The 269,897-nt window shown below is 39.8% G+C and overlaps 2 protein-coding genes, 1 long non-coding RNA gene and 2 pseudogenes across 10 annotated transcripts; 2 read left to right on the forward strand and 3 right to left on the reverse strand.

The window, feature by feature from the left end:
* Window positions 1–11,909: 11,909 nt before the first annotated feature.
* Window positions 11,910–162,733, reverse strand: PPP2R5E (protein phosphatase 2 regulatory subunit B'epsilon). Of its 3 annotated transcripts, none has more exons than XM_060620004.3 (14): window positions 162,108–162,733; window positions 159,705–159,868; window positions 78,931–79,127; window positions 55,331–55,432; window positions 48,652–48,744; window positions 32,826–32,956; window positions 32,647–32,706; window positions 31,560–31,668; window positions 30,085–30,138; window positions 29,932–29,982; window positions 28,018–28,137; window positions 23,231–23,358; window positions 21,099–21,185; window positions 11,910–16,147 (listed from the first exon to the last, which is right to left on the reverse strand). In XM_060620004.3, the coding sequence occupies exons 2-14, from the start codon at window positions 159,859–159,861 to the stop codon at window positions 16,048–16,050; spliced, it is 1,389 nt and encodes a 462-aa protein (XP_060475987.1). In that variant the 5' UTR covers window positions 159,862–159,868; window positions 162,108–162,733; the 3' UTR covers window positions 11,910–16,047. The 3 variants fall into 3 exon arrangements, with proteins under 3 accessions (XP_060475987.1, XP_060475986.1, XP_060475985.1); XM_060620003.3 differs by having other exon boundaries at window positions 21,084–21,185; window positions 159,705–159,865; window positions 162,108–162,731; XM_060620002.3 differs by having other exon boundaries at window positions 21,084–21,185; window positions 162,108–162,731.
* A 29,507-nt stretch (window positions 162,734–192,240) lies between these two features.
* WDR89 (WD repeat domain 89) lies at window positions 192,241–228,405 on the reverse strand. 5 transcript variants are annotated; one of them, XM_060620007.3, is made up of 3 exons: window positions 228,303–228,375; window positions 215,606–215,676; window positions 192,268–194,361 (listed from the first exon to the last, which is right to left on the reverse strand). In XM_060620007.3, the coding sequence occupies exon 3, from the start codon at window positions 194,327–194,329 to the stop codon at window positions 193,166–193,168; it is 1,164 nt and encodes a 387-aa protein (XP_060475990.2). In that variant the 5' UTR covers window positions 194,330–194,361; window positions 215,606–215,676; window positions 228,303–228,375; the 3' UTR covers window positions 192,268–193,165. The 5 variants fall into 5 exon arrangements, 3 of the variants coding, with proteins under 3 accessions (XP_060475989.2, XP_060475990.2, XP_060475991.2); XM_060620006.2 differs by lacking the exons at window positions 215,606–215,676; window positions 228,303–228,375 and adding an exon at window positions 209,790–210,094 and having other exon boundaries at window positions 192,241–194,361; XM_060620008.3 differs by lacking the exon at window positions 215,606–215,676 and having other exon boundaries at window positions 228,303–228,382.
* Window positions 199,124–199,571, forward strand: LOC132668469 (large ribosomal subunit protein eL32 pseudogene; annotated as a pseudogene).
* A 213-nt stretch (window positions 228,406–228,618) lies between the features above and the next one.
* LOC145715570 (uncharacterized) lies at window positions 228,619–268,712 on the forward strand. 2 transcript variants are annotated; one of them, XR_014137832.1, is made up of 4 exons: window positions 228,619–228,788; window positions 258,271–258,350; window positions 263,924–264,311; window positions 265,271–268,712. It is a non-coding gene; the product is annotated as an uncharacterized LOC145715570 (long non-coding RNA). The 2 variants fall into 2 exon arrangements; XR_014137831.1 differs by having other exon boundaries at window positions 263,924–268,712.
* Window positions 240,096–240,776, reverse strand: LOC132669768 (large ribosomal subunit protein eL32 pseudogene; annotated as a pseudogene).
* Window positions 268,713–269,897: the final 1,185 nt, after the last annotated feature.

Below are 269,897 nucleotides of genomic sequence, written 5' to 3' on the forward strand. Positions count from 1 at the left end.
GCGGCCACCCCTGGCCACCTGCTGTACCCCGGAGCATCAAGCCACTGGTCCTTGGATGGTGACAGCAGAATACAGTCTCTCCCAACTTGTCCTCTACTTCTCACTTTGGTTTCTCACTTTTATCTTTAAAAGATCAGTAAATACCCCCGTGAGCTGTTCACGTGGGACGTGCACACTTTCCTGCAAAGCTGTGATACTATAGGAAGCAGTAAAGATGAAAAGAGACATGCAATTTCATAATGAAAACAAAGCCTCCCAAACTGATGTGCTTTTTATTCATGAGCTTTTAAAAGTGCTTCTGCCCAGCAATTCCCTTCCCTCTCCCACTGCTGTAATTTAGCTAATCTGTTCATGCCGCGTTTTATGAATCTCCAGAGGTTTCCCTCTGTGATAATTCCTCACCAAATTGCCAATTAGAAGAGAGCAGGACTACACCCCCACAAAGATGCCTCGCGACCTTTGGGGGCCTCAGATTTAGAGGCTGGGGAAGTGATAATGAAAGCTCCCCTCCATCTTCCAACTGCCTCCTCTCAGACCCTCCTGCAGCCACCCCCAGGCTTCCACAAGACAAGGTCTTGCCTTTGAGATTCCACGGGCTTGATTTGTTTGATCACAATCATTGACACTTCACATGGCTTGGGATGTGAATTCGCTATTGTCTGAGCACACCAGGTGTTGCAGTGCCATGTGGAACAGTGATAATATCTTTTTTGTGTCCGTGAAATAGCCTGGAAATGCCTAATTAACACCATCTGATGTTCACATTTCCTCATTCAAGCAAGCTAGAAGGCTCTGCGTGCCAGCTTTCTTTCTAATCTGGGATACAGTAAACAGTGGCACAGGTCAATCCCTGACGCTTGCCTTCTTAAAAACTCAGAAAAAAAAAAAAAAGTTATGTATTTAGGGGGATGTGGGCTCAACATGTTACTCCGTAATGCTTGACCTGGATCTGCTTTATCCTTCCACATCGTAATTACTCTGGCCTGAGAGAGAGAGCCCCTTTTATACCAACAGGCACGTCTCAATCTGCTGCTGAGGCTGTCTGCGGTCTGTCTTACTAGGCTTTTGAAAAAAAGAATGCACACGATTTATTTGACCTATTTCTCAGGCATTAAGACTCTGGTGAAAGACAGTCACGCTTCTTTTGTAGGATAACTCTCTCCCGTCCTTTTTGACTACTTTTAGTTAACTTGAACTCCTTAAACTGTCAATGGTTGCTCCCACATTTCCAATTCTTTATACTACTATTCCTTGATTTAGCGACTCTATACACATTACTAGTAATAATGATTTAGCTTAATTTTGCCTGACCTATGTATGCTTCCCATCCTCCTAACATAGTTATATCACCATTTTAATTGCATCTGTAATCAGGGATTACATTAATAAGACTATGTGAATATTCTCTGCAGCCTAGTAACATACAGTGGCATCATGTACCTATAATATATGCACTAAGAGAGGAGCATCGTGTCTGAAGCATCCTTCCAAATAATGCATAACTTCAACCTCATCATGAGAAAATATCAGAAAACCCAAATCGAGGGACATCCTAAAAAAACAACGGACTGGTACTGTTCAAAAGTGTCAGTCATGAAAGATAAGGAAAGACCTGGGACTCTCGATAAAAATACTCAACAAAATAGGAACAGAGGGAAACGACCTCAATATAATAAAAACTGTATATAAAAAGCCCACAGCAATTTTAATTGCTTAATTTTCTTAATGATTACATTTCTTAATTTTCTTAATGATTACTGATGTTGAGCATCTTTTCATGTGCTTATTGGCCATACATGTATCTTCTTTGGAGAAATTCAAGTCTTTTGCCCATTTTTAAATTGGGTTGTTTGTTTTGTTTGAAACAAAAGTTTCAAGTTGAGTTTTAGAAGCTGTCTTTTCTGGATATCAACTGTTTATCAGATATACAATGTGTAAACATTTTTTCCCTTTCTGTGGGTTTTCTACTCTGGGGATAGTGTCTTTGGATGCACAATTTTTTTTGAATTTTCATTAAGTCCAATTTGTCTATTTTTTCTTTTGTTACCTGTGTCTTTGATATTCATCTCCAATATATCATTGTCAAATCCAATGTCATGAAGATTTTGTCCTAGTTTCCTTCTAAGAGTTGTTTTGTTTTAGGTCTTACATTTGGAATCTTGATCCATTTTGAGTTAATTTTTTAATATGGTGTTAGGCAATGGCACAACTTCATTCTTTGGCATGTGGGTATTCAGTTTTCCCAGCACTACTTGTCGAAAAGAATGTCCTTTCTCCATCTAATAGTCTTGGCTTCCTTGGCAAAATCATTTGACCGTATATATGAGGGTTTATTTCTGGGCTCTCTATTCTGTGCTACTGGTCTATATATTTGTCCTTATGCCAATACTATATGTAGCTTTGTAGTAAGTTTTAAAATCAGAAAGTGTGAGTCCTCCAGTTTTGTTCTTTTTCAAGATTGGTCTATTCGGGGTTCCTTGAGATTCCACATGAATTTTTTAAAGAATTTTTCTGTTTCTAAAAAAAAATTTCATTGGGATTTTGATAGTAGTAGCATTGAATCTATAGATCACTTTGGGTAGTATTGACATTTTAACAAATTCAAGTCTTCCAACCCATGAGCACGGTATATGTTTCCATTTATTTATGTCTTCTTTAATTTCTTTCAGCAATGTTTTATGTTTTCATTGTACAAATCTTTCACCTCCTCAGTTAATTCATAAGGACTTTATTCTTGTTGATGTTATTCAGTATGTGGAATTGTTTTATAATTTCCCTTTCAGATTGTTCATTGTGTATAGAAATGCATCTGATTTTTGTGTGTTGACTTTGTATTCTGCTTTGTATTAATTTATTTAGTAGTTCTAAAAAAAATTTTATGGAGTCTTTAGAGTTTTCTGCACATAAGATTGTATCATGTGCAAACAGAGATAATTTTACTTCTTTCTTTTCAATTTGGATACAGTTTATTTCTTTTTCTTGCCTAATTGCTCTGGCTAGAACTTCCAGTACTGTGTTGAATACAAGTGGTGAAAGTGGGCATGCTTGCCTTGTTCCTGACCTTAGAGGAACAACTTTCAGTCTTTCACCATTGAGTATCATCTTTGCTGTGGGTCTTTCATATGTGGTTTTATTATGTTGAGGTTGTTCCCTGCTATTACTATTTTGTTGAGTATTTTTATTAAGAAGGATGTTAAATTTTGTCAAATGAGTTTTCTGCATGAATTAAGATGATCATGTGTTTTTTTCCCTTCATTTTGTTGATCTGGCATATTGATTGATATTCCCATGTTTAATCACCTTTGTATTCCAGCAATAAATCCCACATGGTCATGGTGTATAATCCTTTTAAAACACTGCTGAATTCTGTTTGCTAGTATTTTTTTAAGGATTTGTGCATCAATGCCTATGAGGGATATTGATCTATAGTTTTCTCTTTTTGTAGTTATCGTTTCCTGGCTTTGATATCAGGGTTATGCTGGCCATAAAATGAGTTGGAAAATCCTCCTTCCTCTTCAATTTTTTGGAAGTAATTAAGAAGAATTAGTATTAATTCTAGAATTAATTAATAATTATTTAATTCTAGAATTAATACTAATGCTTCTTTAAATGTTTGTTTGAAGTTCCCAGTGAAACCATTAGGACCAGAACTTTTCTTTGTTGGGAGATTTTTGATGACTGGTAGATCTCCTTAATAGTTATAGGTCTATTCAGGTTTTCTATTTTTTGTAATTTAGTGTTGGTAAATTTTGTGTTTCTATAAATTTGTCTAGGTTATCTAAATTTTTTGCCGTAAAATTATTCATAAGTGTAAACTTTTCCCTTCAACTCTGTCAGTTTTTTGCTTCATATCTTTTTGTGGTCTATCATTAGATGCATTTATGTTTATAATTGTTACATCTTATTGTTGTATTGAACCTTTCATTAATATAAAATGTCTTTCTTTGACTCTTGTAGTTTTTTTAAATTTAAACCCTATTTTGATAGTATAGCCATCCCTGCTCTCTTTTGGTTACTATTTGCATGAAATGTCTTTTTTCCATCCTTTTACTTTCAACCTGTTTGTGTCTTTGTTTCTCAAGTGAGTCTCTTATAGATAGCATATGGTTGGGTCATAGGTTTTTATCCATTCTGCCAATCTCTGTCTTTTGATAGGGAGAATTTAATCCATTTATATTTAAAGTAATTACTGATAAGGAGGGATTTACTTCTGTCATTGTGCTATTTATTTCTCTATGCCCTATAGCATTCTTATCCCTCATTTCCTGCATTATCTTCTTTTGGGTTCAGTTGATTTTTTATACTGAACTGTTTATATTCTTTCTCATTTCCTTTTGTGTATATACTATAGCTATTTTCTTTGTGGTTATCATGGGGATTACATTTAACATCTTTAAGCTATAACACTCTAATTTGAAATTATACCAGCTTAACTTCAACAATATAAAAATACTGCTCTCTTATAGCTCTGTTCCCACCCTTTTCAGTTGTTGATGACACACAATTTTAGCTACATACATTGTGTACCCCAAACGTAAACCAATAATTTCACCCTGCAGGATGCCCTTGAGCATTTTTTTGCAGGGCAGGTATAATGGTCACAAACCCCCTCAGCCTTTGTTTATCCAGGAATGTCTTAATTTCTCTCTCCCTTTGGAAGGACAGTTTTCCTGGATACAGAATTCTTTGTTGATGGTTTTTTCTTTTAACATTTGAATATGTTGGCTCACTGTCTTCTGCCCTTCAAAGTTTCCAATGAGAAATCTGCTGATAATTGTATTAAGGTCTTTTGTATGTGATGACTTGCTTCTCTCTTGCTGCTTTCAATATTCTCTTTCAAGATTCTATTGCTTTTTATGGTTTGACTATAATGTGTCTCAGTCTAGATCCCTTTGAATTCATCTTACTTGGAGTCCATTGAAGTTCTTAGATATTTATGGTCACATCTCTCATTAAATTTGGGAAGTTTTCAGCTATTATTTCCTCAAATATTCTCTGCCCTTTTCTCTTCTCTTCTGGAACTCCCATGATGCATATGTTGGTCTACTTAGTGGTGACCCACACAGTTGCCTGAGGTTCTAGTCACTTTTCTTCAACCATTTTTCTTTCTGTTCCTCGGCTTTAATAATTGCTATTGTCCTATCCTCGAGTACGCTCATTCTTTCTTCTGCCTCCTCAAAAATACTTTTGCATCTCTCTAGTGAATTTTTCATTTCAGTTATTTTAACTCTCAGCTCCACAATGTCTTTTTGGTTGTTCTCTTTTTAGTTTTTTATGTCTTTATTGATTATTTCCATTTTGCTCGTTCATTTTTCTGAATTTCTCCACATCTTTCTTTTTCTTTGAGCACCTTGAAGACAGATGTTTTAAAGTCTTTTTTTTTTAATTTATTTTGAGAGAGAGAGGAAAGGAGGGGCAGAGAGAGGGAGAGAGACAATCCCAAGCAGGCTCTGTGCTGCTAGTGCAGAGCCCGATACAGGACTCAGTCTCATGAACAAACGAGATCATGATTTGAGCCAAAATCCAGAGTTGATCTCTTAACCAACTAAGCCACCCAGGCATCCATAAACTCTTTACCTGGTATACTTGCCATTAGGTCTTTTTTGGGAGGTTTGTTGATATATTTTTTTCCTTTAAGCGGGCCATATTTTCATTTCTTTGTATGCTTTGGGAATTTTTTTGTTGGACATAGACATTTGTATCTAATGATGTGGTAACACTGGAAATCAGATTCTCCTCCTTCTCCAGGGTTAACTATATTTTATTAGTTTTTGTTTGCTGTTGTTGTCATTTTAATTATTGTAGGCTGTTTCTATGCTGAGGATCAGCCTGGCTTGAAACTTAATGTCTTCTCACGTCTTTTCTGAGCCTTTTCTTGGGCGTTTGTGGTCACTTTCTTATTTTCCCATATATGCCATTGGTTTTTGTTGTTATTGTTAGGGTTTTTTTTTTTTTTAAGTTTATTTATTCATTTTTGAGAGAGAGAGGGACAGACAGATGACAGAATGGAGGATGGGGCAGAAAGAGAGCGAGGGAAAGAGAGAATCCCAAACAGGCTCCGCGCTGTTAGCACAGAGCCCAATGCAGGGCTTGAACTCATGAATCATGAGAACATGACCTGAGCTGAAATCAAGCCCGAAGGCTAAGACATTTAAAAATAATGACATACGGTGCCTGGGTGGCTCAGCCAGTCAGGTGTTTGACTCTTGATTTCAGCTCAGGACATGATCTCATGGTTCGTGAGATGGAGCCCCTCATGGGGCTCTGCACTAACAGTGTGGAGCCTGCTGGGGGTTCTCTCTCTCCCTTCTCTCTCTGCCCTTCCCTGCTTGCATACTCTCTCTCTCTCAAAATAAATGAAAATAAAAATAAAAATAAACAAAAAAAAGTCTGAGCTTTTAATGGCTGGCTCCTGAAAGGGAGAAAAATGAAACATAAAAGAGCAATAAAAAGGGATCCAGCCCTTCAAATCCTCTGGAAGTCACTTCAGCTGGGGGTGGGGGTGGGGAGAGGATGGGGAGGGGGCGGGGACAATGGAGGTGTACAAAAACGATGGCTGCCTGCCTCTTTGCATCTTCATGATCAGAAGCAGCAATTGGCAATCAGAATACAGATCTCCAACATTTGGAGGACAGATCCCCCTTTTCCCACCCTAGTCCTCCCACACTGTGTGCACACTACTCCAGGAATGTGCACAGCTGCCTGTCACGTGGCTGGGAGTGGGGGATGAGTAATTACTACCGTACTAAAAGCTGAAATTGACCAGAACTAACTGTAATTTTCCCTCCACAACCTCCTCTGGGATTAAGAAGCCTTCAATGGGCTCCAGAGTTCCAAAATAGTTACCTCATATTTTGCCAACGCAATTGTTGTCTAGGTGGGTGGGGTGGGGGTTGGGGGGAACAGATTCCTGATGCTTCCTACTCTGCCCTCCTTCCAGAGTCCTGGTGTCTTGTACACTACTATCTGACCCCCATATTCCACTTTAGATATATCTGCAAGAGAACTAACAGCACATCCACAAAAAAAAAAAAACTTTTACAAGAATGTCCATAGCACCTTCATTCACAGAAGCCAAAAATTGTAAACAGCCCATGCGCCCATGTGTCCATTAACAGGAGACTAGATAAACAAACTGTGCTATATTTACATAATGGAATGCTACTCTATAATATAAAGGAATAAACAGCTGACACATGCATCAATGTGGATTAATCTCAAAAATACAATGTGTAAAAGAAGCCTCACATAAAAGAATACACACTTCATGATTCCACTTTTACAACATTCTAAATAGGCAAAACTAATCTATGGTGAGAAAAAGGCACAATAGTTCTCTCATATCAGGGAGCTTTCGGAATTAACTGGAAGGCACATAAGGGACTTTCTGGGATGATGGTAATGTTCTCTATCTTGGTAAGAATTTGGATTTTACAGGTGTATGGGTTTGTCATAACTCATTTCACTGTATGTAAATTATACCCCAAAAGAATACAACTATAAACAAATATTAAATTCTGTTTGATATACATGCTGAAGTATTTAGGAGGAAAGTTTACTTATGTCTGTAATTTACCTTGAGATGTATTTTTAAAATAAAATGGATCAATGGATGGATAAAGGATAAATGGATACAAAAGCAGTAAATGCAAACATGGGAAAATGCTAAGGGCGAATATATGGTGTTCACTGTAAGACTCTTTTGCTTTCATTGAATGGTTAAAGTTTTTCATAATAAAAGCTGGGGAATGGGGAACAAAGGCAGAACAATGTGTGTGATCCCATCAGCATACATTTTTACAATTTTTAAGAGTATAATTATGCTGAGACATACATTAAAAGTTTTCTTGAAGACTACAAAAAAAAAAAACCCTTTAAAACAAAATATGGTAAATCCACAACATGGAGTATCATTTAATAATAAAAAGAAATAAGGCAGTGATAACATGCTACATGGATGAACCCTGCAAATATTATGTCAGGTTAAAGAAGCCAGTCACAGAAGAGCACATGTTGTATGATCCCATCTGTATGAAAAATCCAGAAAAGGCAAATCTATGGAGACAATAGATAGTGGTTGCCTCAGGCTGGGGGGAGAAGGACTACGTAGAAATGAAGAGTGAGTCTGCTCATGACTTTGAGGGCTTTTGTCTTCAGTTGATAAAAGTTTTATGAAATTAGTGGTGGTGGGTGCATAACTGTGAATATCCTAAAAACACGGACTCACTTGCTTGAAATGGGTCAATTTTACGGTATGTGAACTGTATCTCACTCAAGTTGGGTTTTCCCAAAACAAAGAACAAAAAAAAAAGAATTTGAATAGTGACTACATTAAGGGAGAGGCTAAGGATTTAGGCCTGGAAAGACTTTAGATAATGTTTGAATTATTTTCATGGCACTATAATATTTTCCCAAACAGTAATTTTAAGAGAAAATAATTGACAGTGCAACAAAAAAATCAAAAGTGGGATGCGGGGCCCTTTAAGGGGGTATGAGCCAAGACTGGAAGGGAGGTCTTCCTGGGTGTTGGGCAGAAGCCTTGGCTGGGGCGGGGAAGGGGGGTGGGGGGGACAGGTGCTAAAACAGCTAAGTTTGTCAGTATAAAAGAAGTTTGCAGCTGGTAATCTTATTTTCTACTGACATTAAAGGGGGTGAGGTTGGGATGAAGAACATGAAGAGTGTGGTACGGAAATTTGGGGTAGTTCCCTGCCTGGGTGGCTCAGTGGGTTAAGTGTCTGACTTCGGCTCAGGTCATGATCTCATGGTACATGAGTTCGAGTCCCATGTCGAGTCATTCCATGTGCTGACAGCTCAGAGCCTGGATCCTGCTTCAGATTCTGTGTCTCCCGCTCTTTCTGCCCCAAACCCCGCCCATAATCTGTCTGTCTCTCTCTCTCTCTTAAAAAACAAACATTAAAAAATTTTTAAATTAAAAAAAAAAGAAGTTTGGGGTAGCTCCTAGAACGGACAGGATGGTGAGTGGAAATGCAAGGATAAAGGAAATATGGTTCTTTCTTGCAAGGGAGTAAATTTCAATCTTTTAAGTTACGGGGCATAAAATGTTGTGTTTGTACTCAGAATAAGTCAGTCATCCTGTTGGACAGCAATCACTGTTTAGAGCAATTTGGGAGTCAGAATCTTCCTTCAATCCTTGGTAGTCGTGTGACCTCAGAAAGGCTACTTCTCTAAGCCTTAGCTATCTTATCCTTATCCACAAAATGGGGACTTCTACGCCAGGATTGTTGTGAAAACCGAACGATAAATATAAAATTCTTCGCATAATACAAGACATCTAGCATTTGATAAATGATAGCTATTGTAGTTATTCATTCATAGTTAAGTCACTACTGCAAATAACACAAGCATTTATTGCAGGTAATAATCCCAGGCTACCATGTGCCCAGCTTTGTGCTAACTGCTTTATACATATTATCTAATGTAATAAATACAACAATACTATAAAGTAAGTACCATTTTGCCTGCACTTTACAAATGAAACTGAGGCTTAGATCAAGAAACTTTCCAAAGTCACACAGCTGAAAGTAGAAGCCAAACAATTCCAAGGTCTCTGATTTCCAAGGCCACAGCTGTCATGTGGGGTGCTCCAGCCAGAGACCTCTTACCTGAGAGATTTGGCAAGGATGAAGGGGGCTGTGGCTGACATCCATCCTGGTTCTGAGGCCTTAGATCATCTAGTGGCAGCAAAGTTTGACTCAAACTATATGATCAGTTCAGACTATGGTTTCAAAACAGGTGAACTAAATTAGAAAATGAAGAAACAGAAAATATGAACATCAGGGTATGGGCGAGACCATGAACAGAGCCAATCAAAACACACTGGTCCAATCAATCCACAAATGCCCATCTTGTAGCAGACTTTTAGGTTTGAGGAGCAGCTATGCAACTTTTTTTTTTTAATCTGCCTTTTTAAGGAATTATGTCATGAACATGTATCATTGGAAAAAAAAATTGAATTCCCCTAGCTATCCCATAGTTTAGTCCCTGTTAAAAACAAATCTAATGTGAACTTGATCTAATAGAAACAACAGGACACACTATTTTCTTTTTGTAACATTTATCTATTTTTTGAGAGACAGAGACAGAGCATGAGCTGGGTAGGGGACAGAAAGAGAGGGGGAGTCACAGATTCCGAAGCAGGCTCCAGGCTCCAAGCTGTCAACACAGAGCCCGACGCGGGGCTCGAACCCATGAACCACGAGATCATGACCTGAGCCGAAGTCAGATGCTTAACCGACTGAACCACCCAGGTATCCCTAACAGGACACACTATTATATAAAGATCTGGGAAACAGGAATTGGACTGTATATTACTTTGCCTCCATTATTATAAATATTTATTTACAGGCAGGAGGCAATATTATACAAAGAATTAGATATTTCATTGAAATCAACTTAGATTTCTTTGAACCCTAAAATTCTTTACCAGTTTCTTTTCCTTGTAACTTACCAACAGGGTGATCTTCGGATGTTACAAATGGTTATGTTTTGAAATATAAAATTGCTGAATTTACAAGGATTTTTCCGTCCCCAAATCTGAACATGAAACATTAACTAACTCCACATAGTTCCAAATCTGATTTCATTAGCCAAGAGAGCAGATCACATCGAAATCAAATGCTTCACAAAGTATCCCATGGTTGATTAAAGAGGACACCCCTCTTGTCACATCACAGTGAGGTCTATGTCCCCTGCACTTGATTCTGAGCAGACCCCGTGACTCCTTGACCAATAAAATACGTCAGAAGTGATGCCATGACGGTCTTTGGGCACAGGCCTCAAAGAATTGGCAATTTACATTTCCTATCTCTTAGAATAATCGTTTTTAGAACCCAGTTGCCACCCTATAAGGAAGCCCAAGAAGGCCCATGTCTTGAAGAACTGAGGCCTCTGGCTGACCCCGAAGCCAACCACCAGCACCAACTTGCCAGCCATGTGAGTCCCAGCCACGTTGGAAGTGAATTCTCCTGCCCCACTTGATAAACCCAAGTCGACACTTGAGGAGCAGAGACAAGATGCCCTTGCCAAGCTCACCCAAACTGTAGACTTGTGAATGAAACAATGAACTGCTGGACCATGCCACTCAGTTTTGGAGTAGTTTGCCCATAAAGCAAAAGACGCTGGACCACTGCCCAACATTACATCCCCCTAATCATCTCAAGATGAAAGCCTGAACATACCAACGCCACTGCCTCATAACTAAGCGGATCAAATCTGTTATTTGTATGGTTCAAATGGCCACGGAGGACAGAAACAAACACACACACACCACCAGGCACCTGAAAACTCTTCGCTGCTTTATTAGGATGCACCCACAGTACAGAGCCTCTCAAATGGCTGTGAAAGGGGAAGGTTACATTTCTCTTTGGGAGCACCTTCATTTTTGTTTCTGTTACCACTCTGAAGAAAGTAAATCATTTTCAAAGAAAGACATCTTAAATTCCAAGTGTTTCAGACTCAGCTTGCATTTTGTTGTGTTTGAAAAGGAAGTAGCATATTTTAGCCAGAGCTGGAAGATTGTTTTGTGGCATTTGAACTTTGATGTGGATCAGAAGTCTTCACTGTCTGGTTAAACCAGTCTATAATTTTCATATGCAACTTTTCATATCAAAAATGTTTCATTTTTACCTCTGCCGACAAACAGATGCTGTTTTAAACACACACACACACACACACATACACACACACGCACACACAATTAAATTGAAAACCAATATGAACCACGGCATTTCTAACAGGGAACATAAACTTTTGCTGCCCTCTCCTGCTAAAACAATAGAATACTACAATACCAAAAGATTGATGAGGCTAAAGCGAAATTTTCAAACGAAAACCAATGGATATGTCATTCTCACGAGACCTCAATCAAAAATCAGACAACAACCAGAAAATGTATTGGTAATATTTATATTTGAAAGTTCCCCATTGATACATGAGGTCTGGATTACAACTTATTTACAATAAGTGATTTCAAAAAAAAAAAAAAGTAAAGAAAGAGAAGGAAGGGAGGGAACGGACAAGGTAGAAGGGAAGGAAGGCAGGAAGGAGGCAGGGCGGGGCGGGGGGAAGGGTGGGAAGGAGGAAGGGAAGAAAAGGAAACCTATATTCATAGACATCATAAACTGGGATGTTTATTTCCAAGAGAGAGATTACTGCTGCTATCGTGCACAGGAAGCAGCACAAATTAACATTCCACTAGATCAAAATTTGCTCAACTTTCTCTCAAGATGCACAATCCTTTTAGATTTTCAAAATTAAATACTGAGAAATATAAAACACATTGCCAATATGCCTACTACAAAAATCCTTTGTGGGTCACTCCTTAACTTCACTCAGAGAAGCAGCTGAGCCAGAATATAAAAATAAAAATATTGATGTGCAAATAAAACACCACTGATCATGTCTGGTGCCACCTTTCTGCTACAGGTGACACAACTTTGTGATAACATTGGTAATAGCATCAAAAGAGAGAATCTCTTCATTTCCTGGGCCAGCTCAGTGCACCTAATTAAAGGCAAAGGACAAAACAGAAGGGGGAAAGGAAACACAGAAAAACTCTGAAGACTTAAAAATGCCAGTAACATCCATACATCTTCCCTTTCCCACCCCCCGATCCCCACAAAAAAATAAAAAAGCTTTTAAAGCTCTAAATATACTTTTTTTTTTTTTCTTTCCATAGTGTGATTGAGCCTAGGGCTATACATTCTGGTATAGCAGGTGCAATTACAAGCAATTCCTGGCTCTTTCCTGGACTGTCCCACGCATAGAAGGAGGTACAAAATAAATTAAACCCTTCCATTTAGGCAAGCAAGCCCAAGATGAAGGAGCATAACCCTGCTTGTGAGTATCCAGCGGCATCGAGGGTATTAGTTATTTCTTACTTTTTTTATTTTTTATTTTATTTTATTTTTTATAAAAAACAGTCAGATGTCAGGGAGAGCAAAATATAATAAAATTTAAAGGAACAAAAACGCAACACGGGAGGGAAACAACTGGGGACCACTTGCACAACGAGAAAAGGAATGCATGCTTGATTCAAAGTATGAGATGGGTCAGTTCACTCACATGGTTGTTCTAGGCCCACAGCCTAAGACCTCGGCATCATTCTAAAACCACAGGGTTTGGTTTGATTTCGTTTTTTGTTTTTTGTGTTTTTTTTTTTCTTCCAAAGACACTCTTTATCCTATCCCTGAAACCAATATGGTAGGGATGAGGCTGGAGTGATCGTCACTCACTAACTACAATATTTGCTATTTAAAAAATATATTTATATATAGTTCTGGAAATTATGAAGCCAACAAAATAGAACACAAAGATGCATTTGTCACAATTAAGTCAGGCTGCAACAACAGCAGAAACGTGGGAAAGGACAGAGAGAGGGGGCTGCTGTGAATGCAGCAAGTACGGCCTTAACTATGTCACAGAGTGCAACAGTCAGGTCACCTCGGTTACTCTGCGCCACCGGACACAACATGACAGATGTCACATTGTCACTTTCGGTTTAAAAAAGGAAAGACAGCGTTTCTTCTCAGAAGTTGCCCTATACATTTTAGACATAAATTTATAATTGCTTCTGTACATATGTCTAAAATTCGGCTTTGTTCTTCTCAGTTTGGAATGGTCAACGTCCAGATTTAACATCAAGGGTATCTGTGCAGTCCTCACCTTTGCTCGGAGGCAGGGAGAGGTGCACGACAGGATCCTCGTTTTTCTCATCGCAAATGACTGCATTTCGTTGTAATGGGCAGAGAGTTCGTGAACCAGGGATTTTAAACGTCCTCTATCTAAAAAGATGAATTAATGGCAAACAAGTTTATACTGTCAAAAACAAATGAAATGCAGACTCAAAACTAACGGGGCTCAAATCAAAAGAGCTAAAGGAGATGATTTGTTACAAATTTATTTTTTATCTTTAGTGTTTGAACTTGCACCTTTGCTCCAGCACTTTTAAAGTAAGTTGTTTCATTTCAGCAGCCTCTGCCAGCTTTACATTGAATCCCCATTAATGTTCTTTAAAAAAAAAAAAAAAAAAAAAAAAAATCTTCATTCAATTAAACCATGTTGTGTTGGGTGTTGCATATGACTCTTTTACTGCTGTTTCTTTTTCAGAATTAACATAGCCAAGTTTTGTTTTTGTTTTACAAAGTTACTGAGATGACAATATCCATAATTAGCAGACTTTTTTACGCACAAACTGTGACCTGATAATCCTGAAACACTTAATAGGGGAGAAAGGTCAGCGGCTTTTATTTTCCTTTTTTTCTTGGAAACGATAAAACTGCATATTCTACTTTATATTTAAGTGGAAGGAAGAAAATATACAAGTCCATATTGATATTATATTTCTATTAAGAGCAACAACATTTCATATGTTCATGTTTCCTACTATCACAATTCAATACATGAACACAGAATCAGCCCTATGCCACGAATACTGCTGGAGGTGAAGGTTTAGGATTATCAACTCACTGCTGCCACGTCCATAACAAGCAAAAGCATCCTGAAAATAAATTCCAAAACACGTATCTTTCAGTACATAATAATGCAACCGCATCGGGTTAAGTACATACTGGACACAAATTTCATCAGCATCTTATCTCCCCAAGATGTAGTAAGATTCCTCTTTTAAATACAAAGCAGAGAGCCAATAAGGTATAGATCTATAATACAGCCCTAAATTTTGTTTTTGTTTTTTTCTTAAACAATTTGGTCACAATGCACCTTTGATATAAAAGCATTTTTAAACTTTATTATTAATACTCAGGACATTAGGGATTTCCAGATTTTTTTTTTCAGTAGCATTTGTAGAACCACTTTTGGTAACAAATACAGTAGTTAGGAATATGCATCCAATTCAGAATGCATAATAATGTTTATCCTGAATCCTTTCTGGCTAAAAACAGGGCTGGCGCTATGATGAGATATAGAACGAGAATCTACAAAAAACACTGTAATATGTTTGTTTTTTCCCAGAGGCTACATCCTCTTTTGCTGGAATACTTTATAAATACATATTAAAAAGTAAGGCAACAACTCCAAACAGTCCAAGCTGTTTGCTCAACTCTCTTCCCAATTAGATTCACAATCCTGGTGATCGATCTCATGGTTGTACTGTTTAGTGTTTGTCTTTCTTATTACAAAATGGTCCACAAGGATGTTTTCTGACATTTCTCAAACATCTCTGGTATGTGTGTTCAATGATGGATGCAACTAATACTGGTCAGGTACTGAAGCCTATGATGTCCCAGTACCTGTTTTCAAAGGATTCAAGACATTGATTTGGATCCACCATAAACTGGATGCATGAACCCAAAATTCCCTTCCCTACTATGTTTATCACCTCTTCTCTTTTACTCCTAATTTTAAAACTAAAGGAGTACCAGGACTACCTGGTTACTGGAAAGATGTTCACTCCAGTAAACAAAACTTTTACCAGGGACCTTCACAATTCATGGTCCCCTTCCACATGGACATTCAACTCATGAAGATGTGCAAAAGGAAAAGATGTTAAATTACAGTCAAGTTATCCAGAGGAGGATGTTATACAAACTGATAAGGAAATGACAGTTTTTTTTTTCTTCCATTACTATAAATACATTTAACAGCTTAGCAGAAAGACAAGCTAAATTTAAGATTGTTCACATTTGAAAATTGTTTCATACTCTCTGCTAAGGATAAATAAGGAATTCCTGATAATAGAATTTTAACATAGCAATTTCATCAACAGATCTCTGAAGACTGTTTTTTGTTTTTTTGTGTTTTTTTTTTTTTTTTTTTTTAAAGAGGGTTAGAACAATGATTATGTTTGCAAAGTTCTGAGAAGTCCATCTACTGTCCAAACTTTGGACTGAAGTCCTTTTTTTTTTTTTTTTCCTTTACTTAGAGACAGGTATATACAGTGCTGTTGTAATAATGAAACAAATGTGAAATCTACTGCAAAGGTGCACAATACAGAAAACTGTTCCTCCCATCTTCTACTACATAAATGTGTGACTCCACAGGTTAGTGATGCTGCTGTCGTTATTTCTGTTAAGTTGGAATTATGCCATCACGTCTAAGACCTCTCTTTAATTCCAGATCCTCCAGTTTTTTCCACAATTCTTCACGTTCCTTTTCTTTCTTTTTCTCACTGGGGAGAAAACAGAATACAAGGTAAACAACTAGGAAAGTCTGAAAAGATTACCTAACCGTAACTGCCCCTACTCTTCCCCCATGTGTATTTTAGAAGTAGTCTTTGAAAAGTTTGGTATTAAGCTTGTGGGTATTTCTTCATTTCGGTTTTTCTCTTGCTTTTTTTTTTTTTTCTTCATACTTACATACACAGAAACGTTGTATTAATGTACTGAGCAAGAGATGACAAGACTATTTTAAGATTTCAAATTAATATTCGTTTTTACTTAGCCTAACAATGAAAGTTAACTTCAAAATGACCAAGAAACAAAAATAGAGGTCACTTCTACGATCCAAAGACGCATTAAGCGATTTTTATTGGGGATCTAGTTAAAATCTAATTTTCTCTTTGCCTCCAAAGAGTTTCTCAAAAGGGATGCTAGGGATGATACTGATGCAGAGAAAGTAGTAGGTCAAGAAAATATACTTTCCCTTTATTATTATCTATTTTCCCTACACCATGTGTAGTAAATCCTTTAGCAGAATCTTGTTCTTGCAAGTATTAATCAACCACAAAATCCATGTTATTAACTTATTCTATACCTATATATACAACCAAATAAAATGTTCTTTCTTTTGTGACTTGAGTTGTAATAGTCTGGAAGGAACTTCGTTGACAGTATCATGAATCAAATGTTTAATGTTCCAAGCCTTCAAATTTGGCTCAATACCAATTTGACTGGTAAATTTGATAAATTTTACTAAAAAACTGGATGTCCAAAATAGGGTCAACAAATTTTTTTTTGCCAAGGACCTTTTATATCACCGTATTTTGATAAAAGAAAGGATGTTAATTTTAACATCAACCAGATAGAAATCACAAAATCAAGGAATATAGGACTATACCGTAAATTAAGTACATTCCCATTTATTAAAAATAATCCACCGCTATCCCTAGCTTTCTCATACTGTGATGAACCAGTAAACAGCAGACTCAGGTAAGAGTTGTGAATCTGATCCTTCCTGAAAATGGGGGCCCTGCCATCTCAGCCATGGGGATATGGTCCCTGTGCCACCTTAGCTAGCCAGGCCTTAACCTCAGTTACAGTACAGTATGCACTCAGGGAAATCCACACAGGTTAAGTGAAAGCTGTATATAATTCCAATGCCTCATATTTTTTAACGTCATCCCCAAGTTTTAAAAAAGTATTTGATATCTACGGCCATACAAATTAACCCCAATCTCTAGAAGTACTTAATTTTATATTCTCATTCCACTAGTCTTGAGGAAATATTTGATTCTGTAGTATAATAATTAATATTATCATTTCATAATTAATATTTTGATAATTTAGGCCTTTATGCTATGACTAGTGTCAGCTGTTTCAAATACAATCTGCACAATATGAATTCCAATGGGCATAACAATTTTTCCAACAGGTCTCTTTCTGGTAATTTTGACTCTAAGAATTATATCTGCAGGGCAATAGAGACTAGATTAGATGATCCTCCAATCATGAATTCCAAATTCTTAACTGTAAGTAAGCTGTTTGGTAAATTAATCATTTTTGGTTTTTCAGTAAGGTTTAGGAATAATATTAGGTCTAAATAAATGTTACCATAGAACACTGATGCCTTTTCATTTGGAGGGGGAAAAAGGTGTTAAGCAAGGGTTTAGGAACTTTTTAATTTTTAAAATTATTTATTTATTTTGAGAGAGTGTGTGTGAGCAGAAGAGGGGCAGAGAGAGAGAGAGAGAGAGAGAGAGAGAGAGAGAGAGAGAAAGAATTCCTATTAGGCTCCTCAGGTTCAGTGCACAAAGCCCGACGCAGGGCTGGAACCCACAAAACCATGGGCCACCCAGGGGTCCCAGGAACTTTCTCTGACTAAAACACAGGTTAAACATATGTTAGGTTCACATTGTCCTAATTTGAACTTTAAATTAAGTGCTGACATCATTAAAACACCCATCATCTTGTTCCTGAAGCATTTCATTCACATCTGTGATCAAGAGTTTTATGGCTGGGGCACCTGGGTGGCTCAGTCGGTTAAGCATCCAACTTTGGCTTAGGTCACAATCTCACGGTTCATGGGTTTGAGCCCCGGGTCAGGCTCTGTGCTGACAGCTCAGAGCCGGAGACTACTTTGGATTCTGTGTCTCCCTCTCTCTCTGCCCCTCCCCTGCTCACACTTTCTCTTGGTCTCTCAAAAATAAATAAATAAACGTTAAAAAAAATAAAAGTTTTATGGCATTCAATACAATTTGTCCTGTGGAGCTTTCTTCCAGATGAGTTTTATGCTGACTTATTATACATCTTTTATACTGACAACTTTACCTTCAAATATTCTAAATATTTCTGATGTAGTTTACTGTCATTCCATTCTTTCCTACTTTTTTCTCTCTCTGTAGGTGGGAATTTTAAAGCTTAACCATACTGTCATGCTAGGATTACTGTCAAATTCTCTTCCAATTTCAATTTCACATCGCACTAATGTTAGCATATGCATATAACAATGCTAGTTATTTCTTCCACTCACCATTTCCAGGTTTGTAATACTTAAAAAATTTATCTAAACTGAAACACTTAAACTTGGTGCCATCCAGAAGTAAACTCTTCCATTTAGCTCTTCTCTAACAGTACCAAATAAATCTCTTTCTTCCCTTTCCCTAGTCTCACATCCAGGGAGCAGCCAATGTTTCCATCTATTCAGTACAATCTTCTATTGATCGTTTAACAAAACATTACCCTTACTTTAAAAAAGTCCTTCTTTCATTAAAAAAAAGTCCGGGGCGCCTGGTTAAGCGACCGACTTCGGCTCAGGTCATGATCTTGCCGTTTCCGAGTTCGAGCCTCGCATCGGGCTCTCTGCTGACAGCTCAGAGCCTGGAGCCGGTTTCAGATTCTGTGCCTCCCTCTCTCTCTCTGCCCCTTGCCCACTCGTGCTCTGTCTTTCTCTCTCAAAAACAAATAAAGGTTAAAAAAAAATTTTTTTTTTTTTTTTAAAGTCCACTCATGGTAAGTCACTCTAATACACCAGATCTTCAGAATCAACTTCACCAAGTCTATTCCTGGGCCCCTTGGTCAATAGGTATCTTTTTCAAGGATTTGGTCTATTTAGTTTAAATGATAAGCTACCAAAATTCAATACATATGAATTAATTTAATTCAATTTGAATATTTTAGAAATAAGGTCTTTATTTCTCTTAATGGGATTCTACAGATTTTTCTTTCATCCTTATTGAAAGAGGATAATAACTACGGGTTTTCAGTTGCTATAAAAGAAAAGGACATTATGTAAAACACACTCTTTAATGGTACGCCACAGTATGAGAATGTGCCCTTTATTTCCTCTACTTAAATAACACTTTTAAATAAAGACTTTAAGAGTTTGAGCCAAGGAGGGTTATAAACGTAATAATTTACAACAACTGTAAACAGTTAAATTGAAAGTTCCTTAAATTACAAATATGGCACAACATATCCCATAAGTGATATTTATCCCAATATTGTATAAAATACCCCAGACTCTTCTGCCTACAGGCAAACCACTTGCCATATTCCATAATTAAATTTGCTTTTCAATATAACCACATCCTGGTAATTTTTTTTAAAAAATCACTATGATAGTCCTCTGCCCCGCCACCAAACCTTTCCCCTCATTGCTCTTTTTATCAGTAAAATGCAAGTAACACATGCAAAATCAGGCAAAGCAAAGAAGCAAGGGAACCACACATAGCTCTGTTCAGGAGGTTCAGCAAGGTCTTGGGTCTGAATGCTCATACACACCCCTGGGATCTTCTAAAGTCCATAGTATACAAAGTCCATACTATACAAAGCTGACATTTGCTTCTGGATCAAAGCGAAACCAGAAGCCCAACTACTAACAAGCTCTCTAGACCTTCCTCAAGTTCTCCAAGTATATCGATGTCAAGATCTGAATATTTGCATCCCATCCTGCCCAAAATTCTTAGGTTGAGATCCTCACCTTCAAAGGTGATGGGTTCAGTAGCTAGCCTCTGGGGAGAAGATTAGGTCATGAAGGTGGGGCCCTCATGAAAGGTATTAGTGACCTTGTAAAAAAGATCCCACAGAGATTCCCTGTCCCTTCTATCATGTGAAGACACAGTGAGAAGGTGCTGGCTATGAATCAGAAATGAGGGCCCTTATCTACCATGCTGGCACCATAATCTTGGCTTCCTGCCTCCAGAACTCAGAGAAATACATTTCTGTTGTTTATAAGCTACCCATAAAACACCCGTATGTGGGATTTTGTTAGAGCAAACCAAACGGACCAAGACAAACTCTTTTAGAAAGTCGGACATGTTGAACAAGAAATAATGAAGTTGAAAAATCACATATAAATGAAATCAAGAAAGGCTTTACTAAGCCATAAGCATTTATGTAAAGAATTCAACTGGTTTTTGCTCCCTTTTGGTCGCAAACATTTCAAAATTTGTATAATACCAGACTCTTCACCTCCATGTTCTTTTCACTGTCCTTTACATCCTAATGAATTTGTTGTGTTCTAGAGCAGAAAGTAAGTTCTGGGCCAAAGAGCTAAACAAAAATGGTGCCTCACCCCTCTTGCTGGAGCGAAGTATACAAGATCTGCCCAATTCTAGCTCAAATAATGGGAGTGAACCTGGATGGCAAACTACCTGATGGATTCCTTAAATGGGCCCGAAATACCAGTTACATGCCAGGCCCTTAACTCTGAGGTAGAAGAGACACATGACTGAAGGGAAGGAGGAAAGCAGCCTTTCTCAAACTGACCCTTTGCTCCCTAGTGGCACACCAATAAAGACACAGCAAATGAGCATGCAAAAGTGAACACAGAAAGAAATAAAAGTGTGTTGCTTATGATTTCGGGTGCGATCGGGCAACTGCGACAAAGAGCAAGGAGAGAATTCAACAGTTTTGTGCACAGCTGACAAAAAAGCTTTAAAAAGTTACCGCTGACGATCTGACTTGTATGTGGCTGTCAGCTCATCAAACATGGTGCTGTTCATCTCCATAAATGCCTTCAACACATTATACACTAGCGCCACGATAGCCCTGGGAAGCACAGAGACAAGAGAACACGTTGGTTAGTCTTACATAATGGGAGCTGCATGGAAAGAGGGAGAGCGGAACCTGTGTCTGAATGAGCTCCTTGTACTGCAAAATCTCCATCCCTTTTCAGTTGCCACAACTAGAAACGACCTACAGTTCATTTCCACACCAAGAGAGTTCCATTCTTCACTGCTCCAGGCAAGATATCTTTCGGAGGGGTTGGCAGAATTAGAGAAAGAAAAATCTAATTCTGCCCTTCTAATTATTGGTACCCAGAATAGACTTGTCTGTGGGCACTTATTAACTTCATTTAATACAAAGGCAAGAATAAAAATAAAGCAACTTCACCCTAAAAAGGAGCACCTGTGGTAGGACTAACCTTAGAGACCAGAATTTGCACAGAATTTTATTTTTAAAGTGATAATATACATAATTCATCAAAATCAAAAGCTGTTCTCATGGAAACAAATATGTATGTTATTCATATTCAAAGACAGGATGCCGAACCCCTGTAAGTTGGGCAGTTTAATGAGTTGAGTTTCTATTTGTGATCTGGTTCAGTCCATCCACTCCTGCTAAGTTCCCTCGCCAACCCAACACATGTGTCGCTGAGGTGACCGGCAAGCTGGTGATGGCTGCTGTTAGCTGTGGAACATAGCTAAATGGCCAAAATGGCGGCACATAGATTCATCAAGTGGAAGAATAAGCTCTTGACGTCTTCAGGACTATGCCCATGATGGGCTTGATATCTTCAGACTAGAGTCTAAACAGCACTGCCCTTTGCAAAAATGCCCATTACTTCTGTTTTGCAACAAATCTGCTACCAACACCACTGAAGAAGGCACTGGTAAAAGTCAGGCCATAGGTCAAAAAAACCGTGGGTTTGATGTTCCAAAACATAAATGTACCTGCTGTGTCGTTCTGCCCTGTGCCTATTAAAAGGAAAACTTAAGCTCCCTTCTGTTGAGGGAAATGACCTTCTCACATACAATGGATAGTGATGGAGAAGAGCCAAATACAGTACACTGAGCAGCTACAGACACTTGCCAAAACCACTCTCTACGTCCCCAAGAGACTACCTGCATAATGAGAATTATTTACCAGTTCTTTATTTTTATGAGTTTTAATAACAAAATTTGGCAAATTTGAAAAATAAGAAATGTAATATTTTACAGTTGTATGCAAAACTTCTAAACGCATACTAGGAATATACTTAATTACATCTTACTAATATCTAATACCACACTAAATTTTCTTTCTATTCCAGAGACACATGTAAAGCCATTCAAATACAGAATGCTTTAACCTTCATAGGACTAGATGTTAAACATCTCCTTCAGTGATTTTAAACTTGTCTTCCTAGAGAACATTTGTAATGACAGACTTGGGTTTTTAAGAAATGGATCGTGCTAAAATGCAAATCAATTCAAAGCACTTTCCTCCTTAGGACTCCTTAGTATTTCCTTATCATCCACTGGTGAAGGTTCATGTGTGGGGGGGGGGGAAGGTGAACTCTCCCTTTTCACCCCATCTTCTAGCCACCTCCCCAAAAGACCTGGTAATTTAGCCCTCCCAAACTTACAGGTTTCAGAACCTGACAGGTGCTTTTTATGTGTTTGTGCCTTTTAATGTGATGATGAGACTCACTATGAAAGGGCTTCCCCGTCCCATCCACCTGCCACATTGCTTTAAGAATCCTTTTGAGCATTACCCCCTCGTCAATGTCAGCAACCCTCGCCTCTCACTTCAGACCACCCCCAAAAAAGCTCTGCTACATTCACAGACAAGTCAGGAGCCCCTCATGGAAGCAGAGATTTTAATGTAACTGCACTTAAAAAACACTGTTTTATAAAATATGTTTACTTGTGGATCTCCCCAACCAGTTATTGAATTTCTAAAGGACAGGAGTTTTCACATATCTGTCTTCACCAACAGGCACAGCATCTGGCACATGGCAAGACTTTATTAAGCAAAAGAGAAAGAGGGAGGGAGAGAGGGAAGGGCGAGGAGGGAGAATAGGAAGAAGAGGGGAGAAACTGAAAACCTACGGATTCCAATGTTCTTTTGAAATCCTATAAAGACTGGAAAACATGATGGGAAGGATGACATTCGAGTTTTCTTCTATCAAACTCATGATGTATTCATTATTCCAATAATACAGTGCCCTTTCTGCCACCTTTAAAAAGGAAAAGAAAAAGAAAATATTAAGAGAGCAAAAAAGACAGATAAAACAAAATTAAAATCTCTCCAAACAAAAATATTTTAAGACTATTTTTATATCATTCAATCAAATGTGAAATTAAGTATTAATCACACTTTACATTGTTGTGGATTTCAAATCTTTTAGAGAGTTCCCAAAAGGTTCATCAATTAGGGGAAGGAAAAAAGTTTCCCTACCTATTATTTCTCTGTATTCTCCTTCAATACTGCCCATTTCATCTGAGCTCACATCTTCCCTCCCAACACTCCAAACACCTTTCCTCTCTAATGCACACTGCCTTCCCCAAGTCTTCAACTCTCTTCTGGCTCCCTTCTTTCATCCTACACACTTCAGACCAACCCCAGGGCCCGGCACGTGGCTGACATTCGGCCACCAGCTGCTGAGAAACACCCAGCTGCCCGTCCCCGCAGGCCAGTCACATTTGCTCAGCTCGTCCCCTGGCCCAGCCACTGTGCCAACACTGCACACAGGGCGTCCCATCCTTGCCACCGTCCGAGGAGTAAGGTCATGTGCTCCTTGCAGAGATGGAGACACTGAGTCTCAGAGAGGCTAACAACCTGGCAAGCTCACATTGCCAGTAAATGGTGAGCACTGGGACTCCAGGCTCGTGACCACACTCTTTCCACAGTTTATTTCTGGTCTCTTCCTTTGAACTACATCAGCCAGGAGAAAGTCACTCAGTTCCTGGACTTAGGGACACTGGCTATGCAGACGCCTGCTTGCTATGTCAGGTCCCTTTTCTCTGACCACCATGCTAGCCAATGGACTCTATGAATTCAAAGGAAGGCAAAAAAAATAACCTAAACAATCTCAAAAGGAACCTAAAATAAGAATAACCAAACCCCAAATCTCAAAAAGGCTAAAATCTTGACAAGGGTGCTTTTTAGAGTTGGAGAAAAAGAAAAAAAGAGTGGCTTCTTTCATTCAGAGGGATTAAAAAATTACATTCTAATTTAATGAATTAAATTTACATTAAATTTAAATTTAATAATTTAATGAAATGGTACAAGATGTACCCACCAATAGACTCTGAGAAATTAAGCCTTTCCATTTACATTATTCAACTTGCTTCAAAAAAAAATCCCGGGCCTCATGAGGCACTAGACCCTGAGAGTACAAAGAAGACAGTCATTATTGAATATTTAGTACATGCCAGGCACCGTGCTACGTGTTTCACACACACACGACCTTATTGAATCCTCATGACCTCACGATGGCACAAGCGCCATCATTTCCATTTTGCAAATGAGGAAAATAGAGCCCAGAGTATATAAGCCATTGCCTCAAATCCACATGGCTAGTAAGTGGCAGGTTCCAAAGTCCCTGCTCTTAACTTCTTTACTCTGTTATCCCCTTGGAGCTCATATGCCAGCAGGGGAAGCAGGGATCTACGGGCCTATCCTATGTAACCCGTGACAGATGCTGTACCGATAAAGAAGAAACAAAGAGCCCGAGGAAAGAGTGGAATGAACAATCTGGATGACCTGAGGGAGAGGAGGAGTAGCAGCAATGTAACACAGGCAGTAGCATCTAAATGGGGCTCTGAAGGATGAAGCAAAGAAGGATAAGGTGGAGGGAATCACAGGAAAGGACGGCAGAAGTGCTAACATGGACGATGGGTCTAGAAACCGTGAAGCACAAGGCGTGGCTGAGGCAGGCAGAGCCAAGGACAAGAGGAGGAACAGGGTTGAGGCTGCTCTGAAACTTACAACCAAAGGGAAGAACTTTTAAAGAGCCCACCAGAGTATGCTGGTACAAAAGGAGAAACCTAGGATTTACCTACATCCAATTACAAGTCTAATGTTTACCTGCTACTTAATGCTAACAAGTATTTTAATGGATGTATGTGTTACTATGCAAAATCACTTACAGAAAGTCAGTATCCAGCAAAGCCCCTTAAAGAGGAAAGGCAATGCTTATGCAAAGCAAAAATTAGCATGTCTAACACTAGGACAGAACCACTAGTTTCCTGGGACCCACGGTCCTCCTTGCACATGGAGTGGTCTCTAGTGGGAGCCGTCTGACCTCCATGCCACACGGTGGGCAAGTAGTGAAAGGCATGTGACTACACACAGTGGCGCTTGAAAAATGTTTGCTGGATACACCAAGGAACACTTAGGAAATGAATAAATAAGAACCTCTTTGGGGCACCTGGGTGTCTCAGTTGGTTAAACGTCCGGCTCTTGGTTTCAGCTCAGGCCATGATCTCATGGTTTGTGAGATCGAGCCCTGAGTCGGACTCTGCGCTGACACCACGGAGCCCACCTGGAATTCTGTCTCTCTCCCTCTCTCTGCCCCTCCCCAGCTCGTGTGCAAGTACGCACTCTATCTCAAAATAAATAAACATTTTAAAAATAAAAAAAAAATGAAAAGAAAGAAAAAGAAGAACCTCTTTACTGTCCTTCTTTCTTTAGTTCTAAGTCTTACTTCTGTCAAATAATTTTGAATTATTTTTTCTTTCTGTTATGGACTACACTGCCTCCCCCCACCAACCCCCCCCCCCCCCGGCCAAATTCATATGTTGAAGCTCTAACCCTCAGTGTGGGTGTATTTGGAGACAGGACTTTTAGGAGGTACTTAAGGTTAAAAGAAGTCATAAGGGCGGGGTCCTAATCCAATAGGCTTGGTGGTCTTAAGAGGAGGAAGAGAGAGATCTTCTCTCTCCTCACACACACACCAAAGAAAGGCCATGTGAGGACACAGCAAGAAGGCAGCCAGCCATCTGCAGGCCAGAAAGGGAGCCCTCACCAGAAGCAGGCCAGGCCGACACTCTGATCTCAGACTTCCAGCCTCCACAACTGTGAGAAATACATTTCTGTGGTTTAAGCCACATGGTCTGTGGTGTTTTGTTATAGAAGCCTCCTGTGATCTGAATGCCTGTGTCCCCACAAAACTCATATGTTGAGATCCTAACCCCCAAAGACGATGGTATGAGTACAGGGGGCCTTTGAAAGGTACTTAATGTTGTAAGAATGGAGCCCTCATGAATGGGGTTAGTGCTTATACAATAGCACTGATAAGTAAGGATACAAGAAATCTGCAACTCCGAAGAGAGGCCTCACTCAACTGCGCCGGTACCCTGATCTCACACTTCCGGCCTCCAGAAACACAGAAATAAATTTCTCCTGTTCATTAGCCACCCAGTCTGTGGTACTTTGTTACAGAAGCCTGAATGGACATAGCAGTAGCTGACTAGACATTGTCTCCTTTCTAAAGCTTCTGAGCATCATTTAAGGCTCCCTGGTGATCTTAAAAGACATTTGCGGGGGGGGGGGGGGGGGGGGTAGAAAAAAGAAAAAAGGGGAGAGGGAGAGAGAGAGAGAGGGAGAGAGAGAGAGAGAATGAGTGTGTGTGTCAGTCAGTTCTGGTCCTTGCGTTCTACAATGTCGAACGTCCTGATGAAAACTGAAAAGTAAGCTAGACAATCCAGAAGCCTGAGCACTCAGGCCATGCGTAATATGCAAACACCGACACAGTATCCTGCAATTGTGTTTTGGTTTGTTTATCTGGACATGTGTTGTATCATCTGAATGCAACGTAACGGTTCATATAAATGGCTTCCACTTTTTTTTTCTCTGGGTTGGCTTTGTGGTATAATTGCTAGACTGTCACAAGATCATTGCCTTAACATGCTAACATGTCTTTGGGTCAAAAATTAAAACGACAACTACAGCCAATTGTCTCCTACCTACTCAGGATACCGACAGCTCAGGGGAAAAGTTCACCATCGAGTCTACCATGTTAACAGTGTGTGATTCTGTGCTACCAGCTACAATCTGAACAATCTGTTCTGGTCAACAGGCAGCACCTAAACAGTCAATCTTCAAGGTCTGTGATTTGGACCTTGGTGAAACAGTGAAAGGGCATAAAACCTAACATGTTTTCGCTCCAGGTCACCCCTTCCCTCTTGTGTGGGTTCTGCAGCACTGTGGCAATGGGCCCAGTTGAGGAAAAGGTGGCTGGGTTCGCTTCCCTGTGATTCCCCCAGAGTGGCCACAAGGAGGCAGAGTGGTGCCACAGGAAGGTCACCAACGTTCACAAGAAGCTACACTGAAGGGACTCACCTGCTTATGAACTCGGGGCCCTGAGCAAATCATTCTCTGAATTTCAATTTTTTCTTCTAGAACACAGCAGGCAGGGAGGGTGAGGGGGTGGGGAGAGCCCCGTAGGATAATTTGAAGTTTACAAAGAATGCACGTAAAGCATCTAGCACAGTACAGAATGTGTGTGTTCTGTCTCTTAAGCTTTATTTCGCATTCTCTCTTACACTCTGCAGGAACCCTACCAGTCCACCCCTTACTCAGCCATTTTACTGGAGACAAATTACTTTACCACTTCGAACTTCAGTGTTCACATCTGTAAAACTCGTAATGCCCTCCTTGCAGAGTGATCATGAACACTGAAGTCACTAGACAGAAAGCATCATCACGGTGGCTGTCCTATTACAGGTGTTCAACATAGAGGAGGTCATTATTAAAATTATTATCATAGGAGAAAATAGCAAATAAAAAACAACAGGTAGCTAGTGTCCATTACATTTCTTTCAATACAAATAAAATTTTACCAAATAACATATGTTGCACAGGCCACTCTGGCTCATCCTCTATTACTAACCTGAAAATGGGGGCTAGATACACATTTGGCAATTTGTTTAAACAAAGGTTCTTGGATTTTAACAAACTGGGAGGGTTCGATCACATCCAATATTTCTTCCAGCTCCCCAAGGAACATGACCTGTAAGTACATACAAAACGCAAAACCTCAGGTACTTCGTTAAAAAATCCAAATGAATGATGAGGAGTCATGAGAGTTTGTAATGTTTTAAGAAAAATTTACACATAAAACCAAACAGGAAAAAATTAGGCATTGTCTTACGTTAGATGTTCACTTCATAAAGAATTCACCAGAGGGTACTTATGAAAAGCAAAGTCCCTATAGCTTTGAAAATATGATTCCATTTACTTTGGAAAAATTCCTCTATGTGCTACATCTAACCCAGAAAGGGGGGGGGAGGGGGGAGGGGGCACTTACATGTGGCGGCAGGGCCCTTGGGAAACAGCAATGTCCCTGGGGCTCTCCCCTCTTTTGCTCTCACCTAGCTAGCATCTGCCTCCCTACTCTTATTTTTCAAACAGTGGGAAAAGCGGTCCTCCTGCATGATGAACAAAGGTCCACAGTGGCGCATGCAGGTATCTGCTAAGTGTTTCAGCCCCTGCTATGTGCTAGGTGCTCCCGTAGGATTCACCAGTTAACAGAGACGGAGAGACACAAATGAGCAGCTTCACCCCCATGCAGGTACCATTTTAATCCCATTAGCACGCACTGAGCCCATCTCCTCGCCTCTACACACTTACGTACAACACACACGTAAGCGCGCACAACTGCCCACCATAAAGCACAATGAGTCTCAGCCTCGGCACTATGTGTCTCAAGAAACTGAGCTTTTAGATCACAAAATGGAGCCAAATCAATAGCACAGTCGACTGTTTTAAATACAACGGAAAACTTACAGAGAAATAAAAAAGAGTTACCCATTTAGGCACGGAAAAATAATTACCTTAAAAAAAATTAACTATGCAATTAAAATACGACATATGACAACGTTTTCAAATCTTCAGGTGCATCTGGACAGCAATGTACAGTTTAATTTTGTCTAACAGGTATTAAAAAGTCAGATGACTTCTTGAAATTGTATAAAGTAGGGTTTTGGAGAATTGAAACTGATTTGAAAAGGAGGGTATTTCTGTTAAAAGTAATACAAAGTAGGCAGCTGACTCTTGCCATTTGTCAAGACACATAGAGGAGTTCTCCCCCAAGTCTCCCAAAATGTCAAGCTAACAGATGACCTTTCCTGCTGGGCCATTTTCCACATGGTTTCTATAGAAGAGTGAGTGCAGGTCTGGCACCCAGCGAGGCTCACAGCTAAGCTAAGAGACTTCCTCCCCTACAACCTCCTCACAGGGCACATGGCTGGTTAGGTCTTAGCAAAAGTACAAACGACTGAAGGTCAGCGATTTCCAGGGCCACTTCTGAAGAGCTGGAACTAGAGGTCTGTAACATAGTTTACAATTGTAGACAGTAAGATCCCACCTATACTCTATTTTAAAATGGGGAGTACTTGGGCTGGTGGCTTTAGCACCTATCTACAGCAACACCAAAACCTCCACACCATGAGGGTGGCCACTGGAAAGGTGACTTCGATAAAGCTAGACAGTGGGGCACGTGACCGGAGCCTGCCTTGGGCTTCCCTGGGACTGAGCAGAGCGTGACAAAAGTTCAGGGTTCAGGAATCAGGGTGGCGGATTCTGACCCACTCCCTTCCACTTAGCATCCACTCAGGCAGGCTACTTCAGCTCTCCATGCTTCCATTTTAAAACTAGTAACATATGAATATTTACAGACCTGCCTGACAGAGATAAAATGAAGATTAGACGAGATCATGGATTTTTACACATACTTATTGGCTCAGAGCCTGACACTCTACAAAGTATTTAGTGAGTTATTAACACGCTGACATTAAGCACTTACCTCTTTTTGACTACATGTTTTAGGCCAAAATTTCATTAACCCCCTAATAACCTAAAATGAAAAGGAGAAAAACAATGGTACTTAATTGTCTACATAGACTCTATGAAAAATAGTCATTTTGAAATCTTTTGAAATTATGGAAAAAATACTTACTGGTTCTGTGAGTGAAGGATCTTTCTCCAGAAACTGTACTATGCAATATGCCAGCTGGAGAAACAGAAAAATGAAAGACAAAATTGGAAATGCTATATACTCAAAAGGGCTCAAAGATACATCAAAACTTCCTACAAAGTTTCTAGACTCTGGTTTTGGTAATTTCATGTTCAATTCATTCTAAAAATATAATATATATAAAATGAAATAAAAAGCTACTTTTTCAAGCCAAAAATTGACACTAATAACGCCCCAGGGGAATTTTGTTAAAAAAAAAAAAAGGATACTGAGACATGAAGTATCCAGCTAATGAAAAGCAGAAATATCACATTCAGTATATTCTGAAAGTATCTCATCTACATACAGTCTAAGCTACATCGCGTGGGCTTCCTTTCTCTCTGTGCCAACATCAACAGCACGGGGTTTTACTGTGGCTCCAGAAGAGTCCTACACGAAAGGCAGGCACTTACTAAACCTCTTGCTGACCGCCTAAAGTGGCCCATGCAGGCTGAAGCGGTTTCATGAAGAGATAAAAGGTTGTACCTGCCACAGTTAGAACCGGGAGAAATGTGAAGTTTTACATCTGATGGTAGCCCAGCTAGGTAAGAATTCTTTTACACGATCATGAAATGTGATTTCAAAAACCAGAGGCAAGATTTGTAAAAGGGCTCGTAAAGATTTTTGGACAAGAAATCCACCCTTGCGAAACAACATTTTGATGGTGTTCTAAATTAGAAACATATGGACTAATTTTTCCTCGAAACACAGAATTTCACATTTAAAGAGGAACACTGCTCAGAAAAATGTGTGACATTTTTATGCAAACTCAAAACATTCCCATTGGTTTGGAACACTAAAATTAAAATGCCACTACATCATTTATCTGTCCCCTAGGGACACACGTACCACGCAAGGCAGTGTTAGCATGGAAACCAGACTTGGGACAAGACAGAGGATGCTTTTTAAAGTCATAGAGGCTAAAAATAAAAAGATGTGAAAGTACTGATTGATTTGTTTACTTGGGAGTGTGTTTATTTGCCTGGAGAAAGTGAGAAGGAAATAGTGAATTAACCAAGAGAGGGGGCAGAGAGCAAGTGACAGGCTGATGCAAATGAGGATGAGATCAAATATTCCAGAACACTCAAAAACGATTACAAGTCCAGAGATCTAAATCTGGAAAACACACATATTTTATTCTATGTTCAGTATATAATTTTGTGCACTAGTCATTAAAGTTCTCTGTAAAATGAGATGGCGAAATAGATGTTCCTCCCTCTTGAAAAATACTCCCATGATTCCCTTATGCATAGAAAACATTAACACACATTTTAATTTTCCTCGGGAAGTATTTTATACTTGAACGAGTTTTTTGTTTGTTTGTTTGTTTGTTTACGTAAGGAAATATCAATATCAAAGAAACACTGAGTTTATAAACTTTTAATTTTGCTTCCAAAAGAACTTGCATAAAATTCTACCTGGGCATGGAAGAGTGATAGGCTCCTGACAGTGTGTAAAGGGATCAACACTTTCACCAGAAACTGTTTGTGTTCTGCCTTAAGAGGTAAAGCAAAGCCATTGATAATACTAGGAAAAAGAAAAAAGAAACATGAATTAGTAGCGTGATCACAACCAGCAAAACCGAGACCACCTGTTCATGGAAGGACCAGGTTAAATCAGAATCAGTTTCTGTTGGGTCCAGAACAACCTAAACCCCACCCCAGTGGCATCCAAGATTTCCCAGTTACTTCAAAGAGCACATTTAAGCAGGAAGGAAATTAAAGAAAATTTGCTGATGATCTCCTAGCATGGGCTCTCATGCTCTTAAACCGAGTAAATGATTCTGAGCAACAGAAAGCTCTTCGATCAAAGACTCTTTATTTTTCCTTCCCCCTAAAACTGCTCACTTATGACCCTTTCCGTTTGTAGACATCATTCCTGGAATTTCTTCTCAGACCAAGAATACCACAGGTATAGAGCCCAGCCTGGGGAAATCACAGAAAAAACCATGGGACTCCACCTTCTTTTTCTCCTCCTATTAGGGGGAGAGACTAAGTAATCACATTGTCCAGTTACATTAACCTCCCTTGTGTGTAGAAACCTACACAACAGCTGTCTCTTTCCAATTCATTCCACTCGTCCAGGCAGCAGCTGTTCAAGAACTACACCTGGGTACATGGCTCCTGTGAAAAAGGCAATCCTTCCAATTTATCTGAACTTGTGGTCAAAAGATATGGCAAAGAACAGGTAGCCTAGAAACTAACTAGAATAAGGTGTTTTGGAGTAACTGGCCTGGCTGCAATCAGATGTACTGTCTCTGTAGCAATGAACAAACTGTCAGCACTTTCAGTCATTCTGGTAGAATTAGGAATGCCTAATTGTGGAACAAGGGGGAACAAGAAATCACGTCTTGTAGGGTCAGCTGGGAAATAGGCTAAGGCACAAATTAGAGTACCCGATGTACATACAGCAAGAGATCTAGGTCAGAGTTGCCCTGTGCCACTTGAATCTAATTTGCAAAATGTTATTCACCTGAGATTAGCAATTAGCTAAAAATGTGCTTACCTTCCTAATATTTCCAGCAGTTCGGCTACACCATTGAAGTGTTCTGTTTCATAAACAAACCTTTTTTAAAAAGGAAAGAAAGAATAAAGTCAGTACATGATGTTCAAATATTTGATGTTTACTTAACACTTCTACGAAACCACCAATTTTACTCGTCCTCCCCCCCACCCTTCACTTACCTTAGAAAAATATTGTTAATCTGTTTTCGGATAAATGCTCTAAGACCAAGAAATTTGCCATAAATTCTGTGTAAGACTGTTTTTAAGTAGTCCCGTTCCCGAGGGTCTTCGCTGTCAAATAGCTCCAAAAGCTGTTGTAAATGAAAGACAGAGTAGAAGTCAGAAGTGGTTTCAGGAAAGGATTTAGGAGTTCTGCTACTCATGATTTAAAATCCCTCCCTCCTTTCCTTCCTCAAAAGTTTATTATGGGCCAGGCACAGTGCTAGTCTTTGAAAATACAAAGATAAATCAGTCAGACAAGGGGCTTACATTCTAATGAAGAGATAAACACAATAATAATCATCGTAACAACAGTAAGAGGTAACACACATACTGCACTTAGCACGATTATCATGCAACTTTCTAAGCAATCTACTTATGTTAATCCTTCCTATAAAGTAGTGTTATCCCCATTTTACAGATGAGGAAATTGGGGCTCAGAGATCATTGGGCAACTTGCCCCCGGTCTCACACTAATAAATGGCAAAGCTGGGGTTTGAAACCAAACAACTGACGCCCTAGAGTCTGTGATTTCAGCTGCCGCACTCCTATAACAAACTACCTACTGAGCTCATGTTCCAAATATACAGTTAGGATAAGCCTTCAGCTCTACCCGAGCATGCAGGTAAATGAATCAACCTAAACCAAAGCCAACATCTAAAAGTCCCCAGTGATCCTGGCAGTGTTTTTTTTGTAGAGCTTCGTTCTTGTTACACAGGTGTACTCACTTTGTAAACACTCACTGAGGTGAACATTTATGATTTCTGTATGTTTATTATACATGGATGACATTCTTTGAACTTCCACTCACTTGTATTGACTTCCACTCAGTCAATAACTGAATCCTGATAAGATATCAACATATGTCAACAACAAAGCCTGTACATGAACGTTCACAGCGGCATGATTCACAATAGCGCAAAGTGGAAACAACCCTAATGGCCATCAACTAATGCACGGATGAGCAAAATGTGCTACAATGGACTATCATTCAGCCCACAAAAAGGAATGAAGTACTGATACCACACGGAGGAGCCTCTGAAACATCATGCTAAGTGAAAGAAGCCAAACACACAGGCCACATACTGTAGAGCAGGCAAATCCACAGAGACAGAAAGCAGAATGAAGAATGTCCGCTAAGGAGTATGGCGTTTCTTTGCGGGATGCTAAAACACGTTCTGTGATTATATAGCAGTCATGGATACACAACTTGGTGAACATACTAAACAACACTAAGTTGGAAACTTTTTTAAAAGGGTGGATTTTACAGTATGTGAATTATATTTCAATAAAGCTTTTCTTTTTCTTTCTTTCTTTTTTTTTTTTTTTAAATGACAGTGGGCAGGTTCCTCCAGCTGAAGAACAAACTTGAAGACTGGTTTGAATTTTACAGAGTTCCTCATACATTCATTAGCATCACAATAAAACAAGACTCACAGTTTATACTAAAGTTGACTTTACAGCAAAACATCTCAAGAGCATACTGACAGTATACAAATGAACACAGACTACACTAATTACCAAAAAAGCTATCAAGACACACGTAAGCATGATTTCAGGTGATTAAGACATGAGGCTGACAGCAGAAGAATAACTCAGTGGGCAGTAATCAAATAAATTATCTGCTTTTGCTTGGTGCTTTTCGTTGAACAAAGACACAATTACAGACAAAGAATGGCCCTTCAAATAACGGCAGGAAGTACAAATTGAAGGAGAATCTTCAAAATTGGGCAGGGACAGAAATGCAATTTTTGGCTACACAATGTCATCCATCGATCTATCCGTCCACCTGTCTGTCCATTCAAAAATCAAGTACCTCAAATAAATATGTCTGCCTATTCAGAGCCAGCCACTGGGCAAGGTGTCAGAGATACAACGGTGAGCAAGACAGACACAATCAGCTTTCACAAAGCCAAGTCTAAATGAGCGATACCAGTGAACGGGCAGCATAAGTGGTTTAGGATGCTATATGAACACACAGCAGACAAATCCACTCTACTGGGGAGAAGTGGAGTGGTAGGGAAGGTTTCTGGAGGAAGTGACATCCAGACAGATCCATGAAGAAATGAGAAGGCTGAAGTGGAGGGAGAGCGTTCATGGCAGGCTCAACAGCACATACCTTCACCAGCAGCCCATCAGAATAGAAGCTGTTAAGACAACTGCCGTCTCTCTGCCCCGTCAGCCATGCAGTCCATCAACCAATCAATCAATGTCCGCACATGCCAAGAACTGTCCTTGTTACTGTGCACACACACACTAGTGAAAAACTTGGGAGCCCACAGGGAAAGCAATGAGCAAGTCGACTAAACACTTCCACAGGGAACACTCTAAGAAGGAAAGGTATGTGGCCCCATAAGCGAAAAGGTCCCAGGGGCCCAGTATCTCTTATCTACCACACACACAAAATGACATAAGATCTCTAACCTACTCATCCTACTCCTTGTTAATGGAAATAATTAACCTTTTAAGTTCTACTTTTTAATCTGGTTTCTATTTTTAGGTGTTATAAAAGGGTTTAGTGGGTAATTTGCAACCAACATAAGAGAAGGTTTGAGGGGTGTACTGTTAGCAAAACTTGAATCAACTATGCTTATGTACTATTAATCTTTAGAGTTTAATGAAAATATAATTAAGCAAAAATTATTTAACTTGTGTTTTCATTAGGCACTCAAAAAAACATGCATCACCAGGCATCTAACTTAAGTCATTTACAAAGCCACAAATAGTATCATCATATATGATGTCCTATGAGAAAGAAAGATAAATTACATTATATAAATTACTTTTTTGCAGAACTATAGAACACATTTTTGGTGAGTTCATGATATAAAAGACAAAAGAAAAAGTATAACAACACACAGGTCGAGAAAAGGAGGAGAGGGATGAGCTCTGCTTTCCAAAACAAAATGACACACTTGTGCTTAGTCATATAGACACGGCCCACAAAAAAGCAATGAGAAATCTCATCCAGCATCTGCAAATGCCTAGTGAACTGCACTCCCTACAATATAGCAGGCAACTTGTTGTCAGAGAAAAGCTGGAGAGTTTCCAAGGTGACTACAGAGCAAAGATAGACCTGTCAACATGCTGACTCCTAGTTTACAAAGCCAGCTTTCCTGAAGCTCACAAACAGGGATGAACTGGGGAGTGATTTAGCCAAAGAACCCTCCTTTGAACCTAATCATAAATCTCCAGGGACATGAAAAGGGCAAAATGCAAAAGGCAGTTAGGGTCTCCCAATCAGACATGGGAGACTGAAACTCTCTCCTGAGTCCCCCCTGAGATTAGAATAAAAGAATAAAAACGGAAGAAACCCACGGGGCAAAGAGGAATGGAGAGCAGATGAGACAAATTTACACATTTTTCAAAGATGGAAAGTGGATGGCAAGGGGTAACTATCTTAGGTTTCCTCTTTCTCCACTCTGCTAAGTGTTTTTCCATTCTGCCAGCAAGGAAGGGAGCCAACAAGAAGCAAGCCAGTTCACACTAGAGAACCCTTAAAAGGCTTAAGAACTGAAGACACCAGATATATTTGATGGCAAGGGTGTGGAGAGCTAAAAACAGGAGGGCTGGTTGAAAGTTTGTCGAAAGAGTAACAAGACCTCCCAGATCGTGTCCCAAGCAGTGGACTAAAGATTTACAATCAAAATCTGGAGAGAATAAGCACCCAAGTCTCTCATCTTCAAGACACTGTACACAGCTAAGTGAAAAATTTAAAAAAAAGGGGGGGGGGGATTAAATAACAGTCAGCATGCTGAAGAATGAGACTTCTGCCGGTCCCTTTGCCTAAGCCTTCAAAATCCTGGATGAGGTAGGAGATAGGAAGGTCCCTTTTGAGGGACCTCAGCCTCAGCCTCTTGACAGCCTCAAGAGGAAACACCTGTTGATACAGATATTTGAGGGTTTGTCATTGAAAGAGCAAGGTCTCTGCCCAATGTGCTAAGTGTCTCCCATTTGTGTGCATGCATGCACACACGCGTGCTCACACACACACACGCGCTCTAAGAAGGCTCTTCGATGGTTCTAAGAAGCCTCTCTGATGACTAACATGTAACTATGAAGCCAAGGATCACCAGCATTCTAACACAAAAGAGACCAAAACAAACAATCATAAAGACATCAGAGGAAAAAGCCACAATGCAAGCAAAGAAACAAACCAAAAAAACAAAAACAAAAAAACCCTGCAAAAAAGAACTTATCCCCAGAAATAAACAAACCTATTGGATCCCTGAAACAAAACAGAGCAACTACAGATGGATATTCAGAAAATAAAAAGAACTTCTGGAAATTCAAGATGTAACAGAAATAAAACTTTCAGAAGAACTGGAACATTACGATGAGCAAATCTATCCTGAAAGTATAGAAGAAGATAGTATATAGAAGAAAGAAGGTAACTAGAGGATCCATCTGGAAGGTCCAACACATTCCAAACAGGCACAGAGAACAGACACACAGACACAAAAACAAAGCACATGAAATTATCTAAGAAAGAATTCAATGCAATTTTCCAGAAAAAGGGGACATGAGTTTCGATAGAGCTAAGGGCCAGTATGTTCTCTGCACAATTAATAAACAAAGACCTACAGCAAAGCACATCAGTTTGAATTATGTGGACACTGGGGACAAAGAAAAGATCTCAAAAGCGGAGAGAGAAAATAGGTCACTATAAAGGATAAGGAGTCCCAGTTGGCGCAGGCCTTCTCAATACCAATACTGGAAGTAGAAGACAATCTAGAACTCCCTAAAACATCTGAGAGAATATGAGTTCTAACCCATAAAGCTATCCCTAGCCAAAATGTCAATCAAGTGTGTGGGTAGAATAAAGACATGTTCAGAGAAGCAGGTCTTGAAAACTTACAACCCATTCATACCTTCTTAGGAAGCATCTAGAAGATGTATTCTGCCAAAATCAAAGAGAGGGAGATAAGCAAGCAAAGAGTGCAGAAGCAGAGTGCAGAAGAGTGGCAAAGGGAAACCCCAGGATAACTACGGTGGACACAGCCTAGAGGAAGCCACCAGTGCCAACCAGAGCAAGATGCCCAGAGCTTCAGCTCTGGGAAGGAGACCTTCAGAGAAAACAATGGAACTACAGACTAGCCAATGTGTGGGCCAGACTGAGAAAAGCTGTACATTGCACTCAGAGAAGAACGGAGGGATGAACTAGTAACCAATACCCAGAAAAGCAAGCATGTGAAAAATATGGCAACTATTAATTCCAGGGGGTTAAAAAAAATAAAAATAAAATAAAGCTCTACAGGAGAAGAAACGCAATTATAGCATAACATGTGCCTTGGCTGAGAACAACACGTACACTAATGCAAACACTACAATTTCATTAAATTTTGTGACACAACTACATTGTTGAGATATAAAGGAAGAGATAGAGAGGGAGACATATAAAGATATACAGTATGAAAAATTAAAAAAATCAAGGAACAGCACCATTAAGAATGCAATTTAGAGAAATGGAAATCATACAAGGAAATACATGTAAGGAAACTGCTAGAAGACTTGAACGTAGTTACCTCTAGGGATTGAGACTCTGGGTTGGGGAAGGATGAGTTAGAAGAGTGTTATTTTTCTTTATAAATCATATAAATACATTTGAATTACTTAATAGGCATTACTTTGTTAATTAAAACTATTTTTCAAAATTAAGGGCAAAAGGTTTGAAACAAAACGTCCAACTGCCCTCTACTAGGATAAAGAAGCAACTACCCTGCCCTCCATTCCATGTAAAGAAATATTAAATGTAAAGAATATCAGAAATGCTCAAGTGAACAATCAATGAAATTGGTATTCTAAATGTTTTCATCCAAATTACAATCAGGTCTCCAAATTTCTGGCTTTGCTTTTAACTTTAGCTATTCTACAACCTGAAAAATGATATCTCCTGAACACCTTTACCGTGACCAGGTAATGCACGCGGAGAAAACAGCCCAGAACCAAGCAACGAGAGCCAACAGCAGCCTGACTCCAATGAATGAGAACAACTCAAGAGGACCAACGTATGAAATGAGCTCATCTGGGGGCACCACTGAAAGCACGGTGGGGACAAGGGGTGGAAAGGCTGCACGCTGTAAGTGTCTAGCAATTCTGACTTCAAGACTCTGATGGAAACTCAGTATAAAGATTTCAAAGGTGGAAGCCACACAAACACGAACAGCTCTGCCAAGTCATATGCTTTTATTTTCTTCCTCATTTCTATTCTTCCCACATACTAGAGAAGTCCATTGTTTTCTCCCTCAACAAAACCTTGCAATTTAAAATCTTAAGACAATCAATTTGGTCAGCATTTCAAGAAAGAGCTGTTACTCTACATAATGATGCAGGCAGGGACTAGCCACATAATTTGTGGAGCCCAATGCAAAATGAGAATGTGGGGCTCCTTGTTCAAAAACTAGTAGGAATTTCTGGGGCGCCTGGGTGGCTCAGTGGGCTAAGCAACCGACTTCGGTTCAGGTCATGATCTCGCGTCTCGTGAGTTCGAGCCCAGTGTCAGGGCACTGTGCTGACAGTTCAGAGCCAGGAGCCTTCTTCAGATTCTCTCTGCCCCTCCCTGCTCACGCTGTCTCTCGCTGTCTCTCTGTCTCGGTCTCTCTCTCTCTCTCTCTCCCAAAAATAGAAATTAAACATTAAAAAAAATTAAAAACCATTAAGAATTTCAAGACCACAGGGGCGCCTGGGTGGCGCAGTCGGTTAAGCGTCTGACTTCAGCCAGGTCACGATCTCGCGGTCCGTGAGTTCGAGCCCCGCGTCGGGCTCTGGGCTGATGGCTCGGAGCCTGGAGCCTGTTTCCGATTCTGTGTCTCCCTCTCTCTCTGCCCCTCCCCCGTTCATGCTCTGTCTCTCTCTGTCCCAAAAATAAATAAAAAACGTTGAAAAAAAAATTTTTAAAAAGAATTTCAAGACCACAATGGCAAAGCATTAAACCAAGAGCAGGGCCCTTCTCAGCCTGGGGCCTGTGTCATCACCCAAGCTGCGCAACCAGAAAGCTGGCTCTGAATGCAGGAGTCCGGGCAGGAAAGCCCTTTCCCAAGGTTCTTAAGTTACAGGTTGCACTGGAGGGGATGAGGTGAAGAGGTAGTTTACCGTTCATTGGTAATGGCTACCTGATAAAATTCCTGATAGAAATAAATTCTCTAAAGCTTTATATGCTACAGCCTCTGAGAGAGAATGTAAACATTTTGGCATATTCAAGGAACTTGTTTGGAAAATAGCTCTTTGTATCAGAGCCGACATTCAAGGCCTCATGAAATTTATTTCAGTTTAAAACTTAAAAGTTTTTAATAGGTTGCTGTGTGTCATGTCCAATTTGTCTTGAGTTTTTAAAACACAATAACGAAACGTCACTTTTAAGGACAGGGTAAATGATTTGCATAATTTGCATGGTAATTATCGCACCTTTCAGCTTAAATATAACTGCAAATGTGAAATACAAATTACTAAGTCGCAATCTCCAGCAGTACATATGTTTACGGGGACACTTGAACAGTATGTCTCTTAGCAACCACTGACTGCTTTTCAGATTTGCAGAGTGGTTGAAAGCAGTCTTTAGAAATAGGCTACTAAACTCTTGCCATGATAATACACCCAACGAAATAATTCAAGGTTTGGCAACTCATTTTTTGATCGGGTGGGGGAAGGAGAGATCATAAAGAAATCACTTTCCCAACTGTCCTAACACAGATGAAAATTATCTTTATTGGGAATAGACACGTGTGTTCCATAAGCCAAAGTCAGCCTGCACACCTGTAGCTATACAAGGCAGTTGCTAAGTCTAAAATCAACATGACCATAGACACAAGTGTACTATGCAATCAAGTGACTCTCTAGATAAATCTGACAGCTTTCTTTTATAAAGACTTAGATTAAGTATATAAGAAACGCTAAAGGTTACGTAAATCTAGATTTAATAAAAATTACAGTGAAATTTAAGCAAGCCACTCAGTCATACCATTCTTTTTTTTTTTTTTTTTTTTTTTTTTTAAATTTTTTTTTTTCAACGTTTTTTATTTATTTTTGGGACAGAGAGAGACACAGCATGAACGGGGGAGGGGCAGAGAGAGAGGGAGACACAGAATCGGAAACAGGCTCCAGGCTCCGGGCCATCAGCCCAGAGCCCGACGCGGGGCTCGAACTCACGGACCGCGAGATCGTGACCTGGCTGAAGTCGGACGCTTAACCGACTGCGCCACCCAGGCGCCCCAGTCATACCATTCTTAAATAAAAAACAGCAAACCCTTCAAAGGTACAAGTTACAGACAGTTCTGTCTGGCCCGTACAAAAATCTGGATTTCCGGGTTCTCTTGACCTCTTGAGGCCACTGCTGTCTCCATCGCTCCTTCCTGTCACACTCAGACTACTTCATTCCATACCACTTGTCTGGCCTCAATAAATATTCGGATGTCCTATCTTTGCTTCTCACCTATTTTTTTTTTTTAAGTTTATATATTTGTTTTGAGAGAGAGAGAGAGAGAGAGAGAGAGAGAGCATGAGGAGGAGAAGGGAAGAGACAGACACAGAGAGAGAGAGAGAGACAGAGAGAGAGAGACAGAGAGAGAGACAGAGAGAGAGAGAGAGAGAGAGAGAGACAGAGAGAGAGAGAATCTCAAGCAAGCTCCACGCTATCAGCACAGAACCCAATGTGGGGCTTGATCTCATACACCATGAGATCACGACCTGAGCCGAAATCAAGAGTCAGATGCCTAACCGACTGAGCCACCCAGGCACCTCTGCTTCTTCTCACCTATTAAAAGTCTATGCTCCTGGCACTAATACACATTCACTTCTAACACTGGAAGAAATCAGTTGGTGAAATGAATCCAAGGACAGGAGAGACCACATTTAACACCTGAAAAAAATCTCAATAGCCAGAGTCCAAAGGGTTGTTTTTTTGTTTTGTTTTGTTTTTTGGCTTTTATAAAGGTAAAAGTCGAATTTCAAAAAAAAAATCATAACATGGGGGTTAAGATGTTGACAGACAAATACCATGTGACTTCACAGACTGAGGCTATTCTAGAAAATATGATGAAAGAAGATTCTTAGTGTTGTCAGGAACTGTTCTAAGTGCCTATGCATGTATTCACTTAATCTCCACAACAACCTCTCAACAAAACTACGATTATGCTGTGGATATTTTGCATCTACTTTCCAGATGAGGAAACGGAGGCAACACAGTTATATAACTTGTCCAAGGTCATGCACTAAAAAATGGCAGAGCCTGAATTCAAACCAGTCTATCCACTTCACCTCTAATCTATACTGCTTCCTGATGAGGAAGAAAAATGAGTAGTGTTGAGAAAGGTTCTTGGGGCAACCCTGGAAGTTTTCCACTGAGCGTCAGATTTTAAAAGGACACATACAAGTGATGAAAACAAATGTTAAGTATAAATGAATGGTGTACTCTTACAAAAACAGTCTTACGAAGGCTAATGCACAGAGTCAGCTGAGGTTGATAAAAAATGCAACGCAACAAAGTGAGACTTAGTAAATAACTTATTTATAATTTTATTAAATAAAATTTAAAAATTACTAACGTAATTATAATCACCGCTGATAACACACATGTTCATTTTTTAAATGTAAAAAATAGAGAAATACAAAAAATCAGAAAGTAACGTTCTTCACACTTAATCACATTCTACCAGACAATTAATAAGTTTGCCTTCCAAAACTTTTAGTGCATATACAAATAATCCTTTTCCCTAAAATACGAGACTCAAATTCAAAAACATCATACTGTTCCATAATATGCATGTTTCACTTCAAAACAGATCGTGTGTAGCTCTATCTCATTCTTTCTACAAAATGATGAATATCCCATTATATGAATGTCCACAGTCTATTCAACCAACACCCTACTGAGGAACATTTAAACTGTTTCCAATTTATATTAACAATGATGCATTCCCCATGCTTGTACATATATCTTTGTGCACACACCTGACTATTTCTCATGGAATTGCTCAGTGGATAAAATTTAAGCCAACAGAATCCTCCCAGCTTTCCTCTCCGGAGGATTTTACCAATGCACTGGTACATTATTTATGGTTTATGTTTTCCACTCAAGCCTCTGCTAAGTTCCAGTCTCCTGTACCCATGCCACACTGTTTTAATTCATGTGCCTTTATAGTTTTAATATAGTACATTCATGGTTATGAATAAATATCTAATAGGCAAAGGATCTTTAGTTTTCTATTTCAAAAATTTATTTCATGAACTTTGAAATTTTCAAATAAAATTTTTTTTTATTCTTTATTTATTTCTGAGAGACAGCAAGACAGAGTGCGAGTGGGGGAGGAACAGAGAGAGAGGGAGACACAGAATCCGAAGCGGGATCCAGGCTCTGGGCTGTGTCAGCGCAGAGCCCGATGCGGGGCCTGAACTCACAAACCGCAAGATCATGACCTGAGCCAAAGTCAGACACTTAACTGACTGAGCCACCCAGGCACCCCTGAAATTGTAATTAGAATTGCACTAAATGTATAAATTAACTTGGAGATTCTATGGATATCTTTATGATGGCAAGTTTCCCATCTAGGAATATGTCATTTGTTCAAGGCTTCTTTGCAAAAATTTCTTATAAGTTTTACATAAACTTTAAAAAAAAAATGTTTATTTATTTTGAACAAGAGTGAGCATGCACACACACTTGTGAACAAGTGGGGGAGGGGGAGGGGAGGAGAGAGAGACAGAGAGAGCGAGAGGGAGGGAGGGAGGGAGACAGAATCCCAAACAGGCTCCTTGCAATCAGTGCAGAGCCCAACACGGAGCTTGATCTTGCGAACTGTGAGATCACGATCTGAACTGAAATTAAGAGTTGGATACTTAACCAACTGAGCCCCCCAGGCACTGCTCACATAAACTTTTAAATTTAATTTCGAAAGGTGGAGATTTTATTTATTTATTTATTTATTTATTTATTTATTTATTTATTTATTTATTTATTTAAAGTAGGCTTCACACCCAGAACAGAGCCCAATGCACGGCTTGATCTCGTGAACTGTGAGATCGAAACCATAGTTGAGATCAAGAGTCAGATGCTTAACTGACCAAGCCACCCAGGTGCCCCAAAAGGTGGAGGTTTTAAAATTAATATTGGAATAAAAAAAATAAGACTACTAATGTGGGTAAACAATATAATATGAGGGGGGTATAAAAAGAGGAATTAGTATTTAATGAGCAAGACAGACTACTAATGTGGGTAAACAATATATGAGGCAGTATACAAAGAGGAATTCGTATTTAATGAGCGACTACTATAATCCATGCATGATTATCTGCAGTTTTTACAAGTCATACCATTTTATCATCATAACAAGCCTACTTGTTATAATTTGTTGTAAGAGAGGTCCACATTATAGCCATTTAGAGAAGAAAACACTGAGGTTCAGAACAGTAAAAAAAAATCTGCCCGAGTTTTCCAGTACATGCTTACAATTGAAGGGAGGGAGCCTGTATTTGTATCCATAGTGCCAACTCAATCAAGCATATGTAACAATTGTCAGTTTGGGTATACATCCTATGTACTTAAATCTCATTTTTTCTGTTACCTCATGTTGCAAATGAGGAGACTCAAGCTCGGACAGCAAGTGTATTAACTGGCTGAAGACCACACTGTCAAGTAAGGCAGAAAAGCCCATTTTAATGCAGTTCCTTCTTACCCCACGGTGCATATTTTAGCCCAATAATCTACTACTTAGAGTACACAGGGGAGTCAGGATGCAAATACACAGCTTGCTAACTTTCTTTCCACTACCTTATGTTAAAATAGCTCAATTCTTAATTTTGCTTTTGTCTTTACTGACAGGAGAAACAAGAATCAAAATAGACTGTGAAGAATACAGCTAGCTGCTATAGAAAATAGGCTGAAATCTCATGGCTAGGATACATTATGCCTAACTCAATAAAAAAGTTTTAAGTTGAGATGACCAAAAATTCCTTCTGAGATCCTTTGAGAATCTACAGAGAATAAAATATCTGCTCCAAGAAAAGGAATGCGGTAAATGTCATCCTGATTTGCAAAAGGGAAAGGTAGGAGGGTTCCCGTGTCATAAGAAAACCAGGCTTAGGTACAAAACACGCCAGGACTAGGTGGCACCACGGGAGGCTGTGGGGAGAGAAACAAGCAGGGGGAAGAGGGGGTGTAAATAACGAATTAGCGAACTACATGGTACACAAATGAAGGAGCTGCCAGCTCCAGGATACTTGAGGCATGGCGGCGGGAGGAAAAGGAGGGTGTGTAGGGGCAGGGCGTAATCTCAGCACGATGCCTTAAGCTCCAAAAGGCCAAGCAGGTCCCAAGTCAGAAACAAACAACCCAGGAAGGGAGCTCAGGAGAATCACACTGGGGACGGAGACCCCACTCCTGCAAGGTGCTAGGATCCCAGGTAAGTCATCAGCAGACTAAGGGGTATGAAAAGAGGCAGGAGGCCAGCTTTACAGGTTAGCAACAAGAACGAACGGGTGTTCTGGAAAATGGCAGCTAATTGGCACCCAGAGCTTATCCCCAACATGACAGTTAATGCTCTGCTTAGTCATAGGATTACATTCAAGCACCACTCGGTGGTGTTATTGATTTTGCCAACACTCTGCCTGTCCCTTTCCTGACTGATTCAGGAACTGCGGTGAGCCCTCATGTGAAGGTTGAGTTCATCAACAGACCCAGCAGAGGGAAGGTAAAGGAGGCAAAGGTTGTAGAAATGAGGCAAGGGCTGAAAACAAAGCATTAGTACATGGACTTCACTATGTATACTCAGTTTCTCGTCTCTGCAAAAACTCAGGAGACAGATGATCAATCACATGGTTTGTTAAGTACTGAGGGTATCATTACCAATAAGGAGCAGGAGCCCCTAGAAGTTCACTAATGTCCCATGGCAGATGAATGGCATTGCTTTTTATGATAAAGTCTCATGGCCCATAAATGAGGGGGATGCTGTAAGCACACAGTCCTGGCTTTTACTCTGGCATCTGACAAAGTCTCTACACTCTCCTTATGAACAAAATTTTAAAATGAAAGAAGGATGATGACATTCTAGAGTAAATTTCTAACGGGTTTAAGGATGGAATTCAAAGACTGTTGATTAATGAATCTGTGCTAAATAAAGGGAAGTCGCTAAAGGCATGCCAAAGGCCTCTATCATCAGTGCTGGCTGTTTTAACAACTTCTTCAGTCAATGACCTGAGATGAAGCCAATAGCTACTAGCACAGTTGAGAAAGTCACAGATGTGATCGAGATGGAAGGCACGATGAATGCGGTGGATGACAGGCTCAAGATACAGAAAGACTTCAAAAGTCTGGGGAGAAATGATATTCTGCAGAAATACGTGTCAAATCCTACAGCAAATTGTACAACGAACGAGAACAAGAGAAAACATGGCTTTACATTATGCATAAAGCTAAATTAGAAATCAGTTAAAGACCACAAGTTAACACAACTTATGTTAACACAAGTTAACAGTGCCATGGAACAGCAGGAAGAGCTAATGAGACTTCTTCCCCTTTAAGAAACCTGGCGCCCGCGGAGAACCCAATTCTAAGCTGTGCTGGACTGACAAGGCTCAGGGCACTAAGTCCTGACAGAGACAGAAGCCTTCCAAAACTGACAAATGAGACAGGGTCCACAGAACTAAAGACAAAGTCTAGAACAAAGAGCATACTGACAGTGGCTCGGCTGGATCCAGAAGGCGGATGGGCACAGTTCATCCTGAGCAGGAGTTTAGAACTATGAGAAAACTTCACAAATAATCTGGATTTCTGTTTCTCTTGAGGGAAGAAAAGGAAAAAAAAAGTCTACCAATAACTGAAAGAAGAGGGGTAGCCAAAGCTCCCTTTAGTAGAACTCTGTCTACCTCCTATTATCTGACACCTGGCCACCATAGTTATTATAAATGAGCCTAGAAGCATTTGAGTTGCAACTGCTGTTCTAGGGAAAAAGAGCCAAGAGGTAAACACAAACGCTGTGGTCTAAGACCTGAACTGTTGTGTCTGAGCCAGTGAGTACTAAAGGACTATTCTGGGGAAATAAGGCCAGAGGGTACACGGTATAGGGAGGGTCAATAAAAAAAGAACTTTCTAACAAAACCAGAATAATCTGCCCAAGTATACGGTCCTCCTTCACTAAAAAAGAATAAATGGGAGTCACCCCTTTTCAGGGTCCCAAAGGAGACTAATTCACTGGGTGAAGAACTAGAACAGACATGCAAAACATCCCTTCAAGTCTGGGTTTCTCTGATGTTTTAATCTAATGAGCTTCATTATCATCAGTACCCATCTACCATGAAGAACACACTGAGTTGGGCCATGCAAGCTTTTGGTGTACTATTTCCATGGGCTTCACTATCTGATCCTCTTGGGTACTTTAACTTACCATAAACATAGGGAAACCTTAATATTTCGTTAGTGTTGACAAGTGAGGACTACTCCTGCCCTGCAGTCATTCCAAGTTATAGTGAGGGGAATCACAAGGAGGCATCATGGCATAATGGACAGAAAACCAGAACAGGAAACTGCCTGGGGAAACTTGATAATCTTCCAAACCTCAGTGTATTTCATCTGTAAAATGGGACTAAAATTTAGCTGTGTCTATTCTAGACTGTTGTACAGACTAAATCAAACGATGCACGTAAAGATGCTCTGACAATTGTACAGTGCTATATAAATGCAAGGACCTTCCAGTACAAAAACACCACAGACTGATTACGTGTTGTTTTTTTGTCTCAAATGCATTTTGCTTCCTTGGTAGAAGAATCTGGATCAGTCTACCTATCTGCCCAACCAATGAATGCTCCATGTATCCACTTATTTACCTACCTCTCCATCTCTAACTCAAACCTCACTTTTCCAAAGCCTCTCAACCCAATATATCCAGAATTCTAAATGTATTAATTTAATTAAGGAGGAGAAATCAGGTCATCACAAAGGTGATCAACCTTTCTCCAGGAAAGGCACAGAAGATCAACTGCTTGCTAAAATAATGTTTTCAATTTTAAATTCTGCTTACTGGCTCACTAGGAGATAGATACTAATTCTTTTTTTCCCTGGTGCTCATTAATCGTTGAGAAAGGAGCTACACCAGTCCATACACCAGTTGGCTCAAGCACCCATTTTTAGAGAGGAATGTCAACAACAGGAGCAAGAACACGTTACCTAAAAATTCAGTGTCATGAACATTGCCGAGTCCCACGTAAGAAGGAAGATGTGATCTATAGTTATAAAATGTAAAGTGGCAAGTCAGGAAGAATACATACCCTGAGAAGTTCCAAACAGAGAGGTGAGAGTTAATCCCTTTATGGGAATTTTAAATTGTCAGGCTGTGCTATTTCCTACTGCGAAAGCTCACCAGTATCTGACTTTCATTATTTATTGAAGGTTATTTCTGCTCTAGGCCATGCTTATTCACTTTTAACAGACCTAAGCAATGGTTCTTTAAGAATCCTTATGCAAATAGGAGTTTTCAAGCTACATAAAGTTTCACACAAACCAGAGTTATATTCACGAAATTCCTTTATAATTAAATTTTAAGCAAGAAAACTGCAGGGAGTTAGGCATTAGCATTCCTTGTTGTTTAAAATGTAATTAATGTCCAGCAATAAATTAAATAATAAATTAAACAGGTACTTGTCACTTTTAACAGGTAATAATGGGAACTAACATACATACAGAATACATTTGTTTAAAAGGTGATATAACCGTCATTGAAAGATTTTTTAACAATCAAGAGAAAATAAGATAAAGTGTCAGCAATTGAATGACAAATTCGGGCAACCACAAAAATGTGCTTACCTGTAATACAAATTTCTGATCTATGTATTTTTTGGCAATGCTGGGTTGGAATTCTTGGCTTTCCAAAAATCGTATGAAAAATTCATATACAAGCTGCAACAAACAGATTATAATTAATTTCAAATTGCACTTCACTGAGCATAGTATCAAAAACCATAAAAAGTCTGTAACACTAAAACTGACAGGGCTTAGAAAACTGAGTTTTAATATCAATTACAAGCTACGCCAGCCCTTCTTGTGGTTCAGAGTTGCTTTTGTTTTTTAACTTTTCAAATTAAAAATCTAATACAGCCAAACAAAGCAAATAGAAATTCCCCTGCAGCCTCACTACTCAGAGATAACCACTGTCAACTATTTAATGTACGAATCTCCTCATTTTTCTCTACACTTCTACAACATACCAGTGAACTATAAATATATTTTTATATAGTTTTCAAACTACTTTTACCATCTGAACAATATATTATATACAATTTATGTCAATAATAACTAAGCCATCTTTCTTAGTAGCTACAAAGAGTCCACTGTACATAATTTTTAAATGAATAATTCCATTATTCATAATCAATTTAACAATCTCCTATGCTTCGACGTTTAAATAGTTTCTCAATTACTTCTCTATCAAATTATGCCACATTGTGCATCATGTAATATACATCAGTGTGCATTTGCTCAATTATTGCATGAGGAAATATTTCTAGAAGTGGCAACGTTAGAGTAAAAGATACCCAGACATTTCAGGATTTTCAGCATTTATTGCCACATTTCCTTTCAGAAAATCTATGGCAATTTACACTCCTCTAAGCAATGGATGATGGTTTAGCAGAAAACTCTCATCTGCAAGGAATGAGAATATTCTCATCTGCAGAATCAATCTGAAATAACTGTTCTAATAAACAGAAGATCATTGTTTATGTTCTTGGCAAAATAAATCTATGTTAAAGTACACATGAGGGGGCCTGGGTGGCTCAGTCAGTTGAGCGTCCGACTTTGGCTCAGGTCATGATCTCGCGGTTCGGGAGTTTGAGCCCCACGTCAGGCTCTGTGCTGACAGCTCAGAGCCCAGAGCGTGTTTCGGATTCTGTGTCCCCCCTCTCTCCGCCCCACCCTGCTTGTGTTCTGTCTCTCTCTGTCTTTCAAAAATGAATAAACATTAAAAAAAAATTTTTTTATTAAAAAAATTTTTTAAAAGTACACATGAGATCCTGGTGTAATATACAACAGTTCATAAAAAACAGAACTTGTAAGAGGCAGACAGACACTGTGTTGGGAGTCTAGCTCTGTCCCCTACTGTGTAGCCCTAGGCAAGTTAATTTCTCTAAAATTATGTTTCTTCAACTGAATAATGAGGATGATAATCCCTAAGACCGAATGTGATAATATATATAAAGCACTGCGCACAGTAACTAATACATATCACCATTATCACTATTACCTAAAATAGCATTCTCAGGAGTTTTTAGTCCTACTCCTTTACATTTAAAAATTGTTGAAGACTCCAAAACCTTTTGTTTATATGATAAATATGAAAAACATATATATATACATATATATATATATGTATATATATATAAAGTCAGAAAAACAATGAGAAAATTTCAAATACGTATTTGTTATTTCATTTTAAAACAACACATTACACATTAACATAAATAATGTATGTTTGTGGGAAACAACCATATTTTCCAAAACCATTACTGAGAAGCATTATTTTTATTTTTGAAAGATCTATAATTGCATATTAGAAAACAGTTTAATATCTGCTTCTGTATTCAATCCATTGTGACATACTGTTTTGGTTGAAGTATGTAAACAAAATTGAGCCTCATGCAGATCTAACAGTATGAAAAAGGGTGAGTATTTTCAAAGTATTTTCACACAATTGTGGATATTCTTTTTTGATACTACACCAAAACTTGACAGTTGTTTCTCAAATAGGAGTTGCACTGCAGAATCTGAAACCAAAATCAATGAGTTTTTCATACTTTGTTACACTAAATTCCAATGGTCTGTCATGTACTTTGAATGGGTCTTTACCATGTATGGTTTCCTAACATCATTCACTGGAAAATACTGGTTCACTGAGTTATGCGTTTTTCAAATGGTGACAAATTTTACTAGATTGTATCAAAAAGTCACATTCCTTAATATCTCCAATTTCATCAAAAAGTCTAAGCTTTAATTAGCTATAAAGTTCAGCAGAAAGACAAGTTTTCCAAAATTCTAATTCTAAATTTTGCTGGAATGCTCTAATTTAATCAGCACTGGCGATGATTTTCTTTGTCTATTTTCAAAAAACACATCTACCAAATACCCAAGTTGGAGCAAGCACAGTTTGCTAGACATTCCTGTGGGCAAAACTGATCATCTCATGAAAAGACAGCCAGTGTAGCCTGTAGCTCAATCACACAAATGCTTTAGCACACAAGACGATCGGTATACTTAAGTATACAGTCATTGGGCTTTATGCATACTTCCCACTTTGTCACAGAGAATATTTCTTAAAATGTGTACTCGAAAGTCAAGACTTAATGATATTTAGTTTAATAATTTTTGCTGCTTCTCCAAGAACATTCTTAATTGAGACTGGCTGTTTTTTGTCAATGCACGTCAGTGAAGACTATCTACCAAGCCAATGTGCCACAACCGCTGTGATTTGTGCTAAGGCAGCAGCAATTTGAACCACCAACGCTTTTGCAAATATGATTTCAAATGTCAACACAGTGAAAACAGCAAACAGCATAGTATTATTATAAAACCAGTTTTGACTTTGCAGGCCTGAAAATCAGGTCTCAGGGTCCCCCCAAGGGACTGCTGAGACCACTAACTTAAAAGCATCATACAGTGACTTTACCTACGACTTTAGACTTTAGCTTAACACTTAAATTAGGTATGCACATTAGGATTTTACTTTAAAGTAAAAAACTGTTTTTCTCTTTGAAATTCTGAATTTGGAAAAACTTCTTGCTCAATGACCTGAACATTATCAAATTGTACTCCTTTTTTGTTTTTAATGTTTATTTATTTTCAGAGAGAGCAAGAGAGAGAGCACGCATGCACATGAGAGCAGGGGTAGGGGAAAGATAGAGAAAGAGAGAAAAAGAGAGAGAGACAGAGACAGAGAGAATCCCAAGCAGGCTCTGTGCTCTCAGCGCAGAGCCCGATGTGGGGCTCAATCTCACAAACCGTGAGTTCATGACCTGAGCCAAAATCAAGAGTTGGATGCTTAAGCAACTGAGCCACCCAGGTGCCTCTGTCAAGCTGCACTTCTGGCATCATAATGTGACTCAGTCCCGACACCTTCTAGAAGAATTGTTCCTGTTTCATACACTAGGTTTTCCACTCTCTTTTACAAACAGAATGTCGGCCTTATTCAAATAACCATAAAAGGGGGGTTAATTCCTACAAGTGGAGAGATTCTCATCTTGCAGGCCTGACTTGTGGGCTGGCAGGACTTTCCAGCAAGATTGGCAAAACGCTCTCCCCACTCTGGTCCCTTGAAAGCAGTTATGGTTTAAAACACTTGGGTGGAAACACTTCAGACACATTTATTAATAAGCATAAATGTTCTCTACACTTACGAGACAGATTTTTACCTCAGAATCAAAATCTCTCTTGGATTCCCAAAGGGAAAGACAGACTGGGGACTGAGAATAATTTACTTTTCAAGGTCACATAAATGAATTCTCCAAGGAACAGGAGTAAAAAAACTGTAGCATTTCTATTTTTCAGTCTCAAGTGTAGAGGCGCCAAAAACAACCCTCTGATTGCAAATGGAAGTCCTGCAAAATCATATTCTACTGGAAATACACACCCAAATACAGAAAATACACAAAGAATAACCATGGTAACCGTGGGATACCAGTTTAAAAGACACCAATGCAGGTATAACGGAAAAGATCAAGTAACATACATATAGTAGAAGCTTTGATATATTTAAGCTAAAAATTTGGATTTAAACATTTTTCTATTTTTAAATCTCTCCAAAGAGCCAGGATTTGTTATGAGTAATCTTGTATGGGCCACAAATTTAAATCAGACAAGATGTGTGCAGAAGCAGTCTACCCAATCAATAACCACATCTCAATGCAATTTGGTTGTTCTCTACTATTACCATATATTTGGTAATGAACACCTTGCTTCCTTATAAAATGTGGTCCACAAGAAGAAGCACGCTGCCAAAGCTGCAGCTAATAAATGCCGGAGCTGTGTTTCGGTCAGAAAAATAGCTGAATTGATGAAAAAGTCAAATGTTAAATTTCGTGATAACTTACTATACTATAACATGCATGACTTATCATGAACAGAAAAAAGAGATTTCTTGAACCTTCAGAGAGTGCTCGTCAGTACTAAAAACCACCTATCAGTGAAAATGGAAAGGTGAAGAATTTGTGGAGTCAGAATACATAAGAGAAACACAGGAATCTTGAGTACAAAGACTTCCATAAAGGAATAGTTGCTGAAGGCAACAGAGGGTGCCCACTGACTTGACCTTTACTAGGAATAAAGGCCAATTTGTGAATTTTTAAAAAAATTGTTTAATGCTTATTTATTATTGAGAGATGGAGAGACACAGAGCGTGAGCAGGGGAGGGGTAGAGAGGGGGGAGACACAGAATCCGAAGCAGGCTCCAGGTTCTGAGGTGTCAGCACAGAGGCCGACGCGGGGCTCGAACTCACAAACTGCGAGGTCATGACCTGAGCTGCAGTCAGTCGCTTAACCAACTGAGTCACCCAGAGGCCCCGGTCAATTTGTGAATTTTAAAGGTAGGTTTCCTTTATCTGATCCAACTTAAGTCATATTTCCCCCTGAGCTAAAGAAGGGATGAGACGATTATAGGCTTGAACAGAGTGGCAACACAGATGGAGCCACACCGTTCTGGGATACAGTTTGTGACTTTACATCCAGAAGGGGACAGCTCTCACTGCTGTTCCTCACCGTTGCTTCGGTTTTCGAGTTTCAGGTGAACTAACAGTTAATGCTCCAGTAGCAATGACACAGTGTAAGCTAGAGATTTTTGGTGGCAGAATTTAGTTTAATAGCTTTAGAAATTAATTTGGTCCTGTATTTTATAGAGTCATTAAGCTTAGAAAGGATTAACTGAAATACTTAAACTTTACTGTGCTTTAGGAGAAATTTATATCTTTGGTGATCACGATTTAGAGTATTCAAAAAGCTCTTGCAAATGGCCAGAGTGGTCTACTGTCTCTGGGATGCGGAGAAGACAAATTGAAGCTTTGAAGACATCTCTCTGTCTTTTCCACGGTGAGACGTGGGGCTTCCCTGAGATTATCTTGTTTGTTTTGTTTTTTAAATTTCTTCCAGACTATACTGTACTTCTGTGACTGGTGAGCATTACGAATAAGACAGGACAAGAAGTCCACCTATTCGAAAGAATTTTTTTTTTTTAATTTTTGTCACCATTTGGGATGTACCAGGAAAAGCACAAATAATTTTCCAAATTTCTTAGATCGCAGACAGTATGTCTGACACCTTAAAAAAAAAAAATATCAAGCAGCTAAAACAGGAAATCAGCTACACTGTTTTAACTAATTTACTCAATCCTGGCATTGATAGCAGGGATACATATGTATAACATGCCTGGGTAAGAGTTGAGAAAACAGAGCCCCTGAAAGCTCTCCTCATAACTAGGAGAAATAGCATACATATGTATCTGTAGCGACCTTGAGTTGCCAAAGCAAGACAGGGAAAGTTGCAAATCGATGTCAAAAATTCTGACGTGGGGAAAAAATAAACTTGTAGAATATCTCTAGGCCTCATCGTGCTGCTGCACAGTTTTCTGCTCTTTAGAAAGTCAACTAGTAGCCGTGAGCACACTTCAAAGATGCGATATCGGGCTTCTGCCTCTGCGTGACTGATGTACGAGGTTCTGTTCCCTCTCTCCATCCCTTCCCTCCTGGCTGGTTGTCATCCGGCCTCTGAGGACATCCTAACTCGATGGAAAGATAGCCTTGGGGACCATTCCATTCATATTTCCTTGTTCTCCTCCTTTGAGAAACGTGGGCCTGGAGCGCGAGCAGCCAGGAGACCAGTATGGAACAGTACATACAGTACAGATGGGCCAGGTGCTGGGAGCGGAGATGCGGGGACGGCCCTGATTTGTCCCGGCACGTGCGTAGGACTGGAAAACATGGCCTTCTCAGTGCAAGAGAACAAAACTGGCCTTCACGCAAGCTTTCTATCAGCTGTTGCTCTTTCTTGCACGATGTAGCAGCTACTTCAATTCGTTTTTGCCCTTCTAGGCTACAGAAACACATCTGTGGTTATCACGAAGACAGGAGTTCAAGGTCCCCAGGATACCTGCTGCTGAAAATGAGATATAGATCTGTGACCTAATCACATCTAACTAATAATGTGAAAACAGCTCAGCTCCTGTTGGAGGCTGCGGCAGGCAGGATCACAGAGAAGCTCTAATAAAAGAACAAGAACTGTGCCACCTGGGAGAAACCGCACTAAAGCATTACACCGAAACTTATTATTTTATTCTTTTGGCATCCTAATTATCAAGAGTGAGAAACACAGAAAGCATTCTCTAAGCTTTCAACTAATGTACTCTAATTTGATTTCCGGGTGAATAAAGGCCTTCAAGAAACTCCCATGCTAATCAGCTAATAAGTTAATGGATCTTTCTTTTATAACAAATGGTAGTTCAAAGTACCTGTAAGTGTGGCCATGATGCCTCAAGGGTAGGTTCATCTTCTTCTGGATCAAATTCATTGCTGTCACTAGGAGGGAGAGTTCTGAATATATTGCAAGACACCTAAAAATAAACAAGCAGCAGAGTTAGCTGGAAGTACCTCCTGGGCAGCTGTATACAAGGTTTGCAGCCAGCCAAAGGGAACCCAGATGACAGATGATGGCAACACCATCAAACTGGAACGGGGACCTCTCTCCACGGGCTTTGAGGCCAAGACCACCCCTCGGCAAAGCCAGAAAGTAGTAGAGTAGCACCTCCAGCCCTCCTGAACAGTACTCCTTGCCCAGGCCCCTTTGATTTTAGACCTCCCATCAAAGCCTGCTCGTGCTTACTTACCCGGCAAGCATGCTTCTAATTCACCAATTTACACTAAGATAGAAATAACTAATGGGCTAATGGGCTTTATGTATTTCCCTTTCCAGGTTTATTCACGATTTGCAAATTAACAGTTGAACTAATGGTAAAATCCCAGGCATTTACAAAAAGCAAATCAGAAAAGATTATTTCCAAACCTAACATACTTGAAATCATCCTTCACCTGTTCTCAGTTGGTTTACAAAGCACTAATGATGCCCTGCATAAGCTGTATCTGTGACACAAATCTCTGTGAACTGACTAGGTATTCCGTTACCATCGGCAATTTCCAAATTAAATGCTGGTTGCTCAAAGAATGGCCAGGAGTTGATAACTATTGAAACTGGGTGATGAAGGCATGAGGACTCATTATGCCAGTCTACTATTTCTGCACATGTTCCAAGATTTCTGTAGTAAAATGCTTATTTTAAAACTGCGGCGGGCACCTGGGTAGCTCAGTCAGTTACGTGGCCGACTTTGGCTCAGATCATGATCCCACTGCTTGTGGGTTCTAGCCCCGTGTCAGGTCCTATGCTGCCAGCTGCCAGCTTAGAGCCCGTTTCAGATTCTGTCACTAGCTGTCTGCCCCTCCCCGGCTCAAACTCTTGTCTCTTTCTCCCTCTCTCTCTAACATTAAAAAAATAATTTAAAACTGCGGCTGGTACTATTCTTGAGGTTCCTTTTTGACTTGCTTCTTGTCCCACATAGTCATCCATCCTCTCTCAATGACCCAAACATATTCTCAGATGTGAAGAAAAAATGGGGGGAGGGGGGAGAGGAGGGGTCAGTGGGGTAAAATGTGTACAAGGCAAGAAAGGAGACTGCACCAGAAGCCTTTGCTGGACTTTCTGTATAATGCAGAAAATACTAAATATAGCACGCTGCTCTGGAAGAGAGAAGAAGAAAGGCTTTTGGGGTCCCATTAATCCAAATGTATTTGTTTACTTAACAAATAGTTACTAAATGCCCATCATGTTCACACACTGTTCCAGGCACTGGAAAAATAACAATGAACAAAGCAGAAAAAAGTCTGTGCCCTCTAGGAGCTTATGTTTTATTTAAACCCCTAAGTATCCCAATTTCCTCACTATGGAAACTGAGCCCAGATGTGTAAGCTATGGAAAAGAGATTTGATTTGATTTGATTTGAAGTGTTATGGGAAGCCATTAGTTGATCTTAAACAGAAATGTGACATGATTTGATTTTTGCTTTTTAAAAAATCATTCTGGTAGCTCTGTATTGAACAGACAGGAAGGGGACAAGTTAGAAGCCTCTGAAGGTGGCAAGAGATGATGATGGCTTGGACTGGGATGGTGGCAGAGAAGACAGAAATAGATCGATTCAAAATATACTCTGGAGGTAATATTTGCTGTTGGCTTGGATATATGGGGTGAAGAAAAGGAAAGAATCAAGGATGAGTTATAGATGCAAGGCCATCTACCCAAGATGGAGATGGCTGGGAAAGTGAAAGCTTTTTTTGTTTATGTGTGTGGGTGGGGAGGTCCAGAGATCCAGTTAGGAATGCGTTAAAGAAGCAATATCTGGGAGCCGATCAAACATATGAATCTGGACCTCCAAGCTGGACAGGTCAGGACTAGAGACATATAAGGACTCTTTGGCATACAGATGATATTTAAAGCCATGAGACTAATGGATCAGCGTGGAAAGGAGTAAACAGAAAGACCCCCAGGCATCCAACACTCAGAAATGAGACAGAAAAAGAACCACCAGGCAACACAAATGAAAAGGAACAGAAAGAAAGTAGGAGAAGAAAAGAACTAGTTTAGGGTCTCAGGAACTAAGGGTATCTTAGGACAAAGACGTCAACAGCAGCAAGTGCTGCTCTGAGGTTGACTGAGATGCACATAGAGCAGTACCTATCGGATTCGGCAGCTCTATGAAGTGGATACTATGATTATCTCCAGTTTACCACTGAGGAAGTAGGAACACTGGTGTTGAGAAGATCTGAGGTTACACTCAGTAACCAGCAGTTACAACTGAACCCAGGCTGTCAGGCTCTACCACAGTGTTCTAGAAAAGTATGCAGACCACTTCTTTTGCTCTACTTTAGCTGAGATGACTGAAAACAATCATTCGATTATACCATTTCTGCCACAGCCAATGACAGCACGCGTAGGTCTATCATGTTATTTTTGTCCCTTCCAATGATTATTAGGAATTCCATTTACAAAGAAACTAGTGAGTTTTCAGAAAGCCATCAACCAATGACTTCTCTGCAACCAGCCAGCCACACTGTAATCAAAAGGGCAGAGGCACCTGGGTGGCTAAGTTGGTTAAGCGTCCAACTCTGGATTTTGGCTCAGGTCATGATCTTACAGTTTGGGAGCTCGAGCCCTTGTAGGGCTCTGTGCTGACAAATGCGGAGCCTGCTTGCAATTCTCTCTCTCCTCTCTCTGCCCCTCCCCCACTTGTGCAAGTGTGCTCTTATTCTCTCTCTCTCAAAATAAATAATATTTAAGAAAAAAGACACACAAAGGGGCAAAAGTCTTTTAGTTCCTTGCTTTTGAAACCATAAATTTCGAAAACTGAATTTTCATGCCAACTAAATCATTCAAATATTTACTGTACTCTGTAACAGTTTTTTTCCTCTTCCAAAATGTGAAAATAAACCATAAAAGTTAAAAAGCGAGTGGGCCTCTGTATAGTAAAAACTAAAAGGACACAGAAACTTCTGCTCCTTTATACTCTTGGGCATATACACTCTCTTAAAGTGCCCATCACATGCTGCAGCAATTGTTTACATAACTATCTGTCTCTCTCCCCTAATGAAGAGTATGCAATGTCACGTTCATATTTGTTTTCCTAGCACATACGAGGCATCCAATAAATGTTCACAAAATAAAAACTTGGACACATTTTGGTTTTGTGTATTTTGGTTTTGCTTTTTAAAATTTCAATTTAAAGTTTTCTGAGTAATTTAAATAAATCTAGGTTATTTAACTTAAAATGGTTAACTCTGTACAGAGTTCATCTAAACCTCTAATTTGGTCAAAGCTTCATCTCTCAATTATCACATCAAAAGAATGTCAGGTACGGAAATAATCCAAACACCGAGTGGTTTTAGAGGCATGCACATCTCATTTAGCTACACACTGCTGTTTCTTCCGATTTGCCTTCCTTATAATGCTTTATTCAGTTTACTTCTAAATATTCACCACATGAATAATGAGGAAGCACAGATCAAATGGGCTGGACAATTACAAGCTGACTCAGTTGGTTAAGTAGTTTGCTAACAGATTTGGAAAGAATGTCAAAGCATATCAAGTGTCACGGAAATGGCCAAGCTTTTGACCCAGGCTGGCACTGTGCTTAATAAAAATGTCATGAATGGATGAACCATTGCTCTCATCCTTGAGAATCTATTGGGAAAAACTAATCCAAGACAAGTCTGAAAAATCTACTTTTTAAAAAGTATTTTCTGCATTTTTTTAATGTTTATTTATTTTTAAGAAAGAAAGAGCATGTGCTGGGGATGGGGGGCAGAAAGAGAGGGAGACAGAGAATCCAAAGCAGGCTCCATGCCAACAGCAGAGAGCCCGATGCTGCGCTCAAACTCACGAACTGTGAGATCACAACCTGAGCCAAAGTCAGATGCTCAACTGACTGAGCCACCCAGGCACTCCTGAAAAAACCACTTAAAGTAGTCATTTACAACATTCTACAAAAAGTGTAAAATTAGAAATAATCTTTATGTCCAACATCCAAGAGGTACATCAACTCAGAATACTGTGCAGCATTAAAGATGATGGCTATACAGAAGCACAAAGAAATGTTTATAAATAAAGATTTAGGGGGAAGACAACTGAAAATGATGAGACTTTAACCATACAGGATAGAAATGCATATCTAAAGGAAAATTTTAAAAAGCTGTAGTAAAGCAAGAGGAATATGGATGATAAACTAGGTAGTTGCTGTCATTCCTCTTGAGGCACACGAAATAATTCCTAAATCTATAAAAGTAAGAGACATACGGTATATAAGTCATGCCTTTAATTTCAATATGAAAACAGGCTCTTGAATTTGTTTGAATGAGATTATTACTGTCAGGAGAGAGTTAAAAATCAGAGCTTCCTACAATGCCTAGAGCCTAGTTCAGGAACGAATGGTTAAAAAACTCAATGAATGGACCAGTGTAACTATACGGTTGAACTCCAAAATCGGGAGTTTAAAACTGGTTTATCCACAGCGAGAAGTGGGGAAGGGAAGGTGGTCCTCCAAATCCCCTGACTTTGCCGCAACATTTAACATGTGTGAGTCCGAGCTAGGAAAAGATCTAGTTGCCCTGGTCCTATTTTCAAAAGATTTCCAAGATCGAAAAATGGTTAAAAACCAATATCCAGGGGCTCAGTCGGTTGAGTGTCCAACTCGATTTGGGCTCGGGTCACGATCTCACAGTTCCGGAGTCTGAGCCCCGTATGTGAGTCTGCGCTGGCAGGCTAACGGCACAGTGCCTTCTTCAGGTCCACCGTCTTCTTCTCTCTCTGCCCCTCCCCACCCCATGCTCTTTCTCAAAAAATAAACATTAAAAAAAAAACAAACCACTATCCAACATGGTAAATTTGCTTCCATTAAATCTTTTTTTATCACTGACAGCCACTTCTGATTTCTAGTCCAGGTTTTAAAGGGATTACTAAATAGGTAACGTTATTAAATAGCCAACAGCAGGTTTATGCTTATGCAAACATGTCATGACCACAAGTAGCCACGGGCAACACTCCCCACCACAGACCAATTTTGTGGAGTCTATGTGGCTACACTGAAATGCAACATGGTATCGTAAACTCTAGAAAACTGTCTCTATTATGTATTTAAATGCATGAGGCTCTAGTCATAGGCTGTCTATTTTATTTATTCAGGAATGGGTTCTCCAAAATGAACAAAAGAAATTTTTACAGTACATTACAAGGATTTGGTTTCCAACTATTTTATTTTAATCTACACTGGTATCAATGTGAAGAAAAAGAAGTTTAAGAAATAAGTGTCTTTGAGGTATAATCTGATTCGCTTTCATTCCAAAGGCATTATAATACAATAAATGTTGAATATTGGAATCGAACTACAAGTTTGAAGCCACTGGGCTGGCCTCTAGAAAATGGCTATAAGGACAGAAAGCAAGGCTGAGGGAAGAGGAGAAACACGTATTAAAATCTAAATAACCCCTCCTTAAAGATAGAAAATTTAGGATTAGGAATTCCATGTTGCTTCTAGAATTCAATCATGTTAGAGACTCTCTCTCATCCAGCTCCCTCCTCTTACCAATAAGAAAACAGCTTGTGAGTTTTGCAAGGTAACACAGCACCATGATATGCACAGATGGTTCTCGGGGTCCTTTCTCTGGCGCACCACCTCCACCCCATCCTTGAAGACCATGCATGGACCTGACTTCTTCGTCTCTTTCTCTTTCTCCTCTGATTCCCCCACCACATTTCTTTCTATCAGTTTTTTGACTTCTCATCTCTCTTTTCCCATTATCTCCCTCCAGTGGCCCTCAATGGCAACCACGGACACCGTTTCACTGTCTCCCCCCACCGCCGTGAACATTCAGAGCTATGTTGACCTTTCTCAGCATTAGAAGAAAAACAGAACAATCTCTTCAGCCTCACTGTCTGGTTCAGACCTCCATCTTCAAACGTCCTGATTACTGACTGCCAAGTTTCCTCTCCGGTGCTCCTATTCCTCACATCCCTTCTTCTCATCTCCCCGAGCTAGAGTTCCACATGTCGTACGGGACGTACTTAGACTAAAAAAAGTATTCGTTGTTTATCTGAAATTCAAATTGAACTAGGTGCCCTGTGTCTTTATTTGCTAAAACTGACAACTCTAAAATAACACTAATATTAAGAAAGAACCCATACTGGATACAACTCAGTTGTGAACCGGTGAGCACCTGCACCATAGCACCCGGGGAGGGATGGGGGGTGAAGGAGGGGGATAGTGCCTCAGGCCAGGCCTGGCACCAATAGCTCCCTGCTCTGGGGGACTAGCTGCTCTCTTCTTTTTCAACTCTTTAGTTTACTGCTGGTTACCATTAACTATAGTGCAAAAATAAGTAAATCTCAACGTCTTGGCCAAATGTGAAAGAGACAACTTAACAGGATCCTAAGTGCCTGGCCCCATAAGTAAAGAAGAAGTGTCTAGGCATATTTTAATCAGGTTTTGATTAAACAAACATCTTACTGTTTCTTGACTTACAATATCAAAATCAACTCTTAATATTTTTAAATAGTTATTTAAGCTACTGCAGGGAAAAAAAAAAAAAAAACCTCTCACTTTCCTGAATCTCTTGATCTCCATGGAAATGCTACTACTAATTTTACACCTTGATTTTGATTGACATTTTGCTGTTGTTTAAGGAAAATGACTAGCACATTACAAAAGAATAGAATGTGGACAGCACCTGTGAGCTACTCACTATTAAATATCTGCCAAGATTATCAATGAACAAAACAAAAGGTAAGAACAATATAGTGAATTATTTAAAAAAAAACACACAACTAATGAATACTTTCGGTTCCCTTTAGTTATGCATTTGTGAGCACCATTTGCACCGAAGGTCTGGGTAAAATCAGACATATAATGTACTCGGAAAACCACCTGTAACTACAGTATAACAAAACAACTTAAATCATCTTGCCTCTGTTTTACAATACTACTTTCTAGATGAGTAGGTTATCATCTTGGGTAAATGCAGATGAACTAGTCGACCTCATGAACATTTCTCCCTCTTTCATCTGTGACACCGTAATTTCATGCAATATTGCAAGTATACTGACTATAAATACAAAAATAATGACATCACAGCTATAAAATGAATTTTCTTGAAATTTCATCTACAAAGTAGATTTTCTAACAAAAAAAAAAAAAGGACAATACAAATGACGTTAAATAGAGAACATCCAAGCAAATTGAAAAGTGCCATTATTCCTCTAGCACTATTTGTATTAAGATCTTATGCAAGTAACCATTTCAATGATATCCCTCAGTTTTTTTTTTTTTATCCAGTTCATCCATTCGTTAATTCTATAATCCATCATGTATTGAAAAGAAACAAAATCATTTACTCAAGCATTTAGAACCAGAGGGAAGCCCCAGTAAATGCAATGTTGAAACTATGTCAGCATGCATTATTCTCATAGTATTTTGTGTTAGTCCAAAGTAAATGTATCAAATAAACATGATGAAACGTATAAAAGTAAGCAAAAGTTACTTTAAATCTCTAAATCAGACATTTGTACAGAGAAGACAATTTCCAAACACACTAGAATTAGTATTACATATTCAAACTCTAAGAAAAAGAACTAAAATCCTAACAGATATGCCTAGATACTTTGCTATGCTATTTATGTTTCAGAACATAAAAGTAATAAATGTTAAACACACATATAATGTCAAGGTACCTTTGGTAACACCAAATTTAAGAATTCTTAACAGTCCCAGTGATAAAGAACGTTTCAAATCTGACTCTCGGACCCTTTTTTTTTTTATTTTTATTTTTTTAACATTGGTTCATTTTTGAGAGACAGAGCACAAGTGGGGAAGGGGCGGAGAGAGAGGGAGACACGGAATCTGAAGCAGGCTCCAGGCTCCGAGCCGTCAGCACAGAGCCTGACATGGGGCTCAAACTCACGAACCGTGAGATCATGACCTGAGCCGAAGTCGGACGCTCAACCGACTGAGCCACCCAGGCACCCCATCAAATCTCTCAGCCCCTTGTAAAGTAATTGTAAATAATTATTGATATATAAAACCAGGAGAAAACTCCCAACATTTTGTAATTATGCTCAAGAAACTTAGAGTCAGACCAGATATACATCTTTTAAGCTTGTACTTTGATTAAGAAACAAATGGCAAAATTTTAAAACTTTCAATTAGCCCTTAATTTAACTCACTGGCAATTTGTTCAACCAGCAATTTGTTTCTAAAGCCAAACCGTGTCTTTTAATTATCGTAATAAGTTTACTGTAGTTGCCACTAGTCTCTTTTTAAACCTCGCCATGGCCATCGATGTGGATGAACACAGCTGTTTAAAAGTTATCTGAACACGTGAAACCATTAAAATCCCTTATTCTAACATAAGGACACGTCCTTAGCACTAAATCTAAAGAGAAATTTAACGAAATCCGTATGACAACTTCTTACGTTATGAGCCATCCACTGCAGGCCTACCTTTATTCTCTAACGCACTAAATACATAACTGTCACTACTATGTAATATTATCAATATAATTAAAAATTTCAGGCAAGAACTTCCAGAAGTTATTATTACAAACACGTTCACTTGAGTTAAATACAATTCCTTGAGGCAAAAGAATCGCCACAATGCTCTTGTTTGTCACAAAGCAGAGGTTCCGGCAACCCAAGGAGGACGAGAACGTTGTGATACACAGGTATGGTCAAGCTACTCCACCAAGGGTGCCCACATTTTTATCGTAAAACCACCTTTCTGGACGTCGCTCTATACTGAGGAGAAGACAGTCACTGAACCAGAACTAAAGACAGTATACACTGTTTACATGTGATTAGGAAACATGCACTTGTGACAGCTGATCTGTTTTACAACATCCGGAAATCCAGAAGAGGATTTAAACGATTTCTAAAGTTGATGGTTTCAACCTTATTACTGTTGCACATTTAATCTGTATGAGCCGCGCTTTCTAGGACATAGGCACTGTTCTATGATAACTGATTTCTGAAATGAGGCAGAAGGAACATCTTAAAATGACAAAAGCAGCTTAGCAGTCCTTTGGAGAAAGGGAGTAACAAACAAAACAGGAAGTTTAAGAACTTATGTTGCCCAATTAGAATTTTAAAACATCAAGTCAAATCTGAAAGACAAGATTAAAGTCATAGAAATCTTGGGCATGTGCTATTTTCCTAATTCACAAAGATGTCATTTTTATTTATATTTCCTTTAGCAAGTATTTCTTTCAAAATCTACTAGGTATGCACACCGTTTAGATTTACACAGACTAAAATAATCCGTTTTCATTGTCGTTATTACTGCTGCTGCTGCTGCGGTTGGTTCCGCTGATAACTGTTATCATCAACTGGTATAACTGTATTTAACAAAAACTGATTGTTTCTGAAAATAATTGGATCCCTTTAGATGTTCAGTTTCTAAAAGGATTAGAGCACTGACAACTGTATGGAAGAAAAGAATCTGTCCATGAGATCAAGAACAGAGAATCAACAGAATCTGAGTACAGATCCAAGTACATACAAGGTAGTTTTGAGGAGTACATCAACATTTAGTTAGAAGGAGACAAACGGGAGAAAAATGTGTGAAAGAAAGTACTCTGTCTTCCGTTCCACTCTCTTTCACCTACTGTATGCCCATCAGATGAGAAAGTGCCACAGGGGCAGGAAAAGAGATGGGGTGAGCGCAGGGTAAGGATGCAAGGGAAAGATGGAAGGCATCTGAGTTGAGTCCCGTCCGTGTACATTTATATAAAGTTCAAAATCATACAAAACTAATTAACAGTATTAACACCAGGGCAGTGTCAGGAGAGATGATTCAAACCCAGAAAGTCTGTGCCTTTATGACAGTGCCGCATCCAGGCGTACTTAAAATGGGAGCTCTGTATGAGACAGTGGCACTGAGTGACAGAGTATGGGCTTGTGGGCAGACTGGCTGGGCCACGTCCTTACCACCATCCCCCTAAGAACTCTCCTTTAGCTGGTGCCTTTAGGTCTTTCCTTTGAGCTTATTTGATTCTCCAAAGAAGAAACATCCCTCTCCTGATTACAGGCATAAGGGATCTGAGCGCTGAGTGGTAAGAGGGTTGAGGATCTTCCCATCCAACGTGCTCCACTACTTTCAGAAAGGCGCCTGCTGTTGTCAGCAGTGCCTGGTGTCCATGAGCCCAGCTTCCCTCCAGTGTAGCCTCTCCAGAGAGAAAACCTTCCATCTTTTCGCTGCCCAGTTTGGGGGGAGTGAGGTGGCATCAGGAGTTCTGACTACTGCTTACACAGACTTGCCACCAAGGCTCCTCTTCTGGCCTCTGTGCACCTTTACTTTTAGAAAGGCATCTTTCTGAAGCTTCCCGCAGTTAATGTGGTGTGAGTGGGCTACTTCCAGACTCTCCCTGCTGCTGCTTACAGCTCCGCTTTTTCTCATCTGCCAACGCAGTGACCACCAGTTCATGTGCTTGCTAGTTCCCAAGATGCTGACTCTGAGATCTCCTCTCCATTTTGCTTTGTTTTTGTGGGTTTTATTTCTTTTCAGTAATCTGTCTGATCTCGGGGGGTAAAAGTAAATAAATACATGCATGCGTTCAAGTCTCCCCATTTAACTCAAAAGTTAGCAATTATTTCCTATTAAATTACTTCTTCCATTCTCCAGTAGCTTCTACTAATTCAAGTAATTCAATTTTCTTATGCAAACATGTCAATCCCTTTTAGTGGGAAAGAATCCAGCAGAACCACCAGAAAACCAAATGGCCGTTGTGCCAACCTGATAAAAGTGATACTCCCACTACAGTTCTCTTTCTCAGAATTAACACCAACCATGTTAACAGGTCTTAGTGTGAAGCAAAATAGAAAGTAAAGCACATTCTGGATCTTGAGACTGTGAATACAGAAGTTAAACGAATGTCTCAAAGTCATCACTTCACCCAATAAACAACACAAATCCTTACCAAAAAAAAAAAAGTCAGCATTAGAACTCAAGGTAGAGCAAAGCTGAATTTATGGCATGATGCTCTTCTCTCAATACTCAGTTCTCTGTCCCCTCTTCTATGACTTCTGTTTCCAAGGCACTAGGATGTCCTTAATTCTGTTTTTTCCAGCTATATACAGAGCAGTTCTGACATCTCCCTCGATCTCAAATTCAATCTGGTCAAAACCAATCTCATCCTCACTGACCTCCACTTCCCTCTAGAAGAGAAGTCTCTTCTCACCTTCCTCATTCTGTCTAAGCCTTTAGAATTTCCTTTAACTCTTCCTCTCCTGTATCTATCTGCTTTACGCAGCTTATCAACAGGTCATTTGATTTATGCCTTCACAATATCTCTTTGGTGCTAACAGTGATATTATATTTAATAGTGGAAATTTGGAAATAGTTTTGATGTCCCAAAATAGTCAAGCAGACAATCATATATCCCCATAATGGAACATTATGGCAGCCATTAGAATGATGCTTTTAAATTTAGTTAATTACATGAAAGCATGTTTATATCCCAATGCTGAAGAAAAAAAATTTAGTTCAAATTATACATATAGTAACATAAGTAATTACATAATAAGATTAGGATGAAATAATTTATTTTTTTTTCCCTTAGGGGGAAAAATGTTTAATACAGAGAAACAGGAAAGGAACACAAGGAGATTTTCCAGAGTGATGGCCGTGTTCTAGATCTGGAGTTACGGCTGTATGAGTACAGAGAATTATTAAATTCATTGAAGATTCACTGCCTAAGATCTGTTCTTAAAATCTGTGTTGATGTTAAGTATATCTGGATTTTTTTTTAATTTAAGGGAAAGCCTCATTTAAAAACCAGGCTAGGAGGAAACTGGCTAACATGTGAACACTGATTGCATTTAAATAATGAAACTATACATAATCTTTTTTCTTTGGTTTCAAGTTTTCTTTGATGAGCACAGGAGAAAATACAGGAGGATGGGGAGTTCTTTATATTTTCTCTCCACTTCCTCTTTCTTTGTCACCATCTGACTACGGTAGGACAACAGCCCTCTGCCATCAGCCATCCTGGGTTAAATCTGCCAGCCTTACACCCCCTGAAAGGAGCTGGCAGAAGGGTACAGACTTCCTAGGTGGGGGCTGGAGAAAGGAAACTAGTATCATGTACATTTCACCTCCCATTCAAAAACCTTATTAGCAGCTCTCTGCTTGCAGTGTCTAAGATTAAGTCTAACCTCCTTTACTTGGCTTGCCAAGACCTCCGTAATCTAGACCCATCCCCGCCTCTCCCCCTATTACTCACAAATTCCAACCATGAAACCCTCCACTCCCATCAGGCTTCTATTTCGAGACTAAACTCTGCTCAAAATAAGAGGCAGCTTTTTACCTGCTGAAGTGGTGACGGTAATGTTAAATTAATTCTCTCTAGTCTGTTAGCCCCACACAAAATCATCACAGGGAAAAGGTATTTCACACACAGAGACAACTACATTCCACTGTCTCCAAAACTGGAAATGTAGCAGTGGATCCAAAAGTGAAGACTGTTGATATTAAATCTTAGAATCCAAAAATAGAGGTGTAAACACTGCAACAGCCCTAGCGCAGAGCAGGCCCTCGTACTGGCGGGCGCTTGCAGTCGAGTGCGCACGCCCCACACAGAGGCCAGCCATGCAACAGCAGGGTTCTACCACGTGTTCCTGTGCATGGACTTTGGGTCCTCAATCCTAGAGAAGCACTAAAACTGCTAAATTAAGTGGTTTCTGGAAAATCCAAAGTGCACAAGTTAATAAAACAGTAACAACGTGGGGCTTTTTTGAGGACACGTATATTCTAACATCTGCTTTGAACACTCGGTTCAAAATCAGCTAATGCTAAAAGAAAAATTAAACTCTGAATTTTAAAAACACACAAAGCACTTGAGGCTTCTGAGGTATGTTTCCGGCTATTGAGTATGTGTTCTTACTTGAAATCACTAAAAATAAACAGGAAGCTGCCCACGCTATCACTGTCCCTTACTCTGGTTTGTCTCTCGGTCTCTGTGACCCTTCGTTAGTAAAACAAACCTTGAGCTAGCTGGTGAGTTATGAAAACAAAAACGCACCTGAACACATGATCACAGATTAACATCACTCTTTACCCACACACTTCATAACGAATTGAGTAAGATCAGCCACCAAGGGAGGGCAAGGCAGACAACCGTCCCTCACCCGCCTCACGGAGGCATGCTGGCCTCATGTTGGAGGGGAGGCTGGAGTGTGGGTGTAAGTGCCTCAGAAAGAAACCAAGAAAGGGCTCTCGGGACAGGAACTGCCCACCAACCCTGTTAGCTTCCGTTTTAAATGTGTATTTATAGATCATTGCCTTCTGATTATTTTACCCCTCAAATTACTCCTCCTACTTTCCAGAACAGGGCACACAACAGGCTCCCCAGTTTGTACCTGATGGACAGCACAAATACACACTCAATTTTCTAGCACCTTCTCTATTGTCTAAACTCAACAAATACTTCTAGAGAAAAGGCCAAAAGTCCCCACAAAAGGAAGAGGGCTGCATTATTCCAGAGTGTTCTACCCTATTCTCATAAAGGCCTTACCTTCTTCAGGAAAGGAAATTCCACAGTATTTCAAAGCAGCCCATTTAGTAAGTACCTAACACTATCTGCCCAGCCCCCACTCCCTGTCTGATACCTACATCTCTGAAGAGTGAAGAGACATTATATTCTCCAACATGGCTTGCTTATCCATTTTATTAAAAGATAAACTTGCTTTCCAACTCACCAAATTGTTACAACCAGTCCTATTTTTATCCTGAAACATCCCAAACATCCTCTCCTCCACGTGTCACCCCTGCCTTCCTGGCAATGCTGCTCCTTGCCCAGGACCTGCTGCTGCCCGAGGCTCTGGTCTTTCTAGTTTTCCCTTCACTGCTCAGCAAATCCCCACCTCTCTCTATTCATTCCTGAAACTGCATTTTAACTCTAGAAGTCCCTTATCTTATCCTCATTTTCCAGAGGCAACTTCCTCCACAGAAGTCACTGGATAGCGTATTTCTTCTTGTTTTCACCTACAGATCAAGTTTGGCTTTTAATATTGGTCAGAAGCCAGCTACCTCCTGGAAATGACCTGCTTGTTGTTTTCTTGCCAAATTCTTGCCTCAGGCATTACCGTCTCAGAGAATTCCACATTGAGGACACTCATTTTCTGTTTTTTCCTGCTCATAATGCATCACTGGGGTATAACCAGCTTTCTCTTTAGAGAATCAGTTAATAAGTCCCTTCCTCTCTCACTTCTGTCCTCAGTAGAGAGACAGCTGAACTACATAAACTAACAGCAAGTGCTAGAATTATCCAAGACCTACTTACATAGAAACCACAGGCAACAATTTCCCAACCTTTTTATCACATATTTTCCTCAGTAGATTTTTCCAGAAGCATTCCTTACACCTCTAATCATATTTTCATTTTCAAGGTTAAATTAAAAGGTAGGAGAAAAGAGAAACCAAAACCTGAATGCACTTCTGTGACTTATCCTGCACAATTCTGCAGCCAGTTTCAGGGGAGGGGGAAAGAAAGAGAGGGAGCGTTCTCCTTCCCGTTACAGAGAAAGGATAGTATTGGATACATCAGCGCTAGACAAGTCACAGCTGTCAAACAATTTTAAGTATATTGAAAACTCTGAACAATCTGTAAAGCAGTCAAGCCAGAAGGATACAGCTTGTAAATGAAGCAAATAGCAATCATGAGTAGCTCAGTTGTTTCCTGAGTAAAAACCCACTCCTTTGTACATTTAAATTAAAACTAAACCCATTAAAATCCCTGTCAGAATCCTTAAGAGAGAATGTCTGCTGGAGAGAAATGGTAAATTATTAATATAGTATAGACATGAATATGCAAGTGTATCAGGAAAAATCTTATTCAGGTAAACTAAGGGCTGTATACATATGCATGTATATATAATTCTAACCACACAGGCACAAGCAGATTTACAGGGTCTTCAAAAAAAAAAAAAAAAAAAAGACCTGGAGATGAAATTTCCCATGAAAAATTAAAATTTTAAGTCAACAGAGAAAAGATATGGAAAGCTACCTTACAGAGACTTATAAAAAAAAAAAGCTTTCAGCCTCTCAAGATTCACTGTAGCTAGCTAGAAAAACTGATTAAACCATCTAAAGAAAAAGGGGAGTCTAACAGGAGTGGTAGAGGTGGTATCACGACAAATGACAGCGATAATGACATCATAACAACCTTATAACATCACACGCTTAAAAAGCTGAAGACTCGTCTAAGTGGCAGGACTCACCTAGCAAGGGCAACAAAAAGGAGACTGTACCCATGTAAGCGCTGATTGGGGACCATCATGGAGACGGAGGGATGTTCCCATCATCTAACTCCCTTGCTCCAAATTCAAGCTAAGCAGGTAACGCAAGGATGCCTTGACTGCTGGTAGAGCTTGCCTGCTTCTAATGGTGGGACAGACAAAAGAGATATGGGGGGAGCACATGAACTCGGGAGATAGGATCATCTCAAGAACTGTACTTTGGGTGGAACAGAGGAGAGTTCTGAACTACACAGCCCTCCTCCTGAGCTCCTCTTCACCTCCCAATCATCGTTCACTCTCCCATACTGGAAGGGAGGGGGAGAGCAGAGAAAACAAGGTTGAGAAGCACTCTTAATTCAAGAATAACACAAAGGCGGGGTAGTGAAGTGGTGAGGGGAGAGAGCGGGAGAGGGAAGCTGTTTCTTAAGCAACAATGAACATTTAATCCTGAAGCCTGCTATTTGGTTTGGCCTTGTGAGGAGCAGCAAGATTCAGGGAAAGGCTATTCAAAACCCTATTACCTATTTATTTAGAAGAGCTCAAGGAAAAGGACACAGTTCAGAGGCAGGAGTCCAATCTTTGGGGTTGAGTCCTCATTCCTATAGTAAAGGATGATTCCAGGAAAGCATTAGGCACAGCAGTTAAGAGTATGGTCTCTGGAGCCAAACAGCCTGGATTCAAATTCGCCCTGCCTGTTCCCCAGGTGAGTAGCTCTGGGAAAGTTCCACAGCCTCTCTCTACTTCCTTCACATCATCTATAAAATAATATACATAATATTACTATCGATCTCACAGGGTTGTTGTGAAGACTAAATTAACTCATATATTGTAGGTGCTGCAGACAATTGTGCTGCTAACCATGGAATTTGTACAAGTGCTGGTGATCTTTTATGAGTACACACCTTTGCGAAGATGCTATAAAGATTAAGTATACGACTACAACTGTAAATTGTGCAACTATCAGAACAACCTACCAAAACTGACACAAGACGAAACGGAAAATCTAGAGTCAGGCATGTATTTAAGAAACTGAATGCGCTACCAGAAAAAACCTGATGAAAGAGAAAACTACGGGCCCAGATGGTTTCACTGGTGAAATCATTCTAACAACTTCATTTTTCATCTTTAGTTACTGCCATGAAAGGGAAGACTCTGCTCCTTTCCAATCGTGTATTTTCCAAGAGAGCAGCATCTAGCAGAGCATTGCACGTGTGGTAAAATCAAGCTTAAACCCCTGTGGAGTCAGGTATGTCTTTGAATAGTCAGTCAAAAGCTATGGATCCTCTACCACGAAAATACACAAAACAGGGGTGCCTGGGTGGCTCAGTCAGTTGAGTGTCCAACTCTTGATTTCAGCTCAGACCATGATCCTGGGGCTGTGGGATGGAGCCCTGTGTCAGAGTCTGCCATGCTGAACATGGAGCCTGCTTGGGATTCCCTTTCTCTTTCTCTCTCTGCCCCCTCCCCCTCTCATGCTCCAAAATTAAATAAATAAATACACGAACAAGCAAGCAAACAAACAAACACAAAATACCCAAAATTCTGCAGTCAACATCAGAAGGTCCACTGACTCTATAAAAACAATCTACAGACACCCTAGTGTGCTAAACGAATATTATTAAGTGGGCATTAACTAAAGAAGCACAGTGCAGTTGTTTAAGATTTACAGTAATTAAAGAAAGGACAAAGTGCCTGCCAGTCTCTCTACCCTCTGATAAATTACAAATGGTAACAATATGCTCCTAACCTTGAGCGGCCAATTCTTCCGGATCTCATTCTAAAAATGTCTGTTGATAATCTTCATTATCGTAACCTTAAATTCTTTTCTAAGTAACAAGGAATCCTTCACTTTCCAATTTAATTCTCAGGTCCTGTTCCTATTCTCAAAATTTGCCAATAATTTCAGTTCCTAGATGCCCTTCCCAGACATCACTCAATTCTCTTCCATTATTTATATTTTCAGTAGCGTAGGCAGCCCATCTCCACCACCATCACCCCCACCCAGGCACCACCACATGGGTCAGATCTTATCTCCTTCCAGTCTGAAGAGTCACCTCCAAGGCAAATTCTGGCCAAGATGTATGGTTACATTCCTTATCAGATGCCAGAAGATGAAAAATGGAAATTTCACATTTCCCCCTGGTACTTATCATTCCCAAGGCACTTTTAGATAGTTGTTATTTTATGAAAAGAAACTCTGTCTGTCCTTCAGCCCATAAAGCATGTAGTGAAATTAACAAAGCACTCCTATAAGTCTGTGTAGGCAGACTCAGAGACCTTTAATTGCAACTTCATTATTTTCTACAGAACCATATTTTTCTATTAAGAGGCAAACCAGAGCTGTGATCTCCTGTTAAATCAAAGGATATATAAAAGATACAACACACAGATAACCAAATGACAGGGTATAATTTGAGAATAGGAAAAACAAAGCTAATGGTGGCCAAGAAACAATAATTAGGACTCAAGGAAAGACTTCAAGAGAAAAGAAAAAAAAAATGTTCTAAGTATTTTATCTTAAAACTATATCACCTTTGGAAAAATCACATATTCTACAATGTGAGGTATATAGAAATTTAACCACAGATGAGGAGTAGGGCAGACTTTGAAACCAATAAAAGTAAAGACATAAAGACAAAATATGAAAATAAATAACAGCAAACAACCACAGCAACAAGGTATACTGTCTGCAAGAGAAGGCCTAAGACTGTATTCTAATGAAGGCAGTATGCCCAAGATTCCATCAGTGTACGTGCAATCACCATCTACAGGCATCATCTCAACTTCCTTATACTTTGAGCGCTCCTCAACCCCCCAGCTCCCACCTGCACCACTGCTCGAAAGCACAGTGGTTCCCTGTACCACCGGCAATTCCATCATCGTTCTTTTTTTCTCCTGTTCTCCTCCCACACCGACAATTCCCAATCTCCGTCTTCACCTTTCCACATCTAGGTCTCCCATAACCTCCAAGTTAACACACCAAAAGTCCACTGCTCGGTTTCCACGCAAAACCCACTCGCCCTCCAGCTATACCTTTCTCAAATAGTGGCATAACAAACCACCTAATTCCCAAAGCTATCCTCACCACCCCTTCCTCTTTCTCACACTGCAAACATCCACACAAATGCCAAGTGGCTTCAATATTATGTGAGTCTCAAATGCCATCCTTTCTTCTCCTTCTCTACTTTCATACCTATGTTTGCCTTAGGGCTTTCACAGCTTCTCTAAAACACCCCTTCCCTAATTGATTCCTCTCCGCCTTCAATTTTGGTGCCCTCCAATCTATCTGGCCCACTGCCAGTGCAATACAAATCTGACCATGTCACTCAACTGCTCAAAACTTTCCAATGTTTATCCACTGTCTGTGAGGTTCTTTCAAGAACGGGCCCACACCTGCAGCTTCAACTGCCACCATTCACCTCCTCGAACTCCCCAATACACGTGTGTGCGCGCGCGCGCACACACACACACACACACACACACACACACACACATAAAATGCTGTGACAACACTACTTGTGTTTCTCTGAATCTATCATGGGGTTGGGAAATCCCTTTGCATCATGTAATTCTCTTCTTCATTTCAACACTAGTTCAGCCACTTAGAAAACACACATTCACCTTTTAACACCTACTGAGGCTTGACTTCCTTTGTAAAAAGCCTTCCTTAACCATCTCTACTTACCTCGGACTACTCACCCTCTGTACTCCTTTCTTGCCTTGTATATACACCTCTATTAATACACGTATGACATTTTCTTATATTTGTTCATGAGTATCCCTTCTACCTGATTTTAAGTTTGCTGACAGAGCAGGACCCAGCCTTTTTTTATTATCAAAATGTAAAAGTGTGGTTCTAAGTCATTCAGTAAACTTTAGCTGGAGTTAGCTAAAATAACGTCTTCACCAATGAGATACCATCTCACATTCGAACTATACCCAAAAGTGACGTTTTTGAAAAGGAAGATGTGCACATATAAAGAGCATAAAATACAAAGAGCTCGAGTTTGGGTTAAAAAAAAAAAATAGCACAAGATTACTGGGAGAGCCAGAAATTCTAAAAAGTCTTTCAGATGGATGCATGGCAACAGAACCAAAGAGAAAACATTAGCATAATGTGGTAAAAATACTGACTCAAGGACAGAAGCCTGACACTCGAGATGATATAAAGCAGAATGAGCCAAAGCCTCAAGGAACTACAAGTCCTGATTCTCGTTTTTTTCCATCAGATTTGCCCTCAGGTGAAATACATGAAAACAAACCACTTACCTAAGCTACTATTTTGGAAGCAGAATCCATTCTCAATTTCTTAGACTGTGTTGACTGAAAGAGCCAGTGGTTTTCGGAGCTGGAAGGTGGGAGCAATCATTACCGACCCCCTCCATTTATACACAGGAGAAACCAGGGCTTGCGAGGAAATTAATTATTTGCCCGAGACCTCACCATCAATCAAGTGGACGGTGACTTCCACATTCTCGGTCTCGGGCTCTCTCCACCAGCCCACACAACTCTCCCGCAGGGAAGGTACGCACTACATTGTTTTATCCTGTTTACACATCAAGAGCTGCTTTGCTTTCTTAATTCTAGCAGCCTGGAGGTGGTATCTAGACTTCATTTAAATGCTAAAAATGGCTTCCACAACTCACAGATTACTTTTATCGGTCACTCTTTCCTTCCCCTAACAGATTGAGAACTCTCAAAGGACAGATCCTTTCAGGTTGGATCAAAGGCTTTTGGTAATAGTGCTAACACCAGAACCTGTCACTGTAAGTCATTACTCATCCTCGTTTATAAAACCTGGCTATCACTTACTGATATTTCACTAAAAGCACCACCATTTCCTTCACTAATCCTAGTGAAAGTGGTTGCATTTTACAATAACAAGAAAGAATAGGTGGGGACAGTGACATTTGTTCAACAGGCAGGATCATCTTGGAGTTACAGAATTTGAGAACCATCGAGGCAATGGAATACGACACATCCAGCTGACAACACCTCAAGTCCACAAAAGGAATGCTGGGTTCCACCAATGATTGTAAAATCAGGTATATAATAACAGAATCATCCAAACATAGCACTATTGAACTAATGCTTGCCATATGTTCGGGACTATTCCAAGAGCTTTGTACACAGATATTGCCAATCCTCACAAAAGGCCAGAAAAAGGCAGGTGTGATACAGATGAGGAAAGTGGGCAGTGGCAGCACCAGAATTTCTATATAGAAGGGGCCTCCGAGGTGGCAAAATGGAAGGGAGTAGAGGGCAACAAGTGGGGACTGGGTTCCAACCCTTCTTATGGAGTGGTAAGCGGCCAGCTTGCTAGACTGTATTGCAAGACTGTATCTGAGGAGGTGAGGACTTTACGTGCAGAGCACTTTACTTAGGCAGAGTATTCATGGAGCAGCGGAGGTAGGACTATGGTCACCCTTCGCCTGATCCCATGTGCCTCTTAGCACCACACAAAAACTGAGGCCCCAGAGGAAGGGCTCCATCCAAGGTGCTTAAGCAAGTAAGTGCGGCCAGAGCTGGCACTTGAGCCCAGGTCTGTGTGGCTCCAAAGTCTCTGCTCTTTCAGACTCTCCCACACTAACTCCTTCTCTGTAAATGCCCCAGACTGCCTAAGAACCATGTAAAATTAATGGTTACAACTTCACAAATCATGAGATCTGAAAAATAAACTACGCCCCTGAGAACCCTAAACCACCATCTGGAAAGTTGATTTTCTAATGCCCTAGAACAGTATGCGTGCTACAGATTTAACATCTCCTAAGGTAGGCCTCCAGTATATTTTAAAATGCACATTCATACACAACTCAACTGACGGGAGACTTTTAAAAACAATTTTTGGGAGGGGGTTGAGGGAGGGCAGGGGAGAAGGGAAAATAGTCTCCGTTAAGAGACCAAAGCTCATTTAGAACCAAGTTGGTTTCACAGGAATAAAAGAATTTTTTGATTATGCCAAATACTGGGTTTAAAAACTAAATATAACCCAATGACATTCAATATCTTAATTTGAGATAATTTGAGAGCCTGAAACACTCGCATTTAAGAGGGAATTCATTCACTCGTTCAACGAACTCCTGATAGACCTGCACTAGGAGGTATTCTGGAGGCCACAGAGATGTGCAGGACATAGTTCCTGCCTAGAAGTGCTTATAGTCTAATTAGAAAAATCAAATAAAGGTGTGAAAAATTAAAGGGCAGCAAGTGAACAAATTCCAAAAGGATGAATTGCCAAGAGATGAAGGAAATGAAGGTAGGGGACAACTCTGAGCTTTTCAGGAAACAGCAGTAGCACCTTAAGCCGAGTCTTGAAAGGAAGGGGAGAATCAGAGATGGGGCCCAAGAAACACATGAAGGTCCAGAAACAGGGGGAAAGAAAGGCTATTTAAAAAAAACAAACCAGTAAACATACAAAGGTTCTCACACAAAGGTAAACTGACAGGTATATAAGGATATTCATAGGATAGTGGTTAAATGAATTATGGTTCACCCACACAATGAAGTATTACACACCTGTAAGACTGAATGAGACAGCTTTATGTGCACTGATATACAGTCTATATTGCTAAGTGAAAAACGCAAGGCACAGATAAGTGTGTATAGTATGCCACGACTTGTGTATTTATATCTATATGCTTATATGCGCTTACATATTAATGGACAATCCATGGAATGAGATATAGAAGGAAGTTATAAACGGTGGATACCTCTGTTGGCTGAGGAGATGGGTAGGTTAAAATCAAGGGGTAGGTTAAAACCAATGGGTAGGTTAAAACCAAAACCTGCAGAAAGCAGATGGCCTAGAGAAAACCTTAGGTGTCAGGTTAAGAGGTTCAGATAGCATGCCAACTCGAGAGCAGGACTTCTCAACAACAGTACTGTTGGCATTTAGGGCCAGATAATTCTTTGTTAGGGGGCTGTCCTGTGCATCATGAGAAGTTTAGCTGCAATTCGACCTCTCTCCAGTAGATGCTGGTAGCATGCCCCTCCCCACCCCTGGGTGTGACTGCCAAATCGTCTCTAGACATTGCCAAAGTGCCCTGGGAAGCAAAACCACCCCTAGTTGAGAACCACTGCTCAAGAGCTACAATGTTAATAGTTAACCTACAAGACATTCTACTAGTATATTCTCGTAAATTAACAACAAATGCAACATAAACTCAAACACATATTTGAGGGATACACTGGACATTGTTTTGAAATGATCTTCATATATCAGTCACGGTTTCTCAAGTTATGATAATTCACATCCCTTCCCAAATCTGAACTATTCATTTTTAACTACATCTAGTTCATCATGGAGGTCTCTTTTCTGTATTTGTTGAATACAAATGATAAAAGTTGAACTGAAAAGCTAGACAGTTTTCAGCAGTACAGAGAGAATGGGCCAGGTTCTCCAAGGGGATTCCCAGTGGTTGCGCTGACCCTTCTGGATTTCTGCAGCATAATTTCACCAATTAGTGGAAGAGCCCCACCTCCCCAAAAGAGCACGTACTCTCTAGATCCAACATCTTCTGGGATGCCAAGGAAGGCAAGCTTCCCATAGAAATCCAACAGAAAACCATATTTTGGCTCAGCTTTAAAAAACAAACAAACAAAAAAAACGAATATAATTACTGACCCAAAAAGAACATAATTACTTCTATTATGCTAATAATGTTTCTTCTCTTAACTCCTAATGACCACACAAAGTGCAAGACACTGTTCAAAAATAATGAAAGACATCACCCCAGATTTCAAGACTATAATGGGAATGATTAGTTTATAAAGCCAGGAGAGGCTTTAACTAGATTCTACAAAACACAATTTTATTGAGGTTAAAGCCATTTCTAAATTACCACAGTGAACAGGGAGGGGAGAAAAAAAAAAATCAAGACATCCAACAGGCTTGAATATTTTTCAAACACAGATCTAAAACTTGTGTTGATTCTCCTGTGTCTTTTCTTTTCCCAACGCCAGAAATCCAAGAACACCCTGGCAATCCTGGCTTCATACTCTGAAGTCGCTGGTTCCTCCAGTACTGTTGTAGGTGAAAAGTTGTGGATTTCATTCTCATGAAATCATACTCTTCAAATTCTAGTATTGTTCCGACTACTTTAGCTTAGCTCTCAGAAGGTTGGTTCTCATTTGTGGAGGTGACCTCCAGTGACCTGACTCTGCAATAATTACACCTGTACGTCGCTATGGAAGGTGCTTAAAAGTGTCCGCGGCGAAACAAAGAAACTCACCATTCTAACTACTTCAGGGTAAGTCTGCTCTGTCAAACAGCCTCTGCTTATTGTAATGTAGTCCACCAGTTCATTAAGAGTGGAGCGCTTGTATTCTTTCATTTTAAGATCAGATAGCGTGTCCATGAAGTCAAAAATGACACAGCACTGCTGAAGTTTCTTTAGGAACAGTTCAGGCTGCTCTGAGGACGGAACGTCTAAGAAAAAAAAAGGAAATGGTGTAAGTCTGTCATCAATTTCTAGGTAACAGGAATTCTCTGTGAAAGTTACTTCAAAGGCAAGCTCAAAAAAATAAGAATTCACATGACAACAGTGTTCTTTTTAACAATTACACATGGGCGGGAGGGGATACCATAGCCACTACTTAGGAGACCTTGTCTTTGAAAGCTACGTGGTACCAACACAATAGACAGCATTTGCTATTCCAAATATCTATTCCAACCAAAGATAGACCAAAATCCCAAGAGCCATTAGAAAGTTGAAGCAAATTTTAACCAAGAACATCCCATGTCAAAACCCCTGAGCCAAAAGCACTGAAAAAGGTCAAACTTCCCATTATAAGGTAAAGCCACAAGTTTTCACTTGGTTTAAATTAGTTTTACTAAAAAAATTTCAAAGCAGAAATGTCAGTAAATTCATTTTAATTTCACGCTGACATCCTTGGTATTTAAAGCAACTGTTGTATGTGTGTTTATATTTTTGTTTTGTTTTGGCTTGACATCTATGAAGTTTCTTTGTCAAAGAAACTTGGAAAACCAACAAAATGAAGTAATATCAATTCTCTCAAAAAGAACACACCAGTGATGGGACAATAAGAGCAAACTATACTTCAATCTATGCTCTCTCTTATGACCCATCTTATTCCCTTAACAGTGCGAGAAAACCACTAACATCTTCATTAGTATGTTCTCGGAATAAACATCTGTTCTTTTCCCACAAACAGCAGGTCAGACATTTGGTTTGATGTCATTTCTAAAAAAATATATAAAAATTTCAAGTTAAAATTCCTCAGCGAGAATGAAAACCTGATTTACAGCTGGACGTGAAACACACCAAGTTGTAGACAGCCCATTCCATTCCTTTATTTTCACTACTTTACTCCCCAAACTGGATCTTCTCTAAAAAGGCAATGAAATTATGACCAGGCTCCCGCCTTCATCCAAGGTACGTAACTCATTAATCCTCAAAACACTCTTAAAGGTAAGCAGGTGGCATGATATTATTTTCCCAAAAAGAAAATTAGAGACTATCACTGAGGTCGTCCCACAATGAATAAGTTACGGAACTGGGCCCAGCGCCCAGGTCTCCAACCACATTTCCACACTCCCTTTGTACCACTCAAGAAGGACTTTAACAATGTTTGGCCACTCACTTGCAAGCACCTTCAGTTGCCAGCTTCCCAGTAAATGCTTTCCAGCAGCCGTAAAGCACGGGCCACCTATTCTCTGGAGGTAAGTGCGACAGTTAGCAGCACTCACCTTACAACACCAGCGGCCCTAGCAGAAGGCAGTGAGGGCAGGCTCCTATTTAAAGGGTCCACGTGACTCCTCTCCACAACCCTCTTCCCCTGCTCACACCCCACAACCCAAGTGCTAGTCCAAGTACCCGGGACCTCAGAGATAATTCTCCCAAAACACTGCCTGCTGACATCAACTTTCAGGTAAGCCTAGATGAGAGTGGGCAGGACACCTGAAAACACAGGATTTTCCTACCAGATACAAAGGAACAAGAAGTAGTCAGTATTTTTGGAGGTATGTAGAGCATCACTGTTATTCTTAGTGAAAACAAGTCATAAATTTAGAAATTATTCTTAACCTGTAAGTTTCCTCCCCTACCACCACCCCCATGGGTCCCTAAAAGCCTAATGTATTACAAAGACTTTGGGATTTAAGCTGTGAGATATCTTATTCTATGCCCCTAGACTTAATCACATTAAAAAAAAAAAAAAAAATCTAGCTGAAACTAGTCTAGTCTAAATCTAGTCTAAAACTAGTCTAAAGACTGGGGCGCCTGGGTGGCTCAGTCGGTTGAGCGTCCAACTTCGGCTCAGGTCATGATCTCACAGTTCGTGAGTTCGAGCCCCCGCATCGGGCTCTGTGCTGACAGCTTAGAGCCTGGAGCCTGCTTCAAATTCTATGTCTCCCTCTCTCTCTGCTCCTCCCCTGCCCATGCTCTGTCTCTCTCTCCTTCATAAATAAATAAATAAATAAATAAATAAATAAATACATACATACATACATACCATTAAAACTAGTCTAAAGACTATAAGAACTGAGTTTAATCAGACCAAGCTTTCTCTTTAATTGCTACCTGCTTTTAGCATTCAAAATTAATTAATAAGTAAACAAAACTAAGCAGCTTATAAAAATGGCTATATATCCATAGCCAATGACTAGTTACATGCATAGGACCATGATGGTTAAGTACTAAAGTCCTGCAAGTTCTAAGTCAGACCTCATACCTCAAAGCTGAATGGAAGTTTTGATGCTGCACAGGGAACAAAACAATCTTATTAATGTAACACTCAGGTTAAAATCTTTAAAGGAGATTTTAATTAATCCTATTTTTGATACAGTAACTTTAATAAGGCTTGAAAACCAGACCACTTACATGGAGAACTGCATAACTCAGCACATACGAATTATGAAAGCATCTATAAGTGACAGCCTTTCCTCCAAAAAGCAAACCATCATTTAAGTAGTGACAACAGTGATTAATCATTGTGGTCGCTGCAAAAAACCTCAAGAGATTCATATATTTGGCTATTTTTAAAATTCAGGCAATTAACATTCGGTCTTTTTTTTTTATGTTAGGCAGTTGAAATTTATTCTTAATCCAAATTGACGTAATGTCATAGACAAATGTGAAGCAGGCTATCCATCTGCCTAATGGAATAATAATCACTTTCATTTACTAAGCACTATTGGGTACATTTATTGTGTACTATTCTAAGCATTTTCAAGTATCATATCTCACATAATACCACAACAGTTCTACGCAGTAGGTACTATTTCCAATTTAACAAATGAAAAAATCAAGACACAAGGAAATTCAGTGACTTGCCCAGAATCATACAGCCAACAAGCAGAAAGACAGGATTCAAACCCAGGCACACTGGCTCCAGAGCAAGGACTGTTCATCATTGTGCAACCATGAAACTCAATAAAAGACAAGAGGAATATCAGACTTCATAAAACGGGGTGTGTGCAAAAAGATAAGAAAAGGAAGAACACAGAGAGAAATCAACAAGTAATCTCCAACATGCCCCATTCATAAAGGATCAGGCTGAACCCCTTCTCTATCCTCCCTCTAGCCCATTCCTGAGATTAACACACACAGCAATAAGCTATTCTTTATCACAGGCTAAATTCTTCTAAATGATCTCTTCTCCTTAACTTAAATAACAGAAGTAGTCAAGACTGACTGAAAGAAAAAGAGGGAGGAGTATTCCTGAAAGAGACAATTCAATTACAGCAACAATTTAAAAAAAAATTTTTTTCATTCTCACTGAAGGAGGACCCAAATCAGCCTGAGCAAAGGGCTCTTGTACTGTCTGGTCCTCTGACTGCCTCAAATAGCTGTGCTGCTCTCAACCTCCTTGCCTTCATCTCCCTAATCCCAGTGAGCTATGAAAAGGGTAATGTGAAAAGGTAGAACAAGCCAGTATCGGAGAAGAAACACTCTGAGTAGCCCAGAAGGTTTCAATGATATAAGTTTAATGTCTTATGGAACCGGTCCCAGAAGCAGGTAACAAGTATCTTTTAAAGAAACATTTATCAAAAGTATCAGGTACTAGGTCGGAAAAAGAAGATCATAAATGACAAAAAGAAGAAATCACATAGGCAATGCATTCTAACCATAATGTAATAACACTAGATTTTAACAGTTCAAAGTCACCCACCTCCCAAATGCAAGCCACCTGAGAATCTAAACACTTCTGAAATAACTCAGATTGAAGGAAAACAAATTACAAATTACAGACATTTAGAAATAAATGTAAATTAGAAAAATTAAAGGTCATCTTAGAATCCCAAAGCAGACCAGGCAGTGGATGGATGCTTGTGTCGTCTCTCTTCTAATGGACACCTCTGGTCTACACAGGCTGTCCCTGCCCCCAGGAGAAGAATTCCACAGAATCATAACCATAAATAATGAGGAATCAATAAGTGGTTATATAATACCATGAAGGTCATGAGCACAACAACCCATCCATCCAATGTTAGTATTTGTTTAAAAAGGAGATAACCGAATCAATTCTCATAGTTTTGGATAAGATTCATAAAATCAGATTCTACTGCTCTGGAACAACTCTCAAAATTAAGTTGATTTCCAGAATATGTTTCTCACCCAAGAAAATAATTTAGTGACCAGCTAAGTGGTCAATCAACTTGGCAGTTACATTACTCACTGTACTGTCCCTCTTTTTCTCTTTTAGCATTAGTCATTTTCTCCCATATGCCTTTTCTATTGCATCTCCCAGCATCCTCCTACCAATTTTCATCAATAAGCTAGGGAAAAGGACTACTCCCACTTCCAAGGTGTTCATACCCAAATAATTTTAAAATTTACAAGTAACAAGAAGGAATGGGAAAACGAACATAGAATTCCACAGTAGAGGGAGGATGCAAGCTCAAATTAAGAGACAAAGATTCTCCTTGTGTCCAAAGAACAGTTAACAGGAGTGTAAATACACTTTAGCCACACAGCCCAACCTCCCGCCGCCGCATTACCTGCACACGTGCTCGGGCACACATACACACACATGAACCTCCCCTCACCCTTACTATGATTTCAAGAGCTGACGGTTTATTAGTGTTTGTCTGTAATTAGCAAAATAAACTCATTCCTCCCTAGTCAACAAGCTTCCATTATTCCATCCCAACTAATGTTTGGGGCACAGGATCATGGATCCAATATCGGCCCATCTTCCCGCAGGGCCTGACTCAGGACTTTGCAAAGCCAAAAAAAAGCAAAAGTACAAGAAATGAAACATAAACTAGGTGTCCTTTAGGTTTAGTGCTCTAAGGCTCCATTCAACTGAAGCTGGTGAAAATCAGAACACTAAATTCACACTTTGCAAACAGGCCAATCAAATAAATAAAGAAGGTTTACATCATTATAACATTTATTAGTCATATCATCACAGAAAAAAGTGCAAATTCATTTTAAAAAAAGACATGGGCTGGTAACTTACTCACACATAGGCTATTAAAATGAATGTGGAAATATAATGAAAAAACATTTCTCTAAAATGATGTTTGCACTGGAAGCTTCAGCAGTAACATTATTTGAGCTCCTGATGAAAAATATTTATAACCTATTATGTTCATTCAAAAGATCTGCAATAAAATCCTACTAAGAATTAAGAATGCTTTTCACCTGAAAATGTCCTAAGCCATTCCTCAGCCCTTTTACATCCAGTTCTCCCACTCTCACAAAAAAATCAAGTTACCAACACAGAGGATATAAACATGGTCTTTGATCCCTGCTCCCACCTCAACCCTTACAACTTTCCCTAAATTATGTAAATCTCCATCCCTATCACATACAACCCTCTAAAACTTCAATAAAGTCAACGAGACTTTCATTTGCATAAAGCATATGAAACTGCATTTACAGAAAACTAGTCCTTGATGAACTGAAGCATGGCATGTTAGTACCAGCAGTAAAATGCCTGCCTGTCCATGTGCTTTGTCCAAACCCTTGCCACCTAGTTTATTTCTAAACACAGGTACGAGAGGCATTCTCCTCTCGTAGCACATATTTTGGTAAAACTAAATGGAATTCTATTTTATTAGTGAACTATGTTTAAATTAGGAATTGTTTTTGACACCCCCAAAATTGCAGATATAACCAGCTATATTTCATCAAAACAGGGAGAAAAAACTCTAAGTCTTTCTAATGAACCAAGTAGTAATATGAGGCTTCATGTCCTATGAACTAGTCTGTAACATGTTGATTGCACAAGCTACTTCAACATAAAGAAACTAACTCAAAACTAACACAGTAGCTAAAATAAGTATTGAAAACTTCACCATTCCAATTACTTTATTACTGTATTCAAAGCAGTGGGTTCAAAAATGTGTGTTCTGGGGCGCCTGGGTGGCTCAGTCGGTTAAGCGTCCGACTTCAACTCAGGTCACGATCTCGCGGTCCGTGAGTTCGAGCCCCACATCGGGCTCTGGGCCGATGGCTCAGAGCCTGGAGCCTGCTTCCGATTCTGTGTCTCCCTCTCTCTCTGCCCCTCCCCCGTTCATGCTGTGTCTCTCTCTGTCTCAAAAATAAATAAACGTTAAAAAAAAAAATTTTTTTTTAAAAAACGTGTGTTCTGCTATTGATGACCGTGGTGGTGGTGTGGTATTTCCACTACTATATATCTGTATTTTTTAAAAGCATCCCAAGTGATTTCAATGTGAGGCCAGTTTTTAAAGTAATAACCTTCTCTCATCTTCTTCACCTTTGAAATTCTTTCTCTTTTTAGTTCACTGAAAACTAACCGTGAGGGGCACCTGGGTGACTCGGTTCAGCCATCTCACTCTTGATTTCGGCTCAGGCCATGATTCCAGGGTCATAGGATCAAGCCCCATGTTGGGCTCAACGTGGAGCCAGCTTAAATTCTCTTCCCTCTCCCCCACTCACTCTCTCCCTCTCCCCCCCCCCCAAAAAAAAAAAAAAAAGATAAAAACAGCAATTAAAAAACAAAAAAACTAACTGTGAAAACTTGCCATTTCCAAGAAAAGGAAGGTCCCTGGAAATATCTACAACAGTGAAAGCATTCCTTCCTCTCCTGGGCCGTAAAGAAGTGAATGTACAGTTGGCTGCTTTTAGAACTCCTTCCAATTTATTAATAAGATAGGAAACACTTGGCTGATTACTAGCATGTGCTTTTCCCACAGGTTCAAAACACGTCTCATGATCTCACGTGAGAGGGAGCCCCACAGCACAGAGCCTGCTTAGGATTCTCTCGCTCCCTTTTCTCTCTGCCTGCCCCTCCCCCACGTTCCCACACACTCTCTCTCAAAAAAATAAATCAATAAATAAACTTTAAAAAACAAAATAAGTAAAAAGTACATCTCATAGAATGGCTACACAGATGAAACAGTATCTAGTATCCAAAAAATGAGACCAGGGTGTGAGTATTAAACAAGTTTAAGCAATAAACTGAAAGGCAGAAAAGGCCAGTACTGATGTTTCAAGGTAAAAAGAATGACAATGATAATGAACACAGACTAGTGCAAAGCGCTATACTAAGCTCCTTACAGGAATCATCCCCCTTTAATCCTCAGAACACCTTATGAGTGGCCACTATTAATATCCCACTTCTTCAGAAGAAAGGACTGGGGACCAGAACAGCTAAATCACTTGCACAACATTACCCACTACTAAGGGCTGCAGCTGGGATGCGAATCCAGGTCATCTTATCCCAGTGCCCACACCAGTAACGACGACGATGGTGGTGATGGTGACTGTGATCAATACCACCACCGCCACTGGAGCTCTACGGATAAGCTGTCACGGTTAGACACTTGTTTAAGAGAAGCTGTAATCTAAAAAAAGCAAAGGAAAATCTGATGGACTTTTCTACAAGCATTTAGGTATTTTAAAACGTAAACAGCATAAAATCAGAACCGAACTAGTGATCAATGGTAGATAGGTAACTTAAAGTTCTAAACAACAATATATTAATTATTCTGCTCAGCTTGGACAATCAACATGTATTTGTTATTATTCTTCTGTGGATCTCTCCAGTTTTCCTTTCCCAAAAGCTGACAAATACCTGCTCTCCACTTATAAGCTAAACCCAAAGGTCACCACTGATGCAAACCAGTGGCTGCAGCAGCAAAATTATAGGATTCAAGGCTCTCATATTATTCTGACACTACTCTCATATTATTTTGACACTATGTTCCAATCAGAAGAGAGAAAAACATACATGCACACACACATGTCCACACATACAAAACATGCATATGCACACAACTTTTTTTTAAATTTTTTTTAATGTTTTTATTTATTTTTGAGACAGAGACAGAGCATGAGTGGGGGGGTGGGGCAGAGAGAGAGGGAGACACAGAATCTGAAGCAGGCTCCAGGCTCTGAGCTGTCAGCAGAGAGCCCGACACGGGGCTCGAACTCATGGAGTGTGAGATGATGACCTGAGCTGAAGTCAGACACTCAACCAACTGAGCCACCCAGGCGCCCCTGCACACAACTTCTAATAAATATTTCTGTTTCCAACCCTTCATATTAGCTATCCCTCATGTTTTACCTTCTAATGCCAAGGCAGTCACTGAAACTTGTCAGGACAAGAAATAAAACATTTAAAAATTGATCAATTCCTTCCTAATTATAGGTGTAGATTACTTTCCTGCCACCAAAATCACCCACAGGACCGAAGCCACCAAAGCCTCTGGCTGATGCAGACTCCACACTGTTAGCACAGAGCCAGATGCTGGGCTCGAACTCATGAACAGCAAGATCATGACCTGAGCCAAAATCAAGAGTTGGATGCTTAACCATCTGAGCCACCCAGACACCCCATAAATCTATTATTAATTCATCACCTAAGGGCTTATTTCCAGAGATGGAACCAGGGCCTCTGAACACAAGAAACTCCTGTAGCATGCTGGGCTATTTCACCCCCCACCCCCAAAAAGGGGCTGCAGGACACAGCGTTCAAAAGTATCTTTGTCAATGATTCCCTTTTTTGAGGATTTTCTATATCAATAAAATTACAAAAAAGACCAAGCTGACATTGTTTTTCAGATAAAGTCATGAAAACAGTAAGTAGCCACCATATTTTCACTATAATTTCATAAACAGAAAGCTCTTTTGAATAATAAAAGAAGAGAAGAGCAATCTCAGAATAAAAGTCAATCCTTCCTCAGAACGGACGGTGGCACGTGCCCATGCACAGATATCGTGTGTTCTCTGCCTTGACCTTCCTTCCCTCTACTTAGTGCTCACTTTGCCGGGCACCAGGAACAACTTTCCCACAGCCTGTACCTGGGGACCTTTGGGCCGTATCGCCACTTTGTTCCAACACCTGTCTGTAGCATGGATAACAGAGTTCTAGCCATGCTGACATACCAATTTCAACTGTGTTTAGATGACCAGAAAAGCTGAGAAGATAACACATACCCACAATAGTCCAGGAGCTTTTCGTTTTACGGCAGCCATGTAGTCCTTAGAAACTACGTAAGATAAAAATTTCCACAAAATTTTATACACGCCTCCAGTCGAGAACTTGCCACATTACACTGGTACTTTTTTTTTTTTTTAAACCAGTGAATCAAACACGTGTCTTGATTATCTTTAAATACCCAGATCCAAGGAGGAGTTTCTAGAATATGGTAAGTACACAACAGACACAGGTTTAATCAATAAATTCTACATATTGACAGTCTGTGAGTTCGAGCCCCGCGTCGGGCTCTGTGCTGACAGCTCAGAGCCTGGAGCCTGTTTCAGATTCTGTGTCTCCCTCGCTCTCTGACCCTCCCCCGTTCATGCTCTCTCTCTGTCTCAAAAATAAATAAACGTAAAAAATAAATTCTACATATTGAATCTTCTTTCTCCATGTTTCCAATTGTAAATTAGAACTTTATTCCTCTAGAAATAAAATTAGACTGCAGGATAGAGGGAAAGGTTCAATATGAATATTAAATAAAATGAATTATTCCAATATTTTAATACCAAGTCATAACATGAAAATTAAAAAATAAGAATGCGGGCACCCAGGTAAGAATGGCAGTGCCTGGGTGGCTCACTCTAGGTCAGGCGCCCAACTCTTGATTTTGGCTCAGGTCACGAACTCATGGTCCTGAGATTGAGACTGAGCCTCCTGTCACTTAGGACCGTCTCTCCCTCTTCCTCTGCTCCTCCCCTACTCATGCCCTCGCACTCTCTCAAAAAACAAAACAAAACAAAACAAAACAAACAAACAAAAAAACCTAAGGAAAGATGGACTAAGCAAAGTAAATCAGAGAAGGACAGATACTATATGATTTCACTTATATGTGAAATGTAAACAAGCCAAACTCTTAGAAACAGAGACCAGAATGATGGTTACCAGGGCCTGGAGGGTGAGGGAAATGGAGAGATGTTAGTCAAAGAGGAACAAGCTTCCAATTATGAGTAAGTTTCAGGATCTATGTATATAATAACATATACTTGAAAGTTACTTAGAGAGATCTTAAACATTCTCACCACAAGAAAGAAATAGTAATTATGTGACCAGATGGAAGTGTTAGCAACATGCTTACACACCTTATACAATGTTACATGGCAGTTACGTTTCCAAAAAGGTGGAAGGAATGCGAGAAGGAAGAAAAGACAGACAGACAAGGATGGTTTTTTACGATAAAATATTTATGAGCATAAAAAGGAAATAATAGGCCAGGTTACTTGACAAAAACCTAACTAAAAAAGGCAGGTCCTTAGTTTCTTGAAAATATCACCTCCCCCTACCAATCTAATAAAATAATGCCTTCTTTTCTAACACTTCATTAAAAAAATCTAGTTGGGGGGGCGCCTGGGATGCTCAGTCAGTTGAGCACCCAACTTCAACTCAGGTCATGATCTCACAGTTCATGGCTTTGAGCCCCTTGTCAGGCTCTGTGCTGACAATGCAGAGCCTGCTTGGGATTCTCTCTCTCCCCTTCTCTTTCCCTCTCTTTCTGCCCCTCCCTGACTCATGCTTTCTCTATCTCAAAATAAATAAATATATATATATTTTTTTAAAGGCAAAGTGTCAGCAAAATTTCTTTTAAAAAAATTTAGTTGAGGGGCGTCTGGGTGGCTCAGTCAGTTAAGCATCCGATTTCGGCTCAGGTCATGATCTCACAATTTATGGATTCAAGCCCCACATCGGGCTCTGTGCTGCCAGCTCGGAGCCTGGAGCCTGCTCCAGATCCTCTGTGTGTGTGTGTGTGTGTGTGTGTGTGTGTGTGTGTGTGTGTGTCCCTCCCCTGCTCACGCTGTGTCTGTCTCTTTCTCCAAAATAAACATTAAAAAAAAATTTTTTTAATTTAGTTGATTTCTAAAATAAACAGAATAGTTTTTATTCAAGGATGAGAGAAAAAGACTCAAAATGAAGATGAATGTACAACATTAATGAAACAGTATAATCTGGAATGCCCTCCACAGCAAAAATAACCTGATAATTTTGCCAAGTGTGCCATTAATAAATGAAAAGGAGGAAGGTTTAGGGGTGCCTGGGTGGCTCAGTCAGCTGAGCATCTGACTTCGGCTCAGGTTATGATCTCATGGTTCTTGAGTTCAAGCCCTGCATCAGGCTCTCTGCACAGAGCTTGCTTCGGATCCTCTGTCCCCGTCTCTCTCTGACCCTCCCTCATTCACACTCTCTCAAAAATAAATAAATAGTAAAAAAAGAAAAAAGAAAAGTTGGAAGGTTTAGTGCAAATGGCAAAGGCTTTGCATTCACTTACTCATTCATTCACCAAATATTCAATGAAATCCCACGAAGGGCCAAGCACTGCTGGGATAACATAATGAAGACACTAAAATTCCTTCCCTCAAAGAATTTTACATTCTAGCACAAGAAGACAAATAATTGCAAGTAAAAAAAATAAGTACGGGGTGCCTGGGTGGCTCAGTCTGTTAAGTGTCTGACTCTTGGTTTCGGCTCAGGTCACGATCTCCTGGTTCATGAGTTTGAGCCCCACATCAGGCTCTGTGCTAACAGTGCAGAGCCTGCTGCGGATTCTCTCTCTCTCTCTCTCTCTCTGCCCTTTCCCTGCTCATACTCTCTCTCTCAAAATAAAGAAACTTAAAAAAAATGAACGGATAAATGAATGAATGAACGAATGAATACATTATATGGTATACACTATGGGGGAAACCAGTATGCTGAGCAGTGGTATGCTGGGGGTGGACAGTACAACTTTAAAGAGTATTCATGGGGCGCCTGGGTGGCTCAGTCAGTTGAGCGGCCGACTTCAGCTCAGGTCATGATCTCGCAGTCCGTGAGTTCGAGCCCCGCGTCGGGCTCTGTGCTGACAGCTCAGAGCCTGGAGCCTGCTTTGGATTCTGTGTCTCCCTCTCTCTGACCCTCCCCCGTTCACACTCTGTCTCTCCCTGTCTCAAAAATAAATAAACATTAAAAAAAATTTAAAAAAATATAAAATAAAATAAAGAGTATTCACCTGGAAGACAGCCATCTGAGCAAACACTTGAAGGAGGTGAGGCAGTCAGCCCAAAGGGCATCTGGGGGAAAGGGGGCCCAAGAATGGGGATAGAAAGTGCAAAGGAACTCTGCAGCAGGGAGCGTGCTGGTGAATCTGAGCATCTGCAAAGAAGCAAACGTGGCTGGATCCACATGAAAAGTGAAAAGTGGGGGAGATGGATCAGAAGAGTGAGGTATGAGTAGCGTAGGTCATCTTGGGCCTTGTGAATCGCTTTTAGACTTTGGCCTCAAAGCTGGTCCTGAGCTGGAATCGTATCTTTACTGTTTACTAGGTGACACTGGACAAGCCACTTATTTCTCTGAGCCTTAGTTTCCTCATCCATAAAATTGAGGAAATGTACCTCACAGGGTTGAGTGAGGATTAAGTGAAAAAGCCATTTGTAGGATGGAAAATGCTGTTCACAAAGTTGTCACTCATTTGACACACATCTATCAAGTACCTATAACATACAGCATAGAATCAATTCCTTGTTTCATAGCTCTCATTAAAACTATTTTCTGTATAGAAATGTATTTAGCATTTTTGGCATAGCTTTAAAATTATTTTTAAACCACTTAATAAATTCTGAAGCACCTCTAGAAATATTAAATTTTTGTTGAAATTTTATTCTAATAATATCAAACTTTAATCAAACAAAGGCCATCTATAGTATTTAAAACCCTCACACACCATAATTCATCTTCTCTTCCGCACTTGGCTTTTGAGACCAGGAGAAAGTCATAAAATCATAATCTGATAAAAAGAAATTAATAGGGGGCGCCTGGGGTGGTTCAGTCGGTTGAGCATCCGACTTCGGCTCAGGTCATGATCTCACGGTTTGTGGGTTCGAGCCCCGCGTCGGGCTCTGGGCTGACAGCTCGGAGCCCGGAGTCTGCTTCAGATTCTGTGTCCCCCTCTCTCTCTGCCCACCCCTACTTGTGCTCTGTCTCCATCTTTCAAAAATGAATAAACATTAAAAAAATTTTTTTTTAATAAAAAAACTTTTTAAAAAATGAAATTAATAGAACAAACTCCCAAGATGTACACAAGAGTCAACATTGTTGTTCTAGCTGAGTTCCAAAGTATGAGCCAAAAAAAACCTTCAAAAAGACTATTTTTACTTATGTTGTGGTTATAAGGTAAAGAAATAAATTAATGGAATTACAAATGTTCGGCAAGCACTCCCCCTGAAGGAAGGAAGGAAGGAAGGAAGGAAGGAAGGAAGGAAGGAAAGAAGGAAGGAAGGCAGGCAGGAAGGCAGGAAGGCAGAAAGAAAAATAAAATAAAAGATCACATTATTTTCAAGTACTTCAGGTACTTGAGGGCTTCCCCTCCCCCAGAGATTACTTCTACAAGGGATAAAAAAATGGCCTGTGTACTTTCCATTTGTTTTGAGGATTAACATCAATGTGAATCAGTTCAGGATGGGATGAACCTGCAGCTACTTTAACAATATGATACAAGGTTTTAAAAACAAATTAGATAGATGCATAGAGAAACAGATATCACATTAACATCAATTAAGCCCACTGTCTATTATTTCATAACGTAAGTTGACACCAACAATATCTTTAAACTTAAAAAAAAAAAAAAAAGATTTAAAGCATAAAAAAGACTCAATCCAATGTTGCAATGCCAGCTTAGAGATGCTATTTCTGAACCTCCATTGGGAGTTTTAAATATGAGCCCTTAAGCTCCTGAGAGTGACAGGACTGAGGGACTACACTGATGGAATGACCTTTAATCCCAAGAGTAATAAAGAGTGTACATTTATAATTAAAGTCATAATCTGGGCAATAAAACCCAGTGACAGCATGTAGGAGACACCACTTACTGTGGAATTCGTGTCGGCTTCATACAAGGCATACTACAATATAAATTAAACATAAATGTAGCCCACATATAAGCATTGACGAAATCCAAAATTCACATTTGAAACATCATACTAAGAAAAATGAAATCCATTTTAAAACCTTATTTTTCCAGGGTGTATAAAAATAATAGCGGTAGAGAGGTAGAGACTTACAAGTATGTATTTATGGATGTGTTATATAGGTATGCACAATTGTGAGTGTATGACTCCAAAACGGAAACTTAAACAACAGTAATACAAACATTTTATAAAAGACAAAGAATATGTGTCTGGGAAGCTTAACACTTTCAGAGCAAAGAAGCATTTTATTTTAAAAAAATTTTTTTTTCAACGTTTATTTATTTTTGGGACAGAGAGAGACAGAGCATGAATGGGGGAGGGGCAGAGAGAGAGGGAGACACAGAATCGGAAACAGGCTCCAGGCTCTGAGCCATCAGCCCAGAGCCTGACGCGGGGCTCGAACTCACGGACCGCGAGATCGTGACCTGGCCGAAGTCGGATGCCCAACCGACTGCGCCACCCAGGCACCCCCAAAGAAGCATTTTAAAACACTGAATGGTAAGACAGGATACCAGTGTAAGCCAGCATGTCCACAACTTAAGTCCTTTCTTTGCTACTGACTTCCTGGCCACAAACCGGCTGTCAGCAAGGGTAGAAAAAGTCACTGAAATCTAAAGATCTGCATGCTAATCAGGCGATTCCAAACACAAGCCTTTTTTCTGAAGCCTGATGTAAGTCCGCATTCTATGCCCAATGTGGTACCCTAGGGCTTAGCTAAACATGCCACCAGATAGTACAAACATTTTCTCTTCAGTTGTACTATGACTTTCCCTTTCAGAAAACATATTCAATAACTGTATCTCCTCCTTAAGAAGCCAGACCAAATATAAAAAATAAGATCTGGCATTATTAAGAGTAATAAAATGCAAACTAAGCTGGGCAACTAAGTCCACTATCTCAAAAGTCTGTCCGTTGTTATCCTGGAGAAACACAGAAACATTTACAAATTAGGTCAATTTCTTTTAGCACAACTGGGAAACTTGAAAAAAACTGTAAACCCATTCTGCATTCTTCCAGACGGCTGAAGCTCTTCTTACGGTCACACACACCCACACTTTAAAGTCAGGGAGCCTGGGCTCGAAACACTCTCTGCCATGTACCAGCCAGACAATTTGGGGCATGTGGTGTGACAGTGAAAGACAATGGGCTACAAAATCAGACTGCCTGGATTCCAAGCCTAGCTTTGCCACTTCCTTCTGGGAAACCATAGGTGAATCTCTGTGCCTCAGTTTGCTCATGTATAAATGAGGGCATAATAACAATACCTACCTCATATGGTTGACTTAAGGGTTAAGTGAGAGAATAAAAATAAAAACACATGGAATAACATTCAGAACGCATTAGGTGCTCAATAAATTTCAGTTAGTAAACTGTTGTTAAAAAGCACGGCTGAGCCTTTGTGTCCTTTACAAAATGAGTCTAAGAATAGTAGCTCTGTCACAGACATAGCTTGAGAATTTCATGAGATAATACATACATAAAATGTTCTACACAGTGCCTGGTACATGAAAATGTTCAATAAATGTCAGGTTAAAAAAAAAAAAGACACTTATCAAACAAACAACAGGAAGTGCTGATGCATATAGGGCTTCTTCCCTTCTTTTGTATATATATCCAGTTGTGCAAGCCATATTGAAAAAAAAATAAGACTGATCTCAACCTGGGCACCTGGGTGGCTCGACTGGTTAAACGTCCAACTTCAGCTCAGGTCATGATCTCATGGTTCACGAGAGAACCAGTCCCACATCAGGCTCTGTGCTGACAGCTCAAAGCCTGGAGCCTCCTTTGGATGCTGTGTGTGTGTCTCTCTCTGCCCCTCCCCCACACTCTCCTCTCTCTCCTTTTCTGTCTCTCCCTCTCTCTCTTGCTCTCTCCCTCTCGAAAATAAACATAAAAAAAAAAAAAAGATTGGGCTCAACCTACTAATATCCAGTGCGATTACTTCCAAGTAAAACGGTAATGTGACTGTAGGAAAGGTGAAGGCACTGACTCAGTTTGATGTGTGGGATAATTTGGGCGCCAGGACATGCACCAGCAATGTGCCAGAGTCCTGGAGGACAAAGGAACTTAGCATTTGGATGAATGAATGACAGACTAACAGAGTCTTCGGAACAGAAAAGCAAACATTTATGAAGAATTCAACAGTCTGGAGAAGCACTGCCAAGATCAGGACACACCCGGTTCTCAGACATCCTCAAACCTCACTTCAGATGTAATCGGGTTTGGGGGCATTTGAATGGCTCAGCAGGTTAAGAGTTCAACTCTGGATTTTGGTTCAGGTCATGATCTCGCGGTTCGTGAGATCAAGCCCTGTGTACAGCTCCTTGCTAACAGCACAGAGCCTGCCTAGGATTCTCACCGCCCCCAACCCCGCCCCCGTCCCTCTACCACTCATGCATATGCATGCTCTCTCTCTCTCTCTCTTTCAGAATAAACTTTTTCAGGGGTGCCTGGGTGACTCAGTCGGTTAACTGTATGACTTCGGCTCAGGTCATGATCTTGCAGTTATGGAGTTTGAGCCCCGCGTCAGGCTCTGTGCTGACAGCTCAGAGCCTAGAGCCTGCTTCGGATTCTCTGTCTCCCTCTCTCTGCCCCTCCTCCGTTTGCATATTCTCTCTCTCTCTCTCTCTCTCTCTCTCTCTCTTTCTCTCTCCCTCTCCCTCTCAAATATAATTAAAAACATAAAAAAAATATTTTTTAACTTTTTAAAGATATAATCAGGCTGATGCAAAGTTTGCAAAGGAAACAAAACAATATTTGACAGCTTTGTCCTTCGAATCTAAATTTTCATATTAGCATTCAAAGATGTTAATACTTCTAAATCTTAATTAAAATAATAGTAATTTACACTTAGAGTTTCTTATAATAACATATTCATAACAAACATTATTGACCTCCCACTAAAATATCATGAAGTACTAAACCACTTCAAAGTATTTTGTAAACCTTTTCTCTTTTCCACACACCCTGTTATTTAAAGATCTAAGGCATTAGCTAAAATTCTGCAAAATTTTTACAGCCTCTTACAAGGCTTCAGGCTACGTCTGGAAGGAGTATGATAGGTAGTTTCAAACTTCCCAGAACAAGTATTTGCTTAGAACCTACTATGTTTAACTTAACGATCAATCATCCGTTCATTTATTCCACAAATATTTACAGAACACTTTTTGCATGCCAGGCACGGGTCTAGGCCGTAATTTACATTTCTCAGCAAAATCAAATAAGATACTAGCCTTCAGGAAGCTTACAGACCAAAAAGGAAGAAAATCTAATTAAATAGTCATATAAATTACTGTAAAACAGAAAAAAGGAATGAAAGAATGAAAGGAAAATAAATGGAAAAAAAAAGTAAAATGCACTGTAAGAGCACATGAGACACAGAATGGAGGGGGAAGAAAAGGTACTTATCCACAATGAAATTTACAGTCTGGTGGGCAGTAAGATTAACATATATAATATAAATAAGAGCAAGAAAATGCTATTAAGTATCTAAATTTCATGGACCAAGTTGAGAGACAGGAAAGGAAAAAGCTCTTGGCGAGGACCTACAGTGTTCTGGAGCCTTATAAAAATCCCGCAAGGTAGGCATTAATAGTCTCAAGATATAAAAACTGAGGCGGCATGGGATTTAGTTTTATTAGCAATGGTGTAGAGCAGCTGCATCACATAGAACCGGAAAGTATGGTAAATTTTACATCAAATAAAATAATTCTTTGACATTAATTTAGACAGACACAGGTGGCGGTAGGCATGTGGCCGTCAGAGCAATGAATGTCCCCCTCCTCTACCTCCCTTTTTACAGCCCACCTCCAACCCCCTTCCCCCACAAAGCACCCAGTATTTCCACCACAATCACACCTGTGCTCATGTCCTTTCCACACCTACAAAAATCTGCACTTGCTTTCTGAAAATATGATTGGCTGACTACCTTGGCTGCTAAAAGGACAATGCATTTCTCCCTCCAAAGAAACGTATTTATAATTTTGCAAAGACTTCACAGAAACAATAACAAAATAGCTTCATCTGATGGCCAAATTTTAACCATGGGAATTTCAGACATAAAATGGGCAAATTACTTACAGCCCCTCAAGCGACAACTAATCTACTTTCACAGGATCATAAGGCGCCTTTATCAACAGATATTAGCGGGGGGGTGGGGGGGGGCCTCCAGTTGGACCAGGACACCCTCATTCACACAACCCTCACTACAGTCTTTTTCAGCATCCGTCCTCTTTGAAAATATCACGACCTTCTACAACCTGCTCTTTTAAGGATCTGCAACACTATAAACAATGTTACAAGATATCTGTTAATGAATGAATAAGCCAAAATAAACAAGGGGCACCAAGGACAGATCAGGTATGAAAAAAAGACACACATTCTGAAGAGCCATTTCCTGTTTCACAATAAATAGTCCTTTCTGAAAATCTGGAATGAGTCATCTTTTCCCAGTCATATCATCTACACATAATAATAGTAAAAACTTAATAAGCACGTACTCTGAGACGGTCATTGTTCTAAGCAGTTTACGTGTATTAACTCATTTAATCCTCTCCACAGTGCCGCGAAGTGGGATTTATTATCATCCTTACTTTACGTGTCGTATATTGAGTCCTGGAGGTATTTCGTGACTTTCACATAGCTAGAAAGGGGCCCTGCTGAGCCTCAGACCCAGGCGATCTGCAACTTGTACACTCTATCACCTCTGCTAAAGGGTAACATGAGTTTGCTTATCACTAACCACTGCTGTTTTTTCATTTAATACCTACAACATACACTAGAGGGACCATCTGGAAAGGTTAATCGTCCTAATAGAGCCTATGATACAAACAGAATCAGACATGAGTTCAGTCATCTCCCTCCACTTTGCACCAAGTAAAATGCAGCTACTAGGGGTTATACAGATGCTCTAGCTGGCTTGTTACTTCTGTTAATACTTTTGGTGGTGGTAAGTCTCTCAAACACTTGATGACTTTAAGTCTTCTATGGCCTTCCAACATTTTCCTTTGTGCCTAACCTGCCTTACTTTATGTAAAGACTTCAGCATTCTTTCTGTTTGGATTTAATTTACTTAAAGGAAATGTAAGGACACAGAGGTTTAGCTGTTTAACTGTTCTGGAACACTTGATATCTGTTGATCCCCTCTACATTCTGGTAACAACCCACTGTTGTCACTGGCACAGCCTAAGGTCAAGAAGACATGTGGCAGGTTGAACTGCTCCCAGACAGTAACAGGACTGAAAGGAAGCATGACTAGGACAACGGATAAACACAGGACAGGTAAGAAGACATCTTAGGCAGGAAGAGCTTGGAGGTTAAGAGTGAGCACATTACAAGGTGAAATGTGAGAAGATATGCATGCCTAGGCAGAGGAGACAGTGGACTGGGGGTAAGAGGAAACAAGAGGGAAGAATTCAAACAAACCCGGCCATGAAGGACCTTAACAAATGCGGGCTAATCTAGGTTTCATGTAGTGACCACAGAGATATGTTGGGCTAGTAATAAGTAAGTGCTGTAGGGAGCTTCAGAGGGAGGCAGTCAAATGTGCCAAAACACTGTCACCAAAGCCAAGCGTGAAGAATTGGCCTATCCAAGGCCTATCCAACAAGGGCCTATCCTAAGCTGATGGCAGTGGATGAACACTAGAAAAGGAAGTCTGAGATACATTTAAAAGATGAAAGCAAGAGGATATTTTGTCATATCAGATGTAACGAAAAGGAAAGGCAGTCAAAAATTACTAATGCTTCCAGGTTTGGAGGATGATACGCTAGTAAAAACGGAAGCCCATGACAGAGAAGTCAGTATAACAAGACAGTTTGTGCAGATTAGTGCTGGGGACAATGGAGTGTGAGGTAACTCCAGGGCATCCAAGGGAGGAGAGATTCAAGATAGTTTTGGCAACATGGGGCTATAACCTAGGGAGGAGAGATTTCTTTTCTTTTCTTTTTATTTTTCTTTCTTTCTTTCTTTCTTTCTTTTAAATATTTTATTATTTATTTTTGAGGAAAGACAGAGAGAGTGAGAGAGAGAGAGAGAGAGTGAGAGAGAGAGAGAGAGAGAGAGAGAGTATAAGCAGGGAAGAGGCAGAGAGGGAGACAGAGAATCCGAAGCAGGATCCAGGCTCTGAGCTGTCAGCACAGAGCCTGATGCGGGGCTCAAACTCACAAACTGTGAGATCATGACCTGAGCCAAAGTCAGATGCTTAATCAACTGAGCCACCACGCGCCTCTGAGAGTAAAGATTTTAGAGTTTTCCTAGTAAGGTGAAAGTCAAAGGAATAGAGCAAATAACAGAACACTAACAGACCAAATGGACAACAAAGAACAGAAGGTTAAAAATGGGACCATGGTGGGGGCGCTTGGGTGGCTCAGTTGGTTAAGCATCAGACTTCAGCTCAGGTCATGATCTCGCCGTCGTGGGTTTGAGTCCTGCGTAGGGCTCTGTGCTGACAGCTCAGAGCCTGAAGCCTGCTTCAGATTGTGTCTCCCTCTCTCTGCTCCTTCCTCTCTCTCTGCTCCTCCCCAACTTGTACCCTCTCTTTCTCTCAAAAGATGAATAAACATTAAAAAAAAATTTTTTTTTAATGGAACCATGGGTCAGTTAGAGACAAAATGAAGAAAACCTGACAATGAGGCAGAAAGCTCAGTGTGTAATGGGACACAGAACCAAGAAGGTGAATGGTCACCAAAAGCAAAAAGTAGGGACACATGGGTGGTTCAGTCAGTTGGGCATCCAACTCTTGATCTCAGCTCAAATTTTGATCTTGGGGTCATGAGTTTGGGCCCCACGTTGGGCTCCACACTGGATGTGGAACCTACTTAAAGACACACACACACACACACACACACACACACACACACACACACACAGTTCCATGCTTCTTCCAATGATAACAGTGTATGACATATTTAATCAGAAAAACTTCTCCAGTAGCCTTGAAGAAATTCCCCTGACACTAATGAAACAATCCAGTTATCAAGGAGGTCTGAGAGATACCTAATCAATTCAAAGACTTGGGGGGCTAAGAGCTAGTTGTGATTCACTTTTGGTGTGATTTTTGTATGTATGTATGTATGTATGTAGGCAGGAGCCACACCCAATGTGGGGCTTGAACACAACCCTGACATCGAGAGTCACATGCTCTACTGACTGAGGCAGCCAGGTGCCCCAAGGAAGGTGTGATTTTATTAAATTAGGAGAAAGAATAAGAAGAAAAAGGAGAAAAGATAAAAGGGGGGAAAACCAAGTCCATTCAAGTTTTTGGAAACTCAGAAGTATCAACCCATATGCATTTGATTTTAATATTAAATTTTAACTAGCAATGTCAGGAAAATTGTGTGAGAAAAGCCAAGATGAAGAGAATATTAAAAGGTCAGGAGTTTGGGTTTAACTGTAGATGCAGTGAAAAAACATGGCAGCGTTAAAACCTGAGGGAGAGACACAGCATATGATTTGTGTTTTTAAAAAGATCACTCTGCTTGCTATGAACTGAATGAACTCAATTCATTCAAGAGAAGCAGAGAAACCAGTTGGGGACTACTGCTACAGAGTCACAATAACGGCAAAGTGGACAAATCAGAGATAACTACTGGAGGCAGAAGCAACAGTACTTGCTGACAGTAATGATTCTGGGGCAAAGTATGAAGGTGAATAGAAGGCGAGACACACAGAGGACTCAAAGATGACTCAGCTGTCTGGTTTGAAAAGCTAGGTGAATAGAGGAGTTATCAAGTAAAAGAAGAGATAGTTTGGTGGGGAAATCAAGTGTTCCACTGAGAATGTGTTAAGTTAGAGATGTCTGGGAAACATATACCTAAAGATGTCCAGTCAGTAATTGCATATATAAGACCAAAGTTTGAAGTAAGTAAGGTCAAAGCTAAAGGCAGAAGTATGAGAGCCAACGGTATATAAATGGCCTTAAAGCCAACGGGATAAATGAGATCACCCATGGTGAGAGTGCAGAAAATGAAGCACAGGGAGCACCCCCCCCCCTCCAAAAAAAAAAATCCAACCCATACAAGTTGAGAAGAGGAGAAAGAACTATCAAACAGAATGACAAGAAACCACCAGACGTAGAAAGAAAACCTTAGTATCACAGAAGCCAAAGAGAGGAGGTTTCCACAAAGAGAATGCAGATAAGTATCAAATACTGCTAACAGACATAAGTCCATCAGATTTGGAGGTGACCTTGATAAGAGTCACTTCAGTAAAGCATTGGTAAAGGCAGAACCACATAACAGCAAGAATCTGCGGAATCCTATGCTATGACCCCAGCATTAACACACCCTCTTTTTTCTTGTGTCTTCAGCTTCTATTCCTTCCTTCAATGGCTCTATGCCAAGGTCAAACTTAAAGTTCTGATTGGTACATCAAGTCACTCTCATCTCTGCTGACTAGAGTCTCTGGGCCAGATTACTGCCAAAACCAAAGGCCTGCCTATTGATCGGATGGTCTTGGGTCAAGTGGCCACTCAGTCCAGTCATCTGAGACCAGAGACAAGAAACCAGTCATCTATTAGAAGACGGTCAGTGGATATGAGGGGTCTTCTAAGTCTTGGCCTGTCTCCAAAAACACTTTACTAAAATTTAAAACAAAGACCAATGAATACATTTACTAATGAAGGTCTAAGGATTAAGCGTATAAATTATAAGCAGTTATTTTTTCTTAACTTGGTATAGGTATCCATATGTTCATTCAAGATATCATTGCTCTTTGTATCTTCCAGTAGCTCATAAAATGATTTACATTCTTTTAACTTGGATAAATACATTGAAGACAGTGGTCATTTTAAGAGGAGAAACTCCAACAGCAAAGAAAAACTTTATGAGTATGGAGTCACAACATCTAATATATTTTTAATCACTAAAGAAAGAAAAAATACATATCAGCACTTTTAAGACTTTTATGATAAAATGTTATAAAATGCAAGAAAACGCACATAGTTTTCAGTAGCATGCATTCATTCCTTATTAAAAAAAGAAAAAAAGTTTCCATCCAAAAACATTCAGGCCCTGTAATTTTATCCCACAGGAAAGCCAAGCTAAAATGAAAAAACATCCAGAAGGAAGTTTACAGTGGAAACTCTGACAAATGCTTGACCGTAGTGTCATGAACAGCACTGTTATCATATGCATATGCCTACACAGCTAGACACAAATGCATACATTATTCATTTCAATTAGTGGTCAAAAAAAATAGATGATTATGATTCTTAAAGCTTGTACTTACGATTGATGAACCCAAACAAAAAAAGTAAAACCATAAACACAAGCTGGAGACAGAACACTCGGCAAACAATGCCCTTACGTTTGAAGGCAGAACTGATGCTAATTTACATCTGTAGAGTACTCCTAAGTTTCTCCAGCATTCTCGAAAGGTATTATTTCACTCAACAATCCTAACAAACCTATGAGTGAGGCTGGCTAAGTCTGACACTCATTTTGCAACTGAGGAACCTGAACTGCACCAAAGATGCATGATTTGCTCAATCATGATCATACATAGAGTCACAACGACCACATTCAAATCTAGGTCTTATGCACTACAAGAAGTCCGCTGCTCCTTCCACTAACATTTATATTAATACAGCCTTTGATAAAGGGGTTTCAAATCCCTGCTGGAATTGCTTCAAATATCACATACCACATTTGGACCTTTAAAACGGACTCAACTACTCACTCAAGTAATATTAATATTAATCATGCTATGATTACCAATTCTAAGGCACCTGATGTCCTACTATACTGATATATTACTAGAAAACCAATTTTGACATTTCATTCATTATGTTACCGTATTATTTTCCTTAATGAGTACACAGATCCCATTATAAAGCTGCTAGTGGTCACTGTGTTTCCATCATATCTCAGAAGTTCCATGGATGTCAAACCTACTGACAATTAGTAGCCATAAGGCAATGTATAAGTTACCTATTCATGACATTCATAAATAAGATCCTATATTCAACACTAACCTGAGTAAAAAGATACTCTATGATACATGACCACTGTCCACTAATAACTAAAAATTAAAGAACAAGATGAATGGATTCAGACTGCGAAGTATTAAACACTTTTAAACATAAAAAATAATTTTAAAACAGAATTTATAAAAAAAATTTAATGTTTTCAGTTATTTTTGAGAGACAGAGAGAGCATGAGAGAGAGCATGCACACACAGTGGGGGAGGGGCAGAGAGCAGGAGACACAGAATCTGAAGCAGGCTCCAGGCTCTGAGCTGTCGACACAGAGCCCGATGCAGGGCTCGAACTCACAAACCGCGAGATCAGGACCTGAGCCGATCATAATCAGACCCTTAACCGACTGAACCACCCAGGCGCCCCTAATACACCTCCATTTTAAAATGCCTATTTAGAGGGGTGTGCAAGGGTGGCTCAACCAGTGAAGTGTCCAACTTTTGATTACAGTTCAGGTCATGATCTTACATTTTGTGGGATAGAGCCCCGGAATCAGGCTCTGTGCTGACGGGATTCTCTCCCTCTCTCTCTGCCCCTCCTCCACTTGTGTGCGCAAGCTCTCTCTCAAAATAAATACTTATTTTTTTTAAGTTTATTTATTTTGAGAGAGAAAGAGTGTGTGAATTGGGGAGGGGCAGAAAGAGAGGGAGACAGAGAGATTCCCAAGTAAACTCCTCACTGCCAGCATGGACCCCAACACTGGCTCAAACCCATGAACCATGAGATCATGACCTGAACTGAAGTCAGACGCTTAAGGGACTGAGCCACCCAAGCACCCTCTCTCAAAATAAATAAGTCAGCTTTTTTTTTTTCTTTAATTAAAAAAATAAAATGCTTATTCAGAGTGCCTGGCTGGCTCAGTTGGTAAAGCATGTGACTCTTGATCTCAGGATTGTGAGTTCAAGACCTACATTTTAGTATAGAGATTACTTAAAAATAAAATATTTAAAAAAAAAAATTTTTAACGTTTATTTATTTTTGAGAGAGAGAGAGAGAGAGAGAGAGAGAGAGCGTGAGTGGGGGCGGGGCAGAGAGAGAGGGAGACACAGAATCTGAAGCAGGCTCCAGCTGAGCTGTCAGCACAGAGTCTGACGCGGGGCTCGAACCCACAGACTGCAAGATCATGACCTGAGCTGAAGTCGGACGCTTAACTGACTGAGCCACTCAGGTGCCCCATTAAAAATAAAATATTTAAGAAATAAAGAAAGAAAATGCTTATTTGTAAGCACCAGATCTTCTCCCCACTCCTCATTTAATACAATGGGCTGTTCTCAAGCATCCTTTATGAAAGTCCACAATATCTACTAAGTATTTGGATCACAGCCATGGAATATCAGCATCAGTATCACTTCATAAAAAAGAAAACCATTCTCATTAGAAATTAAGACAGCATATAAGAATATAACTACTTCACATCTGTCTCAGCCAAACTCAATACATCCTCTAAAAGCAAATATGCAGTGCAGTATTATTAAATAATATGAATAACTACCACGTACTGAGCATTCAATACATTCCAGGAACTGCCAACCTGCTTCAACAGTAACAACAAAAAACATAACGGCTGCTTACATTTATTGAGCCTGGATGGTGAGTCGGGCAATGTTCTATGTGGTTTACAGAAGTTATCTCACAACACCACACTTTACAAGTGAAGGAACTACAGAGACCAACTATTCTGCCCAAAGTCACAGTGGCAGCTAGGGAGAAACCCAGCACCAGCCTTTCTTCACCGTTTGCGGGTGGAAATGGGCTAATTTAAGTAAAGCGCTCAGAACAACGGCTGGCACATGATAAACACTCCATAAATACTGGTAGTTACTACCGGTATTATTCGATCTTCACAACAATCCAGTAAAATGAAAACGGTGGAAAACAGAATGAGGAGAGCAAAAGAAAACCGGGAAGAGGGCAGGAAATAGATCAACAGGCAATACTTCCAAAAGAAAAAGAAACTCAAAGCTTTTGGAAAGAGTGAGCAAGTTAAATGACGGCTGCCCAAAGGTTTGTGTTATAGTCTTTGTGTTTATATATTTTTCTATCATTTTACGGATTCATTTATGTTTAAAAAAAAAATGAGGGGACAGGAAAAGGACATGGGATCAGAGAAGAAGAAATAAGGAAAAAGAGGGAAAGAGAAGTTAACACATTATCTATCTGTAAAAATCAAATACCAAATAAACGCAAATCTTCATTTTAAGGCAGGCCAGGAGTCTCTAACCTATCCACTACTATGGATCCTACTGAAAAAGTGCTCCATAAACACATACGCTACAGTTAAAAACCAAAAAAAAATCTATGTAAGACAAACGATAAATTCCAATTAGGATTGCTCTTAAGCAAAACAAGGGCAAATGAATCATTATGATTTAGCTGATACGCATTTTAAGCGGTTTTCCTGCCTCAAATGTGGAAACAATAGCGACAAAAAAAGACATGACTCAGTTTCATTTAATACTTGGTTCATTTGATACTTGGTCATCTAATAAGGAGACCAAAGAAGGGCAAACTGGTTTTGTTTTTTTGGTTTTTTTTTATGATGTAGATACCTACCCTGTAGCACCGAACATGGAGACTACTGTTTTCAAACAACCTGTTAAACAACAACCTGCCAAATGACCACCTCTGGTCCTTGGCAACCTAATATCCAACACCCAATCTTTCTTTTTTTGGGAACAGGGAAATTGAAACCCAGAGAAGTTAAGTTCAACAAGGAAGCAGAACAGTCCAGTGGAAAGCAAAAAGCATACTGGAATCTGACATACTTGGAGGAGAATCCTGGTTCCCTCACTGATTAAATGCTGCCTCCTTTCCTCACCAATGGGAGAATTATACCACCCTCCTAGCAAGCGTTGGTGACAAATAAAACAGAATGTGCGACACTTAGCAAGTAATAGGCACTTAATAAGTGGTAGCTATTGGTATTGTTACTATAATCTCCTTGTGGGTGGCTCCGTAGGTGACAGTTATCATTGTCATGATTATGAATACAATCTCCTAGGGGGTAGGGACTGTATCTGCCTTAGGCACTGAGTACAGGGCCTGGCACAGACTAGCCCTTAAATACCAGAGGAAGGGAAGAACAAAGGAGAGATTATACAGAATTAATCAGAAGAAATGATATTCAACAGTTTGCCAAAATTCCTTCTAGAAGGCACTTATGCCATACGTACAATAACAATATGTCCTGTTTCATTGTTTTTTCAAACTCAATTCAGGGAGCTACAACACCATAATTTTTTTTTATTTTTTAACGCCGTATTTTTTTTTTTTTTAATGAAGTAGGAGAGAATACAACATAATAGAAACAAGTGCATCTAACATAATAAGTACAATTATGTTCTACTTCATTTAACTTTAATACTAGTTACATGTACACCCTTGCAATTGTGTGTGTGTGTGTGTTGGAGTCAGGATGTAAAATGAATTTACTGCAAGTAGCACCAATCAGAAAAACAGCATCCTAGATTTTCCAGGACAGTCTTACTGTTACGTGATCTTGCATATTTCCTTAAAGGTGAAATAAAGGTATGTTAACTAAATGGTATCTGAGATGTATATATATCTGTATCAAAAATCATGAAAAGAGAAAAATCTTTGCCCAGCCCTAATTGTATCTATTGGTATGGTACCTACATGAAACCCATAGCTTGACACATACATCCAGAACTGCACCAAGAAAGTCTTCCTACCAAACTCAGGTGAAACTAAAATCACACAGCTTAGTAGTGATAAACCATGGCAGCTTTTCTCTTCCCATTCAAAACATAAAAATTACTATGAATTCAAGACCATTTCCAAACATCATAATTATTTTGTGAGTCACCATAAAATAATTATATAACATATATGAGGTTCTCTATAGTGAGGGTGAAGTATCAAAGCACCCTGGACAAAACTCTTCATTGAGCTCTCCAAAAAGAACATTCAGAGGTTAGATCTATTTAACACAGGAGCCAGAGTTTTGTTGTAATTTATGGTGGGTGATGCCTCACTCAGCAAAAAGTACGTTAAATGTTTAATATTCTCTATTAAATTAACAAATATAAAATCAACACATGTAACTAGAGGGACAGAAAACTCTGGGTGACAACGGCCAAGCCAGCCAGGGCAGCACATTTTGAGAACGACTAGTCTAGGGTATGTGGCATGAACGAGAATTCGCGAGAACCCGACTCTACACTGACTTACCATGACAGCAGATTAAATCGCTTAACTTCTCTAGATCCCAACCTCTTTCTGCTAAAAAAAACATTAAGTATCTGTCCCCAGTCTGTCATTCCGATACTTCACAACAAAGACAAAAACACAGAGACATATTCTGAGCTCTTTAGAAGATTAATTTCTCTCTAAAGTCAACTTGTCAGGTACTACTCAGGTGACAGCTCCATCTGTCTGGCCCAAACATTCTCTTCTGTTCACTCAACACCTCACTACATTAACGGACCAGTCTGTTTGCCCACACTTAAGAATAAAGAGCTGAACAAAATGCAACTTAAGTCTTTGATACAATAACGGAAGAAGTGGCTGCATGTTTAACTCGGTCTTAATGGCACCCAACACTGTACTGACAGCAAATGAAAATGCTTTTTGACAAAACTAAAAAAGATAGTGTTTGAGGATTAAAGAGCCTGAAAAAATTCTCCTTGAACCACCAAGCTCTGTTCCAATTAGTGAAACGAAACTGATGCAAAGGGAAAAACCAATACATCCAATCAAATATTATTAGGTTGAATCATATGAAACTGTCGTTTTTACAGGTTAAAGATGGTCAAATATTGGAAATTTCACTTGATTCTACATAAAAGGATGCCTTATTTCGCTAAAAGCACTAAGACTAATGTTATTAGTAGCATCAAAGGACAGTGGTCTCAAACCAGAAAATACACGTGGGAACCCTTTCTACAAAGTATGTTTGCTTTGTCTTGTTTTACTTTTTGTTATGTAAATATTAAAATACATTCAAATGTAGAAAGAACAGTATAATGAACCCCCATGTACCTTCTCTGAATGCACCACCCAGCTTCTCTCACATTCTCTAAATGCCAGTATCTACCATATCCCGGAAGTTACATGCTATGCGATTATCTAAACATACCAGAAAAACTTCTCGAATCAGTGCAAAAATTCATTGTCTTACAAAGTTCTTTCGAGCTTATATGACCAAAAATGTTCGAAACTGCTGCCTTGGGGCATGTATGATTTTGGACTCTACAAGGACGGTATTCTGAAAGCTTAAACTCTGATGAAATATTTTCTCAGTTGTTCAGTTGTTGAGTGTTGGCTTATCTAAGAAAAGGCAGTGATATAAGTGGGGCACAAAACACATCTAGCTGACTAGGATATCTGAAACTGATACACAGAGTAAGCCAACCCTTTACAAAAGGACACATTTATTTGAACACATGAAAATCCTAAGAAGTATTTAATTAAATTTACATCGAAGTACCAGACAAAGGTACAAAGCATCACACCCCCTAGAAAGTCTAACGGAATAAACTGCTCATCAACAGTTTAATTTATCCACTGCCTGCTGTGAGCTGGGCCCTGACATACAAGTACACATTCCTTCACCAAATATTTCTCAATATTTTCTATGTATCAGGCAAGAGAGACAACAATCCCTACCCCAGTGGAATTCCAGCATGGGGGCATAGGGAATATTATAAATAAGAGCATTATATGGTATGTTAAAAGAGGTTAAGCAGCAATAGGAAAAAGAAAAAGCAAAGCAAGGAAAGGGACACAAAGAGGGGCCAGAAGATAGCCATTTACATGATTACGACATCAAGGGGATAAGTACCACATGAGATTTGATCAAGCTTCCCTGAGAATGTGGAGGAGGAGGGACTTAATTTTGCCTCCTGGAGGAGGTGACATCTGAGCCAATGGTTAAAAGAATAAGAGAAGCTGACCAGAGGCACAAAGGACTAAGAGCTCTCCACGCCCAGAGAACAGCACGTGTGAGGGCACCCAGAAGACCAAGGGCCCAGAACACTGGGAAGAGGCAGCGTCCCCTGGATGGAGCCTAGGGGTGTTAAGGGGGAGGAGGCAGCTAGGAGAGAGGCAGGCAGGGGTCCAATCAGAAGGTTTCCATGTTCCTTGCGGGAGGAGGGTAGCCAATGGAGCTCTCTACCACAGAGCTGTGATACACAAAGCTCATGCAGGTAACTCTAAAAGGTGACTTCACAAGAAACCAGGCAAGAAACCAAAAAGCAAAGCAGCAATGGGGAAAGGAGAAGGCAGGAGAGACTCAAAAAGCTATTAAGCAGCTGGAGGCAGGAAGAGTCGGAGCTCCAACAGACAGGGCCTGGGCCGCAAAGGAGGGGATGGTGCCACTCACTAAAATGGGGAAACTCAAAAAGAAGAGATTCTAGAGAGATCTGGGGCACATGGAATTTGAAGTGCCTGTGAGAGCAACCAAGGGGTAGCCAGAAACGCAGGTCTGGACTGGAGAAAACACTAGCCTGGAAATATAGACTGAGGACTCAGAGAGAGTGGAAGACACCAGAATAGGTGATCCTTTTCTCTCCTTCTCTCCCTCTCTCCCTTTCTCTTTCTTACACGCACACACACACACACACACACACACACACACACACACGACATCAAGTATAAAAAAGACCACTGAAGATTTCTAATCATTCCCCTTTTCAGAAAGAACTAGCTTGCATCAACACTATGATTAATATTTTTCATATGTCCCAAACATGCACTGCATCAAATGCCCACGATTGCCCAAAAGCAAAAAGCAGCTTCCTAAAAATGAGCCAATGACAAGAATGAGGCTATTACAGATAGTTTTCAGAACCACAAGAAACAATGATATAATTCAAACCAAACAGAAGTACTCAGAACCCATTCAAAAGATCAGGAAGGCCAGGCACAAAAAAGGTTCTAAACCTAGGCCAAGTATATTTGCTAAGTCCTTCACAATTTTCTCAGGGTAGTAAAAGATACAAGAGAAGTTTAAAAACATGACCAGGCCACCACAGAGTTCAATTTTTACAGCCTAGTATTTCAATAATTCACAATGAAAACATATAAGCCAATCATTTCTTTTAAATTTGCCGAAGGCCAAGGAAGCAAAGAAAAGCTATTCCCAGCAAACTGGGCAAGTTTGCTCATCTCTCCTCAGAGGGTGCACTTTTGACAACAACTCCCAATAGGAAGGAACAATGTGACAGTGCTTCTCATTTTAAAAATAAATAACGTTTGGGCACTTTAAGAAAAAGGAAAAGAAAAACTTTCTCCCGAAGCAATTATATCTTCACTCAACAGTTCGTTTCTTTAAATAGTCTTTTCACCTGCTTTGTTTTTACAAAAGTAAATGTTCTATCCAAATGAAGCATCAATTCCTTTTGTAGATTTCTGGGCTGATCTCTCTCTAATTCACAGGAGAGCGAGTACTGTTACGGTATTCGAATAAAAACATACTAGCAACAAGATGAACTATGAAATATGTATGCCCTCTTCCATGTTTTTCTTACTTTTTTTAAGGAAGAAAAAAAAGACATAAAAATCTACAGGCATTTTCATTTTTAGTAAAATATAACTTGGAATTGTTTGTTGCAATCTGCACGGTTGTACATTTGTGATGGAGAAGCCTCCCCAAAGGCATTTCCTCTCAAACATGTGCCCTGATTACATATAGTTCTAGCTCTGCTCTCCCCACCACTTTTCACTTTTCTCTTCTCCTCCCCTCTCCTCCTTGCCTCTCCCAACTTTCCTCTCCTCCCCTCTATTTCCGTTTCACACACATACGTGCACACAGATTCTTCCACCAGGAAGGATTCTTTTTTTCCACGATGTTCACAAGAGGAAACATTTGCACAAATGACGGGTTCTCCACAAATCCCAAAAGAAACACTCTTTTCCAGAATAAATTACACACACTCATACATAAGGATCTATTATGTACATATGCCAATATTCTTACTTTGAAATGCACGCTAAATTGCACACGTTCTCATCACAAAGTATTTAGCAACACCATCACTTGGGTCACACCAGGATAAAACTGCAAGAAGAAGGAGATCCACGGTACTCCCCCATTTCCCTCTCTGTCCATTTTCTTTCCTAGCCTATTTGCTTTCCTGCCTCCTTCTTTCAGACTCTAAGCCCCACTCAAACTGCTACCTGTGGCTCAGCTAAATGATCTATGCAAGCCTTCATTCTCCCTGCTCTGGTCCTCTCAGATGCCCCTTCCCCCTCCAGCCTCTACCTCCAGCCATCCTTAGAGGTCCCTCTCAAATGGTACTTCTTTCATGAAGCGTTTCCTGGTGACCCTCGCAGCCTGATGTGATCTCTCCCTACCTGTGAGCTGCAAGGGTCCCTTGCTTATTCCTCTCTTACACACTTAACTAGATTACATGACCCAATAATATCTGCCCTCCTGGAGTTATATTTAATTATATTTGTATTCCTGTAGCACCTCACAGACCAACACATAACATGAATACAGCTGAGCTGTCTCAAACCCACATGTTTCTGTAACAAATAATTTAATAGAAATACAGCTGCCCATAAAGCCCCACCTGTACTCAGGCCCTTTAACAAGCACAGTTCCTACCTTACAAAGAATCAGAGGAAGTCATTCGTCCAAAAAAGTAACACGAAACCAGTCTCTGAGTATTTTAACACAATGCCTGGGTTTCCATCAACTAAACACATTACTTGAAGTGAAAACAAATATTAGCTCAAGTTGTTAAGATATTTTAAAATAACAGAAAAATGATATATTTTGCTAAGAAATCAGATTTAAAAAATAAAAGAATTAAACAATTACAACAATTTATCCTGCCTCTCTTTTAAACTCTTCTGTTTGGTCTTTCTCCAGAGCCAACAGATGTTTTTTCTCCTTCAGCTTAGTCATTTGGAGAAGGAACTTGAAAAGGAGCTTGAAAATTGTTCAAAAGCAGAAGGGAAGGACAGGAATAAGTGCGGAGAAATAGGGTCAGGGCCAACGATGGGAGCATTTGAAAATCAATCCAATGGCTTCTGAAAAACATTTCAGAGACTGCAACATAAACCTAGGAGGAATAGCTATGTTTGGAAGGTCTTATCAAACTTGTAATCTTTTCTACTTTACAAATTGGTCACTCTGCGGGGCGTGTGGGTCAGTTAAGCATCCGACTTTGGCTCAGGTCATGATCTCACAGTTCCAGAGTTCGAGCCCCATATCGGACTGTCTGCTGTCAGTGCAGAGCCTACTTCAGATCCTCTGTCTCCCTCTCTCTCTGTCCCGTGTCTGTCTGTCTGTCTCTCTCTCTCTCAAAATAAAATAAATAATTTTTAAAAACTGGTCACTCCGCTTTCAAAACATCTTTAAACCCAGCAACAAATTCAACTATATACCCTCTATGTATTTACTATGTCAAAGAATCCTTCCTATTGTTTCTAACACTCAGGCTTAATTTTGGGGTTCCATATTCACAATGTCATTGCAACCCAATCACATTTTCTTAAGTACTTTCAGAATTAGTCCAAATACCCTTTTCGTACATTCTTCTAAGTACCGCTTTATTACAGTATTCTCAAGGCTTCGTTAATTTCCTCTTCCTTATTTATCTTTCACGTCATCCCAACTACTTCCTTATATACTTCCCTCATGTCTCCAAAATATTATATGGTGTTAAATGAGATACTAAACAGGAAAGCACCTTTTAAATTATACCATACTATGTACAGACTCACTTTATTTCTATTATTCATTATCTTTTTGCTTCATTCCTTTTTTCCATCCCCACTTCAACCCATACCCCTTCTTAGGACAATTTCTTTCAAATTCTTTAGAGCTAAGGGACACTGCTGGACTCTTAGGAGGCATCTTATAAAATATTCATTCAGTGTATGATTTCAGGAGAAGATCCTAGACTCTCTGCAAGCTATATATTCCTTCTGAAAACTTCTCCAAAAGTCTCACGTGAAAACTATCATGGAATTGCACTGCCATATGATCAAAAGACCCAAAGAACCTAATCAGTTATAATCTCAGGTTCTACAGATGAAGAAATCTGTAGAGGTTAACTGACTTGCCCAAAGTCATATAGATGGTTAATGACAGAACCAGGATTAGAATCCAGATCTTCAAATCTCTTCACTTTTGTGTACTACTGGTGAGTTTGGCTTGTTGGTTTTGGGCTTCCTTTTTCTTTCAGTTTCTTTTTTTAATTTTTTTTTTTTGGGGGGGGGGTAGTTTATTTCTGATTACAAAAATACAGACTCACTGCCAAACATTTGGAAAGTTAAAAAGTGAGCAAAAAATATTGGTTCACTTATATTTATTTTTTAAGAAATAGCAGTGTCAATTTTATCTTTAAGTGATCTCTGTACCCAACATGGTGTGAACTCAAATTCACAACCCCAGAGCAAGAGTCAACTGAGCCTGCCAAGTACCCCTGTTGATTCACTTTTAAAGTGTCACAGTCTCTCATATACCCTCACCCAATAGAAACTGTATTTCTCAAAACTGAGTTTCATTTACTGGAGTTTTAGTTTACATCCCATTTAGTCCTCTTCAATTTGTCAATTTTTAATAAAGATAAAGCCCATTTTCTTCTTCATGGGTTCATATAGCACCTCACTCAATGTTGGTCACCAAACATCAAAATTTTTAACGTCAATTATCAACAAGCTTCCTGATGGCACTTAGGTTTAGAATGCTTCTATTAGAATACACTACAACTTAATGCAAGTGAAAGTCATTTTCTTTTTCATCGGATGACACTTCTCTCAGCTATACGCCTGTTTTCAAAGAATACATGTCACTAGAAAATTGGCTTATGAGCAGCCACAAATATAATGAAGTTAGGGCCAATCTATGCCATCAACTACAATGCTGAAACATGACATATTTTGATTTTAAACAAGAGTGGCTGACGGGTGCCTGGGTGGTTCAGTTGATTAAGCATCCTACCTTCAGCTCAGGTCACAATCTCTCAGTTTGTGAGTTTGAGCCCCGCATCAGGCTCTGTGCTGACAGATAGGAACCTGGAGCCTTCTTCAGATTCTCTCTTTCTCTCTCTCTCTCTCTCTCTCTCTCTCTGTTCCCCACCCCCACTCACGCTCTGTCTCTCTCTGTCTCTGTCTCTCTCTCTCACAAAAACCAGTAAAATTAAAAAAATAACAAACAAGAGTGGATGAAGTTACCAAGTACAATTTGTTTCTTAAATTATTATGTTAGTATACAAAAACACCTTAGTCTGAATGTCCTGTAACTCATCAGTAGTAACAATTATTGCAGAATTGAAACAGACCAATTAAGACTGTGCTGTACGAGGGGGCGCCTGGGTGGCTGAGCTGGTTAAGCTTCAGACTTCAGCTCAGGTCGTGATCTCGTGGTTCGTGGGTTTGAGCCCCGCATCAGGCTCTGTGCTGACAGCTCAGAACCTGGAGCCTGCTTCCAATCCTGTGTCTCCTTTTCTCTCTGCCCTGCCCACACTCTGTCTCTCTCAAAAATGAATAAATGTTTACAAAAAAAAAAAAAATTTTTTTTAAATGTAAAAGACTGTGCTGTATGGAAGGGTGGTAGAAATAGCAAGATGTTGGTCAAAGAGAACAAAGTTTCAGCTATAAAATGAGTAAGTTCTGAAGACCTGATATAGAGAATACAGACTATAGTTAAAAATAATGTATCACATACTTGAAATCTGGTAAGTAGATCTCAAATGTTCTCATCACACACACACACAAATGGTAACAATGTGAGATGACAGATACGTTAATTAGCTTGATTGTACACATACATATATTAAAACGTGTTGTAAACTTTTTTTTTCATGTTTATTTATTTATTTTGAAAGAAGGAGAGAGAGACGGGGCATGAGCATGGGAGGGGCAGAGAGAGAGAGACAGAGAATCCCAAGCTGGCTCCGCACTGTCAGTGCAGACCCCAACGGAGGGCTGGATCTCACGAACCACCGAGATCATGACCTGAGCTGAAACCAAGAGCTGGATGCTTAACTGACTGAGCCACTCAGGAGCTCCTGTAAACTTTAAATATACGCAATATTTGTCAGTCATACATCAATATGGCAACCACTAACACACATATGACTATTGAGCACTTGGAATATGACGAATCCTAACTGGGATACACATAAGATTTCAAAGACTTAGTATGAGAAGGGCGCCTGAGTGGCTCAGTCAGTTAAGTGTCTGACTACAACTCAGGTCATGATCTCACAATTCCTGAGTTCGAACCGCACATCGGATTCTGTGCTGACAGCTCAGAGCCTGGAGCCTGCTCTTGATTCTGTGTCTCCCTCTCTCTCTGCTCCTCCCCTGCTCACGCTCTGTCTCTCTCTCTCTCTCAAAAATAAACATTAAAAAAAATTTTTTTTAAACCAAAGACTCAGTATGAGAGAAAGAGAATATAAAATAACTCATTTTTATATTGGTTACATATTGAAATTATGGTATTTTAGATATACTGAGTTAAGGAAAACTTTAAAATTATTTTCATCTGTTTCTACTTTTTTTAAATCTAGCTACTAGAAAACCTCAAATTACATAGGTGGCTTGCATCATATTTTTGAGGATGAGCACTAAACTATAACAACAAAGAAACAAAGGGAGCAAAGGATGACAACAAAAACAAAGGGGACACTTCCTGTTTGCTAGGCCCTGGAATAGCTCACTCTGTGGTCACACAAGAAACCCAATCATCATCCTTTATTCCTCGATCACCTGACTTAAAACTTACTACCTCTGAACAAGAATTACAGGCAGATCTTAAATAAATAGCACGCTGAATTTTTTACACCTTAATATACAATTCATATGCTTAGCCTAAACCTAAATTCTCAGGAAAAAGAAATTAGAATATACCTTATTTTCCAACGGGAGAGCTTTCCTTCTAATTCAGAAGGAAATGACTTCACAAGAATCTCTTGCCCCAAGGAGCTATTCTTTCCTGTTAAGGACCCAAAAATTCCTATCTGTTTTTCTCTTACATGATGGCTGATGATATAAAAGTTATGGCCAAATATAAAGGTGCCCTTTAGAAAGATTTCCACTACACAAGCAGTATTCCATGTCATTATGGCTCCTGAGGCCTCTTGTGAAGATTTTTAAAGGGTTACAACAGGTTTAAATTAACCCCACGGAAAGAATCTGGCATTTTAAAAGGATCTGATGACTCAAAACATTCTTTTGGACTCTCCCAGCCTCTTCACTGGAAATGCACTCAGGACAGTCATACCAGTTAGTTTTCTTTATGCTAGCCCAGGTCAAGTACACACTTGAAACGCAGAATAAGGCAAATTACTTTAGGTTCTTCTTGTTCACCAGATATTTTGTTTTTGTTTGTTGGGTTGGGGTTTTTTGGGGGTTTGTTGTTGTTGTTGTTGTTGTTGTTTTGGTTGGGTGGGTGGGTGAGTGGGCGTTTGTCTGTTTTGGAGGGAAGGAGGTTAAGTGTTTGTTTGACTTCTCCATTTGAGTGGAAAGGTACTTACTAGCAAAATAGTAATAGCCACTTCTTCTGGCCCAGAAATTACCAGAATCCTTACCAGATTTCAGAAGTTGAGTCTTTATACCAGGCCTTCCTTGCCAAGCTCTATCTAACTCTGCCTGTCTCTACCCTTGAGCAAAATGTGAGAAAAGCTAGAAATTCTAACAACAAAGTCCCCAAGGTAACCAAGGGTAGCCACAGTCACCTGCCAGTCACTCTAGGTAAGGAATCCTGACATACCGCAGATAAGGCTGGCATGTGGCTCCAAGAAATGGGGAAGAATCAGTGTAAGTGAAGGAATGAGAAAGTCGTAAGGCTGAGCACCCTAATTTTCTTTGTGTAGAGATAGGTTTCTCAACCTCAGCACTACTGATATTTTGGCCCAGACAATTTTTACTGTGGGCAGATGTCCTGGGAATTACACGAGACTTAGCAGGATCCTTGGCCTCCCTACCACTAGATACAGGTAGTAACAACCTCTCTTCCTGCACCCAATCCCACCCCTAGAGTTCTGACAACCAAAAAGGTCTCCAGACATTGCCAAATGCCCCCTGGAGGGGGCAAAACTGCCCCAGGTTGAGAATCAATGGTATTCAGAGCAAAAAACACCTGAAAAAAGTTACAGCAGCAGGCCAAGGCAAAGGCACACTGTATCCAGGGTGGCAAGTTGTATTCAAGCAGTTGGCTTGCACACCTGATAAGAAATATTTCTCACAAACTTTCTGATATTTTCAAACAATATAGGTAACAATATAATGAAGTATTCTAGCGATACTGAACCAGCCAAATGTCTTGGGGCACAAGATTCTTCAACTCCAGTAGAAGCAAAGCTTCCTGGCTCAGTACTAATTTAGTTGGTTAACATTTTTCCCCCCCAGCAGATTAACCAGTAATGATCAGATCAACCGCTCAGAAGACAGGAGGTTACAACTCCCAACCTCAGATTGTTATTTTTAAGAAATAGAGTTCTAGGGGTGCCTGCGTGGCTCAGTCGGTTGAGCGTCCGACTTCGGCTCAGGTCATGATCTCACAGTCTGTGAGTTCAAGCCCCGCATCAGGCTCTTTGCTGATGGCTCAGAGCCTGGAGCCTGCTTCCGATTCTGTGTCTCCCTCTCTCTGTGCCCCTTCCCTGCTCATGCTCTGTCTCTCTCTGTCTCAAAAATAAATAAAAACATTAAGAAAAAAAAATTTTTTTAAAAGAAAGAGAGTTTTAAAATAAAAATAAGATACTACTTTCTAACCTATATAATTAGCAGAGATTAACAGGATGGAGAACTTTCAGGGACTGTGAGAAAACAGGTGCTCTCAGATACCCTTGCCAGGAACGTTAAGTTGTTCCTCATAAAGCAATTCGGCAGCATCCACCAGACTTTATTTTTTACTAAAAATTCCACTTGCAGGAATCAGTCCCACAGATAGACTCACCTATGCACAAGGAGAGGTATGTATTAAACAGGTCCCACAGCACATTTATAATGGCAATAAACTGGAAATACTTCAAACGTTATTAATAAGGAAATGGTTTTAAATAAGTTACTATCCATTCACACCTTGGAAGACCGTACAGCTGTTAAAAAAGCAACAATATAACAAAAAAAGTGAGAAATACATGTTCAAAGATATAGTGAGAGAGAATATGGTCCCATTTTTGTTTAAAAATATATATATAACATATGTAGATGTAGACAAAAAAGTCTAAAGGAATACACACCACTTTGTTTTCATTCTTTTGACAAGTATGTTTTTCTTAAGCAGTTAACAATATTTTTCAAGACATGGATTTAAAAGTGGACTTTGGCTATCTTCAATTCTCAAATTTAAGGGTTAAAAGCTTTCTTTTATAAATGTCACTTCTATAAATCCAGGTTTGTGGATAATTTTATACCATATATTGGGACGTAACAGTTGTTCACCACTTTTCCACCAACATTAATTACACTGACACTGGTGAGCCTTCAAACGAATCACATAAGACTTAATTCAATTTGCCAAACAATTTCAGACCGTTAGGAAACCTTACCTAACCGCCCTCTTGAAGCATGACCAATCAACGACTTAAGAACATATTCCGAGAGTAGTAGTTTTAGTAAGAAGAATGCTTACTTTTAAGAAATATTTAATATGTTTATTGTTTAATTCAGCCGAATCTGATCATATACAGTCATATTTAAAGGATTCTGATTCAACTTATTGATCTAAATGATCACAACTTACTGACTTATTGATCTAAATGATCACAACTTACTGATGTGGGTTTTCCTCTCCCACTGAAATCTTGAATGAATAACCAAAGAAGCCAAACATCTGGAAGAATGACAGAGCTGACAATTAATAAAAATTACACCCTCAATTCTACATTTGGAATAACTATTTTATCAGGGTGTGCAGTGAAAAAGGCAATTTTCCAAGAAATCTCCCTGGTTCTAAAATAAATGAGCAGACATACTTCAAAACAAAATGTCAAACACTCACCATAATAGCGATGGCCTTTAAACTACCCTAGCACCCCTCCCCCTGCCCACAGCTCCAGCCTGTGGAGCTGCTTTTAAACAGAACACTCTAAATTACTAAAAATAAACTTTATCTATTTCCTCCTGCTTCAGTTTCCCCATTTTTCCATGACATTTTAACCTCTACAAAGGCAGTTATCACAAATATACAATATCCATATGTAACTATTTCCAAACACTTTATACAGGGATACATAAATGTGAATGTGATAGTACTTCCTTTCCTTTGAAGGAACAATACAACAAAAGAACCTTGAAGGTCTTTATTCAATTAGAACCCTGGATCTGAAGCCTGTCTCCGCGGGATTTCAGAAAACTTGGCTCCACATCAAAAGGCCACAATGCTTTTCTTTCTTGACAAGCACCATGCCTGAATAAACCACACCCCTTGCCCTTCCAAACTGCCCAACTAATAGCATACAGAGTAAAGAACTGGGTATGAACACGCGAGCCTGTTCAAAGTTTACCCAGAATCTTAAAAGGTGGATCAATGACCACTGTGAGCTGTCACGGAACACTATTCCTTTCCTGGCCAGGGACACACTCAAGTCAGTGGCACCACCTGGCATACCACACACTTCTGTTGCTCAGTATTTCTCTTGTCACAAATATCAATAAATCTCTTTTTCTTAGCCACATAGGAGAAGGTAACGTATTGGGTGAACTTCTGGCAATAGCTGAATTCCGTTTCTGTAGCTTCTGTCTTATTTTAAGCAGGATGACAAGTCAGTCAACCAAACTAATCATCTTATCAGAAATAAAGTCAATTATCCTTTCCTTGTGAGTTCGACTGCTTCAAGATCAACCAAATCTTGAGGGCTTTTGGACTCATTTTGCCTTGAAACCCAATGCCCTAAATTCATTAAAGAGAAAAATAATGCGGTTTTTATTAAGTGAAAAAAGCAGAGACTGGGCGCCTGGGTGGCGCAGTCGGTTAAGCGTCCGACTTCAGCCAGGTCACGATCTCGCGGTCCGTGAGTTCGAGCCCCGCGTCAGGCTCTGGGCTGATGGCTCGGAGCCTGGAGCCTGTTTCCGATTCTGTGTCTCCCTCTCTCTCTGCCCCTCCCCCGTTCATGCTCTGTCTCTCTCTGTCCCAAAAATAAATAAAAAACGTTGAAAAAAAAAATTTAAAAAAAAAAAAAAAAAAAAAAAAAAAAGCAGAGACTGCTTAAATTCCTTAAGTTTTACTCAAAACAGAAACTACTTAATATAGACATGCTTCTAAACAAATGTATAACATCAGGTGGCTCCTCTGACCATTTCACTACCTTCTTGACATAGGTGTAAAGAAGAATGTTTCTAAGCTTCATACATACAAGCCTTTGGAAAGTTTTTAAGTGTTCTTAGATTACATGCTAGATTATCATTGATAACATTAAAGAAAATACAGCGACAATAAATTTTCATGAATTTAGTTAAGTGCTTTTAAAAAAATCTGTGCTTTATTAACCACAAGCATCTACATACATTTGAAAAACAATAGTATATTTATGCCCCAGGTCTATTTTTTATCTAGTCTGCAGTGTGAGGGGTTCATGTAGATGACTAAACATCTTACAATAACTGTATATACCTCTCCAAGTTTCAGAGCCCACAATTGAGAGCCAGTGGCAAAGAACATGAAATATAAAACTGCCGGGGCACCTGGGTGGCTCAGTCGGTTAAGCGTCCGACTTCGGCTCAGGTCATGATCTCGCGGTCCGTGAGTTCGAGCCCCGCGTCGGGCTCTGTGCTGACAGCTCAGAGCCTGGAGCCTGTTTCAGATTCTGTGTCTCCCTCTCTCTGACCCTCCCCTGTTCATGCTCTGTCTCTCCCTGTCTCAAAAATAAATAAAACGTTAAAAAAATTAAAAAAAAAAAAAAATATATATATATATAAAACTGCCTAGTTAACAAAGAGAAACTTTCTTTAAAATAATACTTGGAATCTTTTTTTTTTTTAATACTTGGAATCTTAAGTGAAAATCTATTGTGTCAGGTGCCATTATGTTTTCTCCTATGAAACTACAATGCCAAATTTAAAATCAAAATTAGTCACAAAAATCATTTATACACAAACATTTCCCTCATAGACAATTTTTAAGAAATGCAATTACTTGGGAATGTAAGCTGATGCAACCACTCTGGAAAACAGTATGGAGGTTCCTCAAAAAACTAAAAATAGAACTACCCTACGACCCAGCAATTGCACTACTAGGCATTTATCCAAGGGATACAGATGTGCTGTTTCGAAGGGACACATGCACCCCCACGTCTATAGCAGCACTATCAACAATAGCCAAAGTATGGAAAGAGCCCAAATGTCCATCGATGGATGAATGGATAAAGAAGATGTGGTGTGTATATAGATAGATAGATAGATAGATAGATATAGATATAGATACACACACACACACACACACACACACACACACACACACACAATGGAGTATTACTCGGCAATCAAAAAGAATGACATCTTGCCATTTGCAACTACGTGGATGGAACTGGAGGGTATTATGCTAAGCGAAATTAGAGAAAGACAAAAATCATATGAATTCACTCATAGGAGGACTTTAAGAGACAAAACAGATGAGCATAAGGGAAGGGAAACAAAAATAATCTAAAAACAGGGAGGGGGACAAAACAGAAGTGACTCATAAATACGGAGAACAAACTGAGGGTTGCTGGAGGGGGTGTGGGAGGGGGAATGGGCTAAACGGGTAAGGGGCACTAAGGAATCTACTCCTGAAATCATTGTTGCACTAGATGCTAACTAATTTGGAAGTAAATTTTTAAAAATAAAAAATAAAGTTAAAAAAAATAACATTTAAAAAAAATGCAATTACTCATAAAAAGGCCTCGGGACACACGAGAACACAGGACATGCAGCTTCCATTTCCACCACTGCGGAGGGAAGGCTGATTTTAGTCTCGAGCTCGGCCGGAGCATCTGTAACTAAAATCTCAGTAAGATTTTGGAGGTACCACAGGTCAGAGTGGCCTGCAAGAGACGAATACACGTAGCAGAAATGCAAAAGTACAAACAGTAAAACAGCAATCTCACTGAGAATCTAGAAGGGTCCTGGCAGTAATGAAAGAACAGGAGAAAGAGCAGTAAGAATACAAATGTAGAGACTTCTCTTCCATATCCTTCCCTCACTAATGCGCAGAGAGAACTGACTGATGTTCAGTAGCATCTTGTTTGTGGTTCTGAGAAATAAAAAGAATTTCCACTCTGGGAAGGCCCCCAGAGACCATTTGTCTGGCCCAGTGCCACTGCCTCATCTTACAAGTGAGGAAACGGAAGGCCAAAGAATTGAGGCTGTGTGCTGCTGGAGGGCATTCAGCTGACAGGTCAGAAGTCCAGGTGCCCCAACTTCCGGTTCCCAGCCCAGCATCTCCAGTGTCTTACCTGGTATTTCACAATGCCTCTCCTATGTCCTAATCTAGATGGGATTCGCATTTATGTTGAAAATTATTTTGACAGTGGCAGCTATTTTGAACAGACATTTCTCACACTTCATTTTACTATCCTGCAGATCATTTAAACAGATCCTCAGAGTTTTCCCATCTATGGAGGTGGTGGTGGATATATTTTGGGTACTATGAATTTTTCTTATAGGAACGTATCTCCTCTTTGATCTTGGAAGTCTACGACAAATAAATGTGTTTTAAAAAGTCAGTGTCAAGTGCAACTTTTCAAGAAACAAACTTACGCTAATGAAAGTACGACTTGGTTTTCAGAAGCCAATGCCCTAGATTTATTTCTACTTGAACTAAATCAGATTGGGTGTATCATCTCCCATTCAAATAAATACACCAAGGTGCCAAATGAGATGCACGATTACACTGCCAAATGCTACAGTTTTTTTTCACCAACTAAGTCTTTATGACAGGAGAAAGTTTATAATGACTAAATTCTTTTTTTTTTTAAACGTTTATTTATTTTTGAGACAGAGAGAGAGACAGAGCATGAACGGGGGAGGGTCAGAGAGAGAGGGAGACACAGAATCCGAAACAGGCTCCAGGCTCCAAGCCATCAGCCCAGAGCCCGACGCGGAGCTCGAACTCATGGATCGCGAGATCGCGACCTGAGCCGAAGTCGGCCGCTCAACCGACTGAGCCACCCAGGCACCCCTATAATGACTAAATTCTAAGCTCAAGATTTAGGACACAATACTAAAATGGACCTAAATAATTTTTATATACGTATAAGGTTAGTTGTTGACAAAGCAAAGACAGCAAATACCCATGTGGAAAACTACACAATGAATTAATTAGAAATATGATCATCACAAAATAACAACAGTTAAAATTTACAGAGTACTTATTGGGGAAAGATAGAGCTTTAAGTGCTTTCCACATGATAATTCATTTACTTCTTACAACCCCCTATGCAGATACTATTATCCCCACTTTACAAACTAGGAAACCAAGAAAGAGACAAATTAAATCACAAGTGCACCATCAGAGAGCCAGGATTTCGACCCAGGCAGTGGAGCTCCAGAGTCTGCATAGAAAATGCTAACAAGATATAAAGATGGTGTAAATTCTACATGAATGTCCAGAAGAGGCAAACCCAAAGATTAGTGGTTGCCTGAGGTTGAAGGAGGAGGATGGCGGGGGTGGGGGGTGCTGGAGGGGCAGAGAGAGAAATGGGCAGTGACTACTAATGAGTATAGGGTTTCTTTCTGAGGTGATAAAAATGTTCTAAAATTAGACTATAGTGATGGCTACACAAATCTGTGAATATACTAGAAACAAATGAATTGTACACTTCAAATGGGTAAACTGCATGGTACATGATTATATCTCAATAAAGCTGTGTTGTTGTTTTTTTAAAATGGTGGTGAGATATATTCAAAACTGAACCACACTCAATAGGGAAAAAAATGGAGATGACAGTTATGTAACTTGCTAGGAAAGCAGTTTGAATTCTCTATTTTTGCAACTGTAAATCTAAATTTTTTTTTTTTTTTAAGTTTTGGGTTTGTTTGTTTGTTTTTAATGAAACCAACAAAGGCACAGAGTAGAAGACACCGGATTTAGAGGCAGGAAGTCCTGGCCCTATGCCCATAACTTCCCTTCTATAAATTATGTAAATAATGAGGTTGATAATATTCATTCTCATTCCCTCATCTGCCAAAAGGACCAAATGAAACATGATGTAATGAAAATGCTTCTAAAATAATCAAATGCCACCTATAGGAAGAATAAATGTTACCATGTTGAGATTTTATAAAAATCAAAATATCAGTGAAAGATTACAAGAAAATTATCCAAAAGAGGCACATGAAAGTTCAAGAAACATAGTAATAGTGTAATAATAATAAACAGTTACTTCTTAGTGAGCACTCACTGTGTGCCACAATGTTCAGAGCACTACTCATCCGTTGCGTCACTTAATTCTCACAACAAGCCTATAAGATAAACACTACCATTATTAGCCCCATTCGAGGCACCTGCCACAAGGTGCACACTTAACAAGTAGCTGAGCTGCAGTATGGATTTAAGCACACTGGCCCCAGAGTCCATAATCTAATCTAACCCAGTATGGACACTACTCTGAAAATGAAAATGATTAACATTTTTTGAGACTCATTTATTCGACTCATTCACTGGGGCCCTTACGCAAGGCAAGTAAGATACAGTTGGGACCCTCAGGGCACTTACCCTGTAATGAGGAAACCAGGCAAACACACCCCAAATGCCAAGTGCTCTAAGAATGTTGAGGACACTGTGAGAGTACAGAGTGGGGGTATCTCCTTGAAGCCAGGGAGGTCACAGACTTCCTGCAGGTGACATCTGAGCTACACTTTGTCAGATCGAGAAGAGTCCACCAAGAAGAAAAGGAGGAGGAAGAAGAGCCAGAATAACAGAAGGAATGATCAAGGGAGCAAAGACTAGAAGAGGGGAGATAAATCCAGAGACGGAAAAATTAATTTACTGAACAGAACACCTTCTCCACTGAAATAAGATGGGAAACATTTAGATGCACACAAGATGAGAGATAGGGCAGAAAGTTCACAAAGTTCAGGACGATTCATGTCTGTTGGCCATCACAAAGGAGGTATGTCCGTTGTGGGGTGTGGAGAAGAAGCGGGGAATGGAGCAGGATAAGACTAGAGACTTAGGGAGAAAGTAGTTATCTCATTTATCCGCCAAATTAATCTTTCGAGTTTTATTCCCATTTTACAGGTGAGCTGACTGTAACTCAGAGGGGTTAAGCTAAAGGTCACACACAGGTAAAAAGCCGCATACCCGGGGCGCCTGGGCGGCTCAGTCGGTTGAGCGTCCGACTTCAGCTCAGGTCACGATCTCACGGACCGTGAGTTCGAGCCCCGCGTCGGGCTCTGGGCTGATGGCTCAGAGCCTGGAGCCTGCTTCCAGTTCTGTGTCTCCCTCTCTCTCTGCCCCTCCCCCGTTCATGCTCTGTCTCTCTCTGTCTCAAAAATAAATAAACGTTAAAAAAAATTAAAAAAAAAAAAAAAAGCCGCATATCCCAATAGCTTGTGATCTTCCACTCTATCATGCTTCTTCTATGAACACAAGAAACCTTTTTATTGCCACTAGCCAGCACTTATTTTCATTCTTTCTACCTGGAAGCTGGAAAGGATGAGAAAGGAACCGCAGAAAAGTACACATTGTGTCATAAATCATGATTCTTCAAAACGCAGGGAAGCCGAACATGAACACTCTCCTTCCTCAAACTACAAGCAAATAATGCTCGGGCTCAGTTTTCACAAGTGAAAAAATAAATAAATAAACAAAAAAACCTCAGTGGGTCTCCAAACTGAATAGATACACAGCTGATTGAAGCAGGAACACATACCACCCAATACTCTAGGAGCACAACTTTGTATTCTTTGTATTTCAGTCTTGTGATTCAACAGGCACTAATCTAATCAGGAGACGTACTATCAGTTGGAGAAGCCAATTACTCAATTTGACATGATAAAAAGGCAAGTTAATATAAATTATTCATAACGATGACTTGTTAAACTTTCACCAGGTCAGGGGCGCTTGGGCGGCTCAGTCAGTTAAGCGGCCGACTTCAGCTCAGGTCATGATCTCATGGTTTGTGAGTTTGAGCCCCACGTCGGGCTCTATGCTGACAGCTCAGAGCCTGAAGCCTGCTTCAGATTCTGTCCCTCTCTCTCTGCCCCTCCCCCAGTCTCTCTCTCTCTCTCAAAAATAAACATTAAAAAATTAAAAAAAAAAAAAAACAAAAACGTTTACCAGGTTAGTTATAATACTGGGATAGGAAAAAAGAAAGTTATTTGGACTATTAACAAATAAATTCAGAATTATTTTCAAAACTATGACTCATACAAATACAGCTGCCACCGCCACCAACCCTACCCCCTACCGCCCTAAAAAAAAACTTAAATAATACACACCAAAATGTTTGAAATATCTCTGGAGCTGAGAGTAGGGATGATTTTTCTTTAATCTTTTCATAATGTTAATCTATATATTCTGTGATAATACACGCATGACTTTTGTAACTACAAAAGTTTCCTGGGGCACCTGGTTGGCTCAGGCGGTTGGTTAGGTGTCCAACTTCGGCTCAAGTCATGATCTGTGGTTCATGAGTTCGAGCCCACATCATGCACACGCACGCACACGCTCTCTCTCCTCTCTCTCTCTCAAAAATAATAAACATTTTAAAAAAGAAAAAGTTTCCTTTTCTCTTTTTTGGAAAAAGACCAAAAACACATTCAACTATTCACATATGAACAATTTGTGTGTGTGTGTGTCTCTGTGTGTGTTTACAAGGCTTCTAAATGGAGTGTTTATGGCACAAAAACAAACAGATCAATGGAACAGAATAGAGAACCCAGAAATGGACCCACAAACGTATGGCCAACTAACCTTTGACAAAGCAGGAAAGAATATCCAATGGAATAAAGGCTGTCTCTTCCGCAAGTGGTGCTGGGAAAACTGGACAGCGACATGCAGAAGAATGAACCTGGATCACTTTCTTACACCATACACAAAAGTAAACTCAAAATGGATGAAAGACCTAAATGTAAAACAGGAATCCATCAAAATCCTTGAGGAGAAAGCAGGCAGAAACCTCTTTGATCTTGGCCACAGCAACTTCTTACTCAACACATCTCCAGAGGCAAGGGAAACAAAAGCAAAAATGAACTACTGGGACCTCATCAAAATAAAAAGCTTCTGCACAGCGAAAGAAGCAATCAACAAAACTAAGTCAGTCGATAGGATGGGAGAAGATATTTGCAAATGACATACCAGATAAAGGGTTAGTATCCAAAATCTATAAAGAACTTATCAAACTCAACACCCAAAAAACAAATAATCCAGTGAAGAAATGGGCAGAAGACATGAATAGACACTTCTCCAAAGAAGACATCCAGATGACCAAACGACACATAAAAAAAATGCTCAACATCACTCATCATCACAATGAAATGCCATCTCACACCTGTCAGAATGGTTAACATTAACAACTCAGGCAACAACAGATGTTGGCGAGGATGCGGAGAAAGAGATCTCTTTTGCACTGCTGGTGGGAATGCAAGCTGGTGCAGCCACTCTGGAAAACAGTGTGGAGGTTCCTCAAAAAATTAAAAATAGAAGTACCCTACGACCCAGCAATTGCACTACTAGGTATTTATCCAAGGGATACAGCTGTGCTGTTTCGAAGGGACACATGCACCCCAACGTTTATAGCAGCACTATCAACAATAGCCAAAGTAAGTACAGAAAGAGCCCAAATGTCCATCAATGGATGAATGGATAAAGAAGATGTGGTATATATATCTACAATGGAGTATTACTTGGCCATCAAAAAGAATGAAATCTTGCCATTTGCAACTATGTGGATGGAACTGGAGGCTGTTATGCTAAGCGAAATTAGTCAGAGAAAGATAAATATCATATGACTTCACTCATATGAGGACTTTAAGACACAGAACAGATGAACACAAAGGAAGGGAAGCAAAAATTATATAAAAACAGGGAGGGGGAAAAACAGAAGAGACTCTTAAATATGGAGAACAAACAGAGGGTTACTGGAGGGACTGTGGGAGGGGGGGATGGGCTAAATGGGTAAGGGGCACTAAGGAATCTACTCCTGAAATCATTGTTTCACTATATGCTAACTAACTTGGATGTGAGTTAAAAAAATAAAACTCTCAAAAAAAATAAAATAAATGGAATGTTTACATCAAAATCATCTTTAGCAACTGCATATTCCTTAGGATAAGTCAATCAATAGTACTTTAAATTAAAATATTCCTTACTGGGGTGCCTGGATGGCTCAGTCAGTTAAGCATCCAACTCGATTTTGGCTCAAGTCATGATCTCACAATTTGTAAGATCAAGCTCCGTGTCACGCTCTACACTGGAGCCTGCTTGGGATTCTCTCTCTCCCCTCTCTCTGCCCCTCACCCCTCACATGCACACTTAAGCGTGCGCTCTCTCGCTCTCTCTCTCAAAATAAAAAAACTTTAAAAATATATATATTACTTATCACAAACTTACTAAGTTATAACGTAAAGCAGTGGCAGAAAAATAACTCTAAAAATTAAAAAAGAACATTCATTAAGTTTAAGACTATGTAGCTAATCTTAAATCATTTTTTATGGCAGTTCCTTTCTAAATAAGAGACAAAATAGTACCACCATTTTTTCTAGTATATGAAATTGACACCAAACATTAGAAGAAGTAAGTTGAAATATAGTTACTGTGTGCTATGGAGAATATGGAAGCCTAGGATTATTCCTATTTCAAGGCATTTAAAATCTTATTTTGAGAAATAGAATATTTTTACATTAAAAGACACAGGGCCAGCACATACTATCATGCAGTGTACAACCTGTGAAGCTGTACATGGGAGCCCTGAAAGATATACTAAGTAAGGCAGGCAAATATCCAGGAATGGTCTAATGAGCAACACGGACCGTAAATCAAGTATTACACACTCAATATTCACAACAGCCAAATAAGGAAATATTATGAGTAAAACCAGCTCATTGAAAATAAGGCAGCAGCACAAATGTGAAGGTAAACAACAAATGACCCTTGTCCAAAATGAAGGAGGTAAGGGGACAAGTAAAACTTAAAAACTGTAAAGTAACAAATGTTGCAAATCAGCTCCAACCAGTCGTTACCATGAGAGTTAAAAATACTTTTTATAAGTAGTTCCTGATATCTAAATGTTGGCAATTTTTTTAAAACTACCATATCTACATAGGAGTTTAGAGGAAGGAACCATTAGGGTGGACTAAACTAGAAGAGACAGCTTATCGGGAAGCCCACCTCAGCTTAGAAGCTGAGCTCTAAGGAGACAGGAGGGGGTGCCTGGCAGGCTCAGTCAGTGAACCATGCGACTCATGCTCTGGGGGTTGTGAGTTCAAACCCCACGTTGGGTGTAGACATGACTTAAAATACTATCTTTAAAAATAAAAGAGAGAGGAGCGCCTGGGTGGCTTAGTCGAGTTAAGCATCTGACTCTGGATTTCGGCTCAGGTTATGATCTCACAGTTCATAGGTTCAAGCCCCACATGGGGCTCTGCACTGGCAGTGGGAAGCCTGCTAGTGACTCTCTCCCCCTCTCTCTCTCTGCCCCTCCCCTGCTCTCTCTCTCATTCCCAAAATAAATAAGTAAAAAAAAAAAAGATACAGTCTTTAAAAAAATAATAAAAACACATACATACATACATATGTAAGATAAAAAGAGAGAAAGACAGGAGATGCATTTCCAACTTGGGTAATAATGACAGGGCAAAGGCACTGAGGCCATTAAAGAACATGGGGTAGCGGGCAGCAGGCTAAGGACAGGCTAACTGGCCTGTGTGGGAGGAGTGATAAGAGGTTAGAAAGGAACACTGTGACGCTTCCAAACCACTGTCCAGTCGTGGCTCGCAGCCTCTGAACCATCTGGCCTGCAGGTGTCCAGAAGAGATCTCATCAGAACCACTGGGGAGAGAGGGGAGAAGTGACAGCACAAACCAACTCCTCAGGTGGTTCTTTGGCACATTGAAGTTTGAAAACAACTGTTCCCCAGCAAGGAAGTAACATAATGAAAGCAGTAAGGGCAAAACCCAGTACATTTAAGTCACATTTTAAATGTTGCAAGGAAGACAGTTGATTTTTTTTTTTAAGTTTATTTATTTATTTTGAGAGACAGAGAGAGTGTGTGCATGAGCAGAAAAGGGGCAGCGAGAGACGGAGAGAATCCCAAACAGGATCCATGCCGTCAGCACAGAGCCCAACACGGGGCTCGATCTCACCAACAGTGAGATCATGACCTGAGCCGATATCAAGAGTCAGGTGCTTAAATCGACTGAGCCACCGAGGCGCCCCAGGAAGACAACTGTTTTAAAAGATACTGTTTTACTACTCCTGACTACTCTCATTCTCCAAAATCATGTTACTGTATTACGTATTTTAATGAGTTTCTCATCTAAATATCATAGTCTACATGAAGTAGACTCCTCTACATGAAGTAAAACTATGAGAATTGCATGAGGGCTTTGAACGCCTTTATTACAAAGGCTCAGATGGCAGAATGTGAAGAAAACCACTTGGAAAAAACTCCTATCAACTCAAACAAAAAAACAAACAAAATTCTGCTTTACGAGGAAGGGCACAGTCCTGATTCGAAAAACAAAACAAAATAGAAAAACTCTTTGAAGTTCTGATTAAGCATGCAGTACCAGAAATCACATGCCAGCATCCTAAGTCCAAAACTGTAATATGTAAGTTCATTACTCAGAAATGAATAGGGAGTATGAGAAGTTAGTTCTAAATAACTCTCCCATCTACTTCCAAATGGAAAAGGAAAAAAAAAAAAAAAGAAATCAGCCACACTACCACTTTCCTCAAGTAACCACTTGTGAGACCTGTACATATTATATGGATTATAAACTTCAGAGTTCTGATTTCACCAAACAGGCCTCATGTTTTCTTGACAACAGAGGTTTTTCTTGGCAGTCAAAAGAACCCCATCCAAGAAGTCAATCAAGTAATTCTTGAGAACTATTTATATGGCATATTAAAATGATCAAGCGAATGAAATATAAAAAACATAGGTTAGGGGCACCTGGTTGGCTCAGTCAGTTGGGTGTCTGACTCTTAATTTTGGATTGGGTCATGAGATCCAGCCCCACATCAGACTCCAATGAATGTGGAGCATGGAGCCTGCTTGGGATTCTCTCCATCTCTCTCTCCCTCCCTCTGCCCCTCCACCCCCATAAAAATTAAAATTAAAATTACATTAAAAACATAGCTTACATAGTCTAAACACAGTCTAATTGGGGACAGAAAACCAACACCCATGAAAAGCAGCAACTTTCAAAATGCAAGAGACTTTGCCACATGTCTTCTTCACATTATAATCCCCAGGGCAGAGCCTAAAATATGTGTTCATTAAACACTCAAATGAATGCTATTATAGTCACCTTTGTCACTCCAGCATTTCCAGGTTCCTAGTACAGTGTTTGCTGAATGAATGAATGAATGAATGAATGAAAGGGTGCAGTACACATGAATATGTCTTACATGACTTACGATAAGAAAAGAGAAATCACTGAGGACTAAAGTCATCAAGAAATATTTCAGGGGGAAGACAACGTCTTGAACCATGAAATCTTAGAGCTGCAAGAAGTCTTACAGCATTAAGCATTAGTGGAATCATGTAATCTGGTAACTCCCAAGCACAATTCCAAAGAGGCCAAAAGCAGCTTTGCACCTCAAAGGTTAAGAAGAGAATTAAACAGGGTAGTAACTACTTTAAAACCGAGGAAATCCACATGGACAGCGGGTATTATGAAAAAGCAAGAACAACCTGCTCACACACTCAATCCTTCACCGTTCATCAGCTCTCCCCACACCATCCCCCCACACTCAAAACATCAGGCAAGGGAAGCAGAGGTCATGGAGGCAGCCTATCTCCACTCTGTCAGAGTTTGGACTGCACCTCGAAAATCTCTTTTTCTGAGGATTTAACTCCTCACGTCCGTCTGCATATACTCTACAATCTTATCTAAACAGGTTCAGGAAAGCTGAAAACCAATAATCTAGACTAGATGCATCGCCTTTCACTTTCCAGAACTCCCCAAAGAAACTCATCCATTCACAGGCCAACAGTTATACTTACCGCCCTACTACACTTGCCAGAAGCTCGGGCCTGGAACATAATGGACATAGCACCTGCCTCCCAAGGAATCACTGGGCAGGGGATAAAGACAGTAAAAGAAACTACAAAAGAGAGCAGGAGTGTAACAGGTATGAGAAAGTATACACTGTAGGAACCCAAGAGAGGAACTGACAACTTTGTATAAAAAGCTGAGCAAGGCTATCGAGAAAAGGCAGTGTTTCTTTCAACTGTGCGTTCACCTAACAAAGATTTGCTAAGCACATACTATCTGCCAGGCACCGCATGGACACAACAATGAACACTTGCCCTGGATTCTCAAAGACTAAATGGGGAGCTTATGACATAAAGCAGAGTAGGGGGCAGGGAAGGCATTCTTCACCAAGAAAAAAGCACATGTAGAGTTGTGAACTAAGAACGGGGTATGAGAGATTTCTATGTGTGTGAAATTGTGAGCATGTCTGGAGTAGAGTGCAGAGAGCATATGCTAAAAAAAAGAGCAAGCCATCTTGTGGGAGAGCTTTAAATGCCAAACATAACTGTTCAGATTTTATCAGTTATGGACAACAGGAAACCAATAAGCATTTAGGAAGAAGGAAGTGATATGATCAACTTGGATTTATTAGGAAACGATCACTTTTGTGGGGGAAAAAATGGTGTAGGCAGGGCAAGCAGTTACTTGACCAATGTCAACCAGCTTATTAGTGGCAGAACTAAAGCCCAGGTGCTCTGGTTCCTAGCCCAATATTCTGCAGAATAGCTAGGGATTAAAAAGCAGTAATAATGGCACAGGCAATAAAAGAAAAAAATAAATAAACGGGAGTTCATCAAGACCAAAAACATTTCTGCTTCTAAGCACACCATCGAGAAAGTGAAAAGACAAACTGCTGAATGGCAGATTTATATATACTTATGTAAAATTTAAATTTACATAGGGGTGCCTGGGTGGCTCAGTCGGTTAAGTGTCCGACTTCCACTTAGGTCATGATCTCATCGTTATGGGTTTGGGGCCCACGTCAGGCTCTGTGCTGACAGCTCAGAGCCTGGAGCCTGCTTGGGATTCTGTGTCTCCCTCCTTCTCTGCTGCTCCCCCACTCATGCTTGGTCTCTCTCTCTCTCTCTCCCTCTCTCTCTCTCTCTCTCTCAACAAAAAAAATAAAACAGTAAAAAAAAATTTTTTTAATATATATATAAATTTATATATTTATAAATCATATATCTGATAAGGGACTTGCACTCAAGAATTCTTACAATTTGATAACAAAAAAACAAACCAAAAATGGGCAAATCATTTGAACAGACTTTTCTCCAAAGATACACAAATGGCCAATGAAAACATGAAAAGATGCTCAGCATCATGAGCCACCAGGGAAATGCAAATCATACCCAATTGAATGGCTAGAATCAAAAAGACAAAAAATAACAAGTGTTGGCAGGGATGTAGAGAAATTGGATCCCTTAGATTGCAAGTGGGAATGCAAAGTGGTGTAGCTACTTTGGAAAAAAACAGCTCGGCAGTTCCTCAAAAAGTTAAACATAGAGTTACCATATGACCCAGCAATTCCACTCCTGAAGTATTACCCAAAAGAAGTGAGAACACATCCACACAAAAGCAAAGTAGCATTATTCATAATAGCCAAAAAGTGGAAACAACCTGAATGTTCACCAGCTGATGAATGGATACACAAAATGTGGTACAACACAATTACCATTTGTTCAACAATTTAAAGGAATGATACATGCTACGCCATTGGTGAACCTGGAAAGTATTATTCCAAGTGAAAGAAATCAGTCACAAAGGGCCACACAGTATATGATTCCACCTATATGAAATGTCCAGAATAGGCAAATCTGTGCACAGGAAGTACATTATGGTCACCTAGGGCTAGGAGTGACAGGGGTGGAGGTAGGAGAAGGAGAAGTAACCAGTAACGAGTAGAGTTTCTTTTAGGAGGAACAAAAATGTTCTAAAAGTAGACAGCAGTAATGGCTGCACAACCCTGCAAATATACTGAACACTTTAAATGGGAGAATGGTATGGTGTGTAAATGATATCTCAATGAAATTGTTTAAACAAAAAAACAGTAAGAAAGAAGTTAGGTATTTTAGGCCAGGGGAAGAGAAAAAATAAGATGAGGAAGCGGTGAGCGCTAAACGACTGTTGTTAATGGGGCCTTCAAAAACTCCCAAGATGCCTTGCAGAAAGAAAGGATTTAGGCCCCACAAGGACGGGGCAAAGAGTAACAAGGGGCACCTTCTGCCCATCTGTCGGCTGTGAGTAGGAAGCACCTGCTAAAGCCCTTCAGCCCTGGCAGTCTAAATACCCGACCTGCTAATTATCTTGCTCCTGGATGAATCGGGAGGACAGCAGTGTGAGTACCTTCCAGAAGCCACGGGATAAACACAGAGCCATTACGCTTACTGAAAACACCAACTTTTAGAATGAAGCTAATACATTATGAAATGCAAAAATCTCTGAATTTTTAAAGCAGAAATACGAGACTTCAAAGAAATTGCAGGATTTTGGCAATTCTCTTATTCCTAAGGATACCTGAGTGGATACATTTGAGCATCATCTTAGGAAACTGTCAGGACACCCAACAGGAAGAACCCTATTCTTCCAGAGCCTTGGTGAGATCCTTTCTCTCTGCAGAGGCTTAGCTTGAGTGGCTCCTGATTGCCTTAGAAACAAATGTAATTGCCAAATTGAAGCCTGCAAGCCCTCACGCCACTCACCAGGCACCCCTGTCCCCGGCACTCTCCTGTATACACCAGTGTCCTCTTCCTGCTCCCGTGGCTCTCTGGCCACCACTACCAGGTATATGCTTTTCCCTCCTCACACACTTCACGCTCCTCTCTTTGGAGCTGCTGTGCACACGTGAAAGGCCCTGCCCATTCCTCACCAAACCACCCCACTCACTAGCTCCACCCTCCCCACACCCCACCAAGCTATAGTCCTTAGGAATGCTATGGCCTCTGCCAGTCACCCCCATCCTGTCCCTCTCACAGACTGCATGTATTCAGTATTTTCATAGGGGCCAAAACACCACACAAGACTATGCCCTGGTGCCAATTTAAGCCCTTCTGGTACCAGCATTTTTCTAGACTCTTGAGAAAGTATGCCTTCTCCAGCAAACATTTCCTGAGCATTTACTGTATGCCCTTTCTAGTATTAAGCCTCTGACATACATAACCTTTATTTCTTACAACAAATCTAAGAGACAAGCTCTGTCAGCACCCCCTCCTTTTTTTTAATTAAGTAGGCTCCACGCCCAGAGTGGGGCTTGAACTCACAACCCAGAGATCAAGAGTCGCATGCTCCACCGACTGACCAGCCAGGGGCCCCCGGGACCTCCTTTTTTATCACAAAGGAAGCTGAGATGTAGAGAGGTTAAATAACTTATTTAAGACCATTCAAATAGTAAATGGCAAAAACTAGACCAAAACCCTAGCCTGCCTGCCTCCAAAGTGCATGTTCTTAACCCCGGCCCTTCCTGTCATGATGGCCAGAATCCAGAATGGTCCCACAATCCCTGTTGTTACTTATCAGCATTCTCTTTCCACTAAATTATTTGAAACCCCATCGCTTTGTCTCCCAGCTTTCTAACTCAATCAGCATCGGGACAACAAAAATGAACACATACTCATGCACTTTCTAGGATGGGTGAAGATGTTTCTGAAATGCTAACCTCAACAGCCAGAGGGTAAAAGCCAAAGCAGGTCTCAGCTCCTCTTCCATATATCCACTCTAAACTTAGAAGAACGTGATTCTGGGGCGCCTGGGTGGCGCAGTCGGTTAAGCGTCCGACTTCAGCCAGGTCACGATCTCGCGGTCCGTGAGTTCGAGCCCCGCGTCAGGCTCTGGGCTGATGGCTCGGAGCCTGGAGCCTGTTTCCGATTCTGTGTCTCCCTCTCTCTCTGCCCCTCCCCCGTTCATGCTCTGTCTCTCTCTGTCCCAAAAATAAAAAAATAAAAAACGTTGAAAAAAAATTTAAAAAAAAAAAAAAAAAAAAAAAAAAAAAAAGAAGAACGTGATTCTAGGCAAGCACGAGTCAGTCCGCACCTGCACATTTTTAGGTCCTTACCAATTGGGAAAATGCAATATAAAAATCGACAACACTTTCCAATTGAAGCATTCAAGAAGTTACTGACTCCTCACATTCTGTGGATTAGCCCTCAAATTCTGAGTCAAATAACCCTTACCCAGACTTTGCTGCTTAAATTTCTTAGCTTATTCAGTAGGCCTATTGTGAATTGTAAATATTTCCATTGCTGCTGCTTACATGGCTCATTATGTCCCAGTTATGTATTAGTCGATCATGTGCACTGTAATTTAAAAATCATAGAACTGTCTTTATTTTTAAATATTCTGTGATTCAGGGGTTTTACTAAGCTAGACTGCCCTTCCTCCTACTCACTTCTGTCCCATCTCATTTTTCCAAATTAGAGGTTTGACTATTTGTTACGAACATATACACGCAATGGTCAGCTCCCGTGGACTAGCAGAACTCAGATTCAAAGCCTGAGAAGCAGCTATAGGAAAGCCATCCGAGACACAAATTACACTTGAAGAATAGCACCTTTCAGAGCTGCTCAGAGGAAGTCAGAGGCCCAGTGGGGCCTCAGCAATTTGGTACATAGGTCTGAGTAAAAGAGGCTTGGGGGACTGAGGAATTTCAAGAGTACGTGAAGACGGTGTTAAGACCACAACTACCTGAGCCTCCAGGGCTAGCCTGAGGGTTTGTTGTGTGCCACTCTCGGGCAAAAAAACATACATATGTATAGCTGTGCATTTACACAAACCATCAGCATATAGTAGAATGACTATACTTCTAAATCTATTTATAAAGGAAAATGATCCCAAAATCACCGAATTAAAATAGCTGAAAATTTTTAAAGAGGAGTAGATGAACACCTCATTAAGCATCCAGCTGAGCATCGGGCAAGGGGAAAACAGGTTGCCTCTAGCCCAAGACTGATGGAACACAGACCTCACCAGCTCTAGAGAAGAGCCACCACTAAGACTAGGTGATAAACTGCACTTTACAGTCATTCCACCGAGGCTTGGGGAACATAAACTCTGCGCCAGGCCCCGTTGGAGGCACTGGGGATAACACTCAAAGTCACCACCCCTCATGGAAGAGACAGAAAATAAACAAACGTCAGGTGGTGATCCGTGCCATGGAGTACAACAAGGCAAGAGAGAAATTGGTAGGAAAGAATGTTATTTTATGCAGGGATATCAACCAAGGCCTCTCTGAGAAAGTGATTTATAAAGAGAGACCCAAAGGAAGGAAAGGAGGGAGCCGCTGAACTTCTGGCTGAGAAAACAGCCAATGCAAAGCCCTGAGGCAGGAGCAGGTTTGGCGTGTCTGACTAACAGCAAGGAGGGAAGAGCAGCTGGGACAGGATGAGAGACGAGTCGGGGGAGATGAGGTCAAAGAAAGGGCCATGTCAGGTAGTCTTGCAGCCTCAGTAGAGAATTTAAATTTTATTCTGAATGAAATGGGAAGCCAATGGGAGGTTTTGAACATGCTCTGACTTCTAATTTGAAAACTTTGCTCTGGCTGCCGTGGGGAGCACAGGGGGCAAGGGTGGGAAGCAGGGAACCTGTAAGGAGGCACACACTGAGTGGTCTGGACTCAGAAGGCAGCACAAGAGAAAGTGAGTAGTTAGATGTATTTCAAAACAGAGACAATATCCACTGAACCAAGATCTGAAGTCCTCCGAATATCCATGGCAGGTTGCAGAACTGGCCACAAATTCTTCCCCTCCTTGTATTCATGCCATGGCAGTATAATTTTGGAGCTCCACCCACAAAGAGATGGAGTCTTTCTGCACTCTTAGAATTTCAACCGGCTTGTAACTGGCTTTGGCCGATGGGATAACTGCAAACACAATGCAAGGAGAGACCTGAAAAGTATTTGTGCTTGCCCTCTCTTACTGCTCTAGAGAACCCCACAACCCACCACGTAAAAAGGTGCAGGCTACCGGGCTGGATGAGGAGACTCTCACGGCCCAGACACCCTGGTACCCACAACCAACCAACGGTCAGCCAATGATCAGATATGTGAACGAGACCATCAGCCGCCAGCTGACTGCAGGTGCACGAGTGAGTCCAGCAGAGACGAGGACCCTCACACAGCTGAACCCGGTCCAAACTGCCAAACCACAGGATGCGGAGCTAAATAAATGGCTGTCTGTTGTTTTAAGCCACCGAGTTTTGGAGTGGTTTAAGCAGCAAAAGCCAATTCAATATTTTTTTATCCCCCAAACGGAATGCAAGCCACTAAGCTCTCTTGGTTCTCTTACGGCAATACAAAAAAAAAGAAAAAAAATTTTTATCAATTCTAGAGTAAACTGGTGCAGAATGGGCATGATATTGATGAGCTGATGAGTTGATTAGAAAAGGAAATAGCGCAAGTCACAAATTATTGTGTAGCTCTAGCTCATTAAAGTGTGGTGTATGACAGCCAAGAAGCGGAGTTCTTTGCACAATAAAATCACCAAGATAAGTACTGTATCTCAGAAAACAGTGAAAATAAAAGACTTTACACCAACAGAATTTACCTTTTCAGTACCCCATACACCATTTCTGAAAATTAAGTACTTTACCCTCCTGCTGAACATCAAAAATAATGCTTTTTCAAGCTTATCTGAATAGATGAGCAATTAAAGCTCTTTCCTTATCGAAAAGAAACCAATTATACTAAAGAGATGACAAGCTAAATTTCTTTTCCTTGACTATCACAAATGGGTAGAACGATGATGGGTCAACGGAAGATGGAAAGATAGGACAAACATACATACGTCAACTAATACTTTATTAGTTACTTTGAGCATTTATGCTGTATGAAAAGAATCCTGTATATATTTCCTCATGTTCCAACTGATTCCATAAAGGCTTAATCTAATGATCACCAATGGTCAATGGCTCATTTTATTCCCAGTAGTTTGCTTACTTTCATTAGTTTGGAAAACAGACACATGACTACCCTTCTGTTTTTTAATTAGTTTTTTTAATGTCAAGGTAGAAAGTGAAACCTATTTTTATTGCCCAAAGATATCCACCGTTAACAGGTTCTTTGCATCTCTTTATGAGTCTTTTAAAAGTCTTATGTCTGACACGGCAACTTTTAATACCAAAACATTTATAATTCTTTCAAGCCACCCCAATAAATCAAGTAGACTCCTACCTATATGTGTTTCTATAAGAGCTTTCCAAACTCCATAAAAATCTAACACTGGTATTTACTATATATGCTAAATGGATTGATTTCTGAAACACCCCATCTATTAACACCAAAGAGAACTCAAGAGCAATGAATGACTCCATTCTGCCTGAAAGAAAGAAAGAAAGAAAGAAAGAAAGAAAGAAAGAAAGAAACCTAAGTATTTAATCGGAGGAGGAGAAATTACCTTTTTTGGAACTGAAACAGAAACTGTTTGGATGGTTAAATGAAAGCACTCGCCAGAGTTTATAGGCCTTTATTATATTTGACATGTGAAAATGAGGCTTCGAAAGGAAAGAAAATTCCTGGAGACAGATCTTGATTACCTCTGTTTCTGAAGATACACTTAACCAAAGAAAGGCCTCCCAGGGTCATGACGGTCTATTCAGAATATATACTGCATATCCTTCAAATACCAGGGACAAAGATAGATAGATAGAGTCTTCTCGAATTATGCATAGCAAAATGAAGAGCCCAGAAAATGAGGTTTCTAGTAAAAGAAAATCTTCCCAAATACTGTACAAAGATTTTCAAAAATATGAACCACTAAGCGTGTGCTTTTTGTGTTCCCTAAAAATTTGGCAAACCACATCAAATCCTTGCACCTCTTCATTATACTCACTAATGAAGGGATAGAAACACGGCTAACCTAAAATTCACTTCTTCCTGAGTATTAAGAAATGTACCAATTGTAGGGGTGAGGGGGAAGGGAAGCAGGCTTCCTGCAACAGCAAACAGAAACTTTTCCTTTTTAATTACGTTTGCTGAAGGCTAGATTTAAAATAAGTTTTTTAAATCTCCTGAATACACATCAAACAAAAAAGTAAAGACAGACTGGGTGAAAAGCCCATCTAAGAAGAACGAGAAACTACCCAGAGGACCAAAGTGGTAACTTTTTTAGCACTCATCTTTGATTAATTGTGCTGAGCCAAAACCACTTGCCTCCGAGCTGACATAAATCCCCATGAGGCAAGGGGGGCCAGAGCAAGAGAAAGGACTAGACTATCTCACTCTCTCCGGCAGCTTACTCTTCCTACTTAACACATCCCCCGCGAATCCCCCCAGAGGAGATTTACACAAAGTTAATGCTGATTTTCGGATCCGGGGTGCCCACCCAGTGAAAAGTTTTCTATGATGTACCTCGAAGAGAGCAGCAAAGTGCCAGGTTAGTGCCAGCTGCGATTCTTGTGAACTAGTAAGTCTCTGGTCTAAACCTGAGATGTGACAGCAAACCCAGCTGCTCTTATTGTCAAGACTCACTAAAATCCACTTAGCGTTTGTATACTATTTCTGCTCTCCAAAGCTGATCAAATAAATACTACCCGACAAAGACCCCACTGAATTTTGAGGTCTGAATAATCACCATATTAATTCATTCACTCAGTAAACACTCATTCCATGTCTCCTTCGCTCCAGACTCTGCCAGCTCTCCATCACGGCAGAAGAGACTGAGGATAAAACCAGAAATGAAAACTTTTGCCCAGAGCCTTTCAAAGCACTTGGCAACCTTTGATAATCACGGGCCTTTCAGAGGCTGTTTTCTGTCCAAAGCAGCACCTTTTCAGCTAGGCAATGCAGACCATAATCATAAACCTTTGTCTTTAAAGCTATGTTCGGTTTATCACACAAAAACTCTCTTTCGGGGACCTGGCTGGCTCAGGCTTTTCAGCATTCGACTCGATTTCAGCTGAGGTCATGATCCCAGGATCGTGGGATCGAGCCCTGTGTCGGGCTCCGCGCTGAGTGTACAGCCTAAGATTCTCTCTCTTCCTCTGCCCCTCTCCCCCACTCACACTCTCTCTCTCTCTCTCTAAAATTAAAAATTAAAAAAAAAAATCTTTACAAAACTCTCATTTAAAAAAATATATTCTTTAAAAGAATATTTAAGACAACATAAATCAGAAAAGAAAGGATTGAGTTAGGAAGTGATATTATGAGTCAGCAGTGCCTCATATACATGAAGAATTCCCTTCCTACCTGAAAGGATGGTTTCATTCAGCAGGTACCCTCTGAGCCGTAAAGATGTGAGGGGGGGACACAATCCTGCCCAATGGGAATACAATCATGAATGGACATGGTCTCTGACCTCAAGGACAGAAATATTATGATAACTATCAATTACCAAGTATCTGCCATGTCAGTACTGGTCTAGGCATTTCACATACATTGCCTCTCAAACTAATCCTGCAAGGCAGAAGATATTATCATCACTTTACAGATAAGCAAACTGAGGTTCTAAGAAGATCATTTCTCCAAAGTCACCCAGCTTACAAGGAAAACTGGCTGGAATTCTAAGGCTGGCTAGCTCGCTGACAAACCTATCCTCTCTCCATAACTCTACCTTGCTGGACAGGCAACTTCTTTGAGTCTAAATCGTCAGCCTCCCGAGCTTCCCATGCTACCTCTGTATTTCTGACCTGGCCACAGCTCTAAATGGCCCTAAGCAAACCCACCTGTATGGCAGTCCCCACTTACCCGGTTTCCCCTTCCGCAGTTACCCACAGTTAACTGTGGTCCAGAAGAAGATGATCCTCCCTCTGACGTATCATCAGGAGGTCAACGGCAGCCTAACTCTACATCACAAGCCTACGTCATTCACCTCACTTGATCTAATTATGTAGGCACTTTACCATCTCACATCATCACAAGAAGGGGGGGGGGGGGGTACGGTACAAAGATATTTTGAGAGACAGACCACAATCACATAACTTTCGTTATGGTATGTTGTCATAAATGTTATTGCTGTTAATCTGTTACTGTATCCAATTTATGAATTAAACTTAACCATAGGTGTGCAGGTATACGAAAAAAAACAGTCGGTTAAGCGTCCGACTTTGGCTCAGGTCATGACCTCACAACTCGTGAGTTCGAGCCCTGGGTCGGGCTCTGTGCTGACAGCTCGGAGCCTGGAGCCTGGTTCGGATTCTGTGTCTCCCTCTCTCTCCGCCCTCCCCTGCTCATGCTCTCTCTCTCTCTCAAAAATAAATTAACATTTAAAAAAAAATTTTAAACATATAGAGAGAGTTAATTACTATCTGTAGTTTAGAGGAGCTACTATACAGAGAGAAGAAAAAAATGTCAAAAATTCATTTTAAAGAAAACGCTAAATGATGGGAAGGGGGAAAAAATAATAACCATAAGGGACTATCTCTTGCTTCAGTACAGCTAACGTCAAACAGTATAGACACCTAAAGTGCCCTGCCTTGACTGAAGCTTTCACTGTTCAGCCTTTTGAGTCTTTATCTAAAATCTCTAGGATAAAATGTAAGAACTCAAGGTACAACAGAAACATCATCATCTACCAGCTCAAGAAGATAACTTGGAAGAGAGAATTCTGACTGACATTCCTATTCAACTGTACTTACTGAACTCTGATCTGCCAGTTATTTCTTGGGACCTTGGTTTCCCTCATTACGTACCTACTTCAAATACGTGTACATGTTGCTTTTGTAAACATATTCACTCAGTCACTTATTTTATTTAAACTCATCATGAAAGAAAAAATGCGCTAGGGTTGAATACATTTTCTTGTCTCGATGGAAACTGAAGACAGATCGACGACACTCGTTATCTTGAGGTAGTAAGTATGAGAAATGAGTGGTTCGGACTAACTTCCCATGAGAGACAAAAAGGAAACAAAAAACCTTTCTAGGTCCGAATAAAGATTAAATGCAGGCTTCACTGCCAATCAAAATTACAGGCGCACAACAAATCCATAATTGGAGTTGATAAAAATAGCTTTAGGTAAAAAACTCACAGATGAAGAAAAAATTTCTAACACACATGAAATTCATATTGTAAGCCACCTGCACCAAAGATACTTCTGCAGACTCCTAGAAATTCCTGCAAATTGTTTTTCTTTTTTAAAGATTTTTCAATGCTGCCACTTAATCAAAGATGTAAGGTTAATGGCCACGTCCTATCTGTCCAGGTAGCAACCTCTTAACTACATTTAGTGGCCACCAATAGTCCTTCCCGATGTCTCACAGTGACAACGTTCAGAGTCATCGCACACATCCAACTCCCCCATCTCCCATAGCACCACACACTCCAGCTGGGGGAGACAGGTGAACACAACACTCTAACATCCGTCATAAAGCAACACAACTCACGCTTGCCTAGACTAGTCCTTGGGTTCTGAAACGTACTGACTCTGACAGCTTCCAAATGTTACTTCCACTCAGCAACGCTTTCTAAATGCTTTTTAAAGCTCATTGGCAACTGTAATAGATAGTGATATATTCTTTTACGTAAACAATTTAGTTTATGAATAGATTTAATGGATTTTAAAACTCAAACACCCATTTTCCTAAACACGTTACACAAAAACAGATCATCTTTACAGGATCCAAGTCATGAGATACAGATTAGGTAGCATTTATACGTAACAATAACAGCAACAATAATGACAAAGGTAGTTAACATGTATATAACACTTACTCTGATCTAGGTCCCACTCTAACCATTAGCTACATTAAATCATGCAGTCATGGGGCGCCTGGGTGGCTCGGTCGGTTAAGTGTCCGACTTCAGCTCAGGTCATGATCTCATGGTCCGTGAGTTCGAGCCCCGCATCAGGCTCTGTGCTGACCGCTCAGAGCCTGGAGCCTGTTTCAGATTCTGTGTCTCCCTCTCTCTCTGCCCCTCCCCTGTTCATGCTCTGTCTCTCTCTGTCTCAAAAATAAATAAATGTTAAAAAAAAATTTTTTTTTAAATAAATCACGCAGTCATGAAAACCACTCTATGGAGAGGTTCTTGATCTCTCATCTGCAAATGAGTCAAGCAAAACTTCATGACCATCTCACCAAGAAAGAAGCAAATAACTACTCAATTATCCTTGCATTTATGGAGACAAAAGAATATTGGTCATGAACTATGATACCCTAATGTGAAGAAATTATTCTCTTAATAAACGGTACAATATTACAAACAGCCTGGCTCAAGAAAGGGGTCGGAGAATGTCTTTCTAGCCAAGAAATGTAGGTGTAGTGTCCTCCCTACATAGAAGAGAAAAATAATACTCCATTAAGTAAAACCGTAAAGAAATATGATTTCACCCAGATTATGTCAATATTAAATACAGATATGCACTCGTAGGAATGCACATTGTTTGACCGACCGTGAAATGATTCTGAAATCATTCTGAAATTCAGTAACCATTAAGGTACCAGGGTGGCCATTTAAGTACTGACCATCACGAACTCCAAACTCTCTCTATATACAGTCGTTTTATTTTGTTGGACTCTCCCACAGGTCAGCGTCTGAGATAATCCCAGATGATGCTTTCCTCCTTATGTAAAACCATCACAAATCCAGCTCTACTTCGAGCACTGGTTCCAAAAGCGCACACTCCACTCAATTTTTACCGCCCACAGAATGCGGCTCAGATAAGGCTCAATAATTTAAATCATAATAGCTCGGGAAATTTTAAAATTAGCCAGTGACAAGGAGGGGGGATTCAATTTTTAACTTCATTCGATTTGCCAAAGTTAAAATACTTGCAATTATTTATTTTTCCAGTGTTCACAGTAACCATAACACCACCAGTGTTAACTGTTTTGCCTAACTGTGGTTTTACTGTTGCTTGTATTCTCAGTTAATAAACATCAATTGGTGCTGCCACTAATTCTAGCTCTAATCTTCTCAACTTTTATTCTCTTAGTGAATTAAATCTATTGTATTATGTCCCCCACTCTCCTAAGCAGCAGTTCATAAAACAGTGAATTAAAACCCAGGAAGACTTAAGATCGTGTACTTTAATTATACAGTGCCGTCTAGAGAGCATAGAGCTAGACCCACAGATGGATCTTACTCACTTTTAAAGGGACTTGGTATGCTTTTTACAGTTTGTACAATTTCATGTTTATAGCCTAAAAGTAAATTGGTAATATTTTCTTTTTCAAGCAAGCAATGATTATGTTGTTTTGCCTCAGTATTATATAAAATAACAATGTTACCATAACAAGACAACTTTTTAAAATTCCAACTCCAACAGTAAGACCATCTCAGTGTAATCATAATACTGTCAGGTATCATATAGACAAAAAAAAAAAAAATTACACCTAACACAAGAATATATAAACATGAGGGAAAATATTATTCCTCATGACTGAGTAGGGAATTTATGGGTGATTGATATATTCAGTGATCATATATTTACAGATATGAAAAAATGCTCTGAGGATCAAGGACAAACTTTAACCCAACCAGAATGATTTGGTTTTGGTTCCAACAACCTAAGTAGCCCCATCAATCTCTGACCTCCAGCTACAACGGCCTTTTGAGAAGAACGGCATCAACCTTCCTCTTTCACTCACCACTGCGTTGCCAGGGCAGTGCCTGGTGCATCATGCCGCTCGTAGAAATCTGATGAGTGAATGAATTGAACCACACAACCCACAGACCAATTACAAAAACGAGAATATAAGGCCCTTGGAGGAGGCTACTTAGCCAGGTCGTATATAGACTCCTTTCAGAGCTGTGCGTTTGCTTCCCACGCACTTTGAAAAGCATTTGCACACAATTCATTTCCTGTAAGCCTCATCGTAACTCAGGGGTGTGAGTAGAGTCTTACCACTCCTAGGCCCAATGGTGTCTAAAGTATATACCATTTCTAGAATATCCTACTAAACCAGAAAAGCCTAAATAAATTCCACCATGAGTTGAAATGCCTTTTATGATGTGACAATGTAAATCTAAATACAACAAAAATAGAGTTCTATCCAAAACCTACCTAGGTGGTAAAAAATCTAGGTGGTAAAACAGTCTCCTCAGCAGCCAAATGTTCCATCGAAGTTACTCCTACCTGAAACCTTGCAATGCTCTCCCCCTAGAGATCCAGCCACATGCCAGACAAATTTCACAACTACCGAGTTTCAGAACTTCAACTCAACTGTTTTTGATTAAAATGATGTCTTTACGTTTTCTTAAAGTGAAATGAATATTATTTCTAGATGGCTGGTTACCATCAAGAATACTAGTTACAGCAGCCGTAGACAGAGTTAAAGAAGCAAAGGTAGAAGGATGCATGAAGACAGGGCAGAACAGAGTACTAAAACCTTTTAATTTTCAAAAATCCTTTGTATAGGGGCACCTGGCTGGCTCAGTCAGTAGAGCATGTGACTCATGATCTCAGGGTCGTGAGTTTGAGCCCCACATTGGGCAGGGAGCCTACCTTTAAAACAAAACAAAACAAAACAAAACAAAAAAAGTCCTCTGTATACATCTTATTTTAAGTCAGTTTGACTTTTGCTCACAAATTAGGGAAAAACACCAGACCTTTGGATGCATCACTATCACTCTGAAAAATTAACTTGATGAGACAAAGCTTGAATAGGCCCTCTGACTCTCAAAAGGAACTTCCTTTCTGCTACAAAACGTCCTTGATTTCAAAATACTCATTCATTTGAAAAGAAAAGTGTTTTCTGCTGTGATTTCCCACCTGCTAATATAAGACAGCTCCTCAGGAGCCCGAACCCACTCTGAATTCCTTACAACGTACAGCAAAGGAGTGATCTCCTTCCCTTTCCAGACATCGTCTTCTGAAGGCGCTTCAGTAAAAGGCTAATCCGAAGCCTATATCTACCTTATTCAAAGATGGTACTTCTCCTGAAATGCTGCCAAGTCCCCATTTTCTCCATGTGTTTTAATGTTTGAACAATGTTCCAGGCACCAGCAACCATGAATTAATTAAATCCAAAAAATGTAACATTACCATAAGGTGAAAGTCTGTCATGACACCCTGCATAAACGGATGAACTTTTGCCAGATCTCCACCCTCACAAGATCTGAAACAAGATCCAGGTCCTCTGGAGTGACTCAAAGGAAGATCGATGGCAGAAAGAGAAGGGAAGGAATTATTTCTCACACAACAAACCACACATTAGGCAGCCTCCCCGCATTATCACACTCCTCACAACCACCTTGGCAAGTGTGAGCCCCATGTTACCAAAGTAGAAATTAAAGCTCTGAGATGTTAAATAACTAACCTCAGTTCACAAAGCCGGGATTATCACCGAGACCTGAACCCACACCCTTTCCTCTACTTAAGCTACTTCCCAAAGACGTAAAGACAGATGATAAAGAAAACCGCTGCCACACGGTCACCAGTTTACCAAACCCAAACCACTCCATGACCGGCATGACTTTTTCATGACAGCGTTCGAACCCCGCAGGATCCAGAGTGGCATCTTCCCCACCCCTGCCCTTGCCATCATGCAGTGTTGGTGACCCTTCCTGTCTGCCTCTTGGCAGCACTGACGGGCCTTTCGAAGGAGCCAACTCCGAGGCCAGCTGTTCTTCCACGGTTCCATCTGTCATCACCCGCCACCCCCAGTGTTGCTGCTGGCCTGGCTGCTCGCCCCCTTCTCTTCTCCACTTCTCTCACCACTTCAGTCTCCTCACAATTTCCAAGGTTCTTTGCAAGAGGCAGTAAAAGGGCTCACTGGGGAGATCATCCCAGCACAGCACGAGCAAGACGGTGGTTAGCTCCGGGGCTCACCCACGTTCGTGCCCATAAACACTGGCTTTGGAACCAGACAGGCCTGAGGTCCCAACTCTGGCTCTGTCTAAAGGGGGAGGCAAGTTACACAGCCCTCAGTTAACAACAAACATCCCTTGTTCTTGGTTTCTTGGGAAGCTTCAAGGTGACACCATGTAATACATCACCTGGTGCACAACTACAGACACTGCTTCTCTTCTCCGTCATTGGTTGCTCAACTATTTCTTCACCAGCAAAGAAAATCCGAGTCTCTCCTCCTGGCTTCTTCCAGGTCCACAGCTACTCCAGAATAAATGCTTTTTGACAGGCACATTCAAGTTTACCATTGGTAGTATTCATTCACTCAGCTTAACTTTTCAAATGATACGGATCAAAAAGCTCCAAACAACCACAATGGCTGGAGTCATGTAATTAACTTCTATCTTCAAACACCTTTAAAAATTCTGTTTGGTAGTAAAAAGAATTAAAAATTAGGAGAGACACACAGAAGAAACTTCTTGTTAAAAGATCTCCCTTCTAGGAATGCCTGGGTGGCTCAGTCGGTTAAGCGTCTGACTTCAGCTGAGGTCATGATCTCACGGTCTGTGAGTTGGAACCCCGTGTCGGGCTCCGTGCTGACAGCTCGGAGCCTGGAGCCTGCTTTGGATTCTGTGTTTTCCTCTCTCTCTGCCCCCCCACCACTCATGCTCTGTCTGTCTCTTTTTCCCTCACCCTAAAATAAATAAACGTTAAAAAAAAAATTTTTTTTAAACTCCCTTCTACAGAAAGGGACTTTATGACAAGTTCTCTCTCTCTGCTCTAAGTGAAGAACCAAATGCCCATCACCCAAAGCAGTGGCTCCCAGCCTTGGGGGAAACTCCTTTCAGAATCTGATGAAAGATCTAAACCCTTTGCCCAGAAAAACGACAATCTGCCCAGAGACACAAAATATAGCTTGGAATTTCAAGAGAGTCAAGGGCCCTCTGAAAGCCACCCATTAGCAGCAAGATAAGAGCCCTCCACAAAGAACGATCTATGATACTTCTTAAACTGGCAAAATTCAGATTTTGTTTCTTTAAGGTGCAAGAAATTCAGAAACCTGGACAAAAACCTCAAGAATGTAAAGAAGATTTTCTCGTTCCACCCTTCACATCTCTCTCTGGCTTAAAACAAAATGCTGCGAGACTCTGAAGCTGAAGTGGTTACCTCTTCAAAGCAAAATCTCAAAACAAAGATGTGCTCAGAGCCAGTGCATGTGTTGGGGGTATGGGTAAGGGAAAAGGAGGTACCAAAATTAAATACTAAAACATCTATACATCTTATATTTCATTATCATGCTTTTTAAGTTTCTGTACTTGTTTATTTTCTTAACGTATGTTATATATTTGTATAAGAGCACATGTATACATGTATAAACAAATATATATGTTATTTTTACTGATGTGAGTAAACAATTACAAAAAAAGTTTGGAGATCCTGTCCCCGTAGATGACTTCCAAAATAAGTTCATCAAACAAAAATTTTACCTGGTGACTTCCTACAAATGGAATTTCCTCTAGAAATAATTATATTAGCCACTTTATGTTCGTGTTTTTTTTAATGTTTATTTATTTATTTTGAGAGAGAGAGAGAGATGGGGGAGGGGAGACGGCGGAGAGCTCGTGCAAGCAGGAGAGGGGCAGAGAGAGAGGGAGAGAGAATTCCAAGCAGGCTTTGAACTATCAGCACAAAGCCCCATGTGGGGCTCAAACCCATGAATCACGAGATCATGACCTGAGCCAAAATCAAGAGTCGGACATTTAACCGACTGAGCCACCCAGGCACCCCACCCCCCTTTATGTTATTCCTGAAATGAGAAGCCAGTTTGAAACAGATGTTAACCAAATAGTAATGCTGAGAATGTTCCATAAGAACTAGCTCTTTTTGTTTTAAAAGTCTGATTCTCACAGTTCTACATGCTCCATATTTTTCTTCCTTAAATGGAAATAATCCACGTAAAATATTAAGAGAATAAAAATCAACTGAAAAACACTAGTAAGCATTTCTCTCTCTCTTTTTTTTTTTTTAATGTTTATTTATTTTTGAAAGAGAGAGACAGAGGGCCAGTCGGATAGGGAGAGAGAGAGAGAGAGAGGGAGACACAGAATCTGAAACAGGCTCCAGGCTCTAAACTGTCAGCACAGAGCCCGACGTGGGGCTCAAACTTGTGAGCTGAAGTCGGACGCTTAACCAACTGAGCCACCCAGGCCCCCCAAGCATTTTTCTATTATACAGTTTTTCTGTATTTTCTTAGTTATTATACAGTTATAACAGTTAATATTCTTCAACCCCTACCATGTATCCAACACTGAGATAAATGTTTTATCTGCTTTATAGCACTTCATCTGACTCTGTGAGGTAGGCTATAATACTCTCCCAATTTTGAAGATAAAAGAAAACACTTAGAAGTCCCCACTTAGGTAATATATATTATATATATATATTAGGAATATATTATGACATATTAGGCAAAAATAACATATTGTCCAAGCAATATGTTCATCATAGGCTTAATTCTACTGTAATATAAAAATAAGATCCCATATTTATTTTCAGAAAATCTTCAAATACAATGGGCAGACAAGTATTTTTAAGTAGTAGAAAAGGACATCATGGCGTCATGTGCAAACAAACCAAAGAACTACCCTAGCCAGCATTTGAGAACTATCTAGAAACTTTACTGTTCTTTTGTAAGCACTACAACATCTAATATTAAGAGCTAACATTATTACAAAATAAAAGTTTGAACGATGAGGAAATTTGACCATAAAACCCTGCTCTGAAAATCCATTATGATATTCAGATATGCTACTCCCTCTTAAACTATGTAAAGAAAGAAAGGCTGGTGATTTGATTAGCCCATACTTCAGTCCTCAAACATCAGCAGAAAAAAGGCATTCCACTGTATTTAGCATTTGCTGTAACACGCAAGTGATGAATCCTCCAAGTAAAAGAAACCACTCAAAGTATGTCATACGTTAAAATCCACTCCATCCTCCCTTCACCAGATACTACTTCTGTTCCTAACCTGAAACATGCATAAATATCAAAGTACAAAGCCTCACTCAGGATTTTAAGAGAACACTCGGCAATTTGACCCTTTAAAAATAAAAAGTCTTCATTAAACAAGTCTATGACTTTGTATAAATTAAAAGCTAACACAAAATCTGCATGAGTTGGATTTGCGGGGAAAATAATTTAGTACTTAAGGAAGTAAAAACAAATGCCTATGCTACCATTACTAACAACTGAAATGTCAGCTAACAATGTTCATTAATTTGCTAACAAATATTTATCAAAGGCCGGCTATGTACTAGGCACAGATCTAAGCCCTGGAGATAAGAAAAACAAGGTTTCTACACTGAAGATTCTATTCTAATGCGGGAGGAGTAACAGATAACATACAAGTGAACCAACTAACAAAAAATAATTTCAGATTATAAATGTAAAACAAGAAACAACAAACTGACAACAACTTCAAAGAAGATCAGTCTTAAGAGTCAGGAAGGATGATCCCTAAGAAGGTTCCATGTGAGATGAAATTTGAAGAATGACACGAAGTTGGGGGAAGAAAGTTCTAGGTACAAAAGGCCGCTTCACCTTATGAGAAGATTCATTTGGCACCTCAATATTTTATGCCTGGGCTGGGTTATATCCTGGAGAGATCCACGTTATGATGACTTCTGTTTGTAGCTTATCACGTTTAGTGTTAAGTGTATAAAGCATATGTTTACACGTACAGCTAACGTAATACTGAGAAAATATTAACAATTCCCAGTCTTTTAGTCTAACTCCAAAGCTCTTACCTATGAGGAAAGAGCAAGAATGGTAGGGCTAAATCCTCCACAATCTGAGGAAAGCAGTGAACTCTGTTCTAAAACAAAATGCACACTCACAGAAACTTTACATTAATTTTGGGAGGGTCTTAGAACCTTAAAGCCCAGAGCACCCAGGTGGCTCAGTCAATTGAGTGTCCAACTTTGGCTCAGGTCATGATCTCGCGGTTCATGAGTTCGAGCCCCGCATTGGGCTCACTGCTATCAGCACCGAGACCCACTTCAGATCCTCTGTCCCCTCTCTCTCTGCCCCTCCCCCTGCTTATGCACTCTCTCTCAAAAATAAACATTAAAAAAAGAACCCCAAAGTCCATTCATGATGCACACATCCTATCCCCAACCAGAAATCCATGAACCCAAGGTTAAGAACTACACAGTAATTATCACACTCAAAAAGAATGTGATATGAATGTAACTTGCTATCCTACTTTTTTTTAAATTTTTTTTAATGTTTATTCATTTTTGAGAGGCAGAGAGAGAGAGTGTGAGTGGGGGAGGGGCAGAGAGAGAGGGAGACACAGAATCTGAAGGAGGTTCCAGGCTCTGAGCTGTCAGCACAGAGCCTGACGCGGGGCTCAAACTCACGGACGGTGAGATCATGACCTGAGCTGAAGTCGGATGTTTAATCGACTAAGCCAACCAGGCACCTTGCTATCCTACTTTTCAATGATTAATAAATCAGGTATGCTTATTTTTTTTAAGTTTATTTATGAGAGAGACAGAGCATGAGTGGGGGAGGGACAGAGAGGGAGGGAGACACAGAATCTGAAACAGGCTCCAGGCTCTGAGCCGTCAGCACAAATCCCGACACAGGGCTCGAACTCACGAACCATGAGATCATGACCTAAGCTAAAGTCAGATGCTTATCCAATTGAGCCACGCCGGTGCCCCTGCTTACTGTTAATATCTTTTGGCCCACGTACAACTCTGTACGGGAATTTTCTCTATGCTATAAACTATTAGGTAAAGAAAAAATATTTCTCCCTAAAGAGCGAATGAAATACCTCCTCACTACAATTGAGTATATCATCTTTCACACATGAAAACAGTGCAACTGACACTCGGTTTTCTGCAAGATCTTGTAATTTCTTCCCCAAAAGAAAAACATTGCCACATTGTCTCAAAGGCTGCGAAGCTGAACGTTAACACCTATTAACTTACAGACATGCTTCCACTTTAAAAGGGAAGCTTATGATTATTTCTTTAAACCACACACACACACACACACACACACAAACACCACAATTTAGTTGTCTAAAGAACATGCATCATTAATCTAAGATACAAACTAGATCAATGGTTCTTAACCTTTTTTGATTCAAAAACCCCTTTGAGAATCTGAAAAATATAACAGAATCCTTCCATTTAAACAATGGACATACTCATACAAAATGTGCATATAATTTCAGGCTGCAAAACACATTTCACATTCAATCAAGGGTTTAAGAATGTCTATACCTTCTATAGAAGAATATCATGACTGGTTGCTTCAGGGAAGGGTGAGTGGAAGAACCAAATCAGGAAGAAGATTTTTCACTATATATCCTTGTGTATTTTTTGAGAGTTGAACCATGTAATTGTATTATGTATTATCTATTCAAAAAATGAATACATTAAAAATAAAAGCATTACGCTAAAAAATGGAGCAGGATACCAATGCATTAGGTGAAAATCTCCAATCAAAGGTGTTTAAAATAACCAGTCTACCAAATTCAATACATTGGTAAACGGTTTCTTCCAATTTTTTGGTGGAAAAGGTTCATCACTGCAAAACTATGGTCTTGTTTCATAATTTTCTGAGAAATTTCCAATCCAACTTTTTGCTGAAAAAATATAAAAAGTGAAATAATTCCACACTATTCACATTTTAACTTCTCAAATCCCAGTTAAATAACAACAGCTAGTATTTACTGAATGTGGCACTGCCACAGCTCTTGATTATTATCATCATCCCCCTTTGACTGACAAGAAAACCAAGGCCTTCAGGAGTTGACATACTTGCCCCAGACAACACAAGTTGTGAGTGAGCTAGGACTCTGGCAGGTGGCAAAGCCCAAGTACTTTCCCCACGGGACACTGCACAGTACAAGAAAGATGGTAAACACTAAAATAAAGGACGCTATTCCTTAAGAAACTAGTCTCATTATAAATACGCTTTAGGGCACTAACCCATTATAAAAATCGAGAACTATTTCTGCCTATTCCTTCTTTACACTACACAAAGCACATATGGATGAAAAAGAATCAGCCTATCCAAAAATTAGAAAAGCACAAAAACTAGTTTTTTTCTTAATTTTTTTTTAATACTTAGTTTTTTGAGACAGAGAGAGACAGAGCATGAACGGGGGAGGGTCAGAGAGAGAGAGGGAGACACAGAATCTGAACAGGCTCCAGGCTCTGAGCTGTCGGCACAGAGCCTGACGCGGGGCTCGAACCCACAGACCGTGAGATCATGACCTGAGCTGAAGTCAGACGCTCAACCGACTAAGCCACCCAAGCGCCCCCACAAAAACTAGTTTTAAATTGGGATTTTTAAAGTCCTTAGGGCCCCTGGGTGGCTCAGTCAGTTAAGCATCCGACTCTTGATTTGGGCTCAGGTCATGATCTCATGGTTTGTGAGACTGAGTCTTGTATCAGGCTCTGCACAGACAGTACGGAGCCTGTTTGGGATTCTCTCTCTCCCTCACTCTCTGCCCCTCCCCCACTCACACACCCACACAAGCACTCTCTCTAAGTAAATAAAACAAACTTTTGAATAAAGTCCTCACAGACTGTCACCCTCAAAAATAAAAATGTAAGCTGAATCACAAGCCTAGAGCTTAAAAAAAAAAAAAAGATTTTTAATTAAAGAAAGAATGTTGTAGAAACACAATGTTACCAATGTAAAAGTTTTAACACCAAGAGGCAGAATTTCTGCTGAAACGTTCAAGTCGTTATAGTTTTTGGAATGTTTAATACTGAAGGTCCAAACTATTAGCAAAACGCCTCAAAAATGTATAACGAATTATGAGACTAGAAATGATGACGTCATTCTCATTATAACCCCATCTTCAAAGAGGCAGTACTTTTCAAAAACATTTCACTCAAATCTAAACTTATGTAATCTTTTAAAGTCAAAAAAGGAAACAGGGCACGGGAGGAGGATGGGGTGGGGAGAGAACAAATCACCCAACCAGGTAGTACCTACTGTTGCTACTACTAATTATAATATTATTGTAAATGTGCGTGTCTATCCCCGACCTGTTTAGTTTAACCATCCTTATTGAGACAGATAACCATCAAAGCTTGCTTCGTGTCATGCCGTGTAGGCACAAGGAAAGCGTCCAAGTCTTTACCTTCTTATCAAGCACAAAGGCACTAAAACCTTCACTGAATTTCCCTTGAGTAAGGGTCCTTCAAGTTCAAAAACTTTAGGACTCTCTGCAGACATTTTCAGAAGTCTGTAAAGAGGGAGAAAATTCAAATGTCTCTATTTCAAAGGCTTATTCTACAATGTCACTACAAACAGCGGAGGAAAAGCCGGGGAACTTATCACGCATATATACAGAAAAACATGCCGGCATTGTTTTCTGTAGAAAATAACATCATTGATATAAATTTGAAAACCCCACCTGTTGGAAAAGAGGCAAAATAGATGAAACTTTCCTTTCGCTTTGTTACAGTTCTGCAAGTGAAGAGACTTTTTTAAAACACTAAGAGTAGGGGCGCCTGGGTGGCGCAGTCGGTTAAGTGTCCGACTTCAGCCAGCTCACGATCTCGCGGTCCGTGAGTTCGAGCCCCGCGTCAGGCTCTGGGCTGATGGCTCGGAGCCTGGAGCCTGTTTCCGATTCTGTGTCTCCCTCTCTCTCTGCCCCTCCCCCGTTCATGCTCTGTCTCTCTCTGTCCCAAAAATAAAAAACGTTGAAAAAAAAAAAAAAAATTTAAAACACTAAGAGTTGGGGCACCTGGGTAGCTCAGTTGGTTAAGCACCCGACTTTGGCTCAGGTCATGACATCCCAGTTCAGGAGTCTGAGCCCCACATCGGGCTTGCAGCTGTCAGCCCGTCAGCACAGAACCCACTTTGGATCCTCTGTCTCTCTCTCTCTGCCCCTCCCCTGCTTGAGCTCTCCCAAAAAATAAATAAATATTACAACGCTAAGAGTTAATGGCAGTATTACTTACAAGTCAGTCAAATACGATGCATATAATAACCATTCTGATAATGCATACACGCAAAACAAGTGATCATTAATGAACACCTAATGTGTGAGTTCTCAAAAATTACATTTTTAAAGGATGACTAACAAAATTACACAATTTCCATTTTCAAACTCCCCTAAAATTAAAGATCTTGAGGACATGATTTTTATTTTATTCTACAATGCAACCCACAAAATCCAACTGCCATTTATATTATACCACCAAATAAAATTAAGTCAAACCTTCCAATGTGGTCAAAGCAATACTACAGAATTAAATCAGTAACTATCCTTTGGTAGGCACACATAATTTACTCTGGTTTCTCCTAAGGAAATGGTAAAAAAAAAAAAAAAAAAAAAGAAAAGAAAAAGAAATTCCTCCTATATTTTCTTTACATTCCATAAATTACTTCCTAAAGTTGGTGAGAAGACAACACACAAATAAAATTCAATCCATTACAAGACAATCAAATGTCATTTAACAAATTTGGAATAAAAATCAGGAGCATTTTATAAAAATCAGGAACATTTCTGAAGTCTGTATCTGACCATACTTCTTTGTTGTTCTATAGATACGGAAATCTAATTTGTGGGATGCTTTCCAGAATGTTTCCCCATTACATGATTACTACACAAGAATCGCTTTTAGTCCGTCTGGAAGTAAGCTGTGGCTGTATCTAATACTGTATGGTCCTGTTACTCTCCAATTCTCCCACACTGGCAAAATACACAAGTTCACAAAAATTCCATTCTTGGAGAGCAGAGCTCTTGGAAATTTTTCAATATGACCAGACTTCACTTTAAAAATGAGAAAAGGATAGACAAATAGCCAATAAGCACATGAAAAGATGTTCCACATCATTCATTAGCCATAAAGGAAATGCAAATCAAAACCACAATGAAATGCCACTTCACACACATCAAGATGGCTATTATCGAAAACAAAAAAACAACAAAAAATAACATGCTGGTGAGGATACGGAGAAATTGCAACTCTTGCGCATTGATGGTAAGAACATAAAATGGTACAGCTGCTGTGGAAAACAGTCTGGCAATTCCTCCAAAAATTAAATATATGATCCAGCAATTCCACTTCTGGGCATGTACCCAGAGCAAGTGAAAGCATGGGCTCAAGAAAACACTTGTACACCCATGTTCACAGCAGCATTCACAACAACCAAAAGATGGAAATGATCCAAGTGTCCACTGACCGGCATATACACACAGTGGAATATTATTCAGCCTTAAAAGGAAGGAAATTCTAACACGTGCTACACCATGGGTGAATCTTGAGGACAGCAGGCTAAGTAAAATAAGCCAGTGACAAAAAGACAAATATTATATGATTCTACTTATATGAGCTGCCTAGGGGAGGCAAATTTACAAAGACAGAAAGTAGAATGGTGGTTACTCACCAAGGGGCTGAGGGGAGGGGAGAATGGGGAGTTAGTGTTTAATGGATACAGTTTCTTTTTTTTTCTTTTTTAATGTTTTATTTATTTTTGAGACAGAGAGAGACAGAGCTTGGACAGGGAAGAGGCAGAGACAGAGGAAGACACAGAATCGGAAGCAGGCTCCAGGCTCTGAGCTGTCAGCACAGAGCCCGACGCGGGGCTCGAACTCACGAGCTGTGAGATCACGACCTGAGCTGAAGTCGGACATTTAACCGACTGAGCCACCCAGGTGCCCCTAAGGGACACAGCTTCAGTTGGGGAAAACAAAAAAGTTCCGGAGAAGGATGGTGGTGATGGATGCACACAACATGAATGTACTAACTGTCACACTTAACGCATACTTAAAAATAGCCACGGCGGTCAATGTTTTGTTAGGTGTATTTTACCACAATAAAAGGAGTAACAAAATATTAAAATGTGTCAACTTCTTCTCACGCATGCCTCTTCACTACCCACAAAACCAACGAGTGGTCAATTCAGTTCTAATTTAAATATTTACCATAAGCCCCAAGAAATGAGTATAACAATAAAGTTTAAAATTCTTTCTAAACCTAAAAAAGTTTAATCCACTTCCTCAGAAAAAAGCCCCTTTCCAGATAAAGATGCTAATTGCTATTATATGTCTAGTTCAGATTAAATAAATTACTAAGGAATCCATGCACCTCTCAACTTTGTATTTCAAGCACGATTAGTTTTATTTCTACAGTTTTTCCTTGTTCTTCTAAAATCTCGGAAAGACTTCCCCATTTTAGCAAAACCTTTAGCTAAAATTTTCTCCCCCATCAGACTCATAAGAGCTCATCTTTAGGAACTAGTAGATACATCATCTTTATAGTCGTCAGAATTCATTTAGTCTCCACCAGTTTCAAGTACAAACATGAGAATCTGAGTTACAACTCTCCCCTCCTTAAGAAAAAAGAAGGGGAGGGGGGAGGGGACACCTGGGTGGTTTGGCCAGTTGAGCGTTGAACTCTTGATTTCTCTGCTCAGGTCATGTTCTCACAGTTTTGTAAGTTAGAGTTCCACATAGGAGTCTGTTCTGACAGCACAGTGCCTGCTTGAGAGTCTCCCTCTCTCGCTACCCCCCCTCCCCCACTCACTCTCTCTTATCTCTCTCAAAATAAATAAATAAACTTTAAAAAAAAAAAAAAAAAAGCTCACATGGGGAAAAACAGAAGGCTGAAATATCCTAGGCTATGTTTTGAGGACCTTTTCTAATCGATCTCCAGTTTTTCTTATAATACCTTCTAATTTCACAAACTTGTTACAGAAGTAAATGTTCATTAATGAACTAGCACACCAGGTTTTCTGACTCCCTCTGAGCCACAAAAGTACACTATGTTGTTCGTGCTCCCTCTCTCCTCACTCTCAAGTGTTCAGTAAACAGAGATCAACCTTCAGAGGTAGATTCTGATAGTTCCCATGCTATAAATGCTGTGTTCTGATGCACTTCAAACACGCCTGTTCATAAACATCAAGCAAACAGATGGAAATTAAAAGGCACAAAAAAAAAGTATCCACATACCCAAACAAAAATTGAAAAGTCCATTCAGGAAAAGCAGTTTCATATTAAAATATGAATTCATTCCAAAGGAAAGAGAAAAGTAGTATTGAACAAGTATGATCGTCATGTTTCCTATTTGTACTATCTGAAAACAAGAATGCATGGAAGCAATTACTAACTGACCATTTTTTTCTTGATTTTTAAAACCGAATTCTCTCAAACATCATTTTCTTTTTTTATTTTAAATTTGTTTTTTAAACGTTTTTATTTATTTTTGAGACAGAGAGAGACAGAGCATGAACGGGGGAGGGTCACAGAGAGAGGGAGACACAGAATCTGAAACAGGCTCCAGGCTCTGAGCTGTCAGCACAGAGCCCGACGCGGGGCTCGAACTCACGGACCGCGAGATCATGACCTGAGCCGAAGTCGGACACTCAACCGACCGAGCCACCCAGGCGCCCCCAAACATCATTTTCTATACATAAGTTAACGGTACCATCTCCTCTCTACTAGGTCTACGTGTTGTGACTAAAACTGTACAATATGTAGCTGTTATCACATATGATGTATGTATCTAAATGTCAACAGAAGAAAAAAATGAAAAACACAGACCTAGGCCTCTTCGGGTTTCTCTGGCATTCAGGTTTTCTATTTATCAGTGTAAAAGATCCTCCTGATAGTAAGTTTCTTTTCATGTGTCCACAGCTATTTATATTAAGTTGAGCCCTTTAAAAAGGCTGTAACTTCAACGTGTCTGAAATCTCCCATCTCTTCAATGTGCAACACATAACTTTAACAAATATGAAATACCACGAAAAGAAAATTATATATATGGATACAAAAAGATCAACTGGAAAGGAATCCATCACCTGGTCACGAGCCTTACCTTTTAGCAGCGGCAGAGGTGTTAACTCAATAGGCTTGCCTTGAGACCTAAACTGTGAGGAACTTTGCGACCTCTTCTGTCTGGCTTTTCTGACGGACTTCCGAGAAAATCCGTCTACTTTATCCACTGATGGAGGAGTAGTTGGTGCTGAGGACATATCCCTACTGAAGAGAAAGAGGCATCATAAACATATCCCCAGGGTGGAAGCATACGTGTGAATTATACAAATTCTAAAACCCCCATATACAACATTCATGAAAACGGGATTATGTGATGAAGAAAGCAAATAACATCAATCAAGAAAAGTCGTACGTTCAACGGGGACATGAGATTTTGGAAAAAACAGAAGTAACAGAAGTACCACATAAGCAATATTATAGTTCTAATGCGCTGGGCTGCTGCCACTCTGATAAGCATTAAAGATGCTCATTTATACCTGAAGAACTCTTCTTAGCCATCTATTCATCTTCTAACTGCAAAGCTCTTCTCATCTTGAGATTCCTGAAGTAATTTTAGAGCTACTCTGCCACTGGAAAACTTCCATCGATACATTTTCACAAGATATTTAATATTATGAATGGGTTCTGGAGTTAAAACCCTTAATGTACTTCAAGAATCTACACCAATGTATCACAGCAAAGTGAAATTTACAACTGCTGAAACTATCTAGGCATGACTTTTAATGCAATGTGCTGTGTTAGCTATGATAAACTATACCACACCACAAATGAGGACAGGTTAGATTACTGTAAACAGAACACATAAAGGGCATAATTAAAAGCATTTCAAAGAAGTCTTCTTTTTGAATGAAGCCATCTTAAGTTAATAAAGCTTAATACACAAAATTATGATGAAGTCGTGCACCAAAGATGAAATGAAAACATAAATTCACACCCTACTTACACAACCAAGTTGAGTTCCCTTTAAGTTCATCATCAAATACTAGTTTTCATTCCATCAAACTGAGAGAACTGAACAGTTCTTTGAGATTTTAAACCTCTCAAATTATTAAAATGAAGGCTATTTCCTAAAAGTCACAAGCCGTAAGCTCAATTTCATATTCCAATTTAAACAGATGCCATCATTTCCGTGGCACTGAGGCTCCATTCAAGATTAATGGCAGACTTGAATAAAATTAATGCATATGGGGGAAATACTGAAATGTAATTACTCACCTGTCATTCCAATACATAAGACAAGTGTTTTTTAACCTCTAAATAAAAGAGTAAGGGAGTTTCTTCCTGAACATGTAAGAATAAAAAGTTATCTGGATTATATGGATTCCGACAAGGTAAAAATAACAAAAACATAAACAGAAAACAAATAAAACCACAGGATCTTGAGGTTTGGAATTTTTGAAGTCGTTAGGTTGTCTTTCTTAAAAAAGTTTTTAGAAATCTATCTAATTTAACCGTAAATAAAATGTGACAGATTCAAAATGGAATTGCAAGCTATGAATGACTATAGAAGTAAGATTACTTAAAATTTCTCACAATGACTGCATCAGCAAGAAGCTCCACATCACATTTGTATGTTGTAAATTTAGGGGCAGCTTTTCCAATCTGGTATGTGAATTATTTAAATTTCACTTAACCCTAACAATGCAAGATTTCAGTAAATCCTGTTCCTCCATCACTCTTTTTGTCTCGTTTTTATTCCTCACCTCCCATCTCTAAAGATGATTTATTGCTAGTATTTTTTTTTTTTTTTTTTTTTTTTTAATCATCTGCCCCTTCTGCCCGCGGCCCAGAATAAACGTCAAGGATCTCAACCCTAAAGCTCTGCAGAACTGAACTTGCAGTAGCTGTGGGTCCGTGCAAAGCCCGGGGAAACAGGTTTTGCCCTGGACCAGGACGTCTGAAGCGTTATCGTCATCTAAGCAGCGAGCACGGGGCATTTCCAGGGTTCAGGATAATCCAAGCCGTTGGGGGGGGCGGGGGGGGCGGTGTGGAAGGGGGTACCAGGGTGGAGGAGAAAGACAGGGAATGGGTTTCCTTGTGGGGATGCTAAATTACTCTTTGCTCCCACCCCACCCCACCCCACCCCACCCGCCCAAGCCCTGGAGAAGATAAGCTGTTACTGAATCCTCCACACTACATCAATCCCCCCCCCCCCGTGTTTCCCCGCCCCCCGTCAGCGGATAAAGGGGGACAAGAATATGCCTCCAATGCCGGAAGGTGAGGGGAAAAGGAGGGAGGAGGGTAGAGTGAATGGGAAGCATCATCACAAGCATTTGCAGGTAAATCGGACAAGTGGGACGGGCGCTTCCTCTCCCGCACCCCACCCCACCGCACCCCTCGCCTGCCCCGGCCAGGCCTTCCAGAGACCGGTGTCCTGCAGGTTCCTCAGGACAGGGAAGAGGAAAGGAAGCGGCGAGCCGAGGTGCCGGAGGGACGAAGTTACCTTGAAGCTTCTGGGGAAGAATCCGAAGATGATCTGTGGTTTCGAGGGGCGGGAGACCTGCGAGAGGGCCGCAGCGGGGGCGGGTGGCGGGACCGGGACGTGCGGGGGGAGGTCCGGACAGCGGCAGGGAGCCCGGGGCGACGGCTGTCCGGCGCGGCGTCCCTCCGGTTCCGCGGCGGCGGCGCCTCTAGGCCTCACGGCCGGACCTGAACCTCAGCGCTCCGGCGGCGGCGGCGGCGGCCTCACGATCCTCCCCCGCGGGCCCGTCCCATCAAATCGGCACCGACCCCGTAGCGGCTCAGCCGGTGGCTCCTCGCTCACATTCCCGGCGGGCGGCGCCTCTGCTCGTTGCCCCGGACCCGGCGGCGACGGCGACGACGTGGGGAGGGGGGGAAGGGAGGGAGGAAGACTGGATCCGCAGCGGCAGCAGGAGAAGGAAGGAGAAGGAGGAGGAGCCGCTGGAGCTGGAGCCGCCGCTGCCAGAGCCGCCCTTTGGTACCCGCGGTGGGTCCCAGTCAATGCCCCTTTCTCTCTCCTATTGTCAATATCACCGGGCGGCAGAGTCCATGGCACACGCGCAACCGAACCTTCTGGCCAACAGCGCCCGCCTCCGGCGCCCACTCACTGGAGGCTTCAAACGGGAAGCGAATCCTCATTGGCCTGCCTCCGCCTTCACTCCCAGGCCAGCAGGTTCGACTGAGAGCAGATCTGGGATTGGCGGCGGGGGGGGCGGAGAATCAGGAGGGTGGGAAGAGACGAGGCCGAGGATTGGGCTGAGGCGAGAAGGACCCGGATGCAGCCGCGAGCTCCGGCCGCGCCGCTGCGGCTTCCGCTAGGCGGTTGAGTAGGGTGAAGTAGGGGGGTACGACAGCCGCTAGGCCTGTGCGGAGCTCCTGAAAGCCGGGAGGTGTGCGACTGATAGATCAATGGGTTGGGGGTGGGGTGGGGGGTTCCACGCAATGCGGCTTCTCTGGGCGGCGGTCGACTTCAAGCAGAGGATTCCAAGGGCAAGGGTCGGCTAAGGGTGGGGGAACCCCGGGCCTGGAATCCGCGCCCTTCAGCGCCTAGGGTGGTCCTTCTGGGCTGGGGTGGAGGACCCCCACTTAGGACGGGAACCAGCGCTGAAATAAGCGGAGAAGAAAATAAGATCTCCTGCCCGCTCCTGTGCGCCACTGTTGGTGTAAATGGGCCCCTTGCAGCCCTCTGTGAAACCCCCAGCAGTCGCTCTCGGCTGAACCTTGTGGGACCTGGCACCGAAATCTGAACCTCTGGGCCTGAGCCAGGGGTTGGGTATTGCTTCGAATTCTGTCTCACCTCGTCTTCTTTTCCCTAAACCTCTGTTTTGAATGTCAGCTCCCTGAAACTGCAAGCCTTGATGGAGGCCAGTTCAGTGTAGCTCATGCAGGTGGGAATGCTGTCTCTGTGCTCTGCAATCATTTATCCCGATCAACTACCTGGGCCCTCCCGCTGCACAGAGCTCGGGGCATCCCAGCTCCAGACTCTAGGAGCTTGCGAGATTTTAATTGGCAAGTTGGATCCAGAAGAGTTTATGGAGAAGACTTCACTCAACTCTAGCTAGATGAAGTAATAAAATATTTAGGGAAGTGTTTGCATCTTTGGTGAGCTCAAACCCAAGTGATGCAATTCCAGAGAATTATTGGGACTGTCACTCTATCTGAATGCACGCTACGTACATCTTTATTTGGGGGGGGGGGGGGGGGGGCGGGGGACGGTTGAGAGGGAAGAAAATTCTTAATGCTTAACTACAAATATCAGATCAATTATTAAAAACTTGTGGGAAAAAATTTAACTTAGACACTGTTAGCATTTTGATGTACTTCCCTCCGGTATTTTTTTCTTTTAATTTTGTGTGTGTTGTTTTGGAGCCTAGTTTTTCCCCGTCGGCATTTTATCATGTTTTCTATACAGTTAAGAAATAAAACTAGGTACCATATGTACAAGTAACAAAAACAAAATGCATTGCATTTCTTGTTTGTGTTAACACTCAGGTGTTGCAAATTTTTATTCACACTCCCAGGAATGGATCTTGCGTGGAAAAAATTGTTTGTGCCATGAAAGATTAAAAAAAAAAAAATGTGGTTTTGAACTGAAATGGGAAACAGGAAAAAATGGCTCTCTTAGGTAGAAGCGGTTCCCCCTACTGACTCCAGATGATTTGCCACTGTATATATAGTGCCCATTTTTTTGCTCTAAAAGTCCACCACTAGGCTTTATAAAACTGGCTGGAATACCATTCTTCCAACCTTCAAAAAACTGCATTTCTACATCTCAATTTCACATGCCAGTCTTCATGAAAAGTTGAGTGTCCCAGCCATGCAGAGCCAATTTGCTCTCTGATTGAGGGAAATGCAGAATTAAAACCAAGGGAGATTTTAAAGCCAACTCCATTTCCCTTGGCAACAGTTGGACCGTCAAGGAGTAGTGCACGTTTGAAATGCTCACAGCTGCTGCTTAGAACATTTCACATTTTGTAGAGTGGAGATTTAGCTTGAAAATTATGGATCTCTATAAAGAATTCATTTCAAAACTCATTTTCTATAAAATGGCTGGGTAACTGAAATGAGCAGGTCTTTTAAAGTGGGAACATCCTTGCCTATGTGAGAAATTGTTCCTTGGACAATATTTTCTAAAGGGGTCCACATAAGCCAGGGGTGTATATATTTCAGGAATAGGGTGAGGCAATCCATTTGGAATGCAGAAGAATAAAATATGAGGACATCTGCTTATGCTTAATTCTAATTGAAAACTAAAGTCATTAAGATCAATTAATATTTTATGTACAGAATAAGGGAACCTGCACTCTGACCATGGAATCTTCTCTTGGCCTAGAACAACATACGAGATTTCCTCAAAGAAAAGTGGAAGTTACCCATTTCCAACGGTGGGCAGTGGTGGTCCCGTCCAGTCAGTCCCTGTCATGTTGTAGTGACTTCTTATAATTTGCTAGATTCCGACTAAGTGGATTTACTGATGATATTATCTAGGTTTAATTTAACCGGTAGAAAATAGACAACTTTAGAAGAATCCTTTGCTAAGAAACCACAGGAAAACAAGCAAATGGCAGAACTGCAATTTCTAGTACCAGATCTTTGACAGACATATTTCAAAGTTAAAATAACAATCTAACAAGTCTAACCAAATTTTGGCTTTAAAAAAAAAAATGTTAAATTCATCAAGGAGATTATGTGAATGAGGATTTATATCCACTGTCATTAACAATGAATTTCACCCTAAGCGTATATTGTGACTGAGTTATAAATGAAAGCGTATGTTTGTACTTTATAAATAAATATGCATATATTTGATTAAGAACTGCCTCCAAAAAAACATACTGATGGGAATGAATGGTCAAAAAAGTTTGGAGACTTGTTACTCTAGATAATACAAAAATATACATTATAGTCATCTGGGAAGCCATCATCAAGTGACAAAACTGTTCATTGGTATCAGATGAAAGCATTCACTTCTCAGATATCAAGGCTGAGCTTATCGCGAATCTGCTGGAATCTACTGGCAGGCTGGTCATATGATGAGACTAGAAGGCATAGACTATCAAATGGTAGCTGACTGGTGAACTAAAGAAGGGTAAGATAATAAGCAGAAGTATCATCAAACCAATTATCAACCAGTAATGGAGGAAAAGACCTATATATCATCCTAGAAGTTGACTAGCCCAAAATGTGTATGTTTTGAAAGCTGGTTTTGGGCTGAGAGGGAAAAATAGTGAAAAAGCCCGAGGCAAGAGCTGCTTTCTTAGGAAAAAAAAAAGAAAATCAGTATACACACAGCTAGTGTAGACCGGGGACTCTGCTGTAACACTTCTTCAAGCCACATTTATCTACACTGGGAAACCCCTCAGCGGTGGCATTTCCTTGGGTGGCAATTCAAATAGCACAGTAGGATTTTCAGATGTGCCTCAGGGTTGTAGGTTATTCCTGGCTTTCCATGTGATCATGTGTACAATTATTGGCTAAGATTTAAAATGTTTGGGTGCTCCAGGTCCCTACCTTGCAGTGAGAGGCCCTAGGTCACTGATGGATCAAGACAGGAAGAGGGGCCCTACGTCACTGATGGGGAAGTGATAGCCAGCTTCAAGTGCACTTTGTTATGTACAGGTAAAACAAAATAACACACCGTAAGCAACAAATTCGCTTCTAAAATAGTTAAATTTCACAATTAACTGAATTAAAGCTATAACTAATTATAAGCACGATGCCGAAAACATAGACTGTGGAATCAGATGTACCTGAGGTGGGATCCCAGCTCAGACAGTCAGGAGCCGGGGCAAATTATTTGCTTCTCACAGCCTTGGTTTCCCGGCCTGTAAATGAACAGACTAACGCTTCCTAACTCACAGGGTAGTCCTCACATTTATGTGACGTTATGCATTTACTACGTTACGTGTGTCTGGCACATGTTAGCTGCTCAATAAATACTGGTTATGACCATAATCATGCACTTTCTTTGTATTTTAATCCATCTAGAAACTTCAAGAACGTTTTTTTCCTCGAAATTTTATTCTGGCTTACCCCACTGTGACAGGAAGAAAACAAGAAGCAAGGAAACGAGGCATGCCTTTCAGACCACTCCCATGCTAAATGATAGAAGTGTGTGGCAGCAGTCATTAGCAATAACAAAAATTTGCATCTTACAATATCCGTATGCTTCTAAAAGTGAAAAAAAATGGTCATTTGAGTTAACATCATTTCAGAGCTTTATCTTCATTTCTAATTGGTATTCCTTCTAAAAGAGGCTCAAACTATTTTTGCTCTCAACCATTTCTCTTCCTCTCTTGCACTACGACTATGGTCCTGGTTTCTGTCCTAGCCCTGCCTTGAGTAACAGCCTAGACTTGATGTGGCCGGTATCTGCTTCCTGGCCACGCCCCTCTTTTTCTTGGAGGACCATGCTCCTCACTTCATGTGATCCTGGTGGACTGGTAACCCTGCAGCTTCTCTCTTTCCTCCCCACGAGAGACAGGTACAAGACGCAAGGAGATGGGTTGGATCTTCCCCAAGATCTGCTCTGTGCATGCTGGGAGAGGGATACCTCTCTTCCTCTTGGAACATAAACCACAGAAGTGAGGTAAAATTGGACCTATGTGTTACCATCTCCTCCCCCTCCATCCTGGTGGAATCCAATACTGTGGAAGAAACTTTGGCAGATGCCAGGTTTTAACAACACAATTGGAGCGGCTGGATTCAACTCTGTCCAAAAGTAGTTTCAATTATATGAGCCAGTAAATTTCCTTTTTTGTTTAAGCTACGTTGGAGTTGAATTTCTATAACTTATGCCCAAAAGAATCCGGACGTACAACACCCAGGCAAGTCACTTAACCTCACCAAGCCTCAGTTTACTCTTAGACCCAGGATCTGGGGTTTTCTAGGAGTTGAACTAAATGAAATCTTTAGATGAAATCTAATCTTAAGCATGAAAGGCAATCATTTAAAGTGACCCTGCCAGGAATTCTTTCCTACTGTAATTCGTCAAGTCTAGTTTATTTGTTGGCTTTTGTTTTTAAGACTCAAAGCAGATATTCTTAAGAATTATACTTTCAGGGGGCACCTAAGTGGCTCAGTCAGTTGAGCGTCCAACTCTTCATCTCACCTCTGGTCATGATCTCGCGGTTCATGAGTTGGAGCCCCAATTTGGACTCTGCGCTGATGGCGTGGAGCCTGCTCGGGATTCAGTCTCTCCTTCTCTATGTTCCTTCCCTGCTTGTCCTCTCTCTCTCTCACTCTCTCTCTCTCTCTCTCAAAATAAATAAATAAACTTAAAAAAAAAGACATTAAATAAAATAGAATTATATTTTCAGGGCGTGCCAGAGTGGCTCAGTCAGTTGAGCATCTAACTCTTGATTTCAGCTCAGGTCATGATCCCAGGGTCCTGCAATCAGGTCCTCAGTTGGGCTCCATGCTGGGCATGGAGCCTGCTTAAGATTCTCTCTCTCTCATGGGGCGCCTGGGGGGCTCAGTTGGGTAAGCGTCCGACTTCGGCTCAGGTCATGATCTCACGGTTTGTAAGTTTGAGACCCCAGAACTTTTCCCCAGCACTCTGTGCTGCCAGCTTCAGAGCCTGGAGCCTGCTTTGGATTCTGTGTCTCCCTCTGTCTCTGCCCCTCCCTCACTCATGCTCTGTCTCTCAAAAATAAATAAATGTTAAAAAAAAAAAAAGATTCTCTCTCTTTCTCCCTCTCCTCCTCTCCCCTCTGCTCCTCTCCCTTGCTTGTGCATGCTCTCTCTCTCTCTCTCTCTCTCTCTCTCTCAAAAATAAAAAATAAAAAGGGCGCCTGGGTGGATCAGTGGGTTAAGCGTCCAACTTCAGCTCAGGTCATGATCTCACGGTTCGTGGGTTCAAGCCCTGTGCTGGGATCTGTGCTGACAGCTCAGAGCCTGGAGCCTGCTTCGGATTCTGTGTCTCCCTCTCTCTTTGCCTCTCTCCCACTGGTGCTCTCTCTTTCAAAAAGTGAATAAACATTAAAAAATAATAGTAATAAATAAAAAAACGCATTATACTTTCAGTATTAAGTCCCCCTAGAATACACCTACACAAGGAAAGACAGTGCAGTGACCTACCAAACATGAAAATAAGCTTTATTCTTAGCAAATGGCTCTTCAATAGGTTATTTTTACTGTGTCCTTTAAAACACCAAAGCCAGGTTTTAGAAAATGCAGCCTATGGTTGAATGTTGCATCTAGGGTTCTTTCTCATCTCTCCATTATAGAGAGAGGACATTGTTTTTAAGATATTAATAGAGTAAAATCTATGAACATAGAGTAAATTACTGCTAAAATGTTCTAAAAGGGCAAGACAACCAAAAAAGGGTGAAAACTTAAATACTTAAATCTGAACGTGCTGTTATTAAAACAAAATAAACCAATAAGGACAACATATACAACATATACAATCTTGGGTCGTACTGGCAATCGTATCTGCGAACATACGTATAGCAAGTTAGTTCACTTTCGTGTGCACTATTTAATTTGAACCTTAACTCTGTAGATACATAGTATTTTTTTTTAATTTTTTCAACGTTTATTTATTTTTGAGAGACGAGAGAGACAGAGTGTGAGCAGGGGAGGGGCAGAGAGAGAGAGGGAGACACAGAATCCAAAGCAGGCTCCAGGCTCTGAAGCTGGCAGCACAGAGCCCGAAGCGGGGCTTGAACTCATGGTCTGTGAGATCATGACATGAACCGAAGTCGGACGCTTAACCGACTGAGCCAGCCGGGGGCCCCATTATACACAGTAATTCTAATTTATAAATATGAAACGTGAGGATCAGAAAACTTATCCAGTGTCACACAGCCAGTAACTAATAGAACCACAATGTGAGCCCAGTTCTTCCAAGGGCCAGACCTTTTTACACTGTACCAAGTTGCCTCTTTAAGTCCTTGGTTGCTAATGATTTGTCGAAAGAATTGAATATAAAGGTACTGCTTTTCCCATCTTGCAGAAGGAGAGATTGATAAGATACAGAGGTTAAATGTCTTACACAAGATCTTAAAGAAAAGAAAGTGGAAACAATGGGCCAAGTCTTCAATCAGCAGCAGCATGGTCTCCCGTTTACTGAACATTAATGAGCCAGAAACTATGGCAGACAATCTGTACGTATTAACCTCACAACACGTTGGTGTAGGTACTTTTGCCCCATTTTACAGATGCAGACTAAGATACAGAAAGTTTAGTTTCTTTTCAAGGTTATACATCTAGTAAGTGGAAGGAGTTAAAACTAGAAGAAAGGTCCTGAAATTCTAAACTATTCTACTTCCTGCCCCACTGGAAATCTATACAATCAGGTCTGTATACAGTGCTGTGTAGCATATATAGAAAACATGAAGGCTTTCCACACTCATTTCCCTTGATAATTGTCTCTCTCCAAAATAACAAAGAACCCCTCATTCTGTCTTGGTGAAAAGCTGGTAGAGTTGGGTTGCAGAATGGACCCAAGTCAACCTTCTTCATGAGAGATTTTTTTTTTTTTTTTTTTTTTTTTTGAGTTTAGGCTTAAGGAGCTTTGAAAACAAGAATAATGGCAGTAATCACCTCAAGTAGTTGAAACTGTTTTGTTTGATGGTTTTTCTAAGCCAAGAAAGCATACAATCTCAGATTTGGAAAGTTAGTGACTCGGTTAACAAACCAGTTGGGAACTGGAACAAAGTATTTATGAAAAAGTAGTTTTGAAAACAAGCATTGGAAAAGACTCCTTCAAAGTATAAAATTCTAGCTGTCTTGACCTTTCAAAGAAAACTGTTTATAATTAACTAAAAGTCACTGGTTTCATAGGCAGACTATGGCAAGTGTCTCACCTCAAGAGAAAGCCTCATCGTCATGATGGTTAGCACATTTCAATAGCCCTTTCAAACACTTAATACAGGAGAACTTTCCTAACCAAGTCTTCATAAATGCATTTAATCGTTCCCTAATGCATTCATTCCAAACATTTAAGTACCCTGGGGAAATTCAAATCTGAGTAAGACATAATAAGTACTATCTCTCTGGTGTATTTATAAAAAGTTATAATCAAGGGCTAATTATTATGGAAGCCCAGAGCCAGTGTAAAATCTTGTGATCAGGAGGGGAAAATAGAAAAAAAAAATAATAAGGGAAAAAGAGGAAATGATATTTAAGCTGAACTTTGGGACACTCAGAATTCTCATTCCCTCCTGGCTTGGCACCCTGTTTGCTTTTGTTTGTTTGTTTGTTTGTTTGTTTAAGGCATTCTTTACTATGGACCAGGAACTATCCAAAGTGAGTCACACAAATTATTTTCATTTAATTAATAAGTGCTCCACCAGAATTGAATTCTTCCTTCCATCCCTCCTTGGCTTCCCCCATACACCTTCAGAGCTGGGATCCTTCTCTGTGTGCTGGGATGTTGAGGAACAGGGCAGAATCCATGCTTCTCAGTTGAGTCAGAACAGCAGGAGCCTTACCAGGGACTTATGGGAACCCGTGTAAGCAAAGGCGGGGAATTGTTGGAATTCTGGGCAGGGATTCAGTTAGCCTCAGCAAGCAGGGACTAGCAGCAGGACGGGAAAACCCTGAGGTCTTTTTTTGCTTTCTGTCTTTTGCTGTGATTGTGCTCCTTTTCTTTTCTTTTTTTTTCTCACACTGAAGAGGGGCCTTCTCTGAGGGACAGGCCATGTGGTACAAAATGGCAGATCAAGCTCTCACGTTTGCATTGTCTTTATTTCAGAGAGCAGCTGAGATCTCTAGCAGGGTCCCCTGCTCTGACCAAGGGCCCAGCTTAGGTCAGTGACCTATGCCTATTCCAGTCAGCTGTGGTCTGGCTATCAGCCATGTTGCATAAAATGAATGTTGGGGGCTCTCTGCTGTTTCCATGTGTTTGGGGGAAGAAAAAGAAGAGAAGGAGCCATTGCCCCAAAATAACACCCAATGGTTGTCTACTTACAACATCTTTATTTCTTCAAGTTAAATTTATAATAATAGAATTAACGAACCTAAGAATATGACATTTTTAAGTTCTTGATTAATTTCTGCCACTTTGCCAACACTATTACTTCCTTTCTCATCCTGTCCAAATGTACAGGCCAAATATTTGAAACTAAGTATCATTTTCATCTTTTCAAGCTGGAATAGTTAAAATATTTTCCACGCATCTAATAGTCATTTATGTCTATTTTTCCACAGTTATCTATTGGAGTTCTTTGCTTCTCTTGTAGTTTTAGTGCTTTTGTGCTTCACTTAGATGAATTTTTTACGTATTGATTTTACATAGAGAAGTATACCATAATTCCTTGGAGATGTCTTTCATTTTTAATTGCTAAGCAAAACTCTTAAAAAAGTCTTTCCCTCAAAAATTCTTCCTCCTGAAAATTTTCTAAACAAAAACACTTCTAAGGTTCACCAAGGGTGTTTAATGCATAATTTTAATAACAAAAAATAGAAAGCACCGAAGAATGTATCAATCGAGGTGTAGTAAAATTATGGCATATTCGTGCCATGGAATCTTATATAGTAATTAAATATGAGGGAGATGTGTATGTATTTTTTTTTAAGTTTATTTATTTATTTTGAGAGGCAGACAGAGCGTGGGAGGGGCAGGGATAGGAAGAGACAGAATCCCAAGTAGGCTCCACGCTATTATTCAAGGAGCCCAATGAGGGGCTCGAATTCACAAACCATGAAATCATGATCTGGGCTGAGATCAAGAGTCAGATGCTTAAACCAACTGAGCCTCCCAGGCGCCCTGTATATGTATTTATATGGAGAGGTATCTATGGTATTAAGTGAAAAAAAAAAATAAGAATTACAAAATTATTTGTAAAGCAGTACCCTATTATATTAGAAAAAACATGATGTATGAAATATATAGACATCTAGAAAAGGTAAATATCCAGAAGAAGTCTGGAAGGATGTACTTAGAATTGTTAGCAGTGAACTCCTTTGGTCACAGGTTGGAAGTAGTGATTAAATTATATATTCAGATATTGTTTTAATTTTTTAGAAAGAATATATATTACCTTTAAATTTTATTTCACAAAACATCTTAGGCTTACAAAGCCCCAGAATGAGGAATATAACATCTAACCATGGCACCTACCACCGAGTTCTAGAAATAAATACCAGCACAGTGAAAGCATCTTGTGTAAACTTTTCCATCCTATTCCTCTTTCTCACAGGTTACCATGACCCTAAATCTGGTGTTTTTTAATCCCATGATATCATACTTTTACATAACTATACTAAATATGTACAGGTTATACTTTTACTAAATATGTACACATTCCTGAGGAGCATGTAGTACCTTTTTCATATTTTAGGCTTGTATATAATTGGTATGTTATCTTCTGTAACTTATTTTTTCACTCAACATGATGTGCTTTTATTTTTTTTTTTTTTTTATGTTTATTTATTTTTGAGAGGGAGAAAGAGAGCACAAGCAGGGAAGGGACAGAGAGAGAGAGAGAGAGAGAGAGAGAGATAGAGAGATAGGATCTGAAGCAGGTTCCATACTGACAGCAGAGAGCCAGATGAGGCGGTTGAACTCATGAATCACATGATCATGACCCCGGTTGAAGTCGGATGCTTAACTGACTGAGCCACCCAGGTGCCCCAGAATGATGTATTTTTAATTTAACCATGTTGATACAGATCCTTTAGACTATCCCCTTTCACTGCTACATAGTATTCCATTTCCAAATGCTCTGCAGTTTGTTCATATTGCTTTGTGATGGTTGGATTGTTTCCAGCATTTTACTATTTTGAACAGTGGTGCTGAGAACATTCCTAGGCACATCTCTTTGTGTATGGTTTCTCGAGTTTGTGTGTCATATCCAGAAGTGGAACCAGGTTGTAGGGTATGTGCTTCTTCAAATTCACAAGATCAGGGCAAATTGCTTTCCTATATAATTGTACCGATTTACAGTCCCACCAGCAGCATATCAGAGATTCTGTCATTCTCAAAACTTCTTACCTATTCAGAGTGCAGACACTTATCTATACATACTGTCTTCTTTTTTTTTTTAATTTTTATTTTTTATTTATTTATTATTTATTTTTCAATATATGAAATTTATTGTCAAATTGGTTTCCATACAACACCCAGTGCTCATCCCAAAAGGTGCCCTCCTCAATACCCATCACCCACCCTCCCCTCCCTCCCACCCCCATCAACCCTCAGTTTTATACATATTGTCTTCTAATTTTTGTTTTATTTGTCTCTTACACTGAACTGTTCAATTGAACTTGAATTAATTTTGCTATAATGTGTGAAATGGGAACCTAAATTGATTTTTTTTTAATAAATAACCAATTTTCCCACCATCGTTCATTGACAAGGCAGGTCCTTTTTCATGATACTTTTAAATCTTTTTCTTACTTATTCTCACCCGATGGTTCATCTGGTTGAATTTCAGTATCATTTTGTAGAGTACCCTAAACAACCTATTGAGATTTTATTGTAGAATTATTTGGGTCTAAAACTCCCATTCAACAGCTCATTCCTCTACTCTCAAACTGAAATGACTAAACCCCTCACTGCAGAAAATCAAATACCTTCCGCCTGTTACTGAAGTCCCCTATTCTTTGTACCTGTTCTCATCTTCTAGGCTCTTCCTTTCTAGCAGGCCAGTGTCCACCTTGTCCACTAAATACTTTCCTTGTTGATTTTTTTTCCCTACAAACTTTGCGCATGAAGTTCTCTCCAATCAAGAATGCCAACCCTTCCTTCCATTCCCATCGTTTTGTTTATTCAAAACTTTCCTTGCATCAAGGGTCAGCTGGGGTCCCAGCTACTCTAAGCATCCTAGTCAGAAGTTGGCCCACTAGCTTGCACTGCTATTCAGTTTTCTCCTATGTCTTATGTGGTCTCTCCAATTCTATGACCAAGTTAACTGAAATAAGACAACGGGCGACCAGTGGAGTTTGTCTGGAGAGACGTCAGGAAGAACTGTTACTGGTAAGAGGATCAGCAACCAGGTTAGGCAGAGAAAGTAACAGGACAAATGGAAAGAGAAGCTGGAGCTGGTGACTCAACATTCCCACCATGCCCTGCTATGGAGGAAAAGAGTGGTGAAGCCAGAAAATAGGGAAACCCAGCATCTGCAGTCAGAATGCCTTACATTTGCATAGCGCTTTAGGGTTTGCTAATTTACCCACACATCATCTTATTTAACCCTTGCAAAACTTTGAAGTAGGTGACATAGCTCCATTTTACCAGGGTGGATGCTGGGGATTAGAGGTTAAATGCAAGCAAGTCCAAGGTCACACAGCTAGGAATTGGCGGTGTCAGCTCTGTAACCCCAGCCTTCTGGTTGACCCCAATCCGCCGCTCATTCTCTCGAATGCACAACTGCTTCCATGCTGTGTTAACTTTAATTTTTTTTAATTTTATTTTTAATTGTGGCAAAAAAAAATCCCACCTAATATGAAATTTCCCTCTTAACCATTTTTTAAGGGTACAGTTTGATGAAGTTAACTCTAATGACATCATTCTATAACTGATCTCTGGAAATCTTTCATCTTGTAAAACTCCAAGTCTACAGCCATCCAACAACAGTTCTCCATGTGTCCCTTCCTCCAGCCCCTGACAACCACCATGCCACCTTCTGTTCCCATGATCTTGATTACTGTAGATATCTCATTTAAGTGGAATCATACAGTATTTGTCCTTCCGTGACTGGCTTATTTCACTCAGGTTCACCCATGTTGTAGCATGTGTCAGAATTTCTTCTTTTTTAAGGCTGAATAATATTCCAGTGTGGTGTGTGTGTGTGTGTGTGTGTGTGTGTGTGTGTGTGTATACCACATCTTCTTTATCTGTTCACTTGTCCATGGACATTTGGGCTGCTTCTACCCCTGGCAACTGGGTAATGTTGCACTGAACATGGACATGCAGATGTCTCTTTGAGATCCTGCTTTCAATTCTTTTGGATATATACCCAGAATGGGATTGACAGATCATGTGATACATAATTCCGTATTTAATTTTTTGAGGAACCGTATTAACTTCTAAATAAACATCCTCATTCTCATAAACTCTACCGCATTATGTTAACAGACAGCATATTGCCTTTCCTCTAATTAAATGGAAAATATCAGGGGTGCCTGAGTGGCTCAGTCAGTTAACAGTCCCACTCTTGACTTTAGCTCAGGTCACAATCTCATGGTTTGTGAGTTCAAGCCCTGCATCCAGCTCTGTGCTGACAGCATGGAGGCTGCTTGGGATTCTCTCTCCCCCTCTCTTGCTGCCCCTCCCTGCTCTCTCTCTTTCTCTTTCTAAACAAACAAACAAACAAACAAACTTAAAAAAAAAAAAGAAAATAGCAGTCATGCTTGTATGTAACCATTAAAATATGTTTAAACTTCTTACTTAAGATGAGTCAATTACAACATTGGCAACTTTTGATGCTTCCATTTCCTCCCAGTCTCAGTTAACAAGCTCTTCTCCACGTTTACCCCCACCTCACCGCAGACCCCCGTTATCAGGGGCACTAGATGAGAGGATTCATGATGGAAGGACCTCTTTTGTTTAATACTGTACTTCAAATAACTAGCACAGTGTCTGGCATATAATAAGCCTTCAAAAAATGGTTCCATGAATGGAATGAGTGCATGAATAAAAGACCATGTTGCTGGGTGTAGTCAAAAAAAGATTGAACTGGGGCACCTGGGTGGCTCAGTCGGTTAAGTGTCCGACTTCGGCTCAGGTCATGATCTTGTGGTTCACGAGTTCGAGCCCCGCGTCAGGCTCTGTGCTGACAGCTCGGAGCCTGGAGCCTGCTTCCGATTCTGTGTCTTCCTCTCTCTCTGACCCTCCCCCCATTCATGCTCTCTCTCTGTCTCAAAAGTAAATAAACGTTAAAAAAAATTTTTTTTAAAAATTGAACTTGCCCCTAGAAGTGGGTGTTGTCATTGATAAGAGGGAATAGTTTAGCACTTCTTGTTCCAGCAAGTAGGAACTAAAACATTCATGGCAAAGAGACATTCAATGACAGGAATTTCACCAGAAGGATGATACCATCTCTAGGATATATTCAGACTAATGCTCTGATGGTAACACAGGATCATACCAACCATGAGGGTTTGGAGAGCTTGGGAAACCCTTGGAATTCTAATAAGGTCTTACTGGATTAATAGGACAGAGCTCTAGGCAGAAAAAGCCAAGAGAGGGTGTTAATAGTGCAGGACGGTATTTCTCTTCATTTCTGCCAGACAGCATGGATGCTGGTTAGAGAACATTGGCAGCAAAAGCACTGTCACACCAAGTGGAAGATTTCCTGCTGACCAGCTTGCTGCACATTAAGCTGACTGATGCCCTCTAATGAGGAGAGGGGTGTGGGAGTGAAGAGAGGGTTAAACAAACTGAGAACAGCTATTGTGTCTCATTAAGAAAGCAAGCTCTCCTCCAAAGGCCGCTATCCGTACGTCTTTGGACTTGATGCACAACCTTATGAAAGGAACTGGAGGAAATGGGATTATGCCGTAACAGTAAAAATTAAATCTAGACCTAATAAAAAAATGCATGAACTTTTAAAGGATAGAGGCCCTAGGACCTCTAGGTTCAGTGGAAATTATGCTCTGCACATATCTGAAGAGTGAATGAAATGTAAGCCCTCTTCCATTCAAATGAGGAGATGGAATTCAAGTGAAAAGTATCTTCTAATAGGCATGGCTCCCAAAAGAGATGAAAGGGAAGGTTAGGTTGCCTGGTGATTATGTGAAATCTTTTCCCATTCTCTTAGTCATGAATTTAAATTCACACTGCCAGACCAATACGGTAAATAGTGAGACCTTGTTTATATATTGCTTTATTATTTGTTTTAATGTCTATTTATTTTTGAGAGAGAGAGTGTGCCCCTATATATTGCTTTATAGAGGAATCAGCACGGTTTAATGGAAACCTGCTAATCTCAGGTCAAAAGACTTAAGTTCTGACACTGGTATTGCTTTGACTGTATTGGCCTTTCAGAAAAGTATCAGTTTTCATGGTCTCCACCGCCAACTTCCAGGAGAACGATACAAAGCTGATCATGTTATTTCCCAACATAAAATTGTTCATGGGCACCCATCACCTACAGGCAAACTCTGAACCCACCTCTGGCTAGTAAATTCCTTCATTATTTGACTCCTACTTACCTAAACAGCTTAACTTATATCATTTCCCCCCTCTATCCGTGTCAAGCAATAATGAACGATATGTAATTTCCTCAAGGTATACCACACTCATTCAGGCTTTCTCTGCTTGAACGCCCTTCTCCCTTTTTTTTTTTTTTTTTTTAATTTGGCTAACTTCTACTCAACATGCCTTAAATGCCACTACTCAGACTTTCTTCTTAGAACTGCTATGTGTCCACTGACCCTTGTCTATACTGCCATAATGACAATTGTATTATGATTAGTAATTTGCATGCCTGCCTTCCCATTAGACTCTTCCCCCACCACCATAAAAGTGATATACTTTATCATATAAGTTCAAACAAACTATAGAGGGTAAGGGGCGCCTGAGTGGCTCAGTCAGTTAAGCTCCTGACTCTTGATTTTGGTTCAGGTCATGATCTCATGGTTCGTGAGATCAAGCTCTGCTTTGGGTTCTGCACTGACAGCATGGAGCCTGCTTGGGATTCTGTCTCTCCCCGTCTCTCTGCTCCTCCCTCGCTCACGTTCACACACACTCTCTCTCTCTCAAAAAATAAAAAGAACAAAAAAAACATTTTTTTAAAAGAAAGTGAAATGCCCCCTCAAAACCTACTCCCCAAGACAGTTCTTATTAACAAAAGAGCAGGAACCACAAGTTTCCTGTGAATTTTCAGAACATAGCAGTGCCAGGCACATAAGGGGCCTCAATAAATAGAGCTAAATGAATGAATCTCTAAAATGAAGACGGCATAACTGGCTGTACCAGCCAACAGTGTATTATGGTGATGGAATCACGCAGGATAGTGAATATGAAAGTTCTTTGAACACTGGAAAGCATAACACAAGTACAAAATTGTGTGAAAAATGACTAATGACTCTGGATTTCATTTTATCCGGCTCCTTGTTTTCAACGATGCTGCTGCTGCTGATAAAAAATAATAATAATAAAACTTACGGCGCAATTTTCATGTCCGAAGCACTGTCCTAAGTGCTTTACATATATTAACTCATTTAATTCTTATAAGACTATTAATTTCCCCACTTTTTCAGACGAGGAAGCCAAAGTACAGAACGTTATGTAACTTGCCTTCCAAAACCACACAGGCAAAGAGTAATAGTCAGGATTTAACCCAGGGAATCTGGCAGCTGGATCCACACTCTTAACCACATCACCTGGTGCCTCCTATAAACAACCCTGACGTCATTAACAGGAGCCAGTTACCTCCCCCTCTCCTCTTTCTCCTCCTCCTCCTCCTCCTTCTTCTTCCCCTTCCCCTTGCCCTCCTCCTTCTCCTCCTTCTTCTTCTTCAGTTTAAATTTTGTTGATTTGAAATACCAAATACAGGGAAGCAAATGTAAAACATTTAACATTGTTTTAACTGTTATCATGACCAGGAAAACACCTTCTTTCTCAAAATGTATATATACTTGTTCTGTCACCACAAATAGATCTCCTTGACGTGGTCTTCCCTACGGTGCTCACTTGTGGCATTCTATCCAGTGCTACTAAACTCTACCACGTTTTTCACATTGCTGCTCATGGTACATGAACACATCTTAAGACCTGTGATTTAGTTGCTTTGCCAATAAAGTACCCCGTACCATACTTAAAGTAGTTTATGTGGCGTCTATCATTCTGTGGGCTGAGGACCGAAACTAAGAGTAACATATATGACTTACTTCCCTAAGCAAATACCTGAGCCACCAATATGCCAGCAAGGATGAAAGTAGTACAGAATATTCGTCTTCAGGCACGAGCCGAAGCAGGCTGCCACTGACCTCACAAAGCTGACACTGCTTCTTGGTCCGGTTGTAGAGTCAGAAGTAACTTTACCTCTGTCAACCTCTGTTTCCTCATATGTGAAATGGGTATATTGATGGCTCCTATTTCACTGAGTTGTTTGTGAGGATTATCTCCAAGTCTGCATCAGGTAGCCAAGCCAGGAAGGGGATCAAACCTAGAGCCCGGGGCCAGTGACTGATCACATTGCAACAGATGCAGCAAAGGAAAACAAAAAGACCGCACGGGGGCAGAGCACGGTAATCCGCATCTAGGAGAAGCTCAGCATCTATTAATGAGTGTATTTGCCGGCGGATGGATGCTGAGAATCAGCACTCAGGCCTCTTCAATCCAAGACTCTGTGGCCAACTAAGCAGGTTGTTGTGAAGAGAAAGGGCATTCGCAAGACGGGACACCGCCTTCTTTTTAATTCAGTTCTTCGGCTTTGGTCAATACTAATGGCAGGAAGCTGATGGCTACATACACCAGACAGAACAGACAGAAATGGAAACGAAACGTGTAACAGCAGAGGCATGTGTGTTGAGTCCTGTGGAAGCAGGGAGAGAACTGCCCTGGCAGGTGCCTACAGATAGTGCGTGGATCTGGAACAGCCTTCAAGGCTGGTAGAACACTCAATCCAACTTTAAAAGGAATTGCCAGGCAGAGTGCTACGGTTCCATCCAGCCAAGAGGCAGTACAATGACGCTAGGCTCAGGACGCTGTGGGAATCAGAGCTACTGAGGGTCTCCAGGGAAAAGACCACTTGGTTAAACCCCTTGTTTGGATCTCATTCAACTCCTGGGCCAAGCTGCATTATTTGTAAAGCCCCTAAGGCTATATGGAGTTTTTCCTCTGTCCTAGAGAAGAGAAATGAAGGCACAGATGGCAACTTCATACAGTCTACTTTAATCAACGAGGAAAGTTACTGGAACAAAAAAAAAAAAAAACCAGACTCAAGTTAAATTAATGCAGCATTGCCCCTAGGCTAGGTACTAAAGACAGAAGGTAGAAAACTGACAAATGTGCTGTTAACTAGAAATGAGTAGCTAAAAACTAACCAAGAAGTTTTTCCAAGGCAGTCTTGCAAATGTCAGAGAAAAGAATGGGCCTTTAAGAGGCAAGAGCTCCTTAAAGCCCACAACTGCAGGGTGAGTCAACGGTGGGGCCTTGAAGTGGCACTTGAAGTGGCACCGAGGAGAGCTTCTTTAGAATAATAATATTAACCACGTTGGCCACACCTCGTGGTACGGAGTCTAGACAACAGCTCAGGGCAACACTGTCCTCAGAATTAAAACAGTGAGAAATCAAGACATAATAGATGCAGGGAGCCATCTGCAGAGGTAAATCACCCTAAGAAACGTTTCAGGAATGTGTTTGCACAGAAACTTGGGAAGGACCGGAGTCCGATGCTCAGGACGAAAATTAAGCACGTATCTTATGCCTCTGTGCTTTTGCACATGTTGTTCCTTCTGACCATGTTATCTTCTGTTGCTCTTTTTTCCCTTTCTCCAGACTATCGGGTAAACTAGTTTTCATTCAAAATACATTCCGGGCATCATCTTCTCTTAACCTGTGCTCAGAACAGAATGAATGGTTTCCTCCTCCTTCCTAGTTTGCACTCTGTACATATTTCTATTGTTATTATTTTGAAACTCTGTCTCTCTTAGCACATTGCAGACTCTTGGAGGACAGAGATCAAACCTCTTTCTCCAGCATCGTCCACTACAGTACCCAGCCCAACAGATATGTATCTCAGCTGATCAAATGAGTGGGCCAGGAGAGGGGAGGAAGGATATGTCTCCTCTAGGACTGGTGCACAGGAATCTTTGGCATGCATCGGGAACTTCGGGGTGCGTCAGTATCTTTCTTCTAAGTTTATTTATTTATTCTGAGAGAAAGAAAGAGGAGAGGGAACATGAGGGGGCAGGGGGCAAAGAGAGAGGGAGAGACAGAATCCCAAGCAGGCTCTGTGCTGTCAGCTCGGAGCCCGATATGGGGCTTGAACCCACAAACTGTGAGATTATGACCTGAGCCGAGAGTAAGAGTCCAATGTTTACCCGACTGAGCCACCCAGGCACCACCCCTCTTTTCTCTTCTCCTTTGTGGCATCTCCTTGTGTGCATCAGGATGTGGTGGTTTGCCAGACTGGCAAATTGAATATTGTCATAGGTTTAGGGGCACTATCAGACTCTATGTGAGCCATGAAATTTATGTGCTTCTTGAAAGAGAACTCTAGGGGTGCCTGACTGGCTCAGTTGGTGGAGTGTGCAGCTCTTGATCTTGGGGTTGCAAGTTCCAGCCCCACACTGGGTATAGAGACTACTTAAAAATAAAATCTTAAAAAAATGAAAGAAAGAAAGAAAACTCTTGCTGGTTTTTTTTTTTTTTTTTTTTTTTTTAATGAGGAAGAGAGGTTTAGTAGGGAGACAAATGTGTAAATAAAAATATCCAAGTTGCTATAAAGGTAAACACAAGATTAAGCACTAGTATAAAGTGAAGGAAGGATCAGAAACAGTTTCACAGAGGAGGAAATGATTGGTCTGGGTCATAAGGACAAACAGGAGTGAAACAAACTACCAGGCAGAGGAAGCAACCTTATCAAAGCATGGAAATAGTATAACATATATAAATACTGCTTAGTGCTTACTTTACTCCCAGACACTGTTCTCAGAGCTTTTACATGGGTCAGCTCATGTAACATTGCCAACAATCTTAAAACGTTTAAACAATGCTATCAATTAGATTCCACTGCTTGTAACACAGACTTAAAATAACAATGGTTTTTGAGGACCCTGGGTGGCCCAGTCGGTTAAGCATCTGACTCTTGATCCCAGCTCAGTTCATGTATCTCACGGTTTGTAAGACTGAGTCCCACGTTGGGCTCTGAGCTGACAGCACAGAACCTGCTTGGGATTCTCTCTCCCTCTCTCTCTGCCCCTCCCCACCTCTCTCTCTCTCTCTCAAAATAAATAAGCTTAAAACAATAAAATAAAATAACAGTGGCTTAAACAATAGAGCAGTTTCTTTCTTTCTCTACAAAACCTCAGGGTCCCAGACTAACTTTAGCCAAGTAGTCTAGAAGCTAGTCATGGCCTTTATCCTCCCTCACAGTCCAAGATGCTGTCTAGAACTCCAGCTATCACATCCATAGACAGCAGGAGAGGGGACACAGGGAACTCAACAACCGTCATTTTGTGCAGATTCTTAGAAGTTTCCGCATATACCTCATTACGCCTAACATAGTCTTGTAACCACAAAGACTTGTAAAATACTCTGGGAAATAGTCCTTATTCTGGATATTACATCGCCATCTATGATTTGGAGTTTGATAACTATGGAAAGGGAGAACAGATAATGGAAGACAAGAGGAGTTTCTTCTTCTTGTCTCCCTCTATTTTTCAGATAATGAACCCAACGATGCATTCAAGGATTTCAAGTAGTTTTTTTGTTTTGTTTTGTTTTTTGTTTGTTTGTTTTGCTTACACATGAAGTGTAAGGTGGGAAGAATGAAGGAGGAGGATGGTGCTACAAAGTTATATGATTTTAATTCTGACTCTTTACATGATCAAAAGGAGAACGGGCAGTGAAATGCACAAAACCCAGGCAGCACTAAAGTGCAAAAGGCATAATGTGTGAGTAATCTCAAAGCTAGATAATTGAGTTGGAGTGTGGATCTGAGAGATGGATTAGTAAAATGGGTCAGTAATTGAATAGTAAATTGATTCAATATGACATTGCTGACTGCCGTGGCAGAAGATTATATAAATTTTGCCGAAAGGACAACAAATATCATCTGACTCACATTTTTCAATTTTGCCTTTTAATTTTTGTAAAATGTCGACCTCTTCTCTAAACATCCGGTAAAGGTAGAATAGTTTGCATTTAGTGCACACTGATTAGGGAAAAGCAACACAGTGAGGGCGAATTACTGCCTCACAAATATCTTACATTTATTTGAGTCAATGTTCAGATGAAAAATATTGTGAGGAAATACATACACATGACCAAGGTCAAGTAGTATCTGTAGGAGACACTGTGGCCACCTTGTCAACAACTACTCATTAACCCCAATCTAATTTCTATATCCTTCCCTGAACCCACAAGCTTCAGAGGAGCCTATGTTATTCTCAGCCCCACAGGCAATGAATCACGATTGGACCAATTGGTGGCGATCACATTTCTCCTGCTAGTGACTATTTTAGGCATGGGCACATAATGAAATTCCAACCAATGACACTTGCTATGAGGCTTCTCAGAAAGTGTGTGTGTGTGTGTGTGTGTTTGTGTGTGTGATCATTAATAAAAAGGATCACAGACGAAGAAACAGTCTGTTTTCCATTGGACATTGTTGAATGTGGATGTGATCATTTACCGATTATAGCAATCTTGTGAACTTGAAGCTGACAAGATGAAGATTGGCAGAGCAGAAAAATGGAAAGAATTTGCATTCTTCCTAACAACCAACCCTGGAAATGTTCCACTCCTGAACTTATGTGAGGTATTAGTTTCCTTATATGGTTCGTTTGAATTGAGCTGGTATTTGCAGCCAGAAGTACACAAGGTAAGTACATAACAAATACCAAAGAACAAAAACAGCAGTCTCCTCCCCCATCTCTCCTGCCTAGCTCTTCTCTAGAAGGGAATCCCTTTCACTTTGTTTAGCTTTTTGGCAGGCAGTTTACTTACATGCTTCTAAATAATGTGTTCGTAGTGCAATTTGTTTGATTTATCTACAGAAAGAGTATTGACTTTCTACTATGGGAGTAGTAGTTCAACACTTGCACACCTCTTCCTTGTCTCTTCCCTGCTCTCAATAGTTTTACAATGTTTGATTAAATCAGCATTGTGCTTACATCATTATGACCTCATAAATATTATTCACTGGTTAAGAGTTACGTAGTGCACTGATTGCATTTCTTTTCTTACACAATTTTTTACCTTTTGGAGTTAAAAATAATCTTCCACCCCTGCCCATATGCATGGCTTTCTGAGTGGCTGGTATTAGTTCTTAAACTCTCCAACCGATTTGTAATACCCTTTGAACGTGATTTTTTTCTTTCCCATTAAAATTTCTTGTCTATCTTTCTCCCTTCCCTCCCTCGCTCATTCGGCATTCCTCTTTTATTTCTAATCAATTTTTTTTAACGTTTATTCATTTTTGAGAGGCAGAGACAGAGCGCAAGCAGGGGAGGGGCAGAGAGAGAGGGAGACACAGAATCTGAAGCAGACTCCAGGCTCTGAGCTGTCAGCACAGAGCCAGACACGGGGCTAGAACTCACGAACTGCGAGATCATGACTTAAGCCGAAGTCAGATGCCCAACCGACTTAGCCACCCAGGCGCCCCTCCTCTTTTATTTCTAAATCTACTTCCAGTCCCTTCTCCCCCAATACCCACAACCACTCTATTGTCATTAATATGTACAACTTTTCTGTGTTTGTGCAAAATGTGAAACTCTTTGTATATTTTAAATTTATATAAATGGCTTTCCCCACACATGCATGGTTTCCTGCTGTTTTCATTGGATGCTATATTTTGATGATCAAGCCATATGGCCCAGTATACATCTCAACTGTGGCTTGTAAATACTGCGGAGTACTTCATTGTGTAAACCGACACGTTTTTACCTATCCTGTCTCTCAGGGATGGATGTCCACTTTGTTTCCAACGCTATAACATCACAAATGATGCCCAGTAATGGGCCTATATGAAAATATCTTTGAGATATTACACCAAGCAGTACAATCGCTAGGTCAGAGAGTACATCAACACACATGTGTTGGCTCTCCAGAATAGCTGCCTCTGTGCCTACATTCCCATCACCAGTACAGGATGGTTCCTATATGCCCAAATGCTTCCAACATTTGGCATCATTTAGTTTTCTAATTTTTGTAGTTCTAAAAGGGATGAAGTGATTTTTGTGAGTCTCCGTTTCTCTAATTTCTAGGGAGTTTGGCCACCGTTTTAGTTTCTTCTGAAATTTGCCTTTGCATATTCTTTGCTCATTTTCCCATTGCCACTGTGTTCCCATATAGATCTAAATGCCGTCTATAGTCTAATGGAACCACTTGTTGATTTCAAATATATTTTCTCCCATCCTGTTGTTTATCTATAGATTTGGGGGGACAAGAAATGCTTAATTTTGATATAGAATTTCTTTTTTGCCTTATACTTCATACTTTTGAAGTTTAGAAAGTCATTTGCCACTTGCAGGCCACAGAGGCATTTTTCCATACTTCCTCGTATTAAATTTATAGGTTTCATCTTTTATCGTTTAAATCTACCACTTAAGGAACCTAGTTTTGGGGCACCTGGGTGGCTCAGTCGGTTAAATATCGGACTTTGGCTCAAGTCATGATCTCATGATTCATGGGTTCGAGCCCCAAGTTGGGCTCTGTGCTGACAGTTGGAGCTTGCTTCCAATTCTGTGTCTCCCTCTCTCTCTGCCCCTTCCCCCTTGTGCTCTCTCTCCCAAAAATAAATATTAAACAACATTTTTTTACAATTTTTTTAAACATTTATTCATTTTTGAGAGACAGAGTGTGAGTGGGGGAGGGGCAGAGAAAGAGGGAGACAGAATCTGAAGCAGGCTCCAGGCTCTGAGCTGTCAGCACAGAGCCAACGCAGGGCTCAAACTCACTGATCATGACCTGAGTTGAAGTCAGAGGCTTAACCGACTGAGCCACCTAGGCACCCCGAAAATTTTTTTTAAAAAGGAATCTAGTGGGGCGCCTGGGTGGCTCAGTCGGTTGAGTGTCCAACTTCAGCTCAGGTCGTGATCTTGCGGTCTGTGGGTTCAAGCCCCACATCGGGCTCTGTGCTGACAACTTAGAGCCTGGAGCCTGTTTCAGATTCTGTGTCTCCCTCTCTCCGACCCTCCCCTGTTCATGCTCTATCTCTCTCTGTCTCAAAAATAAATAAAGGTTAAAAAAAATTTTTTAAAAAGGAATCTAGTTTCATTTTTCTCCATCTAGTGAGCTACTATTCCCAATACCATCTAATAAAAAACTCCCTTTTACATTGTCACCTTTCTAAGGTATTAAGTTGTTATATACCCACGCTCTCTGAGCTCTATTCATTGACATTGTTCTAAGGACACATCACAGTTTTTCTATGATTTTGTGGAATCCGATAGTCTTAATATCTGGTAGAGAAAGTTCCCCTTTTCTAAGTTTATTGTTATTTGTGGACCTCATCAGTCCGTACAAATTTTAAAGTAAGTTTCAGTTCCTTAAAAAAATCCAACTACAATTTGGTTGGGATTATATTGATTTTTCAGATTAAATTCAGAATGGTCATTTTAAAAATATTATCATCTCATTGGAAGCAAGGAGTATTTCTTAGGACATCTTCTATGTCTTTACTGGAATTTTAAAGTTTTTCTAAAGAGATCTTGGGTATTTCTGTTAATTCCTTGAAAGTTTTTACATTTCCTGCTATCGTAAAATAATATCCTTTAGCTTTTCGTAGGCTGACCTTGTCCTGGCAACTTTGTTGAATCTCTTTTAATAGTTAAAAGAGAATTGAAAACATAAGTCTAGGTATATACCTAGGTATAGATCATTTGCATATTGGATTTTCTAGGTGTATATCATTTGCAAAGGAGTTTTTTTTTTTCCCCTTTCTTCTTCCAATCTATACACATTGTCATACTTTTTCTTTCCTTATAGTATTAGCCAGACTTCATACTATTGTGATAGACTTCCTCACTGAGTCTTAGTCTTAAAGGGAATGTATTTAATTTAATATTTCTCCACTAAGAATAATGTCTCCTCTGGATTTTGATAAATTAACTTTAACCAAGTTAAAAAACTATTCTTTCAATAGCATGATGTTAATATTTTTCATAAATAGGTGCAAAACCACACTGTGTTTTCTATCTCAATTAAGATAATCATGATTTTTTTACCCTTTTTGTCTATTACTGTCATAGATTTTCTGATGTTGAGTCATCCTGAGATACATCTTGGTCATATTTTTTAAAATGCACCATTGAATTTGGTTAGCTAATATTTTTTATTTTAAAAAAATTTATCTACTCTTTATTTATTTTTGAGAGAGAGTGCAAGTAGGGGAGGAACAGAGAGAGAGGGAGACAGAGAATCCAAAGCAGGCTCCAGGCCCTGAGCTGTCAGCACAGAGCCCAACACAGAGCTTGAACTCATGAACTGTGAGCTCATGACCCGAGCTGAAGTCGGATGCTTAACCAACTGAGCCATCCAGGTGCCCCTGGTTAGCTAATATTTTTAACTGTGAATATATATTCTTAAACAAAGTGGATTCAGTTTTTTCTTCATATTCATCTGGCTTTGGAATTAAGGTTGTATTAGCCTTAAATTCCATTTTGTCAACTATTAAGGTTGCCACCCTGGCTTTTTGGTTATTTGTCTGGTATGACAAATAGTTTTTTGGTAATAGGTTTTTTTTTTTTTTTTTTTTGGTAATAGTTTTTTTTTTTTTTTTTGGTAATAGTTTCATGTGGGTAACATTCACGTGCAATTCATTTATTTAAAGTGTACAATTCAATGGTTTTTAGAGTTGTGCAACTAAAATAGCCATCAATTTTCATCACCACCCCTTCCCCTCCAAATCATCCAACTCTTCCATTTCCCCCCTACCTCTCATCCCTAGGTAACCGCTCCTATGTGTTCTTTATACACTTGGCTATTCTGGACATTTGATGTACATGGGATCCTATGATACGTGGTCTTTTCTGGCTGTTTTTACCTAGCATGTTTTCAAGGTTCATCCAACTTATAGCATGTATTAGCACTTCTTTTTTTTTATGACTGAATAATATTCCATTGTATGGACAGACCATAATTTACCCCTCCATCAATTGATGGATATTTGGAGTGTTTCCACCTTTTGGCTCTTATGAACGCTATTACGAAGACTCGTGTACCAGTTTTTGTGTGGACTTACGTTTTCAGGTCCCTTCAGCAAAGGCCGAGGAGTGGAACTGCTGGGTCAAATAGTAACTGTTTGAGGAACTGCCATTCTGTAGCTAAACTATTTTACATTCCTAACAGCAGAATATGAAGCTTTCCATTTCTCCATATCCTCACCAATTTTTTTTTTTTTATTATAGCCATCCCATTATAGATACCCAGTGGTATCTCATTGTGATTTTGGTTTGCATTTCTCTGCTGACTAATAATGCTAAGCATCTTAGTGTGTGTTTATTGACTATTTCTGTATCTTCTTTGGAGAAAAGTCTATTCACACCCTTGACCATTTAAAAAATTGTGTTCTCTTATTGAGTGGTGACATTTTTTTAAAATGTTTTGAATACAAGTTCTCATGTGATATATTATTTGCAAATATTTTCTCCCATTCTGGGGGCTGGTGTGCCTTTCTTCATTCTTCAATTTTTAAAAAAAAATTTTTTTTTTTAATGTTTATTTTTGAGACAGAGAGAGACAGAGCATGAACAGGGGAGGGTCAGAGAGAGGGAGACACAGAATCTGAAACAGGCTCCAGGCTCCGAGCTGTCAGCACAGAGCCCGACGCGGGGCTCGAACTCATGGACCACGAGATCATGACCTGAGCTGAAGTCGGCCGCCCAACCAACTGAGCCACCCAGGCGCCCCTCATTCTTCAATTTTTAAAACCTATGTCTTTATTTTTTTGGAAGTTTATTTAATTCTGAAGGGGGGGGAGGGGCAGAAAGAGAGGGAGAGAGAGAGAGAGAACCCCAAGTAGGCTCCGCACTGTCATTGCGGAGCCCCACGTGGGGCTCAAACTCACAAACCCATGAGATCATGACCTGAGCTGAAATCAAGAGTCGGGCACTTAACCGACTGAGCCACCCAGGCTCTACTCCCAGGGTGGGGCCCAATGTGGGGCGCAACAGGGGGCTTGAACTCATGATCCTGAGATTAAGAGTTGGCCACTTAACCAGCTGAGCCATCCAGGCACCACTGAAAGTATATATTTTTTAACCCTTTGTTTTAAGATTATTTTTTATATTTAGAGAGAGAGAGAGAGAGAGAGAGAGTGAGTCTTAAGCAGGCTCCACACTCAGCGCAGAGCCCGACATGGGGCTCGATCTCACAACCGTGAGATCGTGACCTGAACTGAAGAGTCAGATGCTTAACCATCTGAGCCACCCAGGAGCCTCTATTTTTTAATCTTTTAAAAACTTGTATTTTTAAATCATTTTCAATATGAGGGTTTCTTTCAATTGGTGAGTTTAAGGCACATAACCATTTTCCACATGGTCAAATGCACTGGGAAACCTCTGTCAAGTTTATTTTCCTCCCTGGACATCTCCCTCCTGATAGCTTATGTCCTCTTGTTCCGACCTGGACTCAGTACTGTGGGCCTGCTATAAGGCTGTTATCCTGCCACTATGTTGGGTTGGTGCCCTGATTCTTGGTATCTCTTGTCTTCCTTGATTTTCTCCCTTATCCTTTGTGGAGTACATCTTTCAGTATCCTTTTTAAAAAGCTCCACAGACAGTGAAGTCTGAAATCTTTATGTCTGAAAGAGTTTTAAACCTCACCTGTGAGGGGGCGCCTGGGTGGCTCAGTTGGTTAAGCATCTGACTCAGGTCATGATCTCATGGTCCGTGGGTTTGAGCCCCGCTCTGTGCTGTCAGCACAGAGCCTGGAGCCTGCTTCAGATTCTGTGTCCACCCTCCTGCCCCCGCCTCCTCTCTTCACTCCTCCCCACTCATGCTCTGTCTTGCCCTGTCTCTCGAAAATAAATAAATGTTTAAGAAAAATTGTTTTAAACCTCACGTGAGGACAATTTGACCTACAGAATTATAGGTTGAAAAGGCAAGTACCTCCTGAAATCCAAATCTTTTAATTCCTCAGTGGCCAATGAGTCTGTTCAGCCATGGATATTCTGGTTAGCTAAGTAAATTTGGTCCCTGAGTTTCAGAGAGGAAATAGGAAACATTCACTTAGTAAGGGATGTCTCAAAAAGATTTATGGTCATCTACTTGATTCATGAGTTTGGAGAGCGTAAGTTCAGATAGCAGGAAACTATCCTCAGGACTTTGAAGACTTTGATCCAGCATTTTGTGTCATCCAGATTTGCTAATGAAGAGTCTAATGCACATGTTATCTTTGTACCTAATGATTGTATTTTTCTCCCCTCCCTTTGGAAACTTCTACAATTTTCTCTTTCTTCTTGGAGTTCTGAAACTTCACTGTGCTATGCCTCGGTGTGGGTCTTTTTCATTCATTACATTTGACACTCTGTTGGCCTTCTAATCTACAGACAAAGTTCTGGGGATAGCCTCTAATATTTCGTTTTAATAATCCCTCCCACTCCCTTAAAAACGCTTTTTCCACATTGTAAACACCGATAGTCTGATATTAGACCCCTACATTTACCTTCTGTGGCTTTTGCCTTTTCTCTCACTTGCTGTCTCTTTGAGGGTCTACTTTCAAAGACATTTCCTCATCTCCATATTCCAACCCTATGAATTACTTTTTAAAAAATTTTTTTAAATGTTTTTATTTATTTTTGAGACAGAGAGAGACAGAGCATGAGCAGGGGAGGGGCAGAGAGAGGGGGAGACACAGAAACCGAAGCAGGCTCCAGGCTCCGAGCTGTTGGCACACAGCCCGACGCAGGGCTCGAATTCACCCACCGTGAGATCATGACCTGAGCCGAAGTCAGACGCCCAACCGACTGAGCCACCCGGGCACCCCCCTGTTAATTACTTTTAAATTTTAAATATTTTTGAAAGCTTATACTGTTTTGATAACTGTTTCATTTCCTGTTGGTTTATACATGCAAGGTCTCCAAATATTTTTATACAGCTTTTCTACTTACATAGTCAGCACTGTCTCAAATCCTAAGAATCTTAGAAATATGGTTTTTCATTCTTATATAGTGCTTGCTCCATCAAAAGATCAAAATGTACCACAGATTTTAAGCAGCATGAGGCATTATCAAATCTGTGTTTTCTCTGGTCAGCCTAGAAACAGTGGGAAGAACAAACTGGAGAGAAGGGTCTGTAATCTAGGTGAGAAATGATGAAACTCTTATTTAAGGTGATAGTGGTGGGGTAAAGGCAAAAGAACAGAAGACAGATTTTAGGAGGTGGAATGGCACAGGATTTGGTGATTGACTGGTTAGGAGGAAAGAAAAAAGTCCAGAATTAACCACCGGGTTATGGTTTGAACGACAGCAAGAAGAGCTGAATTTTTCCAAATAAGAATTATCTATTTTGAGTATGTTTTTTAAACATTTTTTAAATGTTTATTATTTGAAAGAGAGAGACGGAGACAGAGACAGAGACAGAGAGCAAGCAGCGGAAGGGCAGAGAGAAAGGGAGATACAGAATCGGAAGCAGGCTCCAGGCTCTGAGCGGCCAACACAGACCCCAACATGGGGTCCTAACCCACAGACCGCGAGATCATGACCTGAGCCGCAGTCGGCCGTCCAACAGACTGAGCCACCCAGACGCCATTTTGAATCTGTTTAAGAGTGACTTAACTATGCCTATTGTTCAGTCTCAAGTGAGTTAAGCCAGATCATACCTAAATAGAAGTTGCATTGTTCTATGGAATAAAAAGTTCCCCCAATGCTACTTGCAGAGATAAGTCATTATTAACATTTAAAGAGAAATGTAAAAGGTTCTAAAGTAATGCTTGTATTTTTCAAGCATATTTTTAGTTCAAAAGATAAAAACGTTCTAAAATATTTTTATAAATATTTTTATCTATAAAAAGGTATTTTTATTTTTAATTAAACGTAAGAACATACTAAACCTTTAGAGTGACCAACTTTTTATTAGGATACCTTGGAAAAATACGTAGAAGGATGAAGAAATTAGCAGTAAACAAAAATTCACGTTTAAATTAGATTATGGTGGTGTCCCCCTTTAAGCTCTGGCGGCCAACTCTTGCATGGCCCCCACTCCCCATGGGCTCTTATGTTTAAAAATATGGATAAAGCACTATGAAAGAAAATTTTATCACAAAATACTAGACTACTTTGAAATAAAAAAGTCATTCTGCTATTATACTTTCATTGTTGTATTTCCACGGACTCAAAATGAATTTTGCAAGATAATTTCTTCTTCCTCAATGAAATACCTGCTTACTGTTTAACCATTTTAAAATATAGATGCAAATATTTACTAAATATATATTTTTAAATAGACGCAAATCACTTTATTTCTAAAAAAGCTTAGTACTATTTAGAATCATTAGAATATTTACATTTAAATACTCCAACATAATCTATGTGTATTAAGTAGGAGCTCTGACAGAAAACAGTCTGATTTGGTTTTATAAATAATGAAGATGATTTAAAATGTAAAAAACTGAGCTTACAAAATATAGCTCAAACCACCTGATTTTTTAAAGTCATATCAGCCATCTACTTCTAAAAAGTCCTTATCAAAGCTATTTCTTAAAACCCAACATTTACTAACTCAACAGATGGGTTTTAAAAATGAGGAATGTAATTTTACTTTCAACTCACTGATTATATACTCAACTGGCAGCTTTAAAAAAAATAATTTTAGAATACATGAAGACCTGAATTAAACCATTTTCAGCGTTTTTCCAGGATTGTTTGCTAACTGGCTTGTTTTTACATATGAGCTTTAAACAGATCTATCACAGGTAGAACACAAAGATAATTACTTGCGACTATAAAACCTTTCAAGGAAGCTCCCAACATCACATCACTGCTTCTTCCTTTTCTTGTAAGAATCATTACTGTGAACTCGAACTCGCTGGTACACAGAGGATGCTATTTTCATGCTGTCTTTCTTTGTAAATGTCTTGTCTAATGCTCCACGTTTCCAAAGTAACAACTGTGCATCTTCCCCTCCGGTTAGCAAAGAATCATCCTGCATATTCCAACAGAAAGAGCGGACTGTAGCAGCATGCCCTCCGTGAAGGCTGGTCACATGAATCAATCCTGCTGTAGTACAGCTCAGTAAGTGAATAATTCCTGTGTTTGTTCCCCCAACAACAAACAATTTGTCCATTTTTTCGTGATACAGGCCACCAACCAAATAGTCCAAAATGCCTCCTTTCACATTAATTACTTCTCTGACATCCTGGATGTTCAAACGTGTAATTGGTTCATCAGTATCCAGATGATTAAGATCCCACCAACAAAATCCTTCATCATGCGTCATGCAATAAATCTGTTTATAGTCCTTCCCAGACCAACCAATACAGCTTACGGAAGAAACAGAGTTACAGGTCGTAACCAGTGCATCTTCTTCATTATCAATACTAATATCAAATACATTCACCAGGCCATCAGTTGAACCGGAGACCACCATGTTGGGATTGCTGGGATGGAAGCGTACTTGAGTGACGTCATCACTGTGCGTCTCTGAATATGCTCCAAGTGGGTCTTTAGAAGTAGACAAATCCTGAGAATTAATTCTTGCATCCCAAAATACCAGCAATGCATCATCATCAACTTTTTCTGTACCAGCGCAAATGACGTGATCATTACAGCTGATATCAAAACTAATGAAAATATTGGAAGGGTAACCCTTGAACAGCTGGACAGGTTTTTCACTGGCTGATCGAGCATCCCAACGTTTTACAGTGCCGTCAGTACATGATGAATATATATTGTCACAAGAATTTGCAAATTTGACTCCATTGAGAAGTCCAGGATAGCCACGAAATTCTCGGAGTATGTATAACCTCTCTTTATCATAGATTCTGATTGATCCGTTAGAACATAAAACAGCGATCAAGCTTTCTTTTTCTGCTTGTACGGTTTTTGATGCATCTATGCCCAGCAGGTAAGTAGGCTCTGTAGTCCCCGAGGAGCGTTTAACAATGTTCAGGTTAGCCAATTGTTCCTCAATCCTCTCCATGTCAGGAGGAGCATTCAAAGTGCAGTACAAATCTGTAAGAAAAATACAAAAAATTAAAATTAAACCCAAAGGTTCTCAAAATTATAATTAAATCAAGAACATTTCCCTTTTAGGGCTGGCACAAAACAAAAGAAAAAAAAATAAAATCTATTCTAATATTTTAATCTTTCCCTACCATGATATGGCTAAAACTTAGTTGCCTCCTTCTGATTCAATTGGTCTTGAATACTGAATCTACCACATATACGTTATGCCAGTAAGAGAAGTTTACAACATATATATGTGTTGCTCAGCAGTTCCTTTCAGCTTAAACTCAATTATTGGTCGTACTCATAATTCTCAGCATTCTCCACTTTGGGAACATCTTCTCCTGGCCCTAGCTGCCTTAATGTAACTTTTAGAATTTAAATCTAGTTGTGAACGCAGAAAAGTGGTCCTCCAAAGATGTCTAACCCTTCATCCCTGGAACCTGTGAATGTGAGAGGTTTCCTGGCAAAGAGGAATTGAGGCAGCTAATCAGCTGACCTTTAAAAAAAAAAAACTTTTTTTTTAAATTAGTGAAGTATAATTGGCACAAAATGTTAATTTCAGGTGTACAACACAGTGACTCACAAGTCTGTATCTTATGCTCACCCCAAGTGTAGCTACCATCTGTCACCATACATTGTTACAATACCACGGACTATATATATTCCCCATGCTTTTTTACCTCTGCCACTTACTCATTCCATAAGTGGAAGCCTGTATCTCCCACTCCCCTCTATCCATTTTGCCTACCTCTCTCCACCGCTCCCCTCTGGCAACCATCAGTTTGTTCTGTGTATTTATGGATCTGTTTCTGCTTTTTGTTTTTAAAATTCCACATATACGTTAAATCATATGGTATTTGTCTTTCTCTGTTGGACCTATTTCACTTAGCATAATAGCCTCTGGATCCATCCATGTTGTCATGAATGACAAGATCTCATTCCCTTTTTTGTAGCTCGGTAGTATTGTAAATGATGCTGCAACAAACACAGGGGAGCACATATCTTTTTAAATGAATGTTTTCATTTTCTTTGGGTAAATACCCAGTAGTAGAATTATTGGGTCATTTGGTATTCCTATTTTACATTTTTAAAGGAACCTCCATACTGTCTTGTCTTGTCCATACAGTGGCTGCACCAGTTTCATTCCCACCAATAATAGTACGTGAGGGAGACACGTGGGTGATTCAGTCGGTTGAGTGCCTGACTCTTGATTTCGGCTCAGGTCATGATCCCAGATTTTGGGATCAAGCCCCAAGTTGCGCTCTGTGCAGAGTGTGGAGCCTGCTTAAAATTCTCTCTCTCCTCTCACCTCTCTTCTCTCTGTCCCTCTGTCTCTCTGCCCTTCTCCCCTACCTGCACACACTATCTCTATTTAAAAAATAAATTAAAAAAAAAGTGCATGAGGGTTTCTTTTTCTCCACGTCCTTACCAACACTTGTTATTTCATGTCTTTTTGACTAGCCATTCTGACAGGTGTAAGGTGATATCTCGTTGTGGTTTTGATTTGCATTTCCCGGTGATTAGTGACGTTGAGCATCATTTCCTGTATTCATTTGCCATCTGTACGTCTTCTTTGCAAAAATGTCTATTCAGATCTTCTGCTCATTTTATTTGGATTATTTGGCTTCTGTGCTGAGTTGTGTTTATAGCTGATCTTATAATAGGGAGATTATTCTGGATTAGCTGGGTGGAGCCAATGTAATCACTAGTGTTCTTTTTTTTTAAATTTTTTTTAATGTTTATTTTTAAGTGAGAGAGACAGTGCATGAGCTGGGGAGGGGCAGAGGGAGAGGGAGACACAGAATCCGAAGCAGCTCCAGGCTCTGAGCTGTCAGCACAGAGCCCAACGTGGGGCTCAAACCCACAAACTGTGAGATCATGACCTGAGCCAAAGTTGGACACTTAACCGCCTGAACCACTCAGGCTCCCCACCAGTGTTCTTAAAAGTAGAAGGAGCCACCTAGGTGGCCCAGCTGGTTGAGTGTCCCACTCTTGATTTCAGCTCAGGAAATGATTCCAGGGTTGTGGGATCAAGCCCCATGTCGGGCTCCATGCTGAGCATGGAGCCTGCTTAAAATTCTCTCTCTCTCTCTCTCTCTCTCTCTCTCTCTCTCTCTCTCTCTCTCTCTCTCCTCTCTCTCTCTCTCTCTCTCTCTCCCCCTCTCTCCCACCCCCCTCTAAAATTAAAAACAAAAAAAAGTAAATGGAGGAGGCAGAACATGATGAGAATCAGAGAGAGGTGTTGCTATGTTATAGCTACAGAAAGATACATTGCTGGTTTGGGTGAAGAAGGTCAAGAAGTGGCTGGACTCAGGGTGCCTGGTTGGCTCACTCAGTTAAGCATCCATCTCTTGGTTTCAGCTCAGGTCAGGATCTCACGGTTTGTGAGATGGCGCCCTGAGTAGGGCTCTGCACTGACGGTACAGAACCTGCCTGGGAGTCTCTGCCCCACTGCTGCTCTCTCCTCCCCCTCAAAATAAATAAACATTTACAAAAAAATTAATGGGTGGCCTCTAGAACCTAGAAAAGGCCAAGAATTGTTCCCCTTTAGAGCCTCCAGATGGAAATGCAGCCCTGGCTAACACCACCATTTTCACCCAGTGAAATCTAATTTGGGTTTCTGAACCCCGGAATTATAATATAACAAACTTGTGTTGTTTCAAGCCACCAAGTTTGTAGTAACCTGTTACAGCAGCAATAGGAAACAATACAACAGGGGTTCCCAGTACGACATTCTGGAGAAGTACTTCTCAGGCTGTAGTAGCTTGTAAATGGTGGAGCTGGAATGTGGACCTAGGCACTCTGTCCAAGGACTGTGGTCTTCATGACCACGCTAGATTGCTATTTTTTTCTTTCCTCCTCTTTCTTCCTTCCTTTCTTTCTTTTTCTTTCTTTCTTCCTTTCTTTCTTTCTTTCTTTCTTTCTTTCTTTCTTTCTTAATGTTTACTTTTGAGAGAGAGACAGAACGAGAGCAGGGGAGGGACAGCGAGAGAGAGAGAGGGAGACACAGAATCCAAAGCAGGCTCCAGGCTCTGAGCTATCAGCACAGAGCCTGATGCAGGGCTCAAACCCACAAACTGTGAGATCATGACCTGAGTTGAAACCAAGAGTCAGCTAGCTGCTCAATGGACTGAGCCACCCAAGCGCTGCTATTTTTTTTATTTTAGAGAGAGACAGAGTGCACAAGCAGGGAAGACAGGCAGAGGGGGAAGGGAGAGAGAGAGAGAGAGAATTTTAATTTTAAGCAGGCTCCATGCTCAGCACAGAGCCCAACACAGGGTTCAATCCCATGACCCTGGGATCATGATCTAAGCCAAAATCATGAGTCAGATGCTCAACCAACTGAGCCACCCAGGTGTCCTAGGTTGATGAGAATCTTAAATAACCAAGTTTATCATGCCTTTTAGCTAACAGTAATTTGTAGGACTATGACCATGCTCTCAAGCAGAACAGTAGTGCTGTACTCCTTCCCTCCAGTACATTGCCTGGAGAGTCTGTTTCACATTGGAAAATTTCCCTGTGTGGCTTTAATTCAACGGATTCTGGGGGTTGATAGGACAGGCAGAGCAGGCCCCAGATTAAATACTACAGCGAACTTAACACTTTAAGACTGTAGCAATGATAATAATCACAGTGGTTGTCCACATGATACACTGTTCAAATAAGGATAGAAGGAAGGGAGGGAGGGAGGGAGGAAGAAGGAAGGAAGAGGGAAGGGAGGGGAAGAAAGGAAGAAAAAGGGAGGGAGGGAGGAGAAGGAAGAAGAAAGATATTAGAGGTAAGGTAGGTATATCTTACAACAATCTCAAACTATAGAGCTTATATTCATTCACAGATACAAAGTAAAGTCTAAAGCTATGCATGGCTAAAAAGAAGTTTTCTTCATTTTACAAAGATTGCCTGTTACAGTTAGCTAGCAATCATAGCCAATTTAAATATGGGCCTAAGGATGCTGAGAATGGAGGTAGAACAATTATTAATATGTCATCTTGAACCACCTAGTGCAGATCAGGAAACGGCAGGACCTCAAAACTGCTGTTGTGGTTCTCGCTGGGATACAGAGTTCTCATGTCTGAATATGATGCAGAGGGTGGAAGATGTTTATAAAGACGACCCAAAACAAACATCTCAGGATGAGTTTTAAGGGGGTGAGAATATTAAATTCTTGATGAACTGCCATCTTGGAACACATTAGATGGAAGTGCTGACCAATCTCTTATCTCAACAATTATCCTTAGGGGCACTGGGGTGGCTCAGTCGGTTGAGCATCCGACCCTGGATTTCGGCTCAGGTCATGATCCCAGGATTGTGGGATTCTTGGGATTCTCTCTCTCAAATTAAAAAATAATAAAAATTGTCCTGAGATAATTAACAGTTGTTTACTTAATAGCAAAATCCCTAAACATAAGTATGAATTCCTCATCACTTGTGTCTTAATAAGATTTAAGTTCTTTAATCAATTGAAATACTATTTCACTTTATTTCCTATTAAAATAAACCCAATAAAATGTTCTTTCTGTATATGAAGTGCATCCCGAATATATCTAGCTGCAACTAGGTATTGCTCTTATTCTAAGCTGGCTGAGTTTAAGTATGAAATCTGAAGGACAGCCTAGCTTAAATATTTCTATAATGGAAGAGGAAGTAGCTTTCTTTTCCACTTAAATAAAAAGCAAAAAAAGAAAATAACATATATTTTACATCTCTTAAACTATTGACTACGGGGTGGCAGCCATCTGTAACTTGGCATCACGGCTGCCCTTAACCTCTGGTGAAGCCCAAGATTGTTAAAAAGAGGACCAAGAAGCTCATCCGGCACCAGTCAGACCGATACGTCAAAATCAAGCGCAACCGGCGGAAACCCAGAGGCATTGACAATAGAGTGCGCAGAAGACTCAAGGGCCAGATCTTGATGCCCAACGTTGGTTACGGGAGCAACAAGAAGACAAAGCACATGCTGCGCTGTGGCTTCCGGAAGTTCCTAGTCCACAATGTCAAGGAGCTTGAGGTGCTGCTGATGTGCAATAAATCTTACTGTGCAGAGACTGCTCACAAGGTCTCCTCCAAGAACCATAAAGCCATTGTGGAAAGAGCAGCCCAGCTGGCCATCAGAGTCACGAATCCCAATGCCAGACTGTGCAGCGAAGAAAATGAATAGACAGCTTATGTGCATGTCATATTTGTGTTAATAAAACCATAAAACTACAAAAAAAAAGAAAGAAAAGAAACTATTGACTATGAAAGGCACTATACCAAAAGTCTTCTGCATATTATTTTGCATGAAATCAGAAATGGAGGTATCCTTAGAGATACATATATTTCTGGGGCACCTGGGTGGCTCAGTTGTTTAAGCGTCCAACTCTTGATTTCGGCTCAGGTCATGATCTTGCGGTTCGTGGGATTGAGCCCAGCATCAGGCTCCGCATTGACAGCACAGAGCCTGCTTGGGATTCTCTCTTTCTCTCTCTGGCCCTCCCAGCTTGGCTTGTGCTGTCTCTCTCTCAAGATAAATAAACATTAAAAAAAAAAAATACATGTATTTCTATCTTGCAGGTATGAATGTTCACCATACGTGAAAGATGTGACAGCATAAGCATATATACTTTTATACTTTTACTACTGAAGAGTAACAGCTGTATGGGAAGTATATGTTGGACATAAGACTAGTTTTCTTTTGAGACAATTTATCAGACTTGAGTCAGAAAAACTTAATTCCCCACAGCTGAAACTTAGTATTGCCCACTTACTATAAGGAATTAGCTATGATGACTGGGATGCAGAGGTCCGGCAAATGTCCCAAATGTAGGGAAAAGTTTAATGGGGAAAAGGCATTCAGGAATGGGCATTAATAAGTTCATAATCTACACTTACAATTTAACTACAATAATGCTATACCGCATTTATCAAATTAGGCAAGGATAACTGAGCCTCACAGAGAAGAAAATAATCATAACTGGAGTTCAACGAATGCTGGGCTATGTGCTACCGACTTACTAGTTTTTTGCTTTTTTTTAATCATAATCATTTAACCTTACAGGATAGGGATTATTATCCTCATTTTTAAAAAATGTTTACTTATTTTTGAGGGAGGGAGACAGAGGACCTGAAGCGGGCTCTGTGCTGTCAGCAGAGAGCCCGATGGCGAGGCTCCAGCTCACGAACCATGAAAATCATGGCCTGAGCCGAAGTCGGATGCTTAAGCAGCTGAGCCACCCAGGAACTCATTATCCCCATTTTACAGAGGAAATTGAAGCTCCGAGGGACTGAGTACTCGTCAATGCTCTCACAGCCACTAAGGTGAGGATGTGGGGGGAGTTTCGTTCGAAACCCAAGTTGTAACTTCAAAAACCTGAGAACCTGTGCTCACTCTAATACTATGCTGTTGCTCTTCAATGAAAGTACTGAAGCATTAATGTCAACTATAATTAAGGAACATGCCTATTAGCCTTTGAGAGGGGGAATTACATGTTAACTCCACATATAAGCAGCGGAGAAAGAAAGGGAGCAGGAGGATTAAAAAAACACACACTGGCCTGGAAAAATAATACAATAAGCAACCATCACTTACTCATTATTTTTGTGTGTCCCCCTTTTCTTTCTTTTTAAACTTTTTATTATGGAATTTGTATGGAGTAGAGAATATGCACCCATCAGCCAGCACGAACAATTATATTCCTCAAAAGTTGTGATTAGGATTGGAGGGTCCCTTATACATCATATATTATTTGAAAGGCAGTTAAGGAGCTCTAGTGGACAGTATGATGGAACCTCTCCAACTCATCCTTCTCTCCCTCCTCCATGTGGCATCAACATGGTTTGAAGACTTGACCCTAGCTCCAGGGGCAGATCCTGATTAGCCTAAACCAATCACAGTAATTCTATCCTTTTAAACCAGTAATTGGTTCAGAAACTTATATTCTTGCCAATCTATTCAGTATTCTCCTTCCAACTATAATTTGTTCAGACATGCAACACTAATTCTAAAGTGGACCCAATTCAACTGATGGGAAGAACTTTTCTTCCATTAGTCCATGTTAATGAGATTCTACATTTTCTATTTAAGTCAGTTTGTAGCAAAGTTTTTATTAATGCAGCCGGAACCACTCTAACTAATTAAATATAATCAAATAAAGTCTTGGGTGTATCACCGAGTACTCACTTAACGTAAGAGGCTCCTATAAAGGAAGATTTTATAAGATTTCCTATAAAGGAAATTTTAAGAAGTCAAATTTCATTCACACCGAACAGAGGGACTTTGATCTTCTGTTCCCTTTAAAACATCTATCCTCTCCCACACCCCACCTTTCAAATTTCTTGTCCAAAAATAAAGGGAAAAAATAAAATACACAAAAAACTTCCCAGAAGACTCTATAAAAGATATCTTTAGAATCAGGGATCCTACCATTAATATAAAGCAAATCTATATTTGCTCTACAAAATAAAAAAACAACCATTGCAATGATACAATGTTTAAAAACAATGTAAAACTCCATCTGGTAAGTTTCCGTATATTTTTTAAATGTATTTATATTTTTTAATATCTAAAATAGTCATATGGTTTAAAATTCAAATGTTCCAAAACTAATGTCTTGGCTTGTCCTCAAGCCCCTTTCCTCTCCCTGGAGGCAACAAATATTGCCAGTTTCTTCTGAATGCTTTCAGAGATTATCAATTTGAAAATAATGCAGTGATTTTCAGCTTATCAAAAAACTGTGAGTGTGGTACAATAGAAAAAGCAATAGGCTTAAGAATTAAACATCCTGGGGGGCTCAGTCAGTTAAGCATCTGACTTCGGCTCAGGTCATGATCTCACAGCTCATGAGTTCGAGTCCCACGTCAGGCTCTGTGCAGACAGCTCAGAGCCTGGAGCCTGCTTCAGATTCTGTGTCTACCTCTCTCTCTCTGCCCCTCCCCTGCCCCCCCTTAGATAAATAAATATTAAAAAAAAAGAATCAAACATTTTGGGGTGCCTGGGTGGCTCAGTTAGCTAAGCGTCTGACTTTTGATTTCAGCTCAGGTCATGATTTCACAGTCATGAAACCAAGCCCCGCTGAGCACAGAGCCTGCTTCAGATTCTCTATCCCTCTCTCTCAAAAAAAAAAATAAAATAAAAAAAAAAATAAAAATTAGAAGGGAAAAAAAAAAAAAAAAGAATCAGGGGCACCCAGTGGCTCAGTCGGTTAAGCATTCAATTCTTGGTTTCAGCTCAGGTAATAATCTCACAGTTCATGGGTTCGAGCCCTGCATCACTGCACTGTTAGTGCAGAGCCTGCTTGGAATTCTCTTTCTCTCTCTCTCTGTCTCTCTCTCTCTCTCTCTCTCCCTTCCTCCGTCCCTCCCTCTCTGTCCCCACCTGTCTCTCTCACTCTCCAAATAAACAAACTTAAAAAAAATAAAATAAAAAAAGAATCAAACATCCTAATTTCATCCTCTTGTTCTGCCACAAACTAGCAAAGTCATCATAGTACAAATTACCCGAACTCTCTAAGCCTCAGCTTCCCCATCTTTAAGTAGGGATAAAGCAGTGCTTGGCTGGCTGTCAGAAGAGCATGCAGCTCTTGATCTTGGGGTCGTAAGTTCAAGCCTAATGTTGGATACAGAGATCACTTAAATAAATTTAAAAAAATAAAGTGGAGATAAAAATGGACACTCTCAATATTGAGTACTATTATGGCTAAGTACTATGCTAAATGCTGGAGATTCAGATCAAAAACATATTTGCTGTCTTTAAGAAGTTAGGAGACTGAACAGTAAACAATTACAATATAGTATAAGAACAGGGGTAATCGCAGAATACAGGAACGCAGAAGTATTAGGGGGCACAATTCTTGGCATTAAGAAAATAAGCAACAAATGTTAATTTCCTTTCTTCTAATGAACTTTCATGTGCTTTGCATTCATTTTATTTCATTTTACATTCAAATTTTAAAAATGTATAATTCTTAAAGCTTTTAAAATAGGTAAGCAGTCTCAGTTACTTTTATATTAACCTTTTTAAAAAAATGAATCAATATGCAAAATTTCATGAACACTAGTATCAAACAAATAATTCTCAAATCTGAATAAACTACTAACATATCAAACTGAGCTGGTGCTTTTTAAGATTTTATTTTTCATCTTATAATGAAAAATACACTTGTAAAGAGCAAATAAACTTCAACATGTTTTATAAGACGATACAGTTTCACTGCTATAAGTTTATCTTTTAGTTAGGTACTAGTCAAAAAAGCTTAAGATCTAACCTATTAAAAATACCCTTTGAGCTCCTTGAACAAATGGCTGATTCTAGGTCTGGGGCAGGGAAAATTCAAGATCAGCAGAGAGCATCAAATAATGCCAGAAAGTAAAGTAGTGCTAAATACATAAGTAAGTAAGTAAGTAAATAAATAAATAAATAAATAAATAAGGCTAAGAGCCAAGGTCTTCCACTGGTCACACTAGACTAATTTGAACAGCAAAATAACAGTTACATTGGATTATAATCTCAAGAATCAAATACTCATGAATCCATACAGATAAAAATAAATGCCTATATAAGTAAATAAACAAGGAAAGAGGGGCACCTGGGTGGCTCAGTCGGTTAAGCGTCCGACTTCGGCTCAGGTCATGATCTTGCGGTCCGTTGAGTTCGAGCCCCGCGTCGGGCTCTGTGCTGACAGCTCAGAGCCTGGAGCCTGTTTCAGATTCTGTGTCTCCCTCTCTCTCGGTTCATGCTCTGTCTCTCCCTGTCTCTCATGTCTCTGTTCATGCTCCCTCCCCTGTTCATGCTCTGTCTCTCCCTGTCTCAAAAATGAATAAAACGTTAAAAAAAATTTTTTTAAAAAACAAGGGAAGAATTCTAAGTAATTTAAGGAGATATACCTCCTCCAGGAGGTGGAGCTTAATTCTCTTCCCCTCCAGTACAGACTAGTCTTAATTACTTGCTTCAAAGAATAGAGTATGAAAAGAGTAAAAAACAGTAACTTTAAGTAGAGGAACCTGGAAGATATCACCTTACCCAACTGATGAAGGTTAAATCGTGTTGATGTCACATGCCCCCTGGTGTGACATGATGGGAAAGATCCTTCGCTTCTGTGGTATTCTTCCCCCAAATCCATCACCCCGGCGGCGTAATCATGAGAAAACATCACACAAACCTACATTCAGGGATATCCTACAAACACCTGGTTGGTACTCTTCAAAAGTTTCAAGGTCATGAAAAATAAGCAAGATCTGAGAGACTGTCACAGGCCGGAGGAGACTAAGGAGGTTTGGCAACTAAATGTGGATGTGGTATCCTTGACTGGACTGACCAGAAAAAGGATATTAGTGGAAAAGCTGGTGAAATCCAAACAAACTGTATAGTTTAGTCAATAGTATTGTACCAGTGTTAATTTCTTAGTTTGGGTAAATGTTACCAAATTTGGTTTGGAGACATTAACATTAGGGTGAAGGGTATATAGAAACTGTAGTATCTTTGCAACTCTTCTAGAAACCTAATCTTATTCAAAAAACACTTTTTAAAAATGTTCTTGATACACATCATGGACGTTGGGAGGGATAAGAAAGGATTTTGCATACATACGTGCTAGGAATGTTGCTATGCCAAAAAGCTCTTACGTCAATCTCAATTCCAGACCTGAGATAACTCAGGCCAGTCATGAAGGCCACCACCAACCTCTCCCCCAGTCAGGTCTCTCTTTTCATTATAAAAATATAAAAAATAAAATCTAACACCCCCAGATTTGGAAAGAAGTCAACTGAGGAAGAAGGTAGGCAACTAAGAAGTAAATACCCTTACTTACTAAACCGCAGGAGCTCAGCAAAGAGGGCTGCTAGGGCTTACTGTATTTCTAAAGTCTATGCTACTTGTGGGAAATGAGAAGCAGCTCACAGGAGTGGGATATACCTAGGACTTGGTACGGATCTCAGAGGAGAAAACAGAGACCAGGGCCCCCAAGGTTTGCCTCAGTCTCAGTGACTAGTTTTTGCAAGTGGAAATACATCGTGTCATGTTTGGGCCAGGTGATCCGGAAGTGGTGTGTCTTCACCTTCTCTTCACCTAACTGCTGGCTGGATGCAGAGGACTTCAGAACCCTCTGGTTGAGCCATAAAATGAAAGGGTCTGAGCCCTCCAGTCATCACATGAAAGGCTACCTGCTCACCAGAAAAACCTACGTCTGAGTATATCCATCAGTTGTGTAGATATCTGAAACATATAGTTTAAAAAACTGAAAAACAAAATGACCCCAACCTCATAATACTATTCACATTTTCTTTAGGTTAAATCCAAAGTGGGGGGAGGGCGCCTGGGTGGCTCAGTCGGTTAAGCGACCGACTCCTGATTTCGGCTCAGGTCATGATCTCGTGGTTTATGAGACTGAGCCCCACATTGGGCTCATGCTGACAACACAGAGCCTGCTTGGGATTCTCTCTCTCTCAAAATAAATAAACTTAAAAATAAAAGGGCAATTAATTTCTTATACTAAAGAAACACCAGACCTTCAGCACTTACATTTTATTTATTTTTTATTAAATCCAAATTAAATGTAATACTACTTAGAGAAAATGTATAATATACCATCCCATTTTAATAAAATCATTCCTATGCACATTTCTGCTCACTCTATCTGTATATATGTGCAGAAAGATCTCCAGAATGGTGTTCGTAAAATGTATTTCAAATATCTGGAGTGCATATGTGTACACGTGCACGCACATGGGGGTGTGTGTTGTCTTTCTAGTACTTTTCTATATTGCTAAATTTTTTTTTTTAATGTTCATTTATTTTTGAGAGAGAGACTGAGACAGAGCGCAAGTAGGGGAGGGGCAGAGACAGAGGGAGACACAGAATCCGAAGCAGGCTCCAAACTCTGAGCTGTCAGCACAGGGCTTGACACGGGGCTCAAACTCACAAACTGTGAGATCATGACCTGAGCCAAAGTCGGTCGCTCAACCAACTGAGCAACCCAGGCACCCCATATATTGCTAAAATTTTTAATAATGAACAACTAATATACAGTAAGGCTGGTTTCTGAACTCAAGCATTCTTGTTCCAGAGCCCACAGTATTAACTCCTATATTATACTTCCCCTATAATAAGGCACAACTACAGATATGTAACATTATACATATATGTGCATTTTTCATAGATGTATGTATAATAAGTATACATCAGATTTTATTTATTTATTTAGTAATTTCTATGCCCAGTGTGGGGCTTGAACGTACAACTCCAAGAGTCACATGCTTTACCAACTGAGCCAGCCAGGCATCCCAAGTACATATCATATTTTTAAAAAATAAGGGTGGAGGCGGTGGGGTGACTCAGTTGGTTAAGTGTCTACCTCCTGACTTTGGCTTAGGTCATGATTTCATGGTTCGTGGGTTTGGGCCACATGTCGGGCTCTGTGCTGGCTCTGCCCCTCTCTCTGCTCTTGCCCCACTAGTGTGTGCGTGCACACATGCTCTCTCTCTCTCAAAATAAATAAACTTAAAAACAATACGGGTAGATGATGTTAGCTGCATAGTAAGCATATATCATAGTTATTTTTTAAAAAGGGGGCAGACTATATTAATAGAGCACTTGGAAGGAGTAGCTACTACTGTCATGTATTAATGGCAAACATGAAAAATCTAATGGGAGCCACAAAAATCTCTATGCTGGATATTAAAGAAGCTTATTAGTTATCAAGCATATCTAATGTCAGCCTATCTGAAGCAAAACTGCACAAGTAAAACTTAGGAAGCTGGTTATTAATATTTATTTCAGAAAAACCAGGAAGAGTGAAATAGTAACAGTCACTCCTATTCAGTATCAGTATGTCTTAGAGGAAACAATACCTTGGGATAAAAAGTATGCATTGGTTTAACTTCAGCAGAACATCTCTCAGAAAACGTTGATGTCAAAAATTTAGACAAATTTGTGTGTGTATTTTAAACTAACACAGAACTGGCTTTGAAACAATTTGCCAAAGAGCCATTTGTTTTCAATTGGGAAGAAGTGCTGAATATTGAGTGGAAGGTATGCTAAACTGACATCTGCTACAACTTCGATGTAATTTTAAATATCATATTCATTAATGACTGAGACTAAATGTCTTTGTAAATTAATCCTGCTTAGTGAGTCTGAATATGCTATTCTTATTCGCAGGAATGTTCAAAGATACTGGCTGCAACAACATATGGCATCTCATGCATTAAATACACTAAAATTCGTAGGGAAAGCAGAGTTTTTAAAGTGCAGGAATCTGTTACCAAGGAAAAGGGGGAGGGGGAGGAGGGAATGACACACACACTTTCTCATGCAGTCGGGGATACAACATTCAAGTATCAAGTTCCAGATATAACATTCAAGTATCTTTTTAAAAACAAAGACATTTTTCTCAGTAACATCCTGCGCTGTCTAATTGCTCAAGTAAATCTTCCACCGAAAAGTCACGCTTTGAAGTAAATCTATGAACGCCCTGCTTCTTTCAACAAGAACAATTAACTGTGTTTGCCTTTCCAGAACAACCAGCTGGTTAACCAAATAGAGACAGAAACCAAACTTCCCCAGTCACCAGATGTCTTAATTTGGAACAGTTAGTAGCAGTGTGGAATAATCCAAAATTTTTGAGTCGGTACTATATGTTTACTACTTCTTTTTATAAGTCTGAATAGACGTTTTTAAAAATTAAGCAAATGCATTCTCTTTAATAACTGCAAAAAAAGGTGGGGGATAAAAAGAACCAATGCCTATAGGCCATAACAGAATGATGTTAACATCTAAGAACCAGCCACTTGCATATTATGTTATAGTTAGAAATTGATAAGCAATATCAACATTAAATCTACTCAGAAGTCCTAAAGAATGACCCTTTTCAATAATTCAAAACCAAATCTTGAAGGACGGGAATGACAGGCCTAGAACACACTGGATTCAGCAAAGAACACAGGCAAAGTCCTAGCTTTCATTGAGGCCAGTGGGGTGACAGACAGCTATTAGACAAATAACTAATTATAATAATGAAAAGTCAAAGTGGTATGAAAAATAATACTGGTTAAGGCCAGGAAAATGAGGCAGGACAAGCCTTTTGGATTCAGTCATTAAAGGAAAATCTCGGGGTGTCTGGGTGGCCCAGTCAGTCAAGGGTCTGACTCCTGGTTTCAGCCCAGGTCACGATCTCACACTTAGTGAGACTGAGCCCTGGCGCTTCAGGCTCTGCACTGACAGCACAGAGCCTGTTTGGGATTCTCTCTCTCTCTGCCCTTCCCCTGTTCATCCCCCGCTCAAAATAAATAAATAAACTTCAAAAAATAAATAAAGGAAAATCTCTCCCATGAGGTGACATTTCAGCTGAGACCAGAAGGAAATGAGGGTGTGGGCTAAAAGCCTCCTGGGCAGAGAGAAACAGCAAGTGGTCCACAGCAGCTGAAGATGAGTCAGAGAAGGAAAGTGGTACAGGAAATAAGGTTAAAGAGGTAGCTGGAGACAAATAAGGGCTTTGGAGGGCCACGGTCAGAAATTTCAATTTTATTTTTTTATTTTTAACGTTTATTTATTTTGAGAGAGAGAGAGAGGTGGGGGTGGGGGGTTGGGGAGAATCTGAAGCAGGCTCCAGACTCTGAGCTGTCAGCACAGAGCCCAACGCAGGGCTTCACCTCATGAACTGTGAGGTCATGACCCGAGCCGAAATCAGATGCTTAACTGAAGGAGCCACCCAGGCGCCCCTATATTTTATTCTTAAGTGAGAAGGAAAGCCAGGTGAGAGCAAGTGAGAGACGTTTGTGGAGGGATTCCTCTGGCTGCTGCCTAGAGCATAGACCTTGGGGGAAGAATGGAAGTAAGTGAAAGGTTTGTGCAAAATTCTGGGCAGCAGATATAAAAGAGAGAAATGGCTGGATACAGGCCACAATTATGAAAGAGGAATAAACAGAATTTCCTGATTAGACTGCAAGTAGGGTATGGGGAGAGGTGACAAAGATGGGTGATTCTTAGGTTTCTGGCCTTAGCAACAAGGCCAACGTTGGCATGTTACTTTTAGGGTAATTACAAGTTTTTAAGAAAATTACAAGATGGTTAATTAGATAATTAGACAAGTATCCAATTGCTTAAATAGTCTTTACTGATCGACCGTGGTATATTAATACACTGGAATTCTACATGGCAATAAAAAACCATATACTACTGGTACATGCGACAATAATGGAAGAATCTCAGAACTGTTTAGTGACAGAAGCCTGAAACAGAAGGATACTATTATAATTTCACTTACACAGAATTTAAAAACAGGCAAAACAAGTCTAAAATGGTAGAAATCACAATACTGGTTATCTTTTGAGGGAGATACGGACTGGGAAGGACAACAGGAGAACTTTGTGGGTGGTGATTATGTACAGATATATGCATTTGAAAAACAAACAAACCATCATGGAGGAGAATGACCCCCTGCTTCCACCATGATTCTCACCTTGAGTGAAAAGCATCAGTGGCTGAAAGAGGAAGAAGACAGTGTCATGAAATCCCTTATTTGGCATAGGTAAGCAGGGCCTGCTAAAAGTTGACAGTGGAGGAGGAACAATGAGGAAAACTCTTCAGCATACCAGGCGCAATACTAAGCACAAGATATTAACAGCCCACCGCTGAAGAATTTCAAGTCTGTAGTGTACTAAAGGTAACCATAGCAACAACAAAACCTAAGCCAGCTCACCTACTGATTAGACTATTCAATCCTTAACACTAACAGTCTGATAGAAGCAGAGATGTGTCCACTTCCAGGAATAAATATTTTTTACCTCAGTATCTACTATTCTTCTACATACAATACCCAGAATTCAATTAAAAAAAAAAAAGTAAAAAAAAGAGACGCACACAAGCAAGAAAAAAACAAATTGTCAAGAAATAAGGCAATGACTAGAAAAGACATGGAGATCACCCAAATAATGGACTTTAAAATGATCATGAATTGGCTATTAAAAACAAAACAAACAAAAAACAATAAATGATGGTGAGAATGTGAAGCAATTGGAACCCTTATACAATATCAGTGGGAATGTGAAATGTAGCAGCCTGTGAAAAAGTTTGGTAGTTTCTCATAAAGTTCAACATATGTTCATGCAAATATTTGTATACGATTGTTCACAGTAGCACTATTCATAATAGCAAAAAACAACCCAAGTGTTTATTGATGGATGAATGAATAAACAATATATGGCATACCCATGCAATGGAACATTATTCTGCCATAAAAAGAAATGAAGTCCTGCTAAATGTTACAACATGGATAAACCTTGAAAACATTATGCTAAGACCATATATTTAACACAAAAGACCACATATTGTATGATTCCATTTATATGAAATGTCTAGAAGAGGCAAACTTGTACATCAAAAAGATTAACGGTTGCCAGGGGCTGGGGGAAGAGGGAAATTTGAAGTGACTGCTAAGAGATATAAAAAAACTATGGGAGTCAGTGGACAAAGAATGACATTTTTAAAGCATTCAAAGAAAAGGAAAATTTGTCAACACAAAGCTCTATACCCAGCAAAAATACCTTTCCAAAAAAAAAAAAAAAAAAAAAAAAAAAGGCTAAAAGAAAAACAATCAGAAAAAAGCTGAGAGGAATCATTGCCAGTAGTGTGCAAAATAAGAAATGTTAAAGAAAGTTATTCAGCCAGACAAGTACTGGAAATCTAGATTGACATGAAGGAATAAAGAGAACTGAAAATGGTAAATATGAGGGTAAATTTAAGACCCTGTTCTTCTTTTAAAAATCTCCTTAAAAAACAATTGGCTGTTTAAAGCAAAAAATAGTAACAACATATTAGAGTGTTATTAAAAGTCAAATACATGACAGCATTAGTAAGAGGACGGGAGGGAAGAAATGGAAACATATGCTGCAATATATGTTCTTACACCACAATTTGTTATCACATTATCTAAAGGCAGACTTTATAGAAGTTAAAGAAGTACATTATTATATATATTATATAACACATATGACATCATATTATATTATATATATAACTATCATATTATATATATGATATTATATATTATTTGAAGGTAGACTTTACACAAGTTAAAGGAGTGCATTGTAAACCCTAGAGCAACAACTAAAGGAAAAAACAGGTGAAATTAGCAAACTAATAGTAGAGATAAAATGTAATTATAAAAACACTTAATCCAAAAGACAGCAAGAAAGAAGAAGAAAGGAACAAAGAACTAAAGAGAAAAATAAAAAAATCTAGAAACAACTAGCAAGATGGTAGATTTAAATCCAACCATATCAGCAATTACATTAAATATAAATGATCTGAACATCTCAATTGAAAGGCAGAGATTCTCAGGTTTGTGGAGGGGGGAAAGAGGCAAGACCCAACCATATGCTGTCCAAAGGAAAACTATTTTAAATATAAAGCAGATTAAAAGTAAATGGATAGAAAAGGATATACCATGCAAACATTAATAAAAGGAAAGCTACAGTGGCTTCTTAATACCAGACAAAGGAGAAGTCAGAATAAGAAATTGACTCAAAATTGATCATAGATGTAAACATGAGAGCAAGAACTACAGAATTCCAAGGAAAAAAATAGGGAACCTATGACCATAGGATCGGTGGAGATTTCTTAGAATACAAAAAGCATGTCCTAGAAAAGAAAAACTTGTTAATTGAAATTTAAAACTTCTGCTTTTTGAACAAGAGTGATATGGGGGACAGTGCATATGAGGATTTCACAGGAGGTGAGATAGTTTGCTGAAACGTGTTAAGTGTGGTGTGAATGTGAGAGTGTCCTGACAGACCAGGGTACAAAGATGGTCAGAGAGGATCCCATAACTATCTCTTTGGTAGCTTTAACTAAAGCGGCAGTAGTAGGTAAGTAAGGTGTGGTGGGTGTCTTCAGGGAAATGAATCTAATTTTTGGGTGCAGTAACTCAGATGTCAATGATAGCCCCTGCGTTTTTGGGTAAGTACTTTAAGGGCATTCCCTTCTCTCTCATATACAAAAAGGAAAGAGGGTAGCTGATAATTTGTGTATCCAAGGGCAGGGGGATTTATTAAGCTTTCCTTCAAGGTCTTAAAGATCAAACTATCTTGGTCATCCCAAACAATGGGGTATATGTGGAATACTCCTTAATGAACCAACAAGGAGAAATTTGGGGTCCAATTATGACAATAACCAGCTAGCCCAAAAAAAACCTGTAAGTGACATTTGCCTTTAGGTTTTGGAAAGTTGAAAATGTCTTGAAACCTTTAAACTAGGTACAGTCCCTGTTATGAGATTAAATGTCCTAAATATCAAACCTCAGTTTGGAAAAATTGTAATTTTTCCTTTGAGACCCTATGTCCTTCAATGGCTAAGATTTTCAACATGTAAACACTTTTTGTGAGGAGCATTGGAAGGGCAAGCAAAAAAGCAAATCGTCCACATATTGTAGTAATGGAGCCTCCAGAGAATTTTGTCATTTAAGTCAGCTTCTAAAACTTGTGAGAAGATAGACTCTCAGTGAAGCCCTGAGGCATGACTGTCTAGGAATACAGTTATCCTTCCCAGGTAAAGGCAAAAAGATATTAATTATCCCTACCAACAAGGATCTTTTAAAATCCATTGCATAAGTCAATCAAAGTTAAAAAAAAAAAAAATGCTTCCAGTAGGAATGGATACCAATAGCATGTGGAGATTAAGGATGACGGGGAGGCAGGGACTTAGAATGTTATTTATTGCCCTAGGTCTTAGACAAATCTCCATCCTCAGCCACTCGATTTTTTGCAGGCAAAATAGGGTATTACGAGGACTAGTGCAAAGGATAACGAGTCCTTGAGACTTATCCTCTGTAATAAGCCTTATGCCCTGTAAGCTTTATTTATAGGATATTGGTTTTTTTGTTGGGAGAGTTTTTTGAGGGGTCAATCTGGATCTTAATGGGAGGGGCAATATGAACTCTGCCTACATCTGTTAACGATTTTGCCCAAAAAGTGGGGGTTACCAGGTTTAACAGCGGGGATGAGTTTGAAGTTTAGACTTCCTTGGCTTGTAGAGTGCAAGGAAGGGCAAAAAGGATTGAATTTTCCTAAGTGTTGGGATTCAAACTCAATGGTTATTTCCCTTTTGAGAGAAAAAAATGGCAACATTAGATTTCTCTAGGAAATCTCCTTCTAATGTGTGGGAACTAAATCATTGAGGAGAAATGGGTAGCTCAACTTGCCAAAGTCCCAGACAAAAACATATGGGCTTAGAAATAGGCACACGTTGTGGTTTATTTAAGACCCCCACTATCTGGGGCACGTGGGTGGCTCAGTTGGTTAAGCGTCTGACTTCAGTTCAGGTCATGACTTCACGGTTCATGGGTTCGAGTCCCGATTCAGGCTGTGTGCTAACAGCTCAGAGCCTGGAGCCTGCTTCAGATTCCGTGTCTCCCTCTCTCTCTGCCCCTCCCCTGCTTGCACTGTCTCTGACTCTCAAAAAAATGAATGTTAAAAAAATTAAAAAAACAAAAGACCCTCACTGAGCATACATATTTTATTTATTTTGATTTTTCTTAAGTTTATTTATTTTTGACAGAGAGAGAGCAAGCGTGAGCTAGGGAAGGGGCTAGCTCTGAATCTGAAGCAGGCTCCAGGCTCCGAGCTGTCAGCACAGAGCCTGATGCAGGGCTTGAACTCACGAACCGTGAGATCATGACCTGTGCCGAAGTCAGACGCTTAACCAACTGAGCCACCCAGGCGCCCCCTGGGTGAGCATACATATTTTAGAGGAAGACTCTTTAATTGTAGTGTACTCTTTCAGTGTAGCTACTGATAGTGTAGCTCCTGAGTCCATTTCTAGCACTCTGTTTTCCAATGGCCAGGTTTTTTGCAGTAATGACATAGTTCTAGAAGATGGCTTTGGAGTTTCCATATTGGAAACCTTGGAAGTTACCTTTCCAAGGTAAAGAATCAAAATATTAGTTGTCTTTTTTTCTGGTGTCATCCTCTAGGGTGCAAGTAATTGATTAGCCAGATTGACAAAGTCAGGGATGCACACTGTCTCCCGTTCTATATGGGTTCTTTTGACCAACAGGAAGAAGTCCTTGTTTAGGCCATTCATGAACATGGAATTAAAAGCCACCAGCGTGGATTCAACATCTATGGAAAGTCCAGAATTTTAAAAAATGATGTAGAGTCTGCTTTACTGTCATGGACAGATTTGGTAGGCTTTTGAGTGTGTGCCTGAATTTTGTTCCAGTCCATGGGTTTGGGGAAGGCCCTAGGAATGGCTTCATGTAGCCTTTTGTCCAGTCTGCAAGCCTGATCATATAAAAGGGTTGGTGGTTGGTTTAGTTTAAACTCTAGAGATTGTTTGGGATCTCCCCAAACAGCAGTTTTAATCCATTGCTACACTTTGACCTTCTCTGATACGCATGTGGGCTAACTGATAAGAAATGGAAGAGCAGTTTGGCGAGTTATACTTTCAATAATGAATTCCTCAACAAATGCATGGAGACCCCAGTTACCTTGGGAAAATTCTTATAGTCCTAACTTTGGCCTTTGTCCATGGAGTGTAGGAAATCTGGGGTGGTTTAGAATCCTCAGGTTTAATTTTGAAAGGGAAGGTTTTAATGAGATCAGTGGATGAGGTTTCAGTAATAGGAAAGAAAGGAAGTTTAGAGAGAGGGTAAAGGGTTAAGAGAAGGCAAACAGGAAGATAGAGGAGGTAGAATAGTAAAGTTAGGAAAGACCTTGGTTAGCAGCAGGAACAGGCCTCCGGTGTTTTCTTCTTACAAATTGTTAGTTATTTATTTGCTTTAATTTAGCAACAGTATTTTGTAAGGAGGCAATTTTAGAATCCTGAACACATTTGGAAGCTTCCAGATACCAATTAAAATAACCATCCCACTTGGATTGTTTAGTATTGTAAACATGGTCTTCTAAATCAGTTCAGAGAAAAGTAAGTTTGGGGAGATCAAAGTTTCCACATAATGGTCACTGGAGTTCTAGGTTATCCTTAGTAAAACTGGTTTAGTCAAACATGTGTGTGAGGAAGGGCTGTAATTTTTTAACATAAAACCAGCGAGGGTTCCCCAAGGGGGGCCACCCTTAGAAAATTCAGATGACTCGGATCCCATTATCAGAAATAAAAGAGTACATACCAGAAGGACAATCCGCCCGTCTCCAGATCCCAAATAAAGTCAGAGAGCTCCACCAAAGGAGGCACCTCAAGACCTGAGAGGAAACTTACCAAACTGAAAGTTACCTTGACTTGCACAAGCTATGAATGCAAAGGGCTCAAGTGCAGGAAACTCACTTATTTCTGGAGGTTGGTGTTCCTGGTGATCACCTTCTTCAGATCTCACTTTGATACCATGTAATGTCTACCTAAGAGAAGAGAGATAAACTAAGGCAAAGTCGAGTTGCCAGAAACTGAGTTTATTCAGGAATAGTAGAGGAACTACAACTTGGGACATTCAAACTTCAGCGAGCTGTAGGAGTCCGCTGAAGGTTTTACTTGAGTTGCTTTTATGGGCAAGGAGTGTAAGAGGGGAAAGACCAGCAAGGGGCCAAGCAGCAAGTTCACTGGCTTGCAGATGGAAGACATTCTTGGTGGATGCTCATTGGTCAGAGGATAAATTTCAACCCTCTATAAATCAGGTTATTTGTGAGAAGTCAGTCTCAGTCTTTTGAGTTCCATTTTCTGCGGGCGCATGTGTGAGGTTCTCCACTTCATATCCTTCAGTTCCATTTTACATTAAAAATTTTCCAGTTTTATCCACATCAAGCGCAAGGGACACATGGGGATGCCCAAAGGTGGAGGTACAGCAGACATTTGGCTACAACAGACTATAGCTTGGCGGAAATGTATGGAATTGGGTCATCAGATTACAGGTAGTAGGCAGTAGTTAAAAACTAGGAAAGTGGATAAACCTTCTGAAGGGAAATTATGCAGAATGCTATAAAACAGCAGGTCAAAAGTGGAACTCTAGAATACCATTGTTTAAAGAACGGGCCAACGAAGAATAAACTACAAGGAAGACAAAGAACAAAAGCACCAGAGGAAAATCAGAAAAGTGGCCAACCAACAGCTAATAGTAACTGATCATTAATATCTAGATCCAGCATCGGCCTCTTCACATGCATTGCTTCATTTAACCCTACCCAAAACCCTAAAAGATAGGTCTGTTTATTACTGCTTTTTAGACTAGGAGACTGAGGCTTAGAGAAATAGGCCTTGCATGGTAGTTTAAGAGAACGGGTATATGCTCGGGTTCAAATCCTGGTGTCACAAGATATGTCTTTCAGCTTCCTATTCTTCAAACAGGGGTAACAGTTGCAACCTCAGAGGGTTGTTAAAAAGAATAACTTAATTACTACATCCTAAATGCTCAGAATGATGCCTGATACAGAAGAAGACCAGTAAGTGACCTAGAAGAAAATTTCTTTTTTTTTTTTTTCATTTATTTATTTTTGAGACAGAGAGAGACGGAGCATGAACGGGGGAGGGGCAGAGAGAGAGGGAGACACAGAATCCGAAGCAGGCTCCAGGCTCTGAGCCATCAGCCCAGAGCCTGACGTGGGGCTCGAACTCACGGACCGCGAGATCGTGACCTGAGCTGAAGTCAGACGCTCAACCGACTGAGCTACCCAGGCGCCCCTAGAAGAAAATTTCAAAGAAATACAATAGTGTCAAATAACAAACCTGCAGAGTACACTATCAGATATAAATTCTACTGTGTATAAGTAAACAAATACACACACACCCCTGCTGTTAATCATGACAACTGAGATTGAAGTGAAAATGCATACACATATGGGCGTGCCTGTGCATGTGCACACACGGGGCAGGAGAGTGAGAAAGACTAGATACTTCTAAGGTGAATTCACAAAATGAAATGTTCCCCAAAAGTCTCCAAACAGAAAGATACTTTAACATATTAATAATTCTTTAAGTTTCCACTGTTAACCAGTGTTATTCCGACACTGGATATCTTACAATCATGTCAATGTATCTCACACAATCAGACAATATCTTATAAATATTTATAGATTGACACTTTCCTTTACATTTTAAGGTAGATTCACTATTTAATACTCCAAATTGGGTGAATGTCCAAAAGGGATCTGCTGAAATGCAATCAAAATAATGGCAAAACCCTGAACATAACTATTTATAGTCTTATACTTGTGTAAAGTTACAGTAGAACAGATGAGATCTCCTAACTACATTGTGCCATATCATGGGAAGATCAGAATGTAGTTAAATTCTAAACTCATTTCCTCTCTTCTGAACATATTGAAAGATCCTGATATCAGAGATAACCAACAAAAGGCATAATTCTTGAACCATCCTGCAAAAGCCGGATATTAAGAGAAAAAAGATTTCACACTTAACAGATCTGATGTGAAGGATAAAAAGGACTGAAAATAATGTACTGTCGAATGTAAGTTTAGGAAACACAGGAATATGTTTAGCTTAGACTTAAGCCATCAAACTCTTTTAATACTTGCTTTCCTTGCCCTTGGAATTAACTACTACTGCCCTCTAGCAAGAGGTCCAAAAATTAGAGAGCGGAAAAAAATATATATCATTAAGGACTTAACTACAGTCTAAAGAGAAAGATGCTATAACTTATTAGTAATTATTCAAATTTCTGTTGTTAATCATGACAAGTGAGATTGAATTTTCCTTACTTGTTCTTTCCTCTCTTCCCCATGCAACGTAAATTATCACCTCTATGTAAACTCCTGGATTTTATCTTCAACCCTGATCTCTCTCCAAAATTCCAACCCCATAGCTCTAATGTTGGCCTAGACCTCTACCCATGAACATGCTGCCAAAACTCCAAATTAAATATACCCAAAATATAACTCAAACACCTGTATTCTTCATCTCTGTTAACGATATGGTATTCTCAGCCACCTAGGCTCAACATCACAGAATCATCTTTGATTAAAGAAAGTCAAAGGACAAGAGTCAAGGAACTAAAAAACCTCCCTTGAAAATCGCCCTTCACATCTATCTCATCACTGTTCACCCTGCCATTATCCTCCATTTTTTATCCAGTTTTCATTACCCCTCATCTGCAACTGAAATATGTTTTCTCTACACCCCTGACACACACACAGGACAGGAAATACTCAATTTAACCTCTAATTCTTGGAAAAAGATGGCAAGAATAGGACAAATTTTACTTCCTATGAGAGTAAGATCATATAAAAAAACGTTGTTCTTAGAAATTATTTTCATGTTGTAAAAAACACTGACATTCAGCATGACACAAAGTGGAAAATAAAAGTAAACATGCGATGCCACAAACATTTTTTAAGTACCTAAAACTACTTAATTTTTATAAAGTGACATATACATTCTTTTGTTTTTGCATGGGCTGCAGTCGTTTGAACTTGTGAATCACATGCTGTATTTTACAGCAGCCCCAGACATATCAATATTTTAACGGGTAAAATATCTTCCCTACAATAATAAAACTGCAAAAAAGGTTGCCATTCTCTCCAAGAATCCTATATTGTTTTCTTGAGTTATCTAGGTCATACCCATGCTTCAAGATCTAGCTCAGATTCTACCAGTACCACATTTTTCTTAACCTAGCCTAAAGTAGGTTTATACTTACTCTGAATGCCAAAATATTGTCTGTTACTTACATAGCAGTAATCGCATACCAAATATATTGAAGTGTTTTTTATCCCTAGCTGTTTTACATATTTATATTCGTTTCTGTCTACTATAGAGTATATATCTCTTAAGGACATGAACCATGTTTTCCAATTCTCTAGTATCAATCCTCTACCAGCCTGAGGCTAACTCTATAGCCTACCTCACAAAATCCTACTTCCTGTGAGAGGTATATAAAAATACACACACAAAACACACTCCATAGAGGACAAAGAGGCAAGGGTAAGGAACTACACAGATATGTGAAACAACAACAAAGGTAGGACACACACACACACACACATACACAAGCCACAGAGGCAGCCATCCCTTTTCTGGAGGAAGCAAAGAAATAAGGAAAAAGAAATAAATCAAACAGTATCAACACTGACATCCATGATACCCATAACCACAGCTTTGAGATCAATTCATCTCAACCTATAAAGTTACAGAAAACACCATGAAGGGAGAACTGAGGAAGCTAAGAAAAGGCTTGGGATTTGGGAATATCACTTTACCATCGCACATAGTACCCTAGAAGCAGAAAGCATTCAATAAACACCTGCTGGTGTGAATGTAATTTAATAGATATTCCTATATACTCAAATTCTGGAATTAAACTATGTTCAAAATGCTATTCTTTCACGAAATGAGTTATAGGATCAAATTACCTCAAATTTCCAGAATAATGCAGTAAATACTATGTGCTTTGCTTATATACATACGTTTTTGATGCCAAAAAGAGATACATCCACATTTTAATCATTCAAGATTTCAAAAATAACCCAATGATTCATAAATTGTATTCTTCCTATTTTTAGAATAGGGATTCTATTCTCAAGGGATTTGTGTGATTCTCAAACTCCTTTCTTAATTCCTAAGAAAAAGTTCAATTTGATTTTACAATCTCAGGGGGAAAAAAGAGGGGAGAATTTAGAGGGAATAAAGTAGCTTTGTAAAAATAATTCAGTGCTACGTTAAATACAAATAAATGATAGGCTAATGGAATCACAAGTTTAAAAAACCTAACCATTACGAAAAATTTAGCTTCAATATCTCCTTTCTTCCTTTCCTGAAAATAGATGCCTGTCATGCATGGTAACAACTTAAAAGCCCAAGTAACACAGGGCTGAAGGATTCACGAAGAAAGGGAAAGACTCTGATTGAATGAGAACCAAGATGAAAATATCCTGACAAGTGGCCAAGAATTGGAAACACAGTGGGAAATAAAGGAACATGTCTTTCTGGTGGACTTGGTTGATATGAGTGAGCTGAAAAGGGGTTACGGGAAAAGACCTGCCCTAGAAGTGAGGGAGCATGTTTTTGTTTGTTTTGTTTTGTGGGTTTTTTTTTTTTTTTGCACATGACCTTTAGTAAATCACTGAATCTACTCTGAATCTTGGTTTTCTCACACTTCCACTTATTCTTCTTACTGGCTCTTTTGTATCCATCAATGACATTAATAGTAACTAAGATATATTGAACTCTTGTTGTATCCAAGGTACTATTCTGAATGCTTTCTATGCATTATATCTCATTTAATCCTGGGGACAGCCCTATACAGTAAGTACCTTATTTACCCATAATTAGAAAAGTGGGGCTTAGAAAAGGCAGGTGATTTGCCAAAGATCACATGGTTCACAAATGCATAGCAGGGACTGGAACTGAAATCTGATTTTAGAGCCCACACTCTTAAATGCTTTCTTACGCTGACCCCCAAATGATATAAAAGACATGTTCTACAAAGCATTTTTAAATGGCCATTCAAATGTAAGGTTATTATAATTCTCATCTGCACTAAATGAATCAATATCATTTATATAACCAAGCAACATACAGTTAAAATGTTTAAAGCATACACATGTGGAAAGTCTTAATACCAGCAAAAATTTAAGATAAAAAGCAGTATCAAATGATGTGAAGTTCAGCATAACTTTTAGTTGTCTGGACATGCAAATTTCCAAGTATTCACAAGCTTAAAAAAAGATTTAAAATCTATATATGCTATAAGATATAGTAAATTTAACACATAAGCCTCAACCTAGAGCTTTTTCTCTCCTAGCTATTATTTCACATTCCTACTTGATGAATGATATGGAATAAAATCAGAGAAAGATATTTAATCAGGTTTGTCAGGCACTGTTTTAAGCACTGCACAAATATTTACTCATGTAATTCTCAGAACAGCCTATGAAGTACTTGCAATTATCCCATTTCATGGACAGATAACTGAAACGCAGAAGGGTTACATATAAACAGCCCAAGATTATAGAGCTACTAATTGCAGTCAGTGCTCAATTCAGGCAGTTTGGTTTAAAAATCTGTGCTCTTAACCGCTAGCTCTGCTATAATTCAAGGAATGGTGAATTTTTTTTTTTAAAAAGACAATAAAAAGTAATCATAACAATGATCACGAAGAATGCCCACAAAGAGAACAGAGTCATCACCTATCTCAGCATCCACACTAACACTAAGGAAAATGTAAAAGAAATATTAACTGACATGATAAGTGAAGTAATATAAATTATCAGTTTTAGTTATAATGGCACACTAAGCTTACTAGTCTTTGAAAGAAGAGGTTTCTTTTAATTTTCATGTGAGACTGGGATACCTGTGGCTCAGTTGTTTAGGCATCTGACTTTGGCTCAGGTCATGATCTCATGGTTCATGAGTTTGAGGCCTGCACTGGGCTCTCTGCTGTTAGCACAGAGCCCACTTTGGATCCTGTCTTCCTCTCTCTCTGTCCCTCCCCTGCTCGCATGTGTGCACTCTCTCCCTCTCTCTCTCTCAAAAATAAAAAAATAAATATTAAAAAAATTTCCTATGAAACGATATTGTTAGCAAATGACATTTGGAGACTAATATTCGTTAACATTAACTTAAGAGACTTGCTCAACAGGATTTTTATCATTTCTTGGTCCATTCAACATATGAAGAGGCAAAAAAACTGTGGTAGAGCTCTAAAAAAAAAAAAATCACATTAACTAGTGGAGCTCACAACAGAATTAATGATAAATTTGAACCCTTTAAAAGTACAAAAGAGGGCATCTAGGTGGCTCAGTCAGCTAAGTCCAACTCTTGATCTCAGGCCTTGATTTCAGGGTCGTGAGGTCAAGTCCTATGTTGGGCTCCATGTTGGGAATAGAGCCTACTTAAAAAAAGTACAGTAAATACTTAATATGATCTTAATAAAAGAATCACATTTTGCGAAGGACTACAGTATTTGTCATTTCATCAGATTCTCACAATTGTGAGAGTTAAGTAAGACAAGTAGTAGTATTATACTTACAAATAAGTAAATTAAAGTTCAGCAAAGTTAAACATTTTGTATGGTCTAGATAAAAAGAGCTTTTTCTTTCTTTTTTTTTTTAATTTTTAAAAAAAAATTTTTTTTTAACATTTATTTATTTTTGAGACAGAGAGAGACAGAGCATGAACGGGGGAGGGGCAGAGAGAGAGGGAGACACAGAATCGGAAGCAGGCTCCAGGCTCTGAGCCATCAGCCCAGAGCCTGACGCGGGGCTCGAACTCACTGACCGCGAGATCGTGACCTGAGCCGAAATCGGACGCTCAACCGACTGAGCCACCCAGGCGCCCCTCTTTTTTTTTTTTTTTTTTTTTAATTTTTAATGTTTATTTATTTTTGAGAGAGAGAGACACAGAGTGTGAGTGGGAAAGGGGCAGAAAGAGAGAGGGAAACAAAGAATCCGAAGCAGGCTCCAGGCTCCGAGCTGTCAGCACAGAACCCAACGCAGGGCTCGAACCCACAAACTGTGAGATCACGACCTGAGCTGAAGTTGGACGCTTAACTGACTGAGCCACCCAAGTGCCCCAGAGCTTTTTTTTTTCAAGTTTATTTATTTATTTTGAGAGAGAGAGAGAGAGAGAGAGATGGGGAGGGGCAGAAAGAGAGGGGGAGAGAGGTTCTGAAGTGAGCTCTGTGCTGACAGCAGACAGCCCAATGCAGGGCTCGAAATCACGAACTGTGAGATCATGACCTGAACCGCAGTCAGACACTTAACCGACTGAGCCCCTCAGGCACCCCAATAGAAAGATCTCTGACTCCATGTGCTTCTTCTATCACATCATGCTGCCAACAACTTTATGCTTATGATTTTCAAGTTGTTTCATGACAATTAATGCTTAGGCAAGAAAATTTGGAAAATAATAAAGAACACATAATGAAGGTTATGATCCTTAAAATGTTAAGAGTTTTGCTAAAGATCTTGTTTTATGATGTACAATATATCTAGCTGAAATGAACCAGTTAACTCAGCCAAAATGGACTTGAAATCCAAGAAAAAAAATTGCATTTAAAGTTAGATAAATCCACACACGTATCGTGATGAGCACCGGGTATAGAATTGTTGAATCAGCACACTGTACACCTGAAACTAATATAACACTGTTAACTATAGTGGAATTAAAATAAAAAACTTGATAAAAAAACACTAAGTGAATCCAATTTTAAATGCTTAAGTGGGAAATAATGTGACCCTGAAATAGCACTATTTTTCAAGAGTAAAAACCAAAAATCACTTCTAACCACCATTTACCTCAATCATTTAAGTTTCTTCTAAACCAAATAAGGCAACTTATAAAATCAAATGATTCTGTTTGATGATTGGGAAACCCAAGGAAGTTTTTATTTTCTGAGAAATGCTAGCTTCCCAGAGATGATCAGTTTCAAAGATAGTTCACCTAGATTTGATTATTACCAAACCAAGGCACAGAAAGGGCTGGGGAACCAAACAGGAACATTCAACAAGTGAAATTACTTAAAATGTATTACTGGGATAATTCTCTTTTAATTCTTTTTATTTTTGAGAGAGAGAGAGAGAGAGAGAGAGAGAGAGAGAGAGAGATAGTACAAATGGGGGAGGGGCAGAGAGGCAGAGGGACAGAGGATCCAAAGTGGGCTCTGTGCTAACAGCAGAGAGCCCAATGTAGGGTTCGAACTCACGAACCATGAGATCATGACGAAGTTGGATGCTTAACCGACTGAGTCACTCAGTGCTCTACTGGGAGAATTTTTTAAAACATCAGTTACATAATTAGTCATCAGGAAAATGCCCAATAAACTGTACTTTGTACAAAAAATAAAAATTTCATAGCCTACGTGCCTGGGGCATCCGACTTCAGCTCAGGTCATGATCTCATAGTTTGTGAGTTCTGGTCTTAAGTCGGGCTCTGTGCTGACAACTCAGAGCCTGGGCCAATTTCACATTCTGTGTCTCCCTCTCTCTGACCCTCCCTGCCCACACTCTGTCTCTCTCTCTCTTCTTCAAAAATAGACATTAAAATTTTTTTTTTCTAGCCTATAAACCGTATACTATACCCTCACATCCCTAAGTCAGGTGACACGCATTGGACTCGCAAAGAAGATGACCTAAAACTAATTTTGCAACCACTAACTTGACGTCCATTTTCAGGGAATACAATCACCAAAGTGAAAACGCTTAAAAAAGAATTTCTTTAGAGGTTATTTGTGAAAAAATATTGTGGAATTCTTTCCTTGTTCCCATTTTACCCAAGCATGAGTAGCTCAAACTCAGACCTTGATCTGGTCTCCTGTAGACTATGGATATAGAATCCACACTTGGCAAAGTCTAAGACTGTGGCTGGCTACCTCCTCAGAGAACAAAAGAAAATGGCTGCATTACATGGTTATTGGTCCGTACATCTAGACTTTGTCAGGGCAAAGGATACGAAGCTTTTTCCTGCGGACCTACGATAGCATTGGTATGGGGCCAGCTTAAAAAGTACTTTGTCGGGGCGCCTGGGTGGCTTGGTCAGTTAAGCGTCCGACTTCGGCTCAGGTCATGATCTCACAGCCGGTGAGTTCGAGCCCCGCGTCGGGCTCTGTGCTGACCGCTCAGAGCCTGCAGCCTGCTTCGGATTCTGTGTCTCCCTCTCTCTCTCTCCCCCTCCCCTGTTCATGCTCCGTCTCTCTCTGTCTCAAAAATAAATAAACGTTGAAAAAAAAAATTAAAAAAAAAAAAGTACTTTGTCCAATAAGGTTGTCTAGAGACACGTGGCTGCCATGGAGAGTTCACAGGGTGAAGAAACTAAAGCTGCGGGCTGAGAACAAATCTTAAGCAGCTAAGTATCATAGCAGAGACTAATTCATCAGCAGACCACTAGTGAGGCACACAACTAGACATTAGGTGTCACTTTGTATCAGAGTTCTAGCCCAAGCAACATGTGAAAAAGTAATGTAGGTCACTTCCAGGCCTTGCCCATATAGATGGCCCACATGTGCTTCTCCTTCCAACTCCATACACAAGGCACAGAGATCTTTACTGAATAGTTCTTATGTAATGAATGCCTACTCAGAGCTGGGCTCTTTTTCATCTTCATTCATACTGAATGGTAACAAACCCGACTCATGAGATCCTGTCTCCTAATTATGATTCCTAAGCAGACACAAGAGCAACAGTTGGGCTATCTTCTTCTGAAGATATGACCAAAACCTAAAGTCATCAGAGCTGCTGTCTTGCTGGGGGAATTGGAGAGTATCAATGATGAGGGACTGTCACTCCAGTTCTCCATGAAGCCGAGTGCACATTCTAGCCATAGGAACAATGGGACCTAGAGTAGTTACCGGGTTGCTTAAATGGCTTCCTTACAATGAATCCCCATCATCTGAGGTCATGCTTCTTAAACCAGAGGACACATCAATGACTAGAGTAAACTGGCTATTATAAGCCACAAAAGTCTAAATCCCTAGAATAGCAAAGTTATGATGTGGCAACTAATTCAGAAGAGTATCAAACACGGCATATTATGAAGTGGAATACAAAAATCCATGAGTTTTTAAAGTAGAAGAGTAAAATTCAAAGAAATTTCATTCTTTGAAGGTGTTAATGCAGGCTTTGTGTTCAGCTATCACTGGAATATTCATTTACCACTATTTTCCCGAGGAAAAGTTGGAGAAGTACCAACCTATGTGAAATGAACTTAGTTCATTTCACAGCAATCTGGAAGTCTTTTTTCCCCCCCTTATAGCACATCCTGTTAGACTTTAAGCCACACTAGAATAGGATGTTTTACCCTTCTTTATACCCTTTGTAGTAAACCTAAAAGATGGCCCTCAAAGATACCCAAAACCTGATTCCTATAAATGGTTCCATATATAAGGAGTTATGTAACTAAGATCTTGGGATGGAGAGATTATTTTGGATTATCTAGGTGAACCTAAATGTAAGCACAACTGCCCTCATAAGAGGAAGGCGGAGGAAGATTTGAGCACAGAAGACAGCGTGATGATGGAAGCAGAGATTGGAGTTCCGTGCTTGGAAGATGAAGGCACCATAAGCCCAAGTAATAAGCAGCCACAAGAAGCTGAAAAGGGCAAGGAAATGAATCTTCTGCTCAGATCTTCCAGGAGGAACTGGCACTGAGAAAAGTAGTTATGCGAGCTATTTTCACTTTTTGCTATCTATGCCCATCCAAGGTAGAATACAAACCAGATGAGTAACACACTTGCATTTATAGGAAACACTGTCCTGAACCCTGAATAAATAGGTAAGAGGGGCCATACAGGCTTAAGACGAATTTCGGAGTTTCCAGACTGGTGACCATGAGAAGACTGGAGACAGTAATATACCTAGAAAGGGCATGGAAGCTTCGCACCCTTTCTGCACACCTTGCTCTATGCATCTCTTCCATCTGGCTGTTAGGTCATATGCTTTATCATATCCTCAATAAGCTGATAAATGGGGGTGCCTCGGTGGCTCAGTCGGTTAAGCGTCTGACTCGATTTTGGCTCAGGTCATGATCTCACGGTTGGTGAGCTCGAGCCCTAAGTCTGGCTCTGCGCTGCCAGCACCGAGCCTGCTTGGGATTCTCTTTCCCTCTGCCCCTCCCCCGCACCTTCTCTTTCAAAACAAACGTTAAATGAATAAGCTGATAAATGTTTGTGAAGTCGATCAAGAGAGACACTGGTGGAATCTCTTCAAGCAGGGGTTATTAAAGCCTACAGTGCTGGAAGCCATGCAACCAAAGCCTCTGCCACGGTCATCCTTTGTTGATGATGAAGAACATCATGGACACCTCGCAATGCAAGTGTTACTCATCAAGCCAGACAACAGATGATGGAAAATCTGGTTGAAAGCATCCTGGTCTCTCTCAATGCTCTTCCCATTCCTAATCAAGTGCTACCTAAATGATTTATGAAGGCTGAGGGTTCAGTGGGATTGAAAACAGCAGACTAAATGGGGAGGGGGGTGGTGAAAATCTTAAAAAAAAAAAAAAAAAAAAAAAGAGGTAGTTCACGCTTACGTGATAGCAGGCTGCATATTACCACTGCTTTATACATACAGAATATATAAAAATACATATATAAAAATATCTATCAAAAAAATCTATGCTATTTAATGCTAGTCTGGCCTCCACAGGAAAGAATCTGAAAAGCAGAAAGACATAGAAACTTAACATCAGTAATTTATATATTATATCCAGTCTCTAATTTGGCCCTTACAACTCTAGGTAGTAGTCATGTCTGGTATTGATTTCAATTCTGCAGTTGAGGAAGATGCGGCTGAAAAGGTGGAAACGGCCCCTAGTCCAAGGTCTTCTACCAGATGATCTTTTACATCGATAATATCAATATACCTATGGGTATGTTGCACTGGCTTCTGAAATAACTTCAAGCTCAGAAAGAAAACAGAAGCAACATTTTACAACAGCATGTTTTAATTTTATGTCCTCGCAAACCGAATGCCACACTCAAGTTTGTCAAGAGACGGGCTGAAGAAAACATGTGGACGAGTTACTAAGCAGTCTGCTCCTTCGCGTGAAAATGAGAACAGGAATACTACTACCCCTTAGATTGTTGTGTGGATTATATGAGATAATATACGCACAGTGCTTAACATAGCTGGTCTCACAGTCTGTGTTATATGTTACAGGACGGCTCTTCCCAAATTAAAATTTGCTTTCCGACCTCGAAAATTAACAAACTCGAGAGGTAAGAAAAGAGCGAGGCACAGGAGAAAAATAAAAACAGGCCCTGGGTACCCTTTCTTGAACACTTGGTGAACGGCGCTTCGCTTTTACCGAAAGATAACCTACAGGAGACGCTGGGGCCAGCGATCCCAAAACCTAACCCGCGTTAAGGACGCGGAGCAGGGACAGCACGGGTGTGGTCCAGGGGCTCCCACCCCGCACCAGAAGTTTCAACACGTGTCTCTCTCCCCCCAGGCCCTCCCCACTTCCCTCAGAACTCCTCGAGCTACAGAATCAGCGACTGCGGCTTTCTAGGCTCAACCCACACTGTCGCCGTCCGTCAGAGACCTGCCCGTCAACGAGCCCAACCGGACCCCGTGAAATATACCTCAACTGCAAGCCCTCAACCGGCGCGGGAGGAAACGCGAGGTCTGTCAAGGCGCACAGCGTTACGACCGGAACTCCACCCCCTACGTCTCCGATAGGGTAAACGCGCAAAGGAAAATGCAGAGCATTGGTCAGCAGCAGAGAGGCGGGCCATAGCTCCGGGGAAGCGTAAGAGGAGGGGGGAGGGGCAACGAAGTGCCAGGAGCCAGCCTCTCTCCGGATTGGGCGAAAACAGGACGACTGCGCCTGAGTAAACTCGGTTTACGTATAGTCCCGCACAGTACCGCCCCTTTTACGCTACGTTAACGGAAGTTTCAACGATTCATTGGTTGTGACGGTTTACGCCTCCTGGCTGCGTGGCCAATAAAGGGCAAGAATAAAGCGGTTTCCGCCTCTTTTTCGGGCGGCTGAGCCATTCAGATGACTTTGGGCAACGTGACTTCCTTCCTTCTTTTGGATGCTGTAACTTCCACTGAGCCAAATTCAGGTAGAGAAATTGTTACAATGACTACGAAGATTTTACTGTGAGTAAGAAATACTTAATAGTTAGGGTCCTGAAATACCCACGTACTCTCATAACTTCTAAGTATGACTTCAGTGTTTGAACGCAAAGAAACTACTCTTTTGCACCTTTTGCGTCGGCTGTGTCATTGGCCGAAAGAGCTATCAATTTGAAAGTAGCTCTGCCTCCGCCCCAAGGAACTCTAGGATTTGTAGTCCCGGACGCTCAAGTTCTGTCGCTTTAAATGTGGTTGTTGCTGCTAGGTTCTTCCTTATGATTAACACCCGCTGACGTTTACTGTGGTTTTGATGTGTTCCGTTGTGCTTTTTATCTTTTCACTGATCAGCACCGTTAAAGCTGAAAGACACTTAGAGAAACTGAAAAGACTTGATGTGTGTTGTGAAGATAAATAGTAGTGTTTGAAACATTTTACGGCTTGTGCTTGGACGCTGTGCTAGATGTTCGTAAATACCGTATTAAGTGAATAGTAAGATTGTTGGTTTGTAAAAATTTTACCATTGCCACAAAACGGTCTTTGATTTTCATATTAGTCTACATTCGCGAATATTTGAAAAGTACCCTAAATTTGGCAATTATATATACTGTTTCGGTGTGGGTAGCAGCTGCTCACATAAATCAAGTGTTGATAGGACAAGAAGAACTGGCTGCCGTCATGACAGGAAAATAGTGCTGTAGTTTAAAATGTTAAGCATGACCAATCTCAGAAGGTTACACGCATTGTGCATTATTCAAGATTGCGTTATGAAGTCCATTTTCAATCTTTATGGAAACATTATGTTGGTTTAAGGCAGGGTTTCGCTAAATTTATTGAATCATGAACTTTCACTTCCCTGGGCCCATTTGGTAATATTACATCACTTTTGTGTTTGGCAAAAGTAAAAATCAATGTATAAATACCAAAAACTTCTCCTGAGTGGCCTTTTCCCTTTCGACATTTTTTACCCTAATTAATAGGTAGTATGAAGTGTTTAATTCGTGTAAGAAAAAAACACGATTTTATGATGTATAATAGTTCCATATTCTGGATTTAAAGTGAAGTACATTTTAAAGCCAAGCAAAAACTGCTTTTATGACTGATGTTTGGAATTATTACATTTTTGTTTTAAAAAAATCAAATTATTTTTATCATTTTTTTGTGTCTTGTTTCTAAATGACCAAGAGTATCAGATTGTTTGTAAATACACCATGGAAGATAATATTTCTTTTTATTCACAATAAATGAAGAGCCAAACTGAGTGTAATCAACATTTCTCCTTTTAATACTCTATATCATGTACTAAGTGAAATCTGTGAATATAAAAGTTACCCTGAGGCAAAAATTCAGAATTATAAGTTTTAATGCTTTCCATTATCTAGCATTTTAGTGTTATTTCTCCTTTTGCCTCCTAATTTATTACTTTTAAGTTTATTATGTATTTTAAGAGAGAGAGAGAGAGCATGTGTGAGTGAGGGAGGGGCAGAGAGAGAAAGAGAGAATCCCAGGCAGGCTCCACACTAAGCATGGAGTTCGACACAAGGCTCAGTCTCACGACTGTGGTATCATGACCTGAGCCAATATCAGCAGTCGGACGCTAAACAGACTGAGCGACCCAGGTGCCCCTGCCTCCTAATTCAAATTAATGGTTCACATTTGGGATACAAATGAAATTCAGATGACCAAGAATAAAAAACATTAAGAACTGCAGGTGTCAAGACTACTACTGTGGTGAGGAGAAGTGTTTAACTGAGTGATGAGTCAACTGAGTGACTGAATCATGAGCACATTTGGCTAATCTGTATTAACTGTCCTAAGTGCTCACTCTTTGGGAAGCTCCCAGAGTGTCCCACTTAAAAAGAAAAAGCTTAAATCATTATTTGTTGAGAATGTAAGAATCGAAATTGAAACAGGTGCCATTACTGCCTTTTAAGATGTGAACCTTGGAATCCTTTTTATATAGTGTCTATATGGGAAGTAGGTTAAACAGTGGCCTCAAAGTGAGATAAATGCAAGAGAAGTCTTGAGGTGCAGGAAGAGAATACTACTACCTGTTTGTATTTACTTTTTAATCTCAACTTTTTTCTTTCCATTTTTGTCTCTTAAAAAATTGTGCACATGATATAACAGTATAGACTTCTTGAAATCTAGCTTATCCAGTTTGGAATGAATGGTAAAAAAATTTTTTTACTGGGAATTATGTGATCAAAATAGTCTGGAAGTGTTAAAGAAAAAATTATTCACGATACTATTAAAGACAGGAAGACATACTTTATTCGCGGGGGGGCTATTGTGGTGGGGTTTTATAATATGGGAGAGAATTGAGCTCAACTCTGAATGCATAAGTAGGAATTTATAGCCAGTGAGCAGGGTGTGGAGGTCAGTGGATGGAAAATTGTGAAGAAGAAACATTGGGGTGTGGAGGATTATTGCTAGATTGAATGAGCAGTGTTCTTGCTGAAAACAGGCTAGGGTAATCAGACCTCACCTGGGGGATAGTGAAGGCGAGGAACCCAGGCAGATATGGTTAAACTGACTTAGCATTCTTACTAGAATCGGACATTATAAGGAAGGACATGGGAGCCCAAGGTCAGGCCTACTCAAAAAAAGAACACGTATATGTGTATAACCCCACAGACACTCTCCTATATACACACAAAAATATTTGTATTTGCTATTAAAATACAAAGTCCAGGGGCACCTGGGTGGCTCTGTCGGTTAAGCATCCATGACTCTTGATCTCAGCTCAGGTCATGATCTCACAGTTTGTGAGTTCAAGCCCCACATCAGGCTCTGCACTGATGGCATGGAGCCTGCTTGGGATTCTCTCTCTCCCTCTGTCACTGCTCCTCCCTCCCCTGCTTGGGCTCTCTCTCTCTCAAAATAAATAAGTTAAAAAATTTTTTAAATACAAAGTCCAAATTATGCATAATACTTAGAAATACTTATGTTCAATCACTATACCAAGGCTCAACCAAAGACATAGAACCATTAGGAAATATATATTAAATTTTTTGCAAGGAATTGACTTGCACAATGTTGGGGACTGGCTAGGGGGCAAGTGTGAAATCTGTAGAGCTGGCAGTCGAGAAAGGCAAACTGAAGTTCTCAGGCATGAGCTGAAGTTGTAGTCCACAGGCAGAACTTCTGGAAAGGATGGGCCTGAGTCAGGCCCATCCAGATTACCCAGGATAATCTTTATTTAAAGTCTACTGATTATGAATGTTAATTACATCTACAAAATGCCTTCGCAGCAACACTTAGATGAAGAACTTCAAATCACTCCTTTGAGAGTGGGGGTTTCAGGCTTGGAAGTCATTCCAGAGAATCGTGTTTGATATTGTGTCTTGTATTTGTGGGAGTGGATTAATTTAAGCATACAGAAGGTACAAATCAAACCCGCTTTTCAACTCTGGTAAAATATGTCTAAAAAGAACAGCTCTCCTTCAAGCTTCGTTCCAGCCTGCTTCTCTAACTCCCTGCCTCATTTGGCTGGCTAGTCCTTGAGACCTTGGCCTAACAGCCTGTATCTGAAGCTTCTGGTTTCATTCCTAAGCACCATATTCCTTTGTCCAACTTTTGAATCCCAGAGCTCCTTGGAGGTTTCCCAATAATATATATGTGCCTAGGCATGCATGCCTCTAACATGTAAGGAGTACTTCCTGGCAAGCTACCAGCTGTGGAGCTTTCGAAAATGGCAACAAGACTGCCATTGAAGCCAGAGGGTGGGGTGGTGATGAGGACATCCTGGGATAGGTGCCCGCTGATTTATACCAGTCACCATGACAAATTTTTTTCAATGGTGCTATTTTAACTTAGTTTTTAGATGGGCTTTACTGTTTCTCCTTTTACTTTTAGACTGATGAAAGTTGGGGACGAGGCAGGAAAAGTATTAAAACAGGTAATTATGTTAATTATCTGTTAATCAGAAACAGCACCTACTGCCAAAAAACCTCTTGACAGAGTTGCTTAAAAGTGAATTGGCTGGTTTAAGCTGTATGTTCTCTTCCTGCCACTTTGACGTTAAAAAGAATGAATAGTGAAATAGCACACGAAATCGAGTTGGGAAGAGAGAGAGGCCAGCGTATTTGATAAACTAGTCTTTGGGTTTTTTATTTAATTAATAATTATGATTATAGTTTATTTTACACAGAGAAGTATGATTAGGATTGAAACCAACAGCTTGGGATCTAATAATTGCTAAGAAACAAGTTCACTTTTTTCTTGAATAAGATACCAAAGTACCTATTTGCTTGTGCGTATGAAGTGATTCAGAGCATATGGCCCCAAGATTAGCTCTAAATGGACATAGCTGAAGGCTAAGGTGAATGTCATTACACCTTTACATCCTCTTTTTTCCTCCTCCTTGCCCCCAATTTATACTAATTTTACTTTTCAGGTTACTTACTTTTAAAAACTGTTCAGTTTGGGAAAGTTTCGTCATACACAAAGGTAGAAAAAATGATACACAAACCCTTATGTATATGACCCCATTCACCCAAGTTTAACTGATGGCTAGACTTACTTCGATTGCACCCACATTCCTGTTAGATCTCCTATCCCAGACATCATTTGGGTTATAAGTATCCCTTTTTATCACTAAATAATAACAGATTTTTTTTCTCCAAACATAACCTCAATAGGCAGATATTTTAATAAGGACTGTTACTCAAAACGAGGTGTACGGGGCGCCTGGGTGGCGCAGTCGGTTAAGCGTCCGACTTCAGCCAGGTCACGATCTCGCGGTCCGTGAGTTCGAGCCCCGCGTCAGGCTCTGGGCTGATGGCTCGGAGCCTGGAGCCTGTTTCCGATTCTGTGTCTCCCTCTCTCTCTGCCCCTCCCCCGTTCATGCTCTGTCTCTCTCTGTCCCAAAAATAAATAAAAAACGTTGAAAACAAATTTAAAAAAAAAAAAAACGAGGTGTGTGATTTTGAGCAAGTTCTTTAATCTCTCTAAACCTCAAATTACTCATCAGTTGACAATATCTCCCTTTCAGGGGTTTTCTGAAGATTAACATAACATTACTGAAACACCTAACACAGTGCTCGCCACATTGCAGACATTCAAGTTCTGGCCTTTGGTGGCTTATACTACTTGCTCTGAGAAGCTATAGGAAAAAAATGACCAAAAAAAAGGATGTTTGCTGAGCTCTTTAACTGTTGAAATGATCCTTGGGAAAAAATCTTTTTAATGTTTATTTATTTTTGAGAGAGTGCGAGCAGGTGACGGTCAGAGAGGGAGAGAGAGGGTCCAAAGTGGGCTCTGTGCTGACAGCAGATAGTAGGGCTTGAACTCATGAGTGGTGAGATCATGACCTGAGCCAAAGTTGGGTGCTTAACCAACTGAGCCACCCAAGCACCTCAAGAATCAAAGACATTTACATGAGGTAGATCAAAGTTATGAGCGAAGTAAAGCCCAGTAATAAAAAGACAATTGATGTGAACTTACGTGAAATACAGACTATATGACTATCTTAGAATTTCTTATGTGATCTCCAACTAATGTATGTGACAATATAATATAAAAACAATTTCCTTGGGGCGCCTGGGTAGCCCAGTCGGTTGAGCGTCTGACTTCAGCTCAGGTCATGATCTCACAGCTTGTGAGTTGGAGCCCTGCGTTGGGCTCTGTTCTGACAGCTCAGAGCCTGGAGCCTGCTTTGGATTCTGTGTCTCCCTCTCTCTCTGCCCCTCCCCTGCTCACATTCTGTCTGTCTGTCTGTCTCTCTCTCTCTCTCAAAAATAAATAAACATTAAAAAAAATTAAAAACAATTTTCTGAGCTATAAAGAAATATGAAAGCCTTCTCTTTTCTTTTGTAGGATTTCTGGAACTTTCAGCCCCTCCATACTCAAATAGCAATGTTCTTACTCATTGTCTTCATCTTTTTGGATTCACATATTGGAATTACCTATTTACTTTCTCTTCTATTCTAGAAAAGTATTCAGTAGGAGGCTGGATTTAATTTTCTAAGCATTATATTAAATAAATTTCCTTGCCAGATAATAGAATATCCTAAGTTGTGCTGAACATTATAAAAATAAATCTGATCATGATTACCAGCATCTTAATGTCTGAGCAACAATAATAGTGTCACATTGCAAAGAAGTCATGTTTTCTTTCATTTTAAAAAATACAGGGTAATGATGAAGGAGATAAAATACAGTCACAGCAAGAGCTGGCAGCTTGAATAAGTTTGTAATTAGATGATTACAAATGATTACAGATGATTGCCCTCAGGCTGATGAAGTGAAATTTTAGAAGAGAAAAGGAACATTAAGTAGATTAAGTCTCAGTCATGAATATATTAATGTAATTAGCATTTCCCACCCTTAAATTCAAATATTGAAAATCAATACTTGGTAGTTGCTGGTTTGTACGACAAAGTGACTACTTTGTTTTTTTAAGTGACTACTTTCAATAATCATTTCCCACTGAAACTTGTAGCATGTGATAATTTTTCGTATAAAGTTTTTACATTATACCAAACTACTCTTTAAAACTTACAATACTACTCAGAGCAGCATGACCAGTGAAAAGAAAACTGTTTCTTTCAAAAAGCAAAATCATAATTACAAGCAAAATAAGTCAGAGAAAGCAAATACCATATGATTTCACTCATATGTGGAATTTAGGAAACAAAACAAACGAGCAAAGGGGGAAAAAAAGAGAGGTAACCCAAGAAACAGGCTCTTAACCATAGAGAACAGACTGAAGGTTACCAGAGGGAAGGTGGCTGGGGGGACGGGTTACGTAGGGAATGGGGATTAAGGAGTGTGTTTGTTGTGATGAGTACCAGGTATTGTATGGAAGGTATTGAATCACTGTATTGTGTACCTGAAACTAATATGACACTGTATGTGAACTAACTGGAATTGAAATAAAAACTTTAATGAAAGAAAAAGAAACCAAAAAAAAAAGGGGAAAAGAAAAATCATAAATACCAAGTATAAGTGAGATGAATTAGAACCTTCGCCCCCCACCCCTGGGAGAAAGCTCTGAGCAGGAGAAAACAAATCTCCCTTTTCCCTTACAGTGCCTTGCCTGCCTGTTTGATCAGAGCTAAGAAAAGGAAAAGCAAGGATTTCCAAGTTTTACTGTGTCTTTGAGTAGACAGATGGCAGATGACTCCAACGTGGAATGGTCACCATGTGGTCATTTCTTATGCACAAGACAGCCTCTGGGCAAGATAAGGAAACTGGAGGATAAAAAAATGAGGAATGGAAACCATTCTGCAGAAATATTATAAAGAACTAAATCTGTTATGGCTAGGAACTTACATAAAAATGTGTTTTATTTAGAAAATGTTTCTCCTTGATATGAAATGATTCATTCATTGAACAAATATCACTGCTCACCTAATATATGCCTGGCATATCTTAGGTCCTGAACATATAATATTAAAAAAAAGTCCCTGCCTTCATACAGCTTACTTTCTAGTTGGCAGACAAATAACTATATATTAAAAAGTATATAGTGTAATTTCAGCTAATTGTAAGTACTATGCATGGTGGAATATTCAAATATCTAACACTGGTATGGCCAGCTTGTGATATTTGGTATGGTTTCACATCCCCTTGTGTTCCCTTGTATTTTCTCTTCCTTCCCCACCTTACTTCCCTTTCCTGCACACTCTAACTTCCTTGATATTGAACTTCCCAATAGAGTGTTCCACTCCCGGTTGGAACATGGGCCAGCCTTAACCCTTGTTGTGGCTGGTGTTATGCCTTGAGTTGCTGGATCATGGGAAGATCTGGGAGATGCTAGGATAGCAAAAACAGTGGATGCATCAGGTTCTGGGGCAGCAGCTATTTCCTTGCCAGTACAGAAGTAGAGCATTTCAATATTATAGCAACTGATAGAGCCATGCTAAAGTATATCTGCTGAAAATCAGCCCTGGTGCTTTGGAGACAAATAGGGCAGTCTAAGAGGATGGAGAGTGATTGAGTAATGCTGTATTAACTCTGTATTCTTTCTGAGAAGGCAGTGTCCTTGGGAAGTGTCTCTATGCGCGCGCACACACACGTGGATATTTCTACAACAGTTGTCTGTTGTATGACCAGAGAGCATGGAAGATATCTCTTTACCCCACCCTGATGGAGAGGCTTCAGTGAGGACATGAACTAGGAATGCCAAAGCCAACCTTACACTCTTCTTTTTTTTTTTCCTTTTTTATTTAAAAAAAAATTTTTTTAATGTTTTTATTTATTTTTGAGACAGAGAAAGACAGAACATGAGCAGGGGAGGGGCAGAGAGAGAGGTAGACGCAGAATCCGAAGCAGGCTCCAGGCTCTGAGCTGTCAGCACAGAGCCTGGCTCGGGGCTTGAACTCGCGGATTGTGAGATCATGATCTGAGCCGAAGTTGGATGCTCAACTGACTGAGCCACCCAAGAGCCCCAGCAACCTTACACTCCTCTGATGAAGGCTCCTTTGTGCTGTTCTGGTCCGAATAATTCATATTTTAGGATATTTGTTACAATGAGTTATTGTTTCCTACAGATGGAACTGGTAGGATAGAGAGAGAGACAGATCCTAGTGCAAGACAAAAACCTTGTGGGCAAGTGTTTTCTGTGTGTGTTTTAAGGGGAGCAGAGGTTGCTAGGAGATTCTAGGAAGTTCAGGAGTGCCCTTCTTTCTGAGGTTGATCTCTGCCCATGTATTTAATCACATGTCTGCCAAGGCCTTGAATCAATTGTATCCTCATTTATTTTCCACCTTTTCTCCAGTTCTACCTTTTCCTTGTTCCTACCAATATGTAAGTCTCTTCTGTTTTATAGAATACTTTTACTGTGACTCTGACAACCCATGGATTTACTCCTCTTTTTTTTTTAATTATTTTTTTTTTAACGTTTATTTATTTTTGAGAAGAGAGAGACAGAGCATGAGCGGGGGAGGAGAGAGAAAGAGGGAGACACAGAATCTGAAACAGGCTCCAGGCTCTGAGCTGTCAGCACAGAGCCCGACGTGGGGCTCGAACTCACAGACCGTGAGATCATGACCTGAGCCGAAGTTGGACGCTCAACCGACTGAGCCACCCAGGTGCCCCTGATTTACTCCACTTTCTATAATACTTTCTATACTGCCTCTATTTCATCTCCCCTTCATCCTTCAATCTGCTGTAACATAGCTTTACTCTCTAGGCTCCCATGAAAACCTTTCTCTCATACGTCACAAGTCAACTCTTACTTGCCAAATCCAAGGACTTTCTGTCTTTTTGTCTGAGAGGACATCCCTACCATTTGAGAACATTGACCTCTCCCACCATCTTGTGAAACACCACTCTCATTTGCTCATCTTTCATCCTAGTCCTTTTTCAGTTCCTTTGCCGCCTCCTGAAGTAAATGTCACCAAAGGTCCACATAAGATTTTCTCCTCCTTCTGTGGTCCCTTTCTCAATGGCTGCACTGTCTCAGTCACCCACACTAAAAGCCTTAATGTAATTTTTGACCCTCAACCCTCTTCGTTCAGTCACACATTGATAGTACCTGGGGGAAGAAACCACATTTTCACATACCCTTGTTTTCCCCACTGCTAATGTCCTAACTCAGTTCCTCATGGTTTGTTCTAACTTTGCAATAGCCTCAAACCAACTTTGCGTCCTCTTTCTTTCTCTGTCAGCCTCTTTTCTATAAAGCCACCAGTGTTTTAGCTTTTAAAACAAGCAAATCCTTAACTCTCCTTAAACCTTCAGTGGACTTTGGTTTTAAAAGGTGGAGTAACACAAATTTCACTCTGTTTCCTCACATTTTCTGAAGTGTTGTAAAGGAATGAAAAAAGTTATTAACTCAGAAGGACCAAGCAAACAAGTGAGAAGGAAAGAGATTCTAGGGGCACCTGGGTGGCTCAGTCGGTTAAGCGTCACAACTTCAGCCCAGGTCATGATCTTGGTGTTCATGGCTTCCGGCCCCATGTTGGGCTCTATGCTACCAGCTCAGAGCCTGGAGCCTGCTTCCAATTCTGTGTCTCCCTCTCTCTCTGCCTCTCCCCTGCTTGTGTTCTTTCTCTCTCTGTCTCTCTCACTCTCTCCCCCACAAAAAAATAAATAAATAAACATTAAAAAAAAAAAGAAAAGAAATTCTAATGGATTTGTAGAGGATGGAAAATGAATGGAAGAGTGGTACTTGATTTAGCATGGTGGTGGAGCTAACAATTTAAGGAACAAAAATCAGAATGGGGCACCTGGGTTGCTCAATCGGTTAAGCATCCAACGTCAGCTCAGGTCATGATCTTGGAGTTTGTGAGTTAGAGCCCCACGTTGGGCTCACTGCTGTCAGCACAGAGCCCACTTCAGATCCTTGGTCCCCCTCTCTCTCTTTCCCTCCTCTGCTCATGCTCTCAAATAAAAAGATTTAAAATAAGAGAGAAATGTTCATGAAGAGCAAGACAGTTAACTCTGAAGAATCCCTCAGAGGCTCAGTACTTACAGGTACCAAGTCCACAAGATGGCATTAGACGGAGCATCAAAAGTCTGGCATTGAAATCCTAGTTCCCCTCTCCCATCCTACAGATCCTCATGCCTAAAAATGAACAGACAGCCCAAAATTACAGACATTGTAGGAAAACCTCCAACAAAAACCAAAGCGGATGTGGAGAAAATAGGGTCACTGTAGGGAACACTATAAAATAATCACTATTATAAAGAGTTTGCATCCATAAAAGAATAAGGTACGTGTATATGTGTTATATGGTGTATATTTCATAAAATGTTTAACAAGCTTATTAATAAATGTTACATATAACTGTATATGTAATATATAATATTTAATTACATGGGAGTGTGTGGGTGGCTCAGTCAGTTAAGTGTCTGATTCTTGATTTCAGCTCTGGGCCATGATCTCACAGTTCATGAGTTCTAGCCCCATGTCGGGTTCCCATCCAACAGTGCTGGAGCCTGCTTGGGAGTCTTTCTCTCTCTGCCCCTCCCCTGCTCGTGTGCACCCACACGCACTCTCTCTCTCTCTCTCTCTCTCTCTCTCTCTCAAAATAAATAAAATAAAACTTTAAAAAGTAATAATATCTACACATATCAGTTAACAAGAAAGAGTTCGATATACATTATATGTAGATATTCATTATATAATTTGCATTAAACATATATAATATGTAGATATATGTTAGATATATATAAAATGTATATGTTAGTTAACAAGAAAGAGCCCTTGAAAATGAAAAAAAAAATCTCACAGAAAGTAGAATAAAAAGCAATGAAATGGAAAGTTGAAGAAAAAACATTTTTATTAAGCTTTTAATTTTAATGCCAGTATAGTTAACATACAGTATTATATTAAATGTTTAAATATTTATTTTGGGAGAGAGAGAGAGAGCAGGGGAGGGGCAGAGAGAGAGAAAATTCCAGGCAGGCTCTGTGTTGTCAGCCTGGCACCCAACCCGGGGCTTGAACTCACAATCTGTGAGATCATGATCTGAGCCAAAAGCAAAAGTTGGATGCTTAACCAACTGAGCCACCCAGGCACCCCTACAGTGTTATATTAGTTTCTTTCTTTCTTTCTTTCTTTCTTTCTTTCTTTCTTTCTTTTGTAGTTTTATGGTTTTATTTAACACAAATATGACATGCACATAAGCTGTCTATTCATTTTCTTCGCTGCACAGTCTGGCATTGGGATTCGTGACTCTGATGGCCAGCTGGGCTGCTCTTTCCACAATGTCTTTATGGTTCTCGGAGGAGACCTTGTGAGCAGTCTCTGCACAGTAAGATTTATTGCACATCAGCAGCACCTCAAGGTCCTTGACATTGTGGACTAGGAACTTCCGGAAGCCACAGCGCAGCATGTGCTTTGTCTTCTTGTTGCTCCCGTAACCAACGCTGGGCATCAAGATCTGGCCCTTGAGTCTTCTGCGCACTCTATTGTCAATGCCTCTGGGTTTCTGCCAGTTACGCTTGATTTTGACGTACCGGTCTGACTGGTGCCGGATGAACTTCTTGGTCCTCTTTTTAACAATCTTGGGCTTCACCAGAGGTTAAGGGCAGCCGTGATGCCGAGTAAGAGATGGCTGCCACCTCCACAGGCAGCGCCGAGGACAAGACAGGAAGCATATTCCTGTCAAGTGTGCAGTGCAGCGATCCAGCAGTTCTATACAATACTCTGTACTCATCACAAGTGCGCTCCTTAATCCCCGTTTCACCTGCTTCACCCGTCCTCCTACCCACCTCCCATCTGGTAACCATGTGGTTGTTGTTTATAGCTAACAGTCTGGTTTTTAGTCTGTCTCTTTTTTCTCCTTTGTTCACTCGTTTCTTTTCTTTTCTTTTTTTTACATTTTTTAAAGTTTGTTTATTTTGAGAGAGACAGCCACGGAAGGGGCAGAGAGAGAGGGAGAGAGAGATGGAGAATCCCAAGCAGGTTCTACACTATCAGAGTACAGAGCCCGATATGGAGCTCAAACTCATGAACCACGAGATCATGACCTGAGCTGAAAGCAAGAGTCAGCTTCTTTAACCAACTGAGCCACCCAGGTACCCCTCTTTTCTTCTTTTTAAATTTTATTTATTTATGTTGAGAGAGAGGGAGGAGCAGAGAGGAGAGACGAAATCCTAAGCAGGCTCCACACTGTCAGCGCATAGCCTGCCTCAGGGCTCAAATTCACAAACCGTGAGATCACGACCCGAGCAGAGGTCAAGAGTCAGATGCTTAACTGACTGAGCCACCCAGGTGCCCCTGTTTGTTTTGTTTTTTAAATGCCATATATGAATGAAGTCATATGGTATTTGTCTTTAGATGAAAAAATTTTTTAAAGAATTCAGAAATTTCAGTTAATATGAAGTATAGAAAGAGAAGAAAGAAAATGGAAGACTGGCATTTATCAAAGAAATAATACAAAAACGTGTCCTAGAACAGAAGGATATGAGTCATTGTTGTGTCTCCCAAAGAGGAAAGAGAAAGCACAACTAAGGTATGTTATGGAGAAATGTCAGTATCCTGGGCCTACGGAGAAGATCCACAGTAATGAGGGAGGTGGACTGTGGTGGAATGAAGTCTTCCTCCACTGTGATGGGAAGTCAATATCTAAAATTAATTTTAGGGGTGCCTGGGTGGCTCAGTCAGTTAAACTTCCAACTCTTGGTTTTGGCTCAGGTCATGGTTTCCCAGTTTCGTGGGTTTGAGCCCCGTGTCAGGCTCTTCACTGGTAGTGAGGAGCCTGCTAAATAAATAAATTTAAAAAATAAATAAAATTAATTTTAAAATAACTTTATAAGAGCATTGTTTAGAAATATGGTTGTAACTTTGGGTAAACAGCTAAAAGAATTTAAGATAGTTACCTGGTAAGCAGGACTGGGATCACAGCAGGGAACTAATGTCGGAATTGTGAGCTTTTTAGTATTATGTCTTTTTAAAACTATAGCCTTTTATTTTATTTTATTTTATTTTATTTTATTTTATTTTATTTTATTTTAGTAAGCTCTACACCCAATGTGGGGCTTGAACTCACAACCTTGAGATCAGGAGTCCCATGTTCTACCGACTGAGCCGGCCAGGCGCCCCTAAAACTATAGACTTTTATTGCTTTGGAAAACAGTAAATAATATTAACAAAAAACCTCTCTAGCTTCCCTGCTCCCTTTTGCCTGCAAATATGCCTTAAATCTCCACAGCCTGCTTTCTAAAATCAGGCCTCCTCCTGCCTTCTGATCTCTTTATCAGCCCTCTCTTCCCAGCCTCACACATCCTGCACACCCATCATGTATTCCTTTATGAACATGGATTGAGCACCTACTGTGAGCTAGTGGCTGTAGAAAGACGAATAAGATGCTTTCTCCATCCTCACTGAATGGTCTAATAGCAGAAACAGATGCATAAAAAATAAGCACTTCCATGCATTTGATGCTTAAACAAAAGTATAGACAACTACCTGTTCCATGAGAATCCAAAAGAAAGAGCAACATGTTGCACAAGTTTGTCTCTTAGAGCTCCATGCCCTTGATGATGCTGATTTGTGTGTTTGGGGTTGTTTTGGCCATGCAGAAGGACAACATGAAACTTCCTCTTATTGGTCCTGCCCTCTCCCTCCTCCCAGAAACAAAGGCTTTTTCTTTCTTGCTCTCCAATCACTCTGTCCATTGTGCTTTGATTCTCTTACTCGGCAAGCGTTGTGAGATAACAATTAAGAACTCCAGTTCTGGAGTGGAGAAGACTCTGGCACTTCCTAGCTTTGTGACAGGGCAGGCTACATATCTTTGTGTCCACCTGCTTCATTTCTTAGGTGGGAAAATAAGATAGAATAGGTTGTTTTGAATATTACATGAGATAATTCATTGTAAATACTTAGAACATAGTGTTTATTGTGGTCTTGTCAATCTCCCCTATTGGCTGCATTCCTGAGGAGGATAAGGATTGTATTTGATTCAACTTCTGTCACTGAGGTCCAGTTCAGAGCTTGAAACCTGCAAGGCACCTGTTTGCTCTGATGATACAGGAAGAAAGAAGACATTGGTCTAGGCAGATTTAATGGAGATTGTGGGAACTGAACTGGTGTTAAAGGATGGATAACATCTAGCCAGGTGGTGGGAGTGGCCAGTGCAAAAAGTCTGTCATTGGGAAAGAGTGTGTGGGAATCAGTTTGCTTACAAAGAGGGTGTACGTTGGGTGAATGGGAGATAAGGTTGGGTGAATGGGAGATGAGGATGGTACGTGGGATAAAGTTGTGAGCATAAACAGGCAGAGGTATTTGGACCTGAGGTGGTAAACAGGGACTCGGTAGGCTCTTAAGAGTAATGCAACAATACCAATACTTAAGGAAGGTTAGTGTGTAAGTTAGCAGGAGCTCCCTCTTGCACTCACCACACCTGATGAGTCACCGCCGTTGGTATGGAGCTAAGTGAAAAGCATGCATCTGAGTTTTATGAAAAGGAAATGAGAGATGATTCGATGGCTACCTATACGGAGCAGTGGAGTCAAGCAAAGATAAATTTGGAAAGGAGAGCAGATTTTAGAAGAAAACTGGGAGGCAACATTCATCTTTTGAATTCAGCAAATACTTATTGAAAAAAATACTTACTGAGCTTCTGTTACGTGCAGAGCATTGCTGAGTACCGTGGTGAATACAAAGAGCTCTCTCTTCAGGTAGAGGCAATAATACAGGTACACAAATCTCCATGTACAGGAAGGAACGTGCTGATGCTGAGAGAGCGAGAAGATGAGTAAAGAACAGAGAGCATTTCAGACCAGTAGTTCTGAAACTTTTGTTCTCAGGACCCCTCTACACTCAAAAATTATTGAAGACCCCACAGAGCTGTTGTTTATATGTTATGTCTATCGATACTTTTGTATTTGAAATTAAAATAAAAATTTTAAATATTTGCCTATTTTTAAGTAACAATATTAAACCTATTGCATGTTAACCTAAGTAACATTTTATGAATAATATATTTTAAAATATGTAGTAATGGGGAACGTAGCTGGCTCAGTTGGTGGAGCGTGTGACTCTTGATCTCAGGGTTGTGAGTTCAGGCCCCACGCTGGCTGTAGAGATTACTTAGATATAAAATCTTTTTTTCTCTCTCTCTTTTTTTTTTTTTTGAAAGAGAGAGAGCATGGGGCGCCTGGGTGGCTCAGTCGGTTAAGCGTTCGACTTCAGCTCAGGTCATGATCTCGCAGTCCATGGGTTTGAGCCCCACGTCAGGCTCTGTGCTGACAGCTCAGAGCCTGGAGCCTGTTTCAGATTCTGTGTCTCCCTCTTTCTCTGACCCTCCCCTGTTCATGCTCTCTCTCTGTCTCAAAAATAAATAAATGTTAAAAAAATTTTTTTTTAAAAAGATTAAAAAAAAATAAAGACATTCATTAAATTTGAATGCTGTTGGAAATGGGGGATTCTGGCAAGCCTCAAAATACACAGTATGAAAACAAGCAAATATGGGAATACACAGAAAGGGCAGGTAAAAGGATGTAGAAGACCAGCCTTTTCTATTTCACATGTTTAATAGGACTGTGCTTTGTGGGCATTCCTGACTGGCATAGTGATCTCCATGCTGGAGTTTGCAGGGTAACTCACTGAGGTTTAGGAACAAAATATTAGAACTTGTATTTAAATTTCTTTTTTACCAGGCCACCTGGATGGCTCAGTCCATTGAGCATCCGACTTCAGCTCAGGTCATGATCTCACTGTTCATGGGTTTGAGCCCCATGTCGGGCTCTGTGCTGACAGCTCAGAGCCTGAAGCCTGCTTTGGAGTCTGTGTCTCCCCCTCTCTCTCTCTCTCTGCCTCCCCCCCCCCCCCCCAATAAATAAACATTACATTTCCTTTTTACCTAAAAACAGGAAATTAATTTTTACTAATATTTAATATACAGAATGCCACTTGCATTCAGTCCAAAGGTCAGATGGTCACATGAGGTGGCAGGTATCCAGCAACAAGTATTCAGGTGTCACTCTTCTGTGTTTGCTCCTTTTTAGCACATTGCGATACATTGTACAATGGTACAGAAAAAGATTTACCAATCATAACATCTAACTACACCAACCTCACAAAATGGGTATTGGTGCAAGATCTCTTTCCTGGTCATTGCACCCATTCCCCATATGCTGTCTGTTCTTGGCTGCTAACAACTCATAGGTATCCCTCCTGCCTGGGGGAATTGCCCTGAAATGATGGGGGCCACCTAATCAGAGAGGTTGGACACTACCACTGCCGTCCCACCCACACCCCAGGAGACCTGGAGCTGATGACCAAATGTAAGGCTTGCCTCCTTTCCTCAAAGTGAGATGACTCCCTGGTGCCATCCGTACCCCAAAGCTCCTTGTGGGATCAGATTGAGGATAAACTTTAATTGAGTCCACACCTTTGCCTAGCCCTTTCTCCTACCCTGTTCTCTTTTTCTCACTGCCTTACAGGTTTCATCATAACATCACTCTCAGAAAAGAATCACTGGAATCCTCATCTCAAACTCTGCTTCTTAAGAACCTGGCCTAAGACAATAAGCATATGCTTTTGAAATACTCATGGACTGCCTGGGTGGCGCAGTTGGTTAAGCATCTGACTTGGGCTCAGTTCATAATCTCCCGGTTTGTGAGTTCAAGCTCCGAGTCGGGCTCTATAGTGACACCTCAGAGCCTGGAGCCTGCTTCGGATTCTGTGTCTCCCACTCTCTCTGCCCTCCCCCTATCATGCTCTGTCTTTCTCTCTCTCTCTCAAAAATAAATAAACATTTTTAAACATTTAAAAATAAAAAAATAAAAGTCACAAAAAGAAGAAGAAAAGATCAATAATACAAAAGCAACGACAAAATGGCAAACTAGATTTTTCTTACTTCCAGTACAGTCTCTTCTTAGTCAAAATATGTGGTAAAAATGGCAGCTTAATGAGATCTAATAAGAAGTCAGGTAAAATTACAAAGAAGACTATTTGAAATATGGATTTCTATTCACTTTTCTAGCAAGTGAATCTTGCCTTAGTGACTAGAATGGTTTGAAATATTAGCTAGTAAGTAAAACACTGTCAGCAAGGTATTTAAAATCTATGCATCCGGAATAGGAAGCTTAAATCTCAGCAGTCTTTTCAATGATGTTTAAAATTATGTGACCATGCAATACTTTATACAATTTCACATAACATTAAGTGATAAATGTTTAGAATTCTAAGATTTCTTCCCAGGTTTCCTAACAATGAAAGAGAAAACAAAAAAATCGCAACAACTAAAAAGAAACCAGTTTACCACTACTTACACACCATTCCTTCCTACCACAGTTAAATAGCTAAAATAATTTAAAGAATTTTAAAAAGGGAGAAAACATATATTTTTTTAAATTTATGCTTATTTTGAGAGAGAGAGAGAGAGAGAGAGAGAGAGCACGAGCAGGGGAGGGGCAGAGCAGTCTGCCCTGGCCGTGCACAGCCAGATGTGGGGCCTGAACTCAAGAACTGCGAGATTGTGACCTAAGTCAAAATCAACGGTCTGACGCTTAACCGACTGAGCCACCCAGGCACCCCTAAAACACATTCCTTTAGGTAACATACACTAAAAAGAATAGGAATAGAAACTATTGTGGAAAGTTGAAGGAACAAATATTAGAAAAAATTATGTGGTGCGAGAGGTTCCTATTAATTTGGATGAACATAAAAGTGTTTCTAACATGTCTCAGCTATGGTATTTATTAAATTCTGAGTCAATAATGAAACATGGGAAGAACTGTTTTTCTTAAGCCATTACAAAAAAGCTATCTCAGAGAGATTATGTTTTTAATAGTAAATGACTTCTTTAATAAAAATTTTTCATGGGAAAACAAAACTGACTTTTTTAGTTTTAGTGGGGCAACTGACTTCACTAGAATAAATGAATTTTCTGGAACATGGTTACAGTGCTAATGACACATGTGACATTAAATCATGGGATTCATCACTGGCAGGATATAATAAAAATATAGTTGGAGTCAGACTATACAAACTTCTGCAGAATGTCATCAATCTGGTTATTTAAGAAAACCTGTTTTTAATGTTTATTTTTGAGAGACAGAGACAGAGCGTAAGGCGGGGGGGGGGGGGGGGGGTAGGGCAGAGAGACGGGGAGACACAGAATCCGAAGCAGGCTCCAGGCTCTGAGCTGTCAGCACAGAGCCCAATGCAGGACTTGAACCTATGACCCATGAGATCATGACCTGAGCTGAAGTCAGACACTTAACTGACTGAGCCACCCAAGTGCCCCGACCTGTCCTTTTTTTTTTTTTTTTTAAATAGTTTATTTTGAGAAAGAGCAAGAGCATGTGGGAGGGGCAGAGAGAGAAAACCGAATCCTCTGCATTGTCAGCCCAGAGCCTGATGCAGGGCTTGAACCCACAAATCGTGAAATCATGACCTGAGCCAAAGTTCACGCTTAACCGACTGAGCCACCCAGGTGCCCCTCGTCAATCTAGTTATTTAATAAAAACAAGACTTTAAAATTTTAGTGTAGACTTTTTTAAGATTTTATTTTTGAGTAATCTCTGCACCCTGCATGGGGCTCGAACTCAACAACCCCAAGATCAAGAGTTGTGTGCTGTATCCACTGAGCCAGCCAGGCACCCTGGTAGTATAGGTTCTTTATAATACTTTTTAATTATATGTAGAATGAGTATAAAAAATGTTCATATAGAGGGAGAGGTTCACGGATTTTTCTGTAGCAAAATAATAGATTTGCCAAAGTGAAGAAAAATTACACACTTTCTTTTTATAAAAAGGAAAGAGTTTCAAATTTCCTGCCTTTCTTGTGCTGACAAGTGGCTTTCTGTAAAATGCAATGTTGGCAAATATTTTGGGGAACAGAAAAAAGGAACACTTGATCTGATTATTTCAGGTAACAGTGATCTTTTAACAATGAATGGAAAAGTGATTTCTCATCAGAAGAATGTATAATTTGAAAACACATGCTTGGAAATGTTTCTATTATTGATTGTGTGAATTTATTGCTGAAGATGACACAAGTTTTTCACATATAAAAATTGAAGTACACTGGGGCGCCTGGGTGGTTCAGTCCATTAAGTGTCCGACTTCGGCTCAGGTCATGATCTCGTAGTTTGTGAGTTCGAGCCCCGCGTCAGCACCGCTCAGAGCCTGGAGGCTGCTTCCCATTCTGTGTCTCCCTCTCTCTCTCTGCCGCTCACCCACTGAGACTCTGTCTCTGTCTCTCTCAAAAACAAAATAAACATTAAAAAGATAAATTTTAAAAAATTGAAGTACACTGAAATTAGAAATGATTTTCAAACTTGTTTGAAAATTTACTAAATGAAGAGTTAGAATATATATATATATATTTTTAATTTTTTTTAATGTTTATTTATTTTTGAGACAGAGAGAGACAGAGCATGAATGGGGGAGGGGCAGAGAGAGAGGGAGACACAGAATCGGAAGCAGGCTCCAGGCTCCGAGCCATCAGCCCAGAGCCTGACGCGGGGCTCGAACTCACGAACCGTAGATCGTGACCTGAGCTGAAGTCGGACACTCAACCGACTGAGCCACCCAGGCACCCCTAGAATATATTTTTAATCTATGTGTTAGATATAAAAAAGTAACATCTGATTGATGTTAGGGAAGATGGATATTTCTAGTGGAATTTGACAAAAATCTTCATAATTAGGATACAGGATAAAAAAAATGAGTATCCTTTTTTTGTATTACTTCCCTTTGAATCTTACTACCTTTTTTAAAATTATTATTTTGAGATAGGGAGGGGGAGTGGGGGAGAAGCAGAGAGAGGGAGAGAGAGAGAATCCCAAGCAGGATGGAGCCCCACATGGGGCTCAATCCCATGAACCATGACACTTAACCCACAGAGCCACCCACGTGTCCCTCAAGTATCTTTATATCCAAGATGTTAAACCAAGAGTTTCAAAAATAATGAAATTATTTCTATTTTTCATGAGAGCAAAATATTTAAGAATCATCAATAAGTAAAAATTATTTTAGAGATCTCATTCTGTAAAAATCCTTATTCTATGTGTATTTTATAATATAAAAAGCATTGGTACATATAGATAATTTATTAATTACAGATTGGGAATAGATACTTGAACTTTTTTTATGATGAATGTATAGTCAACAAAATTTGGTGACCAGGGGTTTAGTGAATACTAAGTACTACATTGACAGAATGCTTTTTATTCTTTTTTTTTTTTCCTTCTTCCAGGATTTTATTTAAATTCAAGTTAGTTAACATATAGTATAGTGTTGGTTTCAGAAGTAGAGTGCTTTTTATTCTTTAATGAAACTCTCCAAGCTGATACAATTAAGTATTTTAATTGCATTCTAAAATAGGTACAAATTCAAGATGTAAGAATGAAAATATAACTTTCTTTTTTTTAATGTTTATTTTTGAGAGAGAGACAGAGCATGAACAGGGGAGGGGTAGAGAGAGAGGGAGACACAGAATCAGAAGCAGGCTCCAGGCTCTGAGCTGTCAGCACAGAGCCTCATGCAGGGCTCAAACCCATGAACCGTGAGATCATGACCTGAGCCCAAGTCATTATGCTTAACCGACTGAGCTACCCAGGCATCCCTGAAAATAGAGCTTTCAAGTTTTTTCTTGGCAAAACTGAAATCATACATAGAGTAATGTAGCGTATGGAACTCAAACATCCTTTCTGTGATGGGAGAGTTAAGTCAACAGAGCAAACCTATAAACCAGCCTGCTGCATGGTAGATTGAGATCTGCATGACCTGTTGATTATAGAGAGCCAAAAGACACGGTCCACATATGAGCCATGGCCCTTTCACATGTTAATTCTACTCAATACAGAAATGTGATTCAATAGATGTCATAGTCTCACCATTTCACAAACAGATAGATCATTCTTGCATTGACAGAGGTGGAGAGAAGACAAAGGCCTCTCCCCTAGAACTTCCTAAAGAATGGAAGCTTTTGGGGCACCTGGGTGGCTCAGTCGGTTGAGCGACCAACTTTGGCTCAGGTCATGATCTCACGGTTTGTGGGTTCGAGCCCCGCGTCAGGCTCTGTGCTGACAGCTCGGAGCCTGGAGCCTGCTTCTGATTCTGTGTCTCCCTCTCTCTCTCTGCCCCTCCCGGACTCATGCTCTGTCTCTCTCTGTCTCCGAAATAAATAAACATTTTAAAAAAAAATTAAAAAAAAAAAAAAAAGAATGGAAGCTTTGGCAGACATTCTTACCTTCTTGGCTGAAGCGAAAATGTGTAAGAGTGAAAGAATGAGTTTCCTCAAAAACAATCAAAATTCTAAAGACAGCTGATTACAAATTTAATACTCAGAGATCAATAGCTTTCCCGTACATAGAAAAGATCCAGTTAGAACATAAAGTGAATAAAAGATCCCATATACTATTTAAAAGATTATATACTCAGGGACAAACCTAAGAAATGTGCTAGGCCTGTGTGAAGCTAACTAGAGGATATTGAAGATGATTTGAGTATGTTTTGCAGAGTCAGTTCAGTTGTCATTTCTTCCAGGAAGACTGCCCAGATCCCCTGGGTTATATCAAACCACTTAATGTAAATTCACCATGAAACCATGTATCTGTCCCTTAAAGCTTGGCAATTTTATGTTTATATGTGCAACGATTTGCTTAATCTCTTTCCTCTTCTGGATTTCACGATATCTGTAAAAACGGATATGTTACTTTAGTTACATTTACATCTCCAGTGCCTAGTATAGTTCCTGGTGTAATAGGCACTCAATAAATGTTTCTTGAGTGAGTGATAATATGGTAAAAACTGTTACTCTACGTAAATTAATCCATACCTTGAATATAATAACAGTTGGCATATCAGCAGCATTATGTTTTGGAAACTGACAAAGTGTTAGAATTCATCTAGATTCTGGAGATGATTGGTGGAGATAGTTGCACAATAATGTGAGTGTGCACAGTGAAATTGTACACTTACAAATGGTTAAAATGGTAGGCGCTTGGGCAGGCACTCTGTTGGTTAAGCAACTGACTTTGGCTCAGGTCATGATCTCACAGTTCATGGGTTCGAGCCCCACATCAGGCTGTGTGCTGACAGCTCAGAGCCTGGAGCCTGCTTCGGATTCTGTATCTCCCCCTCTCTCTGCCTTTCTCCTGCTTGTGCTCTCTTGCTCAAAAATAAATAAACATTTAAAAGAATGGTTAAAGTAGTACATTTTATGTATATTTTACAATAAAAAAAATGGCCAAAAAACTTCATCTGGAAATATGAGAATAGACAGAAAAAACTTTTTAAAAATTATTATATTTTAGAGAGCACAAGCGGGGGAGGGGGCAGAGAGAGAGAGAATCTTAAGCTGACTCCATGCTCAGCACAGAGCCGTACATAGGGCTTGATCCCACGAACTGTGAGATCATGATCTGAGCCAAAATCAAGAGTTGGATGCTCAACCAATTGACCCACCCAGGCGGCTTGAGAGAAAAAAAAAAACTTTTTAAAAAAGAACATTAATAGAGAAATAATCTTTCTAAAAATTGAAACTTATTGTAAACGTGCAGTACTAGAAACCCTTTGCAACCAGATAAACAAATCAATGAAGCTGAGTAAAGACTCCAGAAAAAGACTAATATTTATATGGGAATTTAGTACAAGATAAAGATAACATTTCAGAGTAAAGGGGTGACTTATTCAACAATACTTTTGGGAAAATAAGATAGCCACAAAAAAAAAAAAGGACTGAATTTGCATTAGGTCACTTCTTTAGAAAAATTAGGTTATTCACATTCATGGTAAAACAAAAAAAGAAAAAACCTTGAAATGATACACAACTATATACATTAAGAAGTGAATTACCCTCTCACTCTCTCCCTATTTCTCTTCCCAAAGCTGATCCCTAAAACTAGTTTCTTGGGTATCTTTCCAGAGATATCATGTGCCTTTTATGTATATATTATCTGGGTTTTTTTTTTTAAGTTTATTTATTTATTTATTTTGAGAGAGAGAGTGAGAGTGGGGGAGGGGCAGAGAGAGAGGGAGAGAGAATCCCAAGTGGTGTCTGCACTGGCAGTGCGGGGCCCAGTGCGGGGCTTTTGAACTCACAAATGGTGAGATCATGACCTGAGCCGCAATCGAGTTGAATGCGTAACCAACTGAGCCACCCAGGTACCCCATATATTATCTGTTTTTGGTAAATATACAGGAACATACTTTTCTTTCTTTTGTTTTTTTTTGCAACTTGGAAATAGGTTGGAGTTATTCTACATTAGTATGTATATAGTTGTCACCTTTTTTTGTTTTTGGCTACATAAAATAGTCCTTTGGAATAATGTGTGTATGTATATGTGTATATAAAGCATTTTTTTACTCAGAGTGAAATATGGAAAAGTTCAATAATATCCAGCCAGTATTGATGATGAATAGGGAAGCAGTTACTCTTATATACCATTAATGGCATTATCAATTAATATAATCTTATCTCAAAGCCAGTTTGACATCTATCATCACAAAGAAATCCACAGAGGTTTATTCATCAATTCCACTTCATATAAATGTATAAAAATGTATATATAAGGATGGTCACTGTATCACTAATTTTTAAAAACCTGACAATATCTTAAATGTACAAACAGAATATTAGTTAAATTATGCTACAAGAATATAATAATATATAGTCATTAAAATTAAGTAGGTCCTTCATTATATACATTTTTAAATGAAAACTGTACAGACCGTATATGCAGCTCATTTTTATTTAACTTTGAAAAGCAAATCTATGCTAGTGTATACATTTTTAAAAATCTGAAGAAGGATTGGTCGATAATAGTTACCTCTGAGCAGTGAGAGCCTTTAGAGTTATTTTTCTTTTATATCTGTTTTGTTTTAATTTTGTATGTAACCATGAGCAAGTTTTATTCATTCATGATAAAGTTATTAAAATGTCAGTACACTGAAATAGCTACATAAAATGGCTACTTTAAATGTCATACCCGCCTCAGAAAGCTTTGCTGCAATCCCTTTTTTAAAAAAGCAGCCTTCAAGCTCTGAGAACTGTCTCTCTAGACAGATTGCAACAGCTCGTGAAAACTTGCCGGTCCGTATATTGACTGTCAGGGTAGATTAGACTCCATCGTTTAAGGAAAATTAAAGAGTAACGACAAAATCTTGTTAATATTTATTTGTAAATTTACAAAGATTCTCATCTGGGGCACCCGGGTGGCTCAGTCAGTTAAACGTCCAACTCTTGAATTCGGCCCAGGTCATGATCCCAGGATCGTGGGATTGAGCCCCACATCAGGCTTTGCACTGAGCGTGGAACCTGCTAAAGATTCTTTCCTCTTCCCCCTCTTGTCTTCCCTCTCCCCCGCTGATGCACACACTGTCTCTCTTTCTTTAAGATAAAAATAAATAAATAAAAAATAAAAAGATTTCCATCAAAAAAAGCTTTTTTTTTTAACACTCAGCTGATTTTTGAAAAGCTAATCAAGTGGTTCATCTCAGAGCATTCTGGTTAATTTTAATTGACATTTAGCTATAAATCAATACACTTTAAAGTAGAGATAATATAAAAATGTGCAAATTACTCTGATTAGTTTGGGACTTCTGTATCAAGGACAGTGAAAGTAAGTTGTTAATGTTACTTCTTGATTTTCTAAACCTCCAATATATTGTTTTAAATAGCTGCAAAGAAATAGAGAAGTTCTTTCTCTGGAAAAGAAAAAAACAACTGTTTTACCCTTACGTGTTTACACATATTACTAAGTTTTCAAAATATTGATGTAATTTTGATTCTAGTAAGAACCCACTCTTCATAAAAATATTCAGACTACCATCCTAGAAACACTACATACAGAAATAGAACAAAATCTTTTTAAGAAATGCCAGCCTGTATCCTCAGAATTTGTATTGAACACTTACGTGAAACATTTATATATTGAGAACCTTGAAAAAAGTAGCATATGTAGGGTAAGTTTTCACCGATATTACTAATGATATATTTGCTAGGTAAATAATGTTGGAAATTACCAGTAATGCATTAGTCATGCTCTCTTTTGGACATGGGAGAGAGAGATGTGTAAGTCTGGCAATGAAGATTAATTCCCAATCTGGTAATATAGAGTAGCCTTTTATACTTGGAACTGATAATTATTAACAATTGGGAAGTATTCATCCTCTTGTTATTGTTTTAGACCTATAAAAATGTTTCCTACCTCTGCTCAGTCCTAAATCCTTAACCAGATGAGATTTTTTTATTGGGAGTCTTAAGCTCCAATAGCAGAAGAGAGTTATGTACTGCTTTCCAACTGTTTTATAGTTTTATAATTCTTAGGGTGTACTGATTTGTGGGATTTTTTTCCCCCTGCAATAGAAATGTCTTTAAAGTGAAGCATTTTAGTTCAGGACTTGAAGGAAAGTTTGCATAGCAGAAAATAAAATGCTGATTTGAAGAATTTGGATAAATGTAGGCAGAAGTCAGAAATTTCAGTTTGTTCAATTTACTCTAGGAGAAACTGAAGTTACTAAATACATGTTATTGAATGCATTAGAAGTAGGTTTATATGAACTTTTGTAAACATTCTTCCTTTCTCTTTTCTTTCAAACCTAACTATACTTTATAAGGAGTATTATTTCTGAGGCAGGAGAAATTATTGTTTTGTATTTACATTTTTTGATAAAATACTATCAATTTAAGTGTTGATAAATGTTTGAAGGTTATTTGAAACATGGTAGTTTATGCTATTGCACAATTATTAGTAAACATTAGTGATACGTGATTTTCATTGTACTCATTGAAATGTAGATTTTTTAAAAGATTTTCTTTTTAAGTAATGTCTACACCCAGCATGGTGCTCAGATTTACAACCATGACGTTGAGTTGTGTGTTCTACCAACAGAGCCAGCCAGGTGCCTCCAAAATGTAGATTTAAAAAAGAAACAATGATGCGCCTGCATTTTACTGGTAGCAATGAATTTAAGACACTGGAAAATTTTTAAGTGAATTATAAACATGTCAAAGACATGAATTTAAAGCATTCATAAACACTGTCAGCCATTTCAGGGTTACATGATAATCTGAAACACAGATTAGAGATTCATAGAAGTAACAAGACACGGCAAAGATCTGAAGGAGCAACAAAGATAGCACTCTTAAGGTCATTCTAAAAATGCTTGGAAATTGGTGGTGCAGCCACCCGTAGTGTAATTTTTATTAGAAATCTTGATCACTAAAGGACGTTTCCAGTTTTCTTTGAAAAAACACTGAAAAATGAACGTTCTTGGACAGTTTTGCAAATGTGAATCACACAGTTATCGATCCACATTGTGGGGTTCTGTTTTAGACCTTCTTTCCTGGCATACCTAGGGTTGGCAGATGTAAGGTTGCTGTTTCTAGCCTCATGCCCATAGCACAGATGGACCAGTGAAGTAACCAGGACCAAATCACAGTCAACAGAGAAAGTAAGAGAGCCTTGGATTAGTGGGTACAGGTGCAGCTGAGTCAACTCTATGACATGTAAATGCTGGCTAGATAATCTATTGTCTGACACTAGGTTATTCTATGAAGAAGCCAGATTTTAATTACATTAGGTAAAGACCTTAGATAATCACAAGACTGAAAGGCAGAACTTGGCAAGAGAAACATGCTTTTTAGATGGATCTTTTTAAAGGATCTGATTATTTTGAAATGCAGTAGGGTGTTCAGTTTTTAAAAAACGTTTATTTATTTTTGAGAGAGAGAGACAGAGTGCAAGCAGGGAGGGCAGAGAGAGAGAGGGAGACACAGAATCTGAAGCAGGCTCCAGGCTCTGAGCTGTCAGCACAGAGCCCAACGTGGGGCTCAGACTCATGAGCTGTGAGGTCATGACCTGAGCTGAAGTTGGACACTTAACCGATTGAGCCACCCAGGTGCTCCAGTATAATGTTTAATAGAACAATAAAATGGATACACAAATAAACTGCTGTAAAAAGGAAGACTTTTGGTAGGACATGCTGTAAATGGGTAGCGAGTCAAAAATTCAAAACTGTTCCTTACAGATGAATCTGTCAAAAATTATTGTATGCATGAGGGTGCCTGGGTGGCTCAGTCGGTGCCTGAGACTTCTGAGTTCAAGCCATGGGGAGTTAGGGAGAGGAAGTTCTCTTACTTGTGAGGATTGCTGGCCCCCAATGTGAATAATCATCTTTCCTGTAGCTGAGAGCTTGCTTGCTTTTTTTCTCCAGAGCTTTCTCAATAGACCACAGCTGGCCAATAGACCACAATATTCTTAAAAGACTTTTAGTTGGCTCTAACCCCTTGAAAGGGTTTGGCGGTACAGAATCTAGGTCAGGCAGACCCAGTGCACTGGTAACTTAATAAGTATGTGGCTTCTTTAACGAGAAAATGCTGTTTAATACAACAACTGGAGTGTGCATCCAAATTACCTGGTAGGCTTGTTAAACAAATTGCTAGGTCCTGATCCCCCAGTTTTTGATTCAGAAAGTCTGAGATGGGACCCAGGAATTTGCTTTTCTACCAAGTTCCCAGGTGATGCTGATGCTGCTGGTCAGGGGACTGCACGTTGAGAATCACAGTTCAGGTAACTGAGCTGAACCCTTTGATGTAGTTCCCTAATGTTTCTGTTTGACAAATGTAAGCTTAATGATTAATGGCACAAAGTAGTGTTTAAGATCAGGTGCTACGAAGCCATTTGATGGCTATTGTTAGCTTTCGATTTTACATTCTTACTCAGATTCAATCTAATCTTAGATATAATGTAGATTAAAAAAATCCCGCACGTAAAAAAATCAGTTCTAGCATGTACTATCTACCAATTTCACAAGTCTGTAAACCCCAGAAATGTATTTACTGCCTCATTTCCCAATTCCTTTTTTTCCCTTTCAAATAATTAAATCATTGAATCATTTATTAAAATCTCACTACTTGCCCCTACCACATACCCACATATACACTGTTGATCTCTTTGTTCTTCTGGCAACTCTCTCCTCCTTTCCAGTCTGCATTTTAGTGTTTCTTTCATTGGCTTCCTATCTTCTACCTCCTCTCTCCATTGCCCTTGGCAGACATCATTAATTGACCACAGCATTCTGTTAAAAAATGGTGTCCAAAGTGGTGTCACTTAGACCAGGTTCCCAAACCAATGCTTAATAGCAAGTCTAATTACAGTTTGAGTGTCCCCCAGAAATGTGGCCTTAAGCAGTCAGTCAGGAAATTTTTCTTTATATCAGCACCAGTGAGTCTGTCACCTGGGTCCTCCCTGTCCCCCAAAGAAAGATGAGGTAATCTGCATAAGACGCCTTGTTTTTTCCCCTAGCAAACAGCCTCCTCCGGAACGTCCTTTTCTTTTGCTGATTGCTTTCTTGCCCCCACCCTACGTCCATAAAAACCGTCTACTTTGTGTAACTCCTTGGAGTACCTCTCTACTTGCTAAATGGGGCACTGCCCAATTCATGAATCATTTAATAAAGCCAATGAGATCTTCAAGTTTACTTAATTGAATTTTGTTATTTAACAGCTCCTATCAACACAATTTAAGTAATTCTTCACAACATAGCTTCTGCAAAATACTTCGTTGATTGGTGTTTGTCCTTGAGATGAAATATATGTTGTGAAGATTGTTCCAGAAGCAATTTTGTCTATTTCCATGGCTCTAGGTTTCACTGGATCAAACATGATCTGTAACCCACTACTTCTAGACATTGTTAAATGAGATAATTAATTTTATTTTTAAAAACTATTTTGAGCAAGGTTGCTGTTACTTCTGTTCATACACTTCAAGTTCTATATTGTGTTCATACTTTTCCTTGAATACATATTTAGTGAATTAGTAATAATAAACTCCAAAGATTATTTATATCTAAAATATGTTAATTAGTCCTGCCTCTTTTACAGTTCATTTGCAAGATGTTATTTTGCAATATATTCTTGGGTTTGAACTGATAAAACATTGATAATTAGTTGGAATTCATATTTGAGGCTTAATGTCTTATCAATGTTATTTGGAATAAAAAAAGCTTGTAATAGCCCAATTATAATAGCCCAAATGTAGTCTCCAATTGATTTAATATGGTTAGGTACAGTCTATAGTCCTCACAAGCAATAAAACATTGTCTCATTTTAGCAAAAGCATAATGGAACGGTAGCAAAGGAAAAGAGTAAGGACTACAAGAAATTATTGGCCATGAAGAACAATATTATCAGGTCTGTTATCTTTTACTTATTTATTTACTTATTTTAGAGAGAGAGAGGGACAGAGAGTGAGCAGGGCAGGGTAAGAGAGAGGGAGATAGAATCTGAAGCAGGCTCCAGGCTCTGAGCTGTCAGCACCGAGCCTGATGCGGGCTCAAACTCACAAATGCCGCGAGGTCATGACCTGAGCTAAAGTTGGACGCTTAACCAACTGAGCCACCCAGGCGCCACTGGACCTGTTATCTTTTAATTGTTGCTATTAATTTTATTGAAACAAATCATACATTTTTATTTAAATATAGCAAAAAATTTTTAATGTAAATAGCAATAAACATCCATTTTATTTATTTATTTATTTATTTATTTTAGGTTTCATTTCTCTGAGCTTTTATTTTTTTATTTTTTTTTCAATATATGAAATTTATTGTCAAATTGGTTTCCATACAACACCCAGTGCTCATCCCAAAAGGTGTCCTCCTCAATACCCATCATCCACTTTCCCCTCCCTCCCACCCCCCATCAACCCTCAGTTTATTCTCCGTTTTTAAGAGTCTCTTATGCTTTGGCTCTCTCCCACTCTAACCTCTTTTTTTTTTTTTCCTTCCCCTCTCCCATGGGTTTCTGTTAAGTTTCTCAGGATCCACATAAGAGTGAAACCATATGGTATCTGTCTTTCTCTGTATGGCTTATTTCACTTAGCATCACACTCTCCAGTTCCATCCACGTTGCTACAAAAGGCCATATTTCATTTTTTCTCATTGCCACGTAGTATTCCATTGTGTATATAAACCACAATTTCTTTATCCATTCATCAGTTGATGGACATTTAGGCTCTTTCCATAATTTGGCTATTGTTGAGAGTGCTGCTATAAACATTGGGGTACAAGTGCCCCTATGCATCAGTACTCCTGTATCCCTTGGGTAAATTCCTAGCAGTGCTACTGCTGGGTCATAGGGTAGGTCTATTTTTAATTTTCTGAGGAACCTCCACACTGTTTTCCAGAGCGGCTGCACCAATTTGCATTCCCACCAACAGTGCAAGAGGGTTCCCATTTCTCCACATCCTCGCCAGCATCTGTAGTCTCCTGATTTGTTCATTTTGGCCACTCTGACTGGCGTGAGGTGATATCTGAGTGTGGTTTTGATTTGTATTTCCCTGATAAGGAGCGACGTTGAACATCTTTTCATGTGCCTGTTGGCCATCCGGATGTCTTCTTTAGAGAAGTGTGTATTCATGTTTTCTGCCCGTTTCTTCACTGGGTTATTTGTTTTTCAGGTGTGGAGTTTGGTGAGCTCTTTATAGATTTTGGATACTAGCCCTTTGTCTGATATGTCATTTGCAAATATCTTTCCCCATTCCGTTGGTTGCCTTTTAGTTTTGTTGGTTGTTTCCTTTGCTGTGCAGAAGCTTTTTATCCTCATAAGCCCCAATAGTTCATTTTTGATTTTAATTCCCTTGCCTAAATTTAGGGATGTGTCGAGTAAGAGATTGCTACGGCTGAGGTCAGAGAGGTCTTTTCCTGCTTTTTCCTCTAGGGTTTTGATGGTTTCCTGTCTCACATTCAGGTCCTTTATCCATTTTGAGGTTTTTTTTTTGTGAATGGTGTGAGAAAGTGGTCTAGTTTCAACCTTCTGCATGTTGCTGTCCAGTTCTCCCAGCACCATTTGTTAAAGAGACTGTCTTTTTTCCATTGGATGTTCTTTCCTGCTTTGTCAAAGATGAGTTGGCCATACGTTTGTGGGTCTAGTTCTGGGGTTTCTATTCTATTCCATTGGTCTATGTGTCTGTTTTTGTGCCATAATAAACATCCATTTTAAATGATAGTTACAAAATGTTCAGTATAGCACTTTTTAACATTCTAGTATAAATTGCTGAAGGTATAAACAGGCAAGGAGCCAAAATAGATGATTAAGATGATGAGATGATAAGAGATCCAACTTAAAATTATTTGCAGAGGTGGTTTTAAAGGTCTTGTTCTATCTTTTTACAATCCCAGGTGATTTTTTTGATATGAGAGAATTTGAAATCTAATGCGATTGTGACAAAGAATACATTCTGATGAAAGCAACAACTTTCTCTTTGGATCTGAACTATTTTAAAAAAACCTGGTTTTATATTTAAAAATTATTTTGCATGTGAGAGCTCTTTAAATCTCTGTGGGAAAAGGAAACAAATGATGTTGGGGAAGAGGACAGGATATTGTCTTACTTACTCATTTCTTATTGGCTCCCAGCCTATGTGTAGTTATGTGCAATTACAAGACACAAGAATCTTCAGAGTAGCATTGTTTTTAATTTTTTTTTTTAACGTTTATTTATTTTTGAGAGAGAGAGAGACAGAGCATGAGTAGGGGAGGGCAGAGAGAGAGAGGGAGACACAGAATCTGAAGAAGGCTCCAGGCTCTGAGCTATCAGCACAGAGCCCGATGCAGGGGCTCAAACTCACGAAACCATGAGATTATGGCCTGAGCTGAAGTTGGACGCTTAACCGACCTAGCCACCCAGGCGCCCTGTTTTTAATGTTTAATTATTCATTTTGAGAGAGAGCGAGTGACAGAGAGAGAGGGCACGCAATTGGGGGAGGGGCAGAGAGAGGCGGGGAGAGAGAATTCCAAGCAGGCTCCACACTGTTAGCGCACAGTCCGACCCGGGGCTTGAACTCACTAACCGTGAGATCAAGACCCAAGCCAAAACCAAGAGTCAGACGCTTAACTGACAGAGCCACCCAGGCACCCTCAGAGTAGCATTGTTATAGCAAAAAATTAGCGGCAATCTGAAAGTCCATTACTGGAATAATAGTTAAGTAAACTGTGATAGATTTATGTAATTGTACCATACAGCACTATAAAATAATAAAGCAGATCCATTCAGTCAAATATGTCTTGAGTCCCTACTAAATCTAGGTGCTGGGAATAAAGCACAGAATATAGTAGATATGGTCCCTGCCTTCATGGAGCTTCAATGCTAGTGAGGAAAGAATATAAAAAGCAAACAAGTAAGATCATTTCAGTGCTATGAACAATATACTGCAAGATAATGTGATAAAACCATATAGGAGATGGGGAGTCCATTAGATAATATGACCAGGGAAAGCTTCACTGAGAGGATGCTATTTAAGCAGAGATGTGAATATTGAGGGGGAGCCATCCATACGAAGAGGTAGAGGGAGTGTTCCAGTCAAGGGAGGTGGCAGTGGCAAAGTTTGTGATGCTTGGTTAGAGAAATAGGCCGTTGTGATTGGAATAGAGTTAAATTCTTTTTTTAATGTTTATTTTTGAGAGAGACCGAGAGCGAGTGGGGGAGGGGCAGAGAGAGAGGTTGAGAGGGAGACACAAGATCCGAAGCAGGCTCCAGGCTCTGAACCGTCAGCACAGACCTGACCTAGGCCGGAATCAGACACTTAACCAACTGAGACACCCAGGTGCCCCTGGAGTAGAGTTTTAAGTCAGAGTGAGGTAGGGGCCAGATGATGTAGGGCCTTGAAGACATTCTTAAGGTGTTTGGATTTAATTTCAGTTACAGATCTTCCTCCACTTCACACGGGTTTATGTCCTGGTAAACCCATTGTTAAGTTGAAAATACCTAAGTCAAAATGCATTTAATACTCCTAATCCACTGAACACAGTTTAGCCTAGCCTACCCTCAATGTGCTCAGAACATGTTAGTCTACAGTTGGGCAAAATCATCCAACACAAAGCCTATGTTATAATAAAGTGTTGAATATCTCATGTAATACACTGATTACTGTACTGAAAGTGAAAACCAGAATGGTCGTATGGGTGCCGAATGGTTACGAGTGAATCGGTTGTTTACCCACGTAATCACGTGGCTGGCTGGGAGCTGTGGCTCGCTGCCACTGCCCAGCATCACAAGAGTATTGTACCACATATCGCTAGCTCAGAAAAGATCGGAATGCAAAATTCCATATACAGTTTCTAGTGAAGAAGTATCACTTTTGCACCGTCATAAAGTTGAGAAGTGGTAAGTGAAACCATCATAAGAAACCATCTGAATGACATTCAAGAATAACCTCATGTTTTCTAATAGAACTTATGAAATATTTTTTAAAATGCCTTTCTGCTGTAAGCATTATTGAATTTTAGAAATGTTCTAGTGAACATTTATGTTCGGCTTTATTTTTAAAAAATATTTATAACTTGATACGGTGCTCTAGTTTTAAAATGTTTTTTTTTTTTGTTTTTTTGTTTTTTTTTTTTTAATTTTTTTTTCAACGTTTTTTATTTATTTTGGGGACAGAGAGAGACAGAGCATGAACGGGGGAGGGGCAGAGAGAGAGGGAGACACAGAATCGGAAACAGGCTCCAGGCTCCGAGCCATCAGCCCAGAGCCTGACGCGGGGCTCGAACTCATGGACCACGAGATCGTGACCTGGCTGAAGTCGGACGCTTAACCGACTGCGCCACCCAGGCGCCCCAGTTTTAAAATGTTTTATGTTACAAGGGTCTTATTTTCAGAAATACAGCTTAAATCTTCAGGGTTCATACCAGGTTCATGCTTGTAATAAAGTAGTTTCAGCTTATCCAGCATTCTCTTCTGTTTGTTTTAGTTCTGAATGAGATTCTTAGACTTTCTTCTTTTTTTTTTTTTGACTTGTTACTTTAACATGTATTGGTTAAAAAATAAATGAATAAAGGGGGAGGGAGAAGTTTTCAACGTCATTTCAGTATAACTATTTCCTGGTATAAAAAGACATTATTCTCAAACAATAACTTTCTAAAAAAAAAAAATACATCATGCAAAGTTTTAAAAAGTTTCACTGAATGTTTCAAAACTCTGGGAACAGATTGTATAGTAACCATTTTGACCAGTTTTTGCCGAAGAAACACAAAACCTTGCAAGTCAACTCAAAGGCAGGCTTTGCGGCAAAGGCCTGCTGACCACAGCCCAGACTTTCTTCTTTCTTTTTCATTTACACATCCATCCCCATGGCTAGCAACATTTGTTCAATGAGTTACAGAATTCCTGAGGTTATTGGTGTCTACCTGTCTCCCTCTACTTTTATTTTTTAGCAAAGAACTATGTTTAGGGTGATTACGATTCAGAACTATTTGAAGAGTATGTTGAATTAGGTAATACTTAGCAGTCACTTTAAACCTTGTAATTCAAATCAATGTTATTAACTCATTGTTTCTTTTTGGAGAAACTTGTAACTTTCTTAAAGGAGTATATACAAACTTTTTGTGGACAGGACAAGATATGCTCCCTCAACTCTATTTCCTCAACAAAAACGGACTAAAATTCTTTTTTTTCCATTAAATTTCAGTATTCTGATACAAACAATAGAAATATTCCTTTTGTTTTTACTCGGTCTACAACAGTTTAATAAACTTTTAATGTTGAAAGGGATTTTAGAGAACATCGAGTCTAACCTCTTCATTTAATGTGTGAGGAAATTGCGTTTCACAGAAGACAGAGCTAGTGCCTAAAGGTATAGCAGATTAGAGTCGGAGTCCAAAATCAAATCAAAACAGAACTTCTGGTCTTCTGATTTCTTCATCTGTAACATACTGGCTTGAATGTATTTCTTGTATTCAGCATAACCTGTTTTGTCACTGTGGGTTTAGGAGAAAACAGACACGGGATGGGAACATGAAAGCCAATACCAGTTTGGCACTAGCATCTTCATGCAGAATGGAATTCATGCACAAAGACTTTCACAAGAATGGACAAAAGAATTCTGTAAAGTGTCAAGGTTGGGACTGGAAAAAACCACTGCTTGCAAGCCCAGAATCTGAAACCAGCTTTATAATAGACTTTAACATATGATGACATGGAATACCTTAAAGCCCCCAAAGGCAGAAGTCTACAGTCTTTCCTTCTGACTTCTAAAAGCGCCTCATGGAACAGTCCCCCAAGTTTCACTGGAATGAGTTTCAGGTGAATGGTGTACATGGAACGCCTACACGTGCAGGTCTGCAATAGCCAGTAACATGTTTGAGGCCTAACTGTAAGGTAAAATATAAGACAATATGGTCATTATGTCTTTTTCAGATAGGACACCCCCACCCCCACCCCATGAAGCAGTCAAGAGCCTTTTGATCAATAATGTTGAATCAGGAAAATTAGGTGGTCATGGGTGTATCGGGGATTACCTCACACATGGGGAACATATCTTGGTGTCTGTGATTCTACTAGCAGACACCCTTCCCACACTCATCTCAGAGTTTTCATAACTCAAGCGGTTGGGGTTCATCAGAGGTGCGATAGGTTCTGACCTCTCAATCCATTGAAGAAACGTCAGAGTCTCAGTATGGTGGGTTAAGAATTACGCTGAAGAACGCCAGTGTTATTCCCAGAGTGGCTGGAAAGCCCAGAGTGAGTCCCCTGGGAGCTAGTCCTCGCTGTAGAAAGCAGAAAGCCTACTTGTAGCTGGTCTGAAGCCTCTTCCTTATCCTCGTGACCTGTTCCCTCATGGTCTGTCAGCGGGTTTCTGGGTATGTCATTAGTTTGTTTTACTTCCCTCTAGTGCGGGTTTGGAAGGTGAGAGGAGTAGTATAACTTCATATTCAAAGTCCTAACTCACTGGGGTCTCCTCCTCTAACTGCATCTGTGGAAGTCATGATCTCATGTCACCAAAATCAAGGCCTTGGGCTTCTTGATATAAAATCCAAGATTAATATATGAAATTACCTTATTTTTCCTCTTAATAGGTAAACAAGACTTAAAGCAAAACACATTAGCCTTTTCATTTATCACAGATAAAAAAAAAAAAAAAGAAACAAAAAAGAATCTATCAAACAATAGTTTTGATTACCTTCAAGCTGGGTGTAATTTCATCCCTGAGCTAAGTGAGTAATAAATACTGCAGCTCTTCTACTGGTAAAGAAAGGCAACACTTCATTATTTATACGAATTTCTTATTAAACATTTTAACAAACTTTTCAACTTTATATCCTACTACTCTCTTCCAGGTACCTGACCACCTGCAGTGCATTTGTTTGCTAACCACGTCTAACACACTCCCATTTTTGTGCCTTGGTTCTACTCATTTCTTCTACCAAAGATGTATCCTTTGCCCCACCACAGTGCTCTTAGCCCATCCAAATTTTCATTCACTTGGGACTGTTCAACACTGCATCCTGAAGTTATAGTCTGCCTGCCTGAGGAAGTAATTAAGATTGCACATAATTACAGGCATACCTCATTTTATTGCATTTCACAGATATTGCGGGGATTGTGTTTTGTTTTTTAGAAATTGAAGTTTTGTGGCAATCCTGTGTCGAACCAATCAGTGCCATTTTTCCGGCAGCATTTGCTCACTTTGTGTGTGTGTCACACGTTAGTAATTCTTGCAGTATTTTAAACTCTTTCCTTATGATGATGATCAGTGATTACAGACTCATTGAAAGCTCAGATGATGGTTAGCATTTTTTAGCAATAAAGTATTTTTTAAATTAAGATATGTCAATTGGGGTGTTTTTTTCCTAGATGTAATGCTATTGCACACTTAATAGACTACCGTATAGACATGACTTTAATATGCACTTTTTAGTAAAACAAAAAATTGATTTGACTCCCTTTACTGTGATACTCACTTTATCCCAGTGATCTGAAACCAAACCCACAATATATGAGGTATGCCTGCATCTGCTAATAATATTATAGATTTATGAATTTGGTATGGAGTTGCTGTATATGAGCTCTAAGATCCTATATAGATCTAAAATGTTTTATAATTCTATAATCCCCTTAACATATGTAATGTGGGAAAATGTAGATGATTTTTAGGAAAGATAGAAAAAATATTTCAGATGTAAATGCTGTATTTGGGTTTATAATTGATTAATGTTACTTATAAATTATGCTATATATTTAGACATTATATGTTAATTTTAAAAATTTACAGCTTGTGTCCATAAATGAATTTTGGGAATATACTGCCAAGGGAAATGTTTTTAAAATATTTATTTTGTAACACTATTTGAAACATTTTGCAGAGTGGAAAATGTTGAAGGAGTATTAGTTCAGTTTTTTATGTTCACTATTTCAAGGCTGTTATCATAGTACTTCAATGAGAAATAACCAAAAGTAACACTATCCATTAAAATGAGTTTGGCGAATTTCATCCCTAAATCAACCCAGATAAAAAGAGGGGCAAAGTAATATTCTCAAGATTACACTTCTATAGCTTATTAACTGGGAACAAATGTTATACCCTCATTTATACAGAACACTTTTGGCAGATTCGCTTTTAGTTTTTTTAGTGTTTATTTATTTTTGAGAGAAAGCATGCACATGATCAAGCAGGAGAGGGGCAGAGAGAGAGGGAGATAGAGAGTCCCAAGCAAGCTCTGTGCTGTCAGTGCAGAGCCCAAGGAGGGGACGAGGGGCTCAAACTCAGGAACAGTGAGATCATGATCAGAGCTGAAACCAAGAGTTGGACACTCAACTGACTGAGCCACCCAGGAACCCCTTTAAAAAATTTTTTTTTTACCATTTATTTTTGAGACAGAGTGTGGGTGCACACATGTGTGTGTAAGTGGGGGAGGGGCAGAGAGAGAGGGAGAGAATAAAATTTGCTTTTAAGGAAATAATACCTTGGGGCGCCTGGGTGGCTCAGTAGGTTAAGTATCCCACTTCAGCTTAGGTCACGATCTCCTGGTTCATAAGTTCGAGCCCCTGCATCAGGCTCCTCTGCACTGAGAAGGCAGAGCCTGCTTGGGATATTCTCTCTCTCTCTGCCCCTGCCCCACTCACACACTCTTTCTCTCAAAATAAATAGACTTTTAAAAAGATAAATAATAATTTGTACATAAATCACATTCTATAAAACAGGGCACTGAAGTAATTACAGGCAAAACATTTCAAGAATCTAAATTATCCTTTAAATATTTGCATGGAAAGTGATAAAATTCCTACCAGATAAATTGGAAGCATTTATTTACAAGCTAAAGTTTTAAAACAACTAAAACAAGTAAAAAGTAAACTATTACATAATTTTTTACTTTTTTAGATCATTAATCTCTTTGAGAACCTGTTGGAAGTTGTAGAATTTTTCCCTCAGAAAAATGTACATACTATATAGCCTGTCTACGGATTGAGTATTCATTCAAAATAGTGAATCAAATGCCTGCTGTCCCAGGGACCCAGAAGTAAATAGAGGCACAGGCTATTTTTTGTTCATGGAGCTTATATCATAAAGACAGAACATTTGAAGCCAATAATACATAAGCAAGAGAATCCCAGGTTTTGATATATGCTATAATGAGATTTCAGTTAAGAGAACCCCTAATACAGGACAAAGGAAAAACCTCAAATCTGCACTATTTGTGTGTTTTTTTTTGTTTTTGTTTTTGTTTTTTTAATTTTAAGTTTTTTATTTTGAGAGAGAGCAAGCAGGGTAAGGGCAGAATGTGAAGAGAGAGAGAATCCCAAGCAAACTCCTCACTGTCAGCACAGAGCCTGATGCAGGGCTCAAACTCACAAACCGTGAGATCATGACCTGAGCTGAAACCAAGAGTCGGCGCTTAACTGACTGAGCCACCCAGGTGCCCCTGTGGTAATTTTTTTTAAAAGAATCCATTTTATATCTCCTAAGAAAAGGTCATTATGTAACAAAAACTTTGAAAACATGTATTAAATCAAATAGTGCAAATAGCATAATAGGTAAGGTAAGTGTATGAACTTTTAAAACCTGAGATAATGGACTTGGTGACATAAACCTAACAACGTTGTAGACATCATGATATAATTGGTTAGTATAGGTCACAAAGCAATTTCACAATTCATTTGGCTTTCAGAAAATGGGGGGAACCTCCTAAAATACAAACATATTCTGTCATATCCTGTTGCTTGCAGTGCTAGGGGCTGGGCTGTTTTAAATGGTGGAAAATGCACCAAGACTAGGGGTGCATGGGTGGCTCAGTTGGTTAGGCTTCCGACTTTGGCTCAGGTCATGATCTCACAGCTTGTGGGCTCAAGCCCCGCATCGGGCTTTGTGCTGACAGCTCAGAGCCTGGAGCCTGCTTCGGATTTAGTGTCTCCCTCTCTCTCTGCCCCTCCCCAACTTGCGCTTGCGCTCTCTCTCTCAAAAATAAACATTTAAAAAAAATGCACCAAGACTAAAGATGATGAAAGGAAAAAGACAAATTTATAAAATACCAGCTAGTTGAAATTAACAAATTAGTGTTTATTTCTGGAAACTTTTTTTTTTTAAATGTTTCTTCTATTTTTCTTTGAATTCTCCCTCCTGTCTTATAAGCAGGGCATGCTTTGTTTATGAAGATGTGTAGTGGGCTTAAAAATGGAGAGTTTTCTAAAATGTCCTTTACAGTTAGCGTGTTAAAATTTATTTTTATTGTGCTATTTGCAGCTTATGTAGTAACCACAATTAAAATTTAAGTGTGTAAAGAGGTTTTTTTTTTTTTCTTTTTAACTTAAGTACACTACAGAAGAAACTGGAAGAACATGACCAAATCTGACAAAATATCCTGCATGGTACCATCCACTGTGTCCGGTTACAGTACTCTTCTCAAAATATTGCTTGTTCCCTTTCCAAAAAAATCTCTTTAGCAAACAATAAAAACTCCCTTCAGAAAAACTAATTCAACTTTTAAGTTGAATTTTAAAAATTGGTCCTTACTCATGTCCAGATTAAACAGATTTTTAAATCTAGTGAAAACCTTGTTAACAAGAATGAAATTGTTTTGCTAATAAAAAATCTTTGCAGTATAAAATTATGTGATCATATATTCAAAATTAAAACATTCTAGTATTTACTCCTCCTTAGGGAATATTTTATGAACATTTTCTTTTAAATTATACTCCTATCACTGAATTTTTGTTGCGTTTGAAAGACACATTTACTAAAGATTATAAAGGAAGCTAGTAAATAAAAACAATTATACAAATCTACTGTAGTCACATTGTTTTACATTAGGTCTTCTAATGAGTTTCTGGCAGACCTAGGTTTTGCAATTCACATATCACAGCATTTTAAAGTTACAAAATGAAATGTTCATATGTTAATTCAGCTTGAAAAAATACCTATTCCTGGGGTACCTGGGTGGCTCAGCTGGTTAAGCGTCCAACTCTTGGTTTCCACTCCTGTCGTGATCTCCTGGTTGTGAGATCAAACCCCACGTCCAGCTCTGGGATGACAGACAGCATGGATCCTGCTTGGGATTCTTTCTTTGCTCCTTGCCAGCTAGCACACACTCACTCTCTCTCTCTCTCTCTCTCTCTCAAAATAAATAAACATTAAAACAAAACAAAAAAACCCTGTTCCTGGAGCGCCTGGGTGGCTCAGTCAGTTAAACCTCCCACCTCAGCTCAGGTCATGATATCATGGTTCATGGGTCCGAGCCCTGCATCAGGCTCTGTGCTGACAGCTCAGAGCCTGGAGCCTGCTTCAGATTCTGTGTCTCCCTCCCTCCCTCAGCCCCTCCCCTGCTCTCTCCCTGTCTCTCAAAAATAAACATTAACAAAAACAAAAACCTGTTCCTAATACTGTGTCTAATGCCTGAGACAATGAATTGGCAGTCAACTACCTATAATACCATTGGCCACAGATTCTGCTGAAACATTTTATTCATGTTT

The sequence above is a fragment of the Panthera onca genome, chromosome B3 (genome assembly GCF_046562875.1).
Source record: "Panthera onca isolate mPanOnc1 chromosome B3, mPanOnc1 haplotype 2, whole genome shotgun sequence".
Classification (NCBI taxonomy): Eukaryota; Metazoa; Chordata; class Mammalia; order Carnivora; family Felidae; genus Panthera; species Panthera onca.

Excerpts from the sequence above, each read along its gene's own strand:
- PPP2R5E (XM_060620003.3), bottom strand. The coding sequence starts at position 159,861 with ATGTCCTCAGCACCAACTACTCCTCCATCAGTGGATAAAGTAGACGGA. Across the intron at positions 32,957-48,651 it reads ATCAGAAATTTGTATTACAG|CTTTTGGAGCTATTTGACAG; the intron begins GTAAGCACATTT and ends CATTTACAACAG. Across the intron at positions 30,139-31,559 it reads TATCACTCTTCCATGCCCAG|CTGGCATATTGCATAGTACA; the intron begins GTAGAATTTTAT and ends CTGTTTCTCCAG.
- WDR89 (XM_060620006.2), bottom strand. The coding sequence starts at position 209,856 with ATGCCAAATAAGGGATTTCATGACACTGTCTTCTTCCTCTTTCAGCCA. Across the intron at positions 194,362-209,789 it reads ACTGATGCTTTTCACTCAAG|ATTTGTACTGCACTTTGAAT; the intron begins GTGAGAATCATG and ends TTTTTCTTACAG.